This window comes from Mesoplodon bidens, assembly GCF_964165515.1.
Source record: "Mesoplodon bidens genome assembly, chromosome: X".
Classification (NCBI taxonomy): Eukaryota; Metazoa; Chordata; class Mammalia; order Artiodactyla; family Ziphiidae; genus Mesoplodon; species Mesoplodon bidens.
In genome coordinates, this window is record NC_138163.1 from 26,899,435 (window position 1) to 27,187,792 (window position 288,358).

A 288,358-nucleotide genomic window follows, 5' to 3' on the forward strand; every position below is an offset into this window, starting at 1 on the left:
TTGCTCTGCGGCATGTGGGATCTTCCCAGACCAGGGCTCGAACCCGTGTCCCCTGCATTGGCAGGCAGACTCTCAACCACTGCACCACCAGGGAAGCCCTGCACCTTTATTTAAAAATAAACCTTCGATTTGAAAATAAATGCAGAGGTATGTTCCCAGTGAAGAAAGGATGGTTCCTGAATTGTTGCAGAGCTTGTGAGCATTTCAGAGGTCAAGTCATGACTCTGATATGTCTTTGCTAAGTCTGGGACTCGCATTTTATCTTTAGCCACCCTCTCCATAGACTTATACCCTGTCACAACTCCAAGAAGGACATTCCTTCCAGTCTCCTCTTTCTCTGTCTCTGTTCACTTTGTAACATTTCTGTCTCTATCTCTCTGCTTTAATCTCCCTTAGGGTCTTGCATGTCCTGTCCCTCACTCTGTGATCCCCTACTCCCATGCCGAATTTCAATTCTGTCCACTCATCTGAACCTGAAAACATTATGCTAAGCCAAAGAAGGCAGACATAAAAGGCCACATACCACATGATGCCATTTATATGAAATATCTAGGATGGGCAAATGCGTAGAGATGGGAAGTAGAGGAGAGATTACTAGGAGCTGAGGTGAGGTGGAAATGGAGAGTTATTGCTTATGGTACAGAGTTTCTGCTTTGGGTCACCTAAGGTATGCTTTTTGTTTTTGAATTTATTGAATAGAATTTTTGTTTCTTCTTCTAAATTTTAAAAAATCAGCTGAGTGGAACACTATTTAATTTTTTAAAAATTACATTGCTCTTTCCTTGTATGTGGCCTTTATTTCCTCCTGTAAATGCATAGCCTTCTATCAGGGTCTACTGGGCCTTGGAGCCTGATTCTTCCCTTTGTAACTTCTCAGAAAGGAACATATGTAAAGAATAAAGCTCTCTAGGTCCTCTACTATGAACTAGCTAAGGGTGCTTTCTGGAAACTCACAGAGATCCCCATCCTTGATTGCATCCCTAATATCTAATGACTGGTCAGAGTAAGCCTTGTGGTAAGTCAATAGACTAGGCCCACTTTCTAGTTTTCAAGGCCCAGTGGCTTCCAAAAATTCTCTCTGCTTTGGGATTCCAGATGTTGTTTTCTGGTACCCAAATAGTAATTAAAATATTTCTCTCTATAGGTGTCTCCACAGGTGATACTTTATCTCTGTAAAGAAGACTGATAATTAATTCCCTGGTGTCAGACTTTGAATCTTTGGAAAAATTTCCTGTTTTATTAAATGGGATTGAAGAGTGTTTTGTAGTCTTGCTCACATGGGTTCCTATAGCGCCAAGGAAAGGCTGGTGCCTTGGTTAATAACAGCCGAGGACAGAAGTGGTTAGGTTTTGCTTTGTGGGCATAAATTTTGTTCTTACTACTGCTCAGCTGAGGATTAGATGAAGTTTCGAAAGGCACTTCCAATTCTGAAATTCCATGCTTTTCGTAAAAGTGAGCATACCTTGTTGCCCACCCTCACTCACACATCAAAACCTTAATGCATGGTTTACAACCTGGACCCAAACTTCCTCACCGTTCGCCCACACTAGATACCCTGAAATCGGGGTCTTTTCCCTTCTTCCTTGCCTTGCTTTGCCTGCATACCCACACCTTCTCAACACTTCCCACAGCTCTTCACCACCCAAGACTGCTCAGGGCAGTTTCAGCTGGTTGTCTCTGATGTTCCTTTCTTAGCTTTCATCCTCTTTGAGCTTTCTACAACAGCTGACATTATTGATTTTCCTTCTCCTCCTTGAAACTCTTATTTGGAAAACCTCATGATATTGGCCTATTCTCTTCTCTCTTTATACTTTCAGATTCTGAAATAGTATCCCTCCAAGGGCTTTCATTATTGTTTCTGTGATGAAGACTCTCAAATCGGTATCTATAGTCCAGTCCTCTGACATTATATCTTACTTTCCGATACACATCTTCATCTAGATATCCCAGAGGTGCTTCAAATTCAGCATCATCTCCCCTCTGCGCCCCACTCCCAACCTCTCTTCTTTTTTTTTAAAATTTAACTATAGTTGATTTACAATATTGTGTTAGTTTCAGCTGTACAGCTTCAGATTCGTTTCCATTTTAGGTTATTACAAGATGTTGAATATAGTTCCCTGTGCTATACAGTAGGTTCCTGTTGGTTATCTGTTTTACATATAGTGGTGTGTATATGTTAATCTCATACTTCTAATTTATCCCTCTCCCTCCCCTTTCCCCTTTGGTAACCATAAGTTTGTCTTCTGTGTCTGTGAGTCTGTTTCTGTTTTGTAATTGAGTTGATATGTATTATTCTTTTTTAGATTCCACATATAAGTGACATCATACAATACTTTTCCTTCTCTGCCTGACTTACTTCACTTTGGATCCATCCGTGTTGCTGCAAATGGCAATATGTCATTCTTTTTTATGGCTGAGTAATATTCCATTATATATATATGGCACATCTTCTTTATCCATTCATCTGTTGGTGGACACTTAGGTTGCTTCCATGTCTTGATTATTGTGAATAGTGCTGCTATGAACATTAGGGTGCATGTATCTTTTTGAATTAAAGTTTTTCACCTTTTTCAGATATATGCCCAGGAGTGGGATTGCTGGATCATATGATAACTCTATTTTTCATTTTTTAAGGAATCTCCAGACTCTTTTCCATAATGGCAGCACGAATTTACATTCCCACCAACAGTGTAGTGGAGTTTCTCTGCCATGAACTCCAGTCCTTTATTTCTTGCTCCCTGACTTACATCTCCATTCACAGTTCCTGTCACTAAGAAACACCATGCCCCCATCCTGAACTGATGATCTCAGGACTTATTAAACATGAAAGAGAAATAAACTTCTCTTATTTGGGGATTTACTATTGCTCATAACTAAACCTAATCCCAATAATACAGTATTATTCAGCCTTCTCTGCCTTGTCTTAAAGATAAGATCCTCCTAAATCCCTGTTTGAGTTTTAAGAATGTGTTTTTCAATGTGTGATATGAAATGAGTTGAGTCCAAGGTATTCTCTTGTTAGCCAGGCAAAGGACAATTCTTGGATGGACCCCTCTAAACCAAGATTGCCAGTACTTGTGTGCTTACTTTCATCTGGCTTCCAGTTTTAAACACAAAAGATTATTTCTGAGGTCCAAGAAAAGCACTACTTTTTTTTTTTTTAAACAGGGCTTTCAGAATGAGTGTTATTTTTTTTTTTAAACGGCTACAAATGCTTGGCTTATTTATTTATTTATTTATTTATTTTTGGCTGTGTTGGGTCTTAATTTCTGTGCGAGGGCTTTCTCTAGTTGTGGCAAGGGGGGCCACTCTTCATTGCGGTGCGCGGGCCTCTCACTATCGCGGCCTCTCTTGTTGCGGAGCACAGGCTCCAGACGCGCAGGCTCAGTAGTTGTGGCTCACGGGCCTAGTTGCCCTGCAGCATGTGGGATCTTCCCAGACCAGGGCTCGAACCCGTGTCCCCTGCATTAGCAGGCAGATTCTCAACCACTGCGCCACCAGGGAAGCCCGAAAAGCACTACTTTTGATCATAACTGGAGAATATGTTAGAGGTGGATTATTTCATTTCACTCATTTCCATTCATGTATTAGTCTCAGGGAGAGGCACTAGAGTGTGATGGTTAAGAACACGGACTCCGAAGCCCTATTACTTGAGTTTAAATCCCAGCCCTATTACTTCCTAGCTTTGTGACCTTAGGCAAGCTATTTAACCTCTCCACACTTTCATTTCCTCACCTCTCAAACAGTGATGAAATAGTGCACAACTTATAGGATTGTTGTGAGGATTAAATGAATTAATATACACAGAGCACACACGTAAGCACATAGAGCAATGTCTGACACATTTAAGGAAAGGCTTACTATAAGTGAACGCTATAATGCTTGACTTTATCACCCATTAGAGATATAATGGTGAATAAAATTGATACTTCCCCGCCTTCATGGATCTTACAGTCTAGTACAGAGGGTAGGCATTAAAAACTTAAATAATTTTTAATTTAGAGTTACGATTAGTGCTACAAAGGGGCTTATTAGCATGCTTTAAGAGAGAAAGCTCTTCTAGTCCAGGTATTCAGGCAAGACACCTCCACTGCAGCATGAAGAATGAGTAAATTAGCCTGGGGAAGAGAGCTAAGAGAAAGAGGAGGAGGCTGAGAGAAGCCAGGATGCTTGGCTGGTCTCTGATAGGTCTAGGGTGCTCAGCCTGCTAGTCCACATTCCTGGTAGGAATTGAGGCCACCTACAGGGAAGGACTGCATGTGCTTCACAATTAAGAGAGAAGGGCCTTGAGGACCAGGGAAAAGAGAATTCCAGTGGCTTGCCCTATGGAAACAAATCCTCTAATCCCCTGGGAAATTGCAAAGCAGAGGGACACAACCCTGGGGCGGGGGTGGGGGGAGGTGGCGGGGAGGTGACTGCTGGAGGCTACATTTTGTCAAGGTAGATTAAAGCATCCATGAAGATATTCTGCAAGGAACAGTCAAGGCAAGGAATCACACAAAAGTGGCCAAATTGCTTTTGCAGCTGAATTTTAAAAGAAGGCCTTTGAACACTTAAGAAATCATATTTGCTGTACATATGTGACGAGTTGAGTCAACAGACCTCAAATGCTCAAATGTATTCCTGGCATGCACAACCTTAAATTAGAGGGGCTAAATAAAGCTGTGGCCTGCCCTTTCTGAAAGTTTGCCAACCACTGATATAGATCATGTGGGACATGGGGCCTCATCTGGGCTGATCTTAGGACCGACGTTGGAACTTGCTTTCTTGCTGAAATGCCTGACATCAGCTCTGATTTTTAGTCATGTATCCCTCTCCCCAAGACATCAAGTACTTGGGGCCCTCAGGGAGGGTACGTTTAGTCCCCAGGAGGCTAAAGGGCTCCTTGTTTAGAGAACAAATGATTCCTGGCTCCAAGCAGCCTGTCCCAAGTTGTTTTTTCCTTTCTGCATAGACCCATCATCTTCAAGGCTTTTAGAGATGCCCTTTGACTTTTGAGCAACATGTGAAGCTTTCTTTTAGTCCAGCATCAGCGAACATTCCAGACCTCCCAGGCAGCTCCGAGTCATGCTCCACATCACCTTGTTTGGAAACATCACCATCTGGTGGATTTCACTGTATCTGCTCTCAAAGACCTGGCTGTGTTTTGACAATTGAGGGCATCCATGACTTGCTGGATGTTTCAGCCAGCTACACTGGCTCTGAGACTGGTATTTGAGGAAGCCAGAGTTGAGGGGCAAATAAGGAAGAATGTTCTACGCTTCATGCTTCTAAGCTGAAATCTTGGCACACTGTCAGCTCTCTCTCTATGGCTTGATTGGCTTTTCTCAGCAGCACAATGTGCCCCCAGTGGCCCTTCTCTTAAAGAGTTTCATTGCACCTCCTTGAACCTGGATTGTCTTCACAGGGATCACAGGACATTTTCAAGGAGTGGAAAGGATCTAATAAATGGCTGCTTCCTTTGTAGCTGTATGAAATTCAATCCCTGGAATCTGACAGGAGGCAAGACTGCCTTCCTTCAAATGCAGGCCCATGCTGGCATGGTGAAGCCCAGGGACCTTGGGTCAGATGACCCCCAGGAAGCTCAGCTGAGACACATGCTGTGGGATCCTCACTGCTCTTCCTCTTTCTTAGCCGAAAAGCATTAGTGAAGTCTCTCTTTTTTTTTTTTACATCTTTATTAGAGTATAATTGCTTTACAATGGTGTGTTAGTTTCTGCTGTATAACAAAGTGAATCAGTTATACATATACATACGTCCCCATATCTCCTCCTTCTTGCGTCTCCCTCCCACCCTCCCCATCCCACCCCTCTAGGTGGTCACAAAGCATCGAGGTGATCTCCCTGTGCTATGTGGCTGCTTCCCACTAGCTATCTATTTTACGTTTGGTGGTGTATATATGTCCATGCCACTCTCTCACTTTGTCCCAGCTTACCCTTCCCCCTCCCCATATCCTCAAGTCCATTCTCTAGTAGGTCTGTGTCTTTATTCCTGTCTTACCCCTAGGTTCTTCATGACATTTTTTTCTTCTTAAATTCCATGAACACTGTCTTTCATTAGTATGGGTGTAGGGAGCAGAAACACAAGCATGTTCACTTCTAAAAGACAGTATCTGCTCAAGTAAAAAATGTCTGGACTTTGGAGTTAAACAGACTTAGATTCAAATCCCAGCTCTTCCACATACGGATTGTGTGGATGAAGCACAGAAACAGCAGCAAGGAACTCAATCTCTCTGAGCTTTAGTCTCTTTATCTGAGAAATGAGATAATCATAGCATCTACTTTATGCAGTTCCAATGAAAATGAAATGAGAGAGCAATGTTGCTGTCATTAACCCTCACTTGATAATTTTAAAATACAATATTTTAATTTATTTGGGGTTTTGTTGCAGTTTTGACAACAAAAGAGTTCAAATCTCTTTCTTGCTCTCTAAGCCAGAAGCCTTTACTCAGAACTGATTTATACTGAGAATGATGTTCTCTGAAAAAAGCATCTATTTAGTTTCCAACAAAAGTTTTTTTTTTTAACCCAAAGGACTGTGTTTAAATTACAGATCTACTTTAGATCTAATTATCTGATTTGTTTAGCATGGCCTTTCTCAAACTTCATTTTCTTCTAGGCAGCAGGGTCCTTTTTTTTCAAATGAATTCTCACTTGGAACCCTGATGTATTGAATAAATAAAAGCAAATATGCCCGGGGTGGAGCTGCAGCTGGAGCTGTGGGAAGAAAAGCAAATTTCTCTTTGGTTTCCACTTGAATGCAAGCTCTAGAGCAGCAGGTATTTTGCCTGTTATGTTCACTGCTATATCTCCAATGTCTAAAATAAATAATGCCTTACATTAACAGGGCTCAACAGAGATTTTTGAATGAATGATGGAGCAATAGCATAAGAAGAAGCCTGGCACATAATAGGCACCCAAGAAAATCTTAGTGCCTCTTACGTAACTAAAACCCTGCAGGAAGCTGAGCTCACACGTGGGAGAAGACTTATGTCCTCCCTTCTCACCCACCCATCTTCTTACCCCTCTTGCTATTCTCTTAGACCAGTTAGGTGTGTAATGGGAGACTGGCTATGCCGAGAGCAAAAAAGGCACCAGACGGAGTGCCTTTGGCCTCATCACTTCTTTCTCACTTCCTAAAAACTGGGCATATGACAGAGCTTGCAAAAATCAGACTGAGCACCTGGTTAAACAAGAATATTCACCAAACACCCTCTTCAGTAACAGTGCATCACTAAGAACAGACACAACACATTTGGCTCTGTAGCCAACAAGTCAAATTTGAGATTTGGACAAATAAAGTTAACAGGCAGCCTGATGGAAAAAGAACAAATTCAAACTTCAGAGTCAATAGGCCCCAAGTTCCATGTTTGCCAGCTACTGCTAGGGTGATCTTTGGGTAAGACCTCTTTGATCCTCAATTCTTTCACCTACAAAATGATCTTCCTTCCTTTTCTGATAAAAATAGTGCCCACATCATAGGTTTATGTGGAAATTAAATGAGCTGATTAGCTAATTGATTAACAAAGTGCCTAGCTCATAATGAACACTCCACAAAGCTCATTTTCCCAGAAGTCTCAGAACAATCCTGTCAAAATAAACGGTTTTATATAGATCTTCCCAAAGTGAAGATCAAAGATGTATACTACAGAAATTCAGAGACTCGCTCAGGGGTGAATGTTAGGATATAATGGAGGCATGTTTTAAGTGGTGAAATCCTGATGCTCATATGGGGAGGAAAACCAGGATTACTGAGTTTCCTAAGTGAGAGGTAGGCAAAAAGTGGGAGGCAATATGTGTAGTGGTCAAGAGTTGGACACTGAAGTCATGAATATGTGACCTGAGTTAAAACTCCAGCACTGACATTTGTTGATACTTATTTTTTCTGGACCTCCATTTTCTCATCTGTAATATGGGGATGATAGTAAGAATTCCTGCTTCAGGGGGCTGTTTTGAGGATAAAATGTGATAACATTAAAACTTTTTGAATATGGTAAGAGCTCTACATATAGTAGTTGTAATTATTAGTATTCTTGGGATTAACATACCTGGAAAGAAAGATTGGACTAGAAAGAGCGGCAGTTTCTTCAACTCTAAACAGGGGCAAAGACTCATTTCTAGAGAGGTGGTTCTGCATGGATCCTGAGTGTCAGTCTTATATAGAGCTCATTCTTGAAAAGGAAAGTAGAAAGATGGTCATGGGAGGGCCCTTTACCTAGCAAAAGTTGTCATTTCCACTTTCTTGGGTTATCTTGACAACAACTTGTGAAGTAAGCAACCTGAGTGTCTTAAGCTGGTTCGCCACAAGCAGACACTGAGATAGTTTCATGTGCACGTGGTTTATTAAGTAATTACTCCTGGAAGAACTGGAAAGAGTGGGGCAAGTAGGATACAGAAGGAGAAGAAGCAAAAAAAGGTACAATTTTGGGCTAAGTCCCAACCTTAGTTTTATCCTTCAGGGAGGCTCTAACATATAAATTATACATCAGAGCTGAGCTTTTATACTTCTGCATCAGCCATTGGTTAATGGCTGCCCTGGAGAGATTTAAATTTCACAGGATTTTCTGATTTGTCTGCACTTTTAGGAAAAGTGGCTCCAGTCTCCCAGGGACAGTCTTCGTAAAAACATTCACAAGTGCTGGCCTTTAAAAGCAAAATACATAGATGCTGAGAAGATGGGCACACAAAAATAGTAAAAGGTATTTGAGGGGATCTGGGCAAAACACAGACACATTGACAAGGTTTGCTACCCAGGGGGTATTATCCCTATTTTATAGGTGAGGAAACAGGCTTAGATAACAACCTACAAAAATCATCCAGTTGGCAAATTATGGTACCAGGACTACTACTATAATTTTTGAAGATAGTTACCAAGATGTTGATGGGGAATATCTCAGGTTTGTTGAATAATTTCAGGTGACTCTAATTCCTTCTTTGTGTTTTTATGTTGCTAAACTTTAAAAAATGAACATTTATTTTTATATGATCATAAAAATCTATTTTCATGGGAGACACAGAAAAAGAATAAGTCAATACACCTAAGAAAGGTCCTTTAGGCTCTGACATTCTATTAAATCCATTGTAAAAAGTTGATTAACTTTCAAGACTATTGGCACTTTTATAAGGGACTCCTGAATAAGAAAAATACAAAACAACTAGAAAGCAATTAATAAGATGTCATTAGTGAGTCCTTACCTATCAAAAATTACTCTAAATGTAAATGGGCTAAATTCTTCACTCGAAAGACATAGAGTGGCTGAATGGATTAAAAAAAACCAAGAACCAACAATATGCTCCCTATAGAAGACTCACTTCAGCTATAAGGACACATATAGACTCAAAGCAAAGGGATTGGAGAAAGATATTCCATGCAAATGGAAACGAAAGGAGAACAGGGATAGCTATATTTATATCAGACAAAATAGGCTTTAAGAAAAAATTTATAACAAGAGACAAAGAAGTTCACTCTATAATTACAAAGGGGTCAATTCATCAAGAGGACCTAACAGTCATAAATAGATATGCACTCAGGCTTCCCTGGTGGTGCAGTGGTTGAGAGTCCGCCTTCTGATGCGGGGGACACGGGTTTGTGCCCTGGTCCAGGAAGATCCTACATGCCGCAGAGCGGCTAGGCCTGTGAGCCATGGCCGCTGAGCCTGCGCTCTGCAATGGGAGAGGCCACAACAGTGAGAGGCCCGCGTACCGCAAAAAAAAAAAAAAAAAAAAAAAAGATATGCACTCAACCTCAGAGCACCTAAATATTTCGTTGGCCAAAAAGTTCTTTCCGGTTTTTCTGTAACCTTTTTTTTTTCTTTTAAAGAGACAGCCTTTATTTTTAAGGGTTTTTTACACTGAAGAATTCAAAAAGTGATAGGTTTTTGGAACTTACTGACCTGTATTTAAAAGGAACTGCTGACAAAGGTTCACCAGAAATAATCTGAACAAGCGGGAAAATACAGTTAATACTACTGAAGCCTACTAAAATAATTGCAGGACATACGGTTTATACAACATCATGACCTCTAAATGCTGTCACTGATACGAAACTGCTTCTTTTCTAAACACACAGTGGTATAATTAACAGTATTCAATCACTTCTGTTCTTTCCTGACTATATAAAAATTAAAATCTCAGTTAAAAAACTAACATATTTATCTCTTTAAATGTTTCTTACAGATACAATTTCAATATTTTCATTCAGTAGTGGTGTGGTTTAAGAGATTTTTCATTCACAAGTGAAACAACAATCCACCCAAAGGGAACTGATAGTCTACAGACTCACAGTGCAAATAAAGAGTTCAGGAATGCAGCACCTAACCTTTCTAAAATACAAAACAGATACAATTCTTCGAAGATACATGCAATAAGCTCTACTAAACAGCTGGCCACAGAACTAGAACATTTGATAATTTTACTGGTGACTTCAATGGGACTCCAGATGTTTCCAAACTCAACTTGAACTCTCATCTTAGCCTTTGTAATTTTGCCTTTCTAGTTTCACTAATGACACAAACATGATTCAAATCCCTGAAGTATTCATTATAGTCAAGGGCATATCCTATAACAAACTTGTCTGGAATTTCAAATCCAACAAAGTCTGGTCTATAACCAACACTTCGAGGGGTCCTTTTCACCAGCAAGCTTGCAACCTTGACCATCTTTGGATTATGCTACTTGACCAAGGAAAGCAAGGTTTGCATTGTTTTGTCAGTGTCAATTGTATCTTCAACAATCAAGAAATTCTTTCCAGTTAAAGTTGAGAGATTATCTCCACCAATTACTTTTATGTCACCTGTTGACTGGTCATTACAGTAGATTTTCAGTCTGATAAAATCTATAGTCATAGGAATAGATCTATCACTATTTCTGTTTGGTGCTTTGATGTAATCCAGCAGGTCAGCAAAGAATTTATAGCCCCACTTGAGCACAGAGACACCCATGATGTGATGGCCTCCCATCTCCTTCATCACATCTCAAGCCAGCCATTCAGTCCACAGTGCTGGGGCTGTGGGTCACCATAACGGAGCTGGCTGGCATGTGGGCTGAGGGCAGTCTGGGATGAGCTTTTTCTGTAACATCTTATGGAAAAACCCAAACGAAATTTTTGGCTAATCCAATATATTAAGCAAACACTAACTGATCTGAATGGAGAAATAGACAACAGTACAATAATAGTAGGGGACTTCAATAATCCCACTTTCAATAATGGATAGATCACCCAGACATAAAAGAAGGAAATGCTGGACTTGAATTATACTTTAGAGCAAATGGGCCTAACAGACGTATATAGAACATTCCATTCAACAGCAGCAGAATATATATTCTTCTCAAGTTCCACATGGAATATTCTCTAGGAAAGATCACATCACAAAATAATTCTTAGCCAATTTAAGAAGACTGAAGTCATACCAAGTAACTTTTCTGACCACAAAGGTATGAAACTAGGAGTCAATAACAGAAGGAAAACTGGAAAATTCACACAAACATGTGGAAATTAAACAACACACTCCTGAGCAACCAATGGGTCAAGGAGGAAATCAAAAGGAACATTTAAAAATATCTTGAAAAGAAACAAAAATGGAAACATTACATACCAAAACTTATAGGATGCTGCAAAAGCACTTATAAGAGGGAATCTTTAGCAATAGGTACTTACATTAAGAAAAAAGAAAGATCTCAAATAAATAACCTAACTTTACACCTCAAAGAACTAGAAAAAGAAGAGTTAACTAAGCCCAAATTTAGTAGAAGAAAGGAAATAAAGATCAGAGCAGAAATAAATGAAATAGAGACCAAAAAAAAAAAAATAGAAAAGATCAATGAAACTAAGAGCTGTTTTTAAATTTGAAGACAACAAAAACTGACTAAATTTAAAGAGAGAAGACTCAAACAAATAAAATCAGAAATGAAAAGGAAATATTACAACTGATACCACAGAAATTAGAAAAACCATTAGAGATTACTATGTGCCCATCAACAGATGAATATATAAAGAAGATGCAGTATATATATATATACAATGGAATATTACTCAGCCATAAAAAGAATGAAATTCTGCCATTTGCAGCAATGCGGATGAACCTAGAGAATATCATGCTTAGTGAAATAAGTCAGACAAATACTGTATAATAACACTTATATGTGGAACCTAAAAAATAATGTATATGCAAAACATAAACAGAATCACAGATATAGAGAACAAACTAGTGGTTACCAAAGGGGAGAGGAACAAACTAGGGGTAAGGGATTAACAGATACAAACTACTATGAATAAAATAGATAAACAACAAGGATACATTGTAGAAAACAGGGAATTTTTAGCTATTACCTTGTAACAATTTATAATATAATATAATCTGCAAAAATACTGAATCATTTTGCATGAGATTGTTCAATTTCAAGAAATTGAAGAGGACACAAATAAAAGGAAATATATCTAATGTTCATGTATTAGAAGAATTAATATTGTTAAAATGTCCATACTACTGAAAGCTATCTATAGATTCAATGCAATGCCTATCAAAATTCCAATGGCATTTTCCACTGAAATCAAGAAAAAATACTAAAATTTGTATGGAACTACAAAAGACCCTGAAGAACCAAAGTAATCCGGAAAAGGACAAAGCGAGAGGCATCACGCTTCTTGATTTCAAACTATGTTATTACAAACGTATAGTAATCAAAACAGTGTGGTACTGGCATAAAAATAGACACAAAGACCAATGGAACAGAATCAAGAACCCAGAAATAACCCCTTGCTTATACAGTGAACTAATATTGACAAGGGAGTCAATAATACTCAATGGCGAAAGGATAATCTCTTCAATAATTGGTATAGGGAAAACTGGATAATCACATGCAGAAGAATAAAATGGACCCTATTTCACACCACTCACAAAACGTTAACTTGAAATGGATTTAAAGAATTAAACATAAGATCTGAAGCTATAAAACTTCTAGAAGAAAACATAGAGGAAAAGCCCCTTGACAGTGGTCTTGGCAATGATTCTGGGGGCTATGACACTGAAAGCACAAGCAACAAAAGCCAAAGTAAATAAGTGGGACTAAATCAAACTAAAACTCTTCTGCACAGCAAAAGAAATAATTTAAAATATGAAAAGGCAGCCTATGGAATGGAAGAAAATATTTGCAAATCATATATCTGATAAGGAGTTAATATCCAAAACAGAAGAAACTCATAAAACTCAATAGCAAAAACAAACACACAAAAAATCTGATTAAAAAATGAACAGAGGGGGGCTTCCCTGGTGGCACAGTGGTTGAGAATCTGCCTGCTAATGCAGGGGGCACGGGTTCGAGCCCTGGTCTGGGGAGATCCCACATGCTGCGGAGCAACTAGGCCCATGAGCCACAACTACTGAGCCTGTGCGTCTGGAGCCTGTGCTCCGCAACAAGAGAGGCCACGATAGTGAGAGGCCCGCACACTGCGATGAAGAGCGGCCCCTGCTTGCCACAACTAGAGAAAGCCCTCGCACAGAAACGAAGACCCAACACAGCAAAAATAAATAAATAAATAAATAAATAAATAAATAAATAAATAAACTCCTGCCCCCAACATCTTTTTTTTTCTTTTTTCTTTTTTTCTTTTTTGCTTTATAACAAATTTAATCAGTTATACATATACATATGTTCCCATATCCCCTCCCTTTTGCGTCTCCCTCCCACCCTCCCTATCCCACCCCTCCAGGCGGTCACAAAGCACCGAGCTGATCTCCCTGTGCTATGCGGCTCCTTCCCACTAGCTATCTACCTTACGTTTGGTAGTGTATATATGTCCATGCCGCTCTTTCACTTTGTCACAGCTTACCCTTCCCCCTCCCCATATCCTCAAGTCCATTCTCTAGTAGGTCTGTGTCTGTATTCCTGTCTTACCCCTATGTTCTTCATGACATTTTTTTCTTAAATTCCATATATATGTGTCAGCATAGAGTATTTGTCTTTCTCTTTCTGACTTACTTCACTCTGTATGACAGACTCTAGGTCCATCCACCTCATTACAAATAGCTCAATTTCATTTCTTTTTATGGCTGAGTAATATTCCATTGTATATATGTGCCACATCTTCTTTACCCATTCATCCAATGATGGACACTTAGGTTGTTTCCATCTCCGGGCTATTGTAAATAGGGCTGCTATGAACATTTTGGTACATGTCTCTTTTTGAATTATGGTTTTCTCAGGGTATATGCCCAGTAGTGGGATTGCTGGGTCATATGGTAGTTCTATTTGTAGTTTTTTAAGGAACCTCCATACCGTTCTCCATAGTGGCTGTACCAATTCACATTCCCACCAGCAGTGCAAGAGTGTTCCTTTTTTTCCACACCCTCTCCAGCATTTATTGTTTGCAGATTTTTTGATGATGGCCATTCTGACCGGTGTGAGATGATATCTCATTGTAGTTTTGATTTGCATTTCTCTAATGAGTAAAGATGTTGAGCATCCTTTCATGTGTTTGTTGGCAGTCTGTATATCTTCTGTGGAGAACTGTCTATTTAGGTCTTCTGCCCATTTTTGGATTGGGTTGTTTGTTTTTTTGTTATTGAGCTGCATGAGCTGCTTATAAATTTTGGAGATTAATCCTTTGTCAGTTGCTTCATTTACAAATATTTTCTCCCATTCTGAGGGTTGTCTTTTGGTCTTGTTTATGGTTTCCTTTGCTGTGCAAAAGCTTTGAAGTTTCATTAGGTCCCATGTGTTTATTTTTGTCTTTATTTCCATTTCTCTAGGAGGTGGGTCCAAAAGGATCTTGCTGTGATTTATGTCATAGAGTGTTCTGCCTATGTTTTCCTCTAAGAGTTTGATAGTGTCTGGCCTTACATTTAGGTCCTTAATCCATTTTGAGCTTATTTTTGTGTATGGTGTTAGGGAGTGATCTAATCTCATACTTTTACATGTCCCTATCCAGTTTTCCCAGCACCACTTATTGAAGAGACTGTCCTTTCTCCACTGTACATTCCTGCCTCCTTTATCAAATATAAGGTGACCATATGTCCGTGGGTTTATCTCTGGGCTTTCTATCCTGTTCCATTGATCTATCTTTCTGTTTTTGTGCCAGTACCATACTGTCTTGATTACTGTAGCTTTGTAGTATAGTCTGAAGTCAGGGAGCCTGATTCCTCCAGCTCCATTTTTCGTTCTCAAGATTGCTTTGGCTATTCGGGGTCTTTTGTGTTTCCATACAAATTGTGAAATTTTTTGCTCTAGTTCTGTGAAAAATGCCAGGGGTAGTTTGATAGGGATTGCATTGAATCTGTAGATTGCTTTGGGTAGTAGAGTCATTTTCACAATGTTGATTCTTCCAATCCAAGAACATGGTACATCTCTCCATCTATTTGTATCATCTTTAATTTCTTTCATCAGTGTCTTACAATTTTCTGCATACAGGTCTTTTGTCTCCTTAGGTAGGTTTAAAAAAAAATGAGCAGAGGAACTGAGTAGACACATTTCCAAAGAAGATACACAAATGGCCAACAGGTACATGAAAAGATGTTCAATATCACTAGTCATCAGGGAAATGCTTATCAAAACCACAATGAGATGTTACCTCACACCTGTTAGAATGGCTATTATAAAAAGACAGATAAATTTTGGCAAGGATGTGGAGAAAGGGGAACCCTGGTGTACTATTGGTGGAAATGTAAACTGGTGCAGCCACTATGGAGAACAGTGTGAAGATTCCTCAGAATATTAAAAATAGAACTACCATATGATCCAGTAATCTCACTTCTGGGTACATATCCAAAAGAAATGAAATCAAGTCTTCAAAGAGATATTGCACTCTCATGTTCGTTGCCATGTTATTCATAATAACCAAGATATAGAAACCCCCTTAGTGTCAGTCTACAGATAAATGGATAAAGAAAATCAAGCATATATACACAAGGGAATATTATTGAGCCACGAGAAAGAAGGAAATCCTGCTATTTGCAACAATATGGATGGACCTTGAGGGCATTAAGTTAAGTGAAATAAGTCAGACAGAGAAAGACAAATACTGTATGATATCATTTATATGTAGCATCTATAAAACCCGAACTCACAGAAACAAAGTAGAATGGTGGTTGTAACTGGCTGGGGTGGTGGGAATGGGGAGATGTCGGCCAAAGTGTACAAACTTCCACTTATAACATGAATAAGTCCTGGGGGTCTAAAGTATAGCATGGTGACTATAGTTAACAATACTGTATTATATGATTGAAAGTTGCTAAGAGAGTAGATCTTAAATGTTCTCAACACAAAAAAGAAATGGTAATTACATGAGGTAATGGAGGTGATAACTAACCCTACTGAGGTAAACATTTTACAATGTATAAGTGTATCAAATCATCACATGCACACGTTAAACTTACACAAAGTTTTATGTCAATTATATCTCAATAAAGCTGGAAAAAATAAGGAACTTTTGAAAAGGAACAGTCTTTAACCCCAAAGAAATAAGATACTAATGATGAAATGCCAGGAAATGCCCTAATTTTGGTCAGAATTCTTAACTCTTACCCTTAAAGTCATATCACAGTTCACCCTTTGGATCTTAGGAAAAAACAGTGATGTGGTGCTTTTCATTTTGATTTTTGATTTAGGTTTATTTTTAAATGGTAAGGGTAAAAGCAATCTAGTATACTCTTCCATTTACATCCTAGCTCACCAACCCTGGGATCCATCGCCCAATCTCCTTTTGCTCCTATTCTGGCCTCCTGCTCAGCGTTCCCTCTCCACCTCCTTATGTGTGGAGGGACTAAAGTGAAGACAGACTAGCCAGGCTAATTTTTCCAGGGGTGAGCCCAACTTTGGATTTTTACTTTAAAGTAGAATATGAAAATTTCCTTTAAGACAGTTTCCTGTTTTGGATCTCAGTCAATTAGTAACATTTTGCCAGTAATAACTGAAGGACTGAAGTCTAGGTGGAAAAAGAGAGAGGAAAAGAGAGAACTCATTCTTCGTTTACCATTTTAAACTTCAGCAAACAGTGAATTATTTATATTTATTTCCTTGATACTCACCCATTCAGCAAATGTTTATTTTGTGCCTACTGTGTGCCAGGCACTGAATTTTATGATTTCATATATCTAGATCTTTTCTTTCTCACAACAACTCTATGAATTAGAATTGTCACCTTATTTTATAAGTTAGGAAACTGAGGCACAGGGAGCTGAAGTGACATGTCTCAGGTAACATTGCTGGTAAGATTTTAAATAGATTCTTTGGTCACCAGAGCTACAGCTTTTTCCACCAGCCTTGCAGCTGACTCTCCACTTGGAGTTGTTGTGGAGACTGTGCTGTGAGCTGTCAAAATATTAGCAAAGGTATGCTCTCTTGTCCATCAGATAACAGCATTTCATTGGTCTAATTTTACCAGCCTATTTATTTAGTGACATAGGATAAGTTGGTTCAATATAGATAAAGAGTGTTGTTTGGGCATTCTTACCCAATCAGGTTTAAATGTACTTTTGAAAATGTCTCCTTCAAAAGCCAGAGTTTTACTTAATGGGGAAACCCTGGAAGCATTCCTGTTAATGTCAGGAGAAAGGAAATGATGCCCACTATTGGCACTATTATTTAATGTTTCATTGGATGTATTAGCTAGCACACCCTTGCTGAAAGTGAAAATTGGTATAACATTTTCAAAGGGCAACTTGATAGTATCTATTAAAAGATAAATTTTCAGGGCTTCCCTGGTGGCGCAGTGGTTGAGAGTCCGCCTGCCGATGCAGGGGACACGGGTTCGTACCCCGGTCTGGGAGGATCCCACATGCCGTGGAGTGGCTGGGCCCATGAGCCGTGGCCACTGAGCCTGCGCGTCCAGAGCCTGTGCTCTGCAACGGGAGAGGCCACAGCAGTGAGCGGCCCGCGTACTGCAAAAAAAGAAAAAAAAAAAAAAGATAAATTTTCAGACCCAGTGATCCACCATTTCAAGTGCTAGAAATTTATCCTATAGAGACGTCACCACAAATGTGCAAAGATTTATGTACAAGGACGTTTATTGCAGTATTGTTCATAAGGGAAAACAACCCAAATGTCTATTAATAAAGGAACTGAGAAAATATATAATAGTGCATTAAAAAAAACTAGATAGATCTAATGTACTAATATGGAAAAATGTCCATGTTGTACAGATCAGTGAAGAAAGAAAGTTTAAAAATAGTATGGGACTTCCCTGGTGGCACAGTGGTTAAGAATCCACCTGCCAATGCAGGGGACATGGGTTTGCACCCTGGTCCGGGAAGATCCCGCATGCTGCAGAACAACTAAGCCCGTGCACCACAACTACTGAGCCTGCGCTCTAGAGCCCGCGAGCCACAACTACTGAGCCCACATGCCACAACTACTGAAGCTTGCACGCCTAAAGCCCGTGCTCTGCAACAAGAGAAGCCACCATAATGAGAAACCCATGCACTGCAACGAAGAGTAGCGCCTGCTCACTGCAGCTAGAGAAAGCCCACGTGCAGCAACGAAGACCCAACGCAGCCAAAAATAAATTAATTAATTAATAAATTTAAAAAAATTACCACAGACTAAATGGCATAAACAACAGAAATTTATTTCTCACCATTCTGGAGGCTAGAAATCCAGGATCGAGGTGTTGGCAGGTTTGGTTTCTTCTGAGGCCTCTCTCCTAGGCTTGCAGATGCCTGCCCTCTCACTGTGCCCTCTCATGAACTTTCCTCTGTGTGTGTGCATCCCTCCTCTCTCTCATGTGTAAAAATTTTCTTTTCTTATAAGAACACCAGTCAGATTGGATTAGGGCCCATCCTAAAGACCTCATTTGAACTTACTTATTTCTTTAAAGGCCCTATCTCCAAATACAGTCACATTCTGAGGTACTGAGGGTTAGGGCTTCAATATATGAATTTGGGAGGAAGACAGTTCATCTCATAACAGTTTTTAATCTGGATTATGAATGTATGGGAGTTTATTGTACTAAACTCTTTGGTTTTGTGTATGTTTGGAAATTTATATTAAATACAACCTTGTAGAAGAGGACATAAAAGTAGACCTGAACAAATTGACATACATGCCCCATGAATAAGAAGACTCACCATCAGAAAGATATGTTTTCCATAAATAAATTTATAATTGTTAACACATCTTTATAAATATACCTGATTCTTTTCCTGAAACTGTACAAGCTTATACAGAAAACTAAGTAAACAAGAATAGCAGGGAAAACTCTGTAAATATAGAGCAATGTGGAGTAGAGCAGCCTTATTGGATATTAAAACATACTCTAGAGCCTCAAAACTTAAAACAATGTGAAACTAGTACATGGAAGGAAACAAAAATCCAAAAACAGGCCCAAATGCATATGGCAATTTAATATATGATAAAGGCATCTTCTCAAATCGATGGGGGTAAAAATGAACTTTCTAATCAATGACATCAGGACAACTGGGTAGCTATTTGGAAAAAGATTAAATTTGATCCATACTTCACACCATACATCAAGATAAAATCTAAATAGATCAAAGATTTAAATTTTCAAAAATGAAGCCATAAAAGTACTAATGGTAAACCTTGAAGTGAAGCAGGCCTTTCTAATTATGACACAAATCCAGAGGCCATTTAAAAACTGATTGACAGATTTCACTTCACCAAAATAAATAATTTATCATGGCAAATAACACATACACCATAAGCAAAGACAAAGGATAAATGGGGAAAATATTTGTAATTCATATCACAAAGGGCTAATTTTCCTAGTTTTTAAAGAGTTTCTAGAGATTGAGGAAAAGGGACAATAACCAATTTTTTTTTCAAAAAGTGTGTGGAACTACATGGAAAGATAGTTTATAAGAAAAAAAGGATACCCTGAAACATCTGAAAAGATACTCAACTTCTCTCATAATATGAAAAATTCAAATTTAAAACTACACTGAGATTCTTTTTCTCACTTATCAATTTGTCTAAAATCAAAAAGTTTGACACCGTACTCTGTTGGTGAGCCTGGGGAAAATAGGAACGCTCATACATTGTGAGTAGGACTGCAAATTGGTACAACACTTATATTAGGTTGGTAGGTGTACCATTACAAAGTACCAGACACTAGGTGGCTTATAAGAACAGAAATTTATTTGAATTTATTTTCTCACAATTCTGGAGGCTACAAGTCTGAGATCAAAGTGCTGGAAGGGTTGGTTCCTTCTGAGACCTCTCTCCTTGGCTTGTAAGTGGCCATCTTCTCTTCCCTGTGTCTTCACATGGTCTTCCTTCTGTACATGTCTATGTCTTAATGTCCTCTACTTATAAGGACACTAGTCATACTGGATTAGGGCCCACCCTAATGACCTCATTTCAACTTAATTACCTCTTTATAAACCCTATCTCCAAATAGAGTCACATTCTGAGTAACTGGGGGTTAAGACTTAAACACTTGAATTTTGGGGGACACAAATCAAATCATAACAACATTTATGGAAGGGAATAGAAGTCGCTATAAAAATTACCAGTACATTACCCTTGTCCAGCATTTCCACCTCTGGAAATCTATCCTACAGATAAAATGACATACATATAAAATGACATATATATGAGGATATTCATTTCAAAATTGTTTATAAAAGCAAAGAGTTGGAAACAACCCATGTCCACAAATAGGGGATTATTTCAGTCAACTGTATTTCACCTACACCGTGAAAAATTATGCAGCTGTAAAAAAATCAGGAAGCTCTCCATGCCCAGCTAAAGAGAAATCAACCATGATATATGAAGTAAGAAAAGGAAGGCACAAAACAGTTTAACAGCATGCTACATATGTATGAGAAATACATTCGTATTTTCTTGTACAGTATTTGCATAAAGAAACACTGAAGGCTAAATAACAACAACAAAAAACTAATAAAATTTGTTACTGATAGGGATGTATGGGGGCACAGAATAGAGGGGACAGAAGTGGAATTGAGCTTTTCCATATATTCCTTTTTATATAATGTTCATTTTTAAATCACGTACATTCAAAACAATTACAATTATTATACATAAAGTTTCCTAGTTCAGCCATGAAATTTCTAGTACAATATGAGACTAACTCTAATCCTTTTACTTCTGAGAATGGCTATTCTCAGTTTATCAAAGCTTCATCTAGGGTTTTCAAATCGTGCTCCTGTGAAATAAAGAAGATCCCCAGGGGTTGCAACTGTTTTCTTTCTTCTTCTTTTTCTTTGAAGAAAGGAACCGAGTTTAAGAGGGCTAGAGTGAGTCCAGTTGGATTTGACGTTGACCAAATAGGAGGTAGCCCAGATGCTATTGATCACCAGGACACGGCAGCACACATGCCCTTGAGTGTGCATCAATTCAAGCAAACAGAAGTGTGCCCTGCTGGGGGGGGTGGTGTGCCTGGATGGGGGTGGGGGGACCCGAGCACACTGCCTCCAGCTAAGAGTGAAATTCCTTGAGAAAGCCCCCTTCCTGTCACAGCACTCACAGCACTCTGAGCCTGCTCGCAGCCCAACGGCCTCTCCGAGAATGCTACATTTAAAAGTGCAGTTTTTGGATGATTCCCAGAAGATTTTTGTGGTTGATGTAAGTGGAAATCACGTTGCTATTATTCTTTTATTATTCATTCAATAATGGTCATTTGTGGACAGCCCATTAGCTGGAGATATTATGTCTTCTTTAGGACCGAACAAAGGAGGACTGTAGGTTTTAGCTTTGGAAAAAGAAATCTGTATTTAATGTCACAATGTAGCTCATGCTTTCCCACTAACCTTTCTTCTAGAACAGGTTCTCTTTTCTCAAGGGATAACAACAGCAAATCTTAAAGATACGCTAAATATATGTAAGAAGACAAAGCAGGAATAACTTAGTTGTCCTACCCAAAAAGGTATTATTGCTCATTGAAATAATTTGTCTGTGAGTCTCATCCCATGAATATTTGTGGAGAGAAAACTGTGGTTCTGAGGGAAAGGAGAAGGGGAAAGCTACCCTCCTTTTCTGAAGAAAAACTATGGGGTTTCGGAGGGTGGAGGGCGGTGGGTAGAATTATGCAGTTGTAATGAGAACTTCAGGAAGTAATGACAAGTATAAGAGAGAAAAATAGGATAAGAGACTATTTAGTTTGATTTAGTACTTATGGTTCAGGGTTCTTCATATAATTCCTAGCTACAAGATGATTGATACAATTATACCTCATCTCTTCAAGAAAGAACAAATGTATTAAAGCACATAATTTGGGGCTCATCTTTTAGTATCTTAAGAGATGTACATTTTGATGTCAAGACTTACGTAGGAGCATTTGGAAATGTTCTACAATTTTACTGGAATCAAAAAATAGCATTTGCTATTTGCTCTGATATTTACATTAGCTACTAACAAGGAACAAATAGTTCATTTCCTTTGAAATTCATACAAAATGCTGGTTGTTTTCTTTTATACATAAACTGACAACTGCTGTTGGGTGTGTAGGTAACCCATTTTTCAAATAAGTATTTCATTTTTATTTGAATCATGTGCTTTGTGGGTGATGACTGCATGGTTTCAGCTGCTGTTTTGCTGTCTCTTCCTTTCACTTTTATTTGCAAAAGGCATTTCTAGCTCCACGGACCTGATGATTTGTTTTTGTAGCAAATAGCTTCCATTAGAGGTATGAGGCATTTCCTATTCTTTCTTGGAACTGTATTTAAGGGGTGGAAAATGTCTTTTGAGTAGTTTATCTATTTGCAGGCTGGTGGTGTACGCTCGCAGTGCTCCAGTACCTGAATTAGTGAGCTGGGGATTCAAAAGACACTGCTTTAGGCTAAATTTTTAATAGATATTCCAAGCTACTCAAAGAGCAATCTTTGACAGAAAGTGACAGAAGAGCTTTCTGAATGTACAGCTCAAATGCAGATCCAATTAAATGGGGGGGTTGGTGGGAGGCACAGTACCCTAGCTTCACAAAGTTCACCTTCCGAGGAGCTGATTCTAGCAACTTGAAGCCAGCATGATTTGGCTTTAAGTCAGACTGTCTCCTTCCAGCTGCAACACATCGTGTTCCTTGGGAAGATAATGGGAGAGATTTGATACCCAGCAATTTGGGTGTCACAGCATCTGATCCCGTTTGCTCTGTGGAGGGCTGCTCTGTAAGTAGCAATCGTGGCGTTACCGAGAGTGGCATTAGCACTAACTGTGGTCCCATGGGCAGCTTAGTCTTGAGGGAAATGGAACCTTAAGTTAGCATACAGCCATCTAACTGTATCTTCTCTCCTTAACAGTAGTAGACTGATAATCGTGATGATGATAATGATAATGAAAATGATGATGATGATGATGATGATAATGATAGTAGTATTAGAGGGTCGCCAATGGATAACACTAAAATTTAAAAAGCAATTTCACATCCATTAGTTCATTTGATCCTCCATTCCACCCTGTGAGTGAAAGTAGGGAAAAGATGAATGCAGAGCTGGGACTTCCAATCCAGGACTCTTCCCACGACCCCATGTACAATTGTATCCGAAGACTCATCTGTCAGTAGCTGCCTAGTCCTGTAATATTGCCACTGCACATTAGTTTCTGTGGCCCTCAAAGGGCATAGAATTTGGCATACAGAAAGGCTTCAATGACTGTTATGAACCAATTAGTAGAAGTCTCAAGAGGCATGGATCAGTCCCAGGGACAATTGTTCTTCAAGATAAGATTTAAGAAAATAATTGGTTGCATAGGGGGAAATAATGGCATCTTGGGCATTAGTGTTGTTTTTACAGCAAGTACAGTAGTAGAAATATGAAAATGACGCTGATCAGTTAGAATAACGTCACCTGGATTAGGCTAATTGACATCCAGAACTCTTTATTCCACCCCCAGTAGCATTATCTTAGTGAGTTTGCTGGTGTCCAAGATCTGGCTCAGGACTACAGACTCAGAAGCCTGATTTGTCAGCACTCCACAAATCTGAAGTCAGAAACTGATATTTTAAAGTCAGGAGGCCAGTGTTACCATTTACAGTGGGACTGGGAACACTAGGCTTCTCTCATCAGTTACATAATATGTCAAAGGGCAGAAGAGTCAGATTTAAAGGAGTTAGATTTATGATCCTAGTACTGGATAGCCTGATAATGCATCCGTCTCCACAAAGGCCCTGTCACTGACACCTTTTAGTCACTTATTCATTCATTTAGTCATTTCATTAACAAATTATTATTGAGATCCTAGTATGTTCCAGGCCCTGTTCCGGGCACGGTCGACTCTACCATATGGGTAAGTAAAGTTCTTGAGCAAGGGAACACTCTCACCTGGGCAGTGCTGGCTGGGAGCTGCCAACTTGGGCTTCAGTGATTCCTTTTCCTCTCATTGCATGGTTGACAAACTCCCTTTGTGATTGACATGTCTTTAATTTGTTAATGCCTTCTGAGAAGAGCGTCTGACCCCTGAAATATCCTGGTTTTTTGAAGCTTCTTTGCATATCTGTAATCTGAGATACGGAGTGCTGATATTTATATATGAACTCTCTGAGAATATTAGTCAAACTTTCCCTTTCTGAATTTCCAAGAGTCTTTGGGGATGCAGGATAGATATGGGCATCCAGAATTGCTGGAATGTGCCCACTAAAGTTTAATCCAATGAAGAAAATGTATTTGGTAATAACCTCATCTTACTTTTCAAGTCAATTTATTTGATGAAATTGACCACTGTTAAATATCAACAGCATCTCTAGTGTTGCACTTGGTAGGACTCTCCAGAATGATGATGGGAGTGGGTAAGCAGGAGGGAGAAATGGAATATGGTAATGATTTTAAAGATAATTGAAAATTCCCTGGCGGTCCAGTGGTTAGGACCCCATGCTTCCACTGCAGGGGACATGGATTTGATCCCTAGTTGGGGAACTAAGATCCCACAAGCTGTGTGGCATGGCCAAAAAAAAAAAAAAAAATTGAAGATTTTAGTGTTTTAGTTTTGCCTCTTCAACATGGGGACCGGGACTTTTCTGGATAGAAAAAGGGAAGATAAGACCAAAGCTAAGGCTTTTGAGCACTCAGAAAGAATAGAGAAGGTCAGGTTTCTAGCTTTACAAGGAACCTTCCAATAGCCACAGATACCAGTAGTAATAATGAGCATCCTTGGAGGGTGACCTCCTTTTAAGCCTGAACTGTTTGCTTCTCTGAGGTTTAGATGGAGAGTTTTCAAAACAATAATCCCATCACCATACTTGACACAGTTCTGTCTGATATGCCTCCTGCCTGCTGCAGTTCTATCTTTGTAGAAGCATAGTGAAGGGGAAGAGCAGCTGTTGTTTGTGAATTCCCAAAAGCACATTTTTTTTTGTTTTTTTGCGGTACGTGGGCCTCTCACTGTTGTGGCCTCTCCCGTTGCGGAGCACAGGCTCCGGATACACAGGCTCAGCGGCCATGGCTCACGGGCCCAGCTGCTCCGCGGCACGTGGGATCTTCCTGGACTGGGGCACGAACCCTTGTCCCCTGCATCGGCAGGCGGACTCTCTACCACTGCGCCACCAGGGAAGCCCCCAAAAGCACATTTTATTTTGATGATTTTTGGAAGCTAAGGTCAAAATAAGGGGTTTGAAACATCTCAAGACTTACATTTACCTGATTGCTAAGTGACTGTATTGACCAGCACAGTGGGTACCTAGTGGCTTACCCAGTGAGAGAATATAGTGAGTCAGCTTACCCCATTCCCTTGGGAGCCCATCAAAAAGGCCACCAGGCCTCATTTTCTGAAAGAGGCAGAGGGGAAGCATTGCCAGGACTGAGCACTATTCAAGCTGAATAAGAAAGCCAAGAACTGCTTAGTGATTTTTTTATTGGTAGTGGTATTTACCCTTGGGATATTTGTCCAGGAGCTGGTTTTTCAATTTATAATGATGAGGAATCTTTTGTAGTTTTGTCAATAGCGAAATAGATACCCCTCCCCTTCATAAAGAAAACTCTTCTAACACCAGTGAAATGGAATTGCTCTGATGTAGCAAAATGTACCTGGATTTGGGGCTACAAAAACTGCACCATTTTAGGTGTGTGATCTTGGGTCAGTCACTTAACCTGTTATCTCCCTGAGTTGTGAGGAGTGATATAAAGGATATAATGTATATTTGGAGTCTGATGAAGCCGGACAAAAATTTGACTCTGCTACTTCCAAGCTGTGTGGCCTTGGGCAAGTCACTTAACCTATCTTGGATTTAGTTCTATCAATGCTAAAAACTTGGACTTGGGGTGTCAGGAAAAACTTTCCAAATAATATAACATTTAAGTTGCTGAGTAGGAGCTAAGGAGGTGAAAAGTGGAAGCTAGGGGGAAGAGGGTTGTATGGTGGTTACACAAGGGAAAGGTTGAAGGCCAATGTGCAAAAGAGAACATGGCCCTTTCATGGAAAAAAAAAGGTCAGTGTGAGTGAAGAATGGAGTGTTGAAAGGAAGATGGAGAGTAGCTTGTATTCAAGCTGAAGCAGATGTGGTCAGCAGTTATATCATTTGGGTCAAGTGGTATATATATGAAGTTTGGGCTTTATCCTGAAGGTGATAGAGAATTACTAAAGAGTTTAAGAAGCTCAAAATGGGGATATTAGCATCTGTTAACTCATTAATTTATGCATTCATTTACTCATCCAATATTTAATGAAATATACATTCTAAGTGCTGGAGATGCCAGGTAGAATAGGAATAATAGTTTCAAGTTCAGTGGCTCCAATTTTAGATAGCCAGCCTCTATCCTGACACATATGCCCAAACATCAATATTCCAGCCCAATAGAGAATGGTGGAGACAGACAGAAAGGATGGATACAAAAGATGTTAATGAGGTAGAATTTCTAGAAGCATTTGATGTCAGCCTGGATACAGGAGGTGAGTTGAGGAGTCTAGATGACATCCAAATTTCTGGCTTAAGTAATGGTGTGGATGGTGGCCTCCATTCACCAAGACAGAGAAACAGAATAAAAGGAGCAAGTTTAGGGTGGGCGAGGAGTTTTGTTTTGGATTTATTGATGGGAATATGGGAAGAGAAATATATCTGGATTTGGGCAGACCTGAGTTCTAGTCTCTGCTCTAAAAAACTTTTTAAAGTTTATTTTATTGAAATATAGCTGATTTACAATGTTGTGTTAATTTCTGCCATACAGCAAAATGATTCAGTTATACATATATACATTCTTTTTCATATTCTTTTCTATTATGGTTTATCACAGGATATTGAATATAGTTCCCTGTACTATACTGTAGGACCTTGTTGTTTATCCATCCTATATATAATAGTTTGCATCCACTAATCACAAACTCCCAATCCACCCCTCCCCAACCTCACCTCCCGCTTGGCAACCACAAGTCTGTTTTCTATGTCTGTGAGTCTGTTTCTGTTTTGTACATATGGTCATTTGTGTCATATTTTAGATTCCACATGTAGGTAATTTCATATGGTATTTGTCTTTGACTTACTTCGCTTAGTATGATAATCTCTAGGTCCATCCATGTTGCTGCAAATGGCATTATTTCATTCTTTTTATGGCTGGGTAATATTCCATTGTCTATATATACCACATCTTCTTTATCCATTCATCTGTTAATGGCCGTTTAGGTTCTTTCCATATCTTGCCAGCTCTAACAATCTTAAGGTGTGGAACATTATGTGAGTCACTTCACTTCTCTGAGCCTGTGCGCTTATCACTAAAATTGCAATAATCATAGCACCTACCTCATGAAATCATTGTAAAGATGAATGAAATACCAGAAGTAAGGTTCCTGATGCAAAGAATGTGCTCAAAGCATGTTAATTCCCCTCTCCCTTGCTTAGACACCTGTTTATTTCTATACTTTGCAAACCAACAGAGAACAGTCTTTCACCCTCAACTTGAAGTTTCTTTTGATAACACTTGATGTTGCAGCCCACCTCCAAGCAAAACAGAGCTGTGTTTCCCCTCATTTGCTCTTCCTCTGGGGCTTCCTGGGGTTAATTCATCCTGCTTTTCTGAGCGGCTTGCCCTTTGCTTAGTCAGCAGCCCCAGGGGATTTGCTCTTCCCCCCCTGGAGTCATTAATCCTGAGAGGGTCCATAATAACTGTCTAGAGTTACCTAAAATAATGGTGGGCTTCCTTTAAGGAAGCAGATGGAAACGGCCAAACTCTTTATCTTTAACGACATTTAATTTAAATTTTTTTTAACTTGATACTTAAAAAAAATTGAGGTATACTTTTCTTTTAAGTTGAGGCATAGTTGATTTACAATATTGTATTAGTTTCAGGTGTACAACATAGTGATTCACAATTTTTATAGATTATACTCCATTTGTAGTTATTGTAAAATATTGGCTACATTCCCTGTGCTGTACAATATATCCTTGTAGCTTATTTATTTTATACATAGTAGGTTATACCTCTTAATCCCCTACCCCAGTCTTGTCCCTCACCTTTTCTCTCTCCCCACTGAAAACCACTAGTTTGTTCTCTATATCTGTGAGTCTGTACCTCTTTTGTTATATTCACTAGTTTGTTTTCTTTTTTAGATTCCACATATAAGTGATATCATATAGTATTTGTCTTTCTCCATCTGACTTATTTCACTAAGCATAATACCCTCCAGGTCCATCCATATATATATATATATCACATCTTCTTTATCCATTCATCTGTTAATGGACACTTAGGTTGCTTCCATGTCTTGGCTATTGTAAATAATGCTCCTATGAACATTGGGGTGCATGTATCTTTTCAAAGTAGTATTTTTGTTTTCTTTGGATGTATACCCAGGAGTGGAATTGCTGGATCATGTGGTAGTTTTATTTTTAGTTTTTTGAGAAAACTCCATAGTGTTTTTCATAGCGGCTGCACCAATTTACATTCCCACCAACAGTGTTCAAGGGTTCCCTTTTCTCTACATCCTCGTCCATGTTTATTTGTGTTCTTTTTGGTGACAGCCATTCTGACAGGTGTGAGGTGATATATCATTGTTTTTTAAAATATTTTTTACTGAAGTATAGTTGACTTACAATGTTGTGTTAGTTTCAAGTGTACAGCAAAGTGATTCAGTTACACACACACGCACACACACATACACACACACACACATATTCTTTTTCAGATTCTTTTCCATTATAGGTTATTATAAGATATTGACTATAGTTTCCTGTGCTATAAGTAGATCCTTGTTGTTTACCTATTTTATATACAGTAGTGTGTATATGTTAATCCCAAACTCCTAATTTATGTCTCTCCCCCGCCTCACCCTTGCTATCCCCTTTGGTAACCATAAGTTTGTTTTCTATGTCTGTAAGTCTGTTTCTGTTTTATAAATAAGTTCATTTGCATCATTTCTTTACATTCCACATATAAGTGATGTCATATGATATTTGTCTTTCTCTGTCAGTATATCTCATTGTTGTTTTGATTAGCATTTCCCTGATGATTAGCAATGTTGAGCATCTTTTCACATGCCTGTTGGCCATCTTTATGTCTTCTTTGGAAAAATGTCTATTCAGGTCCTCTGCTCATTTTTTAATTGGGTTGTTTGTTGGATTGATAGTGAGTTGTATGAGCTGCTCATATATTTTGGATATTAACCCCTTACTGGTCAAATCATTTGCAAATATTTTCTCCCATTCAGTAGGCTGACTTTTCATTTTGTCCATGGTTTCCTTTGCTGTGCAAAAGCTTTTAAGTTTAATTAGGTCCCACTTGTTTATTTTTTATTTTGTTTCCTTTGCCTTAGGAGATAGATCCAAAAAAAATATTGCTACTATTTATGTCAAAGACTGTTCTGCCTATGTTTTCTTCTAGGAGTTTTATGGTTTCCAATCTTACATTCAGATCTTTAATCCATTTTGAGTTTATTTTGTATATGGTCTTAGAGAATATTCTAACTTCATTCTTTTACATGTAGCTGTTCAGTTTTCCCAGCACCACTTATTGAAGAGACTGTTTTTTCTCCATTGTATATTCTTGCCTCCTTTGCCATAGATTAATTGACCAAAAGTTTGTGGGTTTATTTCTGGGCTCTCTATTCTGTCCCATTGATCTATATGTCTGTTTTTGTGCCAGTTGCGTACTGTTTTGATTACTGTAGCTTTGTAGTGTAGTCTGAAGTCAGGGAGCATGATGCTTCCAGCTCTGTTCTTCTTTCTCAAGATTGTTTTGGCTATTTGGGTTTTTTTTGTTTCCATACAAATTTTAAAATTATTTGTTCTAGTTCTGTGAAAAATGCTATTAGTATTTTGATAGGTATTGCATTGTATCTGTAGGTTGCCTTGGGTAGTATGGTCATTTTAACAATATTAATTCTTCCAATCCAAGAACATGGTATATATTTCCATCTGTTTGTGTGGTCTCCAATTTCTTTCATCAGTGTCTTATAGTTTTCTAAGAATAGGTCTTTTACCTCCTTAGGTAAGTTTGTTGTTTTGGTGCAATCATAAATGGAATTGTTTCCTTAATTTCTCTTTCTACTACTTCATTGTTAATGTATAGAAATGCAACTTTACCAAATTCATTGAGGAGCTCTAGTAGTTTTTTGGTGGCATCTTTAGGATTTTCTATGTATAGTATCATGTCATCTGCATACACTATATCTTGGTGTGGGCCTCTTTGGATTGACTATGTTTGGGACTCTCTGTGCTTTCTGGTCTTGGACACCTGTTTCCTTTCCAAGGTTAGGGAAGTTTTCAGCTAATATTTCTTCAAATATGTTCTATGCCTCTTTCTCTCTCTCTTATCCTTCTGGGATCCCTATAATGCAAATGTTAGTACACTTGATGTTGTTTTAGAGGTCTCTTAAACTGTCCTCATTTCTCTTCATTCTTTTTTCTTTTCAGCTTCAGTGACTTCCACTACTCTGTCTTCCAGCTCACTGATCCATTCCTCTGTGTCATCTAGTCTACTATTGATTCGTTCCAGTGTATTTTTTATTTCAGTTATCATATTATTCATCTCTATTTGGTTGTTCTTAACATTTTCTAACTCTTTATTGAAAACTCCTAAGTTCTTGATGTTCATCCATTTTTCTCCTGAGTTCTTTGATCATCTTTACAATCATTACCTTGAACTCTTTCTTGGGTAGCTTTCCTATTGCCACTTCACTTAGTTCTTCTTCTGGGGTTTTGTCTTGTTCCTTCATTTGGGATATGTTCCTCTGTTGCCTCATTTTGCCTAACTTGCTCTTTATTTCTATGTACCTGATAGGTTGGTTATGTTTCCTGATCTTGGAGAAGTGACCTTTTGTAGGAGATGTCCTATGTGTCCGAGCAGTGCACTCCCCTCTAGTCACCAGCTATATGCTCTAGGGGTGCCCCCATGTGGCTGTGTGGGTCCTTCTGTTGTAGCAGGTTGACCACAATGTGTGGTCTGGTCGGTGTGGCTGGCCCTAAGTCTGGTTGGTTGCCAGGTTTTTCCTTGTGTGGAGACTACTGGCTGCTGGTTGGTGGGGCTGGGTCACAAGGTGGCTGTCTGTGGAACACCTGGGGCACCAAGGCTTGTGCTGGCTCACTGGAGTCAGGGTCCAGGAGATCCCAGGGCTGGTGCTTGACAACCACAGGGTGAAGCCAAGTCCTGGGGCTAGTGCTGGCCCATTGGTAGGCAGAGCTGAGTCCAGGGGTCTGGCTGCAGGACCCAGGGGTCTCAGAGCTGGTGTTGGCCTGCTGGTAGGTGGGGTCTGGGCTCATCTGGTCCTTGGGCTAGTGCTGGTCTGTTGGTAGGTGGGCTGTGTTGGCAGTCTGTGGTTGTCCTGGGGCTGGAGTCAGCCTGCTGCTGGTGGGTGAGGCTGGTCCCAAGGCTAGAACAGGCTTGCTGTTGGGCAGAGCCAAAGATCCTGGGGCTGGTGCCTGCCCAGTGGTGGGTAGATCTGGGTCCTGGGGTCTCTGGCTGCAGGGCCCAGAGGATCCCAGGTCTAGTGCCTGTGCAATGGTGTGTGAGGCTGAGTCCTGGGCCCTCTGGTGGATAGGGCCATGTTCAGGGGTGGCTGTGGTCTCAGCTTGCTTGCTGGTGGGTGGAGCTGTGTGTCCCCCCAGCTAGATGTTTGGCCTGAGGCATCCCAGTAGTACTGGTGTTTACAGGTTGGTGGAGGTGGGAGGGGCTGGGTCCTGAGGCTAACGAGCCAGAGGTAGGATTCCAAAATGGCATTTGCCTGCACCAGTCTCCACGTGGTAGAAGGACCTCCCAGAAATGGGTGCTGCCAGTGTCTATGTCCCCAGGGTGAGCTCCAGTTGCCTCCTTCCTCTCTGGGAGGCTCTCCAAGATCAGCAAGTGGGTCTGACCCAGGCTCCTTTCACATTACTGCTTCTGCCCTGGGTCCCAGAGCATGTGAGATTTTGTCCGTGCCCTTTAAGAGTGGAGTCTCTATTTCCCACAGCCCCTGGGTCCCCTGAAAGTAAGCCCTGCTGGCCTTCAAAGCCAAATGTTCTGGGGGCTTGTCTTCCTGGCACAGGAACCCCAGGCTGGGCAGCCCAATGTGGGGCTTAGACCCTTGGATCCTTGGGGAGAACCTCTGCAATTGTAATTATTCCCTTGTTTGTGGGTCACCCACCTAGGGGTATTTGTCTTGACTATGCTGTGACTCCACCCCTCCTACCTGTTTCATTATGGTTCCTTCTTTATATCGTTAGTTATAGAATATCTTTTCTGATAGGTTCCAGTCTTTTTCATTGATAGTTATTCTATAAATAGTTGTAATTTTGGTGTGCCCATGAGAGGAGGTGAGCTCAGGGTCTTTCTACTCGGCCATCTTGGCCTCTAGGCCAGTGTGTTTAACTACATTTTAATTACTCTGTGGTAACTACTCATAGCAACACTAACACAGTTAATAATAATGATAACAGCAATACTACTGACTACTAATCATAGATAGTATTTGTCAACAGCTTGTGTTCTAGGTGAATTTTGCTGCACTACTTCATGTAATGTTCACACAAATCAGATGAGTGTCACTATCTAGGGTAGTTCCATTACCTGTCTGTGCCTTGGGCTTTCTCATCTATAAAATGGAAATAATATTAGTACCCATTCTATAAGATTGTGACAAAGATTAAATGAATTAATATATGTAAAACACTTAGAACAGTGCTAGCAAGTGCTATAAAGGTATTTGCTACATTGATGCCTTGTGGAATTTGGCTCCAAATTTAGGTGGTGGATACACATCCTGATACTTATGTCCAAGCAGCAATATTCCAAGCTGATGGGGCCTAGAACGTTATTTTTATCTTTATTTTACTGGCATGTAAACCAAGGTGCAGAGAGGTTGACTTATCCAAGGTCACATTGCTATTTAAGTTAATGAGTGAGCTGGGGTTCAAGCCCCAGTCTGTCTAGTTTCAAAACCCTGGCTGAACAGAAACAAACTCACAGACATAGAAAACAAACTTATGGTTACCAAAGGAGAAAGGAGGGGGGAGGGATAAATTAGGAGCTTGGGATTAACATATACACACTACTATATATGAAATAGATAAACAATGAGGACCTACTGTAAAGCACAGGGAACTATATTCAATATCCTGTAATAACCTATAATGGAAAAGAATCTGAAAAAGAATATACATATATAGGTATATGTATAACTGAATCACTTTGCTGTACACCTGAAACTAACACAATATAGTAAATCAACTATACTTCAATTTTTAACAAGTTTAAAAAAAGAATTGTTTGAAACTATGCATTTAAAAGCATTATGTTTGTATTGTGAAATATAACTTAAATATAAAGCATACATTTATGGAATAAATTCACACTTCAGAAAAAAATAAAAACCCCTGGCTAGTCATTGGTTTGGTGGTGTGCTTGTGACTCGAGTGGGATTGCTGTAATGTGTTGTAAAGCGTCCTCATTTTCCAGGACATGATAACGTATCCTCTAGTTCCAAGCAGCCTGCCACACACTAGTTGCTCAATCACTGTTTGATGGCAGACTGACCAACAGGCTGACCATATCAGCTCATCCCCACCCCTTTGCCTGTACAAAGTACAATACTCCAAGCAAAGGAGCTTCTAAACCACATCAGAGAAAATCATCCTGGAGTCATAATGTCCCAGGCTAGCCAATGTTGACCATTTCTTTGCCAGGGATTTATTTTTCATTGCAGGGGGCCCCAGCTGCCTGATGAATGCCTTTGTTTAAACTCCTGAATTTGCTTTGCCCCTCATAGCCTAAGGTTTGTTGATTCAGAGAATAAATTGAACTGAAAAAGAAAGAAAGTGCTTGTGCTTTGTCTGGCGAGGTGCCAGGTGGAACTGTGGGCCAAATGTGGTTTAGGTGCTGCCTGTCATAACCCTCTAGGGCTCCCATATCGTATCTGCGGTCACCTGGCTGTCAGGCTGCTCTCCTGATGCTTGAGCTCAGAGGAGAGGCCTGGACTCAAGCCTTCCCACTCCACCCCTCTCCTGCCCCTTCTCTTCCCAAGCCCACAGCTGACAGGAAGAGGGAGCCTGAAGCCAAGAACATTCGAGGTGCTGGAGGTGGGGATTGGGGAACTGTCTTTGGAGCTGGGTGGGTGGCGGTTGGGCGTTTGTTCAAGTCTGCACTCGTGGGAACCTCTGTGAAGGGTTTCAGTTAGTTGGGGCCTTGCCACCCCTTCACATTTCAGAACAGTGCAGGGTCCCACCTGCTGCCTGGGTGCTGGGGAGGACCAGCTGAGGCTCCCTACCCTGTAGCAAGAGCTCTCTGCAGAGCTTCTCTCAGAGTGAAACTTGCCCGAGGGCAAGATTCCTCTGGATTCTACAGGAGTTTCTCTCTTTCTATTAAATGTCATTTACTCTGTATTTGCATCCTTATTTGACCAGTCACAAATACAAATATATTACACTAATAAGAGCTTAGCCTTAGCTTATGGGTTAAGACAGTGAAGTTGTCACTTGCAACTTAGAGACAGAAATTCTTCAAACTGGCTGAGCTGAGTCCAGTATCTTGGGGTCAAAAGGGCTTGGCTTGAGGGGCAGAACCACCCAGGAGGTGGCAGGACTGACCCAGCAATTTCCTAAAAGGGCCTGGAGCATGTTATCCCAGCAGCAGGGAGCGATGCTGGCCTTTGTGATACTGGGTGCCACTAAGCAGTTGTGTGCCAGACTGTCAGAACTGGAAAAACATTTGGTTAGACCAGTTCTACTGCTGAGAGATCCACCCTGAACAGATCATTGACACCACAGGAGGTAGGAAGGAATTGGCCAATGAAATGCCAGGGCAAGGCACCACAGGGAAGATCTGCTGAAGGCCGCAGAGCTCAGGAAGCATGCAAAGTGAGAGGCGTTCAGGGGGGCACTTCTCTTCCTGGGGGCTGTGGAACTCTCTGATGTATAGCTTGCCTGTTCTAAACACAGCTGCTATGCAAAAGCTACAATTATTACCCCCCACAGAATCTTACTCCAGCCTCCTTTTCTTTATTCCCTGTCTTTCTCCTTACCCACTTCCTCCTTCCCTTCTGGGTCCAAGGTGTGGAGCTAGGGTGGAGGGTGGGGGGTCTGTCTGGGCTAGCTGACCCCAGGCCCTGAAAGCACTTAGGCATGGCGCCTCACCACTAATCGCTGGGCTTAGCTGTCTTAAACAAGAGGTCTTTTGTCCTCTGAGATTCTTTCTATGATGACGAAATTCACCTTTCAACAGACTTAAACAAAGACAAAGGTTCTCCAGAATTTCGTACTCAGACTATTTCAATTGATTTCACGAGATCTGTCACAAAGTTACTGTCAATTGCCTTTAACGCTATGAGATACCATTTCCTGGCCTATGTTCCAGAAATTTCCACTTATATTATTTCATACAATCATTAGTTAATAAGTGTGTTAAATAGGTATTACTATCCTGCTTCATTCATTCATCACTCATTTAACAACTTCTTATGAGCCCTCATTGCTTCCATACACTGTGTTGGCTAATGAGGATGCAGAGAAAAATAAGAAATAGTACCTGGCCTCAAAGACTGCATAGTTTAGTGGAAGAATCAGAATGTAAAAAACCAGGTACACTACAGCACGATCTATACAAACTCAGCTGCAAAGAGTTTTTTAATGGCACAACAGGAGAGGGGCACCTAACCCAGATTGAAGTGTGTTTGTTGCGGGGATAGTCAGACAGGTTTCCCTGGTGACACAGTGGTTAAGAACCTGCCTGCCAATGCAGGGGACACACATTTGAGCCCTGGTCTGGAAAGATCCCACATGCCGCGGAGCAACTAAGCCCGTGCACCACAACTACTGAGCCTGCGCTCTAGAGCCCGTGAGCCACAAGTACTGAGCCCACGTGCCACAACTACTGAAGCCAATGATCCTAGAGCCTGTGCTCCTGCATAGAGGGAGAAGATATCTAACCTGAGCCCGAATGACCAGTACTAATTATATAGATGTGTTGGGGGAATAGAAGGGAGCAGAGTTGAAGGTTGGTCCAGGCAAAGGTAGAATCATCGGGAAAGGCCAGTGGAGACACTCAATCTGATTGGATCTTAAAACTGAGGGCAGAGAGTACTACGAGCAACGTGAGCGACAGCCATGAGATGGGAAAGATAAGCATGGGCCAAGTCATAAAAGGAATTTTTCATATGAAGAAATTAAGGTTCAGCAAGTTTAACTATGAGCCCATGGTCATACAACTGCAAGTACTTGAGCCAGGATTTAGAAGTAGATGTATTGACTGCAGAGTCCCAACTCTTTCCCCTATAGACTGCTGCCTCGTACCCAGGAATTCTCATACCCAGTATGAGACTTCTCATACCCAGTAGGAAACTCCTCTCACTGCTTTACCAAGCAAGGCCCATCACTGTCATGAATCTTTTCCACAATATTTGTTTGTCTTTCAGTATTTAATTCCAATTTTACACAAAAATTAAACATCTTAGAATTTAATTTAAAATCTTAAACAAAAATGAGACAAACAACTAGCAATACAACTTATATAAGCTGAGGGATTCAATTTCTGGAAAAACTTATCCTAAGAATATGATTAAGGTTGTGTGCAAAGATGGATGTACATCTTTGTGTGCTGAGATGTCTGTCTTAGTGTTGTTTGCAATACCTCAAAGGAGAAAAAAATTCACGTGTTCCATAAGATAGTTTCCTATACAGTAACAAATGATAATTTTCATAATATAATACAAAGTTTTTAAAAAATTGGTCACCCAAAAGTGTGTTTGTGCATTGAGAATTATCTCAATATTTCTGTACCTGAATAAAGCTTTACACTAAGGTCTTAATACTGTCCATTTCTTGATGGATGGGATTACAAACACTTTATTTCTTCTTCTTGCTTTTTGTTTCTTTTTTGCCCTGATTTTCAATGAGCATATTTCTGAATGAGGGAAAAGGTTCAAAAACAAAACAGTGAAAGAAACTTCCCTTAAAAGTGGCTGCTTGGGCTTCCCTGGTGGCGCAGTGGTTGAGAGTCCGCCTGCCGATGCAGGGGACACGGGTTCGTGCCCCTATCCCGGAAGATCCCACATGCCGCGCAGCGGCTGGGCCCGCGAGCCATGGCCGCGGAGCCTGTGTGTCCGGAGCCTGTGCTCCGCAACGGGAGAGGCCGCAGCAGTGAGAGGCCCGCGTACAGCAAAAAAAAAAAAAAAAAAAAAAAAGTGGCTGCTGGAGACCTTCAAGATGGCAGAAGAGTAAGATGTGGACATCACCTTCCTCCCCACAAATACATCAGAAATACATCTACATGTGGAACAACTCCTACAGAACACCTACTGAACGCTGGCAGAAGACCCCAGACTTCCCAAAAGGCAAGAAACTCCCCACGTACCTGGGTAGGGCAAAAGAAAAAAGAAAAAACAGAGACAAAAGTATAGGGACAGGACCTGCACCAGTGGCAGGGAGCTGTGAAGGAGGAAAGGTTTCCACACACTAGGAAGCCCCTTCGCGGGCGGAGACCGCGGGTGGCAGAGGGGGTAAGCTTCGGAGCCGCAGAGGAGAGCACAGCAACAGGGGTGCGGAGGGCAGAGCGGAGAGATTCCCGCACAGAGGATCGGTGCCGACCTGCACTCACCAGCCCAAGAGGCTTGTCTGCTCACCCACCGGGGCAGGCGGGGGCTGGGAGCTGAGGCTCAGGCTTCGGAGGTCGGATCCCAGGGAGAGGACTGGGGTTGGCGGCGTGAACACAGCCTGAAGGGGTCTAGTGCGCCTCAGCTAGCTGGGAGGGAGTCCGGGAAAAAGCTGGAGCTGCCAAAGAGGCAAGAGACAATTGTTTCAGGATGCACAAGGAGAGGGGATTCAGAGCACCACCTAAACGAGCCCCAGAGATGGGCGCGAGCCGCGGCTATCAGTGCAGACCCCAGAGACGGGCATGAGACGCTAAGGCTGCTGCTGCAGCCACCAAGAAGCCTGTGTGCAAGCCCAGCTCACTATCCACACCTCCCCTCCCGGGAGCCTATGCAGCCCGCCATTCCACGGTCCCATGATTCAGGGACAGCTTCCCTAGGAGAATGCACAGTGCGCCTCAGGCTGGTGCAACGTCACACCGGCCTCTGCCACCGCAGGCTTGCCCCGTATTCTGTACCCCTCCCTCCCCCAGGACTGACTAAGCCAGAGCCCCCTAATCAGCTGCTCCTTTAACCCCATCCTGTCTGGATGGGAACAGATGCCCTCAGGTGACCTACATGCAGAGGTGGGGCCCATCCAAAGCTGAACCCCAGGAGCTGTGCGAACAAACAAGAGAAAGGGAAATCTCTCCCAGCAGGCTTAGGAGAAGTGGATTACATCTCCACAATCAACTTGGTGTACCGTGCATCTGTGGAACACCTGAATAGACAATGAATCATCCAAAATTGAGGCGGTGGACTTTCGGAGCAACTGTGGAATTGGGGCTTGCTTTCTGCATCTAATTTGTTTCTGGTTTTATGCTTATCTTAGTTTAGTATTTAGACTTTATTATCATAGGTAGATTTGTTTATTGATTTGGTTGCTCTCTTTTTTCTTTTTTTATATATAGATATATATATTTTGTCTGTATAACTTTGCTTTTACCATTTGTCTTAGGGTTCTGTCTTTTTTTATTATGTTTTAATTTTGTTTTATTTTTAACCATTTTTTAATTTTTTAATAACTTTATTTTATTTTATTTGTTTTCTTTCTTTCTTTCTTTCTTTCTTTCTTTCTTTCTTTCTTTCTTTCTTTCTTTCTCCCTTTTCTTCTAAGCCTTGTGGCTGACAGGGTTTTGGTGCCCCAGCCAGGTGTCAAGCCTGTGCCTCTCAGGTGGGAGAGCTAAGATCAGGACATTGGTCCACCAGAGACCTCCTGGCTCCACATAATAACAAACGGTGAAAGCTCTCCCAGAGATCTCCATCTCAATGCTAAGACCCAGCTCCACTCAACAAGCAGCAAGCTACAGTGCTGGACACCCTATGCCAAACAACTAGCAAGACAGGGACACAAACCCACCCATGAGCAGAGAGGCTGCCTAAAATCATAATAAGGTCAAAGACACCCCAAAACACACCACTGGATGTGGTCCTGCCCACCAGAAAGACAAGATCCAGCCTCATCCACCAGAACACAGACACTAGTCCCCTCCACCAGGAAGCCTACACAACCCACTGAACCAACCTTAGCCACTGGGGGCAGACACCAAAAACAGTGGGAACTACAAATGTGCAGCCTGCGAAAAGGAGACCCCAAACACAGTAAGTTAAGAAAAATGAGAAGACAGAGAAACACACAGCAGATGAAGGAGCAAGGTAAAAACCCACCAGACCTCAGAAATAAAGAGGAAATAGGCAGCCTACCTGAAAAATAATTCAGAGTGGTGATAATAAAGATGATTCAAAATCCTGGAAACAGAATGGAGAAAATACAAGAAACGTTTAACAAGGACCTAGAAGAACTAAAGAGCAAACAAACAATGATAATAACACAATAAATGAAATTAAAAGTTCGCCAGAAGGAATTAATAGCAGAATAACTGAGGCAGAAGAATGGATAAGTGACCTGGAAGATAAAACAGTGGAAATAACTACTGCAGAGCAGAATAAAGAGAAAAGAATGAAAAGAACTGAGGACAGTCTTAGAGACCTCTTGGTCAATTTTAAATGCACCAGCATTTGAAATAAAGGGGTCCCAGACGAAGAATAGAAAAAGAAATGGACTGAGAAAATATTTGAAGAGATTGTACTTGAAAACTTCCCTAATATGGGAAAGGAAATAGTCAATAACATCCAGTAAGTGCAGAGAGTCCCATACAGGATAAATCCCAGGAGAAACATACCAAGACACATATTAATCAAACTATCAAAAATTAAATACAAAGAACAAAAAATAAAAGCAACAAGGGAAAAACAACAAATAACATAAAAGGGAATCCTCATAAGGTTAACAGCTGATGTTTCAGCACAAACTCTGTGAGCCAGAAGGGAGTGGCAAGACATATTTAAAGTGATGAAAGGGAAAAACCTACAACAAAGATTACTCTACCCAGCAAGGATGTCATTCAGATTCGACAGAGAAATTAAAAGCTTTACAGACAAGCACAAGCTAAGAGAATTCAGCACCACCAAACCAGCTTCACAACAAATGCTAAAGGAACTTCTCTAGGCAGGAAACAAAAGAGAAGAAAAAGACCTGCAATAACAAACCCAAAACAATTAAGAAAATGGTAATAGGGACATACATATTGATAATTACCTTAAATGTAAATGGATTAAATGCTCCCATCAAAAGACATAGACTGGCCAAATGGATACAAAAACAAGACCCATATATATGCTGTTTACAAGAGACCCACTTCAGACCTAGGGACACATGCAGACTGAAAGTAAGGGGATGGAAAAAGATATTCCATGCAAATGGAAATCGAAAGAAAGCTGGAGTAGCAATTCTCATATCAGACAAAATAGACTCTAAAATAAAGACTATTACAAGAGACAAAGAAGGACACTACATAATGATCAAGGGATCAATCCAAGAAGAAGATATTGCAATTGTAAATATTTATGCACCCAACATAGGAGCACCTCAATACATAAGGCAAATGCTAACAGCCATAAAAGGGGAAGTCGACAGTAACACACTCATGGTAGGAGACTTTAACACCCCACTTTCACCAATGGACTGATCATACAAAATGAAAATAAATAAGGAAACACAAGCTTTAAACGATACACTAAACAAGATGGACTTAATTGATATTTATAGGACATTCCATCCAAAAACAACAGAATACACTTTCTTCTCAAGTGCTCATGGAACGTTCTCCAGGATAGCTCATATCTTGGGTCACAAATCAGGCCTTGGTAAATTTAAGAAAACTGAAATCGTATCAAGTAACTTTTCTGACCACAACACTGTGAGACTAAATATCAATTACAGGAAAAAAATTGTAAAAAATACAAACACAGGAGGCTAAACAATACACTACTTAATAACCAACAGATCCATGAAGAAATGAAAGAAGAAATAAAAAAATACCTAGAAACAAATGACAACGAAAACACGATGACCAAAATCCTATGGGATGCAGAAAAAGCAGCTCTAAGAGGGAAGTTTATAGCAATACAATCCTACCTCAAGAAACAAGAAACATCTCAAATAAATAAGTTAACCTTACACCTAATGCAATTAGAGAAAGAAGAACAAAAAACCTCCAAAGTTAGCAGAAGGAAAGAAGTCATAAAGATCAGATCAGAAATAGACGAAAAAGAAACGAAGGAAATGATAGCAAAGATCAATAAAATTAAAAGCTGGTTCATCGAGAAGATAAACAAAATGGATAAACCACTAGCCAGACTCATCAAGAAAAAGAGGAGAGGCCACAACAGTGAGAGGCCCACATACTGCAAAGACAAAACAAAACAAAACAAAACTAAAACTAAAAATAGAACTACCATACGACCCAGCAATCCCACTACTGGGCATATACCCTGAGAAAACCATAATTCAAAAAGAGTCATGTACCGCAATGTTCATTGCAGCTCTATTTACAATAGCCAGACATGGAGGCAACCTAAGTGTCCATCGACAGATGAATGGATAAAGAAGATGTGTCACATACATACAATGGAATATTACTCAGCCATAAAAAGAAACAAAATTGAGTTATGTGCAGTGAAGTGGATGGACCTAGAGTCTGTCATACAGATTGAAGTAGGTCAGGAAGAGAAAAACAAATACCGTATGCTAACACATATATATGGAATCTAAAAAAAAAGAAAAGAATGGTTCTGAAGAACCTAGGGGCAGGACAGGAATAAAGACACAGACCTACTAGAGAATGGACTTGAGGATATGGGGAGGGGGAAGGGTAAGCTGGGACAAAGTGAGAGAGTGGCATGGACATATATACACCACCAAACGTAAAATAGATAGCTAGTGGGAAGCAGCCACATAGCACAGGGAGATCAGCTGGGTGCTTTGTGACCACCTAGAGGGGTGGGATAGGGAGAGTGGGAGGGAGACGCAAGAGGGAGGGCATTTGGGGATATGTGTATATGTATAGCTGATTCACTTTGTTATAAAGCAGAAACTAACACACCATTGTAAAGCAATTATACTCCAATAAAGTTGTTAAAAATACAAAAGAAACAAAAAAATGGCTGCTGCATAAGCAGTCAAAATAGAGGCTCCACTCAAAATGGCACCTGCCCCCCAAATATCAGCCCCGTTGCCCACTAGCCCACAATTACTACTCAATTCCTTTCCAGCCTAAATAGTAATGATACTAGCTAATATATATCAAAAGAATGTTTATCATTTACTAGGTACTAATTTAAATTTTACATATATTAACTCACTGAAATCCTCAATGAAGTATCCGTGTTTGACAGATGAGCAAACTGGGCAGAGAGGTGAAGTAGCTTGCCCAAAGTCACGTAGTAGTAAGTGGTAGAAACAGGATTTGAATGGGCCACTCTGGGTTAAGAGCCGATGCACTCGACCACTATAATCTCTTTAATGTTTGTTTTTCAAGAACCACTGTGTTGGAGTTATCTCGGCATTTTACACCTTAAGCAGTTAGCTCTTGTGTGTGTTGGGAGTGGTGATGCAGACAACAGGATTGGCTATTTCAGGGAAAAACTGACCTGGTGTAAGGAGGACCTGCAAGAGCTGTTGGGGAGCTTTCAGGGGACAGCTGAACAATGGAAACGGTTCAGAGACGTGGACAGGGTTAGGAAGATAAGGTATAGGGCATCTGAGAATTGCATGAAGCCAAAAAAGCTAGGTCCTTCTTTGGGGCTCAACGTGGAGGGGGTTATGCACCCAAAAGGACACAGTAGGTTCTCTTAATTCAGTGACATCAGTGACAGTCTGTAGTATGGTCTGTAGTATAGTTAACCAGAAACATAGTAGATGCTCAATAACTATCTGCTGAAGCAATGAAAGATTGAATTCTCTCATTTCAATGAAAGAATACCATGCCTTTCTTTCTTGTTCATTAGAATTTTAGATGTGCAGTATTTAATAAAATGTATGAATTAACATTTTTCTGGGCTTGGCTGTGCTTGTCCCTGAGTACAGCTAGAGAATCCCAGACAACTGTTTTGAGTTACACACCCTAACCATAGATCCACCATATTGAAGTAGCCTTGTGGAGGGAGGACGGCAGTGTTCTGCAAACCTGGTATCAGCCCAGACTAAGCCAGACTGAGAGGAGTATGCAACTCTTAGGCTTTGGGTTGTAGAGCCTAAGTCGCCCCAAGGCCCACAGGAGGGAGTTAGCACTCAGGACTTGCATGACTGTATGCCAGGGTAGCTGGGAGGAAAGGGATAAAAGGCTGCAAGCAGGCCCAGGAGTTAAGTTATATTGCTAAACCACAATCTTCATGAAATCCCTATGGTGTGCACAACAGAGGTGGAGACCAGTCAAGGGGAGAGCAGAGCTGAGTGGAGCCTAGCCCATGGGCATTGTAGGTCCAATCCAGAACCAAACAGCAGGGACACAAGTAAACAGACTAAGTGAACAAGGGTCAAGAACTAAGGCAGATGTCTGCATAGGGAAAGAGGAATGAAATCACAGGTCCTAAGTGACTTCTGCAAGAGTGGAGCTTGGCAAGAAGCCAAGTTGAGACTCAGGCAGGAAGCCCTTATAGGCTTCTTGCTGGGGGACAGAGCTGGTCCCTTAACCTAGTCCACAGGTGCTGACAAGCCTGCATACCTGGCTAACGTAGGGGTGTTGAAAGGGTGGGGGGATGAGACACTTCATGACAGGCAGATTAGCCTGAGTGATGGCTCACATGACCACTTATTTTGCTACTCAGAAGTCCTTTAGAGGTTCATTTATTTTTCAATTTTCTTTTTTTTCAAAATTTGATGCTAAGATTCTTTTGTTTTAAACTGAAGTATAGTTGATTTAAAATGTTGTGTTAATTACTGCTGTACAGCAAAGTGATTCAGTAATACATATATATATACATTCTTTTTTTATATATTCTTTTCCATTATGGTTTATCATAGGATATTGAATATACTTCTCTGTGCTATACAGTAGGACCTTGTTGTTTATCCATTCTATATATAATAGTTTGCGTCTGCTAACCCCAAACTCCCACTCCATCCCTCCCCCAACCCCCTCCTCCTTGGCAACCACCATTCTGTTCTCTATGTCCGTGATTCAGTTTCTGTTTCATAGATAGGTTCATTTGTGTCATATTTTAGATTCCACATATAAGTGATATCACATGGTATTTGTCTTTCTCTTTCTGATTTTTTTTCAAGTTTCAAATCCAGCTTCCATATATGACAGAACATAAATTCATTAGAATATTCTGGTAAGCACAAAGAAGAAAATAAAATTCAAGTATAATCCCATCATCCAGATTTTAACATTCTGGTGTATATTTTATACATTGAAATACTACTTTCTTATGGAACCCTAAACTCCACATGTGTCTCTTGACTCCATTTAACTTGGAATAGTTTCTGAAATATTTTTTTAAAAGATTTTTTGTTCAGCCAACACAGATTCTCCATAGTAACCCTGATACATTGGGTTTCATGGCCTCTTATTAAGTAGACGTTCTAAAAGGAATTATTGTTTAATGGCTTCTTTATAGATTTTCTGTGAAATTCACAACCTGTCAGAACAGAGTGGCCTCCAACCTGCTCACAGCCTTGCTGGGCAACATAGTGAACACTTTATAAACGGAGTAAAACTGATTCTAGAAAGAAGAGTCAGGAATGTAGAACAATCAAGGAAAGGGAGGCTAAAGAAGGAGAAACATTGGAGTAATAAGCAGAAGAAGAGAAAAGTGAGTTAACAGTACAGTCCAAAGTTGAGAAAAGATGGTAAAGGAAAAAAACAGTGAACATGAAAGGAAAGAGTGAATCAAAGGAACAAGTTTCAGTGTTTATCTCTTTCTTGTCCTTCATACACCCAGATATTAGTTTTCCCTTTATATTTAAGGACAGCCCAGTGTAATAAAATGAGCCCATTACTGGAGGCCAGAAGACCTGGGTTCCAATCCCAGATCTGCTATTAACCTGCTGGAAGATCTTGGACAAGTCTCTTCCTTTGTCTGGATCTAAATCTCCCCACTTGTAAAATGAAGGGCCCAGATTACATGACACTGAACGATCTCTGTTGTGTCCTGAATGTCTCAGATTGATAGATATGCACAGAATGTTTTATCAACCTGAAGTTTAAAAGAGAAGTCCGACTACCATTTGGAAGCTGGTTGTGCATCACACACAGCACGTGGATTTAGTGCTAAAGCATTAAGTGGAAACAAACAATTATAATTGTTTTAATTACCCGAGTAGCTAGTAATTTTGACAGGACTTGGGAGCACGGCCTTGAGAATTCCATTATTACACTGTCACTTTTGAACAGCTTTTCCAATGTAGGCATGGTAATTTCAATGTCCCAGTAGTGGGGGCAAGATTGCTATTAGGGTGGTAATCTTGTTTTGTTTTGTTTTGTTTTTCTTTTTTCTTTCCTTAGTATGAAGAGCAATTCTGAGCAAGGATAGTCTCTTAGACACATTCCAGCAAAGTGTATGAATCAGATGGAACATGTCCAGATCATTGCCAAATCAACCTAAGGCCTCAGGCAGTAATACATCATTCTCTTAGAGCTTGAAAAGGGTGTCTGCTAGGAAGTATCATCTATCAGGGCCTAGACGAGCTCTCTGACTCCCGAGTTCCCTTCTGAACTTAGTTTAATCAGTATCAACATGGCTGCAGGTAAAGAGGGTGGTATACAGGTATAACTGAATCACTTTGCTGTACAGCAGAAATTAACACAACATTGTAAATCAACTCTACTTCAATAGAAAAAAAAGAGGCGAGTGGTCAGTCAGCTGCTCAGGTTGATCCTTCAGGACCCCCCTAGGACAGCCACGTGGGCCGGAAATCTTTCTGAGCTGTTAATCTTAAGCAACTTTAAGCCTTCCATCAATCACACAGGCAGTACTTTGAACTGCTTTATGTTTTCAGAAATAAAATAAAAACCAGTTGTAATTTGGTGTGAATTTCACACGTGCACAAGCAACTACAAGGCTTGTTCTCTCTGCTTACCACCACCAGGAAGTCTTAAGTACCCATTTAAACTGTTCTTCCCTCCAGGGTTTATTGCTGAGTCCTCTGGGCTCTGGGGAAAGGGTCTCCCTTGACTTCCTACTTATTCTTTGTTCTTTGATGTGTCTAACTGCACCTTGCTCTCTACCAGATGCTGAAAGACTAGACTGCCTGCAGAGAGGGCTCCATTTTAGGATGAACTGCAGCTACCTGGTAATTAGCCTCTCACCACTCCCAGCAGTTCTCTTTTTGCCAGGAGTTGAACCCCCAGGAGGGTTATAGCTTGGCCAGTAATTTCTTCTGTCCTGCCCCAAAGGAGCTCTGTTTCCTAGTTCCCTGGGTGGTTTACACAGTGTAAATTTTGAAAGTATGTTCAACTTCATTTTTAGAAAACTGGTTGCATCTGACTATATTGGTAGATAAATAAGATATGTGTTGGATTTTTGCTGTTGTTTGTTGCAATGTCAGGATATTTGCATTAAAATTTTTTTTTAAATTTATTTATTTTTGGCTGCGTTGGGTCTTCATTGCTGCGCGTGGGCTTTCTCTAGTTGCAGTGAGTGGGGGCTGTTCTTCATTGCGGTGCACGGGCTTCTCATTGCAGTGGCTTCTCTTGTTGTGGAGCACGGGCTCTAGGCACACGGGATTCAGCAGTTCTGGCACGCGGGTTCGTAGTTGTGGCACATGGGCTTAGTTGCTCCGCAGCACGTAGGATCTTCCCGGACTAGGGATCGAACCCTTGTCCCCTGCATTGGCAGGCGGAGTCTTAACCCCTCTGCCACCAGGGAAGCCCCAGGATATTTGCATTTTTAATGAAAAGTGAAACAGCCCTTTAAAAGGAGCAGTCCCAGGGTTTAACACTTAAAGGGTTCTGAGGTTTCTGGATGTAGCCTGCAGACAACAGGAATGGAGAAAGACTTACCTTCCTTCGGAAGGGTCCAAACTCTGTAAATGAAGTGTGTGCCTACTGCTGCTTATAAACAGAGAGCTGGATGGAGGTGAGGGAGTGTAGACCAAGATGCAGAACAAGATTTCTGCATCTTGGTCTACACTTTCTACAAGATTTCTGCCCGTCTTGGTGAGGCTCCTGCTCAGTGTCCCTGTATCTCCCTCGTTCCTTTAGCAACACCACGCTGCTTACAATCGAGTTGTTCACACCCTGTTTTCTAATCTCTTCTGCCTCTGACACCCTTCTCTTTTCCTCCTCTTCACCTGGCTAACTCCAACTCTTGCATCCTATCTTGGATTAGGTGTTCCCTCTGTTAAGAATCCATTATGCAGAGACTTCCCTGGTGGTTCAGTGGTTAAGAATCCGCCTGCCAATGCAGGGGACATGGGTTCGAGCCCTGGTCCGGGGAGATCCCACATGCTGTGGAGCAACTAATCCCGTGCGCCACAACTACTGAGCCTGCGCTCTAGAGCTCGCGAGCCACAACTACTGAGCCTGCGTGCCACAACTACTGAAGCCCACACACCTGGAGCCCGTGCTCTGCAACAAGAGAAGCCACAGTGATGAGAAGCCCATGCACCGCATCAAAGAGTAACCCCTGAGTGGCAACGAAGACCAAATGTAGCCCTCCCCAAAATTAATTAATTAATTAATTAAAAAAAAAGAATCCATTGTGCTATACCCTCATCCACGTTTCTGGGTTAGGTGCCCTTTGGGTATGATATCACATTACCCCCTGCATACAAGCTTAAAAGCACACTTAGCCACGACCACTGTGATCACCTGTTGATGCGTCTGCCTTTCCTGACAGCCTATGTGTTCCTTGGTGGTAATGCCTGGGTCTTGTTCACCTCAGTATCTCTGCAGTTCAGGAAAGTACCTGGCACAGAACAGGCACTCAGTATTGTGTGGTGAATTGAAGGGGTGGTAGAAAGTGTCACAAAAGAGGAAAGGCATATACAGGAGGAAAAGGGCAAACGCATCAAAAGTAAGCCTGGAGTTCACGCAGGGGAAAATTACAACAGGAAAACAAAAAGAACTGAAAATGAATGAATGGACTTGAGGATATGGGGAGGGGGAAGGGTAAGCTGTGACAAAGCGAGAGAGTGGCATGGACTTATATACACTACCAAACGTAAGGTAGATAGCTAGTGGGAAGCAGCCGCAGAGCACAGGGAGATCAGCTCGGTGCTTTGTGACCGCCTGGAGGGGTGGGATGGGGAGGGTGGGAGGGAGGGAGATGCATGAGGGAAGGGATGTGGGAACAGATGTATATGTATGACTGATTCACTTTGTTATAAAGCAGAAACTAATAAAAAAATATATAAATTAAAAAAAGAAAAAGAAAAAAAAAAGAAGGAAGGGAAAAAAAAGAACTGAAAAAAGAGAATAAAGAATGGAGAGGAAACATGTTAAAAGAGAGGGATCGACTTTTAAAATGTTTATTAGGGAGAAGGTTAAGACTGGTGAGGCAGTTCTCTGTTCCTGGTTTTTTGTGTGGTTGTTACGGTTGAGCCTTACCTATAAAAATACGGAACCAGGGTTAACATGACTGAAAGGCACCTCATTCACTTGGTACTGGAGGAATGATCATCAGACACCGGTTTCTATGAGGGGAAACTGCTAGTCATGTCTCTGATTCTTAATATTCCAGATTTTGAATATTCAAATAAATGCTACCCTTGTCCAAACAGACCCCCTGGAGTGGTCCAAATGCAAATAACTAGGTGACCATACAGCAGAGTTTGTCCAGGACAGTCCTGATTTACACCTGTTGTGACAATATAATAATTACTAGTGCCCTGTCAACTCTCAAAACCGTCCCAACTTGGATGATAAATTATGTAGTCGCCCTCTAAACAGTCAACATTTCTTGAGCTCTTCCTTTGGACCAGATACTGTGTAAAGTACTTGACAAGAATAGTCTCATTAGATGCTCACTATGACCCTTCTTTAAAATGGAGATGCCATTCACATGCCAGAAGATTCATCCTTTTAAAGTGTACAATTCAGTGTTTTTTAGTATATTCATTGTTGAACAACCATCACAACTAATTCCAGAATATTTGCATCCTCCCCAGAAGAAACCCTATACTATTTAATAGTCACTCCCTATTCCCCTCTCCCTGCAGTCTCTGACCACCACCAATCTGTTTTCTGTCTCTATGGATTTGCCTGTTCTGGACATTCCATATAAATAGAATCATATAATATGTGGCCCTTCTGTGTCTGACAGTCTTATTTTGCAACTGAAGAAGCGAAGGTTCAGGGAGATTAAATAGTCTGCCCAAGATTACCCCTCTAGCAGGTAGACAGGTCAGAACTAGAGCCAGCTATGTCTGGCTTCAGAGCCCACATTCTTAGCCACCGTGATTAGCTGCCTTCTCCTATGTATTGCAGGTACTCAGCACATTTTGGAACTCCTTTTTGGCCTTCTGTAACTGGGCACATTGCTTCCAAAATGACTCACAAATCTTCATTATTTGAGAGTGGATTTCATGTTTGGCAAGAGTCAAAAATCATAAAGAGCAAGTATGGTAACTAAAGTGGGCTATCAAGTTGGGTCATTGCTATGGACTGAATTATATCCCCCCCCACCCAGATTCATAGGTTGAACCTCTAACCCCACTCCCCATGTGATTAATCTGACTGTATTTGGAGATAGGACTTTTAGGAAGTAATTAAGGTTGAATGAGGTCATAAGGGTGGGGCCCTAACCTGATAGGACAGATGGCTTTATAAAACAGGAAGAGACAGGTTTCTCTCTCTCTCTCTCTCTCTCTCTCTCTCTCTCTCTCTCTCTCTGCTATTTTGTTGTCATCACCGGAGTTTATAGTCATATTTTGGGATTAAAAAATGAGGCATAACCATAAAATCAGGAGAATGGGTGATTATTATCTGTGACTTCAAGAACAATTTCCTGAGGGGAGCATGAGAAATATTTTGAATGTGGGAAATCAGCACTGGAAACAAGAGAAGCATCTATAAGACTCTTTGTATGGCACTATGCTTTTAAATTTTATAAATGTGCATTCTCTGGAAAATATAACAAATATAAGGAAAAATTAAAATGGTCTATCATGCTACTGTTAATAATATGCTGTTGTTCCAGCTTATCCTTTTCTGAAACCTTAATTCTGTAGCCTACATTGTTTTGAAGTACGCAGTCATTATGTGGATGCATTAGAATCTCTGTTATCTAATGTGATCAAAGGTGATTGTTGATCAGTTAATTGATAAAATTTGCCAAAGCAGAAAATCATATAAATATGTACATTTACACACAAACACCTTAAACTTCTTACTTCGACATAAAACGTATACATTTATATTCATATGCCAAGCTTTTGATGCAGGGTCAAGGGCTTTTTGAGTAAGGACTTCTGACCGGTGTTTCCATTTTTCTTCTCTGACTCATACCCATAATGCATCATCTATGATTTCCAGTATTTGTTCATTTAATGTGGAAAAATTTGAGTACAGAATCCTTCCAGATTTTATCCCCCAATATTTTACTGCTGTCCTACCCAAAACTAATTGGACAGCATATTTTGGGGGATTCCCCCCTTATTAATTTTTTTTAATTTAGTTTTCATAGAAACTACTCTTGTTATTAGTGATCATGATTCTTGTGATATACATACAATATAATTAAATTGTATAATTACAATAATAAGTAGAATTGTCAAAATATGTTCAAGAAAATAATTATTATCAAGCCTGAGACTCAGCCGATGGCTGTACAAGTGCAAAGTCATATTAGCTTACTAGCCATGAGCTTTCATCATGACTTAGGCATCTGTCAATGTTTTAAAGGGGGAATGGAAAGCATTCTCTGTGCGTCGTTGAGTTAAAGTTTATTAAGAGAGTTTCTACTGTCCGTGCTCATTTAAAAAAAGAATCCAGATATGTACAAACTGAAAAGGTAAGGTTCCCTTTAATCTAAACCCCTCTCCAGGAATAATGCTGTTAACAGTTTGGTATGTATTCTTCCAGACTCTTCTCTCTATGTGTCTATAAATATATGTGTGTATTACTTATGTCTTGTGATGTGCCAGGCATAGTACTAAGGCCTTGATGTGAATTATCTTGATTAATCCACACAACGACTCTGTAACATAATACTATTATTATCTCCCATTTTACAGATGAGTAAACCGAGGCTCAGGACGGTTCAGTAATTTGCCCTAGGTCACATAGTAACTAATTTCTTCCTCTTGAGAGGACTGTCCTGCTAATGCACATGAATCAAATTAAATGTTTGGATCCATTCATCTATTTATTCAGTAAACATTTATGGAATGTCCACTCTTTTCCAATCACTGTATATAATGCCAGGTACTCGGACACATGGTTTCTGTCTTCAGGTACCTGGAAAAGGGAGATCAATCTGTGAGCTAAAACATTTGCCCCAATTCATCCAGTTAGTAAGTGGGTAGAGCAGGATTACAATACAGGCTTGTTTTAATAAACTGTTATATGACAGCCCTATGTGCATAGAAGATTTGGTGGGCTGTTTTTTGGAAACAGTCACCTTGAATATTTATTGTTTCCATGAGAAGATGAGTTTGGAGCCCCAAGAAATCAGTGTCCAATGGTTAAGACCGAGTGTGTAAGCTGAAGATTATAAGTACAAGTTCTGAAAAGTTTTAAATTATATGTGTGAGTGTGACTTTTTTAAAGGCAAACACTGCTCTACTGTAATCCAAGGGAGATGAATATAAGACAGGGTTCAGGATTGGAGTTCCAATTCCTTGAGTGGGAGGACCGGTGATAAATAATTTAGATCCACTAAGGAGCTTGATTAGAATGTTGAAAAGTGTCAGCTTAAACAAGAACAAGCAATGGAAAAGAGAATCAGAAGTCCAGAAAAGAGAATAGGGAAGTTGTATATAGAGATACTATGAGAAAAATAATCATAACATAAAAGTTGAGGAATTGGTTGAAAAAAATTAAAGGCTGCATGTTAAGACAGAACCAAGACCTTACCTATTGTGCAACACATTCCACTAGGCTGGCCAATTTCAACGTACACTACGGAGGGTTGAAGGGAAATGCCTCTCCCGGAGATGTGGGTAGAGAGCTTGAGCCACATGAGCTCCTGACCTCCTAATGCACAAATGCCAAAGGCTTTTAGAGCCAGTTGGCAAGATGTACAGGGGTGGACAAATCAGGGGATTATTCTTATAAACATGGTATGAGATCTTACAGAAGGGAGCAAAAAGGCAGCCTGGATTGGAAACCTTACAGGAATGGCTATATATTCTTCGTGACTGCAGAAACATTTAAATATACGAACACATGGAATGTGGCAGCATTGATGGCGATGATTAAGCACCCCAACGGTAAAAAAAAAAAAAGAAAGAAAAAATGAGGAGGAAAAAGGAAAATCTTGAGTTTCTTAAATTGTTTGCAAAGAAACTGGAGTCTATGACGGAATTTGCTCCTCATGACTGAAATGTTTCTTTGGTGTTGGAAAAAGTATTGCTGTCATCTCTCTGTCTCTTTAGAATTGTTTTTAATTCATAATAAAAATCCCGTAACAGCTCCTTGTCTGGAGGACTTTGAAAATAGGAGCGATTTCATCTGTCTGGAATGGTCTGTGTCAGGACTTGCCCTAGGCAAGGTTGCCACATAGGCAGAAGCGCCCCCTCCCTCCTCCCTCCCAGGCACCCCCTCCCCCACTGCCCCCTAATGCCCTTCAAGCCCACGAACCCCACCATGGTCTGACCCCTTTTTCCTGGATCACAGCTCCAATGTGACCTCCCACATAAAATCAAACCCCCTTTCCCTCAGCTCTCTCTCCAGGCGCTAAGGATGCAGTAGCTTTCACCCTCTGCATCCTATTTGCATTTAAAAATAGGACCCTGGTTAACCCTCATGAATCTCAGTTGGTGGAGCTTTGGACTACAAAACTAAGTGGAGAGAAGTCCAAGGGAGAGGGGAGCATTTGGGGTCGTTGGGGGAAGGGCATAGGGGAGGTCGCCTTCCTGGAAGCTATTAAATCCCAGATGTGGGTTCTGTTCCGTGTGGGACTGCCTTGAGGGAGAGGGTGGGGTGTGGGAGGAGGGCGGCTGGACTCTCTGACCTCTCAAGGTTGGCATTAATTCTATGCGTCGGTGATTTCCAACTACATTCCCCTGCACCCAGCTTCCTTTGCAGCACCAGAGGCACCGTGTGACTTGGCTTTAACTAGGGGTTTTCAGCAGCGTGTCTTTGTGCCTATCAGCCAGGGCCCAATTTTCCCATCACCATCCTCCCTGCAACTGCAACCCTCGGCTTCAGCAATGCTGGCTGAAGATCAGCTGCAGCCCCACTCAGCTCATAGAGATTTTCACAGAGAGCTCTTTACAGCTCCTATTCTCAGAGAAGCCTGAGAAAGGGACTGTTTTGTGCTCCCAGTGTATGCGGGCTTTATGAAAAAAAAATATGTGTGGCCTTATGTGAAAGGAGTATGCTAGATGCAGTTATGGTGGGAAAAGCTGTAGAATGAAATCTCCTCACAGAGCTCGGAGGAGGAAGTTGGTCAATTTCATGTTGGATCAACCAACATTCAAGACCCCTAGTATGTGCCAGGCTCTGAGTTAGACCTGGTGAGTAACAAGACAATTAAAGCAAGGCCCCTGCTATGAAGGAATTCAGTCTAACGGGGAAGATAGACATCCCGTGTGGGAAGTGCCGTGTCTGAGGTAAGCAAGAGTGTTTGGGAGCGCAGAGGTTGCCCTTGGCTCCAAAGCTCTCCCGGGGAGTGGCATCTGAGCTGAGTAGGAGGAAGCCAAAGCAAAGAAAGGTGGGAAGGGCGTTCTGTGTAGAAGGAATGACATGAGCAGAGGCATGGAGACATGAATTTACTTGACGTGTGGGGAAACATGAGCAGGCTGCGATTATTAGAAAGGAAGGGGGAAGGGAAAGAGATGAGGCTGGAGGGGCAGGCAGGGCCACATGAGGGAAAGGGCCCAGCCTCCCTGCTAAGGAGTAGAGACTTTATCCTGAAGGGAGCCACTGAAGGATTTTAAGCAGGTCAGATTTGCATCTTGATTAAACTATCTGTCAATTTGGGGAAACTCTTTCAAATTGCCTGTGGGATGAATTGATGAAAGAATTCCACTGAAAGGGTAGATTTGCAGATCTAGCCACACGTCGTGAAGTGCAAGGCTGTCTTTTTCCAAGAGGGTTTGTCATTAATCTGAGGCTTTTTAAGAGGTACCGCTAAAACAATCTACAGATAGATGCATGTATTTATGTGTAAAACTCAACAAAATTTGGAAGGATACAGGGCCTGAAAACAGTGCTTAAAGGAAACGGAAGAGAGTCTAGCTGCTTCTACCCTTTACTCCACACTGCAGCAACAATATCAGCTTAGGATCGCAAACTATGCTATGGTCTCTTTGTTTTGTTTAGCAAAAGTCATCCGGGAAGGCGCTGTTTAACCTGAGTTGCAGCCATCTAAATCTTGCTGAAAAGGAATATTTTGGATTAGAATTCTGTAGCCATTCTGGAAATAATGTAAGTTGGTTTCATTATAGGGTTCTTTGTGTCTAGAATTGCTTCTAAATGCAGCTTGCAGCTAGATATGCAGGGCTCAAACCCCCAACTGCAAAAGGAAAAACCATTTAAACCCTTGCAAAATGAGTGGATTTAATAACTATTTCCCCTCCTTGTCTATTAAAAGTCACCTCAGTTTGCCAAGCACAAACTCTTCCACCCTCTGCTCCTCTTTTGCCACTGTGTGAAGAGGTCTCTGTGCTTTATTCTGACTTTCCAGAGGCTGGACCTCAACCTCCAAACTGAAGACTCCTAACCTCACCAGTAGTATTTGGGAACGCTCCTTGCCCCTCTCTCACATCCTAACATTCCCGGTGTTCTGCCCGCTGTGTCCTGCCTTGGCGGATCTGTTATCTGGCTCCTTCCCAGAAAGGCTCATTATGACTATTAAGCTGGCATTTGGGGGCTGTAGGATTCAAATGTGGAGCCAAGTGCCTTCATTAGTCTTTGTGGCAACTAATCAGCCTTGTATATGACACCTCTGTCATTCTCCTGAGGCAGGGGAGCACTGACTCAAATGTCAACAGCAAAGAGTTTATAGATCAACAATGTGCACTGTCATTGGGAAAATAGAAGGGGACGGATTGAGTGTGGTGGAAGCACAGCATTTCTTTGACGTTGCTGTTTCTTACTATCTTTAGAAGTCTAAAGAGTCTTGATATTTGTTTGTTTCATGTTGATTTTAATCTGTTACCAAAAAAACCCAAAGAAACAAAAAGCTATACTCAGTGCCATGTTCTACCAATTCTTTCATTAATGTTATTACAGGTCTGGTTGGAACTTCTGAAGTCCATTACAAAGCAAGTAAAAAGTAAGTATGGAAAATCACTTAAGGAATAGAATTCCCAGTTACAACTTGAAAACATTTCAACAATACCACACTGTTCCTCGCCTTAATATAAGCGGAGAAAAGGGCTTTGATGTATTATTTTAATCCTTCATCCATCCAGTAAATTTAACAATTAAAAAAAATCATTTTAACTTTGCCTGAGATGAGGAAAATCAGGCTGCTGGATCTTTGAGTAAATTTCGAGAACCCTGGTAATGACAGCACTCTGTGAATTGGCTCTAGGGATACATCTCTGACTCTAGACCTGCAAATCTTCGAGCATCCTTGATGTCAAGCAGCAATGCCATGCACCTTCTTCCAGGAGGTGTTTCAGTTTAATCCCGTCACAGACATTGTCCATCCATTTCAGGTCATATCTGAGTGCTTACTATGCATGAAATATTCCCCCGAACCCTATATGTCACAATCTAGTGTGGTGGTTCTCAAATTTCAGTGTGTATTAGGATCACGGGCCGGGAGGAGGGGGCCGTTCTTGTTAAAATGCATATTCCTGGGCCTTATCCCCGAGTTGGGGGCCAGCAACCTGCATTTTAAAAAAATTCCATAGGTGCTTCCGCTGCAGGTGGATTTCAGTCCACACTTTGGGAAAGGCTGTTTCGTGTCACTTCCCCCTCCTGCTCTCTTCGTGTTGGTGTCTCCCACAATTCTGTCTTTTCCCACTACGTATTGATAATCTGTCACATGATCCCAACAGCTTCCCAACTGACTCCCCTCAGTCCATCATGTACACTACTCCCAAAGGGAACTATTGCAAATACAAACCTGACCACATCAGTCTCCTGCTTAAAATGCTTCCATGACTTCCTATTGTCCTTAGAATAAAGTCCGAACTCTTTTTTTTTTTTTTTTTTTTTTTTGCGGTACGCGGGCCTCTCACTGTTGTGGTCTCTCCCGTTGCGGAGCACAGGCTCCGGACGCGCAGGCTCAGTGGCCACGGCTCACGGGCCCAGCCGCTCCATGGCATGTGGGATCTTCCCGGACCGGGGCACGAACCCGTGTCCCCTGCATCGGCAGGTGGACTCTCAACCACTGCGCCACCAGGGAAGCCCAGTCCAAACTCTTTAACATGATCCTCAAAGCACCGGACTCTGCCTGCCTTTTGAGCCTTTACCTCTGCCTCTGACCACTTCATACTCCTACCTCTCCTAATGTGAACAAAACTAACTTCAGGTGTAGGCTTCTCAGATAAAATAGAAGTTGCCCAACTAAATTAGAATTTCAGATCAACAGAGACTAATTTCTTTGTATAAGTATGTCCCAGGCAATCATTGTATATCTGAAATTCAAATTTAACTGGGAGTCCTATATTTTTATCTGCTAAATCTGGCAGCCCTACTCAGATGTCAGCTCTTCCAGGAAGCCTTCCTTGACCTCCTCCAAACTCTTTTCTCCCTCTTGTGCTTACCCAGTACTCGGGGCTTATAACACTTTGTGGTTCTGTGATTGTCTGTCTAGGTGTCTGCCTCTTCTACCAACCTTTGAGTGCTTAACTGTATTTTTATTTCCAGGAGCCTCTAGTACAATGCTTAGCATACAATAGGCACTCAACAAATGTTTACTGAATGAATGGTGCTAATGCTGCATGTGTGTATTCGCTTTTGATACAGAGAGTTTCTTATTTTCAAATGCAAGTAGGAGTGAAGGCAAGTAGATATGTTTTCTTCATGTAGATTTTAAGATACACAGAGACCTCAGTCCCTACTACTTCTAGTTCCCTTTATGAATCCTTGAGCCAGCTGATATTCACCTGCCTCTATAGCTGGGCCCTTCTCTCAGCCAGGAATGCAGAATCCCAAGTAGCAAGTAGTATGTTTTTCTAAATGGAACACTTCTTAAGAGAGAACACAGTAGGCCCCAAACGAGGCACATCTTTACAAAAATAAACTCAAAGAAAGAGAAGGGAGGAAGAGGGGCAGGAGAACTTTCCCAACTGTTATCCACATAGAGGCACAATTCAAAAATAGCAACATCTCGCAAATGTGAAAAATTGAAATTTAAATGAAAAGTCTGTGCGAGAGAGTGATGGGGAGAGGAGGGAAAAGGAGAGGGGAGTGCATGCGTGTGTGTGTGTGTGTGTGAGAGAGAGAGAGAGAGAGAGAGAGAGAGAGAGAGAGAAGACCTGTAATTGTTGTGATGGACATTTAAATAAAACTTATGGAGATATTGTGTTTTAAGATCCTAAGGAGGTTGTTTTCAAATTTATGGTGAAATTTTTCCCAGTGGACCCTGGACATCTGCGAGAAGAGCTTACAAGGTATAGTACTTGCATGATGCATGATGTTACTTAATCATTATCCTCCATTTATCAGGGAATGGGCTTCTAGCCTTCTTTGGAAGGCTTGGCTCTCAGTCACTCTCTGGGAGATGGTAAGAAGTTGGTGACAAGGAGGACCTGGCTGGTCCCCAGTGTTAATCTTCCAAAGGATAGGGACTTCAGGGAGAAGGAAGCGTGGTGTTCTAAAAGTGGTAACCAGCCTGGGTGCCCACTTGGGGGTTAAGCCATTAACTGCTACAACAGTTAAAGTGTTTGCCTTCATTGCATCTGTGTTCTAATCAGAGGGCAGCTTGACAACTAAGTTCCCTGCATACTGAAAACGGTTGTGTGCACATGTGTGTGTGTGTGTGTTTGTGTATATCCCATAGGTAGAAAGTGATGATGACATACACTTATAAAACCTTTTTGAGAGTAGAAAAGTAAAAAATATAAAAAATAATTTAATAAATTATTTTGCATAATTATACATTATTGATATTTTATTATAATTATTAATAATTACAAATGATTAATAATTTATATAAGTAAAATACTTTTATACCTACAAAAATTAAAAAGCTAAAAAGTAAAAAGCATTTTAAAGTATTTTTATATTTATAAAAATGCCCTTTAAAATGACAATGTAAACCTACTTCTTCAAAAATACTTTGTCAACATAACACTCCCCCAAACCTTACTCTGCTCTCTAGACTTTAGACTCCAGACTCCTACACATAGAAAGGATGTAAGAGATAATCTAGTCCAGACCTTTTGGTTTACAGATGCAGAAACTGGTCCTGGGAACTAGAGTGACTTGATCCAGGTCACAGCGTGTTGGCAGTTATTCTACCTGAAATATTCCCCATCATGGTTCATGGCCAATTTTTCTTCACCCTTTTTGTAAAGGCGGGGGGTTCTTTTCTGAGGGGTCTTTGTAGAAGTCACTTTTAAAAAGTCAGTCTCTCTCTCTCTCTCCCAACCTTCTCCAAATTTGTGAGTTGTAGGCCCTTTTCCCAGATAACTTGATGTCTTGGTATCTCTATCAGTTTGCCTTTGCTAACTCATTTCAGTCGAGTCTCAAATTGTAACCAATTTTGATGGAGATAAACTTTCTCTGGGAAAAAAAAAAGAATGAGAAAATCAATGTGATGATAAATGATTCATCAGCTGTTCAGAGGAAGGATTTGGTATTTGCAGCAGGCAGCTGCCTTCTTAATAGCAAGGAATGTGTCAAATGACAAGAAGGTTACTTTCTTTCTTGCTAGGAGTAAAATGAAATTCACGTCCCCTTTAGCAATTGAGGCTGATTATTCTCATTTACATCTATATTCGAAAGCAGGTAATGGCAAGGGCTAGACTTCCTTTATTTTTTCCCCATTGGTCCATTTGAGAATACTTAACTGTAGTTGATTTTACAAGGATGCCTCGTTTGGGGCCACTACGTGAGTTTCTCAGAGTGGTGTGCAAATATAACTTTTCTAATTGAATCATTTCTAATCCATTAAGAGAGATCACAATTTGAAGGATTATAATGAATGGCTTTGTAAATTGAATAATCACCTACTAATTTACCTGTTTTTTCCCAGTCTGATTTTCACCTATCACGTGCAATTAATTCTGGTTCACCACATTGCCGTCAAGTCTTAATTGGTTTAAAAAAATCTAGATAGAACTTTACTCAGAAAATTACATCTTATATAGGGAAATGCCCACAGTAGATAGTAAATGTTCTAATATCTAAAATAAAACATTGGAACCAATTTTGAACCAAGAAGGAACATAGTCGGCAGTAGAATCTTAATTATACACATCTTTTCAAAAGTTGATTGCCTCTGATAAGGGCTTAAAAGTGTGGGACAAATGCCGTCTGTTTTGCAAAGTTCTGGATACCAATGTGTACTTTATGGGTCCCTGCTTATCGGTAGGAAAACGGGTGGTCTGGCTTCATTCTATTCAATACACAGTAATCCCATACCTGCTCTGTGCAAAGGGTTAGGCTGGGCTCTGGTGATACGGAGACGGTGGTCCAGGTGAAGGGGCAGAATCTTGATTTCTGAAGCACAGTCTTTTGGATAGGAGGCAGCCTAGAATTGACAGGCAGACCTGACGTCTTGCCACAGTTTCACTGTCTTGGGGTGATATGACTCTGCCCAAATCGCCTAACCTCTGCCTTTCTGTAATTGGAACATGCGGTGATGATGCCAGCCTTCTAAGTTGTTACGATAGTGAGTAATTGATAGCATTTTGTAAACAGAGCGGTACTGGCCTCCTGAGTAGGCTTATTCTTGCTGAATCTCCCTTTCTCTCTGGCTGGGTATGTGGCTTTGCTACGTGGCAGAAATCACCAGAGGATGGTTGGCCAACTCCCTCAAGTTGGCGGGAGGATTTGGCTGGGGTGGTTCCTAATGGCTGTGAGGCCTGCTGAAGTGCTGGGTCAGCCGAGTTGTGGTCTAGTGCTGGTTAGGGGTAGAAGCAAAGCCTATGCATTACTCACCACCCCGAGAAGGCATCTCCCTGACTGGGGGCACCGTGTCTTTTTTGAAACATCTTGGATCTGGGAGAAGGGAAATGCTTCTTTCTTGTTCCTGTTTCTTCCTCAAGAGATTTCCCCCCACTTCTTTGCAGGTATCTTTTTACTCTTCAAATAAAGAAGGATTTGGCTCTGGGAAGGCTTCCATGCAGTGACAACTGTACAGCATTGATGATATCTCACATCTTACAATGTAAGTAGCAAATGTCGGCTTCGGGGCCTATCAGCCAGCTAGAGAACCAAGCAAAGAGGCTAAAGCACCCTCAACATCCCTATCATCATGTTAGCACTTCTCTGTAGAGGAGAGAAAGCCTGGATGAGATATATAGAAATGGCATGGCCCAGTAGAAAGAGGCTGGTTACTGTAGTCATTGAGATTTGGATTCAAATCCTGTTTGTACGTTCTAACTCTTGTAGCCTTGGGTGAAGTCCCCTCATCTGTCTTTGCCTGAGTTCCCTAGTCTTTAAAAGAGTGACAAGAATGCCTTCTCACAGAGCAGTTATGTAGATTAAAAGTAAATGCTGATTTTCTTCTACCTCGGTCTAACCTTGGCCTCCCACTGCCCCGGGCTTGCTCTCCAGGAGCTGGTCTGGACTAATCTGGGCATGGACTTTGCTAGGCAGGCCCCCACTCCCTCTGCTTGCCCCAGGATCCATTTCTGGTACGTGCTTTCTGCGGCACATTGTCACATTTAATGTGATTCCCATGTTGCTCTTTATCATGATTCCAGAGAACAAAGCACAGAGTACAGCAGGTGGAGAGAGACTAAAAGGGAAAAAGGCCCCAGGCGTCTATTAGAGTTCCCCATATCCTAGCAGCCAAGTCGTTGGACTAGGCTGAGTAATGTAGGCAGGGAAAAGAGGCCCGGGGAACAGTGGGGCCTTGCCTGGGAGGGGGTGAAGCTGGGCACGTCAGGCTGCTCCTGTATCCCCGAGGGCAGGATTGAGGCATCTGGAAATAGTATCTCTTCTTCTAGGGCTGGCTGGACTTCCTCTCTCTTCTAGAGAGGCCGTCCAAGAATAGGCTGTTCCTTACAGTTCCTGAAGGATCATAACTTCATTTTTTTGTTTCATAAGTTCATTTTTGACCTCTATCCATTGCCTTCCTGACAGTCCAGAAATGGTAGATTTCTGATTTCACTGGGAACTCCAGAATGAAGGGCTTGGATAGAGACAGTATCTGAATCAATGTTTACCAAGTGACTCATAAGTGAGACAGGATGAGAGCCCAGGATCTCAGGAAGGCAGTGAGAGCAGTAGTTATCAGGGAAGGCTTATGGATGAGATAGCTTTTGCGCTGGTCCTGAAAGTGATGCATAGAAATTGGATATGTAATGATAAGCAGAGAAAACAGAAAAGAAAAAAGGGTGATGGTACAAGAAGAAGTATATACAGAGGATGCAGCTCAAGTACAACTCGAGCATAGGGTCTGTTTAGGAGAGGTGGCAAAAAACTAAGCATCATTTTGAAGGGCCTTGAATGCCAAGGACACTAACTATATGTCCAGTATTGTCCTTGGGGTGGGGTCGGGAGATGGGGTAAGGCAGGTGGAGAAAACAATATTGGAAGACTTATCCTCCTCCGTTAGCTGCCTGTTTAAGGCAGCAGTCAGAGGATTGGGGGTCCCCAGACAGCCTCTGATGGGGGAGCCCAATTTCATTCTTAATAGTTCAACATTATGGATTTGAGCATTCCCTAGTGGCCATTTCAGGCATAGCACAGAACACTTCAGCTTTTCTAGAGGATATTTTGTTTGTCGACAGAAGCTCTTTCCATAGAAAAAAAGCTAAAGTTTCAAGGAGTCAGCTCTTCACAATCCATCCAGGTCAGATTATTTCACTGGTTGCTAAGACAGCGTGCAGAACACAGCCAGGCTGCTCATTCGTTTGCTCATTTATTTATTCATCTAATGTGTATGTTCTAGGCGTTCAAGAACCTCCACATTCTGACCTCACCTGCTTCAATCTCTCTTATACACCCCTCTGGCTCTAGCCAGACTCTTCCTCCCAAATACAGTTTGTATAATTCTAAATGAAGCCTCCCTTTTATGAATGCCCTTAGTACAATAACGCTTCTTTGTCATTCATTCAGCAAATTTTATTAAGTACCTACCACATGCCAGGTACTGGGAACATAGCAGTGAAATAAAAAGATCCTTGCTCTCGTGGAGCTCACATTTTGGCAGTGGAGGACAATCAGACCAAAATAAGGAAATATATAATGTAAGTTTGAAGGTGATAAGTGCACTGGAGAAAATAAAGTATGGAAGGGAGAGAGGGAAATTCGGGGGGTGGGTACTGAATTTTTAAATAAGGTGGTCAGGGTAGGCTTTACTGTGAAGGTGATAGTTAAACAAAACTTGAAAGAGGTAAAAGACCAAGCTAAGCAGAAATCTGGTGTAAGGGAGTTCCAGGCAGAGAACATCCAGTGCAAAGGGCCTGAGGTAGGAGCATGCCAGGAGTATTCAAGAAACATTAAGCAGGCTTTGTGGATGTCTGGAACTGAGGGAGAGAGGGAGACAGTAATCATGGAGGGCCTTAAAAGCATATTAAAGACCTAGGACATTACTCTAAATGTGATGGGAAGCCACTGTAGCATTTGAAACAGAGGAGTGAAATGATCTGAATTAGGTTTTAACTACATCATGTTGGCTGCTGTGGTGAAAACAGAAATTTGTAGCAAGTAGTAAATAAGCCATAGTGATCTAATGTACAGTATAATAAATATAGACAATAATATTGTACTATAATTATGTAATGTGATAAATATTGCTACAATGGCAATCATATTGCAATCTATAAATGTATCAAAGTAACACACTGTACACCTTAAATTGCTGCAATGTTATATGTCAAATTTATTCAATTTTTAAAAATGAGAGAAAATAGACCTTATGAGGGATGGTGGAAGTGGGGAGATCAGATAACAGACAACAGCAGGAGAGAGAGAGATGATGGTAGTTGGGACCAGCGTGGTAACAGTGAAGGTGCTCACACCACGTGCTGCCTTCTATCACTAATGATATTTACTCATTTGTATGCCATAGGTCTCTTCCTAGATTGTCATAGTCCTGCATGGAGAGAAAAAGAAGCATGGTCTTATGTGTTCCTATGTTTTCCTTAGGGTCAACGTAAGGTCTTGTGCTTAATACTTGTGCTTAATAAACAGAAAGATTGGGGTGTGTGTGTGTGTGTGTGTGTGTGTTTAATTTATTTTTTAAAACAGCTCTATTGTGGTATAATGTGCATACCATAAACTTCACTCATTTTAAGTCTGTAACTCAATGGTTTTTAGTAAATTTACAGAGTTGTGCAACCATTACCACAACCCAGTTTTCAAACATTTCCATCATGCCAAAAGAGCTCTCTCATGCCCATTTGCAGTCACTCAACCACTAAGGCAAATAGATTTGCCTTTTCTGGACAATTCATGTAATAGGAATGATAAAATATGTGGTCTTTTTTATCTGGCTTTTTTCACTCAACACAATGTTTTTGAAATTCATGCATGTTCTAACATGAATCACAGCAGTTTGTTCCTTTCTATTGCTGAGTAGTATTCCATTTTATGGGTATACCACATTTTATTTATCTATTTACTTGGCCAGGGACATTTGGATTGTTTCCAGTTTAGCTATTACGAATAATGTTATGAATATTCATGCACAAGTCTTTGTGTGGACACATGTTTTCATCTCTCTTTGGTAGATTTCTAGGAATGTAATTGTTTCGTCTTAAGGTAAATTTGTGTTTAACATTTTAAGAAACTGCCAAACTGTTCTCCAAATTGTTACAATAAAACCAGAAATGTATGAGGTTTCCAATTTCTCCACATCTTCACTAAAATTTAGTATTGTTTATCTTTGTGATTATGGTCAATCTAGTGCAATGAATCTCATTGCAATTATAATTAGCATTTTCCTAATGACTAATGACGCCTTCTCATGTGTTTATTAACCATTCCTATGTTTTCTTTGGTAAAATGCCTACTCAAATTTTTGCCAATTTTAAAATGGGTTGTCTTATCGAATTTTAAGAGAGTTTTATATATTCTTATTAAAAATCCTTTATGAGATATATAATTTGTGAAATTTCTTCCAATCTGTGGCTTGACTTTTCATTTTCTTTGTTTGTGTGTGTGTGTGTGTTCTTTTTTTAAAATTGAAGTATAGTTGATTTACAGTGTTGTGTTAGGTTCAGGTGTACAGCAAGTGATTCATATATATAGATATATATATCTACATATAGATATATAGATAGATACATAGATATACATATACATACTTTTTCAGATTCTTTTCCATTAGAAGTTATTACAATATATTGAATATAGTTCCCTGTGCTATACAATAGGTCCTTTCTGTTTATCTATTTTATATACAGTAGTATATGTCTGTTAATCCCATACTTCCAATTTATCCCTTCTTCCCCCTGACTTTTAATTTTCTTAATGCTGTCTTTTGGAGTGTGACAGTTTTTAATTTTGATGGAATTCCACTTTCTCAATATGTTTTAGTCAACTATGCTTTTGGTGTTGTATCTAAGAACTTTTTGCCTAACCTAAGGTCCAAAGTTTTTCTCCTAAGTTTTCTTCTAGAACAACTGTTTTAGGTTTGCCTCTTAGGTTTAGGCCTATGATCCATTTTGAATTTTTTTGTATGTTTGTATGGTGTATGGTTGTGAGGTAGGAATTCAACTTCATTTTCTTTTCTTTTTTTTTTTTTTTGCGTGTGGATGTCCCTTTCTCCTATTTGTTGAAAAGACAATTATTTCCCGCATTGAATTGTCTTGCGATCTTTATCAAAAACCAACTTATCATAAATGTAAGGGCTTATTTCTAGATTCTCAACTATGTTCCATTGATCTATATGTGCTTACGCTATTATCACACTATTTTGTTTACTCTAGCTTTGTATTCAGCTTTGAAATAGAGGTGTATATTCTCCAACTTTGTTCTTTTTCAAAATTGTTTTGGTTGTTTTGCATCCTGTGCATTTCCATGTTAATTTTAAGATCTTTTGTCAACTTCTACCCCCAAGTTTGGTGGGGATTGCATTGAATTTATAGGTCAATTTTGGCAGAATTACCATCTTAACAATATTGAGTCTTCTAATCCATGAATATGAAATCTCTCCATTTACATAGATCTTTTAAAAATTTCAGCAATGTTTTGTAATTTTCAGAACACAAGTTTTACATATCTTTTGTTAAATTTATCGGTCTTTTATTTTTTATATGCTATTGTGAATGGAATTGTTTTTCTAGTTTTCTTATTCGATTATGCATTGCTAGTACATGCAAATCCAATAACTTTGTATATTGACCATCTATCTTGCTACCTTGCTGACTATCTATTACTTCTAGTAGCTTTTTTGGATGCCTTAGGATTTTCTACACACAGGACCATGGTGTCTGATTGCACTGACTAGAATCACCAGTAGAATGTTGGATAGAAGTGGCAAGAGCAGACATCCCTGTCTTGTCCCTGGTCTTAGGGGAAAGCACTCAGTTTCTCACCATTTAGTATTATTATGATGTTAGCTGTAGGTTTTCCAACTTTATCAGGTTGAAGAAGTTCCTTTCAATTTTTTTTTTTTTTTTTTTTTTGCTGTCGGTTCGTGGGCCTCTCACTGTTGCGGCCTCTCCCGTTGTGGAGCACAGGCTCCAGACGCGCAGGCTCAGCGGCCATGGCTCATGGGTCCAGCCGCTCTGCGGCATGTGGGATCTTCCTGGACCGGGGCACGAACCCATGTCCCCTGCATCGGCAGGCAGACTCTCAACCACTGCACCACCAGGGAAGCCCCCTTCAATTTTTTGTTTGTTGAATGTTTTTACCATGAATTGGTGTTGGATTTTGCCCAATGTTTTTTTCTGCATCTATTGATATGATAATGTATTTTTTGGTCCTTTATTCTATTAACATAGCATATTACATTAATTAACCTTCACGTGTTGAACTGATCTTGCACTCCTGGGATAAATCCCACTTGGTCATGATGTATAATTCTTTTTTTTATGTTGCTGGATTCAGTTGACTAGTATATTGTTGAGGATTTTTGCCTCTGTATTCATGAGAGATATTAATCTGTAGTTTTCTTGTGATGTCTGTGTCTTATTTTGGTATCAAAGTAATACTGGCCTCATGAACGAGTTGGTAAGTGTTCCTTACTCTATTTTCTGGAAGAGTTTGTGAAAAATTGGTATTTGTATCTTATCTGAATATTTGATAGTATTAACTAGTGAAACCATATGGGTGGGCCTGATTAAGTTTTAATGAGATTTGTACATTTATCAATTTGGGCAAAAAATAAATAGATAAAAGAGCCACTGATTTGGTCTTTTTAAAAAAGCTTGTTATATAAAGATTTTCATTCTAATGTGGTTTTGAAATATACAAATACACTTCACCTATCTAAAAATGAGCATGCCATCTGTCTAAAACACAATAGAAAACCAAGACAAAAGAGAAAATAACTTTCTAGTACTCAAAATTGATGCCCCCATGTCCATGAATTTTACTCAATAGGAGAGCACCACATGATTCCATGCAGAGTCTATTTACTCTTATAATTCATAAAATGCTAACAGGTTTGGATATCTGCATTCCCTTTTTTCATATTAAAATGTGAATTTTAATTGTAAAAATTGTTTTGGGTGCCCATTTTATGGTAGATTAGAAGTCACAATTTGGAACCAAGTAGAGACTTCTTCAGGGGAAGTCAATGACCAGGAAGTGATTCCTATTAATCTGACAGAGAGGGAAAAGGCATAAAAATTATAAAGAACACACAAGAATTCAAAAATCAAAACACTTCCAAGCCATTTACGGTAGGGGCAGATAATCCTATATACCTCAATTGCCTTTGTAGGCACAGTGCTATAATAGATGTTTATAACAATAAATTGGATACATCTAGAATAGATTATGAGCAGGGATAAACTTCCAGTGATTTGGAAAAGTGAAAATTATTTCCAGAATTATTCACCGACTGAGGATTCCATATAGCAGCGTTTTACTAGATTCCCAAGGTACAGAGTGATGAATGGCTGTGACTGTCTTGCATTGGAGTTGGCATTTGTATTCACCTTTCTTAATAATGCCTGATCAAGGCAGAGTGAGGTTAGAGGGCTGAATTAGTTTGCTAGGGCTACCATAACAAAATACAACAGACTAGGTGACTTAAAGGACAGAAATTTGTTTTCTCACACTTCTGGAGGCTAGATATCCAAGATTGAAGTGTCAGCAGGTTTGGTTTCTTCTGAGGTCTCCCTCATTGGCTTGCAGATGGCTGCCTTCCTGTTGAGTCCTCACCTAGTCTTTCCTCTGTGTACCTGCATTCCTGGTGCCTGGTGTCCAAATTTCCTCTTCTTATAAGGACACCAATCAAATTGGATTAGGGCCCACTCTACTGCCTCATTTTTAAAATAATCACTCCTTTATAGGCCTTGTCTCTAAACACAGTCACATTCTGAGGTACTGGGGGTTAGGACTTCAATATATGAATTTGAGAGGGAGGTCACAGTTCAACTCATAACAGGGACTGATAAGAAGTAGAAGAGATCATAAACAGAATGTGGGAGAAGAAAATAACAAAATATTCATCTATGATCCTGGAGCCTTTAAGACCTGCACTGTGTCTGTAACTTCATAGCAACCCACTGCTTCTTATTTGAAGAAGAACCAGTTAGTTCCTTCCCCACCACCCATATCCTGAAACAAATACACATATATTCAGGAGGTCTAGGGCTGCCCTGGCTGCAAAGAAAGGGCTGTTTGGGGGAAGTCAGAGGGTCTTCTGGGTGCTCCATTGCTTAACTCATCAATGGTAATGTAAAAAATGTCACTTTACTGTCATGCAGCAGAACTGGGAGACTTTCATGAAGAAACAGATAGGAAATATTTGGCACAAACCCGGTACTTACCGAACCAAGATGATTTAGAGAGCAAGATCGTGCACTTCCATCAGAAGCACATGTAAGTACCTTCCCTGGCATCTGCTTCCACCTGTTCTACTGGCAGGGAAGACTGAAGCTGAGCACAGACTCTTAGAAGTAAGCTGTAAGTCAGAGAAACTTCAGGCTCAAGAAAACACTGAGTTCCTCTTCGAGCTCTCAGGGTAGAGGTGTCATTCTTTTTTTTTTTAGGCGTCATTCTTGCTGCATTTATTAGGCTCATAAATTCTTTCCCCTTGCAGTGGCAGGAGCCCAGCTGAATCTGACATTCTGCTACTGGACATAGCGAGGAAGCTGGACATGTACGGCATCAGGCCGCACCCCGCCAGTGATGGTGAAGGGATGCAGATCCAACTGGCTGTTGCTCACATGGGCGTACTGGTGTTACGGGTAACAGCTCTTTTCCTTTAAAGTCTTCAGCTTTAGGTGTTATCTTGGCTCAAACTTGAATGTCCATTCTCAAGGTGACCCCACCCCTCAGTCTTACCACCAGCAAGAAAAGGAGGCAGTGCTTGGAAGAGTTTAGGGTAAGTCTCCTCCCCTTGATGTGCTTTGCTTCCATTTACAGTCTGGAACTGACTGTTTTGATTCTCAGGAGCTCACACATTAGATCAGGCCAGCATGGTGAAGAGATGAAGTCAAGAGGCTCTTTGGAACTTTTAGACCTTAAATAAGAATATAGGTTTTTGGCATCCTAAAAGCTTAGACTGTGACATAAAGTGCATTCAGCCTGTCCAAATCCACCAGAAGCAACCTGAAGGGTTGTTCTCATTCAGTTAGCAGTTTTGTTGGAGGTACCCAGTGCCAGCTAGTAGGGAATTAGCGCCCAACCCTGAAAGCAATGGTTGCTGTTTACTGACTCATCCTTTTCCCAGGACTCTGTTTTCCAGAGAGGGCTCTCTCCATCACCATTAATTCTCACTCCTTGCAATGTGGCCAGAACATATTTTTCAACAGTTTTTCAGTCTATTTGGACTTCTTATATCTGTGAATATTCAATGAATTTAGATCCAAGTTAAGGTTCAAGAAGCTTCAGAATGATAGGCAGATACCTAGACAGGTTTTGGAATGAATCACCTGTGACAAAGAAAGGGGTGGCTTCAGACCCACTGACCCCCAGGACCGAATTAGAGCACTGAAATAAGTCACAAAGCAGATCAGGTACAGACTTGGCAACAAGAATCTTAACCTTCTAATTTATTTGGTTATAAACTTTACAACATGAGAGCCACACCGATGGACAAAAGACCCAATGGATCACAGGTACACCTGTTCACCCAGGAGGGAATTTTTACCCAGTCCACTCAAACCCTGATTCTTTGTTATTTTTATTTTTTTTTTTTAGATAAGCAACAAAGATATATTATACAGCTCAGGGAAATATAGCCATTATCTTGTAATAACTTATTTTTAATTTATATTGGAGTATAGTTCATCAACAATGTTGTGTTAGTTTCAGGTATACAGCAAAGTGATTCAGTTATACATATACATGTATCTATTCTTTTTTTATTAATCTTTTTTAACATCTTTATTGGAGTATAATTGCTTTACGATGGTGTGTTAATTTCTGCTTTATAACAAAGTGAATCAGCTATACATATACATATATCCCCATATCTCCTCCCTCTTGAGTCTCCCTCCCACCCTCCCTATCCCACCCCTCTAGGTGGTCACAAAGCACCGAGGTGATCTCCCTGTGCTATGTGGCTGCTTCCCACTAGCTATCTATTTGACATTTGGTAGTGTATATATGTCCATGCCACTCTCTCACTTCGTCCCAGCTTACTCTTCCTCCTCCCCGTATCCTCAAGTCCATTCTCTCTGTCTGCGTCTTTATTCCTGTCCTGCCCCTAGGTTCTTCAGAACCATTCTTTTTTTAGATTCCATATATATGTGTCAGCATACGGTATTTGTTTTTCTCTTTCTGACTTACTTCACTCTGTATGACAGACTCTAGGTCCATCCACTTCACTACAAATAACTCAATTTTGTTTCTTTTAATGGCTGAGTAATATTCCATTGTATATATGTGCCACATCTTCTTTATCCATTCATCTATAGATGGACACTTAGGTTGCTTCCATGTCCTGGCTATTGTAAATAGTGCTGCAATGAACATTTTGGTACATGGCTCTATTTAAATTTTGGTTTTCTCAGGGTATATGCCCAGTAGTGGGATTGCTGGGTCATATGGTAGTTCTATTCTTAGTTTTTTAAGGAACTTCCATACTGTTCTCCATAGTGGCTGTGTCAATTTACACTCCTACCAACAGTGTAAGAGGGTTCCTTTTTCTCCACACCCTCTCCAGCATTTATTGTTTCTAGATTTTTTGATGATGGTCATTCTGACCGGTGTGAGATGATATCTCATTGTAGTTTTGATTTGCATTTCTCTAATGATTAATGATGTTGAGCGTTCTTTCATGTGTTTGTTGGCAGTCTGTATATCTTCTTTGGAGGAATGTCTATTTATGTCTTCTGCCCATTTTTGGATTGGGTTGTTTGTTCTTTTGATATTGAGCTGCATGAGCTGCTTGTAAATTTTGGAGATTAATCCTTTGTCAGTTGCTTCATTTGCAAATATTTTCTCCCATTCTGAGGGTTGTCTTTTCATCTTGTTTATGTTCTCCTTTGCTGTGCAAAAGCTTTGAAGTTTTATTAGGTCCCACTTATTTATTTTTGTTTTTATTTCCATTTCTCTAGGAGGTGGGTCAAAAAGGATCTTGCTGTGACTTATGTCATAGAGTGTTCTGCCCATGTTTTCCTCTAAGAGTTTTATTGTGTCTGGCCTTACATTTAGGTCTTTAATCCATGTTGAGTTTATTTTTGTGTATGGTGTTAGGGAGTGTTCTAATTTCATTCTTTTACATGTGGCTGTCCAGTTTTCCCAGCACCACTTATTGAAGAGACTGTCTTTTCTCCATTGTACATTCTTGCCTCCTTTATCAAAGATAAGGTGACCATAAGTGTGTCGGTTTATCTCTAGGCTTTCTATCCTGTTCCACTGATCTATATTTCTGTTTTTGTGCCAGTACCATACTGTCTTGATTACTGTACCTTTGTAGTATAGTCTGAAGTCCAGGAGCCTGCTTCCTCTAGCTCCATTTTTCTTTCTCAAGATTGCTTTCATGTATCTATTCTTGCTAACCCTGATTCTTGCTATTTCCTATTGCAACCCTCAGAAAATGGGAAGGGTATGAGAGCAAGACCGTCATGTTAGTTGTGATCGCTTTCATTGTGAATACTTCTGTGGACAGTTGGGAACAATATAGATGATCTATTTTGTCCTACCTGAAATCCAGTCAAAGTGTATTTATGTATTGAGTACCCTCTATCTGTTCTTCATTGTACTATTCTTTCTTTAAAAAAAAACAACTTTATTGAGCTATAATTTGCATAACATAAAAGTCATCTGTTTTAATGGTACAGTTCAATGAGTTTGAGTATATTTATAGTTGGGCAGCAATCCATTCATCCTTCTATCAGTATATTTATTGTACATCCACTCTGTGCCAGGTACTAGAGCTGTAGAGGTAAACAGGCATGACCCTGACTTAAATTCTAATAGGAACTTAAATTCTAATAGGAGGAAGACAGACAATTAAACAAGTAATTATAAACAAATGTGATGTGCTTTGTGCTAGAAGAATCACAGGATACTAAGGTAACACATGTGAAAGGGACTTAACATTTAAGCAAGACCTGAGGAAGTTATCCAGACCAACGGGATAGGGTTGGCTGATGAAGGAGGGTGTTCCAGGGAAAGGGCACACAGGCAAAGGTCCTGAGAAGGATAAAGGATGACATAATCAAGAAACTAACATTAAGCATGACACATGGCTCCTGTCATTACGATAGTCACAATTTGTTTTGAAAGACCAGAGAAATAACGATCAATATCAGACAATGAGTAATCAAAAGCTAATCTATCACATTTACTTTAGTTGCAGAAGTAGTATACCCAACAAAATAATGTGGTTACCTGTAGACAGTGGTTAGATGGGGACAGAGGTAGGAGTGACAGTGGTGGGCGTGAGACTTCTCAATATATTTATTTTTGTACCCCCTTTGATTTTTGGACTATGTGAACAAACAAACAAACAAACAAGAGAGTTAAACTGTTTGAGTAGTCCAGGAGAGCTAAAGGAGTTCAGAGGAGTTAGAAATGGGTGTAGGCTATGGCAATGCTATGGAATATCCTAGAGGAGGCGCTAGTCATTCTGGGTAAGGAGAATGAGGAGACCTATGGGAGGGAAGGTACAGAGTTGGATGGAAAGGTGTTTTCTGGGAGCAGTGGGATCAAAGTTATAGCCAATATAGTTGGGGCAAGAAAATCAAGCCAAAATAGTTTAGAGTTGATGTAGGTGGTGCAGAGCTATTGAAGGGGTTTGAGTAAATGAGGTGGCAGAATAAATGGGATTTTTTTTTAAAGCAGTTAAATTTGGAAACATGGGAAGGGGGTGAGATTAGAGGAACTATTGCAGTTCAGGTTTCCCCTGCTATTTGAAAGTAGAGCATTCCTATGAAACCTTTCCTAGCTGAAAGAGTATAAAGTGAAGAAGCATTACCTGAGGACACATCTTGCTAATGGGTGCACAAAATAAATCGAGATAAGTACCGATGTACAGTTCAAAGCTATGGTGGCTTGATGCTGAGCTGCCGAGCAGAGTGTAGTTCCTGGGGAAGGAGCTTAAGAGGTGCCATTCTCACTGCTCAGGGTGTGTGCTGCCTCTATAACAGCTCACTGCAAAACAAATGCTGATTTTTATTTTCTCCTTTTTTGGAGTAAAAGCAAAAATACTCTTTGGATTTCTTTCAGTTAGCGAAAACTTGTAATAATGTGGGTTTTTCGTAAAAGCGAAGTGGCGTAAAGTGAACTTTCGAAAACTGGGGTATACCCGGATACCTGCAATCTTTTTCTACTGTGATCCCCTATCCTGGTTAGAAACTTTTCCCAGGCATGCCCCTTCTTACTTGCATTTCAGAGCAGGCTTGTGTCCCACCTGGAATGCCTTCTTTGGCCATAGCTTCTATCTAGTACAACTGGATCAGTCAGTCTGTGCAAGAGATAGATCAAGGATAGTCCTGTTCATGAAGTGCATTTTCCAACAGGTTTGCATTGTCTTACAAACCAGCTTGTGCTGACATTCATCCTGAAATCTGTCATGTGTTTCATCATAGGGAAATACAAAGATCAATACTTTCAACTGGGCTAAAATCCGCAAGTTGAGTTTTAAGAGAAAACATTTTCTCATCAAACTTCATGCCAACACCTTGGTAAGTAGCTTTTGAATAAATTCTTTTACTTTCTACTCACTTGAGATTTCTTGGTTGTTTCTGCAAATGGTTTGATTGTGAGTGATGAAAGCTGCCTGGCCCTGACCAATAATATTCTCCCTCTTTTGCTTCTACATAAATAAACCAGAGCTTTAGTCATATTTTTACTAAAGGCAAAACACTAAGAAATCCTATTGGCAGTTCAAAATGAATAAAGTAATAGGAAAATGGGGTGGCTGGGATGAAAGATAAGTCTCCTTAGAAACCATTTTTCAGGGATTTGGTAACTCAAATGAAAGAGCCCAGATCTAAGACTGTGGACATATTAATTCAACGTTATTTGCTTCCTTTTATAAAGTGTTTTCATCTTCTTTCCTTAAGCAAAAGTAATTGAACACCTACTACATGCCAAATAATTGAACACCTACTCTTTCCCAAAGCAGGATGTGGGGAGTGGGTATATATTAAGCAAAAGAAGCTACTATTGGGCAAGACTGCATTGTACAGGATGGGACAAAGGGGCTAGAAAGAATTTTTTATGACTATAAAGGAAATTAAAAATATGTATCAACTACATTTTTGACCTTCAGATAATTCAGTAGTTTGGGCTTGATTCTCTGAACCTTAGCCTTAGATAAAAGTGTTCATTTGAGCAGTTCAGAAGACTGAAGCCAGTGTGAAGCTTGTGACGAATCCCAGGGCTGCATCCAGGGACCTGGAGAGGAATGAGAAAAGGGGAGCAGCAAAGTGGACTGCACACGTGCATGGGCAAATGGGGGTATATAGTGAGTCAGGAGATGGGGCAACCTTGCACTTTAGGTCTGGAAGACTAAGCTCCCCTACAGCCAATTAGAATACGCTAAATGAGCAACACAGAGCATCATAGAACAAGGCAGCATAAAGAGGGAGAATGTTTCTAGCTGGTGTGTTAGAAAGACTCATGTATATACAATCATCCTATAAAGCCTACCATTTGTAAGAAAGATCTCCTCCTCCCTCCCTTTTTCCTGTTGGTCATTTATAACTTCTTGTCACTTTGAAAGGATGTCCTTTGATGTTCATTTTAACCTAGTTTACAACTTCATAAATATGTTCCTGGCAGAGAAGAGGGGGTAAAAAAGCGTGTGAGGTGAGGAGGGTGTGCAGAGCAAGATTTGCTTCTTAGAGAAGGTTCTGTTTTTGAGCAGTGGCCCTGTCTGTTCCTTGGAAGTTTGCCAATCATTTGGTTTCAGTAGGTGTGAAGCTGAAAGGGAGCCAAGTGGAAAATCAGAAGCTGGATGGGCCCCTGGACCAATAGTTTAGAAGGCGTTGGGATGTGAAGGTCTTTGATATTCTTGAAGGATGTTTTGCTTGATGGAAATTGGTTTATACAGGTGTTGTGCAAGGATACCTTGGAGTTCACCATGGCCAGCCGAGATGCCTGCAAGGCTTTCTGGAAGACTTGTGTGGAGTACCATGCTTTCTTCAGACTTTCTGAAGAGCCCAAATCAAAGCCCAAAACCCTACTCTGCGGCAAGGGTTCCAGTTTCCGCTACAGGTAATTAAATATTGCACACAGGCAAACTAAACACACAACTTCTTTTCAATAACATGGAAGGCAGTAGGAGGAGCTTGAATTCTAGAAGCAATAAAGAATCGATTTCAATCACATAAAGGATGATACCCTTTACTGCTCATTCTCTGTGTGACTCATTAAGTCAATATTTCCTAACAGGGAGGTAGGGGCAGGTGTACACCCCACTTAAGAGGTTAGATCAGAATTTCTGCAAGGATAAGGGGGCATATGCCGTTTGAGAAAACGTAGTCAATGAACCTACTGTTTTCCTTACGTGCAACTTACATGCTAGCCATAGGAAGGACAGCTCAACAACATCCTAACCACCACCAAAAGGATGAGAAAGCACTGGAGGGGCTAAGGGATTTGAGAGGTGGAACAATATTGTAGTGGAGGCTCCTTACTACACGTTAACACCTTGGAGGAAAGGAAGCGAGGTCAAAATAAGAACTTGTTTTTACTTGATCCCACCAGCCTAGGAGTTCTTTGGAAGACGCTTTCAAACTCTTAGCTAAGATAAAAAATTCAAATCCAATGCTTCCTGTGAAGGATTTTTCAAGTAGTAGAAGCCTGCCCCAGTAAAAAGTGAGATTTTTACAATGTACATATTTTTATGGACTCTTTCCAAAATGTATTCTACAAATCCCTGTCTTTTTAAACAGATGATACTGAGGATATTTTTCCCTTTTCTTAATGACCTATTATAAACATCACTTATTATCCTCTGCCAGCAGCTGTAGTGCAGGGGCAGCCTCAGGGCGGGGGAGGCATGTCAGACCCTGCACCACAGTGATAAATGGCTCAGACTTTTTGGATTTTATTATATTAGTGATTTCTTTTTTGGCTCTTGTGTTTCTCCCAGCAATCAGCTGGCTTTCTTTGCTAGTGTATGTCTGACTGGAGCAACCTTCTTCTACTGTTTAGTTAGCTGTTTTTCTCCTGTCACGGATTGGGAAACCAGACAAATAGCCTCATTAGAAACTATGTGTAAGTTTGGAGGAGGGGGAAAGGCCTTTAAAGGAAAGTATATTAGTTTTCAAGGCCAGAATTTGTAACTGTTATAGAGCGCTGTTCAGAAACTTTTAAAAAATTTCTGGGTTCTGAATAGTTGAGGTTGCTCTGCCAGATCCTCGGATAAATGGGTATATTATTAATGTGATGGTCAGAGATTCACGACATATGTCATTCATCCAGAATCTTTCGATTTCAACAATAAATGACACTTTTGGCTTTTAGTTAGCCTACTGGGTTACAAAGAATGTACATAAAATTGTTTATCTTGTTTTTTATAATAGCGGAAGAACCCAAAGGCAACTTTTGGAATATGGGAAAAAGGGGAGGTTGAAGAGCTTGCCATTTGAAAGGTACATGGTTTTGTTTCTCTTTGTCACATTGATTTTTTCTTTTTTAACATCTTTATTGGAGTATAATTTCTTTACAATGGTGTGTTAGTTTCTGCTTTATAACAAAGTGAATCAGCTATACATATACATATGTCCCCATATCTCTTCCCTTTTGTGTCTCCCTCCCTCCCACCCTCCCTATCCCACCCCTCTAGGTGGTCACAAAGCACCGAGCTGCTCTCTCTGTGTTATCTGGCTGCTTCCCACTTGTCACATTGATTTTTAAGTTGAATTTAGAGATTTATAGGGATCCTGTACTCACATGAAGACTATTTAAATTCCTTCTCTGTTTGGGAATTTCAGGAAACATTACCCATCTCAGTACCATGAACGACAGTGCAGGTCCTCACCAGACCTCCTCTCTGATGTGTCAAAACAAGTAAGGTTTTGGAAAATTCCTTCTTCTTTAGATAAATGTAATGCATCCCCATTTCAAATGTTTCCAGGAATTGATTCTGCCAGAATCTCCCAGTATGTAAAAAGGTTACTCTGGTCAAGTTAGGTTAGCCTCCTGGGGAAGTCTGTCAACTCAGTCTCCAGCCAATAGAAGATCATTGGGTAAACTGGTGTGTGTGCCTTATAGACTGGAAAGATCTGGCACGTCTTTAAATTGCAACCTGTATTGCTAACATCTTGCAAAATGCAGATCCAAACGAATTTCTATGGCTTTGTATTTTTTAAACTAAAAGCTGCTTTTTTACCTATGAAAATCTTAAGGCTTAGAGGAAGCTATAAGGTCTTGGGTTAAGTTTTTTTTTTTTTTTTTTTTCTTTTTTTTTTGTGGTATGCGGGCCTCTCACTGTTGTGGCCTCTCCCGTTGCGGAGCACAGGCTCCGGACGCGCAGGCCCAGCGGCCACGGCTCACAGGCCCAGCCGCTCCGCGGCATATGGGATCCTCCCAGACCAGGGCACGAACCCGTATCCCCTGCATTGGCAGGCGGACTCTCAACCACTGCGCCACCAGGGAGGCCCTAAGTTTTTTTTTAATAAGTAAATTTATTTATTTATGGCTGCGTTGGGTCTTTGTTGCTGCACACGGGCTTTCTCTAGTTGCGGCGAGCGGGGGCTACTCTTCGTTGTAGTGCGCGGGCTTCTCATGGCGGTGGCTCCTCTTGTTGCAGAGCACAGGCTCTAGGAGCGTGGGCTTCAGTAGTTGTGGCACGCAGGCTCAGTAGTTGTGGCTCATGGGCTCCAGAGCACAGGCTCAGTAGTTGTGGCACACGGGCTTAGCTGCTCTGCGGCATGTGGGATCTCCCCAGACCAGGGCTTGAACCCGTGTCTCCTGCATTGGCAGGCGGATTCTTAACCCCTGTGCCACCAGGGAAGTCCTTTGGGTCAAGGTTTTAAAGTACTTTTGCTATGTAATTTTGTTAATTTAAGAACAAAGTGCTATTCTCCTGGAACTGTGAGATGATGGCTTCATTTGAGTTTTATAGTATGAACCATGTTATTTTTCTTTTGCTCTCCCTTGAAAAAAATTTATTAGAGGTCTCATAAACTCTGTCTTCATTCAAGTCAGAGGCAATTTTTATCTGAAAGGCATCACAGAGGTATAATTCTGGAAGGTACCATCTAATGATTGACCGTCTCATGCCATTTACAGCCCTCCTCCCCACCATTTTACAGAAAATAGGGAGGAGGCTGGAACAGGGAGGTTAGGAGACTTGCCTAAGGTCACACAGCAAATAAAGGCAGAGCCAGGACCAAAAGGCAGAACTCCTAGCTCATGAATACAGCTACTCAACCATACTGCTTGAAGTACGATGCTGGCTCAAGTAGATAGAGAATGCGGAGGCTGGGAGTGTGATGGTGTTGAGAAAGGAAAGTGTCGTGTATTTTTCAGCACATAAATTGGGATGTGGTACAAGTTATTACCTTTTGTGTATCTATTTATCAACCCTGGCATAGAACATGGGTTGAAAGGCCTTTGTGAAAAACTACCTTTGCAAAATTCAAGGCTGATTTAGATCCCTGTCCCCACCCCAACCAAATGGCTTTTTCCTTCTTTCACCAACATGTTCTTTCTCTCAAGGTGGAAGATTTGAGACTAGCCTATGGCAGTGGGTACTACCGAAATGTGAATGGAGTGCACGCCTCTGAGCCTGTGCTGGACAGCAGGAGGAGAAACTCTGCAGTGGAGGTGACCTTTGCAGCCGAGCTGGAGCATTCCAAACCAGAGTCAGAGCCCACATCATTACATCAGTCCCAGAGCAGTTCCTCGTTCCCTTTTATTTATACAGACCCTGTCTTTACCACCGACCCCGATCCTGACTACTTTGAGGAAAGGAGTCCTCTAAGCTCCTTCCAAACAAGCTGTAAGTTTGCTGACAATCACACGAGCACATCTTCTGGCCTTACAAGCAAAATGAGTCCAGCAAGGCAGCTAACTTACACAGATGTGCCCTATATTCCTTGTACTGGTCAGCAGGTTGATATTATGCCTCCCCAAGTCTTCTTTTATGTGGACAGACCACCCCAGGTGCCCAGACAGTCTCCAATCATGGCAGAGGAAAGGGAAAGGCCAGACAGCTGTCTACAGCCTACCGCAATGAAGCCAGCCAAAAGAGGCCCAAGGAACCTCAGAATGAAGAGCTTTCAGCAAGACTTTCAAGAACACCAAGAAGCTATGGCCCAAACTACTGGCAGGGGCAACCTCAATGTAGATCTAGAAGAGGAAGATCCAAATTTAGAAGATGCATTTGCATATAACATTCAAGAGCCATTCCCTAAACGGTCCCAGAGCCAATCAGACATGAAGACTATCCGTTTTCCTTTTGGATCAGAATTTAGACCTTTAGGGCCTTGTCCTGCTCTGAGTCGTAAAGCTGACCTGTTTACATATGTGTTTGCAGAGCAGGAGTTTCCAACAGTTTTAGTGGATCAGGGAGCAGCAGAAGGGTGTGTAGCTAGTGAATCCAGTGATTCTGAATCAGAGATTCTTAAACCAGACTACTACTCTTTGTATGACAAAGGAATAAGTTCACCCATGGCCAGAATCCGCTTGTCTTCTGGTAGTCTACAGCTAGATGAAGAAGATGAAGGTGTCTCTTTCAATACATCAAGTGCTGAAGATAGGACTTTGTGAAAACCATGTAATTACTTTTTAGCTTAAAATGTGAACCCTATGAACATTTCCAGGCCAATTCCATGTTACTAACTTAGGTGAAACATAAGGAACCTTCTGCAAAAACCACTTTCTTTGTTACTATTCATCGGTATTAAGGGACTCTTCTAGGATTAGGCACTTAGCTTATGAAAGATCCAGCTCTGCCCCGTTCCTCAAGCCTCACTCTTCTATTCCCTCTGAATCATTCTGGAACATGCCCTTTCCTCACCAGCCCCGTAGCAGAGTGAGGTGGGTATTTGTCATCTCCATTATACATTTCCCCAAAGAGACATTATAAACGAAGGTCAGGCTCTTCAACACTGAAGAACAGTGACAGTATGGATTGACCTACAGAATTGGGTTCTGATATCATTTAGCGATTTAGTAGACTGTGAGTGTGTTGGTCATTTTGTTCTTAAACACCTAAAGGTTTCAGTCCTCATTATTCATGCGGGACCCAGTAAAAATGGCCCTGTTTTATGTTAAAGACTTCAATTTTTATAACATATGTTAGGGGGAGCATGGCTCTCCTATATTTCAGGAACAAGAAGGAACATAGATTCTCTCAACAGAACACAAGTTTATAATTAATCTAGGACTTGGCAGAATTCTAAACCTCGGAAATTCAGGAATTGATCAATTTCTAAAGCCAGACATCTGCCTGATGGGGATAATATGATGTTTGACTTATTCTCTATTCTTAACTAGCTGTAATATGTAGTGAAAGATAAAAGTTAACATGTTGGTCTGTTTATGTAATCTCTCCTGTAAGCATTTTTTTTGCCATATCTTGTTGTGTGCATGTAGGCAAGGAAATGAGATGAATAGCATTTTAATAAACAGTGATGGAAACCCATTTATTTGAAAATTAAGTTGTAAGTATGAACTTCATTTTGTTTCAGTCAATTTCAGAAGTGATTGGCTCTGGCCTATAATTAAGGGAAGGGACATTTAGAGAACAAGGAAAAGGAGGGAAGCAGGTTAAAATGTATAGTCAGGGATGGAGAAGTGGTAGAAATGGGGTAGCTGAAAAAAAAAAGGATAGTACTCCAGGCTGAGTTAATGAACCAAAATTCTATTCTTTTTTTTTTTTTTTCAAAATTCTATTCTTAACCCATTCAAAATTTCTCTATTATTTCCCTTGGAAGGTATAGCATTCTATTTGAGAACTTTATTTTCTTTATTGATTTTAATGGTAAGTAAAACATATTTACAAGATAATGTTAGGTAGTGACTTCAGAGAAATGATGCAATTATGTAAGCAAGCTATTTTTATATATGACTGAATGGAGAAAAGATGGATGGAATAGTTTTTTTACTCTCCTAGTCCTTACACCACAAAAATCCCTTTGAATATACCTCACTCTACCTCTTTCCAACATGCTAGCACTTTCCTTCCTGCTCCTGGAATTGAATCCGGTAACTCACAAGTCTAGAATAGCTATTCAATAATAAGAATATATTGAAACCCAATCACCTATATATTAATCCTATAGATACTCAAAGCTATATTAAGTTCATCTCTGACCTTTTCTCTAGCAAAAACTCAAATTCTTTTAGGATTATATGCTATTTCTCATCTCAGTTTCTAGAAATCTTTGTGAAATTTGTTTCCCCCAGAGAAATACAGCATTCAAATCTGTATAAAATTTCCTAATAAAACTATAACTAGGGTGACCATAAAGTTTATTGTGTAACCTAGGAAGGACATTTTTGAGTGAAAGAGGACTCTATTAATAATTCTGTCAGGACAGGAGGCAGAAATCAGGACATATTCACTGGAGCTATAATCAATGTTTAATAAAATGTGAAGAATACCTTCTAGTTTCCAGTGGAAACACTGTTGTTAAAGTTCCAACAATAAATGAAAGGGGACAGAAGAAATGATTTGAAACAATTAAAATACCACACCATACCCCCACCTCAAGAAAACAAACATTGAGGACCAGGAAATTTAAATATTTATTTTTAACCCCCCCCCCCGCAAAACACTGAAGTATGCTTACCCAGAAACAGTTTACAGGACTAATAACTATAATGAATAAGCAATACAATTTTCTATCCATGGTGCAGCTGTGCTGTAAAGTTTCAAATAATCAATTAAAAAATTTGTTGCTTTTATTTTTACAAAAATATTCATTTGATACATGATATGAGCTGCAAAATTATTACCAGACCTCTACAAATTATAAACTGTAATTGAGTTTCAGTTACATAGCAGGTGAAAATTTTAACTGAACTATTACTTCAAAATACAATGTGTTAAAAGTAATTATTACAGTATAGGCACCAATGAAAAAATTTTCTTGGCATATGACACAAAAACAACTTATTCAAGTGTCTGTATTATTACAAAAAAGGAAGAGGTACTGGCCGCTTTGACTAAAAACTGTATTCTTCACTTGAAGAAAATCTTTCTTCTAATATTTGGCAATTATTCAGGTTTATTAAAATGACTTTTGTGCAAAAACCAAATTGTTCAGATCCAAACAATAAAACATTAACTATCAAAACTAATTAATATCAATAATTCTACAACTACTGAAATATAGCCCCACTTCAGAACTTAGGCAGGCATAATATATATACTGGGCTTAAAAGAAAAAGGTATTACCCATGTAACAGTACCATAAATATAACTGAAAATTAACTGTACAGTCTAACTTACCTTTGTACGGACAGAAATCATCCTGTACTATGGTTATTTTCATATGAACTAGAAAATGCTTATTTAAATACCCTTTCAAAAATGAACAAATGATGTTTATGTATTGGATAGTTATGAGGAAAAAAAATGTATAAATAGTTTATAGGACATTTTATGACCATGACAAAAATATGCTGCTGTAAATTATATTCATACCTGTTGCTCAGGTATTTATAATCACATGATAATCAGCTTCTTTTAAGCTCCCCAAATCCAAGCATATAATATGTGATTTGAGTTGATTTTAAAAATGAATCCTGACTAATTCTTCCGGTATTACCAAAAATCCATCCTTGGCTAATTAGTACTGCTTTAACTTTCCAACCATGTTAAATAAGGGTCAATTGTCTCTTCTATAAGAGAAAGTAAATACTGCACACCAAGAGGTACCTCTGTTGCTACATGTTGCCTCTAAATGTTTCAAATGCAGGGCTCTCAAATGTGATCATCATTGAGCTGCCTGGAATATCATACCCACTTGGGAGAAGAGTCAATAGTTTTCCAGGTTTCATTTCTAAGAGCTTATTAAAAAATCCTGCTTTGGGCTTCCCTGGTGGCGCAGTGGTTGAGAATCTGCCTGCTAATGCAGGGGACACGGGTTCGAGCCCTGGTCTGGGAAGATCCCACATACCGCGGAGCAATTAGGCCCGTGAGCCACAACTACTGAGCCTGCACGTCTGGAGCCTGTGCTCCGCAACAAGAGAGGCCCGCGCACCGCGATGAAGAGTGGCCCCCGCTTGCCACAACTACAGAAAGCCCTCGCACAGAAACGAAGATCCAACACAGCCAAAAAAAAACAAAAAAAACAAAAAAAAACCCAAAAATAAACCTTCTGCTTTAAGAACGTGTGACTTGTTTCCACCTCCCCAGCAGTAGTCATTTTTAGAATATGCTTGTGTTTAAAAAAAAAAAAAAAGCTTTTTGAGGCTTGATGATTACAAAAGTTGAATATTTAGGATGACTTTGAAAGACCTGTATGTTTCATAAGTGTACAGTTAACTAAAGATCAAAACATGAAAGGTATTCATCCTAGTAACTTAAGTAATAATGATACCTAAAAGCAAAACTGTATCTCAACATTTACTAGAATACAGGTAAAACTATAGTATTAAAAGTTATTCCTTACAAAATAATCTCTTTAAAATATAAAATGATAAACACCATCACAAAATAGTTGAATAGCTTCTTCCAAATCTTCAACGTCACAAAGATCCAAAAGGCACGTGGAGCTCATGAGTTAAGCAGTGTTAAGCTTGAAGTAGCTTTGGTGGGTTTCTCTGGGTCCATATGAAATAGAAGCCACTAACAAGAAGTTTCTTAGGGGGATTCATCTGCTGAACACCTATAAAATTAAGAAAAACTTAAATTGATATACAACTATGCATGTGTCTATTTTACATCTGTATGAACTCTGCAATGAAAGAATTGATTCAGCAAACAAAAATTGTATTGCGTCTCATCATGTAAACGTTAAAATATAAAGTGGTTCAAAAATCCCTTCTGGGTCTGATTTTACAACTTCCAATTGATTTGTTTGCAAATTGGAAAAGAGGGGAGGTTTCCACTAAAAACTAAGGGATTTTAAGAGGGGCTTTAGCTGATGAGTATAAATAGGCTTTATCAGCCAGAAAGATCTAGGAGATTATGTGTTTTACAGGCTGTATGGTTTGTTCCAACTTGATCCCAGCGGCATCACAAATACAAAGGAATATAAAGATGCACTGAGAAGCAATATAATGGGATTAAGGCTAAGATTAGTAGTGCTTTTTATAACTTGCTTGAGCTAAGTAGTTGTGTTTGTATATGCGTACAAAAGTCTTGTTTTAAAAGGGAATTTAAAAATTAAATGTAAGAACTTTATTGAATGTGAACAAAGTGAAAGCAACAGTTCAACAGGCAGTATAGAAACTGAAATCAAACATAAGAACCTTTTAGAGTCTTCATTTGAGTTTCTCTACCGAAAATCCATAACTTTTCTTATGGGGGTTAAACTTAATGAACTTTAGCACTGAAACAATGTGAACAGCAGTGTGATAAGAGTAGTAGCAAGAATGAAAGCATTCCTCAATGGCATTTACAAGGGTCCAAATAAGAATATGTCCCCTGACCTTTTGTCTGTACTCCTACTAACAGGGAGAAAAAAAAAAAAAAAAAAAAAAAACAGGTCATTTCGTTCAGTGGAAAACTACCTTGTAATGCCCGAAGATAATAATTCCAAAAGCTAATGTTTAAGGTGGGCAACAAACAAAACAGTTTTCAAGCATGTGACTATTAAGAATTGACTTTGTTAGGAATAAACGGAATGACTGAATCAAGTAGGTAATTATATTATCGCATCATAAATGAACATCCAACAGAAAATGTCAAAATAGTGTTTTAAAAATGACATTTCATGCTTACTTTTGAAATTTTTCAATTAATTTCTTCACCATTTTATCTGTGATGCCCGGACAGGCAGCTTCAGCCACAGCAATACTTTTCTCCAGTTCTTCGATGGCCTGATTCCTGCTAGCATTATTCTCATCCTGCTGTTTAAGCTGAGAAAGATCAATAGCTATAACATTTAAAATCACTATACTTCTTAAAATAGATATCCAAAGCTAATGAATCTGTACTTACTTCAGCAAATGCAGGTGTGATTATCATAGACAAACAGCTCAGGGTTTGTACAAGATCTTGCTCCTTTGAACAAATATTATAGATTATACACATGACATTAAAATAATCATTCATGTGCATTCATTGGAATCCTCCTCCCAAAAGACCCAATACAGGGTAAGTTTCCATGCTTTCTTCCCGTCACTAATTCCCATCCATCATCCAGAAGTTCTCTAACTTAGAGGATTACAACTGATATACATGATTCCACTGGGTTTAGATATCTCTAGGTAAAATGCATTTTAAAACATACCAATGGCCACTTAAATGACTTCTATGACCTTTTCTTAATTAGCTCAAAACGAATGGCAAATGAAACCTACTATGGACACAGTGAGGTAGATGAGCGTTTAGGGGTATTAAATTCTAACAGATTTTGGCCATTATACTCTCACTATATAGTTCGAAAAAGTCTACCAAGAGGAAGTGATCATCTCCATATACATACTGCCCCATTCTGCAGTTTCTTTGGATCAGGCTTCTTTCGCACGGTGGTAAAGCTCCATTCAGGATGAGTATTATTTTCCCTGCTGGTGGATTCCCTAAAGAGATTGCCAAAGATACTTCTATAAGTTCCTAAATGATACAGCTTGGTGAAAATACCTAATCAATGCAGCCAGACTCCGAACGGAGAATTGTCCCGATGTATAAAAAATCATTTGATCTCAGTTTCAGATAGACACCACTTTTTACTGAAGAGTAGCAATGGTTCTCAACTCTAAGTGTGTACCAGAATCGCACATGAAGGCCTCTTACTATATATAAAGCCCTGCCCCAACTCCTTCCCACTGACTAGATCAGGATCTCCTGTAGTGTGGCTTGTGATTTTTAAAAATTTTTATTATATGTTGGAGTATAGTTGATTTACATTTTTGAAAGGCTCCATGGGTGACTCTCATGGGCAGCTAAGGCCAACAACCATTAGAACAGAGTAAAAACAACTATCCTGGTATTTTTTAGACCTTTTAAAAGTTGGGCAATTTCTCATAAATGCAAGTAGTATCTAAAGAAATTTGGTGTTGCCTTTGTGTCAATTCAGCTAGCGAAGGAGTAAATTAAATTATGGACTTAGAGGCTAAAATGCTAGTATAAATGCTGCAGTTAAAAAACAGTGCAACTTTTTAGGGGGTACAAATGAGATATAAATGAATATTTCAACGTCCCGGTCTGATCACGGTTTGGTATATGGGCCAAGAGGTGGGAAACGTTAGTTCTCCAGAGGGATTTTGCAGGTTGCCATCAAAGTAAGAGAAGACGTTGCTCCTTATCACTTTGGGCAAACTAGTAAAACACCTTAAATCGAATCTTGTTCCAAAATTTTGTAATATACTCAAGTATCCACTAGGGGTTAGACCGAGACCATTTAAAACTAAAGCAATTCGCTTCTAAGAAAAAAAACGTGTTTCCAAATTCATTGTACTTCACAGACTGTGATTTTAAAAGATTTTCACAGTTTCTAAAGTCAGACTTTAGAATAAGGTTTATATTGTATGCTAGAGAAAGCATATTGGATCACAGTTAAAATATATGCAATATTAAAATGGGCTATCTACATAAAAATTAAATAATTGGTACATACGAATCAGAGCCCTCAGAATCAGAGTCGTCATCACTGTGCCCTTCTGCCTTCCATCTCTTAAATCGATCTATCAGTTCAGTCAGATAAGAAGTCTTCTTTGAATTTTTTACAATGAATTTATGTTTCAGAAGTTCTTTAGCTGTAGGACGCTAAGGAACAAAAAAGAAAGGATGCATGAATATTTCTAGGCTCTTTTGATTGCAAGGAGTGACAAGAAATCACTTCAGTTATTAAGCTGAAAGGTGTAAAAGTATGTCTGCAGGTATGAGGACAACTAAAATGCCATAGGACAATAGCTAATTCTATTTTTGAAGTGGCTCAAGGCAACCAAATTAAATTCACTACTTTGGTACCAATTTGCTAAAGCCCAATGGGCAAAAGGTGGCCTACCTACTAGCAACAGGCAGCAGGGCTTTCTTAAAAGCAGAGAAACACATGGCAGCACTTTGATAATTAAGTAAAAATTTAAAAACGTTTCAAAATAGTGCTTTAAAATACTTTTATTATATTTACTGTAAATTGGAAAAAAGGATGAAAACTAGCAAGGCTGTAACTTTGTTATTATCTGCACATATCATATGACCCCCTTCTTCATCACACATTAATTCATATTGCATCTAAATACAAACACCAGGTGCTGTGGGGGATATTTTCCCCCCTAGTATTTTATTAATATGAGAATATTCATTAGCAACTTAAAAATTGTCACATCAAATTCAGTTCTTGTATATTTCTAGTTTCTCGAAGTCATCGGGCAGCTTTATTTTAAAAACAGTAAAACAACTGTAATCAACTTTGCCAAGTAAATGAATGGAGCTCATTAGACTTCAGGAAACGTATACAACTTCATGTTGGAATTTCTGAACATTAAATAAAAAATAGTGAAACGCAAACAACTTTTCATGAAAACACAGTTGAATAAAAATCATTGTGAATAGTTATACATATACTTTCATAATGACATCCTAGAAAATGAACTTTATTTCCCCCTGAAATAGGAAATGATCAACAGAATAAAGAAGCTAGGGACCACAGAAAAAAGAGAAAAAGATGCAGGGGAAGGAGAGAAGGAACTACAGATCTTGTCAACAACTAAACAAAATTAGCAACATAGAGGGAAGAATCACGTTCCTGGATGGATCTTAGACGGTTTTCACAGGCAATATATTCCTCACTGTTGAACAAACCACACTGGCTCTATGTAGAGCTGATCATAGAAAATAGCAGTCATAGCATATATACTCACAAATGATGGATCTTTGTTCAGGCAAGCATCAATAAACTCCTTAAAGGATTTAGTAAAGTCTCCGACAAGAGTTGGAGGATTGTTTTTTGGAATAAGAAACAGAACTCTCATAGGATGCATATCGGAGTTAGGTGGCTCTCCCTTGGCTAGTTCAATAGCAGTAATTCCCAGTGACCAAATGTCAGCCTAAGGTAAGGAGGAAAGAACAATTACCTTGAAATTCCATTCCAACATACTGCCACAAAACAACATGTGGAGTCTAACGGTCATACAATATGAAAGTGTCTCAAGAAATGTGATGTTAATAAATTTTTATTAATATAATTCATTTATTTTAAAAAATGATCAAATCCCCTACTTTGTGCCAGCTACTGTATTCTAGGCACTGAGGACTCAGGTAGTGACCAAACCAGACAAAATCCCTGCTCTCAAGGGGCTTATGTTCTAGTAGAAGAGACAGATAAATAAATAAATAATAGGATGTCAGATGGTGCTAAGTTCTGTGAAGAAAATAGTAAATCAGGATAAGGGAATAATGAATAAGGTAAAAGGGCTGCAAATTTACACAGGATAGCCAGGGAAGACTGTTCTGTGTAGGTAATGTTTAAGCAGAGACCTAATTGGGAGAAAGGCTATTCCAGATAGAGGGAGAGGCAAGTGCAAAGGTCCTGAGGTTAGAGGGGACTTGCTGTGTTCACAGACCAGCAATGAGGCCACTGTGGCTGAAGCAGACAGAAAATAGAGGGCCAATAAAAATTAATTTAAAAAAAGTGGAAGTGAAGAGAGATCAAAAAAAAGAAAATAGAGGAGAGTGATAGGAGATGAGCCAGAGGTAGACAAGGGCCAGACTGTAGAGAGCCACATATGTGATAGTAAGAACTTTGGATTGTATTCCAAGTAGGATGAAAGGCCACTGAAGGGAAGAAGGTCCAAATATTACCAGCATCAAGGGAACGTATGATTTACCAGCAACATCTGACATGACTCTAGCTTTAGGAATACTTTAAAAGGAAGGGGTATTAAGGCAGTTTATTAAATAGGATAGTACGCTATATAAAACTTAATATTAAAAGCAAAATAGTTTGTACAGGTAACACTTTACTTTTGAGTCATAAGCTGACTGCTGGATAACTTCAGGAGCCATCCAAAATGGTGTTCCCACAAAGGTATTTCTTTTAATTTGTGTATCTGTCAGTTGGCCAGCAACTCCAAAGTCAGCAAGTTTCACGTCTCCTTGTTCTGAGAGCAAGACATTGGCAGCTAGGAGGGAAAAAGAGATGAAAAAACCCTCAGCTTCCTCAGAATGCATCTGTTTTTCTCAGGTTCACATTAGACTTCTGTATACCTTTTATGTCTCGGTGAATTTTCTTTTCTGAATGCAGGTAGTCCAGACCTTTCAAAATTTCCTTTAGCATGGTAGCGATCTGGAACTCATCAAATGGACCAGCTCTCAGCTTAGGGGGAAAAACACATACATACATATACATGTAAAAGTTTGGAACAATGAAGTTCGAACTTGACATTCTCTTTGAAATAAGAGAATCGCTTAGATATATGAAGCAGTTCTGTTTATTAAACCAATATTTAAACAAATGAGAAAATTTTAAAAGGTGAGGAAAGTTAAGTCAAAGGGCAGAAAGGGTTTTTTAATGATTAGATTTAATCTTGAAAGATAGCACAACCTATATACTAGCTCCAAATACTAAGGTTCTTAAATATTTACATCAAAGACCTAAGAAACATGCTTAAATAATGACAGAACTAGCGTTCTTTTTCTCAGATAGGAAAAAAGAAATCAGCTACTTAAATTTTGGCATTTGCTGTTTAAAACTTCTTAAATATTTACACCGAACTGATTTTTAGATCAGACGGTCCATAAGATTTTTGCAGCAACCAAATTTGATCATATAGGTCAGCTGTAGCACAGTTCTTAGCATTTGTGTATTTCAAAAACATTGTAAAGCATAGAGCCTTTTTTGAGACTCAGATTTAAATTTTAGCTAGGAATATAATAATTAAACTATTCAGACTTTCATTGTAAACAAATATCAAATCATGGAGGGATACGGTTTTTCAAATAAATGTAACACATTTCCCTGTACTAAAGCCAGTAGTTTTAACTGCAATACAAGGAAAGCAATGATTAGGTTTCAGGAGAATTTGTAATGGAATATCTGAAAATCTCTCCTTAAAATAAATGGTTATTTTAAAATTCTGGTACCTCATAAAGCACAAACAGTGGACTGTACAATATTATTACAGGAAAGGGTGGGAATCTAAAGTCAGAGCTGAGGTAGAGTTCTGTTTGCTGGAAGGAGGGAAGAGGTGGTGAAAATCAAATATTGCCCACTCTGCCTCACACTGGGAGGGATTCACAGCTCTTTGGCACCTTCTGTATTTCATCTTTCATGAATGCCATATTTATTCTGAATAAAGGGCACTTTCATGTTGAAATTTAACAGCTTAAAATAGAAACCACACTTCGGTCTCACCATTTAATATTAACTATGCTCTGGACATATAGTATACTCCAGGGAGGTTCATAGTTCAATAGGTGCCTTTCCTAGGTAACATTATCTGTTTACTTTCAAATATATCAACTTCCACCCCAAAAGTTTCTATTTAAACAGCCGTGGTTAAAGTCAGCTAAAAGGTGAAAATGGCATATTATTTTATTGATTGCTGGCAATGCAATTCTGAGGTACTACCAAATAAGTTAAAGATAAATGTCATACTACTTAAGATTAGTACTTAGTATCACTGATCATAAAATGCTGACAGGGCCAGAGGAGGTATACCCTCAGTCACTTAGGAAATTGGGCAAGGTCCATATAAAAGGTACTAGCTATCATTCTGAAGGATTTCTAAAAGTGCCCTGGATAACACAGAATCTTAAAAATATATTTAAGTAAAAACAAACAGAAAAGTGGTCCTACAGACCCATTCGCTTATCTGGTATACTTAGGTCCAGTTCAAAATTCAGTAAAAGTAAAATCTCACTTAACTGGGTACCGGAGGGGGATGGCAGGGGCGCCTGGGTGGCAGGGAAATGGGAATGGGGTGGTGGTAGAGCTGCGTTTTTCTTGTTCACTATCAGACAGAAAACTGTCCCAAACCTTGTGGTTAAAATGTTTCCTTAGCCATGATGATAATGATCAGAAAAGGAGGAATAAGGGAGTTGGAAAGAGAAGGAAGGTAAAGTAGATGGAACACAGATTGCTTTTTAAAAAATTTCCAGTGCAACCTTGGGAGAGATGAGGCAAGATCTTGGTCGACTGTCCCTGGAGCTCACAACTGAGCTTCTCTCTAAAGACTGAAGACCATATCATGTCTCTAATAGCTAACACTTCTGCCCCCGGGGCAGTGTACTGGCCTTGTGTGATTTGCCTCTTTTGTCAACTGAGGATATTCAAGAGAGGGACATTTTCCCTTTCAGAGACTATCTACTTGTGGGCTTGGGGGTGTTCCCCATACTCTTTTGACTTCCAGCCAGTCTCTAATGCACCATGTTTTGTTATGCTTTCTCTTACAGTTAGCATATTGTTTCCAACTTTTTCCCGTGGTGCTCATGTTTTATTCTCTTAACCTTATTATTATATGTGTTTTTGTTGTAAGTCACTGCAATTCTATTTGGAAAGAAGGTATAATCAATTCAATAAAATAATGTATAGTATGCTCAAAGTCTGTTCACATACAACTAATTATTTTTGTTAGAATGGGAGGGAATCTTGAGGTATACACTATATAATGTTGACATCAATACTGGTCATAATCATGTTCCATTAGTCAGGCACCAGTTTAAGGATCAACACTCTCTACTCAGCATCCCTCCTGATTTCTCTTGTCCCTGGTAGCAGTGCCCTCCTCTAAGCCTGATCCTTTCTTAGATTCCCCCAAATGATAGCATTCATTCGTACAGGACTATATATGAAGAAGAAATAGCACATTTTCTCATCACTGGCTCTGCCTACAAAGTCCAGTCAAATGAGGTTTATAATTAAATCACAATATCATTAAGTGTTAGGGCTAGAAAAACAGAGTTCGAGAGATTACTCATCTAATTTCTTCATGGAACATTTGAGGCACAGGTTAAATGGCTTGCCCAGTATTAGCCAGCTAGTCAATGGCAGAACCAGGACTAGGATCTAGGTCTCTTGATTTTAAGAACATTTTAAGTTCATTGAATTTATGCTAATAGGTATTTGTTGTATTTACGTGGAGATCAGAATGGCAGAATGAGATTATGATCTCACAATCATTTCATTCAGAGATTTCATAAAACTGACCAAACTACTACTGGGGATACAGATTGTATTAGTTAGGGCTGGGCCAGTGTCCAGTGCTTCACATTGCTATCAGAAATCCGGATGAAAGCAGTGCACTAGCTTTGCCAATGTCTACAAAACAGGGAAGTGACATGGTAAGCACTTTTGGGGGCCAGTTAACTGTGATAAATTTGGAAAGGGTTCTTAATATTTAAGAAGTGGAAGGAGGCTCGTGGAGCAATTGTGAGGCTTCTGGTGGAGCTAATCAAAAAACTATTGTGTAATCAAACCATGTGACAAGAGAAATAGAGCTGAGATCATTTAACAGCAAGAGGAGAATGAGACCCGACTCCATATGCATGAAGGATTATTATCCAAAGAAACACCAGTTACGTTCTCTCACTAGAGAGGAGAGAGAAAGAAAAAAATGAACTCGAGCTTTAGGATATAAGAATTACATTAGACACAAGGAAGGATGACCTAACTCAGCAACTGATTAAACTGAGATGATTTCCTAGAAGATGAGGCTCTCCATCAAGTTTAATTACCATTTCTTTAGAATGGTTTAAGTATGGTTCTGTTTAAAGGGAAGAAAATCGCTTATGGTCATTTCTTTTCACAGGATTATTTGAAACTTTGGAGTCATTGGCAGTCAGGATGAAAGCCTTTGAAAAATATTTGATTACTTTCAGTCAGAAAAACTCATCTCCACTTTAAAAAATAAGAATTAAAATTACTTTTAGAAACAGCAGACTCTATAATTTCAAAGGCAGAAGCACATTATGTAAAAGTCATATTATATTAAACATGGAAGAGGAGCTTAGAGCAAATTCTTTGTTTTATAGGACATCCAAGTCCAAGGAATTTATGTGTCTGGTTCACAGTCACAGATCTAGTTATAAATAGAGCCAGCGCTAGAACCTCAAACTCCCACAGGCCAGCCCAGTGGTTATTCTACTACACAAACTTGTCTCTAGTCATTCATATTGCATTTTAAATACAATGTCATGTTAATAAAGATTTAAAAGGCGGGGAACAACACTGACAGAATCACACCACTTGGGGAAAACAACCAGTGTTTCTCAAAAACATTTCATGCATGAACATATCTTCATTGGTTAGAACTTTTCCCGCATACTGCAGGATTGTAGCAGCCTGGTCCCTGCCCACTAAAAAGGCTGTGGCACTTCCAAGTCATTGTGACAAAGATGCCATCACATTTCCAAATGACCTATAGAGGGACAGAGAGAACTCTGCAGAGAGCTGGGTCTGTAGGCCTTCTTGGTCAGAACCCAAGAGCCAATTTTAGAGACAGTTATCTGAATGATATATTTTTTAAAAATCTAAGAACATTGAGTCTTCTCAGGGATAAGCATGTAAAGTAAAACTCTAAACTGACAGCAACTGTCACACACTCATTCCTAATTTTGGGGGAATTTTATTTTATTAAGCTGTTTGCATTTCTTATATACTTTAAGAATGCCAGCAATGTGAAGAACCCTGCAATATAGCTGAATCTATATAAGAGTAGTAGTCCTGAAGACACAGTGAACATATTAACTAGACAACCGCTTAGCTTGTCCAAAAACCATTGCTTACTCCAATTAAAAGAAAAAAGTGCAAGTATGGATATATGTGTGTAATTATTTAAAAATACTTACAAGATCCAGTGCTGAACCGCCACCCAGGTATTCCATTATTATCCATAATTTTGAACCCTGTAAAAGCCATGAAATAGTTTAATAATTATAAACCTGAGCCAAGTAACATACTAGCATAAATGTTAAATCTGACATACTAATGTACTGGTTCTAAAAGACAGGTTTAAAATCAGTTGTTTGGAACTCATAATATATTTTTCCATAGACTATTACAAATGAAAGTCAAGTTCTGAGTCTTGGCCCTCCCTGAAACCTATTTAGCATATGATATAGCTAAATAAATAACACATTATTGTTCCTTATTGTTTAACTGTTAGCAACTTTTATAAAACCCAGAAAAAAAACATCGCTTTAAATTATTTTGAATAACAATACTGAAAGGAAAAGATAGTTACATTAAAGAATGAGGAGGTAAATAGAGACTTGTAGAAATTTTGAATGGGGCTTCTGGGTACTTCCGATGTGATTTTAGAGTTTGAGGACACTGGGTATTGTGCCTTATTTTAGCTTTTGGCTTTTGTTTTAATGTACTTTACAACTTTTACCAACCAGGATTAACGGGGATTTTTCGTACACATATGGAACCTAGAAAGAACATTGACCCCCCTCTCCCCCGAGGTAAATGGATAAGAGAAAGGGAGCGTGTAGCTTAAAAAACATTATGATTAACTCATGTAGAATTAACTTCACTGGAAGTCGTACAAGAGGAAATGGAGCTCATAGGGGGAACACGTGTATTTGAATTACAAAACAGATGAACACACACACACACACACACACACACCATTCAGCTACATCAGATAAAATTTGGAATAAATCATTAAATCATTTTTCTTTCAGCTATAGTTTGAAATACGGGAGACATCTTTCTCTCCGTACCATTTCATAAGTGGTATTCTCTGAATTATTGTAGGACCACAGAATTGACTGGAAGCGGAATGGTTGGTTTTGCTAAACTGGCCAATAGCCAAATTGTGAATGGATTGTGTTCCAAAAGTCCATTTTTAAGTAAGATGTTTGGAATTTGGAAAGCAAGCATTTTCCCATAAAGATAATGCCTAGGTTCCTGGAGCAGTGTCCTCCAAAAAGACAATTAAACACAAAGGTATCCATAGTATAGCAAAAAGGATACCAGAGACACTACCATTTATACCATAACAATGTTTCTAGGGGAAAATATATTCAGCGTCGTGCTTCAGTTTGGGATGCCAGGAACACATTTCTCACCTTTACAGTCCCAGCTGTGGAATGAAGATTCTCAAGCTGTTGCCAGTAGTCCTCAAACTCTCAAATCCCTGGGAAGTACTCGGGAGTTCCATTCAAAATTTCCAAGTGTCTCCATGAGACTGGGGCTTTATTATGGCAGAGAATGGACTCCAATAACATGATGATGAGTGTTTAGGGGACACTGTAGTGGGGGGGAATGGGTTGTGGTGTAGGGTAAGGGTCCGGGGAGTGAAGGCTCAGTTAAATTAAGATGCTGACATTATGTAGGATGTATAAGAGAAAGAAAGGAACAATGTCCCCCGCCCATCTTAACATCAACTCTCTCCTGTCACAGCAGGCCAGCTTGAACTGAGAAGAGAAAGAGTGGTGTATACAGTAGGCAGGAGAGGAAATAAATCCCCATAACAGCAGGAGAGGAGAAGAGTTCCAGGAGTGGTTCATGTATAGAAATTAGGACTCAGAACATGAGAACTGTGAACCTGATGAGTCTTCATATTTTTTTCTACAGAAGAAAAAAGTGTTTCTCACAATGCCGTACAGGCTGAGAAGTTTATCTTTTGCCACGTTTTTTCCCTAAGTACTACATTCTACCTCATGAATTCCGAATGCTTCCCATTCACCTGACATTCAAAGAAAAATAAAAAGATCTTATAAAACATGTTTATCTGTTTTGCAGTTCTGCATGAATGAAAGCACCTGTTTTCCAAGTTAAAAACAATGTGTGTCTTTTTTTTGGTACTGATTCAAAACAGAAACTTACCAAAATGTATTCATAGAAAGCTTAAAAAGTCATTAAACTTATGACTAAGCAAATTCCCGATCTGAAAAGAAGGCTTCCTCTTTGCAAGCGAGCTATTCAGTGGAACTAGGACTTTTCTGAAACAGGCAGGGAACCAGAGCTGCCTCATAGCTTTTCTGGCTGCTTCCTTCTGATTGTCACTTCTGCAGACAAACCTCGCTGGAGGATGGTTATAGGTCCAGACATTCAGAAGACTGCGAGGCAGGCAGGGGAACTGAAGCGAGGCCCGAGTGGGCAAGGGCAGGAATGGCGAGCCGGTGGGGTTCCTCCCTACTCAAGCTTAACCCACACAGGCTCTTACTCGTTCCTTGTCTGCAGCAGGTCTTAATGAAAACACCAATCACAAACCAAACCCAACCCAAAAACCTAGACCCTGTGTTTGTATTCTTTTGGGGGACTACAATTTGTATCTTTGATTTCTGGTAAAAGATGTTTGTGTTGGAGAATGCAAATATGTATGTTTGGTTTGTTCTTAAATAATTTAAAAGGCTAAGTTGATATCTACATACTGGTTTACAAATCCAAAAGAGCCAAGTGACTCTAAACCTCTAAACCATAATCATATATCTGGCACATTTAAGTATAGGAAGTCCCTGAAGGAAAAATGTCACTTCTCCAATTATAAAAGGATCCAAATGTTTTAACAATGGGTTGGAGTTCAATTTAAAGCCCTGCATCAGGGACTTCCCTGGTGGTGCAGGGGTTAATAATCCGCCTGCCAATGCAGGGGACACGGGTTCGAGCCCTGGTCTGGGAAGATCCCACATGCCGCGGAGCAACTAAGCCCACGCGCTACAACTACTGAGCCTGTGCTCTAGAGCTCGCGAGCCACAACTACTGAGCCCACGTGTCACAACTACTGAAGCCCATGCGCCTAGAGCCCGTGCTCCGCAACAAGAAAAGCCACCGCAATGAGAAGCTTGCGCACCGCAACGAAGAGTAGCCCCCGCTCGCCGCAACTAGAGAAAGCCCACGTGCAGTAACGAAGACCCAACACAGCCAAAAATAAATAAATAAATAAATAAATAAATTAAATAAAGCCCTGCATCATCGTGGGTGGTCAGTTAGGGGTTAGGAAATGGCTCTCTGTTCCAAAATTCAGAACACCTAAAGAGTAAGTACTTCAAGAAATAGTTACAGATGTAGAAAACAAACTTATGGTTATCAGGGGGTAAGGGGGGAGGAGGGATAAATTGGGAGATTGGGATTGACATACACACACGACTATACTATAAAATAGATTACTAATAAGGACCTACTGTATAGCACAGGAAACTCTACTCAATACTCTGTAATGGCCTATATGGGAAAAGAATCTTAAAAAGAGTGGATGTATGTATATGTATAACTGATTCATTTTGCTGTACACCTGAAACTAACATAACATTATAAATCAACTATACTCCAATAAAAATTTTAAAAAAGAGTTAAGTACTTCAGAGTTATACTGTTTACTGAGGAGAAGTTGGAGCCTCGTTTTAACAAATCACTGGTGTCTGGAGTATCAACTCCATCATCCCATGGGGCCTTTGAATTTGCCACTAAAGCAGACACTTGGCTAAAGGGGGGAGAAATGCTACTGTGGAACTTGGAATTCATTTGCTCATAGAAAAAACGTTTAAAAAAACATCTAAACTACTCATTATATATATTTATGAGATAATTATTGAACATAGATCAAGTACATGTTGAATTAAGTAGGTTGGTCTATGAAGCAGATAGCCAACCATAACACTGACCACATAAACCAGCATGTGTAAATAAAATAAGCCAGTCACCAAAGGGCAAATGTTGTATGATTCCACTTATATGAGGAGTCTACGGTAGGGAAACTCATAGAGACAGAAAGTAGAATGGTGGTTACCAAGGACTACGGTGAGTAGAGAATGGGGAGTTATAGTTTAATGGGTACAGAGTTTCAGTTGAGGAAGATGAAAAAGTTCTGGAGATGAATGCTAGTGATGGTTGTAAAATCACATGAGTGTATGAAATGCCACAGAACTGTACATTTAAAATGGTTAAAATGGTTAAAATGGTAACTTTTGTGATATATATTATACCACAATAAAAAAAGAAACAGAATGTGAAATCTTATATAACTGCAAGGAATAGTAGAGATCATCTTGCCAGATACTTTACCACCTTGGAATCGTTTTCTTCCAGTCTAGAATGCCTTGTCTATACTCCACCCTCACATCCCAAACCCTATCAAAATCATACTCAAGACCCACTTTAAATGCTATTCCCCACTTTTTGGGTTATTGCACTTGATGTACCTACCCACAGATAAGTGGGAGATATGAGACAAGTTAGATATACCTATCTGGGGCTAAGGAGAGAGGCTGAAACCAGAGACATGAACTTAGAAATTGTCAGAATGAAGTAGATGAGACCGACCAGGGCAAATATGCAGAATGAGAGGAGTGCACAGAGTAGGTGACCAAAAAATAAATATCTGCTGAATTGAATCTAATATGGGGCTTCTTAGAGGTGTATTATAGGAAGTTTAAAGCTATTCTTATTTTGAGGAAAAAAAAAACCACTGTACAAGGAGGAAATATTTCCCTCTCCAATTTCCTTCAAGTTTTATAAGAAAACTATGATTTTTAAAAATTAAAGAATATTCCAGAAATATTCCAGAAACATTCACCATACATTGGAAATAAGCACACACAAAAGTCTCAGGAAAAATAATGAGAAGGAAACAAAACTGTACAGACTCTATTCTGGAACATTTTACTTCAATCATTCAATTCTTTTTTTTTTTTAAATAAATATCAGTTGTTGTGGTATGTGGAGGGGGGCATATTTCCTTAACATAAACAGAAATCTAAAAGCAATTTTCAGCAGCAAATAAAGGCATGATTCAAATTCTATTCAATGCCTGAGTGAGCTTCATTTTAAGATTTACATCGAACTAGAAAAATATTTAAAGATTATAAAAGATTCTTCCAATGTTATGAGATCAGAAGGGAAGGGTTTGCTTATTTTAGCACTCGTCATAAAGACTAACTTTGTCTGTCAAGAAAATCTGCAGTGAAGTAAAATTAAAGGAAAATATTGTGGTCATACTGATGTGTCTGTCTGGTTTTTACTCTTGTTTTTAAAAACGAAGTTATACAGTGAGCTCAGTCAAAATGAATACCTAGTACATTTCTGCATGTCTCAAGGAAAGTACTACAACTACATACAGTTTCAGAGAGCATATAATTTTCTCTCAAGTGCAATAAATTTTCCTCCAGCTAACAGTGAGGGCCTTGGTTATGTCCTGTGTTAGGACAACCTGAGAAGAACCTGTATCCTACTTTACTCAATTAACTTGACTCACAAAATCTCCCGTATCATCTGAAATGGAAGGATGGGCCACAACAAGAACATAAGTCGACTGATGATGCAGTTGTCTGATGGTACTTAGAGGATGTAGCCTTGATTTCACTGACTGAACTAAACAGAACCCTGTTATATTTGATGTGATTTTAGTTTAAAAAAATTTAAGCCTGTAAAGTCACACTATGGTTTAATATAAATGGGAAATAAACAAGTGGTCAATTTAAGAAAGTAATTTAAATAAATGGTATTAAAGAGTTATAAAATCATATTTCTTTTTCTCTGTGTATATATATGTATATCCATATAGAGATAATATGTGTGTGTACAAATAATCTAGATACAAATGTAATCAACAGCAGCCATCTGTGAATTTCTACAATTTTATCATGAAGTAACATGTTCTTCAAAGTAGGCTTTCTCATCATGTATTTTAATTAATGATGGGTAAACGAGATAAAAATAATGCAGTTTAATTCTGTAAGAAGACATCTTGGATAACAGTTTTGTATCACTAACTGGCCTGAGAACATTCAACAGTCAAGATTTGGAGAAAACAAACTATCAGTTGGATTTATTAAAAGATTAAGTATTTTTTGGGTGACTGGTACATGTATACTATGAGGAAAATTTTTTTAAATGTGAAATCTTAGGAATAAATAATAAAAACAGAGTTATAATTCATTTTCCATGCGAGTACTGAATATAAATAAAGAAAGGTTGTAAGCAAACAATAAACTCAATACCATGTCAGTACCCATTTTCAATATAATATACAATAGCGCATTTTAAATAGGGCTTCTTTAATATAAGTCAGTCACCAAAACTAGCTTATCTGATACAGGTGCCTAAAAATAGCAAGTGTTCAGATCTGCTCTAGAGTGGGTCTGGAATTACAAGGATTCAATCCAGAAAGAGTAAACCAGAATAAGCAAAACACACAGACACATCACCACCAACAACAACAAATTCCCTGGGCTGCCTACAACCACACCTGCTATGGAAATTAGAAGGGAGACTTAAAACCACTGAGATTGAATGACCACCCCCATAGGATTCCTAAAAAGGAATCTGACCCACTAAATAAGCTTTTTAGGGAAGAATATAAAAGCAAAGTGAACCACAAAGAATCAAGTAATTAGGTGTACAGTAAAATAGAGTAATGGCTAACACTTAAAAGTATATTGTATAGGAGCTACCAGCAGTATCACTGCCTCTTGGAAGCCTTTCCTTCATACCATCATGGAAAAAAAGGGTAGAGGTGACCATTTTCTTCTTTATGCTTCATCTGTACCTTGTACACATTCAATCACAAAATCTACACTATTTTAGTGCAATATGAGACTGTGAGCTCTTTAACGGCAGGAGTTGTTCACTTTTACATCTCCATAACCTAGTACCGTGTGTGACACAGAGTGACTGTTTGGCTATTTAGTGATTCATTCTACTATGCATTAATGCCACAGTCACCTAATTCACGTACTATTAGAATAAATTAGGCTCTGTGGGGAATTCCCTGGAAGTTCAGTGGTTAGGACTCTGCGCTTCTCCTGCAGGGGGCCTGGGTTCAATCCCGCAAGTTGCGCAGCGCGACCAAAAAAAAAAAAAAGGTTAGGCTCTGTAAAAAGCCATGGAAATCTATGAATTTCTATATCAGTATTAACTAATATAGTTTATCCTAGGGTATATTTGATCAGCAGAACATAAAAAGACAGCATCAATTTTTGTGCAGGCCAACAGCCTGATGGGTTATAAACACACCCTTTTGGCCTATAGATAGATGGACAAACAAACAAACAAAATACCTTCCCCTTTGTAAGCCCTAAAAATCAAAGATCTAACTAATACTGCCCTCCTTTGAAAAATATCAATATGGGGATACATTTTTTTTAATTTTAAGGTAATTTAAACTCTAAGCTAGATTTTTCTAATTATTTATTGTTTTATATTTCAATAGACACAAATCCTGACTCTATAAATATGGAACCCAAGAACTCTGGGTTTTAGTCACCAAAGAGTTTTCTGTGATGCAGTAGTAACTCCATCTGCTGGAACTTCAGGTGTCTGCTAATTCCATAATCCTGGAAACTAAAAATCCAACTTTTTGTTTGGTGGGGGGGAACAGATATTAATCTATTTAACTCCATTTCAACAAATATTTATCATGTACTTAAGATGTGCCATGCTCTGTGCTAAGTGATGTGAAAACCAAGACAGGCTGAACTAAACTCCCTGCTGTCAAGAAGCTTACAACCTAGAGGGAGAGGGAGATGTGTAAATAACCACCATAACTCAATGGAATAGTGACATGCTTACATATGCCATCAATTCTGAGGTTGAGACAGACTGGACCATTGAGAATAATGGGTAAAAGCCCAGGAAAGCTCTTTCCAGGCAAAGGATATGTCTCAAGGCTCAGCTGCCTTTCTGTTCCTCCATCAACCCAAAAGTTCAGGTGTGGAAAAATATTGCAGCTGAGTACTGGGATGCATTCAGGATACAGCTGCTAAATCTAAAAACAGTCTATTTTGGCACTACAAATGGAGCTGAGTTCTGTCTGGAGGCCAAAGGCTGTCAAATCCTAATTTAAGACATTGCCTTTCAAAAAACAGAATTAAAAAAAGAAATACTTATAATTAAGATACCTTATGACTTAAATAATCCAGCGTACACATTACCTTTAAATATGATCCATAGTATTTTGTTACATAGGAGCTGTCACACTGACTCAAAACAGTTATTTCTTGCTGAATGTCTTCAATTTCATCTTCGGCTTCCTCGAGGTCTATGATTTTAATAGCAACCACTTGCTGGGTACGGTTATCAATACCTTTGAAAACTTCTCCAAAGGAGCCTTTTCCAATGCGTTCTAATTTTGTGAACAGTTCTTCTGGATCGGCTATATTATTCTAAGGGGGGGCGGGGAGAGAAAGAAAGGAAAGAACACAAACATTTTGCATCAAGTTTTTAAATGAAGGAAAGTAAATCACATAAGACAATACCACATTTAAAAAAAAAAAGCATACAAACTCCCTTGACTCTCCGCATGTGCTTTGTTAGAACAACTGTATATCCCAAATGGCCAACTAGTCCATATTCTATTGGATCACCCACACTAAGTGGGCTTAGCTGATCCTGCTACCACAATCTCCTAGAGCAAATGTTGTCTCTGGTGCACACCAAAGGGCCAGACTCTTTTTAGAATAAAGCAGCTGAATATACACAGTTTGCACATTAATGTAATGGTAGTGATAATGAGAGAATACCTAATCTAAGCTATAGGTAGGTGAGTTGTTAAAATTGTTACATTCCACCAGCAAAATATTACCTTTTAACTCTCCTCTCTCTCCAACTTGGACATCCTAATCACTGCATCTATACTTCTAAACCACCATATAAACAACACAGAGAACAAAAGACCCAAGAATCTACAAGTCCTTTTTTCTTCTTTACTTGGGATCCTATCTGTATGCAATGTTCTCATCAATGGCTGAAATAAGATTCTATGCTTTTATCATGATTGCAAGTACTCATAAGGAAATGGTAATATGTTGAACTTTCACAACACATCTCACAGTAGGAATCCAGAATAAATCAATATTTTGCTACAACAAAATCTGAATCAAGCATAAGGTTTTAGGTTAACAGATGTATAGGCATGACTTAGATTTATAAATTCACTGCCCTTTCCTGATTCAGAAATATCCTTTATCTAACAGTGTACAATTGTGAATTCAAATTTTACTCCCACAAGATAACCTTTAACCTTACTTAAACTCGTATTGCTGAATATATACTACTGATCAAGTAGAAAAAAAGATTTCCAAACCTCACAAAAATGGCATGTTATTAATTTATTATTTTTTATTTATTTTTATTTTTTCATGGGAAGGCGTTTTATTTTAAATATAGCAGTGTATACATGTCAGTCTAATTTATACTTAAGTGCTTTATTAGTCCAGACCTAAAACCTTACTTTGAGTTCCTTCAAAATATAGAAGGATGCTATATAATTCTGATGAACTGTCTATATTTAATTTGTTAATTGGACATAGATTATCTGTTCACTTATTACAGTTTAACCTGGTCATCAATTTCAGGGGACAAATTATTGAGATAGCATGTTCCCTTATATCTTCTTGTATTAGACAAATAGATCATTAAAGTTTATTATTTTTCTGTCAAGTTTGTTGCACCATCATCACCAAATAGACCCAGTAAACTGCCTGCTTTTGAGTAACTTAAAAACTTATGACTGATTTTAAAGAATTTCGCCAATTTTTCTTTTTTCAACCAGCCTAAATGACAGTTCGCACATGACCTGCTAAATTTATAAGCTTCCCCATTCTCCTTGATTGGATTTTTTCTATTTCTAAAAGACACTTTCCATGTATGCCATAGTTTCTTTGATATGGCAAGCTACTTGCTATACCCATCCACCTCTAGTATTCACATGGGACAAATACATCTTCAGCTGCCCATATGAGCTTTTAAAAATAGTTTAGGCTTCGTAGGTTGCAGATGTTTCTTTAATGCTAACATTTTGTTATAATACCTTCTCCAAAACTTGCGTACCATCGTTATTGATTTACTTGGTGCTTAATTTCTTACCAAGACATTGTGATTAGTATCACATAGTATAATAGCTAACCCACAAGTTACCTCTTCCTACTTTTGGTGATGGTTCTTGTCTTTCTAGTACCTTGCAGCAAAATACTCACCAAATAGCTCAGTGATAGGTTCACCACCCTATAACTTCCTAAATTCAGTGAATTTGGAAAAATAAAAAGAGCAAATCTTTCCGTTTTTCTGACGTAACTACAAAATAATCTAAAAGTTATAAATATACCATTGATTAAAAAGTAGAGGGCTTCCCTGGTGGCGCAGTGGTTGAGAGTCTGCCTGCCAATGCAGGGGACACGGGTTCGTGCCCTGGTCCGGGAAGATCCCACATGCCGCAGAGCGGCTGGGCCCGTGAGCCATGGCCGCTGAGCCTGCGCGTCCGGAGCCTGTGCTCCGCAACGGGAGAGGCCACGGCAGTGAGAGGCCCGCATACCGCAAAAAAAAAAAAGTAGATAGTATTGAATATATACTTTCTGATAACACATTCTGGACTAGGAGGTATATTAACTCTATGATGAGATTTTTTGTTGTTGTTGGAAGAAACAAAGATTAAATCCTAATCTTCTTAGTTCGTGTTTTAAAAGGATTTGACTGAAACAATCAACCCTAGGGAGAACACAGCTGTTATTGATTTCTATAATAAATGGGTTCCTGAAAGTATGTAAATCAAAGATTTAAAAATCAAGTCACATTTTGAATTTTAAACATGCTCTGAAGTGAATCCTAACTCATCAATAAATATAATTTAAGATTTTCAATCAAGGAATACCAAGTTGGAAAAAGAGAAAGATCTCTCATTTACACAACATTTGCACTTCCCAATCTTTTATTTTGGGACTAAAACTTCTCATGCAAAACCCCAATTTTTGGAGTGGAGGGAACCTTGAAAACAAGTTTTCATTAGTATAACCTCATCTCCCTGACTCCCTGAATCTGGGATAGATAATACCTAAGTTCTAACTCCCCATTCACCACGTCACCAGCTTCTTAAACAAAGTAAGACATACTTCCTTTTGGTTTTTCATGCAAGGGCAAAAGTCAAGTAAATAAATGGTAAACACTCCAAGCAATGCAATTTAAAAACCACCTTTATAAAGACGCTGGCTTGCCCAATCATTCACATTCACTCTTCTTTAGAGCCTCTAAGAAAATCAAGTCAGCTCCCTCTCAACACAAATCAAATAGTCTCTTAAGAATATTAAAATTTCTAAATCTTTCTATCTCTATTGCAAAATTAGTTTACTGCTATATCTGTGTTTGCATTGCCTTCTTAAAGCCATAGCCCAGGAAGGAGCTCTATGTTCTGTAGCAGCAAAAAGGATGAATGGCTAAATTAATGTCACATTGCTTTACAACTAATGGTAGATGACTATACACGTTGCACAAAAATGCATCTGTGAAAATGAAAACCTCAGAGATCCATCTCAGGACATTCTCATTATTCCTTGACCTTCATCACCTGTCCTTAGCTTGGATTTGGACTCTTCAGCTATAGGTACATTGTAACAAATTTAAGTCTTAGACAGTATCATCGCCACTAAAACAGCAAAGATAACAACAACCGTTTAGTATGGAAATACTCTGAGGAGTCCAAAGGGGAAAAATGTAGGATGATTATCTTACTTGTCTCCTGTGGAAAGTCAGGGGAGGATGGGAGGGAGATCAAGATGGCAGAGTAGGAGGATGCTGAGCTCACCTCCTTCCACGAACACATCAAAATATATCTTACATATGAAGCAACTCCTGCTGAAAACAACCTGGAGCCTGACATAAAGGCTCTTCTACAACCAAGGCTATAAAGAAAGAGTTGCATAGAGTTGGGCAGGAAGGGAGGAAAAGCATCTAGTTGGGGCAAGTGCCCAAGTAGGGGACACACAAGAGGCAGGGGATATCACAGCCTCAAGGATTCTCCGTGGGTAGTGATGGGTTCAAGCCACATGTTGGGCCTGACTCTGGGAAGACGAGTCCCCTTAGCTGGTTTGAAAACCAGTGGGACTTACCAGAGGGCTGTAAGAAATCGACACTCCACTCATGAAGAGCATGCACACACTTGCTTACTCCCAGCGAACAAGGCGGAGGAAACAAACTGAAAACTACCTGGAGCTCTGGCTGGTTTCCCACAACTGCCACAGCCTTCTCCTCAGCCTGCACCGGGTGCCCACTACAGTCTCTTTTGCTCTGGTGCAGCTCTCCACTGCCACAAAGGCTGATGCTGCCAAGGAGAGTGTTCACACTTAGAGAGAATGGAGTTGCCTCAGACCCAACCCTGCCTCTGAACAAGGGGAAGGCAGTCATTACCAGCATGCACATGAGGAAGCAGCAGATTGAAAATTGCCTGGGGTTCGGACTAACTTGCTGGGACTGTCCCAGCACTTACCCTGGCCTGTCCCGCAGGTCCCCTCTAGTACCTGTTGCTCCAGTGCTGCTCTCCACTAGGGCAGAGGTGCCACTGCCAGGGGGGTGGTGCACACACTTAGAGGGAAAGGAACCAGCTCGGACCTGGCCTTCAGGGCTTCTGCTCCAGTACCTTGGGCACCAACTCTGCCTCCAGTGAGGCAGTGATGGCCACTGAGCATAGAAGAAGCCCTGGCTCTGGCTCTAGCCCTTCCATCTCCAGCACCACCTTCTACCAAGCTGATAGCTGCCATCACACCCTGGGGGAAGATGTGACTCTTGCTCACGTCATATCTGGCTCTCCTACCATACCCACTGGGCACACGTAGACTGCATAGGGATGCTCCCACAGAAGCGTCAGATAGGTAACTCACCTAACTTCATAGAGACAGAGAAAGTTAAACAAAATGAGAAGACAGAAGAATATGTTTCAAATGAAAGAACAAGAAAAAAAAACCCTGAAAAAAGTCCTAATGAAACAGAGATAATTAATTTACCAGAGAAAGAGTTCGAAGCTTTAGTAATAAGAATACTAGCTGAACTTGGGGAAAGAATAGATGAACACAGTGAGAATTTTAGCTAGTAGCTAGAAAGTATAAAAACAAACCAGTCAGAACTGAAGAATACAATAACTGAAATGAAAAATACACTAGAGGGAATTAATAGAAGATTAGGTGATACAGAAGAATGCCTAAGTGATCTGGAAGATAAAAGAATGTAAATCATGCAATCAAAAGAGCAAAAATAAAAACACATTTTGGAAAATGAGGATAGTTTAAGGGGCTTATGAGACAACATCAAGCATACTAACATTTGTACTGTAGGGGTCCCAGAAGGAGGAGAGAGAGAGAGAAAGGGGTAGAAAATGTACTTGATGAAATTATGGATGAAAAATTCCTGAAGCTGAAGAAGGAAATAGATTTCCGGGTACAGGAAACACAGAGAGTCCTAAACAAGATGAACCCCAGGAGAGCCAGACCAAGACATATCAGACTTAAAATGGTGAAAGTTAAAGATAAAGAGAGAATTCTAAAGTGAGCAAGAGAAAAATAAAGAGTCACATACAACAGAACCCCCATAAGGCTATCAGCTGATTTTTCTGCAGAAATTTTGCAGGCCATAAGGGAGTAGCATGATATATTTAAAGTGCTGAAAGGGAAAAATCTACAACCTAGGATACACTACCAAGAAAGGCTATCATTCAGAATTGAAGGAGAGATAAAGCACTACTCAGACAACCAAAAACTAAAAGAGTTCATCAATAGTAAACTGACCTTAGATGAAGTGTTAAAGGGTTTTCTTTAAATGGAAAAGAAAAGGCTACAAGAAGTAAGAGTTTATAGGAAAGGAAAAATCCCACTAGTAAAGGAAAATATATAGTAAAGGATGTAGACCAATCACTTAAGTAAACTAGTATGGTTTGTGAACACCTAGAAGGGTGGAATAGGGAGGGTGGGAGGGAGGAAGATGCAAGAGGGAAGAGATATGGGTACATATGTATATGTATAACTGATTCACTTTGTTATAAAGCGGAAACTAACAACAACAAAAAAAGAAATGAACTATCAAGCCATGAAAACACATAGACGAATCTTAAATGCACATTATTAAGTGAAAGAAGCCAATCTGAAAAAGCTACATACTATATGATTCCAACTATATGGCATTCTGCAAAAAGACAAGCTGTGAAGACAGTATCATAATCAGTGTTTGCCAGAGGTTAGGTAGGAGGGAGGGATGAATAGCTGGAGCACAGAGGACTTTTAGGGCAGCTGAACTATTCCACATGATACTACAATGGTAGATACAAGTCATACATTTGTCAAAACCCATAGAATGTACAATACCAAAGGTGAACCCTAATGTAAACTGTGGACTTTGGGTACTAATGATATATCACTGTAGATTCATCAATTAACAAATGTACCCCTTTGGGGCAGGATGTTGATAACGGGGGGAGGTACTGTGCACGTGTGGGCATGGGGGTATAGGAGAAAGCTCTGTACTTTCTGTTCAATTTTGCTGTGAACCTACAATTGCTCTAAAAAAATAAAGTTTATTAATTAAAAAAAAGACAACAATTGTAAGATCAAGTACAATGATACAAAAGTTAGAGACAAACATGAAGATGTAAAATATGTCATCAAAAACACACAATGTTGGGGAGAGGAGTAAAAAATGTAGATCTTTAAAATGTGGTTGAACTTAAATGACTACCAGTTTAAAACAAGTAGATATAGTTATAGGTCAACATATAGGAAACTGATGGTAAGCACAAATCAAAAACCACGATAGATAAAAAAAAAAAAACGAAAAAGAAAGGAACACACACATACCATTTAAGAAAATCTACAAACCACAAGGGAAGAAAGAGAAGAAGAAATGAACAAAGAAGTACAAAAACAACCAGAAAACAAGTAATAAAATGGCAATAAGTAGATAGCTATCAATACTTACTTTAAATGTCAATGGACTAAATGCTCCAATCAAGAGACATAGGGTACCTACTGTATAGCACAGGGAACTCTTCTCAATACTCTCTAAAGACCTATATGGGGAAAGAATCTAAAAAAGAGTGGATCTATGTTTATGTATAACTGATCCACTTTACTGTACAGCAGAAACTAACACAACATTGTAAATCAACTATACTCCAATAAAAGCAAAACAAAAGACATAGGGTGATTAATTGGATAAAATAACAAGACCTATAAATATGCTGTACAAGACACTCACTTCAGAGCTAAAGACACACAGACTGAAAGTGAGAGGATAGAGAAAGATATTTCATCCAAATGGAAATGACAAGAAAGCAGGGGTAACAATACTCATATCAGACAAATAGACTTTAAACCAAAGGCTACAACAAAAGATAGAAAAAGGGCATTATATAATGATAAATGGATCAATACAAGAGGAGGATATTAAATTCATTAACATGTATGTACACAATACAGGAGAATGCAAATATGTAAGGCAAATATTAACAAACTTAAAAGGAGAAATTGACAATAATACAATGATAGTAGGGAACTTTTAATACCCCACTTACATCAATGGACAGACAACCAAGACAAAAAATCAATAAGTAACAATGGTCTTAAATGACACAATAGACAAGTTGGACTTAATAGATATTGACTTACATGACATTCCATCCCAAAAGAGCAAAATACACATTCTTTTCAAGTGCACCTGAAACGTTCCCCAGGATAGATCACATGCTAGGCCACAAAACAAATTTCTCAACAAATTTAAGAGACTAGAAATTAGATTAAGCATTTTTTCCAACCACAATGGTATGAAACTAGGAATCAATTACAAAAGAAAAATGGGGAAAACACAAACAAGTGGAGACTAAACAATATGCTACTAAAAGACCAATGGGTCAATGAAGAAATCAAAGAGAAAATGATAAAATACCTCAAGACAAATGAAAGTGGAAACACAACTTTCAAAAATCTTTGGGAAGCAGGGGAGACCTTCAAGATGGCAGAAGAGTAAGACGTGGAGATCACTTTCCTCCCCACAAATACATCACAAATACATCTACATGTGGAACAACTCCTACAAAACACCTACTGAACGCTGGCAGAAGACCTCAGACTTCCCAAAAGGCAAGAAACTCTCCACGTACCTGGGGACGTCAAAAGAAAAAAAGAAAAAACAGAGACAAAACAATAGGGACAGGACCTACACCTCTGGGAGGGAGCAGTGAAGGAGGAAAAGTTTCCACACACCAGGAAGCCCCTTACTGGCAGAGATGGGGGTGGCGGGGTGGAAACTCCAAAGCCAAGGAGGAGAAAACAGCAACAGGGGTGCAGAGGGCAAAGTGGAGAGATTCCAGCACAGAGGATCAGTGCCAACCAGCACTCACCAGCCCGAGAGGCTTTGTCTGCTCAACCACCAAGATGGGTGGAGCTTGGGACCTGAGGCTCCAGCTTCTTCAGAGGTCAGATCCCAGGGAGAGGACTGGGGTTGGCTGCATGAACACAGCCTGAAGGGGGCTAGTGCACCACACCTAGCTGGGAGGGAGTTGGGGAAAAAGTCTGGACCTGCCTAAGAGGCAAGAGACCATTGTTTCAGGGTGCGTGAGGAGAGGGGATTCAGAGCACTGCCTCAACAGGCTCCAGAGAGGGACACAAGCTGCGGCTATGAGCGCGGACCCCAGAAATAGGCATGAAATGCTAAGGCTGCTGCTGCAGCCACCAAGAAGCCTGTGTGCAAGCACAGGTCACTATCCACACCTCCCCTCCTGGGAGCCTGTGCAGCCTGCCACTGCCAGGGTCCCGTGATCCAGGGACAACTTCCCCGGGGAACACATGGCATGCCTCAGGTTGTTGCAACATCATGCTGGCCTCTGCCACCGCAGGCTTGCCCCACATGCCGTACCCCATATTTCCCCCAGTCTGAGTGAGCCAGAGCATCCTAATCAACTGCTACTTTAACCCCGTTCTGTCTGGGCAGGGAACAGACGCCCTCAGGTGACCTACATGCAGAGGTGGAGCCAATCCAAAGCTGAACCCCAGGAGCTGTGCAAACAAAGAAGAGAAAGGGAAATTTCTCCCAGCAGCCTCAGGAGCATCAGATTAAATCTACACATTCAACTTGATGTACCCTGCATCTGTGGAATACCTGAATAGACAACAAATCAACCCAAATTTGAGGCAGTGGATGTAGGGAGCAATGATATGTACATATGTTTTTTTCCTTTTACTCTTTCTGTGAGTATGAGTATGTTTCCTTGTGTGATTTTGTCTGTATAGCTTTGCTTTTACAATTTGTTCTAGGGTTATGTCTGTCTGTTTTTTATGTTTGCTTGGTTGTTTTTTTCTTTTTCTAATTACTTTTTACAATTTTTATTTTAAATAATTATTTTTTATTTTAAAAACTTTATTTTCTTTTTCTCTTTCTTTTTTTCTCCCTTTTCTTCTGAGCCATGTGGCTGACAGGGTCTTCGTGCTCTGGCTGGGTGTCAGGCCTGTCCCTCTGAGGTGGGAGAGCCAACTTCAGAACACTGGATCACCCGAGATGTCACGGCTCCACGTAATATCAAACAGTGAAACTTCTCCCAGAGATCTCCATCTCAACACTAAGACCCAGCTCCACTCAACAACCAGCAAGCTACAGCACTGGACACCCTATGCAAAACAACTAGCAAGAGAGGAACACAACCCCACCCAATAGCAGAGAGGCTGCCTAAAATAATAATAAGGTCACAGACACCCCAAAACACACCACTGGACACATTCCTGCCCACCAGAAAGACAAGATCCAAATTCATCCACCAGAATATAGGGACTAGTCCCCTCCACCACAAAGCCTACACAAGCCACTGAAACAACCTTAGCCACTGGGGGCAGACACCAAAAGGAATGGAAACTACGAATCTGCAGCCTGCAAAAAGGACACCCCAAACACAGTAAGTTAAGCAAAATGAGAAGACAGAGAAACACACAACAGATGAAGGAGCAACGTAAAAACCCACCAGACCAAACAAATGAAGAGGAAATAGGCAGCCTACCTGAAAAAGAATTCAGAGTAATGATACTAAAGATGATCCAAATGCTTGGAAATAGAATGGAGAAAATACAAGAAACGTTTAACGAGGACCTAGAAGAACTAAAGAGCAAACAAACAATGATGAACAACACAATACATGAAATTAAAAATTCTCTAGAAGGAATCAACAGCAGAATAACTGAGGCAGAAGAACGGCTAAGTGATCTGGAAGATAAAACAGTGGAAATAACTGCTGCAGAGCAGAATAAAGAAAAAAGAATGAAAAGAATTGAGGACAGACTCAGAGACCTCTAGGACAACATTAAACACACCAACATTGGAATTATAGGGGTCCCAGAAGAAAAAGAGAAGAAGAAAGGGACTGAGAAAATATTTGAAGAGATTAGAGTTGAAAACTTCCCTAATATGGGAAAGGAAATACTTAATCAAGTCCAGGAAGTGCAGAGAGTCCCATACAGGAAAAATCCAAGGAGAAACACCAAGACACATATTAATCAAACTATCAAAAATTAAATACAAGGAAAAAATATTGAAAGCAGCAAGGGAAAAACAATGAACAACATACAAGGAAATACCCAAAAGGTTAACAGCTGATCTTTCAGCAGAAACTCTGCAAGCCAGAAGGTAGTGGTAGGACATATATAAAGTGATAAAAGGGAAAAACCTAAAACCAAGAATACTCTAACCAGCAAGGATCTCATTCAGATTCAACAGAGAAATTAAAAGCTTTACAGACAAGCAAAAGCTAAGAGAATTCAGCACCACCAAACCAGCTCTACAACAAATGCTAAAGGAATTTCTCTAGGCAAGAAACACAAGAGAAGGAAAAGACCTACAATAACAAACCCAAAACAATTAAGAAAATGGTAATAAGAACATACGTATCAATAATTACCTTAAATGTAAATGGATTAAATGCTCCAACCAAAAGATATAGACTGGCTGAATGGATACAAAAACAAGACCCGTATATATGCTGTCTACAAGAGACCCACTTCAAACCTAGGGACACATACAGACTGAAAGTGAGGGGATGGAAAAAGATATTCCATGCAAGTGGAAATCAAACGAAAGCTGGAGTAGCAATTCTCATATCAGACAAAATAGACTTTAAAATAAAGACTACTACAAGAGACAAAGAAGAACACAACATAATGATGAAGGGATCAGTCCAAGAAGAAGTTTTAATAATTGTAAATATTTATGCACCCAACATAGGAGCACCTCAATACGTAAGGCAAATGCTAACAGCCATAAAAGGGGAAGTTGACAGTAACACACTCGTAGTAGGGGATGTTAACACCCCACATTCACCAATGGACAGATCATCCAAAATGAAAATAAATAAGGAAACACAAGCTTTAAATGATACACTAAACAACATGGACTTAACTGATATTTATAGGACATTCCATCCAAAAACAACAAAATATACTTTCTTCTCAAGGGCTCATGGAACATTCTCCAGGATAGATCATATCTTGGGTAACAAATCAAGCCTTGGTAAATTGAGGAAAATTGAAATCGTATCAAGTATCTTTTCTGACCACAATGCTATGAGACTACAATCAATCACAGGAAATATTCTGTAAAAAATACACACACATGGAGGATAAACAATAAACTACCAAGTAACCAAGATATCACTGAAGAAATCAAAGAGGAAATCAGAAACTACAAAAAACAAATGACCATGAAAACACAATGATCCAAAACCTATGGGATGCATCAAAAGCAGTTCTAAGAGGGACGTTTATAGTAATACAATCCTACCTCAAGAAACAAGAAACATCTCAAATAAACAACCTTACCTTATACCTAAAGGAATTAGAAAAAGGAGAACCAAAAAAAACCCAAAGGTAGCAGAAGGAAAAAAATCATAAAGTTCAGATCAGAAATAAATGAAAAAGAAATGAAGGAAATGATAGCAAAGATCAATAAAACTAAAAACTGGTTCTGTGAGAAGAGGAACAAAATTGATAAACCATTAGCCAGACTCATCAAGGAAAAAAGGGAGAAGACTCCAATCAACAGAATTAGAAATGAAAAAGGAGAAGTAACAACTGACACTGCAGAAATACAAAGGATCAAGAGAGATTACTAGAAGCAACTATATGCCTATAAATTGGACAACCTGGAAGAAATGGACAAATTCTTAGAAAATCACAACTTCTGAGACTGAATGAGGAAGAAACAGAAAATATAAACAGACCAGTCACAAGCACTGAAATTGACACTGTGATAAAAAATTTTCCAACAAGCAAAATCCCAGGACCAGATGGCTTCACAGGTGAATTCTGCCAAACATTTAGAGAAGAGCAAACACCCATCCTTCTCAAACTCTTCCACAATACAGCAGAGGGAGGAACACTCCCGAACTCATTCAAGGAGGCCACCATCACCCTGATACCGAAACCAGACAAAGATGTCACAAAGAAAGAAAACTATTGGCCAATATCACTGATGAACATAAATGCAAAAATCCTCAACAAAATACTAGAAAACAGAATCCAACAGCACACTAAAAGGATCATACACTATGATCAAGTGGGGTTTATCCCAGGAATGCAAGGATTCTTCAATATATGCAAATCAATCAACATGATACACCATATTAACAAATTGAAGGAGAAAAACCATATGATCATCTCAATAGATGCAGAGAAAGCTTCTGACAAAATTCAACACCCGTTAATGATTAAAAAAAAAACCTCCAGAAAGTAGGCATAGAGGGAACTTTCTTCAACATAATAAAGGCCATATATGACAAACCCACAGCAAACATCATCCTGAATGGTGAAAAGCTGAAACCATTTCCACTAAGATCAGGAACAAGACAAAGTTGCCCACTCTCACCACTATTATTCAACATAGATTTGGAATTTTAGCCACAGCAATCAGAGAAGAAAAAGAAATAAAAGGAATCCAAATCGGAAAAGAAGAAGTAAAGTTGTCACTGTTTGCAGATGACATGCTACTATACATAGAGAATCCTAAAGATGCTACCAGAAAACTACTAGAGCTAATCAATGAATTTGGTAAAGTAGCAGGATACAAAATTAATGAACAGAAATCTCTTGCATTCCTATACACTAATGATGAAAAATCTGAAAGAGAAATTAAGGAAACACTCCCATATAGCACTGCAACAAAAAGAATAAAATACCTAGGAATAAACCTACCTAAGGAGACAAAAGACCTGTATGCAGAAAAGTATAAGACACTGATGAAAGAAATTAGATGATACACACAGATGGAGAGATATACCATGTCCTTGGATTGGAAGAATCAAAATTGTGAAAATGACTACTACCCAAAGCAATCTACAGATTCAATGCAATCCCTGTCAAACTACCACTGGCATTTTTCACAGAACTAGAACAAAAAATTTCACAATTTGTATGGAAACACAAAAGACCTCAAATAACCAAAGCAATCTTGAGAAAGAAAAATGGAGCTGGAGGAATCAGGCTCCCTGACTTCAGATTATACTACAAAGCTACAGTAATCAAGACAGTATGGTACTGTCACAAAAATAGAAATATAGATCAATGGAACAGGATCGAAAGCCCAGAGATAAACCCACGCACATATGGTCACCTTATCTTTGATAAAGGAGGCAAGAATATACAATGGAGAAAAGGCAGCCTCTTCAATAAGTGGTGCTGGGAAAACTGGACAGCTACATGTAAAAGAATGAAATTAGAACACTCCCTAACACCATACACAAATATAAACTCAAAATGGATTAAAGACCTATATGTAAGGCTGGACACCATCAAACTCTTAGAGGAAAACATAGGCAGAACACTCTATGACATAAGTCACAGCACGACCTTTCTGATCCACCTCCTAGGGAAATGGAAATAAAAACAAAAATAAACAAATGGGAGTTAATGAAGCTTAAAAGCTTTTGCATAGCAAAGGAGACCATAAACAAGATGAAAAGACTACCCTCAGAATGGGAGAAAATATTTGCAAAGAAGCAACTGACAAAGGATTAATCTCCAAAACATACAAGCAACTCATGCAGCTCAATATCAAAAAAACAAACAACCCAATCCAAAAATCAGCAGAGGACCTAAATAGACATTTCTCCAAAGAAGATATACAGATTGCCAAAAAACACATGAAAGAATGCGCAACATCATTAATCATTAGAGAAATGCAAATCAAAACTACGATGAGATATCATCTCACACAGGTCAGAATGGCCATCATCAAAAAATTTACAAACAATAAATGCTGAAGGTGTGGAGAAAAGGGAATCCTCTTGCACTGTTGGTGGGAGTGTAAATTGATACAGCCACTATGGAGAACAGTATGGAGGTTCCTTAAAAACTACAAATAGAACTACCATACACCCAGCAATCCCACTACTAGGCATATACCCTGAGAAAACCATAATTCAAAAAGAGTCATGGGGCTTCCCTGGTGGCGCAGTGGTTGAGAGTCCGCTTGCTGATGCAGGGGACACGGGTTCGTGCCTCGGTCCGGGAAGATCCCACGTGCCGCGGAGCGGCTATGCCCGTGAGCCATGGCCGCTGAGCCTGCGCGTCTGGAGCCTGCGCATCCGGAGCCTGTGCTCCGCAACAGAAGAGGCAACAACAGTGAGAGCCCGCGTACCGCAAAAAAAAAAAAAAAAAAAGAGTCATGTACCAAAATGTTCATTGCAGCTCTATTTACAATAGCCAGGACATGGAAGAAACCTAAGTGTCCACTGACAGATGAATGGATAAAGAAGATGTGGCACATATATACAATGGATTATTACTCAGACATAAAAAGAAATGAAATTTAGTTATTTGTAGTGAGGTGGATGGACTTAGAGTGTGTCATATTGAGTGAAGTAAGTGAGAAAGAGAAAAACAAATTCTGTATGCTAACACATATATATGGAATCTAAAAACAAAATGGTTCTGAAGAACCTAGGGGCAGGAAAGGAATAAAGATGCAGACCTAGAGAATGGACTTGAGGACACGCGGAGGGGGAAGTGTAAGCATGGCTGAAGTGAGAGGGTGGCATGTACTTATATATACTACCAAATGTAAAATAGATAGATAGTGGTAAGCAGCCACATAGCACAGGGAGGTCAGCTCAGTTCTTTGTGACCACCTAGTGGGGTGGGATAGGGAGGGTGGGAGGGAGATGCAAGAGGAAGGAGAATGGGGATATATGTATATGTATAGCTAATTCACTTTGTTATAAAGCAGAAACTAACACACCATTGTAAAGCAATTATACTCCAATAAAGATGTTAAAAACATCCACTGGAAGCAGCAAATGCAGTTCTAAGAGGCAAGTTTATAGTGACAAAGGCCTTCCTCAAGAAAAAAAAAATCTCCTACAGCCTAACCTACAATCTAAAGGAATAGAAATAGAACAAACAAACCTGAACATCAGCAGAAAAAAGGAAATAATAAAGATCATAGGGGCCTCCCTGGTGGCGCAGTGGTTGAGAGTCCGCCTGCCAATGCAGGGGACACGGGTTCATGCCCCGGTCTGGGAGGATCCCACATGCCGCGGAGCGGCTGGGCCCATGAGCCATGGCCGCTGAGCCTGTGCATCCGGAGCCTGTGCTCCGCAATGGGAGAGGCCACAACAGTGAGAGGCCCGTGTACAGCAAAAAAAAAAAAAAAAGATCATAGAAGAAATACATAAAATAGAGCCTAAGTAACAATGGAAAAAAATTAATGAAACCAAGTCTTGCTGTTTTGAAAAGATAAATGAAACTGATAAACCTCTACTAAGAGGAAAAGAGGACCCCAATAAAACAAAATACAAAATGAAAGAAGAGAAATTACAAGTGATACCACAGAGGTACAACAAATTATAAGAGAGTACTACCAACAGTTATATGCCAATAAAGTGGATATCTAGAAGAAATGTACAAATTTCTAGAAACATGCAACCTGCAACGGCTGAATTAAGAAGAAACAGAGAATTTACAGACTGAACACTACTAGTGCAACTGAATTTGTAATAAGAAAAACTCCCAGCAAACAAAAATCCAGGATTGGATGGCTTCACAGGGTAATTCTACTAAACATATAAAGAAGAGCTAACACCTATCCTTCTTAAACTATTCCAAAAAATTGAAAAGGATGGAACACTCCCAAATTCATTCTGCAAGGTCACCACTACTGTGATACCAAAACCATACAATAACACTATAAGAAAAGAATGTTTTAGGACAATATTGTTGATGAATATAGATTCAAAAATCCACAACAAAATATTAGCAAACCAAATACAACACTTAAAATGATCATACACCATGATCAAGTGGGATTTATTCCAGGGATGCATGATTGGTTCAATATTTGCAAATCAATCACTGTAATATATCACACTAATAATAGTAAGGATAAAAATCAAATGATCATCTCAATAGATGCAGAAAAAGCTTTTGACAAAGTTCAACATCCATTCATGATAAATACTCTCATCAAAGTTGGTACAGAGGGAACACATATCAACATAATAAAGGTCATTTATGACAAACCCACAGGTAAAATCATACTCAATGGTAAAAATCCGAACATCTTTCCTCCAAAATCAGGAACAAGACTAGGATGCCCACTCTCACCACTTTTTTTTAATGTCACATGGCTATATGGTTTTTAAAAAACATTTATTTATTTTATTTACTTCTTTTTTTTTTTTTTTGGCTGTGTGGGGTCTTTGTTGTGGCACACAGGCTTCTCTCCAGTTGTGGCGTGCGGGTTTTCTCTCTATATTTGTGGCGTGTGGGCTCTGTAATTGTGGTGTGTAGCCTCCAGAGCGCGTGGACTCTGTAGTGTGCAGGCACACGGGCTCTCTTGTTGAGGTGCGCCAGCTCAGTAGTTGTGGCACACGGGCTTAAATGCCCTGTGGTATTTGGGATCTTAGTTCCCCAGCCAGGGATCGAACTCACATCCCCTGCATTGGAAGGCAGATTCTTTACCACTGGACCACCAGGGAAGTACCTCTCACCACTTCTAACATAGTATTGGAAGTCCTAGCCGCAGCAATCAGATAAGAAAAAGAAATAAAAGGCATCTAAATTGGAAGGAAAGAAGTAAAAACTGTTACTACAATATTTGCAGATGACATGATACTTTCTGTATAAAACCCTAAAGTCTCCACCAAAAAAATATAAATAACATAGTTAAGTTACAGGATACAAAATTATATACAGAAATCTGTTGCTTTCTATAAACTACTAATGAACTATCAAAAAAAAGAAATTAAAGAAGCAATACCACTTAAAACTGCATCAAAAAGAATAAAACACCTAGTAATAAATTTAACCTAGGAGGTGAAACTCCTATACTCTGAAAACTATAAAACATTGATAAAGGAAACTGAAGATGATACAAAGAAATGGAAAGATATCCTGTGTCATGCACTGGAAGAATTGCTATTGTTAAAATGTCTATATTACCCAAAGCAATCTATAGATTTAATGCAATCCCTAGCAAAATATCCATGACTTTTTATATAGAACTAGAACAAATAATCCTAAAATTTATATGGAACCACGAAAGACCCTGAATAGCCAAAACAATCTTGAGAAAAAAGAGCAATGCTGGAGTGTCATGCTCCCTGACTTCAGACTGTACTACAAATCTACAGTAATCAAAACAGTATGGGGCTTCCCTGGTGGCGCAGTGGTTGAGAGCCTGCCTGCCAATGCAGGGGACACGGGTTCATGCCCCGGTCTGGGAGGATCCCACGTGCCACGGAGCGGCTGGGCCCGTGAGCCATGGCCACTGAGCCTGCGCGTCCGGAGCCTGTGCTCCTCAGTGGGAGAGGCCACAACAGTGAGAGGCCCGCGTTCCGCAAAAAAAGAAACAAACAGTATGGTACTGGAATAAAAACAGACACACAAGTCAATGGAACAGAATAGAGGGCCCAGAAATAAACCCACACATTTATGGTCAATTTGACAAAGGAGACAAAAATATACAATGGGGAAAAGATAGTCTCTTCAGTAAGTGGTGCTGGAAAATTGGACAGCTACATGTAAAAGAATGAAATTAGAAAAATTTTCTCACACCACATACAAAAATAAACTCGAAAGGGATTAAATACTTAAATGTAAGACTGGAAACTATAAAACTTCCAGAAGAAAACAAACATAGCAGATCACTCTTTGACATAAGTCATGGTATTTTTTTAGATCTGTCTCATCAGGCAAAGGCAATAAAAGCAAAAATAAACAAATGTGATGTAATTAAACTTAAAAGCTTTAGCACAGCAAAGGAAACCACTGATAAAACGAACAGGCAATCTACTGAGTGGGAGAAAATATTTGTAAATGGTATAACTGATAAGGGGTTAATATGCAAAATATATAAACAGCTCATCAACTCAATATCAAAAAAACAAACAACCTGATTTAAAAATGGGGAAAGGACCTGAATATACATTTTTCCAAAGACATACAGATGGCCAACAGGCGCATGAAAAGATGCTCAACACCACTAATCATCTGGGAAATGCAAATCAAAACCACAATGAGATATTACCTCACACCTGTCAGTATGGCTATCATCAAAAAGACCACAAATAACCAATGTTGGTGAGGATGTTAAGAAAATGGAACCCTTGTACACTGTTGGTGGGAATGTAAATTGGTGCAACCACTATGGCAAACAGTTTGGAGGTTCTTCAAAAAACTAAAAATAGAACTACCATATGATCCAGCAATGCCACTCCTGGGTATATATCTGAAGATAATGAAAACATTAATTGAAAAAGATATATGTACCCCAAAGTTCAGAGAAGCATTATTTAAAATAGCCCAAATATGGAAACAACCCAAGTGTCCATCAATAGATGAATGGATAAAGAAGATGTGGTATATGTATTCAATGGAATATTACGCAACCATCAAAAAGAATGAAGTTTTGCCATTTGCAACAACATGGATGGACCTGGAAATGGATGGACTTAGTGAAATAAGTCAGAGAAAGATGAACAGTGTATGTTATCACTTATATGTGAAATCTAAAATATAAAACAAATAAATATATATAACAAAACAGAAATAGACTCACAGATATAGAGAACAAACTAGTGGTTACCAGTGGTGAGAGGGGCTGGGGAGGGGCAAGATAAGGGTAGGGGATTAAGAGGTACAAACTACTATGTATAAGCAACAAGGATATATTGTATAGTTCAGGGAATTATAGCCATTATTTTGTAATAACTTTAAATGAAGTATAGTCTATAAAAATATTGAATCACTATGTTGTAAACCTGAAACTATTATAATATTATAAATCAACTATAATTTTAAAAAAGGAAAAGAAAAGGAAAGTCAGGGGCAGATGGAAGAAGGCTTCTTGTATACTGAAATCACAAAATTAGAGGGCTGGAAGAACTCTCTTAAAGGCTTTCTAAGTACTCTCCAGTCCTGGCTACACATTAGAATCACCAGTATATCTTTTAAAATGCAGATACGTAGGCCTCATTCCAAAACTACTGATTCAGAATCTCTGAGACTAGGGCCTATGAATCAGTATTTGTCTAAAAAAGTACTCCAAACTATTTTTTATCTAGTCATTTTGGCACCAGTCTTAAAATCAGCATTTAGGAACCACTGAGCAGACAGATCTGAAATTTGAATCCTTCATTATAGGGAACTCATTATCCCTATTTTTCCCAGGCAAGCATGTGGCTCTCTTCTAACTCTGCACACTAAAAGTGGACATCTTGGAGATTAAAATAAAACCAAGAGGTTTTGGTATTTACATATACATACCTATATTTTAAAAATTAAGTCCCGCTATACTTGTTCTAAGGACACCTCGAATAAAACTGTAAATGTAACATTTACCCAAACTCATGCAACATATCCCATACTCCTTATGTATGTATTCTTGAATAATTTTTACCCAATACAGTCTATGTAATAATAGGGTATATAATAAGTTATGATATATTTGATGACCATTTTGAGTTAATAGCCAATATTGACAAAGAGTAAAAGTTTAGGTCTATTAGCTTCTAGAAAATGGGTACAAACTGTGGAGGGGGGTGTAGGGGCAAAAAAATTTTTCCTCAGCCCTCTTAGAGTCTCTGCCTAGGTTTGAAACTTAAACTAAGACAGATGAACAGAAGAAAATAATATAATTTAATAAAAGTTTTACATGACACTGGAACCTCCATAAGGAAATGAAGACTGAAAGAAATGGTTAAACCTGTGTGTTTTTATGCTAAGTTTGATGAAGAGTGGAACGTCGCGGAAAGAGTGACTGGGCAAAGGGTATGAGCTAAATACAGCAAACTGTGGGAAACTTAGCAACGCCTGTTTGTTCTGATTCTTTTTGGCGTCACCTTGTCTTTGGGGATAAGGATGCTCCTTTCCTCTGGGCATAGGGAGAGCACCTCTCAAATGAGGGTTTTCTGACCTGCTTCAAGGCGGCAGCAGTGTGGGGGAGGTCTTTCTCAAACTCCTTCAACTTAAAATATTCAACATGCCAAAGTGTTATATTTTGGGGTTAGTGTGTCCTGAACCCCATCAGGGGACATTAGGAATAGGTGATTAGAAGGAACAAGAAAATTGTAGGCCAAATTAGAATTAGTCTTGGGGTTCTAGCAGTATGAAGACCTGGAAAGCCAAAGGTAGGAAAGAACCAAAGATAAAGAATCTAGTTTCTTTGAATCTGAGGTAGCTATGTAAGCCCTCTAGTCTGGAACTGAAAGTGAAAACATAATAGATTCAGGAAAAAGAAGATAGATTTCTCAGAGGTTTTTACCAAGAAGGGTTGAGTTCAGATGAAAGAACCTTCAAAAACCAAGAACCAAAGTAAGCAAGGCTGACCTCAAACTAGGTTTTGCACTTGCCTCCCAACCTTAGTAAAATCCATACTATGAGTGCTCTTGACTATAAAATATTTTTTGCACTTTACAAAGAATCATCTGTGTATAGGCCTATCAGTGACTCACTAATGAGGAGTGGCACACAGGAAATTATGAGCAAAGAATGTGCTAATGCTATCAAGGCTTAGAAAGGAATATCTCTTACTCATTCCAGCCTCTCAAGTGGTAACAACCAGAAGGGATCTGCAATGAACTCAGGATGCCCTGACAATCACAGAGAGTAACTAAAAACATTAGCTTAACAATGTAGTAAAAACTAGAGATAAACCCAGTTAGCTACCTCTTTAAGTTGCTCAGATTAGTTCTCCTAAGTTAAAGAGGAAATATTTTTCTAGATTACTCCCACGTCTGTACTATTACATGTCATTTAACAATATAGAATGCATAGAAATATAAGTCTTTCTCTAGTGGTTCCATAAGCCTCAAATTCAATTAGTTTTATTATGGTATGTTAAGATTTTTCAATTGCCCTATGAACACTGCCTCAAAAGTCTGTTGCGTGCTTCCTAATCAAGATATTGCCAGAAGAAAAAAGGGAAAGATTAAAAATCAACAGCCACCTACCCCTTAGCACTACTTGCGTTCAATACCACAGGACACTATCTGTCTTTTTAAAGTGCTATATATGATCTAAGCACAATTGACTTCTCTCTGGATAGAACCATAACAGTCATAGGCTTTTAGAGCTGGAAGGAAATGGTCATTTAATGCTACTCCTTATCACCACCGTCAGCAACAAGCATTTATTGTTTGCCTGCTGTGTCCTAGGTTAATACCACCAAACAGAAGCTGCGAAATTTAAGGCCATTTATGTCAAAATGATGGTAGATGTAGGGAGAGGTTAAAAAGAGAAACAGAAATCCTGGAATTAAAATAATTATAGAATCTCTGAGATGAACAGGAATTTAGCAAGGAATGAATTTAGCAGGATAAAAGGAATTTAGATTGATCCAAAATGTATTTTTACAGGGAGAAAAACTGTAGTCTAGAGAGGATACAAATTGTTCAGTGATATAAGGCAATTAACGAGTGGCAAAGCTCAAACTTGAGCCCAAGTCTCCTGACTCTTAAGTCTAAGTTTCTTTCACTACAGCTTGTAACCTAAACTATACCATTTTGCTATAAAACCAAAATTATTTTCCATCATGAACAGATCACACAACTATCTAATGTCTACATACTAATATCCCTACATTTAAAGAAATTGAAAAAAAAAAGAATTTGAAAAAAAATTTAAACTTAGAAGAATTTGAAAAAACTTAAAATAGGACTTTCCTATTCTTTGAATACGATTTCTTATAATTTTTGAACCACTATGCAATTGACTGATCCCTGTATATATGCACAATTACCAAACAGTTCATATTAGAGTCTTACAGTATGCAATCTTGACTTTCTGACAAGGTTACTATACTTGGACCATTTTTTCCATGTCAATAACTAGACTGGATTGGGGTAGCCTCTAAAGTGTGGGAGGCAAGGTAGCAACGGTATTCTATACCACGATTCCCATAGGACCCAATGTCCAGAAGCCAACAGCTTCAATTCCAGCTTTATCAGTGATTTATTGTAGACTTCAGTAACCATTAACACTAAGGTTTTCAGTTCTGTTCAGAAAAAAAGACCCTCAAACTGATGAAATTATCCAAGAATAAAGATAATACTTCTGTGCTAGGTTTTATATAGGCATAGAATTGTTCAAATGACCATGTGAATACTCAGATTACTTTAATAATGAGAAGGATAAAGCAAACTCCTCATAATTTTTTCTAAATTTTTGAAGAATGTGATGTTGGCAGAGTATTTCTCTACCTTACCTCAGGTTCATATTACAAGTATCTGATGAAATTTTATGGAATTCTTAAGAGACCTCTGTGATTTATATTTATGAAGTAAAATATTTAGCTTCACTACATTTTGCATATAACGGAATAAGAACTAAGATCAAAATTAATTATGTCTGTATGTGTTTCAATTTAAACAAGAAGAATTGAGCTTAAAGTCAAATCTCTTGAGGTGGTCAGTCGTCTGAGTTTGTATTTCCATGTTTGTGAGAGCTCAAAATACTTGTATAAAGAAAATGTTCTTAGTTAAACTATTTTTATTGAATACCCACATCTCTCAAAGGTAATTATAACTTGCTTTTGCAACATAAAGTAGAAGTCAAATTATTCGATTTTATGTACATAATGACATAAATGAAATGTAGTCAGAGATATAGTTAAAACAACCCTGGGCTTCCTTGTGGTCTTCAGACAGCATTTTCTAAACTCACAGTTGAGTCCTTGTCTTTACTCACCCACTTAAAAGGCAGTTTAAAGATGGATGAGGCAGCAACAAGGCAGACCTGGTCTTAATAGCAAAGCATAAAGTCAACAATTTAAACTTTCAGCAATACTGTGCACAGCAACAAGAAAAATGTGTTCATAAGGCAAAAATAAAATTAAATGTATAAGTACTTTTTCATCTTCCCTTTATTACTCCTGTTTTTTGGGGTTTTTAAAAATTTATTTATTTTTGCCTGTGTTGGGTCTTCGTTGCTGTGAGCAGGCTTTCTCTCTAGTTGAGGCGAGGGGGGCTACTCTTTGTTGTGGTGCGTGGGCTTCTCACTGCAGTGGCTTCTCTGGTTGCAGAGCATGGGCTCTAGGCATGCGGGCTTCAGTCGTTGTAGCTCGTGGGCTCTAGAGCACAGGCTCAGTAGTTGTGGTGCACGGGCTTAGTTGCTCCATGGCATGTGGGATCTTCCCAGACCGGGGCTCAAACCCGTGTTCCCTGCATTGGCAGGCTGATTCTTAACCACTGCACCACCAGGGAAGCCCTATTATTCCTGTTTTTAAATGTACCTCATTAGCAAAAATATTTAGAATGCAAATATTTTAGTAAAGGATAACTCTGTTGAAATTATTACAAAAGATTTTGACATAGCTGTTTGAAGTGTTTCACCTGATTAATAATTTTGAGTCTACTTCATCTTTAAGAACAAAAGAAAAATTGATAATATTCCTTCATCTTAATTCCTCCTACTCAAGAGAGGATAAGAGAAGAGCTTCCTCTGCCCCCTAAGTTGCATTCTTCTTTTTACCCAACCTCAGATCAGAGAAGAACAATGAAGTAAGCAGGACACATTCTGGGATGTGAAGAATGCAATTCTTTACATAAGTTTGCAAGACAGTCCAATGTACAATCCGGTAAAGAAGAATGAAACATTTCTTTGATTCTATTGTCACTTTACCACATGCCACATTTTTCTCAAGAAAACTGAACTACAGAAAGACTGAGAAGAAATTTAATCATAGGTTCCTCCATCTTAGAAATCCTCAAGCAAGAAACAAAGTCATAACAGGCAGCACTTTTATTAGCTCCATTTCCCAGACCTTTAAATTCCTATTATTTTAATTGCAAGTAGAAATGTCAGATTATTTTGTTCAGCCAGGTAAATCTTTGGATCTAAGACCTCTTAAATTAAAGGAAATAACTAATTTTGTCTTTTTGACTAACTCTCTGGGAGCTGAAGTTCCCTTAAACCTTTAATTATATCCATAGGTAAAGGGAAGGAAACATCCTGCAAACAATCACATTCTTCTTTCAATAACCAAAAGTCAAGGCTACCATCACAATAAATGCTGGATGCAGATTCCATTGCATCATTTAGCTCATTTCTCTCTGACCTCACAGCCATTCCAAAGGAAAAAAGGAGATCTGGTTTCTTATAAGTATTACAGAGGTAAGCAGCAGAGAGGTCAGGCAAAATTGGCATAATTTTGCTTATCCCGGAAATTACACAAAATCAGCAATTAAATGTCGGCTTCACCATCTGTATAATGAGGGAGAGAGGTGGGCTCAGGGAACTGTTAAGTCCCTTACTGTTCTGACCCTGTGAATTAGTGAAGCATTAGAAGCCAAATCCCTTTGTTCCCCTCCTTCTATCACTAGCAGTTGCCAACTCTAGTTTTGAAGCAATCATTAAGGTAAGGGATGAACTGGCATTGGCCACATGGCCAACTCTACAGTGGTATACAATGGCTCAAATGAAAAGTATATGCTATCCCATTGTTCCAGTAAGAAATTCAGAATTAGAGTAGGCTGCATTCAAGTTCCAACTCTCTGATACTATAATGAAGCAGACTCAGAAGCCAAGGATGGATGGATAAAGAGTAGCAGAGGGAACTACAATCCAGACTGACCTCTGGCCCCTCACACTGGCCATGCCCCATTATACATGAGTGACTGCTCCAAAGAAGTCAAGGGGAGCCAGGAGTTCAGCTCATACAGGACCTAAGGTTATATTCGTCTTCCTCTTCTTTTAATTGTAAATTCATTCAGAAAGTAAAGTGGCATGCAGAAACTAATGCAGTTATATTTGCCCATATACAGAACTAGAACATCCAACAAAACTAAAGGCCCAAAGGGAAAATTTCAGGGATATCTTACCATATCTCAAACCCAATGCTTCAGTAAGTAGTAGCTTAGACGTACAAACAAATGCAATGTTCCATTGGGGCACAATTCTACTTTCTTATGTTTGAGCCTTTAGGCCATGCCATTTTTGCAGTCAACAACACCCTACGTCTCCTCTGGAAATCCGCATCTCTAATTAAAACAAACAAACAAAAAAAACACCTTCCGAATTCCCCAGGGGAACCTGATCACCCAAACAAAATCAATTGTTTCACCCTCTGCCCTCCCATAGCCCTTTGCTTGAGCCTCCATTACAGCACGCATTTCATTATTTTTGCATTCTCTTTCATTGCCATGACTTTTCTATTGCTATTTTCTAATGAGTAAGCTCATTGAGGTTGGGGCTCTATCTCACTAAGCACCAGGTACCCTCACAGCACCCAGTACAGTACTTCGTATACTGTGGCTCTTGAATGTTTTTAGGGTGCTTACCTGGGGGCCCTCCTGAGATGAAATCTTTGGCATGAGGTTATCCTTCCATTTGCAATTTGAGTTCTGACTTTCACTACAAGGAAGATTACATTCAATAAACTGAAGGATATTAAAATAGGTATGACATTCTAAGTCAATCCCTACTCTCACATGTGATTGACATAATAAAAACTTTCCAAAGTGACAACCTGGAGTTTTTTCCTTTCTACCGGGGAGCTCTTTGGGTTGCAAAACAGCAATTCTTGAAATAATACGGAGCTATACTCAAAGGAGAGTTGGTAGGAACCATACACACAAGGACGCACCTCAGTGGCATATGGAAATCTGATTCTGGAAGCACATCTGTAATCACTATTAAACAGAGCCACATGACTACTGTACGTCCTAGAGAGTCTCGCATGATGTCATACATTAATGCAAAGATTAGAGGCCTCAAAGAGCCACAGTCTATGTATCACTCTGCCGAACATTTCTTTTCATTTAGTTGGGCTGAACACATATAGAAATGCACAATTCAATCAAGGATCGGGTTTAACCATAAACATTAAGGTTAAAGTTAAAGGGATTATTACTGACTAGACAGGATATTGTATAAATATGGCTTGGGATTGATAACAAGCTCTAATTATAAAATACTCATTTGGAAAGGAGGACAAGGCTATACAATGAGAGGAAGACAAAGATTCTGCTAATATATAAATGATAAAACAGGCCATTATTTAATCAAACCCACACAGGGCACTTTAACATGATGGACACTGACAGCCTCATTTTATGCTATCCATACTGGAGGCAAAATTAAAGGATGTCATTCTAGCACTTTCAGAAATAAACACCTTTGGATAGAATGTAAGGCAGAGGCCCCTTACAGCAAATATCAAACTATCATGGATAATGTTATGGTGAATCTTCAACACACTTATTAAAATGCATTGGATTAAAACAAAATTGATTTGCTCACTGTCTATCTTCCTTCTCGATGTGGAACTCCAATTAAAATCAATAGGTTTGAAACTTGTAAGCACAGCACTAAATTATTAACACCATGAGTTCTTTTAGAAAATTAACACTGAAAAAGAATTTTACATAGACTTACCTTTTCATTCTTCATGAGAAAGCGGTTGCAGTATAATTTCCTTCCAACATTTCCCTCTTTAATCAAATCTATACTTTGAACGATTTTAATCAAATAGTATTTGCAAGGAGTTACCCAATGGAATCTTAGGACTAAGGAAATTTATCTCTTGGGTCCTGCTGGCTTTAACATTCTTTGATCCCAAGAAAAATGATACTGATGGCATGATGTGTCAATAGCAAACAATTTTAATCTTGGCAAACCCTAAGAATGGAGCAGAGAGGAGATTATAGAATGCTCTAAAAGAATGCTCCCTAATTTTTCAACAATCCATCTCCCACTTTTCATTTCCCCAAAGTGAAAAATATCATCACAATGTGTGTTTATGTGTGTGTATGGGTGCATGGCTAAAAGAATAATGTTTATTATTTTTTATGCCCTATCTACTTCTTTAAAAGAATTGGAGCAGTGCATTAATAAATAGGAATGCACTCAGAAATGAAGTAAAGTGGGATGTATATGTGTAACAGTTGTACCTGAAAACCTAAGCTAAGAAGAACTACTACAAGTGAGCATAAGGTAGTTCTGTGCCCCGCACCATGATACACTCAACATATATGAGAAATTAGCTCGCATCAACAAATTTGTTACATTAACAAAATAGGGGCTGGATTTCAACATCCTCACTGATGAGGATTTTATCATCAGTATTCCCTTTCCTTTGCACAGGGAGTACCAGTTCATTTGAAAAAAAAAAAGTCCTAAATACTGCCATATTTCCATTTTCCCAAAGAATTCAGCTTAGAGAACTCTTCTTCTTTTTATTATAAATTAATCTCTGCTCAGAGTTCATCAGCTTTTCCTGAACTGAAGTTTCTCAAACCCATCTCCATCCTACCCTACACCCCACTGTCAATAACATTTGTGAATGTTCTAATCCCTATCCCTAAAGGTACAGATTCATCAGTTTTTAATCCCCATTGATCTGTGCTGACATTGCTGAAATCTATTCATGTCACCAAAGCACAATATTAGAAAAATAAATTTTCAAATAAAGGGGAAAGTGCTACTGAAAGTATGAGATACCTACTAATATGAGTTGAATTTTTTAATTTTTAAGAAATACCATTATAAACATAAGGCTGTTTACATGTTCTCCATAAAACCACGGCTAAGGTAATATATTTTAGTAGTTGAAATATATGGTCCTGTTCACTTTGCAATCAACTTAACGAAACTGTAATTCTCCAATAAGGATAATCAACATCTAGTACCAAGTTTGAATACATGTACAAAATCTGATTTTTTCCTCCAAAAAATATGCTATACAATCTGTTTAGAAACTTTAAAGGACCATAAGATTTTAGAACTGGAAGTGATCTTTATAAAATACTTGGCGGTTTTGATTTTATAATGAGTGATTTCTAGCTGGGGATGAGGTGGGGGGGGCAATGACAAACAAGTAACCTCAGGATGCAGACAAATGGCCAAGTTCTTTAATTAGTTTTTGAACTGCCATAGTGAAAATAATCTTGATGAGCAATTCAAAGTAATTAGAATGCTTTGAACAGTATGCTACCCAAAAAGATCTGTGATCTACAACTTGAGCTGACTGGTACCCTATCATTTTACAGCCATAACCAGAGATAAAGTACCATTCACCAAACAAATCTTTATGGCCCTCCCCAAAAGGGCCCACAGAAGATTTTGAAAAACACAACCTTAGAAGTCCATTTGTCTTTTCTTGTCTTGCCTAATTTCATTCCCTTCCTTTCTTTCCCTTCTTCCCACCCAGTCTTAAAGCCAGCTCAGCCATCCAGTGATGCCTTTCCTGACCATCTCAGAAGCCTCACTTGTCTCATCCATCCTAGGAATTTCTGATCAGGTTAGTAGGGAGCCACTGAAAGCTTTTAGCCGATGAGTGAAAAACTAAAGTCTGTGTTTCAGGTAGTTTCATTATTTCTGCACATTGCCTTGGAACGTTGTCAACACAACTTTCCAAGTGTATTTAGTGACAGAGGCCAGAATGGCATGATAAAAGAAGGGATGATGTCTGACATTTCCCAAGAAAAAAACACTGCTAGGGGCTTCCCTGATGGTGCAGTGGTTGAGAGTCCGCCTGCCGATGCAGGGGACATGGGTTCATGCCCCGGTCCGGGAAGATCCCACATGCCATGGAGCGGCTGGGCCCGTGAGCCATGGCCACTGAGCCTGCGTGTCCGGAGCCTGTGCTCCGCAACGGGAGAGGCCACAACAGTGAGAGGCCCATGTACCACAAAGACAAAAAAAAAAAAAAATCACTGCTAGAACTTCATGATTAACTAAATATAGAGATAAAGGAAATCAGCAGCAAATTACAAATAATGCCTGCTTGTCTTTTTCTCCCTTGATAATTTTGTGATTGACCAATATATGTTTTATGGCTGATGGCACCTGCCCTACTAAATCAAGTAGTTAAGTGGCATTTGGTAGAGCCTGATTACTTCACATGCTATGATCTAATAATTTTAATGCAGTTTTGATTAAGTACTATTCTCCTTACTGCTGACAAGGTACCTGAGATGTTAATTGTAGGGTGAAGACACTTATTCAGTACAAGGAAGGAACAAATGTGATTATATCTGACACCTAGTACTCTCTATTCACTTTCCTTCTCTAACAGATATAGCCCCTTAATTTAAAACAGTGATAAAAGCAATCAATGCCCTCCTTCATAGTCCTATAAAATTCAATCACTTTTATTTTCTTGCTATAGAAACTAAGAAAAATATTAAAATATATTTGTATATACATACACATAATTTATCATTCATTTTTGTTACCAACAACTTTCTATATCACTCAACCGTTAAAATTTTTGTCTAGAAAACAAATAAAAATGTATTTCCCTATTAATTATGATCTGGAGTCTTTCCTTGAATTAAGCATTACAATAATGGGACCAATATACAAGTCAGTTACCTCAAAAAGAGAAACTTTCCTGTTATCTTACTGTATACCTAATCCCAGAGAAAATACTATAAAATGCTTCCTTTTTTTAGATCAGCAATTTTCAATGAGGTTCCATGCCCTAAGACAGGGTTTGGCAAACTTTTTCTGTAAAGGGCCACGTAGTAAATGTCTTAAAGGCTTTGTGGGCCAGGTACAGTCTCTGGTCTCTGTCACATATTCTTTTTTAACAACTCTTTAAAATGTAAAAAAAAAATTGTTTTTTTAGCTTTCAGGCTACACACAGACTGCAGGCTGGATTTGGCCCTTGGCTATAGTTTGCCAACTGCTGCTCTAAGGAATCTACTGTGTGTAATAAATAAACTCCTCTCTAGTGCATCTAGAATGGTTTTAGTTGTGTCCTTCTTGGGAGAATTGAGAAAACATTAACTCATACCATTGTCTCTGTTTTGTGGTGCAGAATGACAATTGCAATTGAGAAAGGCTGCATTAGATTAACAAAGCTCCAAAAACACTACTGGAGGAGAGTGATCATTACTATTTTTTAAAGATACAGGCATTCAAAAATATTTACAAGGGAGAGGGGAAAATCCAAAATTTCAAGGAAACTTCCTTTCATACAAAACATAAGACAAACATTATAGCCTTCCTACCTCTTAGTAGAAAATTAATTACACATAGTAGAAAAGTAATTAAACACATTAATTGCCTCAGTAGAAAATTAATTACATCCAATTCAAAATTTGCTTGGAATGAATACATGATCTCTTATCTTTTATAAATAATAGCCTAGTCCAGACTCCTGAGCAGAATCCCTGAAGCTCACAGTTTTACATTCGAGGAGATGTGTGCAGGCATTATTTCACAGTATAAAGGAAGAGAATACACTACATTCTTCATTCTAGTAATTAGGAGAAGACAATTTAGTGTCCTACTAGGAAAAAAGAATTAAATTCTCAAACTCTGGAATCACTCGGCCATATTAAATAAGAATATCCTTTCACAATATATGGATCATCTTTTGAGTTAAAGGGGTTTTTAAAAAATCATCTAAAACTGTGCCTTATCTTTCAATCAGGATCATACTTACACTATGACTGCACGACACACTGTCATTAAAGAATAACACACAAGAGTAATCAAATTAAATTGCTTTGGGTTATACAGATTGACTCTGCCAAAAAACCCAGGCACGTGGATGGACAATGGGAGAAAGCTGTCTCTATCCTGGAAAGTGGGGAGGGGGCTGCAATCCCTGGGCAAAATACAATGTTGTTGTTGGCTTTTTCCAAGTATGAAGACATTTATACCTTTTAAACTATTGGAAAGTTAAAAGCCAACAATAAAATAATGTAGTATTTGGTATCCATAAGTCTTCTTAGAAAAAAGTAATTGGACTACATACTTCTCTAGAATTCTTCTCCCAGCCAAGACATAAATCAAGTGGTGCTAAAAAGTGATTAAGCAAACTTATTTTAAAGTAAATCTGAGATGCTACACAGCCTTGAAATGCTCCAAAAAACTGTTTTAATCATTCCCTGAGGGAGAATTTTAAGGCCAGAACCTACTGGAAAAGTAACAATATTAATTCCAGTCATTTGGAAGAAAGATTTCTTCTCTTTAGCCTCCCCTTCCCCATCCCCAAATAACAGTCCAAATTAGTCAAATATAATCCAGTGATAATCTGGCACTTTTCCTTGTTAATGAAAAGTATTCATTTTGCCTACAGAGGGAAAAAAAAGGCCACCCAAAATGACTCCAAGGGTCTAGAAACAATTTATTGGTGCAGTACACACGCCACCAAAATTGCACATCTTAAACAGAAAAGCAGCTGAAATCACCATCCCTATGAGGTCAGCTCTTCCCCCTGATCTTTCACAAGCTTTCTCCCAACCACAAAAGACTCTTTACATTTTCTTGCCATAACAAGTCGATTACGTAAATGTAACTTTTATCACAGAAGTCATAAGCAACAAGAAAGAAATGAATTACTATTACCTCCCCAATTTCCTTTTCTGTTAGCTTTTTCTCCTCTCTGCAGAAAGTAGAGAAATTTCCCATTCTAAAAAATAGAGAGAGAATTCTCAATCTTTAAAGCAAAAGACTACTTTTTCCCTTCCTAGGAAATACTGTCTTTCTCTTCTTCCAGTGTCCAACACCTTTTCCCTTACCTACATTTTCTGTCTGCTCATGAGCAGCAGGAATCCTCTGGTATTATGAAATTCTACCTTCCCAAAGCACGGTTTACACTGCAGCCTCCAAAACGATGCCTGAACCTCAGCAGATAGAAGAGCCATAGCAACAGCGGTAATAGTTTTTTTTTCACTTGCTATTACCAGAAATCACAGTCCGAAAAGATGACAATGGAGGTGTCACCTATGCTAAAACCTGATTCACTATTTAACTAGTCAAATCCCACGTTTTCATTTTATGTGCCCTTTGGGAAGCCTGTGACAGAGTAAAAAAAGATCTTTCAGTGACAGTCACCATTTTTCATGAAGAGATAAATAGTTAAAAAAAAAAGCAGCTCTCCTGTATGAGATTTTGTTTGCCACTAAAACAGAATCCAATGCCCTAACCCCCTCCATTCCTTATCACCTTAGAATCTAGTGTAAAGTACCTATAACAATTTTAGCTTCAAAATAAGAGCTTAGACAATGATCACAAGTTTCTGTTAACCAGAAGTCATTTGTATACTACTCACATGCCTCTGATTTTACTAATAGGTAAACAGATTTGTATCTATCAAAAGCAGTTCCTTTGATGCAATGATTCTCTGTAAGACTATTCTATGGGAGAAATTAAGCAGAGAATTGAGAATCTTGATAAATATAATCCTACGTAATGTTCAATCCAATTCTAATTCACTAAAACAGCTTAACACTGGTACTGAATTTCATTAAAAGTTGTTTTCCATGATCTGTTTCTTGTATGGAATAGACTGCTGTGAGTCCAATTTCTTTAAGAATAGTAATAGTTTAAATATTAAAGACAGAAAAAGGAACTAGTGATGATAAAACCTCAACGTGTAAAATCCTGATAACACTGTTATGTATTTAGTCACAGGTACATATATGCATATGTATTTACCTTTTATAAATACATATTTAAAGATTTTTATAAGTCTTTTTAAAGGTGGTAAAGAACTCTATATATTACTATATAATAAAAATATTTAGCAAATCCATGGATACCATAATTTTTACTGAGTACATAATTTTTACATCAATTTTACTGAATTCCTTTTATATGCAGACCTTCTTAAACATTACCAAATCATCATTTTCTGCTTCTTGAACTTAGTGACCATGCTATCTTTTACCCATTTTTATTTTGACAATGCACTTGTCTACTTTTTAAAATAGTTATGTCTAAATTTGGTACAGCTGACTACAAACTCTACTGGCCAATGTTGAGCCTCATTTTCTTGAATAGATCAAAAGTGTTTTCAAACACAAAATATACTTCATGTACAATATACATTTCATGTGCATATACACACAGCCCCCATCAATTTTCCCCAATGAAAACTTAATTTACCGTCCAAAATAATGAAAAATGGGTCACAAAAGTAGTTAAGTATCCTGGAAAAGAGACAGCTACCCCAAAAGAGGTGAGAGGTATAAGGTAAACATATCAGAATTTTACACCCAAACAAATTGTATTCCCTAAAGGGGGAGAAAGTCCCCTAGGCACTCAAGGAACTTATTTTAATGGTAATTAAGCATCACCTAAAATGTGTTTAGAGGTACATTTCTACACATGTTTTTGAACATCCTCACTCGTGGCACATCTTCGATTCTGAAGGATAATTTCGGTTTTGTTAGCTGTGTGTTCATTTTAGAAATTGAAAAGTGACTTAGGTCCAAGGCTGGTGAATGAAGTGGGGAATCAAGTTTGCTCACATTGTTTGGTGTTGGCAAACTCATTAAGTAGGCTCATTTGCTTCTCTTATTTTCAGTTCTAATCCTTTGTTTAAACTGAGCTCTGAGCTTTCCTACATGGTACCCGTTGGCAAATGGTAATATATTAATCTGACAGGTATAGAGAATATTTTAGACAGCAGAAGCTGGAGTCAGAAAGGCCATTTAGGAAGTGGTTTGATATTTCCTTAATGATTCAGAAGTAACTTCCTCCCCCCTCCAAGAATTTCCATATGTAAACACAAGGTAGCTTTGGAATATGATAACTTTGAATGGGTATTTTTGACATAATAGCAGCTCAGAGTTATTACATCCGGGTTTTTTTTTGGGGGGGTAATACAGAGTGAGGGAAAGGGATTCTGTACAACAAAATTGATGAGATGTATCAAAATTGGAAAAAGTCTTTAAAATGTCTATCTTTGGGGTAAATGGTGCCACTTACTGGCATTTAGGAAACTGGCATTTTATTTCACTTCAGCCAAATTGCATTTTCACAAGTATAAGCATAAATAGATTTCATGTTCTTAATAAAAGTGTTTGCATTTGAAGAGCATTTACTGAGCTGTCAAACCTACCTGGATCAAGGAGCTCAGAAGTGGTGGGTGACAGTGAGATTTTGGAAACTACAAAACTTAATACAAAATTGAGTTCAGCTTCTTGGATGATTGAAAATCATGTTATTTTGATTTCTCACAATTTCATCTACTATCTGCCTCCATGTAGGACCTCCCATCTCCATCTTCACTCCTGAACAAACCTGTTACTAATTGCTTCTGCTTGGTTGTGTGGCCAGTGCTTCAAATTCAAGTTTTAAAAATAAACCCATTTTCTCCCAAACTTGGCAATATCTTTGAGTCTTTACTCTCCCATCATGTTTTTGCCCTTCCCATATCCAATTAGTCACCAAGGTCTGTAAAGTCTTCCTTACATGGTGCTCAGAGTGGTCCCCAGACAAGCGGAGCAGCTGGGAACTCATTAGAAATGAAAATTCATGGACACTGCAGACCTACTTGAATCAGAAACTCTGGAGGCAACCTAAATGTCCATCGACAGATGAATGGATAAAGAAGATGTGGCACATATATACAATGGAATATTACTCAGCCATAAAAAGAAACAAAACTGAGTTATTTGTAGTGAGGTGGATGGACCTAGAGTCTGTCATACAGAGTGAAGTAAGTCAGAAAGAGAAAAACAAATACCGTATGCTAACACATATACATGACATCTAAAAGAAAAAGAAAGGTTCTGATGAACCTAGAGGCAGGACAGGAATAAAGATGCAGACGTAGAGAATGGACTTGAGGACACGGGGAGGGGGAAGGGTTAGATGGGACAAAGTGAGAGAGTGGCATGGTCATATATACACTACCAAACGTAAAATAGATAGCTAGTGGGAAGCAGCTGCACAACACAGGGAGATCTGCTCGGTGCTTTGTGACCACCTAGGGGGGTGGGATAGGGAGGGTGGGAGGGAGATGCAAGAGGGAGGAGATATGGGGATATATGTATACGTAGAGCTGATTCACTTTGTTATACAGCAGAAACTGACACAACATTGTGAAGCAATTATACTACAATAAAGATGTTTAAAAAAAAGGAAAAGAAAAAAAGAAACTCTGGAGATGGGGCCTGGCAGTCTGTGTTTTAACAAACCCTCCAGGTGGTTCTGATACATGCTCAAGCTTGACCATCACTGCCCTAGATCACACCCTTAACAGCTAAAGCCTGGGCTATTACAACATCCACTTATGATATCTAGCCTTTCCCTCTCCAACCCAGCCTGTTAGGTTGGAAGCCTAATGTAATCTTCCAAAAACAGACAATGAACCATTGCTTTCAGCAGTTCACTTTCTTGATTAAAAAAAAAAACAACACAACAACAACAGCAACAACTTGCTGCAGACTGAGTTAAAAATAACTGTCTCAGTCTGGCATTCAAGGCCTTTCATAATTTGGTCCTAACGTAGTTCATGGCAACAAGCACCTACCTCACACCTCTGTTATGGAAGGAACCTTGTGTGTGTCCCTTTATGCCTTTTCCCCTGCCTGTCTCCCACTCTCCTTTAAGGGTCTGTTCAGGGATGCCCTGCCTAGAAGCAAGGTAGTGCAGTGGCAAAAGCACAAGTGCCTAGCATAAAGGCATTCTATAAATGATAATTCCCTTCCTTAGTCTGATCTTCCTTGGAATGCTACTATGTCAGTTTCTATCACATTTGGGATTCATTACTATTGCTCTGCATTGTTAGATGCCTAAATGTGTAGATGTCTAATCTCTTCAGTTTCTGTATAAACTTCTTGAGGTCAGGGACTCCTTTATACTTTTTGTATCTCAAAGATAGGTATCAAGCACTATGTCCTACACAATGTGGGTCTTCCAAACTTTGCTGCTAATATTTTTCTAGCTTAAATCACACCTAGTTGTTTCATGAAGACTAAGCGTGTAAAAACATTAAACCTGGATCACCAGCGTCCAACTTCGGAAAGTCTATTACCATTAACTGACAGGCACATAGGAAGGCTCAGAGCAAAGTTCAAACAAAGGATTTGAAATAGAACTAGAGAAGCAAACAGGACCCTAATTAATGAGCTTGCTCACTGTTCTTCCCATGGGGTCGGTAGCACTTAAAAAGCATACATTTGAAATATGCTTCTTTCCCTGAGGCTGCTAGACACACTGACTGTAGTCTCCTTAACCACAAGAGGTCAAAGTTCTATTTTCTATCCCTATACTTAGTAGCATGTGTGCATGCTTTGCTGATTGGTTTCTTTTATGCTTCTACTTAAAGTTAAGGCAGGCAGCAGGAAATTGAGACCAGGGAGGCCAGAAACATTCCCAGCTCTAGGGGGCAACAATAATGATGAACCTAGCTCTGGGAAGAAATTATGACTTTATGGTTTATACTGACTCAGCTGCCCCAAATTTTCTTGCATTAATAACAACCTATGCCCCACTTGATTATCTATGTTGCCCATCCCTTCCCCATCACCCACTGCTATGTTATTTATACTATACTGCAGCAAGCAGTTAAATCCTAGCTTAATATAACATACTGTAAAATGATATGTCCCAAAGCCAATGGCTTAATGGAAAGCCGGAGGAGGGGGATAAAAAGGCACTAACAGAGCAACTCAAAAATGCATTTTCAAAGAAAAATCTGGATGCGTCTAAATGTCCTTGAAGTCTTTACTCCACCTGCCAAAAATTCACTCCTAGGATTGTGTTACCAGGCACTATTGAAATCTGGTAGAGTAATTCACTAGTGTGCTTAGAAATTCCCTAACATATCTAGTATGGTATGGATTTCAAATCCAGTAAAAACTTCATTAAGTTGATACTGGGAAGCTATTTCTATGATTCAAAGCAACTGTTAGTCTTCAGCTAGACACTCTATTGTTCCGTAATAAACAAATTGATAAATTCAATGATAGTTGATTTGAACCCTACTTTTTTCAGTCCTTTACATTTTAAATGGATAGGGTTTTACAGATTTCTTTTCCTCACTTTTTTATAAAACAGGTGAAAGGGAGAGAGGGGGAAAAATACCACTAAGAACACACAATCTCTGTTACAAGGATCTTAAAGAAAGGTTGAGAAGTTTTTTTCTGTAAACATTTTTCATGAGAAAAAGATAAAAACACAATGCCTTGGATTTCCTCAGCAGCACATTCTTGAAGTTACTTGATCAAAAAGGAGGAGAGTGGACATTTTAAAAAAGATAATTAGGGCTTCCCTGGTGGCGCAGTGGTTGAGAGTCCACCTGCCGATGCAGGGGACACGGGTTCGTGCCCCGGTCTGGGAAGATCCCACATGCCGCAGAGCGGCTAGGCCCGTGAGCCATGGCCGCTGAGCCTGTGCGTCCGGAGCCTGTGCTCCGCAAGGGGAGAGGCCACAACAGTGAGAGGCCCGCCTACCGCAAAAAAAAAAAAAAAAAAAAGATAATTAGAATATTTTTAACTATTACACCTAAGCTGTCTATAGTTTTGTTTACTCTAGTCCCCAGGAAGTATGAACCACAATTTTGTTCATATTTTGCTAGAATATCCAAAGCTGTTGTACCAATGCCAATATTTTAGGACACGGATCATTCGAATCCATGATCGTATGATAAACGAAGGAAAAGAAAGGCCAGCGGGCTGCTGTCAGAAGTACGCTGGAACAAGTCCAGAAAAGGCTGAGGGGGAGTATAGCTCTGTCCCCAGTAAGGTAAATGCTGGTGAGAGGTAATGGGGAGAGACAAGCAGGAATAGAGGAGAAGGATGGGATCTGCTCTGCACTAGGTTTCCTAGTTTCTCTCAATGTGCATTTCAGAAGATCTGCTTGAAATATATGGGATTTGGGGGAGGGACAACAAAGAGGATGATGGGTAGAGTTGGCCAGCAATGTGCTCTTCTGTTTTTAAATATAAATTTGAAGTCATTTTCCTATTGGAGAACTCTTCCTATTTCATAGGATTGTTGAGAGGAATTAGTTAATATCTTATTGAAATGTTTGCTTTCTGTGGTCCCTACCATATAACACCTTAGTCTAAAGTGGCAGATGACCAAATGAGAAATGTACATAAGATGGAGTGAAAATTTTAGCTGTGCATATTTTATTGACTTTTGTTCTTTTAAAAACGAGCTACCTCATGGCATTCCTCCAGAGACATTTTTTTGTTTGTTTGTTTGTTTGTTTTTGCGGTACGCAGGCCTCTCACTGTTGCGGCCTCTCCCATTGCGGAGCACAGGCTCCGGACGCACAGGCTCAGTAGCCATGGCTCACGGGCCCAGCCGCTCCGCGGCATGTGGGATTTTCCCGGACCGGGGCACGAACCCATGTCTCCCGCATCAGCAGGCGGACTCTCAACCACTGCACCACCAGGGAAGCCCCAGAGACATTGTTTTATATGTACCTGTGGTAGAAATTCTTTGGGTCTTAACTACAAGAAATGAAAAGGAGTTTGTTGCATCACACCTAATAATAGTGTTAGTTTTTGTTCTCCTAACTCTGCTTTTTAGCAACAAATGAGTAAAACCACCACTCTTTCAGAAGATACAATTCATTAAAAAATTATCACCAAGCAGTTTGAAATTCTACTATTATATTTCTTTTTAAAAGGCATTACTTCCTGTAACATGTGAACATCCATGGGAGGGGTCACATAGTGAGCAATTAATCAAAAACACCTTAGTATCAGTGAAATGTATCAGATTCTTTCTAATGTGACAGCTGGGACAGAGAAGTAAAGAAGTTTCTTTTATGTATTTGTTTGTATTTTTTTGGGATGGGGAAACAAAGGGAAGGAACAAGAGGTTATTTCTCCCAAAGCCATAAATTTGTCTGAAATCAGGCCTAGTTACTAGGAAAGCAATGAGGGCTCCTTTTTCTCTCAAAGGTCTTGCAAGATGAGAATGAGAGCTTCAGTGTGTGGACAGCTGATTAGTTACAAGTATATTTTGTTAGACCTATTAAATGTAATACATTAAAATCATTTTAGTAAGTATAAAATGTCTACATTGTACATACATAAATTAGCCTTCACGAGCTAGGAGAATTCAAGCATTACACAATATAGTTACAGAAACAGAATGGAAAAAAGTCAGAAAAGTCTAGTCTATATGTACTGCACTCACTAGCCTACACTTTTACATATAATTCATACCTAACGGTATAAAGAAAAGTAAGATACATGGTCCCTGCCTTCAAGAAATTTACAACCTAGTTTGGGAGACAAGTATAACATATATAATTAGGGAAAATCTAAGGCAGTATATAAATCAAGGACTGGACTGTCTGCTACTGACAAGGGATATAACAGGTGCTTGGAAATGGGAGTGATTTCTGTAGCCTGGAACATTCAGAGAAAGTTCATGGGGAAAGCAAGATGGAGATCTTGAAAATCAGGTAGGATTTGGCCAGTCAGTGATTGCTGAATTGCAACTGGCATGGTAGAACAAAAGGGATTGCTTGTTGGGGAGTAAAAATAACTAAGCACAGATCTGTAGAGAGGAGCCAGATAACAGAAAGTCTGGAAAGCTGAGCAAAAGACTTTGGGTCTGGGCTTCCCTGGTGGTGCAGTGGTTGAGAGTCTGCCTGTCGATGCAGGGGACACGGGTTCGTGACCAAGACCGGACCGGGAGGATCCCACATGCCGCGGAGTGGCTGGGCCCGTGAGCCATGGCCGCTGAGCCTGCGTGTCCGGAGCCTGTGCTCCGCAACGGGAGAGGCCACAACAGTGAGAGGCCCGTGTACCACAAAAAAAAAAAAAAAAAAAAAAAAGAGAAGACTTTGGGTCTGGTGGTGGTGGTATGTGCGTGGGTGTTTTGGGGTGGGGGGTGGGGAGACTGGATTTCAATAGAAAAACATGGGTTGTCAAGCAGGAGTGAGAGGGGATAATGACAGTGTTTTCATGTGATTAGCCTAGCATTGTTCTGTAGGATGAACTGCCCACATACATCATAACACCTTTGATGAAGGAGTTCAAAATATACTCCACAGATGATAGTTAATTCATCCTAAGAGCATCTCATTAAGGCAAAGGAAATGCAGCTTTTATTATTCCCCATTTTGTAGATGATTTGCTCAAGGTCACTGAATAAATGAAAGGCAGAATAAAAAAAACACAGTATCACAATGTTCAATGGTTCCTAGGTACCAGCTAAATTATATTCTCTCATTTTCTATAACTCAAGCAAGGGAGGTACATGATGGACATTTGTCCTCATGTGCCATTTTTAGACCCTCATTAGTGTTTAAGGCACATGTCCTACCATGCCCAATTCCTGTTTACTCTCCGTTCAGCCCCCAGCCTGCTTACCCCATACCCTGCAACTACCTCCAACTCTCCCAGCTCACAGTTGTCTTTGATTATTCTGTTTCAGCTGGTCTTCTGCCACTATCATTAGCATATTCAGCATCTCTGAATATGCTTCCCACCAACGAGGACAATGGTTTGGCTTTATCTATTAGTGCAAGCATTGCTCTCTACCTCTTTCCACCTCAAACTGCAAAGCTGATCAGTCCTTTCAGAAGGTGGAAGGAAGGTAAGAAGACTACATACTAGATTCTGACACGAAACTGAATTATTTCTCCAATTTAGGTTTCATGATGAGAGGTAAATAAAGAAGTGCCCCCACCCGTTAACTCCTTCCCGATCCTGACACATTTTCTCATCCCCCCATGCACCTTAAGTCACCCTTCCTTTTCTTACAAGCCAACCCTCCACCTATGCTTCCTGCCTCACGAGGGCCCTCACTTCCACATGCTCTCTGGCATTATGACCTTTCCCTCCTTGGTGGCTCCCACCCTTCAGTTTCAAGTAAAGAAACTGGCATATAGTAAATGCTCAGTAAATGTCTGATGAATGACCAGAGCTCCAGATCTATATCTTCAAGTATTCACTGGACATTCTTAAAAACAGCTTTACTGAGGCATGTTGAGATACAAAAAAACTGTACATATTTAATGTATACAATTTGATGGGTTTGGACATATGTACACACCTTTGAAAACATCACCACAATCAAGATAATAGACATAAAGCTCTACATTTTTATTTTGTCATCCCACTGTTACCTCGAACTTCACAAGCCTAGAACAGAAATCATTAATGTTCTACTGGATCTGGCTCTTCTCCCTGACTTTCTGATTTCTTTTGGATGTACCATAATTGTCCCAGTTGCCCATATTCAACATCACAAAGGCTTCGATTCTTCCTCCTGTAACTAGCTAATTACAAGTCTGGTAATTATATTTTCTACCTCATAGTACTAGGCATAGGGAAGGCAATCAGTCAATGCAAGGTCCATTGCATCTGTACAGATATGAATACCTTGTTGAAGTAGTCTCAGTAGATCAAACTGCCTCAAGTCTCTCAATCCTCCAGTTCATCCATTCAACCAATCTTAAGATTTCTCTTCCTATATACAACTTTGTTTGTTGAGCCTCCCTTACTTAGAAATGTTGAGTGGCTAGTCTGAAGGCCAAAACCCTTCCCTAGCATTCAAGAACCACCATAATCTGGACCCAGTCAAGTTTTCCAATCTTACCCCCTATTATTTCTCTAGTGGAATTCTTCATCATAGTCCAAGTGATTTTATCCCACACTCAAAGATTGTGTGCACGCACACACTTGCTCAGGGTATTTCCCTGCTTGGAAATGCCCTCCCCAATATGGATCCTAAAAATCCTTTGGGGGCAAGCCTTCAACTCTTCCAGTCAGCAACTTCTATTATAGAATAAGTATCACAGATTTTGCATTATTTGATATTTCATGTGCTAGATTTATCTCCTCAACAACATTTTAAGATCTTTAAGGGCAGACATCATGTAGTATACTTCTGTATCCTTCCCAGAACCCAGTAACTAGGTTCACCAATGCAAGGCAATGTTTTCCAACTCTTAGATAAAAGTCTCCAATAAAGTGTTCATTAATCCTTAAACTTCATTTCCATCTCACATCTCAAATAACAACCATTTACAAACTGTACCACCCTGATCATATTTAAAGATACATGAAGACTAATGTTTAAATACTTTAGCAGGAAGTTCAAAAAATTCTTTCACAAAAGGCATAACACAAAGCATAACATAATAATACTTAGTACTCTAATTCAACATTTAACTTTATTCTCCCACCCACACTTTATGAAAGATTTAACACCCAATTTAGAACACTTGTCTTCATAAATACTAATGCAGGTTCTAAGGGGAAATGTCTTAAACTTAAGTATGATTTACAACTGAGAACTTCAAAGAAAAAACATGTTTTAAACCATTAAAGAGTAAATATTTGAGTGGAAAGAAACAGGTTTATTGGCTTATTTTTTTTAAGTTGTGCTTTAAATATTTTTCAAGAGTTTAGCTCCTGGTATGGAAAATTAGTTATATACTAGAGAAGTAAGCACAAATTAAGTACCCCCAAAATTCATACCCTCCACATTTGGTGTAATATGGCAAAAAAGTTCATTACCACAATATTAAGAAATATTAAAAATATGAGTCTGAATAACTAATTCACAAGGAAGGGTTTGAACTGGACCAAATCCTGGGTTTTCTTTCGTCACTCCAAGTTTCTTTTCTATTTTAAACTAGTGGCAACAGAAATTTCTTTGTTTGAAAGTCAGGAATGCTGGAAGTCTTAAGTGATAGAACAGGTAGCTCGACTTCACGTCTCTCCTCAGGGGGAGAAAAACACTGTGGGTAAAGTAAATTTGTTTTTACTTCTGGAAAAATCATTTTTTCCATCAATCTTCATAATTCCCTAAAATAAACTGTTAAAAAGTTATAGGCCGGTCGACCACTTCACCCAGATTTGTGGAAATACTATATAAGAATTTCAAGAACACAAGGCTAACTCACGTTTTCTTACTAGTCTAAAGGTCTAAAAGTTGCCCCTCTTTCACAAAACTCGAGGAGAATTCTACAAGCTCGTGATATATTTCTGCATCTCATCTGCAATATTTTTAAACAAAAGAATAGTCAAAGTAGTCTAGGCTCAAGAGTCACACTGCATGCCATCAAATTTATTTTTAGGATACTCCACAATTTTAAAAGTGGAAAACTTTTGTGTTGCACCAAATGCGTAAGAACCACATATACAAAGAAAATGGAAATAAGAAGTTAAGCATTTACCATTTCATTCAGACAGAGAAAATGACAAATAAATATTCCTCTCCTCTTTTCTAATATTGAGATGATTGCCCTCCCCAAATCAGGGTAGACAAAGTAATCACAACTTTGGGCAGACATAAAGTGAAAAGCAGAATTTATCATTCAAAATATGTGATTCACATTCTAAACCACCTTAATTAAGATTTTAAAATTCAAGAGATAGGGAACTCAGATAATGAAACAAAGCAGGGAGCCATAATAAATACTGAACAGCAAGCAGTTCCTACACCATATAAATCAAATAAAGACAAATCAAATAAGGACCAGAAACCATATAAATCAAATAAAGTCAAGACAAATGAAATAAAGACCAGAAACCATTTTCTCCTCAGCACACAGAGTTCCCCAGAATCACAAACTTGATGAACGGGAGGCACTCAATCTGCTGACGCACGCACGCAGGCAGCGCGTGCACACAATGGAGAGAGAAGTACCGAGACCCTCAGAGACAAACTACACAACCGTAACGTTCTACTCTTCACAGACCGGAAAGGAGAGCACGGTGGGAAAAATTTCGCACTTTCTTCCACATCAGACAAAGCAAAACTGTAGTTAGTAATGCAAATTACTAATTCTCTTGATATAATCAAAGTCAGAACTGAATGAATGGGGTGAGGGGCAGTGGCTAGGGGAAAGAGGGAGGGAAGGAGGGGGGTGGCGTGAGAAGAAGGAAGTTTGAGGCATTTTGTAAAGCTCGAATGGATCAACCTATAAAAAGGCCCTAATATTTCTCATTTCCCTTTTTCTTCCTTTCTTTTTTCTTAACTACACAGCGACTTCCTGGGACTCAACCCAGACTTGCCCTATATTTAGCTAAAAGGCCTGGTGCTTAGGAGACACAGGCGTCCTAGGTTAGATATATGTCCAACACAAACAGTCCTTTTGGGGGAAAGTATTTTAAAAATCCCTTTTTTTGTGTGACCATGCATCAAATGTGACCAACTGCTTTTTTTAAAAAATGAATTCCATTAATTAATTAGTAAACTGAGGCCCCAATCCATAGCACTTTGATTTCTACTAGAAACATAAGCTGTTTACTACTCTAAACATTTTTTCTGAACGCAGAAAAAGTTTGCTTTCACATTTTTAGAAGGTAATGAGGCTTAAGTGTTTCTAGTCTCTGACCTATTCATAAATAGGTTGTTTAGGCTGTCTGGCAAAGGAAAAAAAATATAATGTGAAGGCTTAAAAGTTAGTAAACTTGGATAACATTTAGTAGATAGCTTGAAATGCACCGATTTAAAAACATAACAGCATAAAAAGTGTGTGGCCGTAGCTTATTTCTTCTTCAATAAAATGAAAATATAATGGGAGAGCTGGGAAGATGTCGAGTAAAAAGTTGGGTCCCATGCAAGTAGTCCCTTGTTCAGGACAAAAAGCTTCCTTTAACCACATTGCAACAGACCTCCTGTGGGAAAGGCAGGGGGCGGGGCGGGGGAGTCATCACCTCCGCTACTCTAACCTAGGACCCTGCATTTCTCACGCCACCCTATGGGCTGGACCAGGTTGGGGGAGCGAGATACAACTTGGCCCTGAAGCAGCAGCACCAAAAGGGGAAAAGAAGTCACCTCGCTCTTTGCTCTACGCACACAGGAAGAGCCCAATTCAAAGCCGCCACCGCCACCCCGTTGCCTTGCTCCGCCCCAACTTGTGTCGTGTGTGTGTGTGTGTGTGTGTGTGTGTGTGTGAGGGGGGAGCACCACTTGCGTTTTACCCCACAAATTCCGAGACACCTCCATCTCTCCCAAGTTAAGTGCTCCCACCTCCAACCCCCAACCGCACCACGCTCAGCCGGCGCAGGTGTCTCGCTCCGGGCCATTTTGTGCACCCACCTCGTCCCCCAGCATCCCCACCTCGCCGCGCCCCCAGTCCCTCCGCGCCCGGCCGGCGCAGTGCACCACCTAGCTTACACGCCGGGAAACACTGAGAACGCTCTTCCCGGGTCACCTGGCCGGAGCGCCCGGCCCGGCTTCGGGGAAGCCCTGGGCCGCCTCTCGTCGCCCGTGCCCAGCGCGGAGCGCGCCCCCGGCTCCCGGGCAGTCACGTGGACGGCGGGGGAGGCCCGGGCGTCCTCACCTGCATCCCGGGCACTTGGACCGCCACCGGTGAGTGGGCCATGAAGGCGAAAGCTGCTCGGCGCGGCTTCGGCGGCAGTGGCGCCTTGGGCTCCGACTGGCTCCTCCTCCGGGGGTAGGTCGGCGGCCCTCCCAGGCTTTTCGACCGGGGCCTGGAAGGACACATACGAGTGGGGTTACGGGGCGGGTGGCGCGCGCGGCCCGGGGCCGGGAGGTGGGCGGTGCGCGGCGCGGCTCCCCGAGACTCAGTCTACCTTTCTGGCGCCCGCCCGCCGCTGTGGCAGCCGCCTCAGCTGCTGCTCCCCCTACTGAACGCTGGGCGCCGTGTGTGGCGGTGGCCGGGACCTGGGCTCGAGTGATGCCGCTCGTCTACTCCTCGCCGCTTTAGGAAGAGGAGGTGGAGGCGCCCCAGCCACCCGCCTGCTCGCCGGGCCGGGGAGGCGGCTGGGGGCGGTTCCACCGCTGGCCCTGCCCCCGCCCCGCAGCCGGGCGGTGTCAGGAGAGCTAAGGCTCCGCGCCGGGAAGGGGCTCGGCTGGGGTGGTTGGAGCCCGAGAGGAGGGAGGCTCTCCCGGCTCACGGAGAGGAGAACCCGCGGACAGGGGGGCCTGGAACACGGCTCGGCCTGGAGAGAGAAGGGAAGAGTTCGGGTGACCCTCGGGGTCCGAGGGCGTCCCGGACGCGGCCACGTTGCAGGCAGGCGTGCGAGGGCTCGGGCACACGCGGCCTCGCAGAGGTCTTGAGTTGAAACTTGGCGGGTGTTGGAAGTCCTTCTTGACTCCCCGATCTGGTCGAGGGCGGGGACGCAGAGAGCCGCCGAGTCGGCGGACCCCTGCTCTTTCCCCAGCTTCGGGCCGCGCCACTGGGCGGGTCCGTGCCCACTCTCCTCTTTCCGGATTCCCCGCCCCCAGACAGGCTTCAGGTGACTTAGAACTGAGGCTACCCCTACCTATCTCTTGGTCTGTCAGTTGGGGGGTTTTGGGGGGCGACCAGACTGGGGCTTCTCTTCATCACAAGTTCTACACATGTAAGAGAGAGGGAAGTTGGAAAACAGATGGTACATCAGCAGAAAAATTAATGAGGAAATAGAGGCATGGGAAATGAGATTGGGTCATTAGATGGGCGTATTATTGAACTCAGCATACACAGCAGTGGTTTTAGCAACTCCCTGCCTCCACCCCATTTGAAGTTTCACTCCAGCAGGGAGACAGGCTCTTTTGAGAATAACCTAACAATAACAAGCGCTATAATAATAATAGCAATTATGGTCATCTCATTATGAAGGAACCTTTGAGAACCCACAAGGGGTTGTAATATGTAATATCCAAGTGCCAGTTTAAAATGAGGATGGAGTTCCCTAACTTGCAGGTTGTTGTAGGTCTGTACCCAGCACAGTGTTGGGGCTCTGGCAGACAATAAATGTTTCTCTTGTTCCTCTTGAATCTGTCTCAAAAGATAGCAAATTATTGTTATCAGTATAGTTATTGTTAATGGGTGCCATTTGCTTTGTGCCAGGGACCGCTAAGTGCTATATATATGTTACCTTATTATATCTTTACAAGGGTCCCCTGAGGTCACATTGCTTTTCTTCCATTTTGCAGAAATGCAGAAAAAGGCTCAGTGAGGTTAAATCATTTGAGCCAAATACCACTTAATTAAGAAGTGGTAGGGCTGGGAATTCAAACCCAGGTCCTTCTAACTTTTAAGATCTGCTGTCTTAGCAACTGTCAAGTAGTATACAAAATAGTATTGTTAACTGTAAGTCACCATGCCATACATTACATCCCCAGAGCTTAATAATCTTCTAACTGGAAGTTTGAACCCTTTAACCACCTGCACCTACTTCCCCCATCACCCTCCCCTGGCAACCAGCAATCTGCTCTCTGTTTCTGTAAGTTTGGTATTTTTTTAGATTCCTCATATAAGTGAGATCATACAGTATTATTTGTCTTTCTCTGTCTGCCTTATTTCACTTAGCATAATGCCCTCAAGGTCCAAACATGTTGTCACAGATGGCAGGATTTCCTTTTTTATTGCCAAATAATATTCCATTTCACGTATATACACCACATTTTCTTTATCCATTCAGATGGTAAAGGATATCATCCTCAAGTCTAGGCCCTCGCCACTTCTAAACTGATGATAGGCCACAATCCAGTCTCTATCTCCCACAAGCCCAGTTCACACTTAATGCCAGCCTGACCAGAAACCTGCAGTGCCATCTAAACTTCAATGTCCATAGAAATTCCCTGGGATATTTTTAAAGTGCAGATTTTGACTTAGCAAGTTTGGAGTGGCCCAAGATTCTGCATTGCTCTCAATTTCCCAGGTGGTGCGGATAGTGCTGATTCTTAGACCACACTTTGAGTAGCAAGGGTCTGAATCAAGCTCCATCATTTAAGGCTCATCTCGAGTCCCACCCCCACTGACTCTTCCTCATGGATCGAAGCCATCCTTCAAACTCCTCCTGTTGCATGTTGGTGGAAGCAGCACTCACATTGTAGTTCTTTCTTCTTATTTCACGCATTTCATTTGCTTCTCTTACGTAAGAATTATTAAGATAGAATGTCAGCTTTCTGAGGGCAAGATTTTTGTCGGTTTTGTTCATTGCTGTATCCTCAGAGCCTAGAACAGTGTGTGGCACATAGGAGGCCCTCAATAGATATTTGTTGAATGAATGGGTGGATGGATTTCCTTTGAACTCTTCACTGAGGTTGGCATAGTGCTAGTTGGTATAGTGTTTTATTGATGGCCTGGTTTAACTCCTAGGCACTGCTCTTCCTGAATCTTTAAATTGTTCACTTTACTATATGTTACATCTCTCTTTCTTTTGTCTCCTAAATTCTTTTCCATTACTTTAATTTCACAACTACCTAAGAGTAGCTTGTGTAATTTTAATAAATAAGGTAAGCATATCTAAGAAGTGACTTTTCCTGACATGATTCTGGGCCAGAGTTATGTAAGCCTATGGAAGACTGAATGCTAAATTTTGAGACCTGAACTATTGAGAAATTTCCTTAAAAACACTGCTTTTGAGATCTTAGTGAACTTTCTGACCTTTCTTTAGGTTTCCTGCTATTAAATAAACTGTTGTTGTTATTATTGATAGAGATCACTTGAGTTTTTATATGGAGTTCCTTGTAGTTTGCTGATGCTTTTTCACGTGTCTATTTCTTAATTTAAACAAAATGACAAGAAATTCAAGTATGCTTTTTTTATTCCCCCCAAAAACGGCACTTGAATATTTTTACTCCAAAATGTCAGCCTAGAGTCTAATAATATATTACAATGTGTTCCCACAGCTTGAGGGGAGACAACACATCTTATGTTCTGAGTAGCCCCATAGAGTGTGACATGGTGTATCAGATCGGATTTGGTACCTGCTTGATTGATGTGACCTGAGTGGGTATGAATACTTAATAACCATATAAATAAAGCAAGATTATATACAGATTAAGCAAAGTCAGTGAATTCCAAGTTAGACTGTGCCCTTGAACCCAATAAAAGTTACTAATTTAAATTTACAATCTGTGGCTTCAGTTTCCTGACATTAGTCATACCCTCAATATTAAATATTTAACTTTTCCCATGTTTATAAATATTTACTGAATGGACTGGGTTCATAGCTAAAGTGTAGGTAGACAGAAATGGCCAAACTTTCATGTAGGCAATAGTGAGGTAATGCATTAGGGCCATGGTTCTCAACCAGGAGCAAATTTGCTTCCTGGAGACATTGTTGGTTGTCACGAATGGGGGGAAAGGGTGCTACTGGTAGTGGGTAGGGGCCAGAGATGCTGCTAACCATACTCCAATGCACAGGGCTGCCCTCACAACAAAGGATTAGCCCGCCCCAAATGTCCATGGTGCCAAGGTTTGAAACACCATGCTCTATACTGTTTACATTAGGGTTTACTAACCAGGTGACAGACTCTTTTTTTTAAGTTTTTTTTTGATGTGGACCATTTTTTTAACGTCTTTATTGGAGTATAACTGCTTTACAGTGGTGTGTTAGTTTCTGCTTTATAACAAAGTGAATCAGCCATACATATACATATATCCCCGTATCTCCTCCCTCTTGCGTCTCCCTCCCACCCTCCCTATCCCACCCCTCTAGGTGGACACAAAGCACCAAGCTGATCTCCCACATATCTCTTGGCCAAAAAAACAAAACATAAAACAGAACCAATGGATGTGGACCATTTTTAAAGTCTTTACTGAATTTGTTACAATATTGCTTCTGTTTTATGTTTTGGTTTTTTGGCCATGAGGCATGTGGGATCTTAGCTCCCTAACCAGGGATCGAACCTGGACCCCCTTCATTGGAAGGCGAAATCTTAACCACTGGACAGCCAGGGAAGTCCCATAACCAGGTAACAGACTTAAGAATCCTTATTCCCTGAAGATTTTAGTTCAATGTGGTGGCTGGGGCTAAAACAAAGAAACAAACAATCCCACAAGATATCGGGCCACATCAAGGGGGTACCGGAAACAAAGCAGTATTTTTATGCCACCTTTGTATAGACCATAGATTATCTTCCCCCAAAGAGTGAATTCTACTAATGAAAAATGCTATTGAACAGAAAATAACCTTAAGAAAAATTTAATGATTTGTGTTAAAAAATTTAATCATAAAGCATGTTCTAATGTACCAGGCATTACCTAGGAGCCTTCAAATATGTTACCTCATCGAGATAAATTTGACCTCTTACTCCACTTTATAAAATTTAAAGGTAGGGTTTCACATTTTGGACTGTCACATTTTGAGACTCATGACTACATTAAAATGTATGAAGTGCATATATGTCTGAAGTGTAAGAGAAGTTGATATAATTATCTGAATTTCTCTCAATTATCTGAATATGTGAAACTAAAGGAAATTCTCTGGGTAATTCTAGAACCTCACCATCCAGTGATAGGAATATTTTGATTTAAGCCACTAGACTCTATTGATATTTGGAAATATAACATTCAAGGGTTCTTTTCTTTTCGTTTTCTTTTTTTTACAAAAGCATATGTGATACCGTAACTGTCCTCTTTACTTTACTCTCTGTGGGTATCAAATTGGAAAGCACGAAATAATAGTTCTTGCAGATGTTGTAACCTCGCTATTGTTTCAGCAAAGCATCCCAAAGAAAAACATATTGAATCAATTCTTGGTCAAGGAGCATTAAACCTGTGCAATTGCTTAATTCTCCTGAATCACCTTGCACCTTTGGGGGGCTCACACAGTACTCTGCCATAGTATTATTTATAACAAAAACCTAGTATTTAAGACTCAGCACAGCTGAATTTTCTTGCTAGCTTTACTTCCTGACGCTACTGAGGGGAGTAGAGCAATGGAGGAGGTGGGTGGAAGCAGATGCTGCTTAAGCGGTTTCCTGCTTAGAACATTTCTTTACATATACGCTTACTCACTTTGCAATATTTGCATTTAAGTATGAAAAGAATTGAGCTCATTACTTCTTGCCTTCACCAATTGGTTACAGAACTGAGAGGTAGATGTGGCCCGAGCAATTTCATTCACATGGAGAGGTAGGAGTCGAAAGATAGCACGATAAGAAATAACTTCCTGGTTCTAGTTTTGCTGCCTGCCTTAATTCTCACACAGTTGCACTGTTGGTCTTTAGATGGCTTAGACCCAAGGTGAAGGCCCTCAGAAGCCTGCCGGCACTCACTCACAGTCTCCTCAATGATGACAGACCACTGCTTGCTGTACCATTCATCCTATAATTGAGTTTTGTGTTACCATAGGGGTGCATGAGGAGACTGGGGAGTTTCTTAGGAGAGATTCTTTGGGAGACTAGGCTTCTTGTAATGAAGTCAAGTAACTTCTTTGTATTCTCCAGAGTGTAGTTTTTAGTCACAGGAGAACCATTCGTGGGTTACCATGAAATGATGCTAGACAACCGATTTGGGTGATACTTTTCCCCTCACAATTAACTGTTTTACATGCATTGAATTGACCACTTGTTCTTTAATTTGTAGGTTTCTCAAGAAACAGTTCTAGTCAAAGGTGGCAGTTAAAAACAGGAAAAACAAACTGGCAGTTGAGACCGAATAGGAAGTGACTATGCCATCAGCTCACACTGAGGAAAAGGAAGTTGTTGCCAGTACCTCTAAGAAAGGCAGTTGTGTAAAATTACCCTTCAACTTGCTTGCTGAGGTTCTGTCACCCTGTGGTAAAAGTCCCCATAGTTTTGTTACGTCTGTACTCAAGAGAACATGAACAGAACTGCAGAATAGCAGGCAGCCCTTGCAGGACTGTTATCAGGGACTACCAGAAGTTTCTGGGGCAGAAACTCAACATTGTAGACAAGCAGAGCTCCCTCTCTACTCATTTTTTTTTTCTGGGCCAAATAGATATTTTAAGATTAGTTAAAATTCAGTATGTTCCCCCGTGAGGCCCACTAGAAGGGTCCAACTATAGACTGCAACAGGGGATTTTTGCTGAGAAATCGAAGGCAGAACGTTTTTTTTATACTTTTACTTGGGCCCCAGAGCCAGGCTAGGCCACACCACCTTTCCCTTTTTCCTTTCGTTTCTCTTCCCTTCTTTGCTTTTTCACATATTTCTCGAGCACAGTGCCAGGAACTGTGCTTAAGTGCTGGGAATACAAAGAAATGCAAGGGGTTTACTTTCTTGCAAGAAATACAATAAAAAAAACAAGGATCACTCAGTAACCTTTAAAAATTGTATAAAATTTTAAAAAAATCAAAAAACAAGGAGCACTCAAAGTGATACATTATGATAATAGCAATACAATTTTAAAAAATGTTACAGCAACTGGCACCAGAGAGCAATTCGTTTTACCTTTGTAAACCCTGGAAGGCTTCACAAAGAAGGTGATATTTAAGCTACACCTTGAAAAATGGGTAGAGAATCGGGAAAAGGGAGTGGAGAAGAAAGGGGATTCCAGATAGAAGGAACAGCATGAGCAAATACCTAAGCGAGGCATGTGTATTCCCATCACCTGATGACCTGGTTAAAATACAGATCCTGTGCTCCATTTGGACAGATTCTGATTTTGAAGGTTTCAGATGAAGAAAGGGCATTTGTATTTTATTAAAAAAAAATACTCCCCAGGTGATTATGATGTGTCCTCTTGGTTATAAACCACTAACTTAGAGGAATGACAAGCTTTCTTTGAGGACAAGCTGGTAGTTTGGTCTAAAAGGCAGAGGCCTGTTACATGAGGCATCCCAGCAATGAAGTTGGAAGGAGGAATGGGGGACAGACTGTGAGGCTTGCCTGCCATGCTAAAGACTTTGGACTTGATCCCATAGGCTCCCAGGAGTACTGAGTGGTTTTAAGGAAGAGAGGAATTTGCTCCAGATTTGTAATTTTTTAAAAAACTCTCTATTTAGTACATAAAAGATAGATTGGATATGGGAGAGACTGGAAGCAGAGGGACCTATTAAGATGCTATTAGGAGGCCATTGTAAAAGTACAAGAAAAGAAGTGAACTCGATTAATGGCCGTAGAATAAAATACCTAGGAGTAAACCTACCTAAGGAGACAAAAGACCTGTATGCAGAAAACTATAAGACACTGAAAGAAATTAAAGATGATACAAACAGATGGAGAGATATACCATGTTCTTGGATTGGAAGAATCAACATTGTGAAAATGACTCTACTACCCAAAGCAATCTACAGATTCAATGCAATCCCTATCAAACTACAAAGGGCATTTTTCACAGAACTAGAACAAAAAATTTCACAATTTGTATGGAAACACAAAAGACCCCGAATAGCCAAAGCAATCTTGAGAAAGAAAAACAGAGCTGGAGGAATCAGGCTCCCGGACTTCATACTATACTACAAAGCTACAGTAATCAAGACAGTGTGGTACTGGCACAAAAACAGAAATATAGATCAATGGAACAGGATAGAAAGCCCAGAGATAAACCCATGCACCTATGGTCAACTAATCTATGACAGAGGAGGCAAGGGTATACAATGGAGAAAAGACAGCTTCTTCAATAAGTGGTGCTGGGAAAACTGGACAGCTACATGTAAAAGAATGAAATTGGAACACTTCCTAACACCATACACAAAAATAAACTCAAAATGGATTAAAGACCTAAATGTAAGGCCAGACACTATCAAACTCTTAGAGGAAAACATAGGCAGAACACTCTATGACATAAATCACAGCAAGATCCTTTTTGACCCACCTGCTAGAGAAATGGAAATAAAAACAAAAATAAACAAATGGGACCTAATGAAACTTAAAAGCTTTTGCACAGCAAAGGAAACCATAAGCAAGATGAAAAGACAACCCTCAGAATGGGAGAAAATATTTGCAAACGAAGGAACTGACAAAGGATTAATCTCCAAAATATACAAGCAGCTCCTACAGCTCAATATCAAAAAAAACACAAAGAACCCAATCCAAAAATGGGCAGAAGACCTAAATAGACATTTCTTCAAAGAAGATATACGGATTGCCAACAAACATGTGAAAGGATGCTCAACATCACTAATCATTAGAGAAATGCCAATCAAAGCTACAATGAGGTATCACCTCACACCGGTCAGAATGGCCATCATCAAAAAATCTACAAACAATAAATGCTGGAGAGGGTGTGGAGAAAAGGGAACCCTCTTGCACTGTTGGTGGGAATGTAAATTGATACAGCCACTAAGGAGAACAGTATGGAGGTTCCCTAAAAAACTACAAATAGAACTACCATACGACCCAGCAATCCCACTACTGGGCATATACCCTGAGAAAACCATAATTCAAAAAGAGCCATGTACCAGAATGTTCATTGAAGCTCTATTTACAATAGCCAGGACATGGAAGCAACCTAAGTGTCCATCAACAGATGAACGGATAAAGAAGATGAGGCACATATATACAATGGAATATTACTCAGCCATAAAAAGAACCGAAATTGAGTTACTTGCAGTGAAGTGGATGGACCTAGAGTCTGTCATGCAGAGTGAAGTAAGTCAGAAAGAGAAAAACAAATACCATATGTTAACACATGTATATGGAGTCTGAAAACAAACAAACAAAAAAGGTTCTGATGAACCTGGGGCAGGACAGGAATAAACATGCAGACGTAGCGAATGGACTTGAGGACACGGGGAGGGGGACAGGTTAGCTGGGATGAAGTGAGAGAGTAGCACTGACATATATACACTACCAAATGTAAAACAGAGAGCTAGTGGGAAGCAGCCGCATAGCACAGGGAGATCAGCTCGGTGCTTTGTGTCCACTTAGAGGGGGGGATAGGGAGGGTGGGAGGGAGGGAGACGCAAGAGGGAGGGGATATGGGGATATATGTATACGTATAGCTGATTCACTCTGTTATACAGCAGAAACTAACACACCATCGTAAAGCAATTATACTCCAATAAAGATGTTAAAAAATTGTATGAAAGTAATTCCAACTAAGGACAAAGTTGTTAATAAAAGAGTCATCTTTTGTAATTTAAGCAATTAACTCTGAAATTCAAAAATAAAAATAAGAATTATGGGGAGAAAAAGAGAAGCACATGTGATCAACAATAGTTTTTTTATCATATTCTGTATTATATTATTATGATGTACAAATCAATAACTTAATTAAACATTGATACAATTAAATTTTTAAAATTAATTAATTAATTAATTAATTAATGGCTGTGAGAATGAAGAGGAGGGGATAGATTCCAGAAGTAATTTGGAGGTGAAATCAACAACATTCAGTTGATTGGATGTGGACAGGACCAGAGGGAGAGGTTTAAAATGCCAGAGACATCTAGCTTAGAGAAATGGGTAAATGTTGATGCCTGGAACTGAGCCAGGGCATACAGAAGGAGGACCAGGTTTTGGGGAAAGATAAGGAGTTTAGTTTGGATACACTGAGTTTGAGGTGCCTGTATGACATCTAAGTGGAGATGTCTAGAAGGCAGTTGAAAATAACAAGAGGTCAGATTGCAAATACACATCTGAGAATTGCAAAGAGAAATGCTTTGTAACCTCATGGCAAGGTGTCAATAGAGGGCATAAAAAATAGAAATCAAGTTGGACCCATTCACCTCCTATTTAGAAAATCACTTCTTGAATAATTTTTCTATGTTTTGGTCCAGTCAAATGCTGCCTGTGCCTACTGACATCATATCTATCTCAAAAAGTATACTATTTTCTTCAGAGTAATGATTGTTAATCTCATGTCTATAAGATGGTATTACCAAATATTTCTGCTGTGTCCCTGCATACGTAGATTGCCTTTTGAATGCATGATAATGACAGTAAAGAAAGGAATGGAGCAAAGGACAGAAATGATGTGAAGAGATCTGAATGCTATGTTGCCAGGTTTTCTGGGATGGTGTTCTTGCTTGCAACTGTAAAACAGATTATTGTGCGCCAGAACAGTTTGTATTATATTTCCCCTCCTACACTCAAAAGAAAATGAGGTGGGAGATGACATGCATGCCTGGTTTCATGAGGCCAAGTCAGTGTCTTCTACAACAGAAAGAAAAACAGGAACAATTTATTGCAATCTAAAGCACAGATTACTAGCAAAGTCATGATGTTTGCCTGCTGTGAAAGTGCACAGCAACCTTAGTTAATACTTCTTCAATTTTTCAGAATCATTCATGCCATTCTGGTTCTTCCATTCTTTCTGTGCTATTGACCTTTTATGAAACTTCACACATCCCTATAATTTACCATATGTGAAGGTAGGCATTCAAGTGGCTAAATGCCAACTTGAAATTAACAGATAAATCATGCTTTTCATATAAAGTGTGAAAATAGTGGTAGACATTTACAATCTGAGATCATGAAAACAGATACAAATAGAGTATATTTTAAATGTTTTGTACAGTGCATTTTATTATGTGTTTGGGTTTTTCTCAGGTGTTACAAGAAACTGAAATAGGGCTTCCCTGGTGGCGCAGTGGTTGGGAGTCCGCCTGCCGATGCAGGGGATGCGGGTTCGTGCCCCGGTCCGGGAGGATCCCACATGCCGCGGAGCGGCTGGGCCCGTGGGCCATGGCTGCTGGGCCTGTGCGTCCGCAGCCTGTGCTCTGCAGCGGGAGAGGCCACAACAATGAGAGGCCCGCGTACCGCAAAAAAAAAAAAAAAAAAAAAAAAAAAGAAACAAATATACCAGCTCTTAAATTTTAAAGTAACTTTTGCATCTGACAGTATACAGATTCCTGCTATGCAAATATAGAGAAATGAGTGCTTACTATGTTGTGAAGGATGGATTTAGTTCATGAAACATATACTAAAAAGAGATTATTTTCTTCTTTTTTTGCCAGACTCTCAAAGCATAAAAAGGTTATTGCTGTATGGAAAGGTCACTTGTATGAACAATGACAAAAGAAACTGTGTCTGGATTGTAAAATGCTGGGTTGTTGAATATGTTTCCTACTAGAAAAAAAAAAAGTAAGGTAATCAATGTGAGAATGCATAACCATACACTTCAATATCACTCTTCTACTTTGGTTCTGCACATAGTAAATTAGGTATAAAGTAGTTCTTTCATTGTCCTTTTTAAAGCAAGAAGCTCAAGCCAAAGTCATATTAATGTAAATTGAGGAATCAAAGCTATTATTTATATAGTGCTTACTATTATTTATATAGTGTCAGGCATGGTTGCAAATTATATATACACCCACGTACTCCTCAGCATGAATCCATGAGCTGGGTACTACTATCATAATGTCATTCCCATTTTACAGTTGATGAAACTAAGGCACAGAGAGATTAAGTAACTCATCCAAGGTGGGCTGGCAGATAAAGTACAGGATGCCCAGTTAAATTTTAATTTTAATAAGAGATGAATAATTCTACATGAGACATGTACTTAAAAAGTATCATTTTCTGAAATTCAAATTCAACTGGCTGTCCTGCTTTTTTATTTGCTAAATTTGACAACCCTACAAGCCAAGGTCATACAGTTATTAAGGAGTGGAACCAGAATTTGAACCCAGGGGGTGTGACATCAGAATTCATGCTCTTGACCACTATGCTTTTACTGGTTATAAGGAATGCAGGGTAGAGTGCTTTATTATCTATATGAGGAATATTGAAAAATATCATGACTCATGAATACCTCACGGGCAGGATCATAGATTTATAAGTTTGAATTTATTTCAATTTACTCTAATTGTTACTATTATTTGGGCACAGTATTTATAGTGAGAATTTTTGTTCTAAAACTAATAAGACCTATAACATTTTTGAACTAATTTTTTCTTCAGTGCTCTCCAAGGAGAGAGACTAAAGAAAAAGTGTGATTCAGTGTGATGTGTGGAATTAACTGATCAGTACTGTTATTCAAAACACCTTACTCTTCCTTCAGAAAGCAGCTTCGTGTTGTTTATAAAGAGTAAGAGCTTTTTAAAAGAAAAATATGTGATGTATTTACTCACACCATTTTCTTCTCTCTTCCTCTGATATTTTTACTCTAGAACAGATAAAGGGGCATCGACTTTTTGCAAGGTAATGCAATTTAATGGAAAAAACCTGGGCTTTGGAGCCAGACAGACCTTACTGGCTGTGCGAACATGATGTCTGAGCCTCATTTTCCTCATCTAGGAAACGGGGATTATTAATGCCTCTTTCAAGTGGTGATGATGAGGCTTAAATGAGATAATGAACATACACCGCTGTAATGTGGTATCTGATACAGAATTGACACTTTACAAATAGTGGTAGTTCCTTTCCTCTGTACCTTTGCCTCTTCCCCTGAGCCTCCACTACTGTCAGCAACCCTCATGAATCTTTGAAAATCTTCTGCTTATTTATGAGAGCATTTTGACTTGCCCAGAGGTTACATAGTAATCAGGGGTAGAGTCAGTTGGAATCCAGAGTGTGTAAAATGTTTTCTTCTTTTTGTGATTTGTTTGAACCCCTAAAATGTTTAGGTTAGAACGGAAGAGTACAGTGTGATTTATGCTCTTAAGAGATTCGTTGTGAGGATTTTGGAGGTGCTTTTTTCCCCCCTACGTTGAGAATGTTCTTAGAGTTTAAGGGTGGGGTTTATATACTTAAGTTTCATGGGGAAAGTCACCATGGACATCTCTGAGGGACATAGGCACAAAAAGAAATGGCAAGAGCAGGGAAATTATGTCATTAAAGCATTTTCCTGTGTATACATGTATACACACGCATGTGTGTTGAAGCACGAGGTGGTGATGTGTGATGAGGGAAAATACAAAAGTTACTATAATAAAATCAGATGCAGTTATGGTCAAATACAAAGTCATTATAATATTGAAAAAAATCAATTCGGGAAGGTGCTATATAGTGCGCTAAGTAAGAACATGGACTGTGGAGCCAGACTACTGAGGTTCAAATCCCAGTCTTGTTTACATACTAGCTCTGTGATCTTCAGCAAGGTGTTTAGTTTTCTGTACCTCAGTCTCCTCATCTGTCAAATGTGGGTAATAAAAATACCTATCTAATCGAGTTTACTTAAGACCTTAAATATGTGCTATTTTTCCTTTAAACTTTTATTGAAGTATGCCATACATACAGAAAGTTGCACAGATCATGTGCTGAACAGCTCAATGAAATTCCACAAAATTAACACACTCATATATCTGTCACCCAGATCAAGAAACAGAACACTACCCACACCCCAGAAGTCTTCTTGATGCCCTCATCCAGTCAATACCTCCTCCAGCCCAAATGTATCCACCTCCTTGTCTTCAAACCTTGTGGATTCATATTTTCTACCTTTGAACTTTAAATGAGGATCAATGTGATGTGCTTAGAACAGTGCCTGGCACATAGTAAACAAAATATAAGCTTTCCAAAGTGATTTTAACCATAACAAGAAAGAAGGTATGTTTTGGGGGTAGAATTCTTAATAGGAATAACGAAATCGAAAGCAAACTTGTGAGCTAAAGGAAATGACAAAGTTAAATATAACAAGCTTCTTTAAAAAATATTAGAGTTCTGGAAAATATTTTGTTTCTATAAATTATATCTATTGTGTATTCCATGGTAAGAAAAATACATTCCATTTGAGACATCAGAGAAAACATATGCCCAAACATTTTAACACAAACCAGAATAAGATTTTTATTCAAATTGTTAAAAGATTAATAAATGAAAAATGAGTTTGGCAGAAGCCTTTTCGGGCCTCAGTGTCCTCATTGTAAAATGAAGACAATTAGTCCATCTCTAAGGTTCTTTCCAGCACTGACATTTAATGATTATATTTTAAAAATTTCTTAAAAAGCAAAATCTGGAAATCTCTGAGCCATTGTTTTATAGACAAATAATAAATCTAGAGTCACAGTCAAACATCACCTTTCAGAAGAAAGGCAGCAGGGTTTCTGTGAGAGAAAATCATGTCTGATTAATCTATTGGCACTCAAGAGAGTAAATAACATATGGACAAGGAGAAACCAGGGGATAGGATCTACACAGACTTTTAAAAAATCTTTTGACAGGCCTCCATACTGTTGACATTTTTGTTGTTGTTAAATGAGTCCCTGTGGGACTTGGGGAAACATTTTGCCATGGAAGGTGGGCTAACTTACAGAATGAAATGGAGGATAGGAAAAAGTGGGTGCTTCTCTGGATGGAGAAGTGTCAGCATTAAGATTCCCATGGTCCCAGGCTTATTTAAATGTTATAAGTCGTGTAAAATAAGGTGTACACAGTGGTATTTCTGTGTTTGTAGCTGGCACTAAGCTCTTCTCAGTAGTGAAGTGGTAAGCCAACATAGGATAAATTGCAGGAAAATCTCTCAAAATTGGGGGAGTAAGAAAAAGAAACATTACTTCAGCAAGGTAAAGCATTTATGGAAAAAAAATTCCTAACTGTACAATATGAATAATAAGATCTGTTGTTACTTATGGCTCTGGAAAGAGACCCAGGAGTTGTAGATATTTCTAGAACAATTTCAGCTGACTGTGCCATTTTGGCTGGAAAGGTCAACAAAATGCTGTGCGTCAATAGAAAACAGACTAGAACCAGAATAACACATTATCCTATTTTTGAAAAAAAAATTAAACCTTCTACAGCCACATCTGGAACAGAATATTTAATTCTGGGGGTTTTAATTTAAGAAAGGCAAAATGTACCTCAAGGTGGTAGCAAGCAAGGGCAGCAAGAATGAAGGAGTGAGAAGGAGCTGTACTGAGACAGACTCAGTGTTAGGATTCTTTAACCCAAAAGGAGGAAGATAGAGGCAACGGCCAAAGTTCACTAATAGTGCTTATTTAGTATTCACTCTGTGCCTGGCACAGGTCTTAGCACTTGATGTTTACTGAATCATTCAATACCTATTAACCTTATAACGTAGGTCCCACTATTATTCTCATTATAAAAGCATCATAAAGGATATGTACAGAGTAAATAGTGATCAAAGCTACTCACTGGCTAGAGCTCAGCACAGACCTTAAACCTCAAAAGAGTCAAATCCAAGACAAGCAAAAGGAAGTGAGACTTTACACAGTGGGCAGTAAAACCTAGGGAAGTCACCACCTAAAGCAACAGTACAAGTTGAGCTGAAAAGAGATTCCAAGAAGGATTTAGACTATATTTATAGAAGATAAAACCAAAATAGCTTATGAAGAGAATCTTGTGAAATGTCCTTAACCTTTGAGGTTGTCATAAATGAGGACAACCACACCCTCTCTCCTACTGCCAACGTGTGTCTGAATCCCCCTGTACAAATTCTGGGCTGGATGGGCCAGAAATTTGGCCAAGTGTGGCTTTTCCTTTTAATTATGACGTAAGTAGGGGAATGGTACATGAATTCCCTGTGGGTATTTCAAGATGGTTGTAATTTATACTATACTTGAATGTTTTCATTGATAACTTAAACTACACATAATCCTATTTTCAGCAAAGCTTTGCCCTGCAGAAATGGATCTTTTTCAAAAAATTACGTGCAGAAGAATGAATTGCCACACAGAGAGCAGGTAGAGGGTTTTTGCTTTAATATCCACCCTCTAGTCAGTGTTTATTTTGGGTTATTTCATGCCCATATATCTTAAAGATATTACATTTCAGAGAAAATACATTGCATACAAGGAAAAACAAAAAAAATAGCTTAAAAGAATAACCCTGTGTAAAGTCCCTCCCATGAAAATAGTACATAGTACCTTCTCTGTCACATCAGTCCTCATGAAACTCAAGCACAGACTCATCCAGTGTTGCTGAGGGCTTCTTCAGTCTTGTTGGTATAACACTGCTAGATTCCACAGAATACACCAACGTTCTCCCTTGGCTTGGTGACCTCTACCTTTTTGAAACACTGTGTGTGTGCCGGGCATACCATGAAAAAGAAACAGAGAAGAAAGTCTAGGAGTGAATGTGTAGTTCACAGAGAACTAACCTTATTTGTGGGAAGGAAGTATGAAAAGAAAAATGAAAAAAAATTGGAAAGCTGAGAAACAGAGGAAGGTGAAAGGGACAAATGAAAAGATAGCATTGTTCTGAAGTATATTATACAATTAAAAATTGTTTGGGGAGTTCCCTGGTGGCCTAGTGGTTAGGATTCCAGGCTTTCACTGTTGTCGCCCAGGTTCAACCCCTGGTCGGGGAACTGAGATCCTGCAAGCCATGCAGTGTGGCCAACAACAGAAATAATAAAAATTAAAAATTTCTTTTAAAAATTGTTTAAAAGAGAGATAGGACTAAATGTGGATCTAAATGGTAACATGGATAATTGGGCCATAAGCAAAACGGCGAAGCTGACCAACCCCTTGAGCTATTCTACTTCTCATAGCAGAGGCTCTGTGCTCTCCTCACTCCCCTCACCCTGACCCTGTGTGCTCTGGCTGCCCAAAGCTCATTTCGACAGCTAGCAGTTAAGCCAGTACTTCCCCAGGCAGTGCCCTGGTGCTAGGCCATTCTCACCTCTCTTGGTCAAAATGAATCTGTGTTCTGCCCATTTTGTTACCCTGGCTTGAGAGCATTTTCAGCTTCACAGAGAATACTTATTAAATGCAGCTCTCTCTTTACTTCTAGTTGCAAGCAGAGATATTTTGGGAGCAGAGGCCTCCGGACACCCTCAAATATCTGGTAGAAAGCCAACAGTTTTTGTCTAAATCAGGTAACCACAGTGACCTTACGTTTCCTCATCTGTAGAATGGAGCTAATAATACCCTTCCTTTCTATTACAATTGACAACACTCTGACACACATTTACCTGTTTGGTCCTCAAAGCCACCCTGTGAGGTAAGGATTATTTCTCCGTCTTACAGACAAGGGAACTGAAGCTCAGTGAGGTTAAGTAACTTGTCCTGGGATAATATGTGAAAGGGCTAGTGCGGGAGGAGAGAAGTCAGCTAGCCAAGACAGTGAGTTGATATGCGATGATAAAGCTGGTGATGCCTGGTGCAGGAGCCACGTAGCTGTGCGGAGGCAGTATGGAATCAAGGGTGTATGTATGGACTTTGGAGTCACAGACACCTAGGTATGAATCCTGGCCCTGCCTCATTTTACCTGGCATCCCTTGGGCAGGTCACCTTCTCTGAGTCTACATTTCCTCATTTGGAAGATGCAGATAATAATGCTTCCCTTATGGACCTGTTGTGAGGACTAGGTGAAACGCTGAGTGTAATGTACTTAGTACAGTGCAAGGCACATGAGAAACATGCAAAACATCTGGAAGCTTCTGGAATCATTAGTGGTAGTAATACTTGGTGCATGTGCTAGCCCAGAACATGAAGTCCACTGGCCCAAAGGTAGAGTTAGCCACTAGTAAGCAGGCCGTCAGCAAACAGAACCAAACATGGTTGGCACAAGGAAAGAAAAAGGAGACTGGTCAAGGCTACCTAGGACTAGGTTGCAGTTTCCTTGGAACAGTGGTTCCCAAACTTGAACCTGTACTGGTATTACAGGGCTCATTAAATGACAGATGGCTAGGCCTTACTCCCAGAGTGTCTGATTCAGAAGTTGAGGATGGGGCCTGAGAATCTGCATTTCTAATGAGTTCCCTGATCTTGGGGGCCCACTTTGAGAATCACTGTCACAGAATAAAGGATCCTGTCCAGTTCTAGGCATCAGAGTCTCCTTGCTTTTGTCTCCTCTTTCTGTCTTAATAAAAATTCACCTGAAAAATGCCAACCTGGTTCTGGTAGAACAAAGGGAATTGCCCATAACTGGTCCAGGAGAGCTTAGGCGATTAGAGGACTGCTGGAAACCAGGGATGGTAGTGGTAATGACTGCCCCAGTTAGAGGATGGGGAGAAGTCTTACAGCAGAATAAAGGTCAAAACTCAGAAGAGAAAGAATCAGAGACAGCTGTGATTACTGAGCCCTTCCCAGCTTGGATTTCCTTCACAAGCTTTTTCTTGCCTAAGCTTTTTATCCCTTTTGTAACTACAACTGTATTGGGGGTAATGGGAGAAAGATTCACTGTATTTTCTTTATGCACTTTTCCTACTTCCTTGTTTTATTCTTTGTCAACCACAAGGCTAATGTGAACTTGGAGAGCCTAGAGCAGCATGCACAGATTATGGCAGCCAGAGCAAAAAGTTTAACAAAATTAGACATGTCTCTTGAAGTAAAATACGTGCTATGTGCTCTGTATCATGTTACAGCAAATTTGAAAACCAGGGGCTGTGTTCCAAGTCACTGCCTGGCAGCTGTCAGTAACAAAGCCTCTGCTACCTGTTAACGACAGTTAATGAAGCAGTCTGTATTTATAAATTAGAGGATTTGTCTTTGAAAATAGTAACCTAATAGAATGAGAAAGATAGATAGCCTTGGATTTAGACTTCTGGATTAGAAATCTGTCCCGTGTATTTCAAGGAGGTGAAAGAACTTGTGCTCTTACCTATCGAGAATATATATTTCTACTGCAAATCTTAGGAAAATGAAACACGAATAGGAACCTCTGCTATAATTCTAAGAATGTAAGTTTCTTCAGCTCTTGACACAGAGATACTTTGGACTAGGGATTCCATATACGGTGTCTGGGCCTGTTCAGTGCCTTCAGCTATCAGGTATTTGCCTGTACCAACCTACCCACATTACATGGAAACAGGCCTTGCTCATTCTTTCAGAATTCATGGCTTCTGTCCTGAACCATTCACCCCAGCTTATCTAACACTTATTCCTACCTCTTCCTCAGTCTGCTCTAATGTCTGATCTCGTGACTCATTTTTCCTCTTACCACCTTACCTCACCCTAGGACCTGGCACTCGGTGTACTTCTCCAACTTGAACCTTTTTGCAGTCCTCTTTGGCCAGTAATCAGATTCCCCACTTGGGTAGACTGCTGTTGGCATCGATGAATGAGTGCCGCATGGGGACCAACCCATTCCCTGGGACTTTTATCCAGGTCCCCATGAAAGGTACCCCTGCCCCATACACCACATCCTGGGAACAGAACTCAGATTTGAGAGATTTGTGACTCCTTGATACTGCTCTCAGAAGGAACAGAAAACAAATGGAAAGGAAAGAATTTGATTGCCCCATCACTAGGTACAGAAGAGTCAACTGAATTTCTATATTATCTAAAGTACATGAGGAAGAAAAGTGATGGTTTATAGTATGTACCGTTTAGTATTTCTGAATTCTTAGATGTGAAGAATTACTATTTTTTCCCCTTCTTCATACTCACCTCCCCCCAACAGCCCACCCACTGATTGATCGCCAAAACGTATTAATTCTATTCTCCATAATGTCTCCTGAATCCATCACCTCCTGCCTGAGCTATTTGCAATAGTATCCTAATAACTTGTCTCCCTGTGGCCAGTGTCTCTTTCTCCCCTGGTCCTACTCTCCCATGCCCCTTATCCCCTGCCAATCCATTCTCCACACTTCCACCAAAGTAATCTTTCTAAAACATAGATCTGATCCTGTTACTCCTCTTCTTAACATTTTCATTTCCATATGTGTATCTGATTGTTATTTTATACATATGAGTCTGGGTTTCTAGAAGATAGACTCTTCCAATTAGGACAATAATATTGATCTACCATGTATTGTGCTTTAGAGTGTTTTTACAACTACTACATAATTTTTGAAAATTAATCCTATGACTTTAGTGTTGTTTTACCTCTATATTTGAGGAGAGAGTATAACTTTTGTATTTAGTGAATGGTACCAGTATGCAGTGGATATATTAAAAATTAAATATGTACTGGATCTATTTGGCTAAGTGAGTAGATTAGGTACTCTTAAAGCAAAGTCAAACTTTCAGTTCCAGAGAATGAATTTGTTAAATCTTATTCGGATGCTGGCAAATCTCAGTTGTTTAGAGCATGCAATTACTGAGGTCAAAGTTGGTGGTTCAATTCCCATTTGTTTAAGTTAGTCTCATTCAGTTTCATGGACATAGTCTGTAACCCTAACCTCAGCCAGCTATTTCACAATTGCAGGTCCCAATGGAACATGGGTAACAGAATATGGATAAATCTACAGCATGACTCCATCCCTGTTACTTGAAAACTCAAATATAATGGTAACTTCTCAGGGTTATATAGATTTTTGTATATGCAGTTATACAAAGAAATTTTAGTAATAATCATCTAGACGAAGAGACAGTATGATTTTCCCAAATAGTACTTTGAAGACCCTTAAAGAATGTTCCATAAATATCTCATTCCAACAGTAGTTTCCTAATTATACACTTCCTGTCTAAATGCTAGTTTCATCTCTACTGATGACTCAGGTAACAATTATTAATGTAGCTTCACATAAATCCTGTAACAATTCCACTTATTAATTTCTGCATTCTCTCTTAAATGAATAACAAAATATTGTACACATCATATTAGCTTTCTCATTCACAGAGGTGTGAAGCTGTGATGAGCATCAGGCTCAACCTTATGTACCCATGACATACAAAATACCTATATGGTAGCAGTGAGAAGACCCTGACCTGAAATTTTCAGGTTTCCTCTTATTTACTCTGGGTTAAGGTAAGAATCCATTGTTAACATGCAAATATCTCTGAGAGAAGTAATAAATTGTTCTCAGTCATTAGCACCCAGGTGTGAATTAATTTATCAGATCCCTTCCACTAACACTTAATTAAAAGAGAGGCGTCTTAAAGAAGACACCTGACTGGTATATTTTGATGGGAAGATAGTAGAGGCAAAGGTTCATATTCCCAAAGGACAGATTTAGATCACGAGGACACTATAAAGGCACAGGATGGGACATATAGGGGTGAAGTAGGAATGGTCCTAGAAGAGAGAAGTGGAACAGTACTGTAAGACAAGCTTCTCTTACATCCCCATTTGGCTTTAGGCCAGCAGTAATAAGAATACATGAAATGGTATTATATTAACAGCATCCAATAATGGTTAAGAAACCAGGTTCTGGTATCAGACAGACTTGGGTTCAAATTATAGTTCTGCCACTTTGTAGAACTATAGAAAGTTCTAGAACTATAGTTGTGGTCTTAGGCAAGTTTCCTAATCATTCTGAGCCTTGATTTGCTGATCTTTGAAGGTAATAATAGTACCTACCATACAGGGTTGTCTTGATAATTAAATGGGATAGTTCGTGCAAAGCACTTAGTGGAATTTCTGAGACATACTAAGTGATCAAGAAATGTAAGCTATTACTATATAAATAAAAATTTAAGGTTGCTTATTCCCAGTATATATATAATATATTCTCAGTTGGAAGGCTACTGTTAGTGGAGTCGGATTTATGCCACCTCAAAGTAAAAACTCTAGAAAATGTCTTTGATGCTAGAAAGAAATAAAACTGATTAAAATAACATAAGAAATAAGCCCAAGAAATACATGAAGACAGAAGGGTCCCTATGTTCCAACAGAGACCTGAAAGCTATACTTTAAAAAGATGAGGTCTAATCAAATGTGTAGAGTTGACAACTGAATTAGTACCATGAGAACTCAGAACAGTGTAGGTCAGCAGATGTAACAAAGCTGGAAGCAGAAGCCAACGTTATTCACCTAGAAACTGTGTAAGATGTCTGGTCAACCCGTGAAAACAAGATGTAGTTTCCCTCACAAACACAATTTAGAGGAAGAGAATGAAGGTGCAACTCCTTTCCAAGATAGGAGTTTGAGGGCAAGACATCACTGATGACCAACTGAAAGGTCATGTTTATTATTATTTATGTAGACTGTTAATTGACAGTTGAGAGAAAATAACATTTGTGTTTGTGTCCTCCTTGGGCCTGAGGACATTTTTCTTGTTCCAAATCCGCTGATTAGCTGGCATAAACAAATCTCAAATCACCAAGTTACAACTGTTGCTTTTTTAGGACATAAACAAAGAGTCCTTACCTATGTGACTAAAAGCAGACCAAAGCACTAGGTTTGATGGAATGTTAAAAGTATGGCTGTTAACTGTCACCTGCATAATAACCCCTGACAGCCATTTCCTGCTTGGCAGCATAAGGAAGGGGGTGGGTGCTGGAGAGTGTGGGTGATTGACTTGTCATTATGACTTGAATAATCCCTTCTGCCTACCTGTCCTGAACAAGCAACACTTTCTTTCATTATGAGAGACACAGTGTCGGTAACTGGTTCTAAGGGAAAAGGTCATGATTTAGTTTTGTTGGATTCAAGAAATGTGAGTTTTCAAGTCAACGGAAGAACAATTAACATTTGTATATGGTACCTTCCAGCATATAAAGCATATTTTCAAACATGACTTTAATTAACTCCTACAATAGATATGTGAGGTAAGTCATAGCTATTTTTGCTTCTATTGTGAGTACACTGAGTTTCCAGGGTGAAAAGACTTGTCCCAAACCTCACAGCTGTTAAGTGATGAACATTCCAGCATTGACACCAAATTCTAGGCTCTTGACATCCCACCTAATCTTGATTAATATTATCTCCATCTACCAGGGTTCCTGGTCTATAACCCTTGTGTCTGACTTCTCCTTCAAACCCTTTCTTCTACTAGTCATGAGCTGCTATTCATTTCACCTCCATAGTGCTTCTCAAATCTATCCACTATTGAAATTCCTATCCCCATCTCCATGGCCCTAGCCCAAGCCACCATTGTTTTTAATCTGGATTATTGCAATAGTCTCCTAACTGGTCTGCTTGTGATCTTCTGCTCTGTTTACAGCAACATGTATGTTGCTGCTAAAGTGGGCTATTTAAAAGTGTGAATCTGGGCTTCCCTGGTGGCGCGGTGGTTGAGAGTCCTCCTGCCTATGCAGGGGACCCAGGTTCGTGCCCCGGTCCGGGAGGATCCCACATGCCGCGGAGTGGCTGGGCCCGTGAGCCATGGCCACTGAGCCTGCGCGTCCGGAGCCTGTGCTCCTCAACGGGAGAGGCCACAACAGTGAGAGGCCCATGTACCGCAAAAACAAATAAAAAAGAAAAAAAGAGAAAAAAAGTGTAAATCTGAACATGACACTCACTTGCTTAAAACCCATCAATGGCTCCTCAACACCTTCAGAATGGAATCCTAATTCCTTAGCCTGGCCCTACCTCATCCCTTTCTTCCTCTTCTTTTTATACACCCTGTGCTCTGGCTAGACCTAGCTCTCTTCTCCTCCTTGAACCTCTCATGACCTTTCTCTTTTCTGTGTTTTTCATTCTATTGGAAAAATCTCTTCCTCCTGTTGTCTACCTTATTACGTGGGAGCAGCCCATAACAAATGTCTCCAGTGAGATATTCTAACTCTGACGTAGTCCTTCTATTCAACTTCATATAAACTCCTGTTATGGCATTTAACAACTTTAGTTGTAATTATTGATTAACATGTTCATCCAACGCACTAGACTCTGAGACAAGGGCCAAAGACTTGCCCTGTGAAACATATACCCAGCCTTTTTGCCTTCCACAGTGTTTGGAACATAGTACGGAGTAAAAAAAAATCTTTTTTTACATGAAACTCATAAGCAATGATTAATTATCTACCATGTGTCCAACTCTGGGACACGTGGGAAGGTCCTAGGTCCAAGCCTTACTGAAAAGAGGAGAATTACACAGTTCATTTTGCCGGGGAGCAACATAAGATGTTTTATAATTGAGATATTGTGCGGCACTGACTAAAAGTCTATAGCAGTTTAGAAGAAGATTTGAAACTAGGGAGGCACCTCTTTCCTTTAGAAATGATGATTACTTAGGAAGGGCCAACAGCAATTGAATATTTGCCATCTGGCAGCTGTCACAGTACTCATTGTAAGTCAGATTTAATAAACCCAAGTCCTTTTAAAGGTGAAGGTGTTTTGTGTTATTTAAGGAGAAATACCATCCCCCAGGAGACTGACTCAAGGAAAGTACTCAGAAACTGAAACTAAATTCCTCCAAGTGTTAGGAGGCAGAATTCTACCTGTCTGGGATGTGGCACAGTTGGAATACTTAATTTAAGGCAGCTCAGATCCATTATTTTCATTGAGAAGAAAGCACACTTGCTTTTCATTTAATCAAAGTTTGAATAAATCAGGGTGGACATTTGGTGCTCCCCATTGGGCGCCCTTTCCTAGGTTAGCACTGCCGAGTCTCCACGTAATCTCAAACAGAATGTGATGCCAGTGGTTATGGCTTGCACCCTCTGTAATACTGTGGCACAACCTGTAGAAATATTTCCCTCCACTATCAGTTAAGTTAGCTAACTGGGAGGCTACATGCCTTCCCTCAAAAGTGATTTTGAACAGCCCTCAACCTCCACTACACAGAGTTGAAAATAGTTGTTTTCATTGAAAAATGTGGGGCCTTAAGTGTTTTCCCAGTAAAGCTGAAGTAAATCAGAGTTTTCTTTAAAACATGTGTGCACTGTGGAGCTCTAAATGCAAGATGTTATTCAAGAAAACCAAATCAACAAACCTTTATTGAGTATTTGCTATGTGTAAAGCCCTGTGCTTATTGCTGTGTGGGACATGTGGAAGCATAAATCAGGGTCCTTGCCTTTAAGCTGTTTAGTTAGGTGGTAGAGGAATCCCTTAGCTAGATCACGGATGGGAGGAAGAGGTAAAGTTGACCCTTAGTTGGTATGTTATGAACTTATTAATTGAGGCATTTAAAGAAAACAGAGCAGACAAGCTATGATAGGAGAATGTAGGTCGGGGGACAGAGATTGGCTGAAGAATTAAGAAAGGAAAAAGGAAGATTCAGAGCAGAGGATCCTAGATGCATGGTGGTGGATAATGCCAGGCAGAGTCTCCTAAGGCAGAAAAACACATAGGAAGGTTCATGGAGAGAGCAAGACCTGTGTCGTGAGCTGGAGTAGGAGGTAAAAAGAAGCAACATTCGTAGAGCAGAGTAGTCAGAATGTGCCAGTTGTGTTGGTGATGAAGGTATAGACTGCATACATAGAATTGGGTTCTACCAAAAGCAAATAGGTTCCATAAAGGGTTCAAACAAAACAGAACGTTAGGCCTCCAGAAACCAGAATGAGAACCAAAGATAATAGCTCCACGTTGGACTGGTGGGTGGACTTAAAGTGAACCAACCTGAATCCCATCACTCTAAGGAAAAGCCTATGGATTAGAAAGGAATGCCAGGAGATGGATCCTGAATTAGAATCCATGCATGGCTTATATCTGTGCAAAGTGAGCCACGTGAACTGTACCTGGGAGAAACTTCACTGGTACATAGTATAGAGCTTGGAATGTCTTTATATTGGAGGGAGGCTGAGTTATAAATTACTTGTGCTGGTCCTCAGTGGACAAGGTGGGGAGACGAATGCTACTGGAAAACCTGGACAGTCTGGTGAAAATGGGGAACTTATAACTCCAATTAAAGAAATCTCCAGCCCCATTACACATGGCATCTTTAGAACCTGAGATATGTCAAAGTGGGGGAAGCATGCCTGAGGGTCTGAAATCCCCACGATTAGATTCTATCTTCCATGGCCTTGAGGAGACAGATCTTTTAATTGAACTGAAACATTATTACCCTGGAGGATAACCCTCTATCTGATTCATTAGTTTTGTCTCCAAAACTTCTTTCAACAAACGTTGAGGGCCTGATACAATGCTAGGGGTACACATGTATATAAAACCTAATCCTCCCTTTCAAGAAGCTCACAGTTTAGCTGCGCTTAGGGCCTTATGTGAGGATGGTACAGGAAAATTCGTCTTAGGAGGAGGTTAGATGGGATGAGGTTACATGGAGGAGAGGGAGGGGGATAGGAAGAGGGGGAGGGGGAGGGGAGGGGGAGAGGGAGAGAGAGAATGTGCAGACAACTAGGAAAAGTTCAGGGCTTGGAGCTCTGTAGAGGCTGAAAACCTAAGCATCTGGGGACAAAGGAAGAGGATCATAGTAAAAGGTAGGCTGGGACGGGAGGATGGTAAATTCTGTGGATTGGAAGACCGATAACAAAGCCTATAAGGAAGAGAGAGGACCAACCCAAAACTGGAACTAGAAGAAACTAAGTTTTCTGAGTCTAAGTTTCTGATGGATAGAATGTCTGTTGTTTCAGTATAATGCCTCTAGTGTGTGTGTGTGTGTGTGTGTGTGTGAGAGAGAGAGAGAGAGAGACAGAGAGACAGAGAGAAAGAGACAGACAGAGAGAGAACTTGAGATTCTGTCAAACTTTTTAACCATTGGTACAGGGTGGAGATTGTAACCACTAAAACAAAAGCAACTAGACCAGTGAGCCTAAATTGAACTTTAAAAAAGAGGAAGTGAGGAAAGTTTGTTTGTGAGCTTTGTGGCAGGAAATCCTGTGACTAACCTTATTTCACACATCTCTCATTATTCAAAGGGATCTGAACTTTCTTAACACCATAACTTAAAATGGAAGGGGCTATCTCAGAGGTACTGATGTCTGAGAAGAGCTGACCCCCTTACTAAATAAACTAATCCAATATAGGTTGCCCTTTACTTGTGAAGAGATGCTTCAGGGAACATGCCCCCCCCCTAGTATTTCCAATCAATAGAGTAATGCATCATTAACAAACGGAATTCAACTCTATTGGGGAAAAATGCCAATATATTGGAAACAAAATCAACAGGTTATCCATCTTTACCTGTAGAAATATTTTTATAGGCTAGTATCAACCACTGTGTATGTGCTATAATAATTTTCAATAGGACTGGTGGAAGTATGGACTATGATGAGGACTGCAGGGGGCTGAAGAGTTGGTGAGGAGGGGAGAGGATGGTGGTCAGGGTAAGACAATTACAAAACAACAAGCATCCAGGCAAACGATGACATGTTCTTCTGCAAGGGCACACTAATAGGAAGGAGCCCCTATGCTGGGCCAGGCTGGCCTATTAGCAGGGAGAGTTAGGATTCCAACCACCTGGAGCTTTCATTTCCAGCTGAAGGTGCAAGTGTAGCAAGAAGGGGGTCTCAGACTTATCTTTTTTTTTTTTTTTTTTTTTGCGGTACGCGGGCCTCTCACTGTCGTGGCCTCTCCCATTGTGGAGCACAGGCTCCGGACGCGCAGGCTCAGCGGCCATGGCTCACGGGCCCAGCCGCTCCGCGGCATGTGGGATCTTCCCAGATCGGGGCACGAACCCGTGTCCCCTGCATCGGCAGGCGGACTCTCAACCACTGCGCCACCAGGGAAGCCCTCAGACTTATCTTTTATCAACCATGAGTGAAAATGTACCTCAGGCAACACTGAAGCCCTTGGCATTTTTAAAAATTAATTAATTTATTTTTGGCTGCGTTGGGTCTTCGTTGCTGCACACGGGCAAGTGGGGCTACTCTTTGTTGCGGTGTGTGGGCTTCTCATTGCAGTGGCTTCTCTTGTTGTGGAGCGTGGGCTCTAGGCGCGTGGACTTCAATAGTTGTGGCATGTGGGCTCAGTAGTTGTGGCTCGCGGGCTCTAGCGCGCAAGCTCAGTAGCTCTGGCGCACGGGCTTAGTTGTTCTGCGGCATGTGGGATCTTCTGGGACCAGGGCTCGAACCCGTGTCCCCTGCACTGGCAGGCAGATTCTTTTTTTTTTTTTTTGTGGTACGCGGGCCTCTCACTGTTGTGGCCTCTCCCGTTGCGGAGCACAGGCTCCGGACGCGCAGGCCCAGTGGCCATGGCTCACGGGCCCAGCTGCTCCGCGGCATGTGGGATCCTCCCGGACCTGGGCATGAACCTGTGTTCCCTGCATCGGCAGGCAGACTCTCAACCACTGTGCCACCAGGGAAGCCCAAGAAGGCAGATTCTTAACCACCGCACCACCAGGGAAGTTCTGCCCTTGGCTTTTTCATATTTCAGAAGTGTATATAAAGCATGCTCAGTTTTCTGAAGACAGTACAAAAAGAAAGTGTACAAAGTGTTGACAATATATGCTGAGGACTGCCACGCTTCAGGCCAAGTGACTGCATTTTCTAAACAGCCAGTGGGACCCTCGTTACAGTACATCATATCACTGCTCTCCTTGATGGAGTCCACAGGACTCTCACCAAGAGTCTAGTCGCCCTTTCAAATAGAATCATATATCTAGAGATGCACAAACCATGTCAATACTCATCTTCCCACCTCCTGTCCGGGCCCTGTATCTCTGTGGGGGACATGCTGCAGGGCTGCATGTCTCTACAGGCAGCTGAGCCTTAGAAAAGGTCAGAATCCTATTTACAGGCCTGACTTGCCATTTCATTCATGGACTGATGAGGGCAGGGTTCTTTCTGTACTGTCTGAAATCGTTTGGGGAAACCTGCTGTGTTCAAAGAACTCAAACAAAAGGCAGGATGAGTAAATAAGTTAGATATTTGCAGGCACATGCTGGAAACCAGGCCTCCAGCGGAAACAGACATACTGGTGGCAACCTGTCAGGGTACTCTGCCTCCTTATTAGGTTCACACTGGCCAGCACCAGATCTGAGGGGCCAGGTCAAGGGTGGAGACCCCAGCAGGCTCAAGTAAGTACTCCCAGCTGGTTTGGAGAGCAGGGACTGGAGGCTGGGGCTGGAATTACATCTGCACCTGGTTCAGGCAAGGTTCATGAAGCTGAGACAAGAGCCAGGCAGAAGCCAAGACCTGGGGGAGGGGGATATTCCAGACCAAGGGAATACTGTGAACAAAGAGGCAGGAAGGCAGGGAGCACTTCTGAGGAATAGTTAGGATCTTTTGTCAGCGCCCAGGAACATTGGAACCTGAGGATCTAGAAATCAAGCTTTAGGACCCAGGAGAACACCTGGAAAATTGTCCAGGGCTGGGAAGGTGGTGGCGGGAGGTCAAAGAAGAAGCTTCTCATCGCTGACTTCAGAGGAGAGAAAGTGATGGCCTGAAATCCTGGTGATTGGGTTGATTATAGTTTCAAACTTAGGCAAGGGCCTTGGGCCTGGAAACCAGTAAGGAAACTTAGGACTCAGTTCAATCCATTTATTGAAAGCCTACTATGTGCAAGTCTCTCTGCTAGGTTCTGAATCAGGAATGTGACAATTTGGAACTCAGTGGCCACATCAAAAGTATAAACCATGCCAGATTTGATAGTGTCAAAAAGCCAGGTGTATGGAATGTACAGACCTGATTGGGCATATGATGTGCTTTCCCACTCATTATGAATATGACGACTCTAACTTATGAATCCCAGATCAGACACATGATTTAAGGATTTTGTCTCAGGACTCAATTTATTTATATAAAGTTGTTATAAATTATTATAAGGTTTAAACATTAAATCACATTTAGTTCTACATTTTACAATTGATCTTTATTGAAAGTAATAAACACACATGAAGAGAAACACAGTAGACAGCGATAGAAATGTATACGAGTGAGAAGCAAAGAGGTAAATTAGAAAATGCAAACGCTTTGGAATAGAAAAACATGATTTCAGATCCTATCTATACCATTTATTAGCTGTGTGACCCCAGAAGCATTACTCAACCTTTCTGTGCCTCATTTTCCTCATGTGTAAAATGGGGATTAAAAAATAATACCTTCCAAGAATTATTGTGAGGATTAACTGAAATAATGTACATAAAACATTTAGCAAACTGTCTATACTTAAGTACTCAAAAATGACAGTTTTTACTTTTGCTGTTGATTTTGTCATTCATCTATTGTTGAAGCTGTTAGCATATTGTTCCATTTATACTTTCTTTTTAAAGGTATTCAGCTTGTTTCAGAAATATTTATCTTTAATTTTTTCAAAAAAACATTTTCAAACAAATCTTGGCAAGCATTTCTGTATTCACTTGGATTATTCAGAGAAAGTTCATGTTTTTTAGTGATCAAGAGTGGCTTTTTCTCATCCCCTTATTTGCCAATTTGTGAAAATGACCCTTGATCCCAACATTCCTACTTCACAGTAAAATGATGATTTTCCACATCTCTTAGATTTAGAAGATTGATATTCTCAAGAGGAAATTAGGTAAGTACATTATACTATATCAGATCTATAGTTACTTTCTCTATATCCCATTTGGCTGATAAGTACTCATTAGGGTATGACTTAAGATCCAAAGGTTCATTACAGAGGTTATTGCAAGACAAAATAACAAAAACACTTTGGGAAAGATTCTGCTTCACTCATGGTTCTTTATCAACTGACTCAAGGGTAATCATGGAATCTTAGCTTAGGTTCTCTAGGAATCAGACCCTGAGACAGGGATTTGAATGAAAATGGTTTGTTCAGGAGTTGCAGTAACACCTGTAAGGGAATGGGTTAGCTGTAAAGAAAATAAAGGCAGTCAGTAAAGAGTATGCGATTGATTTACAATGTTGTGTTAGTTTCAGGTATACAGCAAAATGAATCAGTTATACATATACATATATCCATTCTTTTTCAGATTCTTTTCCTATATAGGTTATTACAGAATATTGTAAATCAACTATACCTCAATAATTTTTTTTTAAAAAAGAGTATGCTATTGAGCCAGCTACCACAGTTGGGGACTAATACTTAATCATGTAGGGAACCTCTGGAAAATGGTGCAACACATACACCTCAGAATTATCCCACCCAAGAGGCAAGGGAACCGAAGTATTTATACACCAACTTACGAGCCACATCTTAGCGCTCCTGCGGTGTGTTAATTCACTGGCATTTTTTTAGATTGCTGCACATATAGGCAGCATAGAGATCTACAGTTCTGGGAAAAGAGTCCTCAAGCAGTCATGCAGATACTGGCAGTTGGAACTCAGCCCAAGCACATGGAAAGGACTGAGGGACATAGGTGGAGCTCCAACAACACCTGTTATATCAAGAGAAGCTGAAATGGGCTTTTATTCCATGGGATGAAGGGCTACTGGGCTAAGGTTTGGTTTAAGCTCCGACTCTGGTTCTGGCTCTTTTACTCTGTTGCCTTAATCTTTTAATCTGCTTCCCATTGACTGACATGTATTTTCTTGGTACCAGAGTAGAAATATCTAACAATTGAGGATGAAAGGAATCAAGCTGAGAAAGGGAGAGAGAGAGAGAGAGAGAGAGAGAAAGAGACAAAGAAAAGAGAGCTGATACCTGTTTAACCTTGTGGAAGCAAGAGGCTGCCTGGAGAGGAGGTCCCAAGAGAGAGGCAGACTCTTGAACTCCTAAGACAATGGACCAATAGTGTCCTGGAATGTGAGGACTCTACTGCTGTGCTACTCTTCTTCAGTGTGGAAGGGGGGTGCTGGGAGAAGGGAGAAGTTGGTTAACATTTGTTAGCATTTGTCTTCCTGAGGTCTAGGGTGGTAGCTTTCACACTGCACTCCTGGGTATAGTATGCATTTGCCATAGTTTGGTCATCAGCATTGAATTATTCTTTCTTAATAGTTCTCCAGTCTCCTTTTGAGGAATTTCCCATTGCGTGTGGTCCCAGTAGGAGACAGTACTTACCTTTCATTGCAGTATCCCAAGGGCTGGAACCTTGCTCACCACAACTCTTTGGAGCCATGGGGCAGGCATGTAACTGTCAGAAAAAAATCCTAGAATATCTTAGTACAATTATGGAAAACTTGGGACGTATGCTAGCAAGTAAATTGAAATCAGAGGTTGAAAGAAAGAAGCTTCTTTACTTCCATGGATTTTATAAGTGACATGTTTCAGAGTTAAACAGTAAGGGTCATCTGGACAGTTTCATCACACTGGGAGAAGCAATGATGATGGTGATAATGATGATGGTGATGGTGGTGGTGGCTACTAGTTACTGAATGCCTACTCTTCACGGGGCCAGACACTTCACATGGGTGATATCGTTTATCTTTACAATGATCCTGTGGTCTAAGTGCTATTATGGACCTCCATTTTTCAGAAAATGGAAATTGAGCCTGGGAGAAATTATGTAACTTGCCAAAGATCATACAGCTAGTAAGTAGGCTTTAAATCCAGTCCTATCTGACTCCAGAGCCTGAGCTCTTTACTATCATGCTGGGCTGTTACTTCCCATAGCCAGGAATTCAAATATGTAGTTGGAATGGGCTTCGCTGAAACATGAACAGAAAGTTGAAAGGAGGGCACCATTAAATTAGCTGACCACAGAGTGTGACCTGGGAAGGGAGGCTGTTGTGACCAAATCATGTGGTCACGATTTAGTGTCGCAGGGAGGGTGACAAACCAGGGAGTGACGGAGACAGTATGGAAGACTGATGTGATTGGATATGGAGACTGCTGTGTGGATAGTGGCATGTGCTGTTCTATGGCTTACGTGGATTTAAAAGAGCTAGCTTCTCTATCTGCTGCAATTATCTTCTTCAGTATTCTTTTGATTTCCTGATTTTACAAAACCCACTGGAATGCTGACCTCACAGTTTTGTTCTCCTCCTACTCGCTCAAGTACAATTGACGTTAAGCTTAAACCTCTGTTTTTTAGACATCCTCATACTATGAATTCCATTGGGACAAAATTCTGATAATGATTTGGGGTGTGTGTGTGTGTGTGTTTGTGTACACGTGTCCATGCGTGCTTGCATAGTATGTCCCAGCTTATTTCTCTTTAGTTTCATATATCTCTGTTGATAGGGAAGTTATATTCAAGAATGCGCAGTTCAAATATATGTGATATTGCATGCTTGAGGGGCTCTAATAATGATGATTTGCGTATTTCAAACATAAAATAGTGAGCTTAAGATTCTTTTCTTCTTTCATCTAAGAGTTTCTAAGGGTTTAGAGTTGTTTCTGAGTATGCAATGACAACATGAGAATTATGGCTTTATGCTGGGTTGTGCAAGTGTGTGTGTGTGCACGCACGTGTGTGTGCGTGCACTCATGCATGAGTACATGCATGCATGCTTCTCCCCATCCCTGTGCTTTGCTGTGATTGAAACATCACAGGGTAGCCCCCAGCAGGAAGCTGGCAGATACCCTGAAGGCTACTAGTAGTGTGACATTCTCAGAGTTGTGAAAAAGAAACTTGAGAAATCATGATGAAAAAAAGTTTTTTAATCTCCTTGGGCCTTAGGGTCTATAATAATATGGATGGATATAAAATTCACGCAGGTGTCTAACCTCAGCATAAATTGGAAAGGATTAGGCACAGTATTCCTCCCCCACACATATTCCTTACAAACACTTCCCAGGATCCCTTGTTTACATTAGTTGTTGGGAAAATGTGTTTTCACATGAGGGGCAGAAAAGGTTAGAGGAGAACGAGTGTATGTTCAGGTGTCTTAACAGCTGTGTGAGGGACATACTTGTTTGTAGAAGTCAGTTGTTTGCCAAGGTCCAAGGCCCCTACCTATATCTAGCTGTACCTCCCATCCACACTGTTGTGAGACTCCAGACTGATGACAGTGAGCCTTGCAGCCTTGCAAACTGGCTAAGCCCCAAATCAGAGGTTCATTATTGTTGAAAGGAACCATAGGGTTTATCCAAATTACTGAGATAAGGGTCACAATGGGGACCAAATCCAATTTCCTATTTTGGGAACTCTGTGATGAGAAGGGTAAGCTGTCAGGAGTCTTATTTACATAAGGACACAGGACACGTAGGCCTCCTGGGATAAATAGTGAAGGCTCTCAGCACAACAGTATTAAAAATGTGAACAAAGAAGGGGAGACAAAGGCTGTTCCAACAATGAGGGTTGACGGGAACTCACTTGAAAGTAGGAAAGAAGTGAGGTCCCTGGGCTCCTTCCTGTGACACTAGCTTGGAAGCATTGAGAAATGCACTAATGGGACTCTGGAGGGCAATGCTCACATGCCCTGTGGTCTGATTCTTCAGACCTTATAGCACAGCAAAGGAAAGAACAAAACCCAGAATAGTCAGGATACCTTGCCTCGCACAAGATCGTATGCATCTGAGAATAGATCAGGTTAGGCTGGTCAAGAGAGTGTTACTGAAAGGAAGATATGCTCCCCATTGGGGACCCCTGTAGCAGTAGTGGTTGGAGCAAGAGTAGCAATGGGGTGATGACAGTTGCATTAACAGAGTGCTGGGTGCAGTTAGTGGTGCACCACAGATATTAATAGCAATAACACCACTTCTCGAGGCTTACTATGTATCAGGCCTCTTTCATACTTTATTACCAATCCCATGCGGTAGGTACTAGCTTATCTCCAATTTACATATGAGAAAACAGAGAGGGTAAAGCATCTGGCACAGGGTCATATAACTGCTGAGTGGCTGCCCAAGTTCAAAGATTTTAACTTCAAACCCCATGCTTTTAATCACTGAGCTATATGGTAGCAAGAGTTATGAAAAAGAACATGATGGCTTCCCTGGTGGCACAGTGGTTAAGAATCCGCCTGCCAGTGCAGGGGACACAGGTTCGAGTCCTGGTCCCAGAAGATCCCACATGGTGCGGAGCAACTAAGTGCGTGTGCCACAACTACTGAGCCTGCACTCTAGAGCCTGCAAGCCACACCTACTGAGCCCGTGTGCCACAACTACTGAAGCCCGGGAGCCTAGAGCCCGTGCTCCGCAATAAGAGAAGCCACTGCAATGAGAAGCCCGCGCACCACAACCAAGAGTAGCCCCCACTTGCCACAACTAGAGAAAGCCCGTGTGCAGCAACGAAGACCCAACACAGCCAAAAATAAACAAATAAAATAAATAAACTCATAAAAAAAAGAAAAAGAACATGAGCTCCCTGGTACTAGCCTTGGAGTTCCAGAATATTTCTGATTGGAAACTCTAAGTGGAGCTCACTGAAAGGCTGCTATGATCCAGCAGAAGAAAGACCCCATGTTGTGATCCTTGGTTTCTCTGGGAACTGCTTTGTCCATGGGGGAACTAAGGCCAGTACAGAGCAGAGGTTCTCAACAGGGCTAGTACTGCCTTCTAGAAGGGGTTTTGGAAATTTTTTGGGACAGGCTTGTCTTCTTGTGTATTTCTGCCCAAGCCTTTACATATAGAAACAAATATTGCTTTATAATAAATCATTTCCCCTTTTCCCTCTTTTATATCACAGGACATTATTTTTTTATTTTTATTTTTTAAACACATGTAGATGGGTTGAATCACCTGTTTTCCACTTCAGCATAATGGCAGGAGTTAATTTGTTTTTTCTTATTAAAAAGAAGCATTAGGTTAAGAACCACTGTTGTAGATACTTTATAACGGCCCCTCCAGTTGTGATAATCTATGTTCAAATCAGTCTTGGGGCAAGTAAAGCAATGTAATGCCCAGTATCAGTAGTATTGCAATGACCTGACAGCTGAGGCCTGCCTCCCTGATATGGATGTACCTGGACTGCCTACACCTAGGGCACCCTGCTGATAAGGTTCTCTTGCCACCATCTAAGGTCACAGAAGTTGCTCCACGAACGATCACATACATAGCTTTGGACTTTGGCCTCTTTCTTTTTCTCTCCAGTACAAGCCTCTGTCTGCATCAAGAGGCTACAGGGAGCACAATCTTTGCTACTCTGGGCCAGAGGGACGGTATAACAGAGGAAATGCATTAAAACAAGTGACAAGTATGACTCCTGATTTCCCTTAGTTTAGCTTAGGTCACATTGATTAGGTTCAGACCGTAAATTTTCTGTTATACGCACCTAGCTCCACCCCTCCCATCCATGATGGTGGGCTGTTCCTTACTTCTAATTTAGGGGACTCGCCATCCTTTCTTCTTAGGCCAGCCCCAGCCATAACCCTTGAATTTCAGCCTAAGACTGCTCACTGGGCAGGCAGCTGAACTCGACTCCACAGTTGTGTCCTTCCAAGGCTTCTGCTAACATCTCTTCACAAGTCTCTCCTTAGAGCCTGCCTACCAGAGTGGCCTACGAAGCTACTTCCTCTTTGAAGGCCTTTCTGAAGTACCCCTAACTCGCTGCTTCCCCCAGTCATTCCAGCCTGAATCAAGCAAATCAAGATGTGACCTCAGTTTCTCTGCACAGCATGTTTTCTCTCTGGCGTGGGCTCCATTGACTTCAGTCATCGTATCTCCATCATCCTCCCAAGCAGGGGCCTTCTTAGTTGTCTTACTGGTGACTGCACGTGGTATCCAGGAAGTTCCACGAGAATAGGGGTACATCTATGATGTTCACTGTCATATAACTCCAGCCTACTAGCACAGATCCTGACACCGAGGGAGCACTCAATGAATGTATTTCAAGTCACTGACTGACTGTGAATGCCATATGTCCAGTTCCTATTAAAAGTAATCGGGGGACTTCCCTGGTGGTCCAGTGGTTAGGACCCTGCACTTCCACTGCAGGGGGCATGGGTTCAATCCCTGGTTGGGGAACTAAGATCCTGCATGCCACACAGCACAGCCAGAAAATAAAAATTAAAAGATTTTTTTAAAAAAAGGTAATAGGGACCATGGTATCTGCTTGGACCCTAAATAACTATTAAATCCAGGATTTCCTATAAGGAGCCATGGATACTAATCAACACTGGGACCTAGTCTGGTTCCCACGAGGAGCCTAAAAATCTCATGGCCTAAATTCACAAAATCTTTATCCTACATCTATTTCTAGAGAGTTCCACTACCCCAAGGAATAGTCCAGCAAGGCCCACACCAAGCATTTGCAATAAACAGCTTGACTCGGAGTTGGGTGAGAGATGAGAAGGGACACTCCTCCATATGCATTCCTGTCTCTGCCAAGCTGGGAGTGAAGGCCAGCTTAGAGCTTCACTGCCCTGGTCTTTCAGAGCTGCCCACAGCTTGGAATTCAGTTTAAATAGGACTCTCGAGTTAAAATTTGGTTCAAGCCACACAGTGTCTTTTTCTCCTCAGAAAATGGGAAAATAAGACTGGCCTATGAGTCACACATGGAAAGTGTTCATCATGATGCTGTGAAAAACTATTTCCAAAGGGCGTCCAGACACTGCTGTTGTTTCCACTCTGCCCTAGTGGCCAAGGAGGGTGATGTGCACCCTCAGAAGAGGACAGCAAAATTTCTTGCTGCATAGGGCCCTGCTGGGGTTAGCGGTGTTCTCGTCACTCTGCTTCCTTAGAGTATAACCACAGGAAAGTTAATGAAACCCGTGACCTTGGGCAAGGTAATTCATGCTCTGGGCCTCAATTTCTGCATTTTTAAAATAAAGGAATTGGACCTATTGAGGTCGCAGCTCCTTGAAAGAGACAATATTGAGAACATACAGGCTTTGAAACATAAAAGCAGATTTCATTCACATCTTTGCTACTCAGTGGCTGTGTGACCCTGAGCAAATCAATTAACATCCCAGCCTCAGTTTCCTTGTCTGTAAATTGGAGATCAAACCTACTTCATTAAATGAAAGGGCATGAAAGAAAACACCTAGCACAGTGCTGGAATGCAGCAATTATTAGTTTCCTCCTCATCTCACTTCCTTATTTTGTCCCTTCTCTGTGTGGCCATAAATTACTATCAATGGAGTATTTAGAACAAGCACGGTGGATGACACCTTCCTGTGCAATGTCTAGACACTTATTTAAAAAAATTTTTTTATTAGGGTATAGTTGTTTTACCATGTTGTGTTAGTTTCTACCATACAGAGAAGTGGAGTTCCCTGTGCTATACAGCAGGTTCTCATTAGTTATCTATTTTATACATATTAGTGTATATATGTTAGTCCCAATCTCCCAATTCATCCCACCGCCCTTTCCCCCCTTGGTGTCCATATGTTTGTTCTCTACATCTGTGTCTCTATTCCTGCCTTGCAAACCAGTTCTTCTGTACCATTTTTCTAGATTCCACAAATATGTGTTAATATGTGATATTTGTTTCTCTCTTTCTGACTTACTTCACTCTGTATGACAGTCTCTAGATGCATCCTCGTCTCTACAAATCACCCAATTTCGTTCCTTTTTATGGGTAATATTCCATTGTATATATGTACCATATCTTCTTTATCCATTCGTCTGTCGATGGGCATTTAGGTTGCTTCCATGACCTGGCTATTGTAAATAGTGCTGCAATGAACATTGGGGTGCATGTGTCTTTTTGAATTATGGTTTTCTCTGGGTATATGCCCACTGGTGGGATTGCTGAGTAATATGGTAATTCTATTTTTAGTTTTTTAAGGAACCTCCAGACTGTTCTCCATAGTGGCTGTATCAATTTACATTCCCACCAACAGTGCAAGAGGGTTCCCGTTTCTCCACACCCTCTCCAGGATTTACTGTTTGTAGATTTTCTGATGATGCTCATTCTAACTGGTGTGAGATGACACCTCACTGTAGTTTTGATTTGCATTTCTCTAATAATTAGTGATGTTGAGCACCTTTTCATGTGCCTCTTGGCCATCTGTATGTCTTCTTAGAGTATGCCTGCTTCCATTCGCAGTGGAAAGTGAAGAAGACACTGTGTGCTCTAGATCACAAGGAAATTGTCTTCTGGGAGCATCTGGCCATGGACCCAGAAGCATTAGCTGAATTCCTGTCTCAATAAATATGTTTTCTCAGATACAATGTAATATATCCCACTTTCAGGTGATCAAAACCATAAGTTTAAAATTTGCTCTCCCAGTCACTGGTGTATATAAATTTGGGAGATTGGGATCCACTCTATTGACTAAAGGTGAGAGGTCAGAGTCTCCCTTAAATCCATTTCAAGAATTTTGATTTCTGGGCCTATCCAACTAGGAAATATAGAGTGAGTGTCAGCAAATATACTTACATAGTCTCATTACCCATGGAATGTATACCCTTGTTGCTTAGAGTAGATTATGAATGCCATAAATAAAGGGCTTGTTTGTATGGATTTTAGTAATTCCCCATTGTATGTGCTTTGGTGCTCTTGCTATAAATAGGAAGTGTACATTGACTGTTCAATTTCTGACTATTGGGTAGTATAATTTTTTGTTGTTGTGGCAGTGTCAGATGTTCCTTTATTATAAAATTTTTATAACATCTTTGTTGGAGTATAATAGCTTTACAATGGTGTGTTAGTTTCTGCTTTATAACAAAGTGAATCAGCTATACATATACATATATTCCCATATCTCTTCCCTTTTGTGTCTCCCTCCCTCCCACCCTCCCTATCCCACCCCTCTAGGTGGTCACAAAGCACCCAGCTGATCTCCCTGTGCTATGCGGCTGCTTCCTACTAGCTATCCATTTTACATTTGGTCGTGCATATATGTCAATGCTACTCTCTCACTTCGTCCCAGCTTACCTTTCCCCCGTCCCGTGTCCTCAAGTCCATTCTCTAGTAGGTCTGCGTCTGTATTCCCGTCCTGCCCCTAGGTTCTTCAAAACATTTTTTTTTTAGATTCCATATATATGTGTTAGCATATGGTATTTGTTTTTCTCTTTCTGACTTACTTCACTCTGTATGACAGAATCTAGGTCCATCCATCTCACTACAGATAGCTCAATTTCGTTTCTTTTTATGGCTGAGTAATATTCCATTCTATGTATGTGCCACATCTTCTTTATCCATTCATCTGTTGATGGACATTTAGGTTGCTTCCATGACCTGGCTATTGTAAATAGTGCTGCAATGAACATTGTGGTACATGACTGTTTTTGAATTATGGTTTTCTCAGGGTATATGCCCAGTAGTAGTAGGATTGCTGGGTCATATGGTAGTTCTATTTTTAGTTTTTTAAGGAACCTCCACACTGTTCTTATAGTGGCTGTATCAATTGACATTCCCACCAGCATTGCAAGAGGGTTCCCTTTTTTCCACACCCTCTCCAACATTTATTCTTTGTAGATTTTTTGATTCTCACTGCTGTGTGGTGATACCTCATTGTAGTTTTTTTTTTTTTTTTTTTTTTTTTTTTTTTTTTGCTGTACGCGGGCCTCTCACTGCTGTGGCCTCTCCCGCCGCGGAGCACAGGCTCCGGACACACAGGCTCCGCGGCCATGGCTCGCGGGCCCAGCCGCTCCGCGGCACGTGGGATCCTCCGGGATAGGGGCACGAACCCGTGTCCCCTGCACCGGCAGGCGGACTCTCAACCACTGCGCCACCAGGGAAGCCCCTTCATTGTAGTTTTGATTTGCATTTCTCTAATGATTAACGATGTAGAGCATTCTTTCATGTGTTTGTTGGAAATCTGTATATCTTCTTTGGAGAAATGTCTATTTAGGTCTTCTGCCCATTTTTTGATTGGGTTGTTTGTTTGTTTTTTAATATTGAGCTGCATGAGCTGCTTGTAAATTTTGGAGATTAATCCTTTGTGGGTTCATTTGCACATATTTTCTCCCATTCTGAGGGTTGTCATTTCATCTTGTTTATGGTTTCCCTTGCTGTGCAAAAGCTTTTAAGTTTCATTAGGTCCCATTTGTTTATTTTTGTTTTTATTTCCATTTCGCTAGGAGGTGGGTCAAAAAGGATCTTGCTATGATTCATGTCATAGAGTGTTCTGCCTATGTTTTCCTCAAAGAGTTTTTTACTGTCCGGCTTTACATTTAGGTCTCTAATCCATTTTGAGTTTATTTTTGTGTATGGTGTTAGGGAGTGTTCTAATTTCATTCTTTTACATGTAGCTGTCCAGTTTTCCCAGCACCACTTATTGAAGAGGATCTCTTTTCTGTATTGTATATACTTGCCTCCTTTATCAAAGTTAAGGTGACCATATGTGCATGGGTTTGTCTTTGGGCTTTCTATCCTGTTCCAGTGATCTATATTTCTGTTTTTGTGCCACTACCATACTGTCTTGATTACTGTAGCTTTGTAGTATAGTCTGAAGTCAGGGAGCCTGATTGCTCCAGCTCCATTTTTCTTTCTCAAGATTGCTTTGGCTATTCGCGGTCTTTTGTGTTTCCATACAAATTGTGAAATTTTTTGTTCTAGTTCTGTGAAAAATGCCAGTGGTAGTTTGATAGGGATTGCATTGAATCTGTAGATTGCTTTGGGTAGTAGAGTCATTTTCACAATGTTGATTCTTCCAATCCAAGAACATGGTATATCTCTCCATCTGTTTGTATCATCTTTAACTTTTTTCATCAGTGTCTTATAGTTTTCTGCATACAGGTCTTTTTTCTCCTTAGGTAGGTTAATTCCTAGGTATTTTATTCTTTTTGTTGCAGTTATAAATGGGAGTGTTTCCTTAATTTCTCTTTCAGATTTCTCATCATTAGTGTATAGGAATGCAAGAGATTTCTGTGCATTAATTTTATATCCTGCTACTTTACCAAATTCATTGATTAGCTCTAGTACTTTTCTGGTAGCATCATTAGGATTCTCTATGTATACTACATGTCATCTGCAAACAGTGACAGCTTTACGTCTTCTTTTCTGATTTGAATTCCTTTTATTTCTTTTTCTTCTCTGATTGCTGTGGCTAAAACTTCCAAAACAATGTTGAAAAATAGTGGTGAGACTGGGCAACCTTATCTTCTTCCTGATCTTAGTGGAAATGGTTTCAGTTTTTCACCATTGAGGACGCTGTTGGTTGTGGGTTTGTCATATATGGCCTTTATTATGTTGAAGTAAGTTCCATCTATGCCTACTTTCTGGAGAGTTTTTATCATAAATGGGTGTTGAATTTTGTCAAAAGCTTTTTCTGCATCTATTGAGAAGATAATATGGTTTTTCTCCTTCAATTTGTTAATATGATGTATCACATTGATTGATTTGCATATAGTGAAGAATCCTTACATTCCTGAGATAAACCCCACTTGATCGTGGTGTATGATCCTTTTAATGTGCTGTTTGATTCTGTTTGCTAGTATTTTGTTGGGGAGTTTTGCATCTATGTTCATCAGTGACATTGGCCTGTAGTTTTCTTTCCTTGTGACACCTTTGTCTGGTTTTGGTATCAGGGTGATGGTGGCCTCGTAGAATGAGTTTGGGAGTGTTCCTCCCTCTGCTATATTTTGGAAGAGTTTGAGAAGGATAAGTGTTAGCTCTTCTCTAAATGTTTGAAAGAATTCCCCTGTGAATCCATCTGGTCCTGGGCTTTTGTTTGTTGGAAGATTTTTAATCACAGTTTCAATTTCATTACTTCTGATTGGTCTGTGCATATTTTCTATTTCTTCCTGGTTCAGTCTCGGAAGGCTGTGCTTTTCTAAGAATTTGTGCATTTCTTCCAGGTTGGCCGTTTTATTGGCGTAGAGTTGCTTGTAGTAATCTCTCATGATCCTTGGTAGTTCTGCAGTGTCCGTTGTTACTTCTCCTTTTTCATTTCTAATTCTATTGATTTGAGTCTTCCCCTTTTTTTCTTGATGAGTCTGGCTAATGGTTTATCAATTTTGTTTATCTTCTCAAAGATCCAGCTTTTAGTTTTATTTATCTTTTCTATCATTTCCTTCATTACTTTTTCATTTATTTCTGATCTGACCTTTATGATTTCTTTCCTTCTGCTAACATGGGGTTCGTTTGTTCTTCTTTCTCTAATTTCTTTAGGTGTTAGGTTAGGTTGTTTATTTAAGATGTTCCTTGCTTCTTGAGGTAGGATTGTATTGCTATAAACTTCCCTCTTAGAACTGGTTTGCTGCATCCCATAGGTTTTGGGTCGTCATGTTCTCATTGTCATTTGTTTCTAGGTGTTTTTTGATTTCCTCTTTGATTTCTTCAGGTATCTCTTGGTTATTAAGTAGTGTATTGTTTACCCTCCATGTGTTTGTATTTCTAACAGATTTTTTCCTGTAATTGACATCTAGGCTCATAGCATTGTGGTCGGAAAAGATGCTTCATACAATTTCAATTCTCTTAATTTTACCAAGGCTTGAGTTGTGACCCACGATATGATCTATCCTGGAGCATGTTCCATGAACACTTGAGAAGAAAAAATGTATTCTGCTGTTTTTGGATGGAATGTCTTCTAAATATCAATTAAGTCCACCTTGTTTAATGTATCATTTAAAACTTGTGTTTCCTTATTTATTTTCATTTTAGATGATCTGTCCATTGGTGAAAGTGGGGTGTTATAGTCTCCTACTATGATTGTGTTCCTGTCGATTTCCCCTTTTATGGCCATTAGCATTCGCCTTATGTATTGTGGTGCTCCTATGTTGGGCTCATGAATATTTACAATTGTTAAATCTTATTGGATTTATCATTTGATCATTATGTAGTGTCCTTCTTTGTCTCTTGTAATAGTCTTTATTTTAAAGTCTATTTTGTCTGATATGAGAATTGCTCCTCCAGCTTTTGTTTGGTTTCCATTTGCATGCAATATCTTTTTCCATCCCCTCGCTTTCAGTCTGTATGTGTCCCTAAGACTGAAGTAGGTCTCTTGTAGACAGCATATATACGGGTCTTGTTTTTGTATCCATTCAGCCAGTCTATGTCTTTTTGTTGGAGTATTTAATCCATTTACATTTAAGGTAGTTATTGATATGTATGTTCCTATTACCATTTCCTTAATTGTTTGGGGTTTGTTATTGTAGGTCTTTTCCTTCTCTTGTGTTTCCTGCCTAGAGAAGTTCCTTTCGAATTTGTTGTAAAGCTGGTTTGGTGGTGCTGAACTCTCTTAGCTTTAGCTTGTGCGCCAAGGTTTTAATTTCTCATCGAATCTGAATGAGATCCTTGCTGGGTAGAGTAATCTTGGTTGTAGGTTTTTCCCTTTCATCACATTAAATATGTCCTGCCACTCCCTTCTGTCTTGCAGAGTTTCTGCTGAAAGATCAGCTGTTAACCTTATGAGGATTCCCTTTTATGTTATTTGTTGTTTTTTCCTTGCTGCTTTTAATATTTTTTCTTTGTATTTAAGTTTTGATAGTTTGATTAATATGTGTCGTGGCATGTTTCTCCTTTGATTTATCCTGTATGGGATTCTCTGTGCTTCCTCGACTTGATTGACTCTTTCCTTTCCCATATTAGGGAAGTTTCCAACTCTAATCTCTTCAAATATTTTCTCAGACCCTTTCTTTTTCTCTTCTTCTTCTGGGACCCCTATTATTTGAATGTTGGTGAATTTAATGTTATTCCAGAGGTCTCTGAGACTGTCCTCAATTCTTTTCATTTATTTTCTTTATTCTGTTCTGCAGTAGTTATTTCCACTATTTTATCTTCCAGGTCACGTATCCATTCTTCTGCCTCAGTTAATTTGCTATTGATTCCTTCTAGAGAATTTTTTATTTCATCTATTGTGTTGTTCATCATTGTTTGTTTGCTCTTTAGTTCTTCTAGGTCCTTGTTAAACTTTTCTTGTGTTCTCTCCATTTTATTTCCAAGAATTGGATCATCTCTACTATCATTTCTCTGAATTCTTTTTTAGGTAGACTGCCTATTTCCTCTTCATTTGTTTGGTTTCGTGGGTTTTTACCTTGCTCCTTCATCTGTTGTGTGTTTCTCTGTCTTCTCATTTTGCTTAACTTACTGTGTTTGTGGTCTCCTTTTCGCAGGCTGCACGTTTGTGTTCCCATTGTTTTTGGTGCTTGCCCCCAGTGGGTAAGGTTGTTTCAGTGGGTTCTGTAGGCTTCCTGGTGGGTGGGGCTGGTGCCTGTGTTCTGGTGGATGAGGCTGGATCTTGTCTTTCTGGTGGGCAGGACCACGTCCGGTGGTGTGTTTTGGGCTGTCTGTGACCTTATTATGATTTTAGGCAGCCTCTCTGCTAATGGGTGTGGTTGTGTTACTGTCTTGCTAGTTGTTTGGCATAGGGTGTCCATCACTGTAGCTTGCTGGTTGTTGAGTGGTGCTGGGTCTTAGTGTTGAGATGGAGATCTCTTGGAGAGCTTTCGGCATTTGATATTATGTGGAGCCAGGAGGTCTCTGGTGGACCAGTGTCCTGAACTCGGTTCTCCCACCTCAGAGGCACAGGCCTGACACCCAGCCAGAGCACCAAGACCCTGTCATCCACACGACCATTTACATGGGGAGCTCCTTGCCTTTTGGGAAGTCTGAGTTCTTCTGCCAGCATTCAGTTGGTGTTCTGTAGGAGTTGTTCCACATGTAGAGGTATTTCTGCTGCGTTTGTGGGGAGGAAGATGATCTCCACTTCTTACTCTTCCACCATCGTGAATGTCTGGCTAGTATAATTTAATGGTTACGAAGGCATTTCTGGAATCAGACTTCCTGAGTTTGAGTTACTGTTCTACCATCTTATGAGCTGTCTGATCTTAGTCAAGTTAATTAACTTTGCCTGGGTTCCTTCACCTCTAAAATAGAGATGATAATAGTACCTGCCTCACATAGTTGTTGTGGGAATTAAATGACATAATGCATACGAATCACCAAAAACTGTGTGGCATAAAGCAAATGCTCAGTAAATGTTAGGTCATATTAGGACTATCATTAGTGTCAAATCAGCATCACTATTATTATGAGGACCCTTTGTGAGGGTACAGCTAATTTACTATTAGACTCCAGCCTGTTTTATAAAGTGGAGTTGTGGGAAAATGCTTATAACCTTTATTTGCAATGAAATTTTTAGCAATGAAGTAAAAATTTACCCCCAGATTTTTTGTTCATAGCTAGATTGAGGCTTGTAGTGGTTCTTGGTCTACTTGGACTGCTATCCCTACCTCTGTAATCTACAAAATCCACGAAATCCATTCAACATATTTAATGAGCACCCACTGTGTTTCAGGCAGATTTGTAATTTTCTACTTTATCATATAGTGGTATACTTTTGCGATATATGGTTCTACTGCCCATTGCATTAAATAATCAGTTTTACTTTGAACAATGTAAACATCTCTTTTGGGTTTGGGGGAACCAATACATATCTGTGCACTTTCTCTCTGAGGTTAGAACCAATGGAGAGAGAGAGAGAGAGTGCCAAGGGTCAGGCAAATGTCAATCAAAATAGTCGGTTTTACTACTCATATGCTGATGGGAGAACCTAGCTTAGGTTTGAGGACCTCACCAATGCAACCTTCCTTGCCTTTAATTGAAACTACCCCTCACTTTCCTATGGGAAAGTGGAGCAAGCATACCAGAAAGCACCCTCCTGTGCAGGCAGGCAGATCCCAAAAGAGAAGAGAGGAGAATGCCAAGGCAAAGATGCCCAGGTTATTCATCCATGCTTACCAATTAATTATGTCACTTCTCTGATGGGGAGCAATGAGTAAGAAGTGAGGAAAAAGGCCAGGAGTGATTAAGAAATCTCTTCACATGGAGTCCTGAACTGGGGGAGATTGTGTCCTCCCAAGTTTCTCTAGCTTTTTGTTATCAACCACTAAATATATGGCCAGCCAGGGATAGAGCTCTCCCCTTTGGGAAAGGAGATCAGTGGCTTTTTGAGGTTCTCTGCTTCATGAACCACTTTCCCAGTACCACTTCTTACTGGGGGTATCCTACTAAGATTAATGGTGGGCAATGTGGATTTTTTTGCTTCCAGAAAAGGTTAAGAACCATACATTAATTATATGTAGCCTGCAACTTGGATGAACATGGCTGGAGAAAAACCCACAACCCTGGGGAGTTATCTCACTTTATATTCAGGGCAATGAACCTTAAGGGGGGCCCTTAATTGCTGCTGCCAATTATAATACATTTCCCTAGTCCATTCACTCTCCCACTCTCTCTGCTAGACAACTTTTTCATACCTTGTCCTCTTTCCACAAACTCCAACATCTCCTTTCTCACCCTCACTCTCAGCTGATGGTCTTGCTTGCTATTTCACTGAGGAAATAGAAGCACTCATCTGAGAATTTTTTGTAAGCTCGTATAATTATATTTAGCCACCTACTGGCATTTGTGCCCATTATACTCTTGCCTTCTTTCCTGTTACTATAGACGCACTGCCCCTGCTCCTAGAAAGACTCTCTCTTTGTAAACCAGAACCAATGCCTTGTCCTTGATTTAAGGACATTACTCCAACAGTTTTTCGTGCTCCTACATCATCATTTTTTCTGTCTTTACTGGAGTTTTCCCATACTCACACAGCTCTCCTATCCTAAAACCATAACAAAACCAACCCCCTTAAAATCCTTTCTCCATTTCCTTCCTCTAAGTACTTCCTCTCTCTCTCTCTCTCTCTCTCTTTCTCTCTCTCTCTCTCCTCATTACAGCAAAGCTCCTTGGAAGAGTTTATCTATATTCTGTGTCTCCAATTCCTCTCCTCCTGTTCTCTCATGAATCCATTCTAATTACTCTTTCGCCTGTATTCCTCAATTGAAACTTCACTTATCAAAGCCATTGATGACCTCCTCATTGCCAAATCCAATAATTGATTCTCGGTTCTCATCTTATTTGTCTTATCAGCAGCATTTGACATAATTTATTACTTTCTCCTCCGTGAACTTTCTCTTCATTTGGTTTACAAGACACCACATTCTACTTCTCTGGCTGTTGTCTCAAACACCTTTGCTATTTTCACCTTATCTTCCTGACCCATAAACACTGGAGTATCACAGGGCTCAATCTTGGGACCTCTTCTCTTTTATAAGCACTATGCTCATGCTGATAACTCTTACATTTATATCTTCAACCAGGACCTCGCTATGGAACTCCACACTCATATATCCAACCACTTACTAGATCTCTCCACTTGGATGTATAACTGACAACTCTGACCTTACATGTCAGAATTCCTGATCTACTCCCCTAAAACTCCTTTTCCTAATCTTCTCTGTCTCAATAATAGCAACTCCATTCTTACAGCTGTTCAGGCCCTTTATACCTTGAAGTCATCCTTGAGTCCTGTCTTTCTCTTACAATCTTAGAAACAAAAAAGCTTCATCAGCAAACCTTATTGGCTCTAACTTCAAAAGATATCCATAATCCAATCTCTTCTTACCACCTCTACTGCTACTACTCTAGTGGAAAGCACCACCATTCCTTTCCTGCATTATTGCCATAGCCTATTAGCTGCCCTTTATGCCTTCTCTCTTGCCCTTCATCTTGCCCCCAGAGTTTATTTCCACATAGTAGCCAAAGTGATCCTGTTAAAACTTAAGTGATGTCATTCACTCCTCTGCTCAAACACTCTAATGGCTTTCAATCACCCTCAGAGTTAATGACAAAGAAAGACAAAGCCATCTCTCCACTTCAAGGCCTGCATGATCTGGTTCCCTGCTCCTCCCTCTGCTCACTCCTCTCCAGCAACACAGGACACATTGCTGTTCCTCAAACTCCCAAGACCTTACCTCAGGGCCTTTGCACTTACTGTTCCTTCTGCCTGGGCCACTCTTCTCCCAGATATCTTCATGGCTTGCTTTCTCATCTCCTTCAGATCTTTGCTCAAGTATCACTCGCTCAGTGAGGCTTTCCCTGACCACCCTATCCAAAGTGCAACCACTTTCCCCCATTATTTGCTTCTGCTGAGCACTGATTACAATCTGACTCACTATATATTTTACTCATTTGTCTTGTTTATTATCAGTCTCTGTCTCCTCCTCCCAGATTATAAGTTACTTGAGGTATGATGGCAGGGATTTTTGTCTGTTTCTTCAGTGCTCTATCCTTAGTAATATGGCACATAGTAGATACTTAATAAATATATGGTTTATGAATGAACTCAAGGCTTAAAACCTTGGAAATTCAAATTTTGACCAAATGGAGTAAAGGGATTCAGATTTACCCTCCTGCTTGAAACAACTAAAAGACCACACAAAATATGTGAAACAATGGTTTTCATCACACTGAGTATCAGGCAACAAGGGACAGAGATCTTTGAGATATGGGAAACAGTAAGGTTAGCCATATGATAGCCCTAACTCACCGCCTTGAGAGAGATTCCACATGGTGCCAGGAGGAGGAACACAGCCAGAGCCTGGCAGGCTTGCTGAGTTGAGGAAATGGAGCTTAGAGTCCTGGGAGACCAAGGTGGTGGGGCAGAGTACTGGAGATGGCAGAGCTGGAGAGACAGAGTGAGAGAGAAACATGATGGAGATCTTCAGAGGGTCTCTCCCACGTACTCAGTAGTGTTCCGATCAGCACATTCATATTTGAAAAATAACCAAGGTCAAGGAGAGAACCACTTGAAAGGATTAGAAGTAACAGTGCTTGGTCCTCACACAGGCCCAGGATAGTGCCTGTTTCCAACTAGTTAGACTGGAAAACTTCATAATTCACAGGTCATTGAGTAGAGTAATTAGAAGGGTCTTGCCTCAACAGTGGGGAAAAATTAGCTCTAGACTAAACACTGATCTGAACCTGCCCAACAAATCATAAAAGCAAGACCCAAAAGGATGAAACTGTTCCCCAGTAACTTAACTGTGTCCCAGAACAAAGTTCAAGAATATTTATAGGAATACAAAAATATACAGCACCCAACAAGGTAAAATTCACAATGTCTGGCATCCAATCAAATATTACCAGGTGTGCAAAGAAGCAAGAAAATTCAACCCACAATGAGGGAAAAAAATCCATCAATCAAAATCAACCCAGAACTGACACTATAAGAAATGTTAAAAATTTTCCTTCAGGCAGAAGGGGAAATGATACCAGATGGAAATATGGGCCTATACAAAGGAATGAAGAGCACCAAAAAGGTAACTAATGGGTAAATACTCAGGAATTTTTGTTTTCTTATTATTTAAACTCTTGAAAAGATATTTGGTGGTTTAAATGAAATAATAACAATGTAAAATTGGATGGATAACATATGTAGAAGTGAAATGGATGACAGTAACATAAAAGCCAGGAGAGGATAAATGAAAACTCAAATGGGAGAAATTTCCCATGATGATGTTAACTATGGTACTATTTTTTACCTAAGATTTTGAAGGTTCCAGGCTTTGAATGTTTCTCTGCAGTAGTGGAGTATGCTTCAAGTGTTGCATCTCCCTCTCTGGTTTTTTCTGAAAGGTTCGACTAAGTTTCTAACAGCTGAATTTACTCCTTAAGTTTTTCCTCCCTTTCTTCTCTGTGTGCTGGATCCTTTCTTTTACTTTCTCTTTGCTTTCTGACTTAGAAATTTTTTTAACATACTCTTCTAGGTTCTCCCTTGTGGGGTCTCTCTTAGTAAGATATATGGAACATAAATTATGGTTCTTCCAAAACCATCCACTGTGCAGAGAAATACTGTCCACTTTTATCTCCTTAAATTGCGTAGTCCCACTCAGGAGATATTTTCCCGTCAGAACCAAACTCTATTACTGCCCTTGGCTGGATCCCCTTTAATATGGTTCATCTTTGCTTTGCCTCTCCTTAGAGCCACAATCCATAAATTTCACTAGTGTATTTCTTTAGGATACAGAGAGTTACTTCTTCTTATCTGCAAAACCCCTGTCATCCTGAAACTTACACAGTAATTCCTGAGATATTTGATGCTGACTCTCCTTGTCTTTTCCTCTCAATTCAGTCCAAATTTTCTCAAATCACTTCCTACAACTGCCTTTCTCTTCAGTGGTGTCTCACAATTCTTTAATGGTTGTCATGCAAGTCTCTAGTTGCAACTTGCTATGGTTCTAGCAACACACATTGTGGCTATGATAGAATTTATTGAGAATATAACTTATATGCAAAGGAGCATAAGGACCCCATATACTATGGAGTATCTTGCATTGAAGGATGTGCCTGAGCACACAGAGCTTGCAGACACTAGTAGAAGAGACTCTGCTGCCATGGGGCTTCCTGGATCAGGAATTATTTTTGAGGAAACTTTGAGGCTTAACTAGGGTGTTTGCATACCAACCCTGCAGGTGTCATCCTCCAGCTTTCTCTTTAAGCTAGCTCAGTCCTTCAGAACCAGTTCACCTTTCCAGGTAAAGATGACAAAATAGAGCCAGCATGACTTTTGAAGAACAAAGATTTGTATCTTCTCAACATGGACTCACTAGTTAGACCTGGGTGCATATCCTTTTCCCTTTATAAACGTCTCATTTTTCCTACACATATATATCTAGCCTATCTTCTAAGATCTCAGCCTTTTATTTTTTTTCTTTCTTTTTTTTAATTAGTTTCTGCTTTATAACAAAGTGAATCAGTCATACATATACATCTGTTCCCACATCCCTTCCCTCTTGCGTCTCCCTCCCTCCCACCCTCCCTATCCCACCCCTCCAGGCGGTCACAAAGCACCGAGCTGATCTCCCTGTGCTATGCGGCTGCTTCCCACTATCTATCTGCCTTACGTTTGGTACTGTATATATGTCCTTGCCTCTCTTTCGCTTTGTCACAGCAACTGAGCTATTTGTAATGAGGTGGATAGACCTAGAGTCTGTCATACAGAGTGAAGTAAGTCAGAAAGAGAAAGACAAATACTGTATGCTAACACATATATATGGAATTTAAGAAAAAAAAAGTCATGAAGAACCTAGGGGTAAAACAGGAATGAAGACACAGACCTACTTGAGAATGGACTTGAGGATCTCAGCCTTTTAAAAAGACATTTCTCTTGTCCTTTAGCTTAAATCAGTCCATCTTCTTTTGTCTTCCACTTTTCTTTTAGTTGAGTTTAAGGCTGAAGCATATATTTTAGACTGTGTCAGGTCCTCATTGATTTCTTGAGTGAAACTGATTTCTAGAAATGGAATATTACAGGCACAGGCTTTCTTTTTCCTTTTTGTTTTTTGAATTTAATTAAATTCATTTTTGACTTCTCATGCAGTAAAATTGACTTTTTTGGTGTACAGCTCTGTGAGTTTTAACACAGGTAATTCATATAGCTATCACAGCAATCAAGACATGGAACAATTTCATCATCCCCTAAAACATTAGCATCCTTGCCAGCATTTAGTATTAGTAATTTTCATTTGAGCCATTCTAATAGGTGCATAGTAGTATCTCATTTTTTTAAACTTGCATTTCTCTTATGGTTAATGATGTTGGACATATCTTCATATGCTTATTTGCCATCCTGTATCTTCTTTGGTAAAGTGTCTGCTCAAGTCCTTCGCCATTTTTTCAGTTGGGCTCTTTGATTTTGAACTATTAAGTGTAGAGAGTTTTTTTAATATATTCTGGGTACTGAATATGCTTTGTTGGATATGCGATTTGCAAATATTTTCTATGGCCTGTACCTTATCTTTTCAATTTCTTATAAGTGTATTTTGTGGAAATAATATTGCTTAACTTTTTATTGTAGTAAAATACATGTAACATAAAATTTACCATTTTAATACATGCAAGTCAGTGACATTAAGTACATTCAGAATGTTGCATAGACATTACCATTATCTAGTCCCAGACCTTTTTATTACCCCAAATGGAAACCCATCAAGGAGTTACTTTCCATTGCCCCTCCCACCAGCCCCTGGCAACCATTAATCTGATTTCTACCACTATGGACTTAGCAATTCTGGATATTTCATATAAATGGAATTATACAATATGTTGTCTTGTGTGTTAAGCTTCATTCACTTAGCACAGCGTTTTCAAGGTCCATCCATATGGTAGCAGGTATCAGTACTTCCTTTCTGTGGCTGAATAATATTCCATTGTATTGATATACCACATTTGTTTATCCATTCATCCACTGTTAGAAATTTGGGTTGTTTCTACTTTTTGACTATTATGAATAGTGCTTCTATGAACATTCATGTATAAGTTTTTGTTTGAAAACTTGTTTTCAATTATTTTGAGTATATACACGGCCATCCTAGTGTGCACAAAGTGATTTCTCATGGAGTTTTTGATTTGCTTTTCCCTAATGACTAACAACATTGAGCATATTTTCATGTGCTTGTTGGCCATTTGTGTATCTTATTTGGAGAAATGTCTATTCAAGTATTTTGCTCATTTTTAAATTGGGTTGTTTGTCTTTTTGTTGTTGAGTTTTAAGTATTCTTCAAATATTCTAAGTACTACTACCTTTATCAGGTATATCATATGAAAATATTTTCTCCCATTTCATGGGTTGCCTTTTACTCTCTTGATAGTTTCCTTTGATGAACAAAATATTTAATTTGTTAATATCTGCTTTGATTTTGCTTTTGGTGCTTGTGCTTTTGGTGTCATATTTTAAAAACCGTTGCCAAAACCAAATATTTACCATTATGTTTTCTTCTAAGAGTTTTATACTTTTACCTCCTATATTTAAGTCTTTAATCCATTTTGAGTTAGTTTTTGTATATGGTTTGAGATAAGGGTCAAACTTCATTCTTTTGAATGTGGATATCCACCTGTCACAACACCATTTTGCTGTTTCCTCCATTGAATGCTTTTGAAATCCTTGCTAAAAACCAGTTGACCATGGATATATGGGTTTATTTGGATTCTCAATTATATTCCATTGATTTATATGTCTACCTTTATGTCAATACCATACACTTTTGATTACTGTAGCTTTATAGTAAGTAGCAGTAGAAAGTTTTTTTTTAAGTAAGGGAAATAAGTAGTAGTAGTAATTTTTGAAACAGGGTAGTATGAATCTCTAACTTTGCTCTTTTCCAAGATTGTTTTGACTATTCTGGGTCCCTTGCAATTCCATATTAATTTTAGGATTGACTTTTCCATTTCTGCAACAAAGGCCTTTGGAATATTGATAAGGATTGCATTGAACCTGCAGATTGATTTGGGGTATTATTTCCATCTTAACAGTATTAAGTCTTCCAGTCAATGAACGTAGCACATATTTCCATTTATGTGGGTCTTCGTTAATTTCTTTCAGCACTGTCTTGTGGTTTTCAGTGTATAAATCTTGCACCTCCTTGGTTAAATTTATTTCTAAGTATTTTATTATTTTGATGCTATTATAAATAGAATTATTTTCTTAATTTCCCTTTCAGATTGTTTATGGCTAGCATATACTCTACATTATATGCAACCAATATCTGTGTGTTTATTTGCACCCTGCTACTTTGCTTAATAGCTCAATTTGTATTTGTAGATTATTTAGGAATTTCTTTTTGTAAGATCATATCTCCTGTGTATAGAGATAGATTTATTTCATTCTGTCCACTTTGGATACCGTTTATTTCTTTTTTGTGCCTAACTGCTCTGTGGAACTTCCAGTACAACGTGAATGGAGGTGGCAAAATTGATCATACTTGTCTAGTTCCTGATCTTACAGGGAAAGCTTTCAGTCTTTTACCATAGAGTGATGTTAGCTGTGAGTTTTTCATACTTGCCCTTTTCCATGTAGGAGAATTTTCCTCCTATTCCTAGTCTGTGGAGAGTTTTTACCATGAAAAGAGTGTTGGAGGTTGATAATAAATTTTCTGCATCTATTGAGATAATCATGTGTGCTTTCCCCCTTATTCTATTAATATAGTGTATTACAATGACTGCATTTATTATGTTGAACTACCTATGCATTCCTGGTTAAATCCTACTTGGTCATGGTGTATAATTCTTTTAGTATGCTACTGGATTCAGTTTATGGTGTTTTGTTGAGGATTTTTGTATATATATATATATATTTGTAAAGGATATTGATATACTGTTTTCTTATGATGTCTGACTTTAGTATCGGGGTAAATGCTGGCCTTATAAGAATGAGTTAGGAAGTGTTTCCTCCTCTTTTATTTTTTTTGGAATAATTTGAGAAGAATGGGTGTTAATTCTTTAAATGTTTGGTAAAATTCACCAAAGAACACTTCTGGTCCTACACTTTTTTGGTGGGTAGTTTTCATATTATTAGTTCAATCTATTCACTTGTTATAGAGATACTCAGATTTTTAATTTCTTTTAAAAGCAGTTTTGGTAGTTTGTATCTTTCTAGGAATTTGTCTGCTTCACCTAAGTTATCTAATTTGTTGACATGCAGCTGTTCATAATATTCTATTATAATCCTTTTTTGTTCTGTTAGGTTGGTTGTAATGTTCCTTCTTTAATTTGAAACTTTAGTTATTTGTGTTTTTCTCTTTTTCTTCATCAAAGTAGCTAAAAGTTTCTCAATTCTGTGGATATATTCAAAGATCCACCACTGGGTTATGTTGATTCTGTTGCTTTTCTATTCTCAATTTTGTTTATATTTGCTCTAATGTTTATTATTTACTTCCTTCTGTTTGCTTTGGGTTTAGTTTGATCTTCTTCATCTAGCTTTTTAAGTTGTAAAATTAGATTATTGATTTCAGATCTTTCTCCTTTTATAATGTAGGCATTCACAATTATAAGTTGCCCTCTGAATACTGCTTTTACTGCATCTCATAAGTTTTGGTATGTTGCTTTTTTTTTTTTTTTTTTGAGTGGTACGCGGGCCTCTCACTGTTGTGGCCTCTCCTGTTGCGAAGCACAGGCTCTGGACGCGCCGGCTCAGCGGCCATGGCTCACAGGCCTAGCCGCTCTGCGGCATGTGGGATCTTCCCAGACCGGGGCACGAACCCGTGTCCCCTGCATCGGCAGGCAGACTCTCAACCACTGCGCCACCAGGGAAGCCCTGGTATGTTGCATTTTTGTTTTCAGTTGTCTCAAGATATTTTCTAATTTTCCTTGTGATTTATTCTTTGACTGATTGTTTAAGAGTATGTGGTTTTATTTTCACATATTTGTGAATTTTTCAGTATTCCTTCTTCTGTTGATTTCTAGTTTTTCTCCATTGTGATTGGGGAAGATACTTTGCATTTGAAATTTAGCAAATCTTCTTCTAGGTCTGGATAAAGATGGCAGAGTAGGAAGATCCTGAGCTCACCTCCTTCCACAGACACACCAAAAATACAACTACATATAGAACAACTATCTCTGAGAGTGACCTGAAGACTAGCAGAAAAGATTTCTACAACTTAGGATATAAAGAAAAGGTCACATCAAGATGGCTAGGAGGGGAAGAGATGGAGACTATTTGGAACCCACAGCCCTGGTGAGGTGACCAACAAGTAGGAGGGATATCACAGCTGCAGATGTCCTCCAAAGAATGAGGGATCCAACACCCACATCAGGCTCCCCAGCCCTGGGGACCTACACTGGGAAGGTGAGCCCCTGTAACATCTGGCTTTGAAAATATGTGAGGCTTATATCTAGAGAGTCAGAGGGCTGTGGGACACTGAGCTCTTGAAGGCTCGCTCTGAGTTCCAGCACAGAGGCAGCAGCTTAAAAAGCACCTGGATCATATGAGAAGATGATTAAGTGACTAACTTTAGGGCATATGCCAGAGGGGCAGGGATCTGGTGGAACTTTCTCTGGGGATGGTAGTGCTGGCAGTCACCATTTTTTTTTTTTTTTACTCTTCTTCCTTCTAGCTGACCAGATGATGGTGGGGACCATTTCTGTCACTCTCCATCAATCTAGCTAACACTGGGTGCCCAGCCCCAGCATTCCCCTGAATACCAGTCCTGCCCAAACTGCCCACCCCAACTGGCTCTTCCAAAGCAGCTCCCACCTGCCCCAGCGAGTGGATGACCCCAGCTAGCACTGGCACCACTCCAAAGTGGCTCTCACTCTGGGAGACCAGTCCCGCCCACCAGCATGCCCACACCAGTTGTGGCCAGGCCTCATAGATAGCCATGCTGTGGACCAGCCCTGCCCACTAGGGCATCTACAGCAATTGTAGCCAACCCATAGAGCAAGCCAGGCTAGGGTCCAGCCCCACCCCCCAGTGCACCTGCAGCAGTCACAGCCAGGCCTCACAGCCAGCCAGCCTGGAGGGCCAAGCTTGCATTCCAGCATGCCCAGAGCAATCACAGCCTGGCTACACAGTAGAACACATGCAGGCAACACGGGATACTCCTGGAGACCCTGGCTCTGGTGACCAGGGAAGGTTGGGCCCCACAGGACACTTTCTACATAAGGCCACTCTTTCGAGTTAGGGAGACGTAGCTGATATACCTAATACATAGAAATAACCACAGAGAGTTAGGCAAAATGAGGAGACAAATCAATACCTTCCAAACAAAAGACAAAACCTCAGAAAAAGAACTAAACAAAATTGAGATATGCAACTTACCAGAAAAGGAGTTCAAAGTAATAGACCTAAAGATACTCACTGATCTTGGAAAATTAATGGATAAACTCAGTGAGAACTTATAAAAGATAGATAGAAAATATAAAAAAGAACCAATAGAACTGAAGAATACAGTAACTGAAATGAAAAATACAATAGAGGGAATAAATAGCAGATTAGAGGGTGCAGAAAAACAGATCACTGGGTAATGGAAATCACTAAATTAAAACAGCAAAAAGAAAAAAAAAGAATTTAAAAAAGGAGGATAGCTTAAGGGACCTATGCAACAACATCATGTGTACTAACATTCACATTATAGGGTACCCAGAAGGAGAAGAGACAGAGAAAGGAACACAAAACCTATTTGAAGAAATAATGGCTGTAAACTTCTCTATCCTGGAGAAGGAAACAGAAATCCAAGTCCAGGAAACACAGAGAGTCCCAAATGAAAGGAACCCAAAGAGATCCACACCAAGACACATTATAATTAAAATGTCAAAATTTAAAGACAAAGAGAGAATCTTAACAGCAACAAGAGAAAAACAACTAGTTAAATATGAGGGAACTTCCATAAGATTATCAGCTGATTTTTCAGCAGAAGCTTTACAGACCAGAAGGGACTGGCATGATATATTCAAACTACTGAAGGGAAAAAACTTACAACCAAGAATACACTAACTGGCAAGATTCTCCTACAGAACTGAAAGAGAGATGAAGAGTTTCCTAGACAAGCAAAAGCTAAAAGAGTTCATCACCACTAAACCAGCATTATGAGAAATGTTAAAGGGACTTCTTTAAATGGAAAAGAAAAGTCTATACCTAGAAACAAGAAAATTATGAAAGAAAAAACTCACTGGTAAAGACAAACAAATCGTAAAGATAGTGAATCAACCACTGTAGAGCTACTATGAAGGAGGAGACAAAAGTAGTAAATTCATCTATATACAAAATTATTAATTATGCAATATACTAAATAAAAAGATGTAAAATATGATGTCAGAAACATAAAATGGGGGAGGAAGAGTTTAGATGTAGTGCTTTTAGAATGTGCTCAAACTTAAGTGACCATCAACTTAAAGTGAACTGCCATGTACATAAGCTGTTATATATGAACCTCATGGTAACCACAAACCAAAAACCTGTAACAAATACCAAAAAAATTAAGAGAAAATGATACAAATAGAACACTAAAGAAAATCATCAAATTGCAAGGGAAGAGAATAAGAGAAGAAAAAGAGAAACAGAGAAGAACTACAAAAACAACCAGAAAACAATTAACAAATGGCAATAAGTACATATCTATCAATAATTACTTTAAATGTAAATGGACTAAACGCTTGAATCAAAAGCTGAATGGATACAAATAAAACAAGATATATATACATATTGCCTACCAGATATTCACTTCAGATCTAAAGACACAGACTAAAAGTGAGGGAATGGAAAAAGATATTCCATGAAAATGGAAAGAAAAAGAAAGCTGGATTAGCAATATGTATATCAGACAAAATAGACTTGAAAACAAGACAGTAACAAGAGACAAAGAAGGGCATTACATAAAAGCATCAATTCAAAAAGAGGACATAACACTTTTAAATATTCACCCAACATAGGAGTACCTAAATACATAAAGCAAATGTTAACAGACATAGAGGGAGATATTGATAATAATGCAATAACAGTAGTGGACTTTAACACCCCCACTTACATCAATGGATATATCATCCAGACAGAAAATCAATAAGGAAACATCAGCCTAAACAGATACATTAGATCAGATAGACTTAATAGATAAGTGTAGAACATTCCACCTCAAAGTATCAGAATACAGATTCTTTTCAAGTGCACATGGAACATTCTCTAATATAGATCACATGTTAGGCTACAAAACAAGTCTCAATAAATTTAACAAGATTGAAATCACATCAGGTATCTTTTCTGACCTCAAAGATATGAAACTGGAAATCAACTACAAGAAGAAAACTGGAAAAAACAAAAATACATGGAGGCTAAACAATATGCTACTAAGAAAGCAATATGTCAATGAAGACATCAAAGAAAAAATAAAAAGAATACCTTGAGACAAATAAAAATGGAAAGACAACTGTTCAAAATCTATGGGATGCAGCAAAATCACTTCTAAGAGGAAAATTTATAGTGATACAGGTCTCCCTCAGGAAACAAGAAAAATCTCAAATAATGAATCTGACCTTATACCTAAAGGAACTAGAAAAAGAAGAACAAACAAAATTCAATGTTAATAGAAGGAAGGGAATAATAAAGATTAGAGTGGAACTAAAGACTAAAAAATAGAAAGTATTATTTAAACTAAGAACTGGTTCTTTGAAAAGGTAAACAAAATTGATAAACCTTTAGTCAGACTCATCAAGGAAAAAAAGAGGGCCCAAATAAATGAAACCAGAAATGAAAGAGGAGAGGTTACAACTGACACCTCAGACATACAAAGGATCATAAGAGAATAATACAAACAATTATACACCAACAATTGGACAACCTAGAATAACTGGATAAATTTCAAGACACATACAATCTTCCAAGACTGAATCAAGAAAAAATAGAAAATCTGAATAGACCAATCTCTAGTAGTGAAATTGAATCAGTAATAAACGAACTCTCAGCAAACAAAGTCCAGGATCACTTGACCTCACAGGTGAATTCTACCAAACATCTAAAGAAAAGTTAATACCTATCCTCATCAAATTACTACAGAAATTTGAAGAGAAAGGAACACTCCCAAACTCATTCTCTGTGGCCAACATTACCCTGAGAGCAAAACCAGATAAAGGCACTACAAAAAGAGAAAAGTACAGGCCAATAACTCTGATGAACATAGATGCAAAAATTCTCCAAAAATATTAGCAAACTGAATTCAACAATTCATTGAAAGGATCATATGCCATGATCAAATGGGATTTATTCCAGGGATGCAAAGATGGCTTAATATCTGCAAATCAATTGATGTGACACACCACATTAACAAAATAAAGGATAAAAATAATATGATCATCTCAATAGATGCAGAAAAAGCACTTGACAACATTCAACATCCATTTATGATAAAAACTCTCAACAAAGTGGGTATAGAGGGAATGTACCTCAACATAACTAAGGCCATATATGAAAAACCCACAGCTAACATAATACTCAAGAGTGAAAAGATTAAAATTTTACCTTTAAGATTAGGAAGAAGACAAGGATGCCCACTCTTGCCACTTTTATTCAACATGGTATTGGAAGTCCTAGCCACAGCAAGCAGAAAATAAAAAGAGATAAAAGGCATCCAAATTGGAAAGGAAGAATTAAAACTGTCACTCTTGGCAAATGATATGATACTATATATAGAAAACTCTAAAGACTCCACCAAAAAAATGTTAGAACTAATAAATGAATGCAGTAAAGTTGCAGGATACAAAATAAATATACAGAAATCTGTTGTGTTTCTATACACTAATAACAAACTATCAAAAACAGACATTTTTAAAATTCCATTTATAATTGCATCAAAAAGAATAAAATACCTAGAAATAAATTTAACCTAGGAAGTCAACCACTTGTACTCTGAAAACTGTAAGAAACTGATGAAAGAAATTGAAGGTGATGCAGAGAAATGGAAAGATATACTACGTTCATGGGTTGGAAGAACTAATATTGTTAAAATGTTCATACTATCCAAAGCAATCCACAGACTTAATGCAACCCCTGTCAAAATACCAATGACACTTTTCACAGAACTGAGACAAATAATCCTAACATTTGTATGGAACTGCAGAAGAGCCCAAGTAGACACAGCAAACTGAAGAAAGAAGAACAAAACTGGAGGTATCATGCTCCCTCATTTTAAACTATACTACAAAGCTACAGTAATCAAAACTGTGTGGTAGTGGCACAAAAACAGATAAATAGATCAATGGAACACAATAGAGAGCCCAGAATAAACCCACCCTTATATCAATTAATTTAAGACGAAGGAGCCAAGAATATACAGTGGGGAAAAGGCAGTCTCTTCAATAAATGGTGTTGGGAAAACTGGACAGCTACATGCAAAGGAATGAAACTGGCCACTTTGTAACACCATATCAAAAATAGACTTAAAATGGGTTAAAGACTTAAATGTAAGACCTGAAACCATAAAACTCCTAGATGAAAACATAGGCAGTAGGCACTTTGACATCAATCTTAGCAGTAGTTTTTGTATATATCTCCTCAGGCAAGGGAAAAAACAGAAATAAATAAATCGGACTACATCAAACTATAAAGTTTTGCACAGCAAAGGAAACTATCAACAAAATGAAAAATCCACCTACTGACTGAGAGGAGATATATGCAAATGATATATCTGATAAGGGGTTAACATCCAAAATATACATAGAACTCATATAATTCAACATCAAGAAAACAAACAACCCATTTAAAAAATGGGCACAGGATCTGAATAGACATTTTTCCAAAGAAGACATATACATGGCTAACAGGCACATGAAAAGATGCTCAAAATCACTAGTCATCAGGGAAATTCAAATCAAAACCACAATGAGTTATTACCTCACACTCGTCAGAATGGCTATTATCAAAAAGACAACAAACAACCAGTGTTGGTGAGGATGTGGAGGAAAAGGAACCCTCATGCACTCTTGATGGGAATGTAAATTAGTGCAGCCACTATAGGAAACAGTATGGAGATTCCTCAAAAAATTAAAAATATTGATAGAACTATCATATGATCCAGCAATTCTATTTCTGGGTATTTATCTGAAGGAAACAAAAACACTAATTAGAAAAAAATATATGCACCCTTATGTTCATTGCAGAATTGTTTACCATAGCAAAGATATGGAAGCAACCTAAGTCCCCATCAATTGATGAATGGATAAAGAAGATGTGATATATATATATACAATGGAATATTACTCAGCTTTAAAAAAATAATGATATCTTGCCATTTGTGACAACATGGATGAGCCTAGAGGATATTGTGCTATGTGAAATAAGTCAGACAGAGAAAGACAAATACCATGTGATTTCACGTATATGTGGAAATCTAAAAACCAAATGAACAAACTTAACAAAACAGAAACAGAGTTATAGATTCAGAGAACAAACAGGTGGTTGCTAGAAGGGGAGGGACAGACATAGGTGAGGGAGATTAAGAGGTACAAACTTCCAGGTGCAAAATAAATGAGTCACGGGTATGAAATGTACAGTGTGGGGGATATAATCAATAGCTATGTAATATATTTGTATGGTGACAGATGGTAACTAGACTTATCGTGGTGTCCATTATGAAATATACAGAAATATCAAATCACTGTGTTGTATAATGGGAACTAACATAGTGTTGTAGGTCAATTATACTTCAAAAACAAATAAGCTCATAGAGAAATAGATTGATTTGTGGTTACCAGTGGCAGGCGGTGGAGGAAGTGGGAATTGGATAAAGGCAGTCAAGTTACAAACTTCCAGTAATAAAATAAATGAGTTCTAGGGATGTAAAGTACAACATGATAAATATAATTAACACTGCCGTATGTTATATATGAAAGTTGTTAAGACAGTAAATCCTGAGTTCTCATTAAAAGAAAATGGTATTAAAATTTCTTTAATTTTGTATATATATGAGATGATGGATGTTCACTAAACTCATTGTGGTCATCATTTGATGATGTACGTAAGTCAAATCATTATGCCACACACCTTAAACTTATACGGTGCTGTATGTCAATTATATTTCAATAAAACTGGAAGGAAAGAAAAACAAGGCTAGTTTGACTTACAACTCAAACAAATGCAAAATTCTTTTTCTCAAGTCAACTATTTTGCTTTAACATACATCAGAAATACTTTATGTACACTCCCCATTTTGTCACATGGAATATTAAGAAAAATGTGCATGCAAGGGTTGATATTTTAAAAAATTAACTGCTTCATCAAGGACATTCTTAAGTGAAAACTTTTTCCCCCTTCAAGGGCATGGTGGTGAATAATACAATGACTAACTAGTACAGTTTGGTGCTACTGCCCTGATTGGTAGTTTTGCCCACTATTGTTTTGTACCATTGGTGCAAACGTCAACACAGTGAAAAAGAAAAATGACTTTTTAGAATTATTTTGAAAAGAGTCTTGACCCTGTGGACCCCTGAAAGAGTTTCAAGAACTGTAGACCATACTTTGAGTACCACTACTCTAGCATTGAGTAGCATTAAGAATAATAATAACTAACAAACTGAGAGAAGGTAAAGAGAAATCATTTTAAAATGCTTAATAAGGCAAGAAAAGAGAGAGAAGTGAATGTACATAGGTAGAACACATAGTACAATGGTAGATTTAAACCCTTAAGGTCAGTTCTTTCTTTTGTCTCCCATACAGGTAGAACCCAGCAGGTACTTCAAACCATTCTCCCAATGTTTCCAGATAGACTTCCATCCTAGGATAAGTGCAATTTAGCCTTAATCTGAGACTTCTGCTTCAAATGAGTGGAATGAACAGTGGGAACTAAGATCACTAAAGTTATTTGAGCAATAGGTTTAGAAAGAAATATGGTAGAAAATAACCCCTACTTTGCTAAATTAAGATGGCAACTCATACCCATTTACTTGACAATGTAGATTCAACCCTGCAGATGAAGATCTAAGATGTACACATAGTATGTCAAAGAAAGGAAAATCATTTGAGTACATAGTGCCTCAAGCTTCAGGAGAATTTTGTGATTGGCATACTCATTTGCTTTCTATTTAGAAGCAAATCGAAGGACAAACAGGGTGAAGTAAGGAGTCATCCTCTAAATTTCCCTTCCCCAAAGACAAACTGTCTAGTTCGTTGAGTTGGACACTGCTAGGGATTCATCAATAGTATCTTCACTGTCCATATCCATTGTACAGATGTGTCTATCTCATTGACTGGTTGTCCATCAAATCTGAATCTAATCTATCTCATTGACAGGCCTTGTCTCTCACAATATGCCTTCATTAGTTTGCGGAGAGGTGTTTGTCATTTATTTTGAGCTAAATCACAGATCCATCATAGAATTATAACATAAAAGAGTTAGAAGTAATCTTTGCAGTCATTTCTTCTAGCCCCGTACCTGGTAAAGAAATATCCTCTACAGTAGCCATACCTAGCGGCCATTCAGCAGGTTCTTAGATACTTCTGATAACATGGAGCTCACTAACTTGTGAAACAGGCCATTTCACTTATAGTCAGCCCTAGTTCTTACTTATATTGAATCAGGATTCCTTGGAATTTTCATCTCAGCCTAGGCACCCATTCAGATATTCACAGAATAAGAATAAGCCTACCATTTTTTTCCAGATAGCCTGCTACTTTGGGGTTAATATCGTAATTCATTGTTTTTGATCTTATATTTAGATTTTCTTTGGAAAACTAGGTACTGATGCTTTTGGTAGGTGACTTTGAAGAGTCTGTGTAGTGGGTGAGGAAGAGAAAAACACCTGCATCTATATGATAGCATCATTGTAGTGGACATATTTGGATGGCTACCTAGCACCCACTCTCCCTTTTCAGATTTTATAACAGACCCCTGATTTTATTCAGATGTCCATCATCCACTCCCCCAATCACACTAACCCAAGTGACCCAGGGGAAGGTGATCTTGTCCTTAGCTCTAGGAATGGGTCTTGATTATTTCAGTCAATAAAGGTAATGCAAACCTCCTTCCAAGTGATTGGCTCAGAAATAAAAATTAAGCTAATAAATGCATGACATATACCTAGCAACTATTATTGATACAGGAGTAGGGTTGTGGCTTTGATTCAATCCGTTTGAAGGGAAGTACTCTTTATTTTATGATCAGGAGAAAGATTTTTCTCTCTGTCATTGAACATGAACAAGGAAATGTATTTCCCCGGTAGCTTTAGGCAGTCACCTTGTGACTGTGAAGGAAGCCAGCCTGTGCTCAAAGTGGACACACACAGAGGAAGGTTGAGTTGAGAAAATTAGAGAGAAATAGAACTGGGGACCTGATTGTACCATGCCCAGAGTCCATACCGTGTTTGGATTTCCAGTCAAGTGAGATAAAATTTTCTCTTATTATTTAAGTTGGTTTATGTTGGCTTTTCTGTGACTTGTAGCTCAAGACATGCTAATACAACCATCTACTTCCTCAAGGTGAAGTTTCTGACTCTGATGTAGAATGGCAGGGTTAACTCCACTGGGTTGGTGCAAGTGGGATAGAAATTGAGGTAAAATGAATGGGGCTTTTTTTTACAGAGGAGTACAACCAATTATAAATTTGGACTCTGGGTATACCCCTAGGTAATTTTCTTTGGCCTTAATGCTAAGGAAGGAAACTAGCATTTGTTGAATGCCTGTTACGTGCCAGGCACTTTCGTATATGCCAAGTCATTTAATCCTCACTGTGAAGCAGGTACAAGTTTCCAGTGTGGAAAGTGAGGCTCACTGAGGTTAAATGAATTGCCCAGGATCACACAGCTAGTTGGTGGTAGAGTCAGGATCCAGTCTTGACCTGGTTGCCTCTAAGTCCAGTGCTCTTTCTGTCACATTCTTGACAGACAATTCTTTCCAGACAATTCTAGTCCCTATGCCAGAGAAAGCTGTTCAAAGTCTTAGACAGACATTTTTTCTACAATGTTAGTATTTTGTAGTAGTTAAAATATGGAATATGAACTCACATAAACATTGGCTCAAATTCTAGTACCAATTATTCAGCTCTATTTTTGTAAAGCTCTTCTTTACATTGAAGCAAGCCTACACCATTCACTATCTTTTTGACCTTGCATGAGTTACCCTTTCTGTGCTTCAGTGTTCCTCCTTTGTAAAATGAAGATAATTACTTCACAGTGTTGCTGTGAGGATTAATGAGGTAATGCTTGTGAAGTTCCTGGAATATAGTGAGTACAGTGGTGAATCAAGAGTGAGGGGATAGGAGGAGACTACCTCGGAGTGGAGGAGTATTTTATCACTGATTTTATTTAGGATTTGTAGGTCATGGTGATAAAAGGCATATCAAGTTTCAGTCAGTTTTCTTTAAGTTCTCTACAGAAAAGTCACTCCTTTACTGCCTATACTGGGGACATACCACCCTTAAAGCCCTGATCTTGGTAGGCCTGTCAGTGAATATATGCCATCCACTATTATTTTTAAGGCCAAAAACAGGAAGAATCTTACAGTGAGGATAGGAGCATCAAACAAACTTAGTCTTTGCCGTTTAAAGGGCATTCATTTCATTAGGTGTAACCTTTGGCTTCGATTATTAGTTGGATTTTTAAAATTTGTAGTTTGTTTCATAGAGTTCGTCTAGTAGAAAGGAAGCACTGTGTATTAAACAAGTATTATCTTCCCTCCCAACCATAGGATCTTTTTTTTTTTAATTCAGCTGCGCCAGGTCTTAGTTGCAGCATGAGAAATCTTTTTTAATTGTAGCATGCAAACTCTTAGTTGTGGTATGTGGGATATAGTTCCTTGACCAGGGATCAAACCTGGGCCCCCTGCATTGGGAACGCAGAGTCTTAACCACTGGACCACCAGGGAAGTCCCCCAACCATAGGCTCTTAGACATGAGATTTGTTCAACATTCTTCAATGTTTAGGGAATGTCTTTTTGCCCTGTTTACAATGGAAGTCCCATTGCATGGGGCACAAGAATAGTCAAATGGATTTATGTTGGCAGGGGTGGGTAGGGAAGGCTTTACATACATAATCTTATTGAATTTTCAAGACAACCCTGTGAAGTAATGGTTAAGGTAAGGGTATTATCTCACTTTTGCTGAGGAATAAACAGATTTGTGGATGAAATGTAATCCCTTGGTAATGGGAGAGGAGAATGTTATTTCTCTGGTCTCTCACTTTCCAAGATAGGTGAGGGCTACTACTTTGCTTGAAACTCAGAAATGCCTTTCAGTTATATACTGATGAAAGCCAATATGTGATTCAGGTTGGCTGGGCTAACAAATCTTGTGATTCATTAACTGCTTTGAATAATTTCCCTCTCCCACTAGACCATGAGGCCCTTCAGAGCCAGGGCCTATACTATTCATCCCGATATTCAAATTGTTTAGTAGGGTTTTGTGTGGTATCCATAGAAACATTAATCTTTAAGTAGGGGGGGACTATGTAGGAGAACAGAAGTCTTCACGTCATTCTTCAGGCTTAACCCCTCCAGTTTCTCAGATACTGGAGCTTCTCTAGGCATCAGTGAGAGCCCAGCACTGCCTGAACTATATTTATGCCCAACTTCCATACCTACTTTTGCCAGGACAGATTGTCATGAAGGAATTAAGTAGAAGGGAGCAATTCTCTTAGGCCAGGAGGAGGAGAGACTGGTAGAACATTGGGTAAACGTTCATGAAAGGTTGGATCTCTACAGGCAAAAGGTCACATGGTCAAGGCTCAGGCCTTTCTCCTGTAAGTCATCAGGCCTTTCCCCCCACCATGCCAATTGGCTTCATGTAAAACCAGGCCTCTGATAGCTACACCTTTTTCACTCTATCCTGAACTACATGCCCTAACCTGCCTCACAGTCTCTGCTTGCCAATTTATTCCTGATCTTCCCGGTTTCTGACCTTGTAGCCTATCTTTCCCAACAGTTTCATCATCTAATTTCAGCACCACTTCCTCAGCTCTGACCTTTATATTATGAGTTTGGCCATGATATGAATTCTTTGTCTGGTTATTCCATTGTTGGCTTTTAAGCACAAGAGAAGAAGCTACTGGTAGTGAAAGCCATCTTAGAAATGTAAAGGCAAAACCTCATGGGATCATGAAATGAAGATTATTGGAGGCCTCTGGAAATCTACAGATACCACGGGATCTGTTATTCTGAAGTTTGATTGCAGAATCACACATACAAGATCATACCATCCGAAAGTAAAGATAGTTTTACTTCTTCCTTTCCATTCTGTATGCCATTTTTTTCTCTTTTTCTTGCCTAATTTCCCTGGCTAGGATCTCCAATATAATGTCGAACAGTAGTGAGACCAGACATTTTTTGGTCTTGCTCCTGACCTTACAGGGAAAGCTTTCATTCTTTCAGTCTTTAAGTATGCTGATAGATGTGGGGTTTTTGTAGATGCCCTTTTTAGGTTGAGGAAATGTCCTAGTTTGTTAATATTAATTTTTTGTATTTTTAATTTGGGGGGGCTGTGTTGGGTCTTCGTTGCTGCTTGTGGGCTTTCTCTAGTTGTGGCAAGCGGGGGCTACTCTTTGTTGTGCTGTGTGGGCTTCTCATTGCGGTGGCTTCTCTTGTTGCAGAGCACGGGCTCTAGGCACGTGGGCTTCAGTAGTTATGGCTCGCCAGCTCTAGAGCACAGGCTCAGTAGTTGTGGTGCACGGGCTTAGTTGCTCCGCAGCATGTGGGATCTTCTTGGACCAGGGATCGAACCTGTGTCCCCTGCACTGGCAGGCGGATTCTTAACCACTGTGCCACCACAGAAGTCCCAATTCTGTTGATTTTTTTTTCAAATCAAACTTTTGGTTTTGTTGATTTTCTCTATTTTTTCTGCTCTCTATTTCATTTATGTCTGCTCTAATGTTTATTGATTCATTCTTTTGATTTCTTTGGATTTAGTTTGCTCTTCTTTTTCTAGTTTTCTAAGTTGGAAGTTTCATTATTGATTTGAGACCTTTCTTCTTTTACAATACAGGCATTTAAAGTTACACATTTTCCTCTCACCACCGCATTAGCTTCATTCCATAGATTCTGTTGTTGTTCTATGTCTTTTAAAACTAATTTTTTTTGGAGTATAGTTGATTTACAATGTTGTGTTAGTTTCTGCTGTACAGCAAAGTGAATCAGTTGTACATATACATATATCCACTCTTTTTTAGATTCTATTCCCATGTAGGTCATTACAGAGTATTGAGTAGAGTTCCCTGTGCTGTACAGCAGGTTCTTATTAGTTATCTATTCTCTATATATAGTAGTGTGTATATGTCAATCCCAATCTCCCAATTTATCCCCTTTGATAACCATAAGTTTGTTTTCTACATCTGTGACTGTATTTCTGGTTTGTAAATAGGTTCGTTTGTACCATTTTTTTAGATTCCACATATAAGCAATACAGTATGATATTTATCTTTCTCTGTCTGATTTACTTCATTCAGTATGACAATCTCTAGGTACATCCATGTCACTGCAAATGCCATTATTCCATTCTTTTAATGGCTGAGTAATAGTTCATTGTATATATGTACCACATCTTCTTTATCCATTCCTCTGTTGATGGACATTTAGGTTGCTTCCATGTCCTGGCTATTGTAAATAATGTTGCAATGAACATTGGGGTACATGTATCTTTTCAAATTATGATTTTTCTCTGGATATATGCCCAGGAGTGGGATTGCTGGATCATATGGTAGCTCTATTTTAGTTTTTTTAAGGAACCTCCATACTGTTCTCCATAGTGGCTGTACCAATTTACATTCCCACCAACAGTGCAAGAGGGTTCCCTTTTCTGCACACCCTCTCCAGCATTTATTGTTTGTAGATTTTTTGATGATGGCCATTCTGACCAGTGTGAGGTGATACCTCATTGTAGTTTTGATTTGCATTTCTCTAATAATTAGTGGTGTTGAGCATCTTTTCATGTGCCTCTTGGCCATCTGTATGTCTTCTTTGGAGAAATGTCTATTTAAGTCTTCCACCCATTTTTGGATTGGGTTGTTTGTTTTTTTTGATATTGAGCTGCATTAGCTGTTTTCATATTTTGGAGGTTAATCCCTTGTCAGTTGCTTCATTTGCAAATATTTTCTCCCATTCTGTGGGTTGTCTTTTCATTTTGTTTATGGTTTCCTTTGCTGTGCAAAAGCTTTTAAGTTTAATTAGGTCCCATCTGTTTATTTTGTTTTTATTTTCATTACTCTAGGAGGTGGATCAAAAAAGATCTTGCTGCGATTTATGTCAGAGAATGGTCTGCCTATGTTTTCCTCTAAGAGTTTTATAGTATCCGGTATTATATTTAGGTTTTTAATCCACTTTGAGTTTATTCTTGTGTATGGTGTTAGAGAAGATTTTGGTATGTTGTGTCTTAATTTTCATTCCTCTGAAAGTACTTTTCAAATTCTCATGATTCTTCTTTGACCCGTTGGTTATTTACTAATATGTTGTTTAATTTCCACATATTTGTGAATTTCCCATAATTTATTGCTATTGAGTTCTAATTTAATTCCATTATGGCTAGAGAACATACTTTGATTTCAAACCCAGGGTGACCCTCCCCCTCTATAAGATGGGCACTGGAGGAAGGTGGTAGCTTCTAGTCTTCTTAGCTTACCCCTCCCTGCATGAAATCTCTACATTATGAGACAGCTGTGGCACAGGTGGTTGGGGGCAGTATTATTGGCCTCCTACACCTAGAGTAGAGCTTACACCCCATGAGTGAACGATGTGTAGCTAAAGAGAGACCCATCCTATATGCCATGCCTGGCTGGAATAGAGTTTCTGTAACATGTTGCTAGAGGGTATGAGAAACAACAGCAACCTCACCATTCTGGGTGAAACTGTATCCCCAAACTAGAAACTGGGGGAGAAGGAACCCCTAACTTCTTGGCCGCACATGCCCAGGGTAGACTTCCATAACATGAGCTGGTGGAGGAGAGAGAGTAATAGAGTGAATTGTGGCTCAAAGGTCACAGACTTACTGTTCCTGCTGAGATTTAGTAGATATTCTTGAATGAATGTTTTTCCATTTTCTGTAGCCCTTAGGAAATTTTCCAGTGACTTTGAATTATTTTTTAAATAATTTTCATCACTTAAATTGTTGTTTGGCTGGGGAGAGGGTAAGCTGGACTCATTCCAAAAGTCCTGCACCCCAAATACTATTTTTATACATAGAAACTTCTCTGGAAAGTCATCTTGCACCTGTCACCCTTCCTTATTTAGATAAGATTGAATGTGTTTAAAAGGTGCCCAAAGACCCAGACTCCCTAGAAGTGGTCTAGAAGTTAAGAGATCAGATGACATGGATAGCAACCTCAGAAAGTGGCTGTGTTGAGTCAGTGGTAGACTAGGAATATTTCATTAAATTTTTGTTCTTGGCAAAGATCACCAAGGCACTCCTATGGTGGGGGCCAGACCACTTCTAGTGTCAATCTATATGATATGTATATGATCATGAAAGACGTGGAAGGTGAATATATCTGTTTGGCAAGAAGGAACACCCGTTCTACCTTAAGAGTTGCATACTGCACACATTTTGGCAATTATTACATTTCCGCCAAGTCTTGCCTTATGTGACCCTCTGTACCTAGAATTTGGAAGTAATTTTGGACATGATGAAGAAAAAGTTTCCTGCATTGTGAATGGAGCTTAGTGACTGATTTGATGCCCTTTGTCTGTTTTCCTGCCAAATTTATATAGTATTTTCAGGCATCAAAGCTTTCTGCCAGTTTATTGACCCCAGTTCATCAAGCACTTCTCTTCCCCTCTAAAGAAAAATGGAGTGCTACACTTCTGATAAAGGACCACTTAACTGTGGTCTCTACACAATATCTGATCATTCTACTTATTACTATTAATCTTCATGGATAAACTTCATGGAGCATGGATCTTTGAACATTTAATATTTAAGGTCTTTATGATATTGCTTTTAAGTGGTGATGATAAACCCATTCTAATAAAGATAAAATAACGATTTAGTATGTTCCAGTGAAATTCCTTGGCCAAGGCCCAGCCAAGATGTCTTATGACAAAATGTCCCAGGGGATCTACAGTGAGAAACTCCCATGTAAATCAGAAATGTTTATCACTTCCTGGAATCCATTCAATGGTACTGTAAAAAAACACTTCCTCCCCATTCCCCAGGCCATGGAAGACAGAACTTCATCAACTCTTCTACCTTTCAAAGATAGTTTAGAGGAAGGAGATTCTGCCACATTTATTCTGTCCATTCATTACTTGGTTCTGCCTAATGAAGGAAGAATAACTAGTATGATTGGTGATTGCTTGACATCTGTTGAGCCACACTCAACAAATGGGTAAAGTAACAATAATTCCAAAACAGAATTAATATTACTCTTTCTCTCTTTTTCCCTTTAACTGCCTTACTCATGGATTGGTAAATGTGTAAGCAGTTACCTGCTCCCATGTATGCAGGGCCTATAACATGCCACCCTCTATATGGAAACTTGGTCAGCATCTCTCTCTCTCTCTCTCTCTCTCTCTCTCTCTCTCTCTCACACACACACACACACACACACACACACACACACACACACACTTTTGTTTGTTCTCTTGCTGGTAACTATATGTGTAAAGCAGACCTGTGGTCCTTAGAAATGACTTTGTAAGCCAGGATCTACCATATAGATACAACTCTCTGCAAAGAGAGTTTCAGCAAGGTAATAGAAAGATGCTGTTTTGATCTCAAGATACAGCTACATTCTCTAATCTAGCTTTAGCGAGAAAGTCATATGTTTTGGAGGTTATTGAGCACTTGCCCTGTTCACTAATAAAGCTGATACTCTCTGATCCCCTTTTGACTATCAATGTACCATATTCTATATATTTTTTGCATTAGACAGAACTCAGAATGGAGAAACTGTAGTTCCTCTCTCCAAAATTTACAAGTTACTAACAATTCATTCCATAATTCTCTGTTTTGAGAGCCATAGTAAACAACTTACTGAAAAGAGGGAAAGACTATATGAGCCTTTGAAATAGAAAGTCTTCAAGTTCCTTTACCTTTGCCTAGTTTCACAACCTTGATCTACTATGGCTTTCTACCCATAAAATAAAATGAATCTAACATTGTGATGGGGGTTCTTGTCCCAACAAGACTCTGACTCCAGCCACCTCTACCCAAGAGCCTGATTCAATCAAATCCTATATAACTGGTAAACAAACCTGGTGGAAGACATGATCTTATCTGGAAAGTACTGTATAATGATAAGGATGATCATACACAGCTGTACTCCTGGCAGAGAAGACCTATACCCATGAGCCTATGGCACAATATCACCACTATGGCCCTTTCAAAATTGTGACTAAGCTTACCAAGACTTTTAGCAGTCTCATATTTTAAATGATCAGAAACAGGATGGGGTGACCCAAGAGATCATTGTATGCCTTCCCTACTCCTCTTAGAGGTCAATCTAGTTTTTATCTCCAATATGCCTCATTCACACAGTCTTGGCATTTTTCCAGCAGTGACGGATATTCTCCTCATAACACATTTTATATCTTGCATCTGTCTTCCATAGCATCTGCATTATGAGATGCTGTAACAAATTACCACAAAATTGGTGGCTTAGAAAAACACAAATTTACTCTCTCACAGTTCTGGTTTGGCTAGAAGTCCGAAGTCAAAGTGACAGCAAAGCCACATTCCCTCCACAGACTCTATGGGAGAATCCTTCTTTGCCTTTTTGAGCTTCTGGTGGTTCCAGGCATTCCTTAGCTCGTGGCTGCATAACCCCAATCTCTGCCTCCATATCCACATGGTCTTCTCCGCTGTGTCTCCCTCTGTATCTCCTTCTTTTCTGTCTATTATAATACTTATCATTAGATTTAGGGCCCACCCTAATCCAGGATGATCTCATGTCAAAATCCTTACTTTCATAACATCTATGAAGACCCTTATTCCAAATAAGTCACATTCTGAGGTTGAGATGGACATATATTTTGGGGGGACACCATCCAACCCCCTACAGCAACCAGGTTCCATTTTGTATTTCCAGACGCTTGACCTATTAATGGAGCCCCTGGTTTGTGCTCTGATTTTTGAGGGTGCTCTTTCCCATTTATAGTTTTACTCAACTCTGAGACTTGCCACTTCATACTATTTTTCTAGCTTTGATTTTTGTCTTCTGTATCAAGATTTGTTTGGCTACAAACATAGATGGCTTAAACAAGAAAGGAGGGACTTATTGGTTCATGCTAATGAAGTCTAAGGGTAATAATGGCTTCAATTGTAGCTTGTTACAGAGGCTCAAGTGATAATGTTAGGGCCAATTTCTGTGAATATCTTGGCATTGCTTTTTCTCCCTGCTGGCCTTTCCAGGTTGCCTCCTTTCTTGGTAACAAGATGGCTGAAGCAGCCCCAAGTTTCATATTCTCATAAAGCCAAAGTCAATGAAGAGGAAAGTACTTCTACCTCTCAGAAACATCAGTAAAGGGCTCATGACTTCTCATAGGTTCAGATTTAGTCACATGCCAATCCATGAGATAATCACTATGGCCAGGGATATGCTGATTTGCTTTGACCAAATAAAGTCTACTCCTGGAACTGAGAGTGGAGGTCATTTCCAACCAAATCAAATGGGTTGAAAGTTGGGCAAAGTATATCATCAAGCAGAAGATGAGGTCGTATTTCTGGAAGACTGGGGAATGAATATCGTGGGGCTATATCAGTGTCCACTATAGCTTCCCTCTTAATCATGACTTGGGTTCTTTCTTTGGCTAAGCTATCATTTGTAGCCTTGGATAAATACATCATTTCAATTCATGACTTCATGGTGTCTTAAAGAAGCTGACTCCAGAGATTTACCTAGGCTTTCTTCCAGAAACATTGCCTATGGGCTACACAGTCAGTATGTCCTTCTGAGTGCCCAAAATATCAGGCAAAGTATAAAGAGAATACCTGGTAGAAGAACTTTTCTGCTGTCCTGTTTGATAGATATCCAAAACAGGTCTGGCTTTGCTAAAAGTGAGGATTGAGTAGATGTTCAGTGCTAGTCCACTCTCTAGCAGTATGTCATTTGGTCTTCTGTTTGTGGATGTAATTCTGAGATGAGCATTAAAACAAGGAAATTTCTATCTGGGTTAGCATGGAACTCTAAATACCCAAAAGGATGAACCAAGTCAAAATCCTTATTTCAGAGCTGATCCTCAAAAATTGAGTACCACAATCATAATCATGAGACAAGATGGTTCCTTCAAGATTTTAGTATTGCCTTTTGTTGTGTGAGCAATTCCTGCCTACATCTATTTCAACAAAAAATGGCTGCCATAATAAGCATGCACTAAGGCCCAGATATGTTTCCCAGGGCTTCCCTTGCACAAAAGGATGGCTCACTGTGTTGCATTGGAGGTTATCTGTCTCCATTCAGTAAGGGCAAAGTAGATTACAGTGAGCCAGGGTGGTAGAAGAGTTTGAAGAGCATCTAGAGATATTGCAATGCCACAGTTGCTGCTGGCATCCAAAAGACAGCCACATCTCCTTACTTATTTTTTTGGGTGGGTAAGGGATGAGATAAATTAGTACAATAAAATAATAGTTACCATGTATTGGGTAATGCCTTTATGATAGGCATTATACTAAGTAAATACAATATTCCATTTAATTTTCATAACAACCCTATGAGGTGGTTATGATTACCATATACTAGCCTGGACTGACAAATTAAGGAAACATGACTTTGAAGCAGAGCACGGATGCCAAGGCCAGAGAGGACAAGGCCACAACCCCCAGAGGGCCCAGATGAGAGAGCATTGAGTCACAGAGAATTACTCTCAAGCCTTGAAACTTACTATGTTGTGAGCTTGCTTTAGATCAGTAATCCCTTTATGCCTTCTATTTTCTCCCTTTCAGAATGGGAATATTCTGAAATATTCTCTGTCCTGTGGGTGTCCGACCATTGTATTTTGAAAGTGGATAACTTCTTTTCTAGTTTCACAGGTCTGTGGACAGAGAGGGATTTTGTCACAGAACGGACCATACCCAGAGTCTCACCCATACCTGATTTAGGTGATGAGAGTTGAAATTTTTATAAGTTGATGACATTTAGATGAGATTTTAAATTTAGAGTTAATGCCAGAATGGGTTAAGACTTTGGGGGATGTTGGAAGGGGATGAATGTATTTTGTACATATGAGGGACATGAATTTTGTGGGGACCAGAGGGCAGAATATACTAGGTTGAAAAGCATCTCCCCCCAAATTCATGTCCACCCAGAAACTGTGAATGTGGCCTTATTTTAAAATAGGGTCTTTGCAGATGTAATCAAGTTAGCATGAGGTCATACTGGATTAGAGTGGGCTCTAAATCCAATATGGTAGGTGTCATTATAAGAAGAGGGAAATCTTGACACAGAGTAACAGCTGCACACGGGAGAAGGCCATGTGAAAATGGAGGCAGGATTGACATAGTACATTTCTAAGCCAAGGAATGCCAAGGATTTCTGGCAACAACCAGTAGATAGAAGAGGTAAGAAAGGATTCTTCCCTAGAGGCTTTGGAGGGAGCATGGTACTGCTGGCACCTTGATTTTCGACTTCTAGCCGCCATAACTATGAGAGAATAAATTTCTGCTGTTTTGCCCACCCAGTTTTTGTTACTTTGTTACTGCAGCCCTAGAAAACTAATACAGAAAGCGTGTACCCGCTTTCCCAGGTAGAGTGCTGAGGAGTTGGCAAGAATGCAGAGAAGAAACGACCATATAGTGTATCTTGGCAGAAGAGATCTTTGACACTGTGTGAGTTCTTTGTGCATGGGAATGACTTCCCTGAACATGGGGATAGCACAGAACTTGGGGAAGCATAGTGTGTTTAAAAAGTCCTGAGCTTCAGATAGCACCATAGTTTCCCATTGTTGATCATTGGAACAACAAAATAATTCTCAGATATTAGAGAGGAAAAAGAAGCAACAGTGACAGTTGCTAGACCTAGAGGGTTTTTTGGACAGACGGGCAGTCAGTTCTCATATGACAGGTCTCATATGACAAATGGCAAAGGACCAGATAGGATGGTCAACATGTCAATGATGCCAGATAATACACAGAAAGATAATACTGAATACTAAAGATCCCTGCTGTACCTCCCACCCTAATGCGTTTGTACCTGTACTCCCCTCCAAACTTGACTTTTTATTAAAGGGGAGGATACTCCAAATATGTTCACTTTGTGGATTAAGGTCCATTTATTTACTTATTTTTAGTACATGGGATATACTGAAGAAAGATTGCAGTGTGCCTCAGAGCATGTATAGGAGAAATACTCATGATATTCCACACCCCACTCATATTATTTATAGGTTTTTTGTACAGTTGATCTAAAAGATGGTGAGAAACAAACATTGTACCGTGAAAATTCTGGTTTATTGTTTCTGATTATTCAGATGAAATGTAAATGTGTGAGATATGAGTGAGCTCAGGTAAGGGTGGATATATGGAATTGAGGACTATATGTTAAAAAATGTGGGGCTGGAAGTGGAAGGTGGTAGGTATTATAACCCTCTTGACTTATAATGGGCCTGGGACTGGTACTTGAGTTTCCTGCAGGGTCAGATGAAGTGGGTGGGACAGAAAATCAGCTTGTGTCTCTACTTGATGGCTTACCTTGGTAAGCAGTACTTAGAATGATCCCCAGTCCAACTCAAGGTCATTCTGTAGATCTTAGTTCCTCTTGGTATAGAACAGTATCCTATGTCATAGTGTTGCTGGCTGGTGCAGAAATACAGGGGTGAAATTCCTAATGACTTTGAAACAGGGGGCTCCTTGTAGGCAAGTGCAGGGAAATCTCTAAGTTCTCCAAGTACTGTATTTAGTTCACATGCTTCCTTAAATCCCTCACTGATGTGTAGATCTCAATTTGGAGAACCTTAAAAGTCTATCCTGGGGCTTCCCTGGTGGCGCAGTGGTTGAGAGTCCGCCTGCCGATGCAGGGGACACGGGTTCGTGCCCTGGTCCGGGAAGATCCCACATGCCGTGGAGCGGCTGGGCCCGTGAGCCATAGCCGCTGAGCCTGCGCATCTGGAGCCTGTGCTCTGCAATGGGAGAGGCCACAACAGTGAGAGGCCCACGTACTGCAAGAAAATAATAATAATAATAATAAGTCTATCCTTCAAGTCAGGATGATTTTATGTGGTTCAACCTGATGCAATCCCTGGTCCAGGAAGAAATAGCCTAAATATAAAAGGATTATAAGACCTAATGAATATGTACTAGCAGGAACCAGGGTATTACATGTGAATTGAAGGGTTAAGATCAGTAAGCGGCAGAATGTAAGTCTGGGAAAGAATTCATTGTATGGGGAATTAACCTATGGACTGGAACATTTAAAATCCTTTATTTTGACATAATTTCAGATTTAAGAAAGTTGAAAAATGATACAAAGAAACTTCATATTCCCCAATGTTAATATTTTCCCACATTTGCTTTATCCCTGCTCCACATTTCCTTCCTCCCTTCCTTTTCCTCTTCCTTCCTTCCTATCTCTCTCCTCTCCCCATCATGCATACATACATGCTATTTATTTCTGAACTATTCAAGAGTAAGTTAAGGATCATTTGCCCTTTAACCCTAAATACTTCAATGTATATTTCCTAAAATGAAAAACATTGTCATACAACTTCAGTAAAATTATCAAAATGAAGAAATTAACATTAATGCAATATTTTAGCTAATATATTAACCTTATTCAAAGTCACTTTGCTGTACACCTGAAACTAACACAACATTGTTAATCAACTATACTCCAATATAAAATTAAAACAAAAACAAAAAACAAAGTCTAGCAATTGTCCTAACGGTGTCCTTTATAGGGAAAGAGAATCTCATATCACAAGTGGCAGGCAGTTGCCACATTCCTTTAGTGTACTTTATTTGTGAATTCAAATTTAATGCTTTGGCAAGGCTATCTGGAGCTGGTCCTAATATTTACGTGAATACCTCTATGAAGCCTGGTCATGTCAGTGGCCTATGGTAACAAAGTAGAAATACCTAAACTTTCCTGGAATGTTCAGGGGGTTGGAATGGATTTACAATGTAAGACTTGAAAATTTACTAACTGACTTTGTACCTAGGAGGGCCAGAGGCCACTTCTTTAATAGAGGATGCACTAGTGATGGAGACACTAGTATCTCTGAGCTCAGTGATGGTTGCTATCTGTAGACTGGAGTTGATAGTCTGAGATTCTACTATGGAAATGGGCTCTACAGTATTAATGTGGACAATGAGATTCTGGAATTACAGAGGCCAGATCATAACTCTTAGCCACCAATCATTATTAATATAATAGGTAGTGAAATAATAATATAGAATATACAGAAATCTATAGCAATCGAAATAGATCATAGTGTTCCTAAATGGGGAGCCAACTAGGCTGTTGCTCAATTTGACTGTAATTTTTAAAAATGGAAAGTTTGTAACCACAACGTTGGTGTCAGATGCCACAATGGAAGCTCGTACTCCCTCACACAGTTTCCGGATTTAAGTCAGTTCATAGACCTATTGATTCAAGATGATGCTGGGTACCTTCAGATATAAACAGTGAATGTTCCTTTGATGTTTCCCCAAAGAGGCCTTCAGCCACTTTACAGCATACTTTTACACTGGGCAAAAGGGGATATTCAGACTCTAGAACTGTTATATATAGGGTTTGAGCTGACATTGATCACAGAGGACCTAAACTATCATCATGTTCATCTGATTAGTGTGGATGCTCTCAGAATCCAACTAAGAAAGGGAGTTTTGGCCCAATGGGTCCATACACTTACACTATGACTCTCTCTCTGGTCTCTGAGTATATAATTGGGATACCCATTCTTAGATGCTAGAAGACCCCTCCCATTGTTTCTCTGACCTGTGGATTAAGGATCATTATAGTAGGAAGAACCAAGTGAGAAACCCTCAAACTTCCCCTGCCAGAAATTTAAATCAGAAATCTATTCTATTCCTAGAGGCACTGCAGAAATTGGTGTCACCATCAGAGATTCAATCTCACTGAGATTCAATCTCACTACCAGGGCATATACCCTGAGAAAACCATAATTCAAAAAGAGTCATGTACCAAAATGTTCATTGCTGCTCTATTTACAATAGCCACGACATGGAAGCAACATAAGTGTCCATCAACAGATGAATGGATAAAGAATATGTGACACATATATACAATGGAATATTACTCAGCCATAAAAGGAATGAAACTGAGTTATTTGTAGTGAGGTGGATGGACCTAGAGACTGTCATACAGAGTGAAGTCAGAAAGAGAAAAACAAATACCATATGCTAACACATATATATGGAATCTAAAAAAAAAAAAAAAGCTCATGAAGAACCTAGGGGCAAGATGGGAATAAAGATGCAGACCTACCAGAGAATGGACTTGAGGATACAGGGAGGGGGAAGGATAAACTGGGACAAAGTGAGAGAGTGGCATGGACATATATGCACTACCAAACGTAAAATAGATAGCTAGTGGGAAGCAGCCACAGAGCACAGGGAGATAAGCTCGGTGCTTTGTGACCACCTAGAGGGGTGAGATAGGGAGGGTGGGAGGGAGGGAGAGACAAGAGGGAAGAGATATGGGGATATATGTATATGTATAGCTGATTCACTTTGTTATAAAGCAGAAACCAACACACCATTGTAAAGCAATTATACTCCAATAAAGATGTTAAAAATTAAAAAAAATAAAAATAAATAAAAGATATGGTTCCTTCTCTCAATGTTCTCACATGGTCTCTGTAAAACCCGATGGTTCATGGCTGATGGCAGTGATTACTATAAAGTTAACTAAATGAAAGACCTGATTGCAGTTGCGGTGCTTGATGTAATAATATCTTTATGAAAGCATATCAACCTAGTTTCTAGCACTAGTATGCAGTGCTAGTTTCTAGTATACAGCTATTGATCTGTAAGAATGCTTTCATCTTGATGTACATCAGCAGGGAGGACTGAAAGCAATTTACATTTACATGGTAAAGATAGCAGTTTCAAACATTCTCTTGCCTCAGCACTGTGTTAACTCATGCTCATTGACATAATATAGTCTGTAGGAACCTTGAGTATCTCGAAATTCCTGAGAAGCTCTTCTTATCCACATCTTATTAATTGGACTTGCTGAGCTGGAGTGGCAATACCCCTAGACAACTGACTAAGACACTTGGATGCCAAAAGATGGGAGATAAACCCCATAAAGTTTTGTGGTTCAGTCATATTGGTGAAGTTATAGGATTGTCTAGGAACTACTGGGATATTTTTCTTAAGTACAAATTATTCCATCTTGTACCTCCTACCAACAAGAGAGAAGGACATCACTTAATTTGGCCTCAGTAGGAGAGCAACAGTACAGGCCTCTAGAGCCCTGGAGCAACACCATTCAATCCATAACCTAGAAATGCTCTGCTCAAAAATAATTTCTGATATGCTACTGGACCCTAATTGAGACTGGGCACAAGATACCAATAGACTTTGCAAACCAGATGTGCATTATGACTTGAGCATCTAATTATCTAGACTCAACATGTTATCAGATCCAACATGTCATGAGTCTGAGTAGTCATAGCAACTAGGCATTTAGTCTTCTGTACAATAAAGTAATACATTTGGACTGGGCTCAAGCGGGTCCAGAAATTATGAATCAAGTATGTGAATAGGTAGCCCATATGCCCATGTCACCTAATTTTGTTGCATTAGTGCCTCTTGATCAACTCACCCCAAGCAATGATAAACATAAAATGTAGGATAAAGCATTCAGAACTATTAATCAGAAGTAGGTTTTTACCTTTCTGTCCTGCATAAGAAGATCACATTAAAGAAAAGTCACTTGTGGCCAGAGGGCAGACAGCAGAAGTGAGAAAAACAACAATCCTACAGCCTGTGGAACAAAAACCACATTCACAGAAAGATAGACAAGATGAAAAGGCAGAGGGCTATGTACCAGATGAAGGAACAAGATAAAACCCCAGAAAAACAACTAAATGAAGTGGAGATAGGCAACCTTCCAGAAAAAGAATTCAGAATAATGATAGTGAAGATGATCCACAACCTCAGAAAAAGAATGGAGGCAAAGATCGAGAAGATGCAAGAAATGTTTAACAAAGACCTAGAAGAATTAAAGAACAAACAAACAGAGGTGAACAATACAATAACTGAAATGAAAACTACACTAGAAGGAATCAATAGTAGAATAACTGAGGCAAAAGAACGGATAAGTGACCTGGAAGACAGAATGGTGGAATTCACTGCTGCAGAACAGAATAAAGAAAAAAGAATGAAAAGAAATGAAGACAGCCTAAGAGACCTCTGGGACAATATTAAATGCAACAACATTCGCATTATAGGGGTCCCAGAAAGAGAAGAGAGAGAGAAAGGACCAGAGAAAATATTTGAAGAGATTATAATCAAAAACTTCCCTAACATAGGAAAGGAAATAGCCACCCAAGACCAGGAAGCGCAGAGAGTCCCATATAGGATAAACCCAAGGAGAAACACACCAAGACACATAGTAATCAAATTGGCAAAAATTAAAGACAAAGAACAATTATTAAAAGCAGCCAGGGAAAAACAACAAATAATATACAAGCGAACTCCCATAAGGTTAACAGCTGATTTCTTAGCAGAAACTCTACAAGCCAGAAGGGAGTGGCATGATATACTAAATGTGATGAAAGGGAAGAACCTACAACCAAGATTACTCTACCTGGCAAGGATCTCATGCCGATTCAATGGAGAAATCAAAAGCTTTACAGACAAGCAAAACCTAAGAGAATTCAGCACAACCAACCCAGCTCTAAAACAAATGCTAAAGGAACTTCTCTAAGTGGGAAACACAAGAGGAGAAAAGGACCTACAAAAACAAACCCAAAACAATTAAGAAAATGGTAATAGGAACATACATATGGATAATTACCCTAAAAGTGAATGGATTAAATGCTCCAACCAAAGGACACAGGCTTGCTGAATGGATACAAAAATAAGACCCATATATATGCTGTCTACAAGAGACCCACTTCAGACCTAGGGACACATTCAGACTGAAAGTGAGGGGATGGAAAAAGATGATCCATGCAAATGGAAATCAAAAGAAAGCTGGAGTACTAATATTCATATCAGATAAAATAGACTTTAAAATAAAGAATGTTACAAGAGAAAAGGAAGGACACTACATAATGATCATGGGATCAATCCAAGAAGAAGATATAACAATTATAAATATATATGCACACAACATAGGAGCACCTAAATACATAAGGCAACTGCTAGCAGCTATAAAAGAGGAAATTGAGAGTAATACAATAATAGTGGGGGACTTTAACACCTCACTTACACCAATGGACAGATCATCCAAAATGAAAATAAATAAGGAAACAGAAGCTTTAAATGACACAATAGACCAGAGAGATTTAATTGATATTTATAGGACATTCCATCCAAAAACAGCAGATTACACTTTCTTATCAAGTGCGCATGGAACATTCTCCAGGGTAGATCACATCTTGGGTCAAAAATCAAGCCTCAGTAAATTTAAGAATATTGAAATCATATCAAGCATCTTTTCTGACCACAATGCTATGAGATTAGAAATCGATTACACGGCAAAAACATAAAAAACACAAACACATGGAGGCTAAACAATACGTTACTAAATAACCAAGAGACCACTGAAGAAATCAAAGAGGAAATCAAAAAATACCTAGAGACAAATGACAATGAAAACACGATGATCCAAAATCTATGGGATGCAGCAAAAGCAGTTCTAAGAGGGAAGTGTATAGCTGTACAAGCCTACCTCAAGAAACAACAATAATCTCAAATAAACAATCTAACCTTACACCTAAATGAACTAGAGAAAGAAGAACAAACAAAACCCAAAGTTAGCAGATGGAAAGAAATCATAAATATCAGAGCAGAAATAAATGAAATAGAAACAAAGAAAACAATAGGAAGGATCAATAATACTAAAAGCTGGTTCTTTGAGAAGATAAACAAAATTGATAAACCATTAGCCAGACTCATCAAGAAAAAGAGGGAGAGGACTCAAATCAATAAAATTAGTAATGAACAAGGAGAAGTTACAATTGACACCGCATAAATACAAAGCATCCTAAGAGACTACTACAAGCAACTGTATGCCAATAAAATTGACAACCAGGAAGAAATGGACAAATTCATAGAAATGCACAACCTGCTGAGACTGAACCAGGGAGAAATAGAAAATATGAACAGACCAATCACTAGCACTGAAATTGAAACTGTGATTAAAAATCTTCCAACAAACAAAAGTCCAGGACCTGATGGCTTCACAGACGAATTCTATCAAACATTTAGAGAAGAGCTAACACCCATTCTTCTCAAACTCTTACAAAAAATTGTGGAGGAAGGAACACTCCCAAACTCATTCTACGAGGCCACCATCACCCTGATACCAGAACCAGACAAAGATCCTACAAAAAAAGAAAATTACAGACAAATATCACTCATGAATATAGATGCGAAAATTCTCAAAAAAATACTAGCAAACAGATCCAACAAAAAATTAAAAGGATCATACACCATGACCAATTGGGATTTATCCCAGGGATGCAAGGATTCTTCAATATATGCAAATCAATCAATGTGATACACACTATTAACAAATTGAAGAATAAAAACCATATGATCATCTCAATAGATGCAGAAAAAACTTTTGACAAAATTCAACACCAATTTATGATAAAAACTCTCCAGAAAGTGGGCATAGCGGGAACCTACCTCAACATAATACAGGCCATATACAACAAACCCACAGCAAACATCATTCTCAATGGTGAAAAACTGAAAGCATTTCCTCTAAGATCAGGAACAAACAAGGATATCCAATCTTGCCACTATTATTCAACATAGCTTTGGAAGTCCTAGCCACAGCAATCAGAGAAGAAAAAGAGATAAAAGGAATACAAATTGGAAAAGAAGAAGTAAAACTGTCACTGTTTGCAGATGACATGACACTAAACATAGAGAATCCTAAAGATGCCACTAGAAAACTACTAGAGCTAATCAATGAATTTGGTAAAGTAGCAGGATACAAAATTAATGCACAGAAATCTCTTGCATTCCTATACACTAATGATGAAAAATCTGAAAGAGAAATTAAGGAAACACTCCCATTTACCACTGCAACAAAAAGACTAAAATACCTAGGAATAAACCTGCCTAAGGAGATAAAAGACCTGTATGCAGAAAACTATAAGACACTGATGAAAGAAATTAAAGATGATACCAACAGATGGAGAGATATACCATGTTCTTGGATTGGAAGAATCAATATTGTGAAAATGACTGTACTACCCAAAGCAATCTACAGATTCAATGCAATCCCTATCAAATTACCAGTGGCATTTTTTATGGAACTAGAACAAAAAATCTTAAAATTTGTATGGAGACACAAAAGCACTGAATAGCCAAAGCATTCTTGAGGGAAAAAAACGGAGCTGGAGGAATCAGACTCCCTGACTTCCGGCTATACTATAAAGCTACAGTAATCAAGACAATATGGTACTGGTACAATAACAGAAACATAGATCAATGGAACAAGATAGAAACCCCAGAGGTAAACCCACGCACCTATGGTCAACTAATCTATGACAAAGGAGGCAAGGATATACAATGGAGAAGAGACAGTCTCTTCAGTTAGTGGTGCTGGGAAAACTGGACAGCTACATGTAAAAGAATGAAATTAGAACACTCCCTAACACCGTACACAAAAATAAACATGAAATGTATTAGAGACCTAAATGTAAGACCGGGCACTATAAAACTCCTAGATGAAAACATAGGAAGAACACTCTTTGACATAAATCACAGCCAGATCTTTTTTGATCCACCTCCTAGAGTAATGGAAATAAAAACAAAAATAAACAAATGGGACCTAATGAAACTTCAAAGGTTTTTCACAGCAAATGAAACCATAAACAAGACGAAAATACAACCCTCAGAATGGGAGAGAATATTTGCAAAGGAATCAACGGAGAAAGGATTAATCTCCAAAATATATAAACAGCTCATGCAGCTCAATATTAAAAAAACAAACAACCCAATCAAAAAATGGGCAGAAGACCTAAATAGACATTTCTCCAAAGAAGACATACAGGTGGCCAAGAAGCACACGAAAAGCTGCTCAACATCACTAATTATTAGAGAAATGCAAATCAAAACTACAATGAGGTATCACCTCACACCAGTTAGAATGGGCATCATCAGAAAATCTACAAACAACAAATGCTAGAGAGGGTGTGCAGAAAAGGTAACCCTCTTGCACTGTTGGTGGGAATGTAAATTGGTACAGCCACTATGGAGAACAGTATGGAGGTTCCTTAAAAAACTAAAAATAGAATTGGCATATGATTCAGCAATCCCACTACTGGGCATATACCCTGAGAAAACCATAATTCAAAAAGACACATGCACCCCAATGTTCATTGCAGCACTATTTACAATAGCCAGGTCATGGAAGAACCTAAATGCCCATTGACAGATGAATGGATAAAGAAGATGTGGTACATATATACAATGGAATATTACTCAGCCATAAAAAGGAAAAAAATTTGGGTAATTTTTGAGACCTGGATGCATCTAGAGACTGTCATACAGAGTGAAGTAAGTCAGAAAGAGAAAAACAAATATTGTATATTAAGGCATATATGTGGAACCTAGAAAAATGGTACAGATGAACTGGTTTGCAGGGCAGAAATTGAGACACAGATGTAGAGAACTAATGTTTGGACACCAAGCGGGGAAAGTGGCGGGGCATGGGGGTGGTGGTGTGATGAACTGGGCGTTTGGGATTGACATGTATACACTGATGTGTATAAAATTGATGACTAATAAGAACCTGCTGTAGAAAAAAAAAGTATTCAAGTCATCCAAAAAAATTAATAAATAAATAAAAGAAATGTCACTTGCATAATAAACACCTTATTATTTTGAATTTTTTTCTTACTTTTGTTACAAAATTGTTGATTCCAAAGACAGGTCATTTGTGTGTTTATTATAATTATTATCCACACATTGTGGTAATTGCTCTTGTTCTAACAAAATCAGTATCTGTAGAAAACAGTTTTTCTATAGTTGGAAGCAACATGTTTTATTTAAATAACATGTTGTTCTACTGAAAGTTACAATTGAGAGTCAAGTTTGATAACTGGAAGACCTTTTTGACCTAATAACTAAAATAACCTCTACATCTAAACTAAAACTTGTAAACAAGATATAGATTCTAGAATTTAAGTCCAGAGTATAATTTCAAATAACATCTACTCTTAAGTTTATGTTCTTGGTAATAATTTGATGTGGTGTTTTAAGTAAAATTAGTGTTATATGAAAATGATAAAAGGAATAAAATTTATGTGAATTTTTCCCTTGAAAGCATTAAATGAAGTAAGAAATTATTTGAAGAAAACAACAGGGTAGTTTTATGAAATTACATTCTTGATGCCAAACAAATTACAGAGTCTCTTGACACTGACGCCAACTTCTCCAATGAAAGAAATACCAGAAAAAGAAGGAAGAAGCCTCATTTTGGCCAAAAATTCCAGAATCAGCCCATTTATAATCCAAAAGTAAATGTCAAAATCAATTTATGCTTTTCTAAATTGGATACAAAATGGCATCTTTAAAATGAGTATGTACAAAAATATACTAATACTATGGCCTTTTCAATGTTCCAGATGACTAGTGATTTGATGAATTATGAAGACTGTGAACTATTGAAATTATGTAAAAAATTTATAGTTGAAATTGACCAATCAATATTGTAAGGGATGTGATGTTGCTTGAAGACCATTGTGTAAGGAACTAACTCTCTTATATTGTATTTTAATACCTAGTATGATTGGCCTATACACTTTTAAATATTTTTGTGGCTCTCTGGATATATTTAAATTTCCAGTATTGGTCATCAGTGAGTGAAGAATGTAGCACCTCAAAATTAAAATTTATTTAAAATTACTTAAGGAATACAATATATTAGAAAGATTATAAAATCTATTGGCTACTTCTATTGAAAACAAGATATTGGAGTAAATAAGCTTTCAAATTCTCATATGATATTCAGTTTCACGAAAGCAAGACATGTAGCTTTTTTTTTTTTTTTTTTTTTTGCGCGGTACATGGGCCTCTCACTGTTGTGGCCTCTCCCGTTGCAGAGCACAGGCTCCGGACACGCAGGCTCAGCAGCCATGGCTCACAGGCCCAGCCGCTCTGCGGCTTGTGGGATCCTCCCGGACCGGGGCACGAACCCGCATCCCCTGCATCGGCAGGTGGACTCTCGACCACTGCGCCACCAGGGAAGCCCCATATAGCTGTTTTTAAAGAAATTTTTATATTATAAAGAATTTTATTTTCTAATAACTAAAACTTCAAATCACTTCTAATTTTCTAATTTTTATACAATAATTTGAAATAATTTTATTTATATAATTTGTGCTGAACATAGTGATGTTTTTATTTTTGATAAATAAATGATATTTTAACTAAAAAATGTGCTTAGGGAAAGGGCATCTTTCTCTAATTTGCATAAAAGCTCTAGTGGTTGGACTCGTGGTGGCCCTGAGTGGTTACCTTTGGTGAGGCAGATAGAGGGATTGGATAAGAGAGAAGAACACAGGTAAATTACTGTTAATGTTCTAGTTCCGGTTTGGATGGTAGTTTTACTGGTGTTCAATTATAAGTAGATACATAAATAGATAAATAAATGAAAATAAATTCATGAATTAGTGATGAAGTATCATGAACTGAAAATCATAATTAATTCAGTTCTATGCACTGGAGGTCTAGCAAAAATATATTTGTGGAGGAAGATTAAAAGAAAATATATTCCACGTCCAGCAAGAGAAACAATATGGAGCACAGGGTCTTGTATCAATCCTAAAAGTTTAGATAGACTTTACCTTTCCCCTCCTTTTGCCCCAATAGAGAAGGATCAAAGTGCAGAGCAGTTTACAAGAAGCCCACCAAGCAGCCTGGGTGGGATATTTGTGGACTTTACGTAGTTCATGGGCCTGTGTCTGGCAGGCCAGGAAGGTGTGTCAAAGGGGTATCAAACTGGAGACAACTTTAGCTTTAGCTCCCAAATCTTTGAATCAGATTATAAGACCATAGGTACCTGGTGGGTTAGTGCTGTGTGTTGTTGTAAAGAGTTTTGAAATATAGAGGGATTGTGCAGGAATAAGAAGAGACCTGAAGATGGTAGCCCTTCTTTCAACGTGATTACATTGGGGACTCCTAAATGAGCCCAGTAATCTTCATCTGAACAGTATCTTATTTTGTACAGATTACATAAAGTTCATGTCCACACTGAGGGGAAAGCATGACCTAGCATCAACATGTTTTTCTTCCTCCATCAAGAGAAGATGACTGTCAGTCACTGCTCTTCAGAGTTACATTGTTTATCTAGGATTGGCCTTATAACAACACTACACTACAAGTGCAGTTACAGGAATTCTCTGGAACCATCTACTACAGGCTAACATATAGGAGATAATATTGGTCATATGGGGTTGGGGGTGTTAGAGGGGACATTCCTCCATGAAACTGACCACGTGGGCAGAGCCTATATATATATATATATATACACACACATATATACTTGTGTATATATACATATATATATGTGTATATATACATATATATATATGTATAATCTCTCTCTCTCTCTTTGTATTTGATGTATACAAATACATAGTGCCGTGTAACTATTTTGGTGATTTACTTTGCTGATCCCATGTTTTCAAAATGGTAGCTACTCTCCTAACCACCTCTCCCCTTCAAGAGCATTCACAAATTCATGTTTAATTTATCTATTCTGACCTTTCACCTGACAAGCCTCCCAAAGAATTGTAGAACCTTTGCTGTGGCCGAGGCATTCTGGCAGCTATGGATTTGCTTACCTTCTTCTCCAACCTAGCCCAAGTAACCTGTCTTGTCTACAAAGTGGAGACAGATGTCTCCAATGGGGAAGTGTTGGCAATCTTTTTGTAAGAGTATCTCTAGAGACTGTGCCTATGTGTGTATATCTTGAAGAAGCTGTTTACAGCTGTAATCAACTACCCTGTATATGAATGGGAATTACTGGTTCTAAAGATCAGAGAAACCATTTCCAGGAGGCTCAGCACCAGTGACCATGAAATCAGAAGAGAGCAGCCTGGAAAACTTCCAGATAATGTGGAAGTCCAGCCAGTACCAGATGTGGTAGACTCCATGTTTTGGAACCTCACAGCTGCTTTTATTCTGTTGAGTATGTTTTTCCTTCCTTTTGGTAGACCACCAGCTGTCCTATGTGCCTCAACTCAAGTTACAACAGCAAAATTCACTTCAGCTCTGGGAAACTGATCCCGCTTAGCAACTTCTTAACAAATTCCTGAGAAGATGACCTCAATTTCAAACTGTCTCAGTTAAAGTGGCCTTATTGGGCTAACTTAGAACAAAATTGTAACAGTTTCTATTGCATTTGTGAATGATGTAATTTGAGGAGGGGCTTTTCATAGTGTGATTTCTGGGACTTTGGTTCACAGGGTGTAATTAGAGGCATAACCACCTACCCAGGGTTATTTAGAGGGCAGTCCCTGCAGGCACTAAGTGGCAGGTGTGACCTCAGTGACAGCTGCCCCTATACAGTGTCCACAAGACTATATACATGCTATTTAGAAATTAACTGAATGCTCCTCTTTGTTCTCCACAAAAAATTTTAAAATTCCCATGTTATCCTGGACATCTTCTTCCATGTTAATAACTGGAAGTCATTAAAGCAGCCCCTCAAAGATGCTCTTAGGTCTTCAGTTATTTTTAGCACACCGTCTCACACATAGAGACATAGTATATAGACACTGTACATAGTGAAGTTTGAGGGGCCTTGAACTGCTAAGATTTTGCTTATAAGAGATTCACTTTAGTCATGAAATTTGAGGGGTTTTATGAGTTGAACATGAGTTATAAGTGGGATTGTTAGGGGGTGGAGGAGTGGTTTTGTGTTCAGATTTAAAGGAAGCAGCCAGCCCCCGTGCTTTACATGTAGTTTGTGCTCAGCCCAGCAGGATCTATATTAAAATTGGGACACCGCAGAGAAGATTAGCATGTCCCTCATATCCACTGTATAATGTGATTTGGGGAGGTGTTGTCGTGGTCTGGGTTCTGGCTAACATATAGAATATAACATATTCTCAATATTTGAGAAGGTAACGTATCCTCATATGACATGTAGAAAGATATGAGGTGCATCTGTGCATACAACATGGCAACAGTTAAACACGTGGTCTGACAAGCACTCTCTCTGTGGTGTGTTTTCATTGGCGGACCAAATACGGTCTGGTTTGAGGCATAGCCTCTGCCATTGGTGTGAATCTAGGGAGAGCTGACTCAATAGTGGGACTAGAAGCAGCAAAGATCCCCTATACCACAGGACTTCAGTGTTTACAGGCAAGACATAATTCCTGCATTTGAGGACATAGGACAAAATAGGTACATAGTGAAGCCACAAGGCAACAAACTTTATTTAGCATTAGAGGTACAGATAAGGAACTGGGGAGCATTCAGAAGGCAACAGTTACCCGCTTAGTTTAATATGGAAACTTTTATGCGTTGGTGGGGTAAACTGAAATACAGTGACTTATATGGCAATATTTGGGAAGTCATCTGTCTGCAATGACAGTTGAGGGCTTGCCTGGTATGCTTTCAGTAAAAAAAAAAAAAAAAAAAGGCAAGAACAGGCTGTCACTTGAAGCCAGTCCCCGAGGGGCAGCAGAGTCCAGCAAAGGCATTGTATAGGCATAGAGAAATAGATAATTATCTATCTATCTATCTAATTTTCCAGCTTTACTGAGATATAATTGACATGTAGCATTGTGTAAGGTTAAAGTGTACAATGTGTTGATTTGATACACATATATATTGCAATATGATTACCACCATAGTGTTAGCTGACACCTCCATCATGTCACATAATTACCTTTCCTTTTTTGTGGGGAGAACATTTAAGCTCTACTCTCTTAGCAACTTTCAGGTATATAGTACAGTATTGTTAACTATAACCACAATGCTGTGCATTAGATCCCCAGAACTTATTCATCTTATAACCGGAAGTTAGTACAGTTTGACCAACATCTCCCCATTTCCTCCACCCCCCCAGCCCCTGGTATCTACCATTCTACTCTCTTTTTCTATCAGTTCAGCTTTTTGAAGATTCTCACATGTAAGTGAGATCACACAGTATTCGTCTTTGTCTGTCTGACTTATTTCACTTAGCATAATGCTCTCAATATCCTTCCATCTTGTCACAAATGGCACGATTTCCTTCTTCCTCATGGCTGAATAATATTCATATATATCATATTATATTTTATATATCATATATTTCATATTATATAATATCACATCTTTATCCATTCATCCATTGATGTTCACTTAGGTTGTTTCCATGTCTTGGCTATTGTGAATAATGCTGCAATAAACATGGGAGTGCAGATATCTCTTCGACATCCTGGTTTCATTTCTTTTGGATATATACCCAGAAGTGGGATTGCATGATCATATGGTAGTTCTGTTTTTAATTTGTTGAGGAACCTCCACACTGTTTTCCATAGTGGCTGTACTGATTTACATCCCCACCAACAGTGCACAAGGGTTCCCTTTCTCCACATCCTTGCCAACACTTGCTATCTCATCTTTTTTTATAATGCAGCTACCATTTATTGAGTACCAACTAGGTGCTGGCATTTCATTTAATCTGCTTTTCATTTGCGTTTCATTTCATTTGCTCGCATTTCATATTTGCAGCTCAACACACATCCAGCAATCCAACTAGCTGCCTTCTCTGATTCTCCACACCTGGGCTGCTAAAAGCTAATTGAGAAAAATTTCAAAAACCTATGGACTGGTGTTCAAACTCAGCTGAGCTCTTTTACATTTTCTGGCAACTGCTCGCTATATCCCTCAGCCAATGGGTCTCAACATGTGGCCTCCTTGACCAGCAACATTAGCATTACCTAGAAACTTGCTAGAAATGTGAATTCATGGGCCCCAGACCTGCTGAATCTGAAACTCTGGGGCTGGAGCCCCGTATTCGGTGTTTTAACAAGTCCTCCAATAGGTTGTGATGCACGCTGAAGTTTGAGAACCTCTGTGGGCCTAGCCTAATCAACTCCTTTCCCCCTTTCCCTCAAAATCTATTTCAAACTTTTCTCAGTCTCCTCAAACCCCTTACCCTCAAAACTCCTTCTTTATAGCAGAGGTTCCCACATTTTCTATCCCCATGGCTACAAAATTTCTGTATCAGAAAATATTTTTTTCTCTTTTTCACTTTTCTCAGTGGAAGAGAGCACCTTTCAGGTAACCATGCCCTACACCCCCATCAAATTATCTTTTAATATACTCTGAGTTCCAACTCCTCTTCTCTCTTCATCCCTTCCAATTTTTTATCAGTAGCTTAGGCCTCTCTCCAGAACTCCAGGCAAATATGTTGACTCAATCAAAAAACATTTGAGTACCTATTTCCTACCTCAGTATGACATCATTAACTTTAGCCCTAACACCTCAGAGTCATTCTTGATATTTCCCTCTCCTTATACCCAACATCCCTCTGGAGAAGAGATTTTGCAAAATAGAGTTGAAAAAGACATGAAAAAAATTCACAAAAGGGAATCAGGATAAAGATTGAGAAGTTTTGGTCAACAAAGATAACATTCAATCAAGACTGAATTAGTCTTGGGGGAAGGGAAATGGGACATAGTAGAAAGGAAGAGACCCTGTTTCAGGGACCCTTATGAATATGGCATGTGAGAAGTCCTTGGGAGGTAGTAGGCCAAGACAACAATGAAAAAGATTAGGTAAGGTACACAAGGAATATGAGATATGATAGGAAGAAGGAGGAAAGGAATCACAATCTTGGCCATTACTCTCAGGGAGAGAAGAAATGCTAAGCTCATAAATGTGGATGAGGATTGGGAGCAAAAATGGCCCAAAAATGGCCAGAAGGGTTGCTAAAGCACACCATGGAAGAGAAGGCAAAGAAACAGGAGAAAGGAAAGAATAACAATTTCAATTTATCCTTTTTATGAAAAATTGATGTGATGGAAATTTAATATTTGTAAAAATGATGTTTGAGAAAACATTTATTAATGTTTATTATATGTAAAATGCTTTAAAATAAGAAATTGTAAGGATAAACAGGAATAATTTATGCAATAGTACTTCTAAAATGAAAAAGTATTTTCATTACAAAAGATAATTCTTATCATGAGATGGAATCACCTTAACATAGGATTTGAGGGTCTATTATACATTAGTTCAAAGAGGGGGTTTGCATATAAAATGAGATTTGAGGAAGAATTCCTAGATTGTGGTTGCATAAACCCTACCTTGTGTATTAACTGCATTCATCTTGTGTGACAAGTACCAAGAAGGTGTAGGTAACAAAAAATTGCAGTTCACACCCTGAAGAAAAACTTCTCGCAATGGGCTGCTATGGTGACTGTACCCAGTACTACTCTCTCTCTGTGCACTATTTTGGGCACACTTGTGGAAAGCACTTAAAGTGGTTTCCGAAAGTGCTTATGTTTTGTGATTAATCAAGATAAATACTAAAAAAAAAAGACAGAGAGATAAATACTAATGAGTTCTTTGTTTCATTCTAGCCAAGACTTTGTAGGGTTTGTACCAATGTGTTAGATTCTACTGTACATTTGTACAATGGCTTAAATAAGGGCTTCCCTCTCTTTCCATTTTAGAACCTAAGAAGGCAAGGGAAAGCTGATAAAGTTGTTTATTTAGCCTATTGGACCCTGAAGAAAGGTATTGAAACTAGGTTACATTATATCAGTATTTCTGGTCAATTCAGTTAAACATGTAATTAAATAGTCCTATTACTTTCATGAAATGATATTAACTGGTTGGATGACTAAAACTTTGACAGTTTTATCTTTACATAGTTGCTATATCTCCCCACAAAATAATTTTACCAGGTTTTAAACAAATTTTCTGGCCACGCCATACATTTTTGTAAATTGTACTCAGACAACCAGTAATGATGTCAAGTGAATGTCTGAATTACTTTTGCTTTTGAACCAGTTTTTCCAGCTGTCATTTTAGACATGTCCTAATATGTTAAACTATCTATATGTTGGTAAAAAAACCAGTCAATTCAGTGAAAATCAAACTAGTAAAAGGGGCATGAAATAAGTTCATCTGATAGATTTACTGAAATCTCACTCTTTGCTCAGTTGTCCTGTTATCTGTCTTCAATTGACAAAGACTTATTATGTGTAGCTCCTTAATCTTCATATAGGTCTAAGCAAAATCTGATTAATTAAAATGATTTCGCAAAGACAGTTATGAGATGGGACTAGGCAAGTTTGGGGATGCATGAAGCCTGTAGAAAAAAGTAGGACATACTCAATTAGTTTTGCATGATTTAGGTAGCTAATAGAGCATATGAACCACTGATGTCTCTTTCAGCTTTAGAATTTTCTTATGTAGATGTGGCATCAAATCCCTATAAGTTGTAGATAAATAAAATGTAGTATATCCATATAAATATTATTCAACTATAAAGAAGAACATAGTACTGATGCAGGCTACAACATGGATGAACCTTTAAAACCTTATGATAAGTGAAAGAAGCCAGTAACAAATGGACCCATAATATATGATTGCATTTATATGAAATGTCCATAATCGGCAAATCTATAGAGACAGAAGGTGGATTAGTGGCATTTTAGGACTGGAGGGAGGATGGGTGATATGGGGGTGATAGTTGAATTGTACAGGATATCCTTCTGAGGTGATGAAAATATTCTAAAATTGACCCGTCATAGTTGCACAAGTCTGATCCAACTGTACTCTAGGACTCTAGCGGCTATATGGTCAAGTGGATAAAGAAAACAGAAGAGCTTTGGAGTCACTGGGAGCTGGTTTCTCATACCTGCTCAGTTAGTTACTGATAAGCTGTACCATCCTGAAAAAGTCAATTTCCTCATATATGAAATGGGAGTATTACCTAACCTCTTGCAGGATTGCTCTAAGAATAAAATGAGATACTTTCAGTAAAGAGCCTAGGGGAGAGACCTTCAAGATGGTGGAGGAGTAAGATGAGGAGATCACCTTTCTCCCCACAAATACATCAGAAATACATCTACATGTGGAACAACTCCTACAGAACACCTACTGAATGCTGACAGAAGTCCTCAGACTCCCCAAAAGGCAAGAAACTCCCCATGTACCTGGCCGTGTGGCTGACAGGGTCGTGGTGCTCTGACTGGCTGTCAGGCCTGTGCCTCTGAGGTGGGACAGCTGAGATCAGGACATTGGTCCACCTGAGACGTCCTGGCTCCACATAATATCAAATGCCAAAAGATCTCCAAGAAATCTCCATCTCAATGCCAAGACCCAGCTCCACTCAACAACCAGCAAGCTACAGTGCTGGACACCCTATGCCAAACAACTAGCAAGACAGGAACACAACCCCACCCATTAGCAGAGAGGTTGCCTAAAATCATAATAAGGTCACAGACACCCCAAAACACACCACCAGATGTGGTCCTGCCCACCAGAAAGACAAGATCCAGCCTCATTCATCAGAACACAGGCACCAGTCCCCTCCACGAGGAAGCCTACACAACCCACTGAACCAACCTTACCCGCTGGGGGCAGACACCAAAAACAATGGGAACTACGAACCTGCAGCCTGCAAAAAGGAGACCCCTGAACACAGTAAGTTAAGCAAAATGAGAAGACAGAGAAACACACAACAGATGAAGGAGCAAGGTAAAAACCCACCAATCAAACAAATGAAGAGGAAACAGGCAGTTGACCTGAAAAAGAATTCAGAGTAATGATAGTAAAGATGATCCAAAATCTTGGAAATAGAATGGAGAAAATACAAGAAACGTTTAACAAGGATGTAGAAGAACTAAAGAGCAAACAAACAATGATGAACGAAAGAATAAATGAAATTTAAAATTCTCTAGAAGGAATCAATAGCAGAATAACTGAGGCAGAAGAACAGATAAGTGACCTGGAAGATAAAATAGTGGAAATAACTACTGCAGAACAGAATAAAGAAAGAAAAAGGAAAAGAATTGAGGACAGTCTCAGAGACTTCTGGAACAACATTAAATGCACCAACATTCGAATTATAGGGGTCCCAGAAGAAGAAGAGAAAAAGAAAGGGTCTGAGAAAATATTTGAAGAGATTAGAGATGAAAACTCCCGAATATGGGAAAGGAAAGAGTCAATCAAGTCCAAGAAGCACAGAGAGACCCATACAGGATAAATCCAAGGAGAAAGACACCAAGACACATATTAATCAAACTATCAAAACTTAAATAGAAAGAAAAATATTAAAAGCAGTGAGGGAGAAAACAACAAATAACTTTAAATGGAATCTTCAGAAGGTTAACAGCTGATCTTTCAGTAGAAACTTTGCAAGCCAGAAGGGAGTGGCAGGACATATTTAAAGTGATGAAAGGGAAAAACCTACAACAAAGATTAGTCTACCCAGCAAGGATCTCATTCAGATTCAATGGATAAATTAAAACCTTTACGCACAAGCTAAAGCTAAGAGAATTCAGCACCACCAAACCAGCTTTACAACATATTGCTAAGGAACCTCTCTAGACAAGAAACACAAGAGAAGGAAAAGACCTACAATAACAAACCCAAAACAATTAAGAAAATGGTAATAGGAACATACATATTGATAACTACCTTACCTGTAACTGGATTAAATGCTCCCACCAAAAGACACAGACTGGCTGAATGGATACAAAAACAAGACCTGTATATATGCTGTCTACAGGAGACACACTTCACACCTAGGGACACATACAGACTGAAAGTGAGGGGATGGAAAAAGATATTCCGTGTAAATGGAAATCAAAAGAAAGCTGGAGTAGCAATTCTCATATAAGACACAATAGACTTAAAATTAAGACTATTACAAGAGACAAAGAAGGACACTACATAAAAATCACAGGATCAATCCAAAAGGAAGATACAGCGATTGTAAATATTTATACCCCCAACATAGGAGCACCTTCATACATAAGGCAAATGCTGACAGCCGTAAAAGGGGAAATCAACAGTTACACATTCATAGTAGGGGACTTTAACACCCCACTTTCACCAATGGACAGATCATCCAAAATGAAAATAAATAAGGAAACACAAGCTTTAAGTGACACATTAAACTAGATGGACTTAATTGATATTCCATCCAAAAACAACAGAATACACTTTCTTCTCAAGTGCTCATGGAACATTCTCCAGGATAGATCATATCTTGGGTCACAAATCAATCCTTGGTAAATTTAAGGAAATTGAAATCGTATCAAGTATCTTTTCCGACCACAACACCATGAGACTACATATCAATTACAGGAAAAAATCTGTAAAAAATACACACACGGGGCTTCCCTGGTGGCGCAATGGTTGAGAGTCCGCCTGCTGATGCAGGGGACACGGGTTCGTGCCCTGGTCTAGGAAGATCCCACATGCTGCGGAGCGGCTAGGCCTGTGAGCCATGGTCGCTGAGCCTGTGTGTCCAGAGCCTGTGCTCCGCAACGGGAGAGGCCACAACAGTGAGAGCCCCGCGTACCGCAAAAAAAAAAAAAAAAAAAAAAAATACACACACGGAAGCTAAACAATACACTACCAAGTAACCAAGAGATCACTGAAGAAATCAAAGAGGAAATCAAAAAATACCTAGAAACAAATGACAATGAAAACACGACAACCCAAAACCTATGGGATGCAGCAAAAGCAGTTCTAAGAAGAAAGTTTATAGCAATACAATGCTACATCAAGAAACAAGAAACATCTCAAATAAACAGCCTAACCTTACACCTAAAGCAATTAGAGAAAGAAGAACAAACAAAACCCAAAGTTACCAGAAAGAAAGAAATCATAAAGATCAGATCAGAAATAGATGAAAAAGAAATGAAGGAACCGATAGCAAAGATCAATAAAACTAACAGCTGCTTCTTTGAGAAGATAAACAAAATTGATAACCAATTAGCCAGACTCATCAAGAAAAAAAGGGAGAAGACTCCAATCAATAGAATTAGAAATGAAAAAGGAAAAGTAACAACTGACACTGCAGAAATACAAAGGATCGTGAGAGATTACTACAAGCAACTCTATGCCAATAAAATGGACAACCTGGAAGAAATGCACAAATTCTTAGAAAATCACAACCTTCTGAGACTGAACCAGGAAGAAGTAGAAAATATCAACAGACCAATCACAAGCACCGAAATTGAGACTGTGATTAAAAATCTTCCAACAAACAAAAGCCCAGGACCAGAAGGCTTGACAGACGAATTCTGTCAAACATTTAGAGAAGAGCAAACACCAATCCTTCTCAAATTCTTCCAAAATGTACCAGAGGGAGGAACACTCCCAAACTCATTCTATGAGGCCACCATCACCCTGATATCAAAACCAGACAAAGATGTCACAAAGAAAGAAAACTATAGGCCAATATCACTGATGAAAATAGATGCAAACATGCTCAACAATATACCAGCAAACAGAATCAAACAGCACATTAAAAGGATCATAGACCATGATCAAGTGGGGTTTACCCCAGGAATGCAAGGATTCTTCACTATATGCAAATCAATCAATGTGATACACACTATTAACAAATTGAAGGATAAAAACTATGTGATTATCTCAATAGATGCAGAAAAAGTTTCGACAAAATTCAACACCCACTTATGATAAAAACCCTCCAGAAAGTAGGCATAGAGGCAACTTACCTCAACATAATAAAGGCCATGTATGGCAAACCCACAGCCAACATCATTCTCAATGGTGAAAAACTGAAACCATTTCCTCTAAGATCAGGAACAAGACAAGGTTGCCTACTCTCACCACTATTATTCAACATAGTTTTGGTTTTAGCCATAGAAATCAGAGAAGAAAAAGAAATAAAAGGAATCCAAATCGGAAAAGAAGAAGTAAAGCTGTCACTGTTTGCAGATGACATGTTACTATACATAGAGAATCCTAAAGATGCTACCAGAAAACTACTAGAGCTAATCAGTGAATTTGGTAAAGTATCAGGACACAAAACTAATGCACAGAAATCTCTTGCATTCCTATACACTAATGATGAAAAATCTAAAAGAGAAATTAAGGAAACACTCCCATTTACCATTGCAACAAAAAGAATAAAATACCTAGGAATAAACCTACCTAAAGAGACAACAGTCCTTTATGCAGAAAACTATAAGACACTGATGAAAGAAATTAAAGATGATACAAACGGATGGAGAGATATACCATGTTCTTGGATTGGAAGAATCAACATTGTGAAAATGACTCTACTACCCAAAGCAATCTACAGATTCAATGCAATCCCTATCAAACTACCAATGGCATTTTTCACAGAACTAGAATAAAGAATTTCACAATTTGTATGGAAACACAATAGACCCCGAATAGCCAAAACAATCTGGAGAAAGAAAAATGGAGCTGGAGGAGTTAGGCTCCCCGACTTGATACCATACTGCAAAGCTACAGTAATCTAGACAGTATGGTACTGGCACAAAAACAGAAATATAGATCAGTGGAACAGGATAGAAAGCCCAGAGATAAACCCATGCACCTATGGTCAACTAATCTCTGACAAAGGAGGCAAGGATATACAATGGAGAAAAGGCAGCCTCTTCAATAAGTGGTGCTGGGAAAACTGGACAGCTACATGTAAAAGAATGAAATTAGGGCTTCCCTGGTGGCGCAGTGGTTGAGAGTCCGCCTGCCAATGCAGGGGACACGGGCTTGTGCCCCGGTCCGGGAAGATCCCACATGCCGTGGAGCAGCTAGGCCCGTGAGCCATGGCTTCTGAGCCTGCGCATCCGGAGCCTGAGCTCCGCAACGGGAGAGACCACAACAGTGAGAGGCCCGCGTACCGCAAAACAAACAAACAAACAAAAAACAATGAAATTAGAACACTCCCTAACACCATACACAAAAATAAACTCAAAATGGATTAAAGACCTAAATGTAAGGCCAGGCACTATAAAACTTTTAGAGGAAAACATAGGCAGAACACTCTATGACATAAGTCACATCAAGATCCTTTTTTACCCACTTCCTAGAGAAAAGGAAATAATAACAAAAATAAACAAATGGGACCCAATGAAACTTTAAAGCTTTTGCACAGCAAAGGAAAGCATAAGCAAGACAACACTCAGAATGGAGAAAATATTTGCAAATGAAGCAACTGACAAAGGATTAATCTCCAAAATTTACAAGCAGCTCATGCAACTCAATAACAAAAAACAAACAACCCAATCCCAAAATGGACGGAAGACCTAAATAGACATTTCTGCAAAGAAGACGTACAGATGCCCAAGAGTCACATGAAAAGCTGCTCAACATCACTAATTATTAGAGAAATGCAAATCAAAACTACAATGAGGTATCACCTCACACCAGTCAGAATGGGCATCATCAGAAAATCTACAAACAACAAATTCTGGAGAGGGTGTGGAGAAAAGGGAAGCCTCTTGCACTGTTGGTGGGAATGTAAATTGATACAGCCACTATGGAGAACAGTATGGAGGTTCCTTAAAAAACTGAAAATAGAACTACCATATGACCCAGCAATCCCACTACTGGGCATATACCCTGAGAAAACCATAATTCAAAAAGAGTCATGTACCACAATGTTCATTGCAGCTCTATTTAGAATAGCCAGGACATGGAAGCAACCTAAGTGCCCATCGACAGCCGAATGGATAGAGAAGATGTGGCACATATATACAATGGAATATTGCTCAGCCATAAAAAGAAACGAAATTGAGTTATTTGTAGTGAGGCGGATGGACCTAGAGTTTGTCATACAGAGTGAAGTAAGTCAGAAAGAGAAAAACAAATACTGTTTGATAACACATATATATGGAAACTAAAAAAAAGAAAAAAAAAACTTTGTGAAGCACTTAGGGGCAAGACAGGAATAAAGACGCAGATGTAGAGAATGGACTTGAGGACACGGAGAGGGGGAAGGGCAAGCTGGGACGAAGTGAGAGAGTGGCATGGACATATATACACTACCAAATGTCAAGTAGATAGCTAGTGGGAAGCAGCCGCATAGCACAGGGAGATCAGCTTGGTGTGATCTTTGTGACCACCTAGAGGGGTGGGATAGGGAGGGTGGGAGGGAGATGCAAGAGGGAGGAGATATCGGGATATATGTATATGTATAGCTGATTCACTTTGTTATAAAGCAGAAACTAACACACCATTGTAAAGCAATTGTACTCCAATAAAGATGTTGAAAAATACTAAAGAGCCTAGCACAGTGCTTGGCACATTTATAGCCACCCAAGAAATGTTAGCTCCCTTTCCGCTCTCACTGTCATGTAGAATTTCCCATCTGCTCAGATTTCATCCTTGTGAACATTTGCCAAAATGCCATTTCATCCCACCCTTCCTTGTGAGGTTATCACATTACCATCCAACAAAGCAACTGAAGTTTTAGGTTTGAATAACAAGTGAAGAAAACCCAACTGTGTAAGTCATTAAATTTTGTTTATAAGTGGAAAAGACACAAAAAGAGATAAAAATTAGGGCTGGAGGACAGTAACAGAAGCATTTTGCAGTTGGCGACACCCCCACAAATGACTAATCTCCAAGAAGAAATTTGATTCCTTCAACTGCAGGGAAAAGATGTTTAACACAGGCAGCTGTGGTGATAAATCTTCCTATCAGTTGTGGTTATAAGTCTGGAAAATCTTGAGTTAACTGTGCTGATGAATCATGCACATTTAATTCTACTTGTTTAAATATATTTTTCCTTTATGTACACAGAGATGGCTTATATTAAAGCTACCATTAAACACTGGTATCACAAAACCACCAAAGAGAATTCATTTTCTAGCATCCATGATAATAATGTAGATGCCAATTCACGGCATGCAGTTTTCCTTTCTCTGTACAAATATTAAAATAATATTTCTGCTTGCAGTGTTCAAGATATTGTTTTCTTGATCCCAGCCACAGAAAAATAAATTAAGGAGAAGACTTTTTGATTGTATGTACAAATTGTTAAAACAGTCCTATTTGCCAAAAATATATAGTCCACTGAGACCCTAAATATTTAAGTAGGATAAAAAATAATCCACAATTCAAATGCAAGTATAGAAAGTCTTGTGGTGATTTAAATATTCGTAGCCTCAGGCTCAAAATAATGTTTTCACTTTAGGTACAGAAAGGAACATGTTGCTGCTTTGCAATTGAGTTGTCTAATGCAAACAGAGGCTGAGGGTGGGGGAGAAGAGAATACTAAGGTGGTGGAAGGCTAGACATTGCTATATTTACCTAACTAAAACTAATGTTTACTTTCATCCCAAAGATTTGTTGAGAATTTCTAAGAATGGGAACTTCAGCAATGATTCTGGGGAAAGGATGTCTGATCTTCTAAGAGAAACTTTTTTCTCCCTGGTCGATTTTTGGTACATTCATTCTCTTCTCAGATAGTAAGTGTTTAAGTAGTGCTTTGAGGGGTTTTTCTCTTCTTTTGCACTTTTTTCCAGTTTAATTGAGATATAATTGACACATAACATTCCATAAGTTTAAGGTATGCAGTGTGAAGATTTGATACACTTATTATTGCAAAATTATTACTAGGGTTAGTTAACGCCTCCATTACCTCACATAATTACTATTTCTTTTTTATGCTAAGAACATTTAAGATCTACTCTCAACAACTTTCAAGTATATAATACAGTATTGTTAACTATAGTCACCATGCTATACATTAGGTCCCCCAAACTTATTCATCTTATAACTGGAAGTTTGTATACTTTGACCAACATCTCCCCATTTCCCCCACCCCCAGCCCCTCACAACCACCATTCTACTTTCTATGAGTTTGGCTCTTTTAGATTCCACATATAAGTAAGATCGTACAGACAGTATTTGTCTTTTTCTGTCTGACTTATTTCACTTAGCACAGTGCCCTCAAGATACATTTATGTTGTTGCAAATGGCAGGACTTCCTTCTTTCTCATGGCTGAATAATACTCCTAATCATCACTTCTTTATCTCTTTATCTGAGGGTGAACACTTAGGTTGTTTCTTATCTTGGCTATTATAAATAATATTGCAATAAACATGGGAGTGCAGATATCTCTTTTTAAAGCATTTTTTAAAATTAATTAATTTATTTATTTTTTGGCTGCATTGGGTTATCATTGCTGTACATGGGCTTCCTCTAGTTGTGGCGAGTGGGGGCTACTCTTCATTGCAGTGCATGGCCTTCTCATTGTGGTTGCCTTCTCTTTGTTGCCGAGCACGGGCTCTAGGCATGTGGGCTTCAGTAGTTGTGGCACACGGGCTCACTAGTTGTAGCTCGTGGGCTCAGTAGTTGTGGCACACGGGCTTAGTTGCTCCACAGCATGTGGGATCTTCCTGGACCAGGGCTTGAACCCATGTCCCCTGCATTGGCAGGAAGATTCTTAACCACTGCACCACCAGGGAAGTCCCCAGATATCTCTTTATGATCTTGATTTCATTTCCTTTGGATGTATACCAGAAGTGGGATAGCTATATCATATGATAGTTCTTTTTTTTAATATTTGAGGAAGGTCCATACTGTTTTCCCTAGTGACTCTACCAATTTACATTCCCACTAACAGTTCACAAGGGTTCCCTTTGCTCTACATCCTTGCTAGCATTTGTTATCTCCTGTCGTTTTGATAATAGCCATTGTAATAGATGTGAGGTGATAGCTCACTGAGGTTTTGATTTGCATTTCCCTGATGATTAGTGATGTTGAGCATATTTTCATATACCTGTTGACCATTTATGTGACTTCTTTGGAAAAATATCGATTCAGGTTCTCTGCCCATTTTTTAATCTGTTTAGTTTGCTACTGAGTTACACAAGTTCCTTATATATTTTGGATATTAATCTCTTATCCCAATAAATGGTTTGCAGTTATTTTCTCCCATTCCATAGGTCTCCTCTTCATTTTTCTTGATTGTTTATTTTGCTGTGCAGACACTTTTTAGTTTGATGAAGTCCCACTTACCTATTTTTGCTTTTCTTCCTTGTGTTTTAGGCATCATATCCAAAAAGACGTTGCCAAGACCAACATCAAGAGCCTTTTCCCCTTATATTTTCTTGTATGAGTTTTATGGGTTCAAGCCTTATGCTTAAGTCTTTAATTCATTTTGAGTTACTTTTTATGAATGGTGTAAGATAGGGGTCCATTTCATTCTTCTGAATATGTTTATCCAATTTTCGCAACACCATTTATTGAAGAGACTATGCTTTCCCCCATTGAGTATTCTTGGCTCCTTTGCCAAATATTAATTGACCATATATGTGAGGGTTTATTTCTGGGCTCTTGATTATGTTCCATTGGTCTATGTGTCTGCTGTTATGCCAGGACCATACTGTTTTGATTACTATAGCTTTGTATTATAGTTTGAAATAAAGAAATGTGATGCCTCCAGCTTTGTTCTTTCTCAGGATTTCTGTGGCTATTCAGTGGTTTTGTAGTTCCATGCAAATTTCAGTATTCTCCATTTCTGTGAAAAATGTCATTGGAAGTTTGATCAGATTGTACAGAATCTATAGTAAGTTTTGCAGAGTATTGACATTTTAATAATATTAGTTCTCCCAGTCTGTGAACACTGAATATCTTTCCATTTATTTGTGTCTTCTTCAATTTCTTTCATCAATGTCTCAGTTTTCAGTGTACAGATCTTTCACCTCCTTGGTTAAATGTACTTCTAAGTATTTTATTGTTTTTGATACTCTTGTGAATAGAATTGTATTCTTTATTTGTTTTTCATATATTTTGCTGTTAGTATTTAGAAATATAACTGATTTTTATATGTTTATTTTGTATTCTGCAACTTTTCCTCATCTGTTTTTTAGTACTAACAGACTTTTGGTTGTAATCTTTAGGATTTTCTATATAAAAAATCCTATAATCTGCAAACAGAGACAATTTTATTTTTCCTTACAATTTGGATGTCTTTTATTTCTTTTTCTTGCCTAATTGCTCTGGCTAGGACTTCCAGTACTATGTTCAGTAGGAATGGTGAGACTGGGCACTCTTGGTCTTAGAGGAAAATTTTTCAATCTTTCACCATTGGATATGATGTAATCTGTGGTCTTGTCATATATGGCCTTTATTATGTTGAGGTACATTCCTTCTATACCCAATTTGTTGAGAGTTTGTATCATGAATGTATGTTAAATTTTATCAAATGATTTTCTCCATCAATTGCCATGTTAATTCTTCCCGATTTAAACTGTAGATTCTACACAATCCAATCCAAAATCCAACCAAGTAATTTTGCAGATAGCAACAAACTGCTTCTAAAGTTTGTATGGAGTAGGAAAAGACCCAGAACAGCCAACACAATACTGAAGAAGAACAAAGTTGTAGGTCTGACCTCACCCTACTTCAAGACTTAATATAAAGCTATAGTGATTAATCCAGGGTGATATTAGCTAAAGAATAGACAAATAGGTCAATGGAATGTAAAGAAGAACCAAGAAGTAGACACACACTAATAGGGTCAACTGATCTTTGACAAAAGAGCAAGACAATTCAATGGAGAAAGATAGTCTTTTCAACAAATGGTGCTCAAACAACTGGATATCCCCATGTATAAAATACAATCTAGATATACACTTTACACCTTCCACAAAAATTAACTAAAAATGAACCAGAGACCTAAATTTTAAAATACAAAGTGTATAATTCCTAGAAGATAACATAGGAGAAAATCTATGTCACCTTTGGCTTGATGATGACCTTTTATGTACAACAGCAAAAGCCTGATCCATTAAAGACAAATGTGATGAATTTCACTTCAATAAAAGTAAAACTTGTGATCTGTGAAAGACACTCTTTAGAGAATGAAGTGATAATTCACAGACTGGAAGAAAATCTTTGCAATACACATATATTGGACTTCCCTGGTGGCACAGTGGTTAAGAATCTGCCTGCCAATGCAGAGGACTTGGATTCGATCCCTGGTCCAGGAAGATCCCACGTGCTGCGGATCAACTAAGCCCGTGTGCCACAAGTAATGAGCCTGTGCTCTAGAGCCCATGAGCCACAACTACTGAGCCCATGTGCCACAACTACTGAAGCTCGTGTACCTAGAGCCTGTGCTCCACAACAAGAGAAGCCACCACAATGAGAAGCCCATGCACCGCAATGAAGTGTAGCCCCCGCTTGCCACAACTAGAGAAAAGCCCGCACACAGCAACGAAGACCCAACACACCCAAAAAAACAAAAACAAAAACAAAAATCCCCACATATCTGATAAAAGACTTGTATCCAAAATATATATAGAAGGAACTTTAAAAAATCAATGATAAGGAAATAACCCAGTTAAAAAGTGGGCAAGAGATCTGAAAAGACACCTCACTAAAGAAGATATACAGATGACAAATAAACATATGCAAGGTGCTTAACATTATATATCTTTAGGGAATTATAAATTAAAACAATGATATACCGCTACATGTCTATTAGAATGGCTAAAATCCAAAACATTGACAACACCAAATAGTGGGAGGATAGGCAGCAACAGGAACTCTCATTCATTGCTGGTGGGCAGTGAAACTATTCTATATGATATTCTAATGGTTGATACATGGCATTATACATTTGTCAAAACCTATAGAATTGCATAGTACAAAGACTAAAACCTAATGTAAACTGTGATCTTTAGTTAATAATTATATATCAATACTTGTTCATCATTTTTAACAAATGTACCAAAATAATGGAAGATGTTAATAATAGGGGAAAATATGGGCCAGGGAAAAGGGGAGTATGGGAACTCTGTATTTTCTGCTCAATTTTTTGGTAAACCTAAGCCTGCTTTTTTAAAAAAAAATAGTCTATTAAAACAACAACAAACACATGCAGACCAGATTTGGCCTGCAGGCCATATTTTGTCAACACCAGTTTTAGATGATTCAGAATCACTTTTGTAGAAATAGCCTCATCCATGTATATTTTAGTCCAGGAATACAGTTTCCACACACCACCCTTCCTTCTCCTCTGTTAATTTCTTCCATCACTGAGCTTTAACACTGTGGGTTGGGATTTCTTTAACTCCCTTTTATCCTGGCTTACTTTCAAGGTTATTTCTTCTAACTTTTCCCCTTTATGATCTAGAACAGGGGTTGGCAAGATTTTCTGTCATCAGGAATATTTTAGAGTTTGCAGACCATAGGTCTCTGTTGCAACTACTCAGCTCTGCCATTGTAGCACAAAAGCAGCCTTCGAGATTGGTTAAATGAATAGGCATAGCTGTACTCTAATAAAACTTTACCTACAAAAACAGGCAGTGGGCCGGTTTTGGCTCTCATGCTGCAGTTTTGCCAACTGCTGGTCTAGAAAGGATGGTGATTATTCTCGAAATCCTATCCGATAGCCTAGCTACTACCTTGCATTTGCTTTCTGCATTATACTAATTGGAGATCACCTGTGCCCTACAGGTCACTGCAAATAGTAGTCCCTCAGGCATCTGGAGGTCTTGTGTCCTGTGGCTAACAGCACTAATTTGTGGTTGTCTATGCCCTCTGCATCCCTCATAGAACTAAGGCCTGGAAACATGCTGTTGATGTCACAGTCCCCAGGCTCAAAATCCTCTGAGAAGGCTGCTTTTAAGCCTACCAGTTTTCATATCCCCTGTCCCTGGAGTGAAATTTCTGCCAATCTAATTATGAGGTGATAGCAATTAGCAGGAATTAGCACCCATCATGTAAAAGTTCAGGTTTCTTTCACTGAAACTAACTCATACCCGGAGCATTGGCAGCCATTTACCAAAACAGTCTAATCTTTTGCACCAGAGGTTATGAACATCCCTGGATAACTGAAGCCACTGTTGGCAACTGGCAGTTGGGTAGAGCAAATGACTGAGAAGAGAAACTAGAACAGGGCAAGGGGATCCCTGTAAGACGATGAGTCTGAATGACTGTTGAATCTAAAAGAGAGTGGAAGTCTCGTAAGCATATCCATTGCTTATGTAAAACCACGTTTCCTACTTGACTCTAGAATGAGTGCCAGGTTTTCAAATGCATAGAATTCTTATTTTACTGGAATTTTAGAGTAATTGAAAAATGGAATTCTATGTCTTCGCCAAATCTCAAGTCACAGAACAACTTAGTCTAGATGTCCTGTGGCCAGATTTCTTGTCCTGGTTGTGCCAGAACACCCGGGACTTTCATTTCTCCTTTGTAAAGCAAGTGACTCTCACTGGACAATTACTCTTTTTAATCAACATTTTTTTTCCAATCAAAAGAGAAAACATGAAAGCCACAGAAAACTGTAGGTAATTGAACTAAAACCGCAGAGAATTGTACTGTTCAGTCATGGTCATTAACAGCATTTGTGCTCTTTCCCTATTCCTATGCCTATTTTCACAGTCATTATGTCAAACTATAACCTGTTTCCCACTCAAGCATTCTTGCATGGCAGTAGACAGTAGTTCAGGACTCTTCTTGCTCTTTGATTTCATGTATGTTTGGTTTCTTATGGTCAATGTAAAATAGACCATCAAAAATCATGGTGAGGGTCTTCCCTGGTGGCGCAGTGGTTGAGAGTCCGCCTGCTGATGCAGGGGACACGGGTTCGTGCCCCGGTCCGGGAAGATCCCACATGCCACAGAGTGGCTGGGCCCGTGAGCCATGGCCGCTGAGCGTGTGCATCCGGAGCTTGTGCTCCGCAGCGGGAGAGGCCACAACAGTGAGAGGCCCGTGTACCGCAAAAAAAAAAAAACAAAAAAAAAATCATGATGAATAATATTTGATATTTTTAACCAATAAAGTCAATATAAAGTTTTTCATGGAAAATAAGTGGAAGAATTATAAAAATAAATTCTTTATAAACTTAGAAAGAATTATTACAATCCTTTATTTACCCTTGTTGGCCCTTGATTGGATTGTACCCTAAAGAACAGTCCAGTGTGGAAAATTAAAGAACCAATTAAACCATTCTTTTCTCCCCCAGGAGAAGCATATGGTTCCTAAGGCCAGAAGTCAGATTTTATGAAAATTACTGGAGATGAACAGATATAATGTTTTTTTAAAAATGGAAAACTCCTCTGAATTAAGGAATTTAGAGTATAACTTTTAGCACCCTGTAAAAAAATGAAGCAATATTGATGGCATATGGAAAACAATGAAGATGGCTGACTTTGAGAATGAATTATGGCAAGCTTTACATGAGAATAAAACAGTATCGAGAGACCAATAAAGCAATAACACAACATTGAAAATTTGGATGTTGGCCCTATATTGGATGAGCACCTCCTCATACAAGACATTGGCCCTTGGCACATAGCACCCCAGGAAAGCCAAAACACTGTTGTTGCCTGTAGGGACTCACAGCTGACTTGCACAGGGGAGGGGTGACTGCCAGTTACACAAGTAAATATAAGGTGAGGGGCAAAGTGGTAGGTATCCTTGCAGAGAGGCATCTGAGGTGTTATAGGAATTTCTTTCTTCTGTTGACCTGGAGCAGTGTTCCAGTGGATCATTCCATACCAGGAAAGAATCCTTGGACTGAGCAGTGTCATGTATGAACACAGAACATGCAGTAGCAGTAGGCTTTTCCTTTCCATTTCGTAGAGACCTGAAGTGAATTCCAAATGTAATTCAAAAGCAGCAGCACCTTTAGTAAATGGGGAGAGGAACACTCCAAAGTCCATTTATTAAAACGGCCAGGGAAGGAGTGGAATCGCACCTGCTAGGGGACACAGTATCAAAGGTTTTAAAGTTGCAAAGAGAAATCATTTCAAACCCTCAGGATTAGGTCCCAGAGATGCAATTAGAAGGCTGTTCACATGAAAGAGTTCAGTAGTATTTACAAGAACAGACTCAAGGGTAAGAGTTTATTTCTGGATTATTAACACTAAAGTTGCTTTCCTCAATTAATTCTCTGTCTTTGGAAACATAAAAGATTTCATTGCCTTCTTGGCAACTTTTGGTTCTAATTGGCCTGGGAATCCAACATGTGGGTCTAAGTGGTACCAAATGCCAGGATGAAAGGCCAGCAACTCTGCGGTAGTCACCTGGATGATTCTAAATATCTGGATGGATGATAAAACATGTATTAATTTGGTGCCAACCTCACTACCTTGAAGTAGCATACCTTGACTCCTCAGGAAGAAATCTGGTTCCTTTTCTTATGTTCACACTCATGCCTCTATATTTTTATTATCTGTTCACTTGTGTGTCTCCAACTCTGGGCCTAATTTTGGGAGGAGAGACACTGTGTCCTTCCTGCCCATTGTTGTTTCCTTTCCACCATATGTAGCACAGGGTGTGGAATGTTACTATACACCCACAGATGTTAGATAAATGAAAGAACACTTGGGCAACCTGTGGTGGGCCGTCACTAATGGAATGTTCTATGGTGAAGGCAGTAGGGAAAGGGCTCTGTCAAGGGTCAGCCAATACCTGGAGATTTGTCTAAGTGGGCACTGGCACAAAGGCTAGAGCTGTACCAATGTGCAAGTTTTCTTCCTCATGTCAGTTGATGAAGGTCAGGAATGGGGCTGGGGAAGCCGGTGTGATATTCTGATAACATTTGTTTTTCCTTTTTGTGGTACACGGGCCTCTCACTGTTGTGGCCTCTCCCGTTGCGGAGCACAGGCTCCAGACGCGCAGGCTCAGCGGCCATGGCTCATGGGCCCAGCCGCTCTGTGGCACGTGGGATCCTCCCCGACCGGGGCACGAACCCATGTCCCCTGCATCGGCAGGCGGACTCCGAACGACTGTGCCACCATGGAAGCCCCTGATACCATTTTTGTACCCAAATGAGGACCTTGGAGCCCATCTGATACAGTGCCCACATTTTATTTTATTTTATTATTAAAAAAAATTTTTTTGGCTGTGTTGGGTCTTCGTTGCTGCACGCAGGCTTCCTCTAGTTGCGGCAAGCGAGGGCTTCTCTTGTTGTGGAGCACAGGCTCTGGGCACACAGACTTCAGTAGTTGTAGCACACGGGCTTCAGTAGTTGTGGCACGTGGGCTCAGTAGTTGTGGCTTGCATGCTATAGAGCGCAGGCTCAGTAGTTGTGGCGCGCAGGCTTGGTTGCTCCGTGGCATGTGGGATCTTCCCAGACCAGGGATCGAGCCCGTGTCCCCTGTATCAGCAGGTGGATTCTTAACCCCTGAACCACCAGGGAAGTCCCTGCCCACATTTTAAAGATGGAGAAATTGCAGCCCAGAAAGGAATAGAGTCTGCCCCTAAGGCGCTAGCTAGCAGAGGAGACTTTCATACCTGTATCTCCAGATGTCCTGGTCAGTGCTCTTCCCTCTGGAATCAGCTGCCTCTCCTAAGAGCTCTGAAACTCAACAGTTTCAATGGCAGCTTCACAAAGGAAGTAGCTACGTGGTCTTAGGAGATGGTTTCCCCCTTTTCCGTCGTCAATTTCCCGATTGGGAAATTGGCCTTATAACATGTGACTCCTAGGGCCATTGTGAGCTAGGCTTAGAGGAAAGAGTGTGTGTGATGTTCCTGGAAGAGTGCCTGTTACGTAATTGGTTCTCAACTCTTAACTCCCTTCTCTTCACCCCTTGCACATGAGGTCTTCCAAGACAAGCAGAGGTGAAGAGTGTCCTTAGTGGTTCCAAGGGTCAGCTTTGCTGGGGGTTTGACTGCTCTGACCCATCTCATCCCTCAGGGAGCAAATTCAGAACTGAACCTGGCATGGTTGTGGTCTTGCTCTAAAGAGACCCTCCCTGCTCACTCCTACATCCCCCAAGGAAACACAGCCTTCAAAACACAGACTTTCCAATTTTCCCAGTAAAATGAATGAAAGACGCTTTGGGGGAATGAAGTGATTTCTTTTTAGCTCCACTTGTTTACTTTTCCATAAGCTCCCAAGATGGCTTACATGTTAGCTGTTAATCACACCATCTGTTCAAACAGTACTTCACTAAATGATTCGATTCATACTGTTTCTTCTAAAAGAATCTTTTAAAAGACAGTGTTTATGTCTCTGTCATCCTTCATTTGGCAATGTAGCATGAGCTATTTTAATGTTGCTATCATTGTAAACATACTGAATTCCCCATTTCTTAACTGTGCAGAAAATAGGACAACTTCTCTGCATTTGTTCCACTTGACTCTAGGCTTAGGGGTGAAAGAGTGCTATTAGACAGAGATTTTATATTTCTAAAAAGAAAAAAAAGATGAAGACACAAAGTTCCAGCCAATATTTCTTCTGAAAGCTTGAATTTAGTGACAGCGAGTAGGTTCCAGCCACTTGAGACTTTTCAGGCCAAGCAGCTATGAACAGAGTGTCCTTAGTGGTTGGGAAGGGTCAGCTCTGATGAGGGGTCCAGCTGCTCAGATCCCTCTCATCCCTGGAGGCAAAGTCACTGGTTTATAAGGACATCTGGGAAGAAGGGCCTGTTCCCCCACCCCAACCCCAGCTAGTCCAGGCCCAAAGCTTTGGTGAACACAGGTCTTGGCAGGAAGCAAAAGAGCTACTATGGGTTTAGCCCTGGAATGAGGTTGAGAGGAGGTGGTGGACTTCTTTTTGCTGCAAGCTGTTCTGTGGACCTCTGAAGGCCCCGTATCAAATGACTGGGGAAGTTCATACAGCAACACGGCTATGTCCTATTGCTGGTCCATATGGATGCCACTCTTTCCTGCTTTCTAAGACATTTAGCTAGGGGGGAAGTGCTGTACTATAAAGTCATGTACAAAGTGTACTGGGTGTATAAAGGAGAGATGTGTAAATTCATGCGTGGGGACCCTGATGAAGGAGGAACTGATTCCTCAGGCCTTCTTAAGGTCTTCCACGATCTGGACCCACAGCCCATGTGCATGGAGTAACTCTTGCTGATCTAGCCATACAACTAGCCAACTCCTGTTCCCATAAACATTTATCTCCGATTCTGTGCAGAGGATTGATGCAGTGTCTGCAAAATGCATGTGATTCTCAACTAGTGGAATTTCTATCCAACCATGGAAACCTAGCAAGAATGTCTCCTCTAATATGAGTCTTCTTCACTGCCCCCCTTTATCTGGGCCTGGAGAACCAATGCCTCCTTTATCAGTGTGCAGATATTGACCCATCAAATGTGATTGCCACGCTGCCCCCATCCCCAGCAACAGATGATAAGAAATCTACCTCTGAGGGAACAGGAGAAATTGCTTCACTTGCTTCACTTTCTTACTGTGGCACCCCTCCTGCTGTCTATCACAGCAGAGTGTAAAGGGGTCATCATCTTTTCGATATCAGACAGATCATAGCACAGGACTCTTACAGTGATGACATCATACTAACTTGAGCTGATGATCAGCAAGTAGAAGGAACTCTACATACGTTAGAAGACACATGCATGTGAGATAAATCTCATCAAACTCAAGGGCCTGCCTCCTTAGTGAAGTTATTAGGGGTCCAGTGGCCCGAAAGAAGTTGTCACACCTTTTCACTCTTTTTCACAGCCAGGAAAAGACCACAATACCTCATAGGCTTCTTTGGATTTTGTAGAGAACAGGCAGCACATTTAGATGTGCTGCTCCAATCCATTTACCGGGAAATCTATAATATTGCCATTGGTGAGTGGTGCCAGAAGGAAGCAAAGGCTCTGTCGCAGAGCGAAGCTGTGATAAAAACTACCCTGCTGGGCCTCCCTGGTGGCGCAGTGGTTGAGAGTCCGCCTGCCAATGCAGGGGATACGGGTTCGTGCCCCGGTCTGGGAGGATCCCATATGCCGCGGAGCGGCTGGGCCCGTGAGCCATGGCCGCTGAGCCTGCGCATCCGGAGCCTGTGCTCCGCAACGGGAGGGGCCACAACAGTGAGAGGCCCGCATACCGCAAAAAAAAAAAAAAAAAAAACTACCCTGCTGCTTGGTTGTTATGATTCAGCAGACCTAAGAGTCTTAGAATTGCTGAAGTGTCTGTGGCAGGGAGAAATGCTCCGTGTAGCATTACTGCACAGATGCCTAGAGTTTTTGAGTAAGGCCCTTCTTTGTCAACAACTCTCTATTAGAAAAGCAACTCCTGGCTTGCTACTATGCCCTAGTAGAGACTGAACATTGTATTGTGAATACCAAATGACGATTTAACCTGAATTTCCTGTCATGAAGTGTGTGTTGTTAATCCATCAAATCATAAAATTGCATATATAAAGCAGTATTCCATTGTAAAATGAAAATTGTATATAAGGACAGAGCTGAGTAAGTAGGGAAGGCATTAGGAAGCAGATGGCTCCAGCTTCCATTGTTCCTGCTTCACTGCTTTTCCTTCAGCCCCCATAGAGTTTCCTATGACCAGTTAACAGGGAAAGAAAAGAATAGAACTGGTTTACATATAGATCTGCGTCAATTGTTGGAACCAGCCAGAAGCGGATGGATGGTGCATTGCACCCTCACTCAGGGTCAGCCCAGGAAAAGAGTAGTGAAGTAGTACTACTGGTCAGAACTCCAAGTGCCCACTGGAAGGAGGCATGGAGGCGTGGCCTCAAATATATGTATCTATTCATGAACAGTAGTTAATAGCTTGACCAACTGGTTAAGGACTTGGTAAGGGCAACGTTGGCAGACTGGTGCCTAGGAAGTGTGGAGAAGAGATATATAGATGGACTTCTCAAAGTGAGCACAGAGTATAAGATATTTATGTCTCATGTACATGCCCACCAGAATATATCCACTTTATAGAAGGCTCTCAACACTCAACCAGACAAGGTGTGCTAGGTTGCAAAATGACTGCAAATTACTCCTGTTCCTAAATGCATGTCTTTTAGCAAAGTGACTTTGCCACTCTCCCCATCAAGAGGTAGAGCCTGTTACCTCACTCCTTAAATTGAGGCTTGACCAGGTGGCTTGCTGTGGTTAGTGATGTTTTAACAAATGTAATGCATTCAAAGTGAGATGTGAGTCCATCTTCTGGGAATGAGCCTGAAATAATTTACTGAAGATGCTGTGTGGAGCACTGATATGCTTCGGTCAACAGCCTACCAATCACTAAGTATGTAAATGATCCAAGATCATTCAGCCCCATTGTCAACTGACCTCAGAATCATCTGAGGTAGGCTGAACCAGAAGGATCACACAACCAGCCCACAAAATCATGAGAAATAAATATATATTGCTTTAAGCCAGAAAAGAGAAACTATTTTATACAACTCTGTGTAAATAAATTTGAAAATTTTGGATAATTTTTATTATAATCCAACTTGCTAAATTGACTCCAGTAGAGACAAAAAGTCTAGTAGGCCAGTTGCAAAAGAAAATTAAATAAATTTAGATAGGGATCTCCCTCCCTCCAATAAATGGCACCAGATTATGAAGTCTTCATTGGAGAATTCTACAAAACTTTTAAATATAATCTTAGTCCAATACAACTTAAACAACTTCAAAGCATAGAAAAAGAATCAGTGCCGTCAGATTCACTTTTTAAAACTCTTAATTATTTCACCCCCAAATTTTGCAAGAATAAGAGAAAAAATTATCATGTACCCTTTCACCTAGACTTTCCAATTTATTGTCCAGGATCATGCATTGCATTTAATTGTCATGTCTCTTTATCCTTCTTTAATCTGAAATAGTTCCAGTCTTCCTCTATTATGACTCAATTGTTTGAAGAATATCGGTCAGTTATTTTTCAGAAAGTTCTCTCAATTTGGGTTCATGTGATGTTGCCTCATAATTAGATTCAGGTTACCCTTTCCCTTTTTTTTGTCAGAAGTACCACAGACATTTTATTTTATTTCCTTCTAATTGCATTATACCAATATCAGAAGGCACGTGGTATTGTTTTGTTCCAATATTAATGATGGTAACATCTAATACTTGGTAATGGTGATGTATGTCAGAGTTTACTACTGTTTTCCCCTTGGTACATGATACATACTTCATAGGGAGATACTTTGAGACTGTAAATATCTTGTTTTTTATAAAAGTTCTACCTAGTAGGTTTTTTTTTGTTGTTTTTTTGTTTTTTTGCAGTATGCGGGCCTCTCACCGTTGTGGCCTCTCCCATTGCGGAGCACAGGCTCCAGACGTGCAGGCTCAGCGGCCATGGCTCACGGGCCCAGCCGCTCCGTGGCATGTGGGATCTTCCCGGACCTGGGCACGAACCCGTGTCCCCTGCATCGGCAGGTGGACTCTCAACCACTGTGCCACCAGGGAAGCCCTCTACCTAATAGTTTTAATACAGCAGTCTCATTTTGTTAAGCATGATAGATTTTTTTAAATCTTTTAAACATAATTTCAGACCTACAGAAAAGTTCTAACTATAGTACAAAGAATTCCCTTATACTTATCAGCAAGATTACCAATAGGTTATTTTATTACAGTTGCTTTATTCTCTCTCTCTCTCTGTATTTATGTATGTATATGTCTGTGTAATTTTTTTTCTGAACCACTAAGAATAAGTTGCAGACACAATGCTTCACTTTATGTTTCTTAGAAGCAAGGTCAGTCTCTTTAAAAACCATAGCACAGTTACAAAAACCAAGAAATTAACATTAACACAGCTTATCTACAGACCTTATTCAGATTTTACCACTTATCTCAATAATGTCCTTTCTAGAGAAGAAAATTTGAATCATGAGTTGCATTCAATTGTCATGTCTCTTTACTTAATCTCCTTTAATCTGGAGCAATTCATCAGTTTTTCTTTATCTTTCATAACCTTGACATTTTTGAGGACTGCACAGCAGTTATTTTGCAGAATGTCCCTCAGTTTGGGTTTGTCTGATGTTTCCTCATGAGTAGATTCTGGTTATGCCTTTTTGGCAGAAATATCACAGAACTGGTGTGTGTTTCTCAGTGCATCATATCAAGAAGCAAAAAAATGTCAGTTTCCCATTACGATGCTGTTAACTGATAATTTTGATCATTTCGTTAAGGTGGTATCTCCCAATTTTCTCCACTATGAAGTTATAATATTCCCCTTTGTAAATAATAAATATCTTCTGGGAGAGACTTTTGAGACTATGTATTAATTGGTTATACATCAAATGTTTGACACTCATTTTAACATCCATTGTTGATTCTTGCCTGAATCAATTATTATGATGGCTGCCAAACGGTGATTTTCTAATTCCATTATGTCTTCTACACTTATTAGTTCATATTCCATTGTAAGGAAGAGTTCATCCTTTTTTCCACATTTATTTATTTCAGTATAATGGATTCTTTATTTTTTAAAAATTATTTATTTATTTATTTTTGGCTGCGTTGGGTCTTCGTTGCTGCGTGCAGGCTTTCTCTAGTTGTGGCGAGCAGGGGCTGCTCTTCATTGCGGTGCACGGGCCTCTCACTGTGGTGGCTTCTCGTTGCAGAGCATGGGCTCTAGGCGCATGGGCTTCAGTAGTTGTGATGAACGGGCTTCAGTAGTTGTGACGAACGGGCTTTAGTTGCTCCGTGGTATGTGGTAACTTCCCGGACCATGGCTCGAATCCATGTCCCCTGCATTGGCAGGCGGATTCTTAACCACTGTGCCACCAGGGAAATCCCAGTATAATGGATTTGTTTTTAGTCAATGGGTTATAATCTATTATTGCCATTGTTTATATTGATGCTCAGATTGTTCCTGATTTGGCCATTAGTACACACTTTAAGCCAGCTTCTCTATCCTTTTGACATGTACACAGCATTCTTTGACCACTTTCTTCTTTTCTTGACAACATGGTATTCAAAGGCCATAATGTACTTTCCCAGTCTCAGCCCTGGGATTAGCCAGTTCTTCAAAAAACTTGATTCCTTGTGGTAGAGAATGTTATTTCCAAAATAAGATTTGAATGGTAAGTATGCTCATTCCTAGTGTGGTGTCACATTTCTAGGCTCTCTCCATGGGCAGAGCTAGGAAATATGTGTATGTATATGTAAATATTTATATGTATTTACATATAGACACACCTATATGTCTTTCTATATCTATTTGTCATTCTATCATTCTATCTACCTGTCTATCTATAGCTACTTCAAAAGTGAATTTCATGTAGGTATCTCACATAAGTTTGTTTTTTTATAGTTATGTGTTATCAATTCTGAAACTACTTTCTCTGAATTCTAGTATTAAGCAAAAAACAAAAAACATAGTGTATAATGGAGGCCAGGTTCCTCACTGTCAGAAAAGGTAGTTACAAATACGAAAAGGGGAATACTAAATAGAATCATATTTTGTTAGATTGGAATTGGAGGTATTAGTATGAACTCATGGTTTGATAGAAGATAAATAGTTCCATAGGTACATGGATAGATACATAGTTTCAAGTGCTATGTTTTCAAGTTCACTAATCTCTTGCCATGGCTAAGGTGATGTTAATCTTATCCAGTATAGTTTTCATTTTAAATATTGTAGTTTAATCTATAAAATTTTGATTTGGACTCTTTTTATATCTTCCATGTCTCTTTTTACCCTTTTGAACATAGATATACAGATATAATATGTTTTAATTTCCTTTTCTGCCAATATTAACATCTCTGTCAGATTCAGGTCAATTTCAACTGGTTTCTCCCTCATTATGGGTTGTATTTACCTGATTCTTTGCATGCCTGTAATGTTGTGCTGCATGCCAGGCAGTGTGACTTTTACCTTGTTGGATACTGGTTATTTTTGTATTTCTAAAAATATTTGGTGCCTTTTTACTAGGATGCAGTTTAGTTACTTGGAAACAGTTTGATTATTTGGATTTGCTAGGTAGCACCAGAACCATGTTTAGTGCAGGAGTATTCTCCACTACTGAGGCAAGCACTTTCTTATTCTACTCAATGCTCTTGAATTTTGATATTTTTAAGTCTGGCAGATAGGAATAGGTTCCATTCTCAGCCTTGTATGACTGCTGGGTATTGTTTCCTCCAGCCCTTTTGGAGAGTTCTTTCCCCAGGTTTGGGTAGTTTCACACCCCACACCTATGTATTCCTGAAGATACCCTAATTTTTCTCTCTGTGCAAACCCCTCCCTGGTACTCTGTCTAGCAACCTTGAGCCACTTCATTTTTCCCAACATTTCTTCCCACCTCCTCAGCTCAGGGAGTCCACCAGGCTCTGCTGCTGAGACCTGGAAACAAGGCAGTAAGCTGGGACAGTTGTGGGGAATACATTGTCATGTTGTCCATCTTTAAGGGTCACTATCCATTGTAATCTGATGTCCAGTGTCTTGATAATAGTTGTTTCATTTCTTTGTAGTTTTTGGTTGTTCACGCATGAGAGTAGTCTCCATTATTCTATACTGACCAGAAGTGGCATTTCCTTTTTTTATATCTTTAAACATTGTAAACATAGTTTACATAGTTGTTTTATGGTCTGTGTCTGATCATTACATTCATCGAAATTTTGTGTGTCTCACTTTTGTCTGTTTTTCTGCTTGTTCTTGCCCATGGTGCCTTGTTTGTTTATGTGCCTGGTTATTTTGGTCATCATACTTTAACAATTATCTGTAGCAATAACTTTAGGCTAGGATGGAGTCACATTCCTCCAGAAAGATTTCCATTTGCCTCTGCCAATTACTGGGGCTTCTCTCAGTTGGAGACAACCTTAAGTTTTAATGCTTGGGATTCCCTATATATCAGGCAAGTAGAACCTGTGATGAAATTCTGTTTGAGGGCAAGGCCACATTCTACACCCTGGGGGTGGAGCCTTTTTGTGTGTCAGCTTATTGAAGGAAGGTATCATGTTAGACTCCCTTCTTTGTCTACATCTTGACCTTTGGTTTGTGTTCCTCTTGTCCTAAGAGGTTATCAGAACAATTTCCTGGTTTGGAAAATATTCACATGGTAAAAGTGGCCTCTAGTCCTCATTTGTCCCTCTAGGTCTCCATTTTCCCTTTATTTTTTCCATGTAACGCCTTACTCACTTCAGAGCTTTTCATATAAGAAGATATTGTTTATATTTTATGCAGGTTTTTGAAAGTTGTTTTCAGAGGGAGAGTTGGTAGGAATAACCTAGCCAATCTTAACAAAAACCTGGAAGTGTGCCATGGAGTTTGGGAAGGTGGCCTCAGACATTGGCAGAGATGGAGATGCTAGTGAAACTTCCCAACCTGCTCATGTACTGTCTGGCCCGTCTTTGAAAGAATCTTCTTAGTGCCCGGCCTTGTTCTTCTATTTACTGAAATTACTCTTGAGATACATTCATTAGGAATACCTGGTTCTGTTTCATGAATTTATACCTAATTTATTAGCGAAGGGGTCATGGTATGAACATATGTAGTTGATTATGCAATACAGTTGACAACTTCTAGTGACCTCTCCAATGGGCCTGCAGGTTGGCTTTTGGAGGAAGATACCTAATTCTGCCTCTGCCTATATGAGACTGTCTTCATTTCCAGTTGTCTTAGCTAAGGTTCAACCAGAGCACTGAACAACTCAGCATAGTTAACATACAGAGCATTTAAGACCTTCCTAAATTTGGGAGTAGAAAAGTAGTTGAATGAGGAAGCCTTTGAGCTGTGCAAGTTCTTGGTCAAACAGAACTATGCACTTGAGTAAGCAGGGCACAGCACCTGCTGGGTGGAAGCTTGGCTAGGGTCCCAGGAGCAGCATTTTATGCATGGGCCCTAAAGCTGTGCTCCCAGGGTCAAATATTTACTCCAGAGGGGATGGCTTTCTACCCGTGGGTGGAGGGAGTTTCTACTTTGTCTCATATGTTCCCAGAGAACACTGGGACTCGAGTAATTTGCTATCAGGCCTGTCTCAACCCAGAGCATAGCAGCAGCAACACCAACACCAGGGCTTTGTAGAAAACTAGGGCCAAAAATCACTTAGCAACCACCAGACACAGTTTATGAAACCAGGGACAAACCCCAAAGACAAAAGCCAGGAGCTCTAAATGGGAAATGCCAAAGAGAGAGAGAGAGAGAGAGAGAGAGAGAGAGAGAGAGAGAGAGAATTTCTGTGGCCTTACTGTGAGAGTTCAAGATGATAAATTAAAATAACTGACATATATGCCAGGTATTGTCATAAGTGTTTGAGAAATACAGATTCATTTCATTTCCATAATAACTCCATGAGGTAGGTACTATTACGGTCCTCATGGTATATATGGGGACACGTAGGCACAGAGAGGTTAAGTAACTAGGTCAAAGTCACACAGCTACTAAGATGTGGCCCATGTCCTTAGCCCAGCCCACAGTACTCCTAGTTGCTGTCTGGGTTATGGTGAGGTCAAGAGAGAAGCCGGACCCGTGTCTTCTACCACGTGCGGGGGGGAGGCAGTAGGTCTGAGGAACACAGGGACAGTCAGAGACAGCTACATTCGCCGCATCCATCCCATCTGATTTTATTGGTGAAAACAGTCACTCACACTGTGTGATCACGGAAGGGAAAGAATTCTAAAGAGAGAAGGGTCCCGGGTGGAGCAGGAAGTGGTTTACAGCCTTCATTCACTCAGACATGTGTGTGAGAGGTGAGGGGAAGATATGGTGTGCCGGTTGGTCCCGGGTCCTAATTTCACCCATGGGATGAGGACAAACTTGACCTGTGAAAAGCTGCCCTCAGCCCTGGAAGAGACGTGAGGCATCCAGCCTGGTCTCTGTCGCCATCTAGCGGCCACTTTGGCGAACGACACCCAACGCAGAACCTGCGGCCGTGAAACTAACTGCAAGCTGGGAGAGCAGGGGTTCTGAACTTGGGAGTTCAGAGGAAGGGCGGGGAGGTTCTGTGAACATAAAGCCCCTTGAATCATATGTAAAAGCAATTCTGGGGCATTTCCCGACAGCTGCCACCAGGTCCTCGGAGGGTTTTGTGACGCACACGAGAACCACTGCTGGAGGGTCAGGAAGTGGCACCCCAGAACGGCTGGCTCCGGGCTGGGGGACCCTCCCCATGCGTCAGAGCCCTGTGGGCAGAGAGGCCGCAGGTGGGGCCGAGCCCTGTGCTCTCTGCTCACAAGGGCACGACGCTGGGGGCCGAACTACACCCATGGGACCTTCTTGGTGACGTTCAAGCCCTCTTGGTATTCAGAGGACAGGGGCAGGCCCTGCCTGACAGGGGTCTCCTACTCCACCCTTTGGGTGCCCTTTTCCTCTGGAAGCCTGGCTTCAGAGGGGGCCAAGGCCACCGGAGCGCCTCCCCTCCAGGGCCTCAGATGCCCGGCACACGGTGCATCCTGCTTCAAGGGCTTCCCTCCGGATCAGGCAGGGAAAGGGTCAGGGCACCCATAGCAGGGCTCCTAACACGTGCAGGAGCCACAGACAGCAGAGCACCCTCCAGAGGTCTCAGAGTTCCCATTGCTGGTCTGTGGGTTCCATTGCTGGTCTGTGGGTTCCTTCTCCCTCTGACTCAGTGCTGACACCTGGAAGCCCACCTGGGCTCCTGTCCTCTGCTTTCTTCTCTGACGGTCGACTCTCTGCACCTTCCCCTGCTTTAGTTTGCTGCCTTGAAAGATAATCATGACCTGGCCAGAATATCCAGACAGGAAGAAAACTGGGTGTCCCCTGTCTCCAGTGTGTAGTGGTCATCTCCAGTTTCAGTTGAAGAAGACTCCAACAGCCCCCAAGAATAGGCGGCTGAGACCCCGAAGGCAAGGGTCCGTGAAACTGGGAAAGTATTGGGTTGGCCAAAAAGTTCCTTAAGGGTTTTCCTGAACGAACATTTTGGCCAGCCCAATACTTGGAAGCAGGAGGCTAAGAGCAGCCATTAGGTTGGTGGTTCTCACCTGTGTAATTTTTTAAAAAACTGATGCCAGGGTTCCATCACAAATGAATAAAATTGGAATTTTGAGCATGGAGTATAGGCTTTGGTGTTTTTAAAAAAGCCCCCTGTGTGATTTGAAGGGGCAGCCAGGGGTGAGAACCGTGGCACTAGGTGATCGGATGAACTCTTTTTTTTTTTTTTTCTTGTGGTACACGGGCCTCTCACTGTTGTGGCCTCTCCCGTTGCGGAGCACAGGCTCCGGACGGGCAGGCCCAGTGGCCATGGCTCACGGGCCCAGCTGCTCCGCGGCATGTGGGATCTTCCCGGACCGGGGCACGAACCCGTGTCCCCTGCATCGGCAGGCGGACTCTCAACCACTGCGCCACCAGGGAAGCCCCAGATGAACTCTTGATTCAAGGTGCAGGCGGAGGTCTGGTGAGGGAGTTGGTGAGGGACAGGGTGCCCTGAAGACATTGACGTAGATCCTGAACACTATGACAGTATGATAGCTGGTGATACAGCTCTGCTTAACTCTTCTCTGAAGCCCTTTTATAATATCTGCCCCCTGGACACCGTAGTTTAGAGCTTTGAGAGTGTCGATGATGAGTGTGATAAGTGTGGATGAGAAGCCTCCTTGATATGTGACAGCCTCCAAGGCCCATCCCCTGGGGCCACACACTGTCCAGTCTCCTGGGTGGTAACTTTATGCACAGTGTAACAAAAAGACAGAATGTCTTAAATGCTAGCAGGACGTTTGGACTAATTGCAAAGGCTGTACATAGACTACCACAAAAGCGGATTAAACCACTGTGTTACTTCTTACATTATTACCAAGTCATGTGAGAAACCATCATACTTATCTCCCCCATCACACCCATGTCCAACATCTAAAGTTCAGCCTTTTCTCTATACCTTCTTCTCACTGAAGCTTCTACCTCATTCCATCCCACATCTTGACTTTACCTGAGGTACCTACATCATCCTTCTTCCTTTGTAAACAAACAAACAAAAATACTATTTTATTACCAATTGATATGCAATACAGTTTTCCTAACACGACTCTCTAATCTCAAGCCATACATGAAGCTCCCCCATGCCTCATCCTCCATTTCCCAAATATCTGCCCCTCACTTTGTTTCCAAAACCCTCCCATTCTTCATCCTATGTAAAATCACTTTTTCAAAACAAATTACAAAATAAGGTGTAAACCGGATCTCCCTAAACCTGACATACAAACTACCCATAATCTTCAGCATAACTCTGACCACTACCCACTAAATCCCTCAGCTTTTGTGATGTCATGTATTTATTTTTAAATAAACTTTAAATTTTAGAATAGGTTTATATTTACAGAAAATTGCTAAGATTGTACAGAAAATTCCCATGTTCCCTGCACCCAGTTTCCCCTGTCGTTAACACCTTATATTAGTATGGTGCATTTGTCACAATTATGGAACCAGTACCAATACGTCATTATTCACTGAAGTCCACACTCTATTCAGATCTCCTTAGGTTTTACCTAATGTCCTTTGTTCGTTTGTTTGTTTGTTGCTCCAGGAGACCATCTAGGTAATCATACTACATTTAGTCATTATGTCTCCTTGGGCTCCTCTGAGCTGTGACAGTTTCTCAGAGTTTCTTTGTTTTCGATGACCTGGACAGTTTTGAGGAATACTGATCAGGTATTTCATATAATGACTGTATATTGGGATTTATCTGTTGTTATTGTTGTGATTAAACTGGGGTTATAGATTTTGAAGTGGAAGATCACAGAGGTAAAGTACCATTTTCATCAGATCATATCAAGGGGACATACTGTCCATACAACCTAGTGTTTTTTGTTTTTTGCGTTTTGTGTGTGTTTTGTGTGTGTGTGTGTGTGTGTGTGTGTGTTTGGCTGCTCTGTGAGGCATGCAGAATCCTAGTTCCCCGACCAGAGATCAAACCCGACCCCCCTGCAGTGGAAGCACGGAGTCCCAACTGCTGGACGGCCAGGGAAGTCCCACACAACCTAGTGTTGAAGTTAACCTTGATCACCTGGCTGAGATAGAGTCTGTCAGGTTTCTCCACTATAAAACTACTTTTTTTTTTCTCCCTTACACTGTCCTCTTTGGAAGGAAGTCACTCTGAGCAGCCCGCACTTCAGGAGCAGAAAGTTCTGCTCTCTGTCCTTAAAAGCCGAGTATCTACCTGAATTATTTGGAATTCTTTTGCATGGGAGACTTGTCTCTTTTCCTTTATTTGTTTATTTCTTCAATCATTCATTTATATCAGCATGGACTCATGTATATTTATTTTATACTTTGGGTTATAATCCAATGCTGCTTAATTTTGTTCCTGAAATTGTTCCAGCTTTGGTCGTTGGAAGCTCTTTCTGTTGGCTCCTGTGTCCCTTTGACAAACCCTCAGCAATGCGATTTTTTGAGAGCAGTTTTTTACTTTCTGGAACTATAACATGCTCCAGGTTCGCCTTGTATATTTCCTGCCCTAGTCCTAGAATCGGCCATTTCTCCAAGGTTCCTTTTATTGAAGAATGGTATTAAAAACCAAGATCTGGGTACTAGGTGTGTTCATTGCTATTGGACTGTTCATTTTATTTTTTAAAACAGCAAACGTACAAGGCAGATCTCTCTGAACCTGGCTTCAAACCATCCCTGACCCTCCTTCTATTCTGCAATCTCATTCCAACATAGACTCCAGATCCATTCCTTATGTAAAATCAGTGCTTTCTACTACTGAATAATATAGCAAACAAACATTTCTGATACTCATTCCATCACTAAAAGAATACCCTCTGATTATATGTAAAAATCTCTAATTTCATAGCCAAGTAGACATCTATTCCCATCACTCCTTCCCTGACCCCACCCTATCTGTACTATATTCTGTTTTTCTGATGAAGTAATATGTAAAGTATGCATCCTTAGTACATCCCTTATCTTAACACTTTCTTTGACCTTTCATCTACTGCTGACTTGACCTCTATCCCTGACTCCATTCCAATACCTTATCCTATGTAAAATCAGCACTTTCAATGATCAATTATATAGGAAACAGGCATCCCCCAACACTCACAAAATTTCTGATCCGTCCCATCCCTAACTCCTATCCTAACACTCATATAATAATCATAGTAATAAAAATGCTGTTCTATGAGCATTTAATGTAAAAAATGGACACACGTGACCCTCAGCACATCACTGACACTCACTTGATCCTTATTTCTACCAAGCCCCTTTTCAGTTACAGATCACTCTTTTTCAGTGTTCAAGCAATGTTCAAAACAAACATCCCTGGTATCATCCCATCACTGACCCTGAGGTTATCTTTAACTCTCGCCAACTATTTGACTTATACCTGCTCCTTTATCCCCTGTGATTGTGTGATTAGCAAGTAATATGAGAAAGAAATATCCTTAATTTTGAATCCATCCCTGACCATCATCCTATTTAAAATCACTCTTTGTACAGGTAGTAATATTGTAAACAGAATTCTTTGATCCTCGTTCACACCATCGACAACTGTCATGTAATTCTTCCATTTAAGTAAAACCACTATTTTATATTAGCAAGTATTCCCCCCAGAGAAAAAGAACCCCTGTAGTGCTCACCATACACATGATCCTCATCCATCACTAACCCTTACATCACATCTGCTACTAGTCTTCCTAATCTTGTCACCCTCGATAACTATGCTATTCTATGTCTTATGTAAATTCCCCACTTTCCAAAATTACCAAGTAATATAACAAACAGATGGAGCTTATTCTTGTATACCTGATGCTGACTTCATTCTAGTCCTCCACTTGGTCTCTTACTGTAAATAAAATCGCCGTAGTTTTAAAAGTTAAGTAATGTGAGAAACAAGCATGCCTGACCCTTATCACATCTCCAAAACAAACATGATCTTATACATTCTGTAAAGGTCACTTTTTAAAATTAGCAAGCAAGGAAAATGCAAAAAATCTTCCCCTACTGTTATTCCTTCCCTAATCCAGTCCCCTTTTCTGACACTTTCATGGCTTTTCCTTATAACATCACCCCCACTGACAAAACCCCTCAAACTACCTTCATCCTTACTCATAAACTTTTACCTAAATCTTCTACACTATACCATATCCTATCTTAAAAATTGCTATTCTTAATTACCAAGAAGTTTGAGAAATCATCCTTGATACCCACTTAATCCAGGCCTTCACCCTAACCCTGACCCTCTTCCCTTGAAATATTATTTGTTTTTTAATATAAAAATAAATGTGAGAAAGAAAAATCTCTCATTCTATGAAAAATCCTGGTATCATTTCCAACTAATATGCATTAAAGTCCAGAGACCAAAAAGGAGATTGTAACACTGGGCCTGAAACAGTGCAGGTACTCTATAAACGTTAAGTGAATGCAAATGAGTAGACAGTTTCACTTATGGTTGATTTCAGCCACTGGAGTCAAAGGTGGCACTTTCTATAAAGTTCTCTGTTGGCATCTGTGATCGGTGGTACACATAATTTAGCTCTATAGAGGGTGTGGAAAAAAGGGAACCTTCCTACACTGTTGGTGGGAATGTAAATTTGTGTAGCCACTATGGAAAATAGTATGGAGGTGCCTCAAAACACTAAATATAGAGTTGCCATATGATTCTGCAATCCCACTCCTGGGCATATATCTGGAGAAAACTAGAATTCAGAAAGATACATGCACCCCAATGTTCATTGCAGCACTATTTACAATAGCCAAAACATGGAAACAACCTAAATGTTCCATCAACAGATGAATGGATAAAGAAGATGTGGTACATATATATTATACAATGGAATACTACTCAGCCATGAAAAAGAATGAAATAATGCCATTTGCAGCAACATGGATTCAACTGGAGATTATTGTACTAAGTGAAGTAAGTCAGAAAGAAAAAGACAAATACCGTATGATATCACTTATATGTGAAATCTGAAATATGACACAAATGAACTTATCTATGAAACAGAAATGGATTCACAGACATAGAGAACAGACTTGTGTTTGCCAAGAGTAAGGGAGAGCAGGGGAGGAATGGATTGGGAGTTTGGGACTAGCAGATGCAAGCTATTACATATATAGGATGGATAAACAACAAGGTCCTACTGTATACCATAGGGAACTATATTCAATATCCCGTGATAAACCATAATGGAAAAGAATATGAAAAAGTATGTATATATATGTATACCTGAATCACTTTGCTGTACAGTGGAAATTAACACAACAATTATAAATCAACTATACTTCAATAAAATACATTTTTAAAAAAGAAAGTCTAAAATTAATAAAATTGGACAACTGTTTTGGGGAAAAAAATAATAATTTAGCTCCATAAATGTGAATCAGAAAAAAAGAGAACACATCACTGTGGAAGAATGAAGTCAGAGGTGTTAATGGATGTGTGTGTATATGTGTGTGTGCAGGTAAGTTCACCTCTTTCTTCCCCGCTCTTTTCTGTTTCTCTCCCCTCCAATCTTATCATCCCTGTAATGCCATTTCAAACTGCCCTTTGTTGTTTTTCACCCGTGTCTTCTAAAACCTGGCTGCAGAGGGAGGTACAGTAGCCACTGTCCACTCCTCCCTTCCCTGGGACCCCAGATGACCAGTACCCAGATAATTCTTATTTTAAGGATATGACTCTTGACCATGCTGGGAAACATTCAGGGAATAGCAGGGCTATCACTTGCAGAAACAAATTTAAAAGAACCTAACAGTTCTCAAAAATCACCATCCTGTAGTTCTCAGTTTCATTTTGACTCTTTGACAGTTCCTAAACCAAGATCCCAATGGTCTCTCGTATTGTCCTTCATTTCCCTTCCTCTCAACATGCTGTCTGTTGAGAATCTAAGACCTGAAGATAGAAAATAGCACTCCACGAGGTGCCCCCTTGATTCTGCATGACAGTGGTCTGAGAGATTTTCAAAAAATAGTGAACTCCTACCCCCAATTCATTAGACCTCTGCCTTTCATTCAGGAATGATTTCTGTTGGTTTCATGTAAGAACATGTCATAGGTAAAGAACATGTCATAGGTAAGGTTATAATTTATGTCTAGCGGTGATTCTAATATACTTCCGGGGCCTGGCCTAACATAAATACTAGTCTGGACCATCATATGATTACTTCAGCAATGCCATCCCCATGAAGAGGAAGTACACGTGTGACCACAGTGAGGTTTCTAGAAAATGCTCTTTCTTTAACTAGGAAATAATGCGGGTGAAGATTTCTTTAGTCCTAGATGAAGGGGACAGCAAATTCTTTCTGCAAAGGATCAGATAGTGACTAATTTAAGCTTTGTAGGCCATATATGGTCTCTGTTGCATACTCTTCAGTTTTTCAAACAACTCTTTAAAAATATAAGGACTTTTCTTAGCTTTCAGGCCTTACAAATACAGATCACTGGCCAGATTTATTCTGTGAGCCATAGTTTTCCAACCCCTGTTTAGAGAGTCAGTCTCACCTCCCAAGTCCATCAAAGCCCTCCACCATTTCTTGGGCTTTCCATAGTAGCAGTACAGATTTATGATGAATTTACCTTCTCTGACTCCTGAAAAGGGCCTATGGAATTGATTTTTGTACATAGTGTGAGGGAGGAGTAAAGTTTCATTTGTACACATGGATACCCAACAGTACCAAGACCACTTATCGGAAAGGCAGTCATTTCCCCATAGACTTGAAATGCTACTACTGTCATATATCACTTGTCTCATTTAGATAGCTATGGATTTCTCACCAGTAAACATGGAGAGCAGAAGACAATGGAACATCCTCTTTATTTTGATTTTATTTTTTATTGTATTTGATTTACAATATTATATTAGTGTTAAGTGTACATGGAACATTCTCTTGAAAGTGCTGACAGGAAAAAAAAAATCAACCCAGAATTCTGTATCCATTGAAAATATCCTTCACAGATGAAGATGAAATGTTTTCAGAAAAAATAAAACTAAGATTATTTGTCACCAGCAGACATATACTAAAATAAATGCTATAGGACATTTTTCAGGCTGAGGAAAAATGACACCAAGGGATTACACAGATCTTCAGGAGCCAACAAAGAACAGCAGAAAATTTGAATATCTGGGTAAATACAAAAGACTATACAGTTAGCACTCTCTATCCATAGGTTCTGCATCTGCAGATTTAATCAACCATCGATTGAAAATATTTGAAAAATAAAAAACTCCAGAAAGTTCCAAAAAGCAAAACTTGCATTTGCTGTGTGCCAGCAACTATTTACATAGCATTGACACTGTGTTGCAATTATTTACATAGTATTTACATTGTATTAGTAATTTACATTTACATTAGTAATCTAGAGATGATTTAAGGTATATGGGAGAATGTGCATAGATTATATTCAAATACTGTGCAGGGTTGCTACAAACCTACAATTTGTAAAAAATGCAGTATCTGTAAAGTCCAATAAAGCAAAGTGCAATAAAATGAGGTATGCCCATAACTACTTTAGCTTTGTTATGATTCGTGTTTATATAACTTTTCCACCTATTTAATTTTAGTCTATGTTCTGCAGATTTAATGTACATTAAACATCATACGGGTGGGTTTTCCTTACTTATCCATACTGTCAATTTCTGCCTTTTAATTGGGGTTTAGTCCGTTTATATTTAATATTCATATGGTTGGGTTTACATCTACCATTTTGCTCTTTTCAATTAGTCCAATCTGGTCTTTCTTCCTTTTTGCTCCTTTTGTGTCATATTTCGAATTATCTGGGTGCTTTTTAAAATACCTTTTTATTCCCTCTCTTGACTTATTAGATATACCACTATTTGTGGTCAATGCTAGAGTTTAAAATATAAAACTTTTATTATATTCTACTCTCAAATAATATTATACTGGTTTAGGTATAAAATAATGGAATAAAGTTACAAGAGGGTACTTCCCTACTCAAATCTTCTGGTTTTATTTACAGATATTTTACTGCTACATGTTTTAAACATCACAATATGTTGCTATTATTTTTATTTTATGTAGTCAATTTCCTTTAAGGAAACTAAGAAAATGTAAAGCCTGTTTTATATTTGCCTATATATTTACTATTTCCAAGAATCTTCATCTCTTCTTGTAGTCCAGAGTTTCCATATGTTATCATTAAAGTTCAGCTTGAAGAACTTCCTTTAACACATATATTAGAGCAGGTCTGCTGGTAACCAATTCTATCAGCTTCTGTTTGCCTGAAAATGCCTTGTTTTGCCTGAATTTTTGAAGGTTAAATTTTCTGGGTAGAAAATTATAGACTGACAGATTTTTCTAACAGCGATTTATAGGTGGTAATCCTTTGGCTACTTTGCGTCAAATTTAATATGTCATCTGTCATTGTTATAGCTGTTCTCCTCTATGTAATCAGTCTTTTTATTCAGCCTACTATTGATTTTCTCTTTATCAGTGGTATTTAGAAACTTGATTATGTTTCTCCTTATTTTGGTTTTCTTTGTGTTATTTGATCTTCCTCAATCAGAGCATTTATCATTTTTATTTAATCTGATAAATGGTTTACTTTTTTTCTGCAAATATTTTCTGCCCTTCACTCCTGCAATTTCTCTCTTTTCCTTCATGAACTCAAAGGACATGAATGTTAGTTTGTATTATCCCAAAGATCACTGTGACTCTTTCCATCATTTTTTGTTAATTTAATTTTTTATTTTATATTGTAGTATAGTTGATTTACAATGTTGTGTTAGTTTCAGGTGTACAGCAAAGTGATTGAGTTATACATACACATATATCCACTCTTTTTCAGATTCTTTTCCCATATAGGTTATTACAGAATATTGAGTAGAGTTCCCTGTGCTATACAATAGGTTTTGTTGATTATTTTAAAAAATAGTAGTGTGTATATGTTAATCCCAAACTCCTAATTTATCCTTCCCCCTTGCATTTCCCCTTTGGTAACCATAAGTTTGTTTTCGTCTTTCCATTTTTTAGCCTTATTTATCTTTGTGCTTAAGGTTGGATGATTATTATTATGTTTCATATTCACTGATATTTTCCCCACAGTGTTGAAAAATTATACGAATTTTTCATTTCATATAATTTTTCAGCTTCAGAATTTCCATTTGGTTCTCATTTTTAGTTTCTAGTTGTTTATTTAATTTTCTGTTTTGCTCTCTTATTATGGTCAGATTTTTCTTCAAATCCTTAAATGTATTTATAAGAACTCTTTTATAATCCTTGTTTGTTCATTCAATTTATTCAGGTATATCTAGGCCAGATTCTATTGACTAATTTTTCTTTTAGTTATGAGTCACATTTTCATGCTTCTATGTGCATCTAAAGTTTTAGATGGCATACACACACATTTTCTTACAAACACATAAGGGAATCTTCTTCAGACTTCATAAAGACTAAATTCCTATCTCTATATCTCACACCATTGATTTAGAGGAAACCAAATTATCTGACCTTCAAGATCAAACTCTCTCAGTTTACTAAGAAAAAGAAACAGAAAATGAAGGACTGTTTTCTCTATTTTATGATTACCTACAACCATAAACACATTTGGATTCTAAAGAGTGAATATGCACAAAGCAAAGTATCTGGAGGGCTTCAAAGCAAACTACTAATAGGATCTACCTCTCAAGAACACAAGGTAGATTATATGTTGATTATATCGCAAAAAAGCTGGGGGGAAAAGGAATACAAGGTAGAGCCTACGTGTTTTAATTATGCCTGTCTTAAGGATTGAACTTTTGAAAACAAGCAAAGGTTACTTTTGAAATTCACAGAAAACGAAACAAAACTGGTCCCATTATAAATTTAATGAAACTGCAAGTTATAAAGGATCAGTTACCGTAAGATGCTATTTTTTTCTATAGAAATAGACATAGTTCTATGTACATTCTGGAAAGATTAAATGTCCTACCTTTAATGGTCGTGGAAACAAAAACTTTTGGCTATTATTACTTAACATAAAATCCAGTGTTCTTAGGTATATTTAATGACATTTGAAGTGACCTTGCTATAAAAGATAAAAGAGAAAAGCATGGAAAAAGGAAAAATTTCTAACCACAAGAAAATCCCGTATATAGATGATGTCAGTTAAAATTTATAGCCAAAAACCCCTGTCCAGAAGCACAGAAACACATACACACGCACACAAATACAATGCATATAGAAGAAAGGACAGAATGCGATAAATTAAAATATCAGTTGAGTTTATGTCAGTGAGAGTATCCTCTTTCTTGTTTTATAATTGATTGATTTATCATTTCTTTGCCAGATGCATATATTATCATTAGAATTTGACCAAGAATAAAGGAAACGTATGAGTATCCATTTATCTAATGCTGAGTGAAGAAACAATGACAAAAAATTCCACCTACAGTATAACCAGGATACAATTGAAGAAAATAAATAATGATGTGTTCATCTGTGGTTGAAAGTTTATGTGTTTTCAAGCACTGTGTGAGCAAATAGGGGAGTTTATTGATGAGCAGTAGACTATATTTAGTTAAATATTATCAGCTCTCATGAATGAATGGTTGTACATCTTGTTTACAGCATTCAAACACATGTACCCATTAAGCTGTCCATAGTGGTTCCCTTGGGACAGGTTGATTTGGGATGAAGTATTTCCATATGTCTTTCAGAGATGTGTGTATTCTGCAAAAGTCTTCACAATGTTTGTACTATACTGTAATTCAGTAGCAAATCCAGAACAAGTATATGCAGGAAAAATTATTGGTGACAACTTGCTGTGTTGACCTCAGGAGGCCTAAGGAATATGAACATACACAACGGGAGGATTGAAGAGACAACCGTATTTTATAAGTCCTTGTCTGTTTGAGGTGGCATTGCTTGTGACTTGCTTGCACTTCTTTATAAATTGGCTGTTGTAGCTGGACTTATTGTTAAGAAGCATGTCTAATTTTGAGAAATTCCAAACGTAAGCGGCTACTCTTTAAAAAATAACCAGCATTTCAAAGAATATTTAATGAAGTTTGGAAAGTACTCTAGCCTCAGTAAACGCAGAAAACATATTTGAACACCAGAGATCTGAAGGAGTTTTAATTTTATTTTTTAGAAGTTATTAGTATATTGTGTAAGAGGTGAGAATGACATTTTAAAAGTCTTTATTCTTGTTGGGATTGAACTTCCATTACTTTTGGCCTTATGACTTCTCAAAATTTGAACAGTTTGCCTATAGCAGGTATTTCTTTTGTAAATCTCTTGGTTGATAAGGCTCTTCCTACAGGAGAATAAAGAAATTCCAAGTTCTCCAAATATGTATATGTATATGAGAATATGGAAATTGTATAAGATGATGATTTTGTCAGAACTACCTTCAGTATGCATCCAATTATGTTCAAAGAGAAATAAACATACATATGTGTGCATCATATATAACCATCTATATGTCTACGCATATGTAAAAATTATATATTATATATTTTAATCATAGTGATTATTACAATAAGAATGCAATTAAACTTCACCTCTGTGTCCATATATGCATGTGTGGAGTTTGTGTATGTATATGTATGTATATATATATATATATATATATATATATATATATATATATATACATACATACGTACATACATACATACACACAAATATATATTGATATTTATCTTCATACACAATAAGAAGTTTATATTAAAATGGATTTATTGAGATTTCCCTGGCGGTCCACTGGTTGGGGCTCCGCACTTCCACTGCAGGGGGTACGGGTTAGATCCTTGGTCGGGGAACTAAGATCCCACATGTCACGTGGTGCAGCCAAAAAAAAGAAATGGGATTCATTCATGTGTCATCATTTGGATCATCTTTTCACTTCTGTTTCCTGGACAGTTTGTCATGTCATTATCATAAAAAATTTGCAAGACTTAATTTTTAATAAGTAAATAAATAAACATTGATGAAATATTATTGATGACTATAAAAAAATATGAATGCTTTCACCTTGACTCTTTGATAGAATACACACCTGGGTCACAATATTAGAGTGATGTAGACATAGACTTTATTTATACAGTAATGTAATCTGTTCTTATATTTTCTAATAATAAAATGTTAAGATTAAATTTTAGATTAAAAATATAGGTTAAATTTTTGAGAAGGGGGAAAACCCTATATTTTCTGAGGCATACATGTATAGTTGTCATTCAGTATTAGTTTTAAGACTATATATATCATGTTAGCATAATAAAGACTAGAAAACGTAGATCTTCAAGTAATGATGGCTGAGGGGTGACATCATAGGCATTAAATTTCAGTTAAATAAGTGTCTTATGAACTGAACATTTCTCTTTTTTAAAAAATAAATTTATTTATTTATTTTTGGCTGCACTGCGTCTTCGTTGCTGTGTGTGGGCTTTCTCTAGTTGCGGCGAGAGGGGGCTACTCTTCGTTGCAGTGCATGGGCTTCTCATTGCTTTGGCTTCTCTTGTTGTGGAGCATGGGCTCTAGGTGCGCAGGCTTCAGTAGTTGTGGCATGCAGGCTCAGTAAGTTGTGGATCACGGGCTCTAGAGTGCAGGCTCAGTAGTTGTGGCACACAGGCTTAGTTGCTCTATGACATGTGGGATCTTCCCAGACCAGGGGTCCCCTGCATTGACAGGCGGATTCTTAACAACTGCGCCACCAGGGAAGTCCCTGAACTGAACATTTCTTCATTAGGATCCTAATATTTTTGGCAAATGTAGTGATCAAGAAGCTCTTTGCCAATGTTTTATTTACTAAAAATCAGGCCTTGCAAATTTTTCATGAAAATATGATCCAAACCATGACGTACGAATAAATCTCATTTTAATGTAAACGTGTTTTGTATGAAGCTAAATATACATGTATGTATGTGTATATTGAAATGAGTGCATGAGTGTATGGAAACAGTTTGTATGGGCATGTTAAAAACATAATCCAAATGTTTTTATCAGAGGTACTAACAAGTACTGTTTATGACAATGCTTTACTCTTGATCAGCACGCATTTATTTTCTGAATCCTTTGCAAGCACCGTGTCGTATTTACGTATGAGAAAATGCTATATGACTGATCCCTAAGATATAATCAGTGAAACACACACACACATTAAAATTGTAGGAAGCCACTGAAGGCCCTATAATGGTGTAGGAATGTGCCTGTGTTCCAATGTTAAATGATGAAACCATGAGGCCAAACCATGCCTGTCCCCTCTGACTGGAATTTGTACATATTTGAGTATGTGTATCATTTCACATGGGCACTGTATAATATGAAGTCTTGAGAACTATCTAACACTTATCTTAGGCTTCCAGACAAATAGCTGCCTCTCCCTAAATACACCCAAGGACTAGTGCCAGGCCAGTAAATGGAGGAGGACTCCCAGGGAACCTGGGAAATGAGCCAGGTCAAGAACCACAAGTACTAGTGCCTAGATTTGCTCTTCTCCAAGCCCTTAGGTGCAAACATTTTCTTTTCCCCCTTAGGCCTGGATCCCGGAGGTTTGCCTCTTGATATCCCAAGACAGTTTGGTAACAAAACACTTGAGATATAATGCTGAGTGAAGAAAGAGTAGAACTGCAAAGACTAGGTAAGTGGAAATTGAGTTCTTGAACCGAAAAGTTGCATGAGGAGAGTGTAAGTTTAGGCCTCAGTTTGATTGCAGATGTAAACCAAAAGCAAAATCACAATAGTGTAAGCAGGTTTCTTCAAACTGGGCAAGAAGCAAGGCAGCCATATTTCTTCCCGCCTGTGTCTCTTGGTCACATTTTTTTCACACCCGACGGGCGGGAGAAGAGGGCATGGGGGCAGCGTTAGGTAAAATTTCTGGAGCAATACTGCCATCGTGAGGAAGTCACTGGAAGAAGTCCCAAGGTTTCCCCTCTGAACGGACTTTTATTTTGGAAAGGTCCCTTCTAGAAGGTGAGGAGGCTGAAGGGCCGGGCCCCCAGCCAGAGCTGGGTGTCTGCTCCAGAAGCCAACCAGGAGCTAAGGTGGGGTTCAGGTCTAGGGGCTGCCCTTTGGGGAGGCAGGACAGCCAGCATCTGCCAGGAAGTCCAGGCACAGGAAGTCGTGGGGTGGGGTCTTGGTATTCTGCCGGGGTGGGCGGGACCACAGGAAGCGCTAACAAAATACTAAGCCTGTGGGTATTTTTCTTTCTCCTTGCGCCTCAGAGCACGTGGTGTTCCCTTGCTCTGGGACCTGGGCCCTTTGTGGTAGCAGAGTCAGAGCACGGAGGACAGGACAATTCCTGGGGGCTTATAGCAGGATGAAGTGTGTTGTAGGAGGTCTCAGGTGCACCCAAATTGGAGCTGAGAGAGCCTGAAGAAAAGTGGAACCACCCAGCCAAGCCAAGAAGGGTTACCACTTCTGCTCTGAGAGCAGATCTCGCACAGATGGGAAGCAGAAACAAGGGGAGAGGATTGAAGATGAACCCACGTTTTAAAAGTCCTTGTCTGCAGGAGGTGGCATTACCTGTGACCTCACTTCACTTCTTCATACATGGCTGTTGTAGCAGGTACACTGTAAAGAAGCATGATTGTTTCTAGAAATGCGAAAACAGGTGGCAAAGATTTAAAACATGTCAGAACTCCAAAGAATATTTAATGATGTTTTAAAAAGCATTCAAGCTGCAAAGTAGGAAAACTTGTTTTAATGCTCAAGGTAGAAGGGAATCTGAACATTGTTTTTTAAAAGTAAATATATGTGCAAAGTGAAGAGAGAAAAATGCATGGCAAAGATGTTTTAAAAGTGGTTATTTCTTCTGATTGAGGTACCAATTGTTTTCTACTTTATAATTTCTCAAAACTGAATGCTTTGCCAGTAGGTATAACTGTTGTAATTTCTTGAAATAGAAGGGTTTTCTAGAGTAAACTATAAAACATTTTCAAGCACTCAGAAATATATATTGATATGCAAGTATGCAAACGGTATAAGGTAGTGCTGAGGATTGTGTAAAGCTACAGCCAGTATGCGTCCAATTATGTTTAGAGAGAAGCAGACCTGTGTGTATGTGTGTGTTTGTATATGTGTGTGTAAACATTTATTTATATATATATGTATATGTTTATACACATACAAATATATATAAACATTTTTAAAAGCTGCCTATTTAAAATGATGGTCAGTGTTATAGTGAGTATGCTTTTCAACTTGAAATTCTCAGTTGACATTTATATCCATATTTATATTTATATAAAGCAAGGCATTAATGAGAGATTATAGCTGCATGTGAAGGGTGTGAGTGCATCCTCCTTAAATTAAAGTCTTCTTAGGATACACATCTGGGTGATGGAATTTGAGAGATACCAATTTCAACCTTCAATTATTGAATTCTGTTTTCGTTCTTTACAGTCTTTAAAGAAAATCTTAAGATAAAAATTGGGTGTAAATTTTGAGTAGTATAAGAAAAGAAACCCTAATGTTCTGGCTCATGAGTATCCAGTGTCTGTTCCAATATTAGTTTTAGAAAAAAAAATTTGTACGTGTATGTCATCGTATTAATGATTAGGTAAGGCAAATCTCAAAATCAAGATTCCTGAGTGGTGGCATTATTGGTATTTTAGGTCCTGTGTATGCATTAAAAAAAGATTAAGTGAGAACCTAATTAATATTATTTAATAAATGTGTCAATCGAGTAGTTCTTTGCAAGTGTTTCATTGTCTAAAATCCAGGTCTTGCAAAAGTTTCATGATAATTTCAAACTACCCAGGAATCAGAAGTGAAAATTTGGGATCTAAGACAGTATGCATATATAAATCCAATTTAAATGTAAATTTGTTGTAGTTTATTACCATAAATATTAAAGTCAAAGGAAGCTGTTGAAGGTCATAATCACACGCATGGGAACACTGTTGTGTTCCAGTGTTAAATGATGAAACCATGAAACAAAATCCTGTCCCTTCTGACTGGAATTTATATACGTTCGAGTGTCTGTGTCACTCCAAGTGGAACAGTGTGTGGAATTCAGACTTGAGAGCTATCTGGACCCTCCTCTTAGGGTTCCAGCCAAATAGCTGCCTCCCAGTCAACACAAGGCCTAGTGCTCTCTCAGAAAGTGGAGGACTCCTAGGGAACCTGGCAGTGAGATCAGTGAAGAACCACGTGGCCTAGTGCTTAGGTTTGTTCTTCTCCAGGCCCTTATTTCCACCATTTTCTTTACTCTCTTAGCCCTGGATCCCTCAGAATTGCCCATTAAAGCAAATAACAAGGGACAATGTTGGGGATCAAGGCAGAGCGAAGAAGAGCAGACCGGCAAAGGTTTGGTAGAGTAGAAATGAAATTCTTGAAAGGAAAACATGGCTGATGAGAGTAGGTGGTTTAGGCCTCAGTTTGATTTATCAGGGAAACTAGCAGCAAAAATATGTCTGTTTGAGCAAATTCCCCCCCCCCACAGGGCGATACCAAGGCAGCTTTTTTCCTGACTCCTTTGTGTCTTGGTGGCTTTTTCAGATTGAATGGGCAGGAGTAGGCCTGGGGTGGGTGGGGGTGGGCTGGGTTAATTGGCTTTTCCAGAGCAATACTGCCACCTAGAGGAAGTAGTCTGGCAAAACCTAAAGTTGTTAGCACTCCTGTGAGGCCTAGAAGTTGAGAAAGGTTTGGTCTTTTGCGAGGTTGAGTGGAGGCTGGCCCTGAGTTGGGCCTCCTTCACTTCAAATCTGAAGCATTTAGGTCTAGATATCCTTGAGGCTGTTCTTGGTTAAGGGCAGCCAAGGAAGATTTGGAGACATTTGAGAAAGCATGCCCCAGTGGTCAAGTACCCTATGAAGATGTAACGTGCCCTCTGACCCTACTTCAGCTAAGCAGATAGCAAAGAAAGCCTGTATCAGATGAACTAAGCTGCCTGATTGTTGTAACAATTTGACTTGGTCATATGCTACACTGTGTAAAGACAGTGACCCATATCTGCAGTTAGAATTGAGTGTGACAGAATTCCCTAGACCTGGAATTCTTTGTGCTCAAGAATTTTCAGTTCACACATTTTGGTATGCATTAAGAGACTACATTTGGCCAGGAAGTGGATGGAAGCCTAAAACAACAGCACCTTTCTGAGTCTCAGGAATTCAAGCATGATACCATGACCCAGTAACAGGAGATTGTAACTCTTGCCAACCCTAACTACTGCTCAACCATTGATACTCATCTCAGATCAAAAGCTGTTTCAGAATGAAAAGTTAACAAAAAAAAAAAAACCCACCCAGTAGGAAATGCGGCAAAGGAAAGAACAGGCACTTTCCAGGCAATAAAAGGCCATGCAACACAAAAGTCTTACTAGCAGAGATTCTCAAATTCACCAGTACCAAAATAAATTGCAATTCCACCTGTTCACCTATAATACTCTTCACTCTTCCTTATAACCCTGAGCAAGCCACTGAAAATAAAGCCATTAATATCACCCAGCTTGTGTAATGATTTGTAGAATTGGACAACCTCCTAACCAGGTGAGAAGCATTGTCAATTGGCTCAACTCTTTGGAGGTCAGTTGGTCAGCATTGGTTAATCTTTCACAGGAGAATACCCTTTGTCCAGAGACTCTGCCTCTCAAAAGTGATCACACAGCCACACTCCCGCAGGAAAGCAGAGAGGTGGAGCCAAGGAGGATCATTGAGTTTTCCTTTATAAGAATGGATAGTGAGGAGGGGCAAAGGGTCCATTTTCTGGGTTCAGCTTCAGCAAGTTCAGCTAGAGCAGGCAGTCTTCGTCAATCTTTGGAAAGACTGAAATCCATTCTCTTGAGTCCTTCTCAGGAGAGATGTCCAAAAATTTGATTCAGCGGAAAGAAGCAGAGTGTTGAAACTTCAGGATCAAACCATCCTAGGTGTCTAATACAAGGAAAATGAAAAGGAAAAATAAAGTCTGTCTTTTTCTACTTATTACATACATGGTTAATTCAAGTCGAACACATAAACACATGTATTTAAAAAAGTGAATAGGCACAAGGGAAGGATCTGGAAAGTGTACAACCAAACAACTGACAGTGTCTAACTTTCTAGAGTGATGTTTCCAATGGCTTGCCTTCAAGTTTTAACTTTCTACTTGTCTGAAGTCTTGAAGTGTTGAAAGCAAGAAAAGCTTGCATTTGAAATTTTTTTAAAAAGAAACGAATGTTATCCCAACATGCAATTAAGAAAAGAGTGTGTTACAAGATCTATTTTTCTTTTAAATATGTGCACAGGTCTATGTATATGCAGGATTTAAAGGCCTCACTTAATTGTTATACAAACAGAATGGCATTTCTAAATTGTGCTGAACAGAAAATCCTGTTTCTGAAG

General features: G+C 39.4%; 2 protein-coding genes and 1 pseudogene across 4 annotated transcripts; 1 reads left to right on the top strand and 2 right to left on the bottom strand.

The window, feature by feature from the left end:
- Nucleotides 1-10,462: 10,462 nt before the first annotated feature.
- Nucleotides 10,463-16,681, bottom strand: LOC308609292 (hypoxanthine-guanine phosphoribosyltransferase-like; annotated as a pseudogene). Its single transcript has 2 exons — nt 16,666-16,681; nt 10,463-11,004 (listed from the first exon to the last, which is right to left on the bottom strand). The product of its transcript is annotated as a hypoxanthine-guanine phosphoribosyltransferase-like (transcript).
- A 4,798-nt stretch (nt 16,682-21,479) lies between these two features.
- On the top strand, nt 21,480-79,744 carry FRMD7 (FERM domain containing 7; the record flags this gene model as incomplete). 2 transcript variants are annotated; one of them, XM_081221718.1, is made up of 12 exons in its annotated part: nt 21,480-21,536; nt 54,692-54,796; nt 55,604-55,646; nt 57,861-57,939; nt 60,565-60,662; nt 68,329-68,443; nt 68,664-68,811; nt 73,606-73,701; nt 75,075-75,238; nt 76,552-76,620; nt 76,963-77,038; nt 78,692-79,744. In XM_081221718.1, the coding sequence occupies 12 exons, from the start codon at nt 21,480-21,482 to the stop codon at nt 79,742-79,744; spliced, it is 2,103 nt and encodes a 700-aa protein (XP_081077844.1). The 2 variants fall into 2 exon arrangements, with proteins under 2 accessions (XP_081077844.1, XP_081077845.1); XM_081221719.1 differs by having other exon boundaries at nt 57,906-57,939.
- A 2,010-nt stretch (nt 79,745-81,754) lies between these two features.
- On the bottom strand, nt 81,755-147,961 carry STK26 (serine/threonine kinase 26). The gene is made up of 12 exons (XM_081222230.1): nt 147,469-147,961; nt 147,216-147,366; nt 101,913-102,143; nt 93,882-93,938; nt 89,301-89,409; nt 89,058-89,215; nt 87,956-88,141; nt 86,710-86,858; nt 85,579-85,672; nt 85,092-85,154; nt 84,873-85,009; nt 81,755-83,814 (listed from the first exon to the last, which is right to left on the bottom strand). Exons 2-12 carry the CDS (start codon nt 147,255-147,257, stop codon nt 83,790-83,792), a joined length of 1,251 nt encoding a protein of 416 aa, XP_081078356.1. The 5' UTR covers nt 147,258-147,366; nt 147,469-147,961; the 3' UTR covers nt 81,755-83,789.
- Nucleotides 147,962-288,358: the final 140,397 nt, after the last annotated feature.

Coding starts and splice junctions, on each gene's coding strand:
- STK26 (XM_081222230.1), bottom strand. CDS start 147,257: ATGGCCCACTCACCGGTGGCGGTCCAAGTGCCCGGGATGCAG. Junction 85,155..85,578: donor AGAAACTGCAGAATGGGGCA/GTATGTATATGG, acceptor ATTTGTTCAAAG/GAGCAAGATCTTGTACAAAC. Junction 83,815..84,872: donor TTAATTGAAAAATTTCAAAA/GTAAGCATGAAA, acceptor TTAATTTTATAG/GTGTTCAGCAGATGAATCCC.